This window comes from Bidens hawaiensis, unplaced genomic scaffold, assembly GCF_021521415.1.
Source record: "Bidens hawaiensis isolate Kalapana, Puna unplaced genomic scaffold, B.hawaiensis_p1.1 tig00001382_1, whole genome shotgun sequence".
Lineage (NCBI taxonomy): Eukaryota > Viridiplantae > Streptophyta > Magnoliopsida > Asterales > Asteraceae > Bidens > Bidens hawaiensis.
This window is the reverse complement of record NW_027491078.1, coordinates 1,827,555-2,115,912: the sequence shown is the minus strand read 5'-3', so window position 1 is coordinate 2,115,912 and position 288,358 is coordinate 1,827,555. Positions and strand designations below refer to the sequence as shown.

General features: G+C 36.9%; 6 protein-coding genes and 2 pseudogenes across 8 annotated transcripts; 3 read left to right on the top strand and 5 right to left on the bottom strand.

Moving 5' to 3' along the window:
- Nucleotides 1-117: 117 nt before the first annotated feature.
- LOC143573377 (transcription factor bHLH30-like) lies at nucleotides 118-2,317 on the bottom strand. The gene is made up of 2 exons (XM_077058272.1): nucleotides 1,807-2,317; nucleotides 118-574 (listed from the first exon to the last, which is right to left on the bottom strand). The coding sequence occupies exons 1-2, from the start codon at nucleotides 2,167-2,169 to the stop codon at nucleotides 134-136; spliced, it is 804 nt and encodes a 267-aa protein (XP_076914387.1). The 5' UTR covers nucleotides 2,170-2,317; the 3' UTR covers nucleotides 118-133.
- Nucleotides 2,318-58,313: 55,996 nt separating this feature from the next.
- On the bottom strand, nucleotides 58,314-247,285 carry LOC143572390 (uncharacterized). Its single transcript, XM_077057569.1, has 3 exons — nucleotides 246,779-247,285; nucleotides 246,437-246,652; nucleotides 58,314-58,323 (listed from the first exon to the last, which is right to left on the bottom strand). Exons 1-2 carry the CDS (start codon nucleotides 247,283-247,285, stop codon nucleotides 246,575-246,577), a joined length of 585 nt encoding a protein of 194 aa, XP_076913684.1. The 3' UTR covers nucleotides 58,314-58,323; nucleotides 246,437-246,574.
- Nucleotides 65,228-66,696, bottom strand: LOC143572732 (aspartyl protease family protein 2-like). Its single transcript, XM_077057807.1, has one exon. The coding sequence runs from the start codon at nucleotides 66,694-66,696 to the stop codon at nucleotides 65,248-65,250; it is 1,449 nt and encodes a 482-aa protein (XP_076913922.1). The 3' UTR covers nucleotides 65,228-65,247.
- LOC143572706 (uncharacterized) lies at nucleotides 124,476-126,978 on the top strand. Its single transcript, XM_077057784.1, has 2 exons — nucleotides 124,476-124,870; nucleotides 125,776-126,978. The coding sequence occupies exons 1-2, from the start codon at nucleotides 124,643-124,645 to the stop codon at nucleotides 126,976-126,978; spliced, it is 1,431 nt and encodes a 476-aa protein (XP_076913899.1). The 5' UTR covers nucleotides 124,476-124,642.
- LOC143573979 (phosphoenolpyruvate carboxylase 4-like) lies at nucleotides 184,283-193,434 on the top strand. The gene is made up of 21 exons (XM_077058727.1): nucleotides 184,283-184,488; nucleotides 187,444-187,607; nucleotides 187,681-187,795; nucleotides 187,859-187,936; nucleotides 188,024-188,092; nucleotides 188,171-188,249; nucleotides 188,327-188,403; nucleotides 188,460-188,555; nucleotides 188,639-188,780; nucleotides 188,844-188,960; nucleotides 189,060-189,131; nucleotides 189,365-189,588; nucleotides 189,685-189,810; nucleotides 189,908-190,009; nucleotides 190,087-190,233; nucleotides 190,315-190,413; nucleotides 190,513-190,601; nucleotides 190,699-190,825; nucleotides 190,905-191,111; nucleotides 191,766-192,985; nucleotides 193,258-193,434. Exons 1-20 carry the CDS (start codon nucleotides 184,333-184,335, stop codon nucleotides 192,588-192,590), a joined length of 3,111 nt encoding a protein of 1,036 aa, XP_076914842.1. The 5' UTR covers nucleotides 184,283-184,332; the 3' UTR covers nucleotides 192,591-192,985; nucleotides 193,258-193,434.
- On the top strand, nucleotides 242,799-244,055 carry LOC143572402 (ABC transporter F family member 4 pseudogene; annotated as a pseudogene).
- Nucleotides 247,286-271,221: 23,936 nt separating the features above from the next.
- LOC143573361 (isoprenylcysteine alpha-carbonyl methylesterase ICME-like) lies at nucleotides 271,222-274,321 on the bottom strand. 2 transcript variants are annotated; one of them, XM_077058260.1, is made up of 11 exons: nucleotides 274,147-274,321; nucleotides 273,027-273,103; nucleotides 272,814-272,883; nucleotides 272,636-272,725; nucleotides 272,497-272,571; nucleotides 272,307-272,408; nucleotides 272,100-272,237; nucleotides 271,956-272,021; nucleotides 271,745-271,888; nucleotides 271,473-271,563; nucleotides 271,222-271,389 (listed from the first exon to the last, which is right to left on the bottom strand). In XM_077058260.1, exons 1-11 carry the CDS (start codon nucleotides 274,251-274,253, stop codon nucleotides 271,231-271,233), a joined length of 1,119 nt encoding a protein of 372 aa, XP_076914375.1. In that variant the 5' UTR covers nucleotides 274,254-274,321; the 3' UTR covers nucleotides 271,222-271,230. The 2 variants fall into 2 exon arrangements, with proteins under 2 accessions (XP_076914375.1, XP_076914383.1); XM_077058268.1 differs by lacking the exon at nucleotides 272,814-272,883 and having other exon boundaries at nucleotides 274,147-274,281.
- A 7,022-nt stretch (nucleotides 274,322-281,343) lies between these two features.
- Nucleotides 281,344-283,705, bottom strand: LOC143573968 (ABC transporter F family member 4 pseudogene; annotated as a pseudogene). The gene is made up of 2 exons (XR_013142509.1): nucleotides 281,465-283,705; nucleotides 281,344-281,386 (listed from the first exon to the last, which is right to left on the bottom strand). The product of XR_013142509.1 is annotated as an ABC transporter F family member 4 pseudogene (transcript).
- Nucleotides 283,706-288,358: the final 4,653 nt, after the last annotated feature.

The following is a 288,358-nucleotide window of genomic DNA, read 5'->3' as shown; positions in this document are numbered from 1 at the left end:
AATGGGTACAAACTTAGGCTTAAACCCAAAAATTCTTGCAAAAATAACCGGAATTTTCGAAGGTTTAAGCCTATAAATTGGTCAACTAGCTATATTTCTCTATGCATTTGATTGATACTCAAAGATGTCAATGTTAGTTCTTCTTTTGCCTCTTAATATTCGCAAAAGAGGAATCAACCCCGTCGTCTGTTTTCTCAATTATTGCCTTAAGCGCTTCTTCGATGATGTTTATCCAATGATTCACCATTTGTTGGTTTTCACTACCCGGGTGATAATCAGCTCCTGTTACAAACAGGACATTCTTTACACGTCTTCCAAGTGTTGTGATCTCCGCTTTCAGAGTTTTTAGTCGAAGCATTTTCAATGTTTTGATTAGGTCTTGCAAGAGATCTGACCGATCTTCACAGCATAATGATGCTCTTATCACAATCCTACCTTCTTCATCCGATGTATTGTCTATGGTTAGCTCATCTATCTCACTCGGAACTGGAATTCGTTCAGCGATCATGGAAGTTTGGCACTTAAGTTCCTTCACATGTTGTATCACTTCAGCAAGTAATGAAGCCTTGTTCGTCTAAAAATGTTACACCCACCACAAACATAATATTATTCACCATTACAAACTACAAAAACATGTCACCTATATACATTACAAAATGAATAACTATCACCGACTGTCGCATCCATCACAAATTCGTTCGTGAATGTAATTACCAACAAAATCCGCCATAAAACTAGGTTAATATTATGGTTGTGGGTAATCTTATCAAAACCTAATAACTTTTCACATCCCATATACCTTTGGGTTTTGGCAAATGTGAAATGACACTAATGATCTATACATGATTATATATTGTAATTATGTTCCATGCCATGTGTGTATGAATGTGAAAAGAAAATTAAAAAGGATGCTAGTGAAGTACTTTCTATTTTGATCGGCTAAGCTATGTTATATAAGTCCTCAATAACTTTTAAATTAATTTAAAGTTATAATCACCAAATAGAAAAGGCATGATCGAGCATGAGGAAATTGCGGCCATGTGCGACTCACAAATAGAATAGTAGATTTCTTTTTATTCTCATGATGACTTTTGGAATTTGGATGACTAATACACAAGGCTCATGAATCATTCGTTTCACTTAAAAACACTTTTAACAAAATTAGTCATGTGAACTAAAATAATTATAATAAAAAGAAGTTATAAAAATGCAAATTTTATTTGTATATTCTATATTTCAATAAAAAGTAAAAATAAATTTTATTTATTATCTAATTAATTGAGTGTAATTCATGTTTGTACGGTTCTCACACTATTCTTTTACTGTTAAGCATATCAAAGGAAGAGATAATATTCTCACAGACTTTCTGTCCAGGCCAAAGGGCTATAAATATATATAAGTAAATGCTTCTAAAAATAATAAATAAAATAACATATGAAAAAATTAGTTAGACAAATTTCTTGCACGTAAACACATAAATCTGTATGTAAGTTCAAAATTTTGAATATATGTACCACTAATAAAAGAAGATTTAAGTGTGCACATTTTTTATCACTACAACTTAGTATTTTTTTATTTATTTCTTTTTTAATGAAACTCCCTGTATATATTCATTCAAATGCGATTAAATAAACTTTCTTACAAACTTCATATCATGGGTTAAACTGTATAAGTTTGAAACCAGTGCATATACATATATTACAGCAAAATTTCAATGTAATATTTTATGTAGTGCAAAGAAGTTCATTTTTTTTACTTGGGAACTTTTTAATTATAAACCAAGAAAAACAAATTATGACAACTTACTTTGGTGGTGTTGGGAAGCAAGCTACGAAGCTTTGTGAGATGATTATTGATTCGTTCTCGTCGTCTTCGTTCTGCTTCGCTATGGCTTTTCGAGGCGGCTATGCTTTTGGCATCCGCAATCTCTTGAGCAGTCATATTTTTAACCGTATCAGTCTGGACCTTACATGGGTCCAGACCAGGTTGCAAGCCATCAACCACGCTCTTAAACAAACCACCATGAGATGCCGGAGGAGAACGTGGTGGAGGAAGGTTAAACGGGTGGTGGTGGTCTCCGGTTGGGCAAGGAATAACATGGTTGAAAGTGGTGTGGTGGTGGAATGGTTGAGGTAAAGTTGTCCATGAAGATGGGTGATGATGATGCATGATTGAATGATGCTACTTTATTTTAAATGAAACTAAAACTGTATAGGATTTGGATGTAGTGAAGGCAAAAGGGATGATTAAAAAGGAGAAATTAGAAGCAATATACTTTACTTTTGGTTGTGTGTCTGTGTGTGAAGAAGCTAGTTTGGTTTTGTGAGGTTGTGGAAAGACAAAGGAGAGTGGTGCCTTTTTATCCTTGCAAAATTCGATTAGAAAGCCTTTAGGGATCATTAGATTTAATTGTAGTTACCAAGATAATATGGTTGAAAGAGTTAAATAAATAACTTTACTAGCTTACATTAAGTATATAACAAGTAGTATAATATTTAAAATTAATAAAATTAGGATTCAACTTTTCTACACTTTAACGAAAAAGTTATTTATATACATTATAATGTTAGTAAGAGGTGTGTAAACATATTGAAGGCCAGTGGTTAAGATTTTGCATTCAATGCTTTTATGCTTCAATACTTATATTTTATTTTTCATTGTTTGATAAATTACTTCAAGTACAGTATAATATACATGTTTATGCAAACATAGAATGTATTGAGACTTGAAATAGATTACCAGTGGTCTGGTAAGAGCATGGCTATTGTTGAGTGCATGGATAAATGTTAACTTATTTATAAGTCAAGGCGGAAAACTAAAATATGTACACAATAAAAGTTTAAATATTAAAGATTATGAAATGGACGTGGAAACACACCAACATGGATTTAGTGACAAAACTACTTAAGACAATTAAAGGTTATGATTTCATATGGGTAATTATGGATAGATTAGCTAAAAGTGCTCTTTTATTGCCTATTCGAGAGTCTTGCTCATTTGATCATACTGTTTATATCAAAGAGGTCGTTTCATGAAAAGTGTGAGTGTGTACGCATTGATGTTTATTGTGTCGGATAGCTAGAGAGACCCGATTTACTTCACACTTTGGGAGGTTTGCGTGCTTGTATCATAGACTTTGGTGGGCGTTGAGAAAATTATTTATCATTATGACTTGGTAGCAGTATGTTTGTCAAAGCCACTACGGAAAAGATTAATCAAGTATATGCATTGTTAAAGGCATCCCCATAGAAGGGTGTATTGTGAGATTATTTATTATTAAAGGTATTCCTTTCAAAGTGCCACTCAGTTACGCAAGCAAGAGAACTTAACTCTCGATTTATTGGGACATTGAAGATTATTTCTTGTGTGGAGCAGGGCGTCTCTGAGATGTGCTAAATTTTTTTAGGTTATCTTCGTCACGATGTCAAAACTAAAATGGAAAAAAAAATAAAAACAAAAAAACAACAAAAGAAAAAACAAATATCCATAGACCAATCCGCTGTCGTCAGTGGCCTAATAAGGTATTTACAACATCAAACTTCTCTTTTATACTTACTAAATAGATAACAGATAATACTAAAATGCATTGTTATTTTTTATTATACTAAACATTTAATTATTAAGAAAATTTCCAAAATGTTTCATTTTTAGAGAGTGATTTCAAATATATCCCTCCAAAATTCAAATTCCCTCTTTGTCTATTTGCTAACTCATCGTCGCATCTACGTTAAAAGTTCGAAACGACATGTTTTTTAATACGAGGCCTCCCCGCCATGTTAGCTCATAACTCTTCACATCCTCACCGTGTTAGTTTAAAAATTAAATCTAATAAGTCTTGTTATTTGATAAATTATATCTAAACAAGGTACACATAAAATGATTTTGATGGTACGTATGAGTTTTCTTAATCATATTACTAGGATAATAACCCGTGTTATACACGGGTGGGAAAAAAAAAGAAGCAAATGTCATATTTATTAAAAAAAAAACAGAGGAAAGTTCTACTTGAACTATAGCATATTACATAATTATTTTAATTAAAACTTTAATCCTCTATCACGGGTAACTTTGCACCCGATATCTTTAAAAATCAAAAACCTATTATAAAATGTCATTAAAGTATTATAAAACAGATAATGTATGCATACGCCATCCAAGTGTTATAAAATGTCATTCAAATACAAAAACACATTTCACAGTACCTAATTATCAATTTGGTGTCGTTCATTTAAATTCGAGTAGAAAAACTCAATGAAATTAAAAAATAATATGTAAATTGAAATTTATAAGCAATGATATTGTTTTGGTATCCGGGTGGCTTTATTCTCTCCGTAAACACATGCTAACAAACTATGAGGAATCGCCATCTCAACATTAAAGACGGCTCAAAATGTGATTAACCGAAGGAACAAAATTAAAAAAGAATAAAAAAGTAAGGGCTGTCCAAAAAGTTGGTTTTCTCTTTATATTGGAATCGCCCAAAATAATAAGTGCCAAGTTAAAAAAAAGTTAAAATTTTTATATAAATCCAACAAAAAGAAAAAGAAACCCAAATAATATGTTATCTTTAAATACATGTGTATGAAAGATGTAGGAAATATACATGTTTCATTCCGAATTTTATAACTTCACAAACATCAATTTCAAAAGAAAACACAAAAGCAAGTAAATGTTAAGTTATGAATTCAAAACTTTAAATATTAAGTTTGACCAATGCTTGTGTTATATATTGGTTTAAATGTTAATAAGCATTAAAATTAAAATTAATTGATTAATTATGTGAAAATTATAAGTATAAAAAGTGGATGACATGGAACATTAGGTGGACACCCTAGGAGAAGGACAAGTGGACAAAATGGTTTTGCTTTAATATATTAGTTAGATTAGATTATTCAAAATCCAATATATAAGAACTTAAAAACCAATAAAATTTAAAATATTCAAATATTTTTTAAATTAGTTTAGCATACATGTTTTTAGTAAAGATAAGGTATAATTATTTAGCTAACACAACGGGGGGGAGACAACGAGTTTTGAGCTAACATGGAGGGGAGGGGATGGGTTTTGAGCTAACATGGCAGGGAGATGACGAGTTTTGAGCTAATGTGACGGGGAGCGGCGAGTTAAAAAACATGTTTTCTCGAACTGTTGGCGTAGAGGCGATAACGATTTAGTAAAGGGACAAAGAGGAAATTTGAATTTTGAAAGGACATATTTAAAATTTCTCTCTAAAAATGAAACATTGAGGGAAATTTCCCTAATCAATAATATATTAGTTACTTGATGATTCAGTAATATGCAGTGTTAAATTATTTTTAATACGATAATTTTAAAGGGAAAACTACCTAAATATCCCATCTTTAGAGAGAGATTTGTAATATGCCCATCTAATGTTTAAATTTCCTCTTTGTCCCCTTACTAGCCCATTGTCGTCGCTATGTTAAGAGTTCGAGACGACATGTTTCTAAACTCATCGTCTCCCTGCTACATTAGCTTAAAACCCGTCGCCTCCCCGCCATGTTAGTTCAAAGCTCGTTACCTTCCTGCCTTGTTAGTTAAAACTCGCCGCATCTCTGCTATGTTAGCTTCAAAATTAAATCTAATAAATCTTGTTATTTAAACAAGGTACACATAAAATGGTATGCATGAATTTTATTAATCATATTATTATCCAAAATCCTATATATAAGAACTTAAAAACAATAAAATTAAAAATACTCAAATGCTTTTTTAAATTAGTCTAGGATCCCTATTTTTAGTAAAGATAAGGTAGAATTTTTTTAGTTAACATAGTGGAGATGCGACGGGTTTTTTTAGCTAACATAAGATAATGCATTGGTAAACCTTTTATGGTATCACAGCCACATATTATCAAAACCTAAACTTTTTTTCCTGCCGCCAGTCCTTCTTCCCTATCACGATGACTGGCTCTTCACAAACACCACCAACTGATGTTAAACCTTTACATCCAGTTTATACCGTCACCAATATTCAAAACAAGATTCGACCTCTCGATGGCGAAACAATCACCTACTCGGCTTGGACGAAATTGTTCAAGCTTCACGCAAAAGGTTACAAAATCTCACACCATATAGATGGTACACCTCCACCGGCCAAAACGGATCCGACTTACGAGTCGTGGTCCGAAATTGATGCCATAGTCCTTCAATGGATCTATGGTACGTTATCCCACATCCTTTTGTCTCGAGTTTTGGAGAATGATTCCACTTCTCAACAAGCATGGGATCGAGTGAAAAATATTATTTTAAGCAATAAGCAATCTCGTGCCGCAGCCCTCGAGACCAAGTTTACTAATCTGACTCTCGCTAAATGCGCCTCCCTTGAAGATTATTGTCAGAAATTGAAAGAATTGGCCAACCAACTTGAAGATGTTGACCACCCTGTTGAGGAATCGCGACTCGTTATACAACTCGTGAATGGTTTGCCACCAGAGTATGTTGTGGCAGGGGCCCTTATCAACCAAAAATACACTACATGGGATGAAGCTAGAACTCAACTTGACTCTGAAAGGCAACGGATGGAAGCTCAGAGTGCCACACAAAATCAATATCAATCTTTTTTGGTTGCTACTTAAGCCACGGCTCAATAGGCTCAACCTGGCCCATTACTCCAAACTCACATCAAAATATCTCCATGGGCTCACATACTTCCCAAAATCAGCATCAACACTTTCGGGGTCGTGGCAGGTCAGGTCGCGGGAGAGGTAGCGGGTCATATGGTCGGGGGCGTAATCCGGGTAATTGGCAGCAACAATCTTGGGCCCCTTGGAATGGGCAGCCTAACTTAACCCATTTTCCCAACAACAGTGGGCGGGCTTTCCACCAGGTTTTCCTCCGTGTCCTCATCAGGCTCAACAACCCACACCTTGGACTAACCAACCCACCACCGTTCATTCTTCACAGACCCAAATCCCTTCACCACAACAGATGGCTAATCTGGCATACCAAGCCCAACCTAACATCCCCACTTACTCGGTCAACCCACTATGTCCCACCGACCTTGGAGCCGCCCTTCAAGCTATTTAGTTAAATCCAAATGAGCAGCCTTGGCACATGGATTCCGGTGCAACATCCCATCTCACTGCCAATCCAGGTAAAATCAAAAACCCATCTAACATTGCTTTTCAAGGTAATATATTTGTCAGTAATGGCCAAAAACTTCCAATTTCTGGCTCGGGCAACTCCACCTATACTTTACCAAATAGAACATTTCACCTTAATGATGTCCTTTTAGCCCCGCATGTTCTTAAGGACCTAATATCTGTTCGTAAATTTTCACGCGATAATCTTGTTTCTATAGAATTTGACCCATTTGGTTTTTATTTGAAGGAATATCCAACTAGAAGGATCCTTTCGCGCCATGATAGCACGGGGGATCTCTACCCTCTTACCGGGCCTACCAACATTCCAACAGCTTGTCTCATTTCCAACATTACCAACACATGGCATAATCGTTTAGGGCATCCTGGTCATAATATATTGAGTTTACTTTTTAGTCAATTTTCTATTCCTTGTAATAAAGATTGTTCAAGTTTTTGTCATTCTTGTCGAATAGCTAATAGTAAACGCTTGTCTTTTCATGATTCCATGTCCGTTACTACTTCACCTTTTGATATTATTCATTGCGATCTTTGGACGTCATCGGTCATTAGCAATTCCGGCTACAAATATTCATGGTTCTAATAGATAATTTTACAAATTATGTGTGGATATATCCTTTGAAGTTCAAATCTGAAACATTTACTAATTTCTCCAAATTTCACAAGTTTTTTTAAACTCAATTTCATAAACGCATAAAAACCTTTCAATGTGATTTAGGGGGTGAATTTAATAACAACGAATTTCGTAATTTTGCTAATCAACACGACATAGTTTTTCGGTTTTCATGCCCTCATACGTCACCCCAAAACGGTCGCTCGAAACTTATGATTCGACGACTAAATGATATTGTCCGACCACTTCTTATGCATGCTCATCTACCTCCGTCTTATTGGGTCGAAGCACTACACACAGCAACTTATTTGCATAATATTCTTCCCACCAAACGTTTAAAATTTTTCACTCCCACATTTGCCCTTTATGGTCGGCATCCAACTTATGATCATCTTCGGGTTTTCGGGTGTGCATGTTGTCCAAACATGTCCACCACCATGCCACACAAACTCCACCCGCGATCAACCCGATGTGTCTTTCTTGGATATCCCTCCGACTATAGAGGATATCGATGCCTTGACCCACTCACCGGGAAAGTACACATATCTCACCACGTTGATTTTGACGAAGCCTCTTTTCCATTTACCACTCCTTTACCCGACCACACCTATAACTTCCTAGACGATGATCCGACTCCACACATTTATTCTTTACCTATGCAGCCCATAACAACTACACCACCACCTTCCACCCAGCCCAATCCCACTATACCACCCACTGACCAAACTAATATATCCAACACAACTCACATCCAACCTACACCCTCTGTAGTACCAATTAATCCCATGCCAACAACTCTTCCCACTCCACATATTATTTCAAATGCTCCACACAACATGCAAACCCGAGCCAAATCAGGAATTACAAAACCCAATCCTAAATCCAACTTAAATACCATTACAACTTCACCAACCATCTCTCCTATGACAACATCATTTAAACAAGCCTTAGCCGACCCCAATTGGAAGTCAGCCATGATAGATTAATATAATGCTTTGAAAGATAACAATACATGGGATTTGGTACCTTACCCGGCTCAACAACCGGTTATTAGTAGTTTATGGTTGTTTCGGCATAAATATAAACATGATGGTTCACTTGAACGGTATAAAGCTCGATTGGTTGTCAATGGAAAATCACAAACGATGGGCGTTGATTGTGATGAGACTTTTAGCCCGGTTGTTAAATCGGCCACTATTCGAGTAGTATTGTCATTGGTTTATCTCTCGCATGGCCCATCCATCAACTGGATGTCAAAAATGTCTTTCTTCAAGAGAACTTAAAAGAAACAGTCTATATGCACCAGCCTCCCGGTTTTGTGGATCCGAATGCACCGCAATTTTTGTGCAAGCTTAAACGATCATTATATGGCCTTAAGCAGGCCCCGCGGGTATGGTTTGAACGGTTTTCCTCCTATATAATTTCCAAAGGGTTCAAGCCAAGTGTTTGTGATAGTTCGCTATTTGTATATCGAGACGGAAACTCTTTGGCTTATTTACTACTGTATGTAGACGACATCGTCTTAACGGCCTCATCTACGGATTTTTTAAATCTCATCATTCGATCACTCTCATCTGAATTTGTGATGAAAGACTTGGGGCCAGTACATCATTTTTTGGGTATCCATGTCACCCGTGATAAATCCAGTATGTTTCTCTCATGGTCTCAGTACGCGTCGGATATACTAGCTCGAGCTTCTATGTCGTCATGCAAACCTTGTGCTACTCCGGTTGAAACTGGTTCTAAATTAACTGCTGATTCCGGACCCCTAATTGATGATGCCATATCATACCGCAGTTTGGATGGTGTGTTACAGTATCTCACGTTTACTAGACCTGATATTTCATATGCCGTTCAACAGGTATGTCTCTTCGTGCGTGCTCCACGGGAAACACATCTTGCTTTTCTACGACGTATCTTAAGATATCAGAAGGGGACCCTTGATTATGGGTTACGGCTCTCCTTGTCCTCTCTGACCACTTTGACAGCCTACTCTAATGCTGATTGGGGTGGCTGTTCGGATTCCCGCCGTTCAACGTCGGGCTATTGTGTGTATTTGGGTAACAACTTGATTTCATGGTCGTCCAAACGTCAGCCCACGATCTCTCGGTCTAGTGCCAAGGCCGAGTACAGGGGGTAGCTAATGCGGTGGCAGAGACCTCATGGATTCGAAATCTGTTATTGGAACTGCACGTGCCTCTGCAACGCGCCACTATCGTTTACTATGATAATGTGTCAGCCGTATACATGTTTGGAAATCCGGTTCAACATCAAAGAACCAAACACATTGAGATAGACATCCATTTTGTTCGCGAGAAGGTACGCCTCGGACAAGTTCGTGTGCTACATGTTCCGGCTCCTTATCAATATGCTGATATATTTACTAAAGGTTTACCCTGGGAGTTCTTTCAGACTTTTAGGTCCAGTTTGAGTGTTCGGCAAAACCACGTTCAAACTACAGGGGCGTATTAGAGTATTATATTTAGAATGATATTTTGTCATATAATTGTATTATTTAAAGTTATTTCCTTTCCAGATTGGTTGGGATAGTTTGTTACACAACCCTTTATATTGTACATTCCTACGTGAGTAATCGGAAGGAAAGATAATGCATTGGTAAACCTTTTACCTCTAATGATGAGACATTTCGAGAATTTTTCCTGACTTAAATGTATTTTTAATTTGAGAGGAATTAAAGATGGATGATCATAACTTCCGGTCAAAAAGCACCATTAGAAACTTTACCGTAATCATTATTAAGTACAAAGCATGTGCACGCTCTCAATATAATGCAAGATGTTTGTTTATGAAATATTCAAAAACCAGTAATTACATAAAGTTACAACTTTTTGTTTCGTATATCATTACAAATTGTTGATCGGATTCTTTAAAAAACGACTTTCACTGGCTCTTTATACGCAAGCTTGAGTCGTTTTTTTGTTCCCTTAAACTAATGTAGTAACTAACATCCATCCAAAATCTCGGTTAATTAGTTGTGTATTTCTTTCAATGTACGTATTTTTTTATTGTTAACTAGTTTGGCACGCGTATTACACGGGTAACTCATGAAAATACATTATCTAATAAATAATGACTTAATTGTAGTTATGGTCCCTGTGGTGAAACCTAAAACGCAGCTTTCAACCCCTAGTTACATTTTCGCAGATAAGACCCCTACGGTTGTCCTTTTTTTTCAATTTGGGTTTTTCGTTAAATCTCTATTAATGATTTCTGTTAAACTGAAGGGTAAATTAGTCTTTTCATACATAAACCTATTACTAATAATAATAATAAAAGTTGTCTTCAAAGACCACCATTCTGCTTCAGGACCATTTTTTCTCCATGATCTCCGGTTGCATCCAAGCCCCACAGAAATTAAAGACCATCGTCGCCATCATCGCATCCAAACCCCACACAAATCAAAGTATTCAATCAATCCAACCATCCATCAAAGACCAGCATCGCCGCCACCAGTGGTTACCTCACCGGAAAGTGTAGTCAGTTGTCAACACCACCGAGATCATCACCTTCCGATTCATCACCAACGTCGAGTTACCGTCTTCCGTTTCATTATCAATATTTTATCAACAATAACCATGTCCAACATATGTAGTGATGGTTAAGTAAGAACACAAATTATGCATTTGAATTAAGAGAATCAAAACTTTATCAATTAACCATTTTAGTCCAGTTGGGTAGAGGTAAGACTGTCTACATCTTACCCTCCTCAGACCCTATCATAGCTTTGCTATTGGTGGGATTTACTGAGTATGATAATGATGAATAATGATGATGGTTGTGTGTTGTAATTGGTATGGCTAGACCCGTGTTTAAAACCCATGGTGCACGAATTTCTTATTATTTTTTTGAGGAAAATCTGTTAACAAAATGAGGGTCCAAATCGCATTTATTTAAAACCCAAAGAGTTGCAAATTGCAAGGGCGTTTTTGTCTTTTTCATAGAAAAACTAACGTTGTGACTTGATGGTGAACGCAAAAAAAAAAAAAAAAGGACCACCACAGGGATTGAAATTTATGTTTTGGGTTCCACCACAAGAACCAAACTGTAATTAAGTCCTAAATAATTGATATATAATAAGGGGAAAGTGAATATGGGGTTGATAAGCATCTAATCTTAGATGCGAACCCCCCCAAATTACGTAGTTTTGACCTAAATCCAAACCATATTCACTATCATTCAGTTCAGTTACTTTCTTTCCAGCAACTTCTTTAGTTCTTCTCATCAATCCATTGCAATTTAAATTAGATTTTAATTGGATTTAATTAGGTCAAAACTACGTAGTTTTGAGGGGTTCGCATCTAAGGTTAGATGCATAACAGCCCCATATTCACTTTCCTCTTTTAAAATAAACAATAGACTTTTATATCGTCTAAAGGGATTTTTGTTTTTAACACACATTAAATAAACTAAAAAGCAAGAATAAACCCTTAAAATTTTTATCATCGCTTTTTCTTATAAAAGTTATCAATAATGAATGTTTTGGTTTGTAACAGTATACTTTATTATTTGAATCCTTATGAGAACTTAAGTCGTAAAACACATATTTTTGCCATTGATTTACTAAGACCTTTAAAAACCTGATCATACAGAATGCTAGCAATGAAAATTAAAAAATTTGTACATAACACACACACACACACACACACACACACACACACATGCTAAGTATTAAATGAAAACCCACTTGAGTTGTGAAAACTCTAGAAACTCATTCTCAACCACATGTTTTTAATTAATGTTTAAATCTTGTGATCTACAATTAAAGTGAATAAAAAATATAAATATAACTTTTTCTCTCTCCTAAAAACATATATAAAAATTAGTAAAAAAATGTTAAAAAATAGCAAAACATTTTTTTTTATGTTTCGATGTTTTGTATTAAATGTTACAACATATATTACATGTAACACAAAAAAAAAGACGATGTTACATAGGGTTTTAGCGGGTTTTCACAACTCAAGTGGGTTTTCATTTTAACCTTACCCTATATATATATATATATATATATATATTGAAAACCATGTTGAGTTTTAAGAACTTAAAAACTCAATTCTTAGCCACACATTTTATTAAATGGATTGGATTGTGTGACATTTGAGCCAAAACAAGGTACACCTCAGTACGTATTTACCGATTAAGCAAATAAACGCCTTTTGCGTAACAAACGAACGATTAACCGAACGGGCCGGGTTATGACCCAGATATCTCGGGGGGCCATCTATTAGTGATATACGATTTATACATGCTAAAATATTAGAAATATGGTCTTAGTTTGATAGCAAACAAGTTAAACGAAAACGTGCTCATTTAACTACCCGCTATAGATTTAAACGCAAAAGATAGTTACAAACCAAGCATTGTATCATCCGTTAAGCCGAAAAAGACTTACCAAACACTTACTTGAAATGTTTTAAGCGATCCGTGAAAATATTTTTGATTTTTACAAACGTATAGTATGTTTTTATAATTTTACACAAAACTAGCCAAAAAACACACGTTTTCGCGCTGTTTAACGCACCCGATAAGTTTTTCGCGCCAAAAACCAAACCCGAACTAAATTTGGACTAGGCTTTTCATTTTTAGGCTTGAGAAACCAGATTATCGGGCCAAAACAGCCCAAGGGGGAGGCCCATGGGGTTCCGATCGGACAACCCACCCCCACCCCCATTCTTTTTATAATACTTGTTTTGGAAGCTTGTTTATTCATTTTGGTTTATAAAAGTTGAGGTCCAAGCAGCTGCAAGCTGATTTTCCAGAAATCCTTCAAACCCTAAGGGAAGGAGCTTAAATAAGTAGCTTTTGTACTTGTTTAACCTTGATTAATACCATAAAAACATGTCTTGATTACTAAAAATCATTCCTAACCATGTAAAAATCCTAAAAATGGTCCATAAACATGTTTTGCATACGCATGGTAAGGAACCTGTTTTGATATTTTTTTTGGCCATAAACACGGATTAAAGGGTTGAAACGGCGTTTTTACGGTTCAAAAGTTCGTTTTTGTGCACTAGATGAAACCCTAAGTTAAGGGCTGTTATGTTGATGAAAAATTTCTTGGTTTGTGATATAGGACTTGTACCTAGCTTGCTTAGAAGCACAAGAACCTGAAAAATTGATTAAAAGGTCAGAAACGAGCCAAACCCGCTAAGGTAATGCCGAAACACTCGCTTACGGGCTATTTAGGTTAAGGTTGTGATGTGCATATTTTTAGGACTTTAAATTTTGCAGGGACATCAGGGACCATGTCAATGAGCCCCTGTTTAAATTTGGTAATTTTTTGACCATCCGAGAATATTTGGCGAATTTATTACCGAATTAGGACGTTTATTTGGGAAAAATATCTAAAATACTTCAAAAATTATGAAATTTTTTTGGAACTCATATTTGATGTATTTTGATCACATATGAATTTTGGGATCATTTGGAGAAGTTTAAAGGTGTTTTGTTTATTTGCGTTCGTGTGAATTTTTATAGCCGAATTTCAGCCGAAAAGAATCTCGCACGAGCTTTTTACATTCTGGAATTGATACAGGTTGATTTGGAACATGATTTGAGCATTCAAGAATTTTTGTGGAATTTTTGGAAATTGTTTGGGGTAAACGGACGATTTTCAGGCGAAATATAGCTGATAAAATGAATTTTTATAAATTAATAAATCAGTAAATAATTTCAGAAATATTTTTATAAAAATCTACATATTTTAATTGATAAGTGGCTAAATTTTCATAATTTAATGATTAACGGTTAATTAATTATGCTAATTTAAAGATTAAACAAATTCTGTTTTTATAAAAAAAACCGGCAAGTTCGCGACTAACGAAGCTGCGGGAATATCAAAACACCAAGAGTGATCAAAAATCACATTTTTGGACTAATTAAGTAAAAACGAACTCTTATATGAAAAACCTGGACAATCCGGATGGATTGTGTGTGTTTCTTCTTAAATCAAACTGAATAAACGGAAACGGGCCCCGTGGCTAATCCGGGATCCCAGTATGTGATCTTTCTTTATAACTTAATCATTTTCTTAACCAATACTTTTACCCAAGCTTATTTTCCCATAACTGTTTTCTGAACGTGTAAACGAACAACTTGCCCAGCTGGGAAAACGGGACTCTGAGCCAAGTTCGGTTTTAAGTATTAGACATTGAACAACATCACAACCTAAGCCTATTGCCACTTTTTGGGCGTTCCAGATATAACCAGATTAGTTATACAGCCCAGTTTAGTATTGAGATTATAATAATATTAAAATATTAATATTATTATAATATTGATTATAGGAACTACTGATAAGCGGACCGAACAAACTACGAGCTGATACAATACTGATTATCTACTAATCGGTGAGTTTCATGACCCCACTTTTAAACTGTTTTACGAACTTTTGGGGTGAAAAGCATGTTTGATTACATATACATACCTGAAACATGTATTGATGTGAATTATCTAAGTGCTAACACACAAAAGTCCCCACGATCACAGTGATTAACTTCGAGCCGGTGGCTTGTGAATAATACTATTGGTTTGACAAACCCAAACGGAATCGGCCTGGTTGTCGTGTCACATAGCGCCGTTTTCACATGACCATATTTATACAAACAGGCTATGTAGTGTTAGACATAGCTACCGGGGCATGTTGTGGGCGGAAAGGGGCCACAGTGGTTGATGGAGCGTGGGAAATGGATGCACGCAGCACATACAGTCAAGGCTTCACTGTAGCTTAGCATAATTACATCATTTACATACATACATACTTATTTCATGATTACAAGTGTTGACTTATGAATACTCATTACTGTTTTCTTGAAACTCGTGAAACTCACAACTCTAGTAGTTGACCCGTTTTAAACTGCTTTTCAGGTGTACCTAAATTGGAATGATTTGGTGATCTGTTACTTGCCTGAGGTGTGTGGTTGATGCTATGTGAATAGAAGCAAGGGCGTTAGTAGTAAGAATGTATAGTTAACGAACTAGTTTTGTTTGTATCACCTAGACTGTAAAACAATGATAGAACAAAGAAATGTAATATATTGTAAATTAGTTTGTAATGTTTCTTTATAAACAATGTGTGGATACCAGAGGTGTCTGTTACATTCCCGTTTTACGCTTCCGCATTGTGCTAGTCGGGGTGTGACAGAAGTTGGTATCAGAGCCATTGGTTATAAAGGATTAGGTTATCCCTTAGGGTACCTAAAATATAACCGTAGTCTCGATTAACTCTGGGAAAATAATTAAATAATAAATTAATATTATATACTGATGGATGTCGGGATGAACTTGTAGGGTAAGTGAGTTATTGTGGTCCGGAACATAATAACAGACTTGCTTGTACGAGGGAATTCGGGGAGAAGTCGTGGAACGTGTTGTTAGGTAAAAGTGGTAACATATGTGTATAAAAGGTAATATGAAAGTATATATATATGTAACATTCATACGTGCTTAATTGGAACAAGGTATATGAATACGTGTACGTACGATACTGTTGATGACGGTGAATTTTACTATGAATATTATATTCAATTATATTCAATATTGATTTAAATAATAATAATAATAATTAAAATTTTAATAAAACTAATATTATATTCTAATATAATTAATATTAAATTTGGTTTAATTAATTAATCTCCTCGACAATAGTTAGCGATAGCAATAGATATTATTCTTATAACTAACCTTTGTGCAGAGTCATGTCAAGGAATAACGACTACGTACCGGAAGAAGAATCGGTAATCTCTGTTGAGGATGATCCCAAGGAAGAATCAGAGGAGGATTCAGAAGAGCAGGATCCAGAGGAGGAATCAGAGGAGGACCCAAAAAAGGAACCGGATGAGGAGGAGGAAGAGGTGGAAGAAGAAGTTATTTGTAGAGAGCTACCTAGGAATGTGCCTGATCTGTCCGGCTATAGATTGGATAGTTATCCACCCAGGTCACCATGCAGGGATCAAAACGAAGTTAACAGTCAGTATCGTTCACCTTCTAGAGTAGCCCGATCACCCACTCCACCCATTCACCTGTCGCCGACGACTTCAGCTACTGCGCGAGTCCGACATACTGCTCGTATTAAGGTAACCCCGATTGACCCTACCTCGATTCTATTCAGATCTACCCACGACCGATGAGGACCTTCATGCCCTAGGGCAGATACTTCATCTTCCCATTCATTGAGTATACCTACCCCTCGCCCTGACCTCCCAAACGCAGGAAACAACTCTTGGATGGCTGTCCTGACTGACCGTGTGATAGACCACTCGATAGCCATAGCTAACATTTACCAGGAAAGGAGGAACGTGACCCAGTACTTATCGACGTTACATCAGATAGTACTGAACTTGTAGCAGTTAGATGCTTACCACCACTGGTGTTTGGATAGGGTGACAGTTCGGCTGTGGAACTGTTACTGGTTGATTACGCTGCTGTTATTTCTATGTTTGTGGCTAGCCTATCATCTGTATGGATAGATGCGGAATATTACAATTATGTGTACATGATCTTTTGATACTCCATGTATGTATATAGTAGTATGTTATGTTAACGTGGAGCACAATTTTGTACATTATTACAAGCACTGACCCTTATAGGGTTAAGTCTAACAGTCACTTAGTGACAGATTTTGATATATACATACAAGCACTGGCCTTTATCAGGCTAAGTCTATGTACCTTTTAATATCAATGTACGGAACAATTTGTGAAATGTCAGTATGTTATCTGATTTACCTATACAACATTTATTGTGATTATTATTACACAGTGCCGTAGACTGAAATTAGTACTAATTGGCTTATATTTGTTTATCATTATAGAATGGCCCCAAAGAAAGCAAACCCCATGACTGAGGCAGAAATAGCTGAGATGATTGCTCGGAAAATGCAGGCAGTAATTCCACTTATTGTAACACAAGTAACTGCTAGTGTTAATGCCAATATACAAACAAACCAACAACAAATCAATAATGCTCCCCCAACCAACAATGAAACAGTTACAAATAACAATCCCCCACCTAATACAAATGCCCCTACCAATACAAATAATCCCCCACCTGATGCAAATAATGTCAACAACAATAATCCTCCACCGAACCTAAACAATAACAATAAAAACCCTAATCCCCCTCGAAGGGAATATTCGATCAAAAACTTTATGGCCTGTAAACCGATCGAATTCAAAGGTATCAAAGGACCAAACGGGCTGATTAAATGGATCGAAAAGACTGAATATGTCCTCAATATCAGCAATTGTCCACCGGAAAGCATTGTCAAGTATGTTGCCTGTGCGTTTACTGATCACGCGTTAATGTGGTGGAATACTACAGTACAGATAAAAGGTCAAGATACGGTGAATCGCATGACATGGGCTGAACTCAAAACACTGATGCTGGAACATTTCTGCCCAAAGAACGAAATACAAATGTTAGAACACGAACTCTGGAGTCTGGAAATGAAAGGAGCGGATCATCTGGGGTATACCAACCGCTTCAATGAACTAGCTCGCCTAGTACCATGGTTAGTAACTCCCGAGGATAAACGAATTGAACGTTATATTTGGGGTTTAGCCCCGGAAGTGAGAAGTTTGGTGAACTCCGTGGGCCACACATCGTTCGAGAATGTCGTGACTCAGGCTGGTATTGTGACTTTTGATTTAGTACGAAGTGGTGTATTGAAAAAGGCTGGAGAATCAGTGGGTATGAAACGAACCGACTACGGGACGAGATCACAAGGAGGACAATCAAGCAAGCATGCACGTCCGGCAATAAGAAATTATGCTATAACTGGTTCCGATACGAAGCAAGACAGGTACAAGGGACCCTTGCCAAAGTGTGACAGATGTATTTACCATCATGTGGGAGAGTGCAGATTGCCGGTATGCCATAAATGTGGTCGAACTGGGCATTATGCCCCTAATTGCAGAGTAGGTACAGAAATTGTGAACCGATCAACTCAAACAACTCAACCTCGTCGTCCACCGCCACCTAGACCTCAGCCAATCCGCCAATAACCTATCCAACAAACTTCAACCGCAGCAACCTACCGTGTCTGGTATGAATGCGGCAGTACAAATCATATTAGAAGAAATTGCCCTAAGCTGAATCAAAGAATGGTTGCTAGACCGAACCAAGCATCGACTTCAAATACGCCTCGGGGACGCGCATTTGTTATCGGGTCTGGAGAAGCACGACAAAACCCGAACGTAGTAACATGTACATTTGTTGTTTCTGATCAATATGCTTCTGTGTTATTTGATATTGGTGCCGATAAAAGCTTTGTTTCCACTAGTTTTGTATCCCTGGGTAATATGCCAGTTAGTGAACTAACAAATCCCTATACTATAGAACTCGCTAACGGTAACTCTATAACTGTCAACCAAATAATCCAAAATTGTTCTATTATTTTTAATTACCACCCATTCCTTATTGACCTACTCCCAGTAGAGTTAGGAAGTTTTGATGTTATTGTCGGCATGGACTGGTTAACCAAGTATAAGGCGGAGATTGTGTGTAACGACAAGACAGTTAAAATTCCCTTTTCGAATGGTGAGGTGATTGTGGTACAGGGAGAGAAGTCTGGTTCGATGTTACCTCTCGTGTCTCATCTCAAAGTGTTGAAATGTTTAAGCCAAGGTTGTATAGCATTCTTGGCAAACGTGACTATAAAGAACCCTGATGAGAAATGCACAGAAGAGATTCCCGTTGTACGTGAATACCCTGATGTCTTTCCTGACGATTTACCAGGATTACCACCGAGCCGACAGGTTGAATTCCGCATAGACATAATACTAGGATCAGCCCCTATTGCTAAGGCACCTTATCGGCTGGCACCTTCTGAAATGCAAGAACTATCCAACCAGTTACAGGAGTTGTTAGATAAGGGTTTTATACGTCCCAGTTATTCTCCTTGGGGAGCACCGGTATTGTTCGTAAAGAAGAAAGATGGAAGTTTTAGAATGTGTATCGATTACCGGGAATTAAACAAAGTTACCATCAAAAACCGATACCCTCTTCCACGAATAGATGACTTGTTTGACCAACTTCAAGGGGAAAACTATTTCTCGAAAATTGACCTTTGATCCGGTTACCATCAAGTTAAAATCCAAGAGGAAGACGTGTCTAAAACGGCGTTCCGAACTCGTTATGGCCACTACGAATTCTTAGTTATGCCGTTCGGACTGACTAATGCCCCCGCAGTTTTCATGGACCTTATGAATCGAGTTTGTAAACCGTACCTCGACAAATTCGTTATCGTGTTTATTGATGACATTTTGATATATTCGAAAACCAAGGAGGAACACGAGCAGCATTTACGAACTATTTTGGAGCTGTTGAGGCAGGAAAAGTTGTATGCCAAGCTGTCGAAATGTGAATTTTGGCTACAAGAGGTACAATTTCTAGGGCACGTTGTTAACCGACATGGTATTCATGTAGACCCGAGCAAGATTGAAGCCATCAAAAACTGGCAAGCCCCAAAGTCACCGAAAGAAATTCGTCAATTTTTGGGTTTAGCTGGGTATTATCGGCGTTTTATTGCTAATTTTTCCAGCATAGCTGTGACAATCGTCAATTTCAGGTTAACTCCGTTAACTCCGTTAACTCAACTCCGTCAATTCAAACTTTAGATCACTGAATCTATAACGCACACCTCATTACATTTAAACTAGGGTTTAAATGACGCTTGACACTTACTACATGTGTAGTCTTTCGGGAATTGCACCGAAACGCAAACGAGTTGACGCAAACGATTAGCGAATAAACAAAAAACGTCAAAACAATAATTATGTGATAATTATGTGTTAGACATATGTGTTACTTGATTATGTTATGTGGAATGCTAAACAAGAAACAAGAACCCAATTAATTAAGCTAGAGATGTAACATTTGGAAGTTTAGGGACTAAAGTGTAACATGTTATTATTATTAATATTATAAAACCCTAACCTCTCCTCCCTCTCCCTCTTCCCAAAACCGACGGCCAACCCCCCCCCCCCCCCCCTCTCTCCTGTCAATCGGTTCACACACACACACACACCTCTTGGATTTTGATCTTGTCTTTCACAATTGAAGCATCCTATATCCGTTTCTAGCCATCTCCTACCTTCCTATTGCTTGTATTGGTGCTTTTGAAGGTATAAATTACAAACCCTAGATCTGATTTTTCCTATGTATGGTGTTCATATGATTGTTGTTGATTTGATGGTGTGTTGATGATGATTTGATAACTAGTTTTGATATTATTGCATGTTAATTGTTGTGTCTTTAAGTTTGAGATCAAATAAAACCCTAACTATGTATGTATGGTGTAATTGATATGCATGGATAGTAGTTATGGTGTCTAGAATGTTATATGAATGATTTTTGGTCCATAGATAGTTAAATTGTTGAGTTTGGATGCAAACAGTTTCTGGACAGATTGTGTTGTTGATGTTTGATTGACTGTAACTGGGTGTAAAAGTGAAAATTGATTGAGATAATTGATACTAATGTAAACTAGGTTGAGTCTAGTTTCTAAAGAATATAAATTTGCAATTTTTAGACCTGTAAAAGTTAACTTTTATGATTTTACAAAAACGTTGTGCAAAGCTGAGTTGTTAGACCTGCTGTTAGGTTGTTTTGTAAATGTTATATCTCATGAACTATGAGACCAATTGGGTTGGTTCCACTTCTGAAAGTTGACTTGTTGAGTTAGGAACCTAACCCAAGTGGTCTTGCATTTATTGGATTCTTCTTTTAACGGGAATTTCAAATAACATTCTGTTGCGCATGAATTTGACTGTTATGAGTTTGCTGTAATGATTTGATTATTGTGAGAAACCTATGTGGAATAAAAATATAATAAAATATGTTCTGGAAACCTAGGACATATATGCTTTTGTGATGATTTTTGGTAAATTAATTGTGATGCTATGATCGGTGGGATAGACTAGTTTTTCAAGTAGAAATTCTGTCGTTAAGAAACTAGTTGCTGAATTTTGTGAAAGTTGCATGAAACAACGTGATTGCTAATTTATTATTGTGTTTTGACCAAATTTCCCTTGAGGGGAATGATTGCTAGTTAATTGTCGTGTTTTGACCAAAATGCCCTTACGGGGAGTAATTGCTAGTGATGTACATTATGAATACATGACACGTAAATAATTGCTCACACATGTAACGTATCACAAATACACTTGTTAAAGTCACACACGATTCACAAACGAAACACGAAACATGTTGTGTGCATAGGTATTATGTGCCGGGTCTAGAGACTCGATAATATTCCGACACTTAGAAAAATCTCTTTGTTGTTTTAGAACGCTAGAGAGAGTTTTTCTGTGACGCGCATCTTGGTGAATTATTTTGGGAATACTTCGCAAACAGTGAGTTCACTTACCCCTTCTAAACTGTTTTCAAACGCTTTTCACTTGGGGGAGATAACATACTCCGAAAAACACATTTAAGATTTTGTTAGTATAAATTATATATCACTTGTAAAGACTAAGTGGCAAACGCGTTAACTAAAGTCCTTCATTCACATCGAACCGTTTAATATTGGATAATAGCGAGTCATTGTTGAGTAGTACTACTGGGTTTGACAAACCCCACCCAACGCTAAACTCGACTGGAGGTCGAGTGGGTGTAATCTTGGCTAAACACATACCATGGTCGGGATAGACCTGGTGGCAAGGCAAATGATAAACAGTCAGCTTCGGTGTCGAACACTTAGTAATACTTGTTTTATAGGCTAGCTACCTATAGATATATAATTGACATAACACTATCTGGTAACGCTTAACGCAAAACGCTGAACGCAAACGGTAACGCTTTATTTTATTTGAACTCGTGAACTCACCAACCCTGTGTTGACACTTTTAGTATGTTATTCTCAGGTAGCCGAGGCGGGCGCGCGGTTTAGGATCATGCATTGCTTGAAACACTTTTAATTATGCAAACTTATTTTAAACTGTTATCATTGGGTTTTAAGTCGTCCTGCGTGACGCAACATTGGTTTCTATGGTTTTACGCTTCCGCATTTAATTACTCGTAAACGTTTTCATGGTTTTAAACTTTGTTTTATGGTTTGATTATAACTAATGATTCCGATCCTGTTAGTTCACACCCTCTGACGGTAAAACTCCGTTAGTGGATTTTGAGGGTGTGACAGATTGGTATCAGAGCCATTGGTTATAGCGAACTAGAAGCTGCATGCATACTAGACTATAACCGCGACGACCCATTAGTTATAATGATACGCACTGCATATGTTTGTGTAGTCTTTGTAATCTTATCTCTTTACCTCTTTCACTCATACGCGCGCATACACGGCTTACCTGTAAGGATGTCGACGCCACCCTCATCATCATCCGATCCGATGACTCATGCTCACAGGAAGGAACCGCAGTTACCTATCGCATCGCCACCCCGAGTAGTCCCGGAACTCGAAGCTCCCGCACCAAAGAGGTATCGCTTATCCGGAGGCATGTACGAAAACGAAGTTAGCTGGGATTGGTACCCTAATATGATCAGACGTATGATCTATCGTGAACAAATTCCCCCATTACCACCCCCGAACCATCCTGCTTACCCCAACACCCTACCACCCATAACCGAACCTGTAGAGCGAGTTCTCGCAGCTGTTGTTTCATGCTTGGAGCGTGACGTGGGTTACATGCGCTATACGAGAGCTAACGTTTCCGGACTGTTAAAGGAAGGAACGGAAACTAAGGAGGAAATTGTCCGCATGACAGCGGCCATGAAGGAAATGCAAGAGGCTAGTGATCAACAGATGAAGATTATGAGAAAGATGCAAGCCGAGATGATAGACTTGCAAGAGCAACTTCAAGTAGCAAGGACCCGAACCGAGATAGCTTTAGAGCGTTGCGATGTCTTACAAATGCAAATTGCTCAGAACGCAGCCGAACCTGAGGCAGAGCCTGAGGCTGAGCCTGAGGCAGAGCCTGAAGAGGAACCTGAAGAAGATCCCGAAGAGGAGCCTGAGGAGGATCCCGAGGAAGATCCCGAGGAGGAACCTGAAGAAGAACCGGCTGAGGAGGAGGCACACTCAGAGGTGTCCTCAGATGATGACATCTAGTGATGATGACACCTAGATGGAGGGGTTGTCTCCATCCGAACTATTATTTTCTATGATTTTAAGGATTGATTGGAAATACTTTGTAGCGAATACAATGGTTTTAATCATGAATTATTATTTGGATAAATATATGGTTGTGATGTGATGTTTGCTTCTTATTTCTTTCTTACCTATCTTTTTATTACGTGTATGGTGTGTTGCATATGAAAGAAAAATTCATGTTTAACATTTTATACTGTGATTCTAGGAAATGGCAGGAAGAAACGCTGGACACGGACGTGGTAACATCAACCTGACTGCAGCAGAACTCCAAACTCTACTGAACGACCATGCGGCGGCCGCTCTATCCGCACATGTACAGAACCAGGCTGGAGGTCCAATTGGAACGTGTACCTTCAAGAATTACCTTGACTGCAAGCCCAGTACGTTTAAGGGCACTGATGGAGCTATAGGCTTCCTGCGTTGGGCTGAGAAGGCCGAGTCGGCATTTGAGATGTGTAATTGTCCCCCTGCCAGTAGGGTCAAATTTGCTGCTGGAACACTTGAAGATTCTGCCCTCACCTGGTGGAATTCGAACGTACAGATTCTTGGATTGGAACTAGCTAACGCGATGAACTGAGAGGAGTTCAAAAACATGATGCGAGAAGAGTACTGTCCAAGAGAGGAGATTGCAAAGTTGGAGTCAGAATTTTGGTCATTGAAGATGGTGGGTTCGGAAATCGAAGCCTACACTACCCGTTCTCACGAGTTAGCTGTGATGTGTCCGCGGATGGTAGACCCGCCGAGTAAGAGGATTGAAATGTATATTGATGGGTTAGCACCGCAGATTCAGGGCATGGTGACGTCATCCAGACCAGCCACGATACAACAAGCGATCCGGTTAGCTCACAAGCTGACGGATCAAGCAGTGACCCAAGGTGCGTTACCACCTAGGGGTTCAACCACTAAAGCCCGTGACAACCCGAACACTAGCAACAGCAGTAACAACAACTTGAGCAGCGGAAAGAGAAAGTTTGACACTACCAGATCCTCATCCTCGAACCCCCCTCAGCAACACCACTACCGTAAGCCCGAACCCATTCGGAGCTTCAACAATCAGGGTCACAACAACAATAACAACGGTAGCGGGCAGGGTTCGAGCGGATATGCTGGGAGATATCCGAAGTGCAAAAGGTGTAATTACCATTTTTTATTAACTTTAATTATGGACCACAAAATTTATATATGTTTTCAGGAGAGAGAAAATGTTATATATATGTTTACATTTTTTATTAACTTTAATTGTGGACCATAAGATTTAAACTTTAATTAAAAACATGTGGTTGAGACTAGGTTTCTAGAGTTTTCACAACTTAAGTGGGTTTCTATTTTAACCTAACCCTATATATATATATATATATATATGTATATATATATATACATATATATGTATATATATATATATGTTCAGTTTTAATTATATCGGGTAATATGGGACACGAATACATGTTATGTTTATTTTTTATATATAGCAGAATTTGATAAGCATAAAAATATAATAAAGTTCAAAGTTCAAATTTAAATTTTAATGTTTTTTTATATAAAACAAAAGATAATTATGAATTTCAAATATTTGAAAAAAAAAGGAAGTAGATGTCAAATTAATTTGAAGCATAAGTTTTATAAATGATAAATATTATTATTATTATTATTAAAAAGGTGAAGTTTAATATAGAAGTGATAAGTGGTAACCTTGTATTTTTTTTATTAGGCTATGTGTTGTAGACGGGTTTTGTCACCCCCTCTATGTCATCGCAACGTAGAAAACAGAGCTTCGAATCTGTTCTCTATAATTCCCTGTTATGTAAGCCTTCATGTGTGTGTGAGAGAGAGAGAGAGAGAGTAAAGAAGCAGGCGTCACCATTTATATCTTTGCCACCGATCATCATGATAACCCCCCCCCCCCTCTCCCCCCAAAAAAAGATCCCTCGGCGCGATGTTTGAGGCTTCAAAGCCTCTCACGTTGCCCTCAAAGACGCCCACGACAAAGAGGAGAAAATTGATAGATATCTATATAGATGTAGAAGTATGCTATTATTATAAATTTTAAGTTGCATCTTATTATCAAATTAAACAATAATAATTTGTACCCCGATGTGGCTTTTATTCTGACGTGACTAAAAAATCGTATTATTTTGTTAATATTGTTACCTTATTTTGTTTCCCATATGATTCAAGAATTATAAGTCTCCTATAGGCTATAGCCACCATCTTGCACTCAAACCTTGTTCCCTGGTGGATCTCACACATAAACCACACACCAAATCACATCACCACATGCAAACCTATAAATCATATCCCACTCATTGTTATGAGATTCAAGTAGTTATATGATACGGAGCATGTAACTTGAATGAGTGACTCGTATATGAGCTAGTGAAAATGTGGTATAAGGATAAAAAAATTGTTCATAAGTTCACAAACTGATAATCATAAGACTTTTTCAATAAATAATTAGAATGTTGGTTTTTTACTTATTTTAAAGTCTATGATGTGATGCAAAATGTATCCTTTTTCACATTAGTTTTGATATAATTTTATAATACTTTATATAATTTTATATTGAACTGTGCTCGGTTTTAGCGTAAAAATACATGCTTTCAATTTCCCAGGTACCCGTGTATAAAAGGAGCGGAAAACGAGGCAAAATCGTGAAGAAACAAGCTTACAAGAGAATGCACGAGAGTGAAAGAAAAAATTGGAAAACATCAATGGATTGGAAATGAAAATATGGGAAGATGATATGATAGAGGTTTGAAATACAAAGACGTAGGAAAAAAAACGTGGAGGAAAACGACATTAAAACAATTTACGAAGAAAACAAAATTCGCTGGATTTCAGCTCCTATGCGAGTCGCACAGAACTTAGAAAAATCTCCCGCGACACGTGGAGAACCTAGAAATCACCAATAAGTTCGATCAACTGTTTTTTCCTTGGCGCGTCGCGAGCGACTGTCTATTTCACCTACACAACGCATAAGAAACTCTCTGCCACCTAAAAAATCCCTAATGTTTGATTATAAAAATTTTTAGCCACTCTTTTTGATGGAACACGACTTCCATCCGTCAAAGCTCAACTCTGGAAAAGGTTGAAGATGAGAGATACGAAGATCAAAGAGTTAAACGAGTCGTGTAAGTCGTTTTTCTATATATATATATATATATATATATATATATATATATTGCTTGATTTCAATTCGTAATCATACCATGAATGCTATGAACGACTATTTTACTTCTTTTTTTTTGTGATTTCTTGTGTTATGAACAGCTAAATCTTATAGAACTACCTAGGTTTGGTTATTTAACGATGATTTAATGAGTATTTTGGGTATTTAGCGAATACGTGACTAATTATCTATTGTCAAGTTCATATTATCAAGTTTTTATTATGTGTTTGTTGTTGTGATTGATGAGTTTGATCTGTTTGAGCCCCGTGTAGTTATAAGTTGCATGAATTGATGATTTTGATCTATTTGTGGAGGTTTGTTATTGTGAACGAAAATGATGGTCTTTGAGTTTAATTTGGAATATGAGGTGGAGCAAATGTGACGGTGTATAGAGGTTTGTTGTTATTGCTATGGATGCTCTAAGTAAAAAAATTATATCGCTTTTAATAATTAGTTAATAAGATGTAGAGTTATGCTGTATTTACGTAGATCAATCTAGGGACGAGATAGGTACCGTACCCGTACCTATACCCGAAAGTACTGTACCAAAAATCAGTAAATCTGGGTACCTAAACCCGTACCCGAATTTTATGGTGCAGGTATAGGTAGAGTACAGATACTTTAGGTACAATACTCGCCTTGGTACAAATTTTCTCTTTTTTTAAAAAATCTCCACTAAACTTTGCATCGATAGCGGTATGGTGCCGACAATCAATTATCTATAATACCAAAACTAAAAAATATAGAGGAGGAGGAGGGTTTAATTAGAACTGCTAGTACTTAATATTTTGATTATCGATGGTTTTGAAAAGCCTGCTTGAATCCTTAAGGTATATCCCAATAAAAACACAGTTAGAGTTATGAGTTTTGGAAATCCCAATAATCCCCTGCATATTCCTAGCGGGTACTGAGTACTCGTAATACCCGTACTTGTATCCATGCCTATACCCACTCGTACCTAAAATCAGTAAACTAGGTATCCGTACCCGCACCGAATAGACAGATACGAATACGGTTACAGTTACCGGTCCGAATACTAAACGAATACGGGTTTTCAGAAAAAAAAAATCTCATCCCTCGATCAATCTCAAAAAAAGTTCTTTCCGAAAGTAAAAAAGCAAAGCACTTGGACCAAATGGACTCTAAAGTCAAAGAATTTAACGGCCAAAATTAAATAAATATCATATAATATTATTTGTTATCCTAATAAGACCCCATGTATATTTTTACTCGTAACGACTTTCATTTAATATGGATTAATATTACAAAAAATTCGTTATCAAATAACATCAAATCATTCTTTGTTCTTTTTGCTGGGTCAATGAGAGATGTTTCATACTTCACTATTTATGATTTTATCTGGTTTCCAAGATAATTCATCTATATTTTTTGAGAAAACGTTTGGATGTTTATACAGAAAATTATACCAGGTTTTTACTTCTCGAATTGAATGTCTAGCATGGGCATCATCCGGAGGGCCGGCTCCTGACCAACTAAATCAGGCTAAAACTTTAGGCATCCAGTTTAACGGACGCCGATCTAAATAGGTGTTATGTATCATGGTTAGTTTGAAAGTTGGCTCTTTTTAGCATTAGCAACTCACTGATAGACCACAAACTAAGAAAGCAAGTCCCATGTCCATGATCAATGCATATCATCCATATTTCATAATTTCTGAATACTTTCTAGTTCTATACGCATTAAAAAATAGGAAAAAAAGGCATCAGCATTTTAGTTAGGTTTAAGCATCCGAATACATTGAACCGACCCTAATCATCAGTTAAGAAACACAATTGTTTGGTGAGACGGTGTGTTTCTGTATACCACCCGCAATCATGCCCGCGATTCTTACACACGACACACATTATGGTTATTAAATTTTTAAGAATTTAATTATCTTTAGCAACACCCATTATAATTATAGTTTCATCTAATTTCAAGTTTTAATTATCTTTAACGAGAGATTTTTTTTGTTAAAATGATAATTATGCAATATTACAAATTAATATCTTATTTTGAACTTTGAAGCATGACTTTCTAAAATATCAAATTGTCACGTATTATTCGATAAGAGTTTATAGAATGTACATTTGTGTATTAAGAGTAAATTACTGATATCTTATTAACCAAATTTATATTATTTAGTTACAAACCTCACAATCAAATCATCGTCCTGATTTATAGCCCATTCAAATATTGGCCCAGTTGTCTAATTGTGTGAGCCCAAAATCTGATTCTCTGTTATAACAAGCCTTTTTAGTGTTCAATTACAAATAGAGGTGTACAAAACCAGTTTTAAACCCAAACCAAACCGGTTTATAAACCGAACCAGTTTGGTCAACGGCTGGTCAAAACCGGTTTGACTCAAACCGGTTCGGTTTATAAACCGGTTTAGACACAAGATAGGCTGACCTGGTCACGTCGGTTCGGTTCGGTTTATAAACCGGTTTAACCGGTTTTTCTCAAACTGGTTCGGTTTTAAAACCGGTTTGGTAGATCTTAAGGGGAACCGGTCCTGAAACTGACGGTTTGGGTCGGGTTGGGAACCGGTTTGGGTGAAACCGGTTTTAAACCCAAACCGGTTTGGTTCGGTTTGCCTAAAACCGGTCTCAAACCGGTTTTTTTGTACACCTCTAATTACACATGTATGATAATTTGTGCACTGACGAACCATAAATCCATAATAGGCCATGTTATGTGTTAGTGAGTCGTCGTAGACTACATCAATCCACATTAGATCTTCACAAGTCATTTGATATTATGTTATACTTATACGCTCTCAGAAACAAAGATTTAATCGAAGAACACAGAACTAGCAATAAAACGGTTATGGAAATCTTTATTAAAATATTATACCCAAACCAAAAAACCACCAAACCCTAGAAGAACTCACACAAAACTATTGAGTTCTTCAATGATACAAATCATAAACTGATAACATACAAAACAAAACAAATTAAAACAAACCAGACAATACAAAACTCCATTAACGATCAAAGACAATGATTCTCAATTCTCCCTTAGAGCTTTTGATATAAGAAGATGAACCCTTATAGACCCATACTATGCTCCAGATGACAATTCTAAACTTTAAGCCCAATAGCTATCCAAGCCCATCAGCTATAAGTCCATTAGATCAGTTCCAAGCCCATTAACCAAACCTCATTAACAAAACAAGCATAAGATATTAGAACTAAAACATACAATATTTAACACAATATTTTGATTATCCGAATTGAACTTAAACATATTTCAACATAAGCATAGGTTGATAACCACACTATTGGGTTTTTAACATGTGTAGTAAGTTTGTTTTGGTTACACAAATATCACATTTGATCGTAAAAATCCGTTTTGGTGTTAATTAAACTGAGTCAGCTTAATGGGCCGTGTCACATGTTAGTGAGTTGATATAAGTTACAAAAGTCGCATTAGGCCACAATAAGTTATGTTGGTGTTAAATTGCGCACAAATATCGTGACTAGTGCAGTGATATACCTTAGCGATTGTCATGGTTAGTGGGTCAGTTTACGTTACACAAAACTAAACTAGGTCGTAACAAGTCATTTTCTTGTTAAATGCATGTGTATGATTAATTGTAAACTCATAAAACACATTACATGTCTAGCTATTACAAATAAAATATAAATTACAGTTATGCACATGTATCTTTTTAACACAAAAGGTGATCTAACAGTTATACATATGTATCTTTTCACCTTCATCGTCTAATTATCAAGACGTGGTCTGTCGGGAATCAGTCCCCTCCTAGTTGACCAATGATTGGGTTTACCATTTTGTTACATGGCCTTCATTAATATCTCAATTTCGTGGGTTAGTGTGCCAGTCGGTGATCTGTAGGTAAATACCGAGGTATTGCTAAGACTATTTTTATTATTCATTTTAATTTATTGTCTTATCTTTTGTGGAATCCGATCAACGACGTGTGTTTGACTGTTTGTGAATGGCTATACTCTATAGTCTATACTCATTTTTTAGTTGTGTAGGATTTGACAAATCTGAAATTATTATATAAGTTACAAGTTATTATGGCTAAGGAATATAGGCCCCCCACTATATATATAAAAGCTCATGGAAGGGTCCTACGTGGACCAAGGGTCACGCAAGGACACTCTTGGAACACCACGATGCCCCTGTTCCTTTCATGCATGACGGGATCGCCCAGATGGTGGTCAAGTGAATCATTTTGTTTTTTTTTTCTTTTCAGTTTTTTATATTAAATAATATAATGATGAAAAATGAGAGAATAAAAGGAATGAATCAAAGTTGAGCGACGATACTGAATGATGAAAAAAAAAATTAAGTTAATACTGAGATAGTGTAGTAAGTGAAAGAAAATAAGAATAATGATCCGGAAACGCTTTGCAGTTGGTACATAGTCCCTGGGAATAAAAATTTTAAATACTTATATCATGTCAAAATAGCCTAGGATAGGGTGGACCAAGGAAGGGCATATGAGGGTTTTTGCTTGGTGATAGGGATGCGTTGGAGGTGGGGTGACAGTTTTTGCTCGGTGACAGGATGCGATTCAAACTTCAAAGAAGAAAAAGTAGGGTTTAATTTGTCTTTTAACAGGCAATAATATTAAAGATAATTTAACACGTCATTTTAATGTTACCCTGTCCAAAACCCCAAGTATAGCATGCTATACAAGCTATCTAATTGGTTGCCACTTGGTGTCTTCGAAAGTGAAGGAACAAGCTAGTCTATTCTGGGACCCTGATTAATCTTTCAAATTTGGTGGAGGAGATAAAAATGACGGGTTTTCTTTGGATCAAAAACAGAGGTTGGAAAAGGGGTCTCTTTTGAGAGGATTGGTGTGCGTTTCGGATATAATGGGGATCTTGGGGTAATGTACTAGCTAGCTTGTCAATTATTTATTTGTTTTTTTTTATGTTCTTTATTTGTTTCTAACGCCTAGCTTGCTTGAAGTATTAATGAAGTCTTTTTGTTGATCATTCAAAAAAAATAAGTGAAAAGAAAACATGTTAATCCATATACAATTAACAAATAGATAATCGCAGTAGCTTATTTATCCAAGTTCATTTGCAAATTTAATTACTTTAATAAGTTATTCTTAACAAGTTCTGACCTTTAGACTGTGTGCTATGATGGGGGGCTTCGAAGCCCCTCCACGGTGCCACGTCAGCGTCACGTGGGCACTGGGGGCATCGAAGCCCCAAGGCATAATGCCCCTCTATAGTGGGGGGCATCGAAGCCCCAAGGCATAACGTCCCTCTATAGTGGGGGGGCTTCGAAGCCCAACATTTTTTTTTATAAAACAAAAAAACCAATAAAAAACATACAAATAAAAATAAAAACCTTACAAATAAAAATTAAAATTAAAATCCCACGGGTTTTGATTCAGGTTCGGTGTTGAGCTTGAGCTCGTGTTCGGGTTCGGGTTCGGGTTCGGGTTCGAGTTCGAGTTAGTATTCATGATTTGGTGTGAAGATGAATGTTGTGAAGATAGTTAAATTTGGTGTGAATATGAATGTTGTGAAGATGGTTAAATTTGATGTGAATATGAAAGTTGTTTGAGTAAAAATGAGGAAAGGTTAGAAATTATATAAAAAAATATTAATTTTAATTTTTTTTTAAACGGCTAGGAATATTACCGTTGGGGTGCCGCCCCCCCCCCCCCCCCACCTCCCTTCCGCGCCCATCGTCCCCCCACCTTTCCCCCCTCCGCGCCCCACCTGACCGCGCCCCCCGGCGGTGTTTGAAGCCCACCGCGTCCCTCCACGTCTCCCTTCCGTGCCCATAGTGCATAGTCTTAAAGAAATATGATCTATTATTACGATGTAAACCGTAGAAATTACACCACGAACAAGTTAAATGCGTTTGATGATATCGACTTGAGCGTTTTTGTATAAGGTTCATATGTTTTGATTAATATTCATTTTATAAACTATAATGTTAATAGTTACAAATGAGAAGTGTCCCACTTGTCATTATTGGCATTTAAATGTCCACAATACAAAAGCAAATCGCAGCTACTTTGGTTGGTGAAAGAATCCAACACAGCCATAGATTTGATGAAGATTTTAGATTTGTGTTTCCTTGTGGCCTTTTGAGTTGTGGTTGGGATCACAAATAACGTGGTGGTTGATAATTGCGGTGTGTAGAAATGAAGAGAGAAAATTCATAAATGTTTTAATAAAATAAAAAGAAAAAATGTTTATTAACCTCGGCGGAATAAGAATATATATATTGTTAGGAATAAACGCATACACGAACTGAACACAACACACGAAAGCAATAAACGAACACGAAGATTTAACGTGGGTCAGTCTAAACTGACCTACGTCCACGGGTGACAATTATGTATTCTTTATTGAGTGACAAATAGTTACAAGTACATAGAGTTGTGTTATATAGAGAATGAACTATGGTTTGCAAATTATTGAACAAGAAATCGAAAACTGGAGCTCGGCCACCCGCACCCGTCTCCTCTTTTGACTTCATATAATAAACCTGTAAGGCCCCGTTCCCGGTAACCCTACTTTGGTGTTGGACTTACTCATAAACACAGTTCTAAAATCAGAGTAAATTAAAAACTTCGCGGAATAATTAAATACTTCAAGCATCACATTACAAAATATTCATTCTTGTCTTAACATACAAATTGTATTTTCATAAGTAATTAATTAAAACAGTCTTGACACTTCTTCGTAGATGCCAATCTCTTCCGTCCATGCCATGTCTCCCTCCTCAAGCTAGCTGCCTCAATCTATTTGCCTGCGTGCATACTAAAAGTCAGCTACGCTGAGTGAATTCTAGTTAATCATTTAACATACAATACATTCATATCCTTACTCATACGCATCCGAAGATACGTATTCATACCTTATTTACTCTTACTTCTTTCATACAAACTTTATATACATGCACACACGCTTACCTACTTTCTTTCATAAAGCCTTGTAATTTACCATAGGCTATTCTATCTCTATCATCACAAATATTATTAGGGTCTGGTCCCTTCTGTCTTAAATATTATTAGGGTCTGGTCCCTTCTGTCTCAGATATTATCAGGGTCTGGTCCCTTCTGTCTCAGTTATTTTTTAGGGTCTGGTCCCTTTGTCTCCAATAACCATACCTGTCACGTCACTCGTTCATACATTCATTTTCATTCATGCATACTTTACATATTTTCTGGTCATGGATATACATATATGTACATATTCATTCGTATAAACATTCCATAATAACATTCAATACTTAGTCGTACATATAACATACACATACCATTTAAGTTAAGTTATTAACAACTATCACAAAGGAGTATGCACACAGCCCCAAAAACATAACGGATAAAGGGGCTAGAAACTCACCTGAAGTCGGTTTCTCTCGCCGTTAATAGTAATGCGCTTCTTTAGCTGTGCACGGCTAACTGTATAACACATTACGAGTGTCAAATATCCATTACAACAACTTCTTATATCTAAGTCAATGACACCCTCCACTAACGGAGGTCCGGGGGCAGCGCCCCTAGTAGCGGGGTCTAGGGGCGGCATCCCCTAGCAGGGTCCAAAGGGCAGCGCCCCTGGCTGGGGTTGAGCTGACCTGGATTTTCATTAACAGTCCTTTAACAAAAATGCATCAGAAAATGAATTTTATAAAATTTCGCATGGAAGGATTTCGCTTCGCTTGAAACTGTTTCGCTTCGCATGAAACTGTTTCGCTTCGCATGAAGCTGTGCGATGCGAAATTACCTTTTTCGCTTCGCATGGCTTATGTGATGCGAAATTCTTCTTTACTATTTTAAAGCCATCTTCCGACACATTCTGACCCCATGCACCTGATCCTGAACCTATATCTCTCATAGTCCAAGGTCACCTTTTCATCTTAAGTGTACCCAAGAGGTTACAACTTAACAAGTTTATATTTTTCTTACATTTTACAACCCGATCTATCATTATATCTGTTTGCATGACGATTCTAACCATAAAACTTAACCATTTAAACCGAAACCTACCTTTTCATTAATAGTCCTTTAACAAAAATGCATCAGAAAATGAATTTTATAAAATTTCGCATAGAAGAATTTCGCTTCGCATGGGACTGTTTTGCTTTGCATGAAACTGTTTCGCTTGGCTTGGGAGCGTTTCGCTTCGCATGGCTGAGCGAAGCAAAATGCCTGTTTTTCTTCGCTTTTACCATTTTTAAGCCATTTACTTCGTGGCTCTTCCTCAGGACCTGATTTTTACTCTTTCCCAACTTTTGACACATTCTGACCCCATGCACCTGATCCTGAACCCATCTCTCAACGTCCAAACACCACCTTTTTATCACAAAGTGCACCCGAGAGGTTATAATTTACCAAGTTTATATTTTTCTTACATTTTACAACCCGATCTATCATTATATCTGTTTGCATGACGATTCTAACCATAAAACTTAACCATTTAAACCAAAACCTACCTTTGCTTCGGGTTCGAGTTCAGATCCGGACAATACGTAGATCTGGACGATGATTCTTGCTATTTGATGATGTCTACACACGAGATTCTTCCTCTTTTTACATGGATTTGGATCCGGAATGTAGCGAGAAAGTGTGTGTGTGTGTGTGTTCTTGAGTGTGTGTGTGTGGGGAGAAAGGTAACAAAGTGGTGAAAAGGTGGAGTGGTTAGGCTTATATATGGGGCCTGGGCCCCACAACCCACTCACAATTCCAAATCCAAATATTATCCAAACACTTAACACACGACTAACTTAACGACATACAGTTAAATAACAAAACTTTCCGTCATTTATTATTTAACAAAAAGTTGGATGTTACAAAACCGGCCCGAACAAGGCCTACAAACCCAACAATCTCTCACTCGGAGGCCTTGAGTACTCTTGTCTGCACTTCTGATCGTACTTCTGTAATCTAAACATTAAACTTCTCTAGTTGCCACCACCTTCTCATCAATTAACCTGAAGGCTCGTTGAAGCTCCCCAGAGCTCCAACACGTCAATCACGGCTAAAACTGCCCCTGACCCATTCTCTGTCCCTAGCGGCTCCCACTGTAACGAACTGCCAGACCCTGAGATACCCCGAGAATAAACACTCTCCATACTCAGCAAGTAATTCAATGGAGAGACTTTTACAGCTGGAATACTGGTTTTCTTAATCCACTGTCGGTTTAGAATTGTAACTGAAACACGACCTGTGCTTCCACTGTCAAGATGTCCCCAACTGATTTAACCTTTTGAACTCGTTCATCCTGAATCTTCACTCTGGCTCCGGGTTTGTTACTTGCAAAACGAACCTTCTTCTACCCACGAGATTTTGTGAACCGGATTTTGTCTTTCACCAAAACTGGATCCACTCCTTTCGGTGGCATATCGACCATATACAACGAACCCATTTTTTTGCCACGAGCAACCACGAGATTCCTTTTGACTATCGTCCACTGCCCATTCCCGAACTTAACATCGTGCCCCTGGTTATCTAACTGCCCAACTGAAATCAAACATTTCTTCAAACCTAGAATAACCCTCGCGTCTTTTAAAGTCCAAGAACTGCCGGCTGAAGTTATCAAATCAACATCTCCCATACCCGTAACCTCTAGAATATCATCGTTCACAAGTCGAAACTTTCCAAATCCCCAAACTTTATATTCTTCATCGTTTCACTACAGTGAGTGGTATGAAACGATGCACCAGAATCCATCACCCAAGCATCAACGTTACTCTCAACACTGCAAACTAAAGCCTCATCACAATTGACTCTCCGTCATCTGTGTCGTCTTTTGTAACATTCACCTCTTTCTTACCATTCGGACACTGATTCCTAAAGTGTCCCTTCTCTTTACAACCCCAGCATTCAATACCTTTACGAGTCTTAGACTAACTCTTCTTCCTGCTCCCACTGCCTCGCTGTTTTCCCCTACCTCTACCTTCTGTGACTAACATATTTCCTGATGATTCACCTAAACTTCTGCATCTTGAATCTTCTCCCAAAATCAGGTCCCGAATCCCATTAAAAGTAATTTTTGTAGACGAACTACAAACCGCAGTCACTGTTTGCGACCAACTGTCGGGTAAAGAGGATAATAATAATAAAAGGCCTTGAACTTCATCATCAAACTTATTGTCAACTGACACTAAGCGGGACATGATCGAATTAAGATTGTTAATATGCGTTGTAACTGACCCACCCTCTTTCATTCTTGTTGTCACTAGCTCTCGGATAAGATAGACCTTATTCGATGTCGAAGGCTTCTCATACATGTTGGATAGTGCCTCCATCATACCACAGGCCGTGGTTTCTTTCATGAAGTTAAACGCCACATCTTCCGACAACGACAAAGTAATACAAGCCCTAGCTTTCTTGTCTAGCTTCTTCCAATCTGCTTCTGACATATTTTCTAGTTTTTCATCCTCAAACACTACATCCAAGTCTTTCTGACAAAGTAACGCTTCAATCCGCATCTTCCACTAACAAAACTTTTGTCCGTCAAGCTTCTGTATCGAAACATTTCCGTCTTCTGCCATTACAATGACTAAACGAAAACCTGGATAAAAACAGAGACAGACACAGCAATGGCACAAACCTGAACTTAACGGCTGTTCTACTAAACTCTGTTAAATAATCAACCTATATAAACGCAGCGGAATAACGAATTGAAAATCAGAAACTGAAACGATAAAACCTGACAAACGCTGCTGGCACTGGTTCCCGGTTTCTTTGATGTTTCTTCTGATTAATTATGCAAAATTATAATTGAACAAAAAAAAAACTAATCAATTAAACAACTCAATTGAACAAATCAAATAACAAGAATTCAATTAACAAAAACTTAATAACTTAATTGATATATGATGGAAATAATGAGTTTAGAAGAGGTTAGAATACCATGGTCCAAGTCTGCACCAAGAAGAGGGCGCGCAGACGTTTTTTAATGAAACGTCTTCGAAAAAACAAATAGTCTGCAGAGGGCAATGTCTATGCAAGGTCTGTGCGCTACAAACAAAAGAGGTCAGGAAGATCTTTTGTGAAAAAACAAACACCACCCTAGTCTTCCATAATCACCCTAATGCCCCTGAAAATAAATGTCATGGGCATGAATCGAACCTGGGTTACATGAAACACCAAGTCTCTTCCTTATAGGATCTTGCTTTAACTCGTTCCTGGCTCGTACTTTGCAAAATAGGATCTCGACCCAAATTATTTCCGGGTTAAACACCCAAGATTTTGGCCCACCTAAATTTAAAACAAACTAGGCCTCCTGCCCTTATATTTCTAAGGCCCACAATCTAGTAAAAAAAAATTCCAATACCAAACCTACTAGTAACACGACCCAAATTAAATTTGTTTATTTATGTCCACAATTGCTGTTCCACAAAAAAAAAAATTATGTCCACAATATAAACCAACTAGGCCTCCTGCCCCATGTTTTTACGTGGTCCACAGAGAAAGAAAAGATAATAATATATTATGGTCAAACCTCTTGCACCTGGTAAAAAAAAAAGACTTCTCCTCCTAAATAATTAGGTCAACCTTTCTTGGTTTCTTCTTCTGTTAGAATTTTACCGGGGAAGCGGCGGTACACGGTGGATGCTAATTACTTTCAAACAGAACCAGAATCAAACCTCCTTCGAACGAAAAATCTGATCGGCCAAGAAAAAAAAACTTCAATCCAGGCGCCTGACCTTCGACGAAGTGATGGCGTGCTTGACTGAACCCTCGCCGTTATCGTCGAGCTGGGTTAGCGGCGAAACAACAACGCCGTAAACCCTAACGACGATCAATAACCGTAGCGGCAGCGGAACCCTAACGCGGTAGGGCGACAACGGCTGGAAGGCTTGGCGGCGACCAGCTGGTTCAGCGTGTTCTTCGTGTGATCTCGAACCTAAGCTCTAGATACCACTTGTTATAATTAAACGCACACACGAACTAAACACAACACACAAAAGTAATAAACGAACACGAGAATTTAACGTGGTTCGGTCGAAACTGACCTACATTTACCGGTGACAACTAGGTATTCTTTATTAAGTGACAAATAGTTACAAGTACATAGAGTTGTTTATATAGAGAATGAACTAGAGTTTCTAAATTATTGAACAAGAAATCGAAAACTGGGTTGGGCTTGAACCCGGCCGCCCGCACCCGTCTCCTCTTTTGACTTCATATAATAAACCGACCCGAACAAAACCTACGAACCCAACATATATGATATGGATCATGTTATAACCTATAAAGTTGTCATGGTATTTGACGTCAACTTTTAATTATCATTTATGGGCTAACTCTAGCAATAATTTGTTCTTACAAATCATCCATACATTTTTTAAGTGGGTTTGCATTTTACACTTTACTAATAAAAAAAAGTTTTAATCAAACCACAAATTTAAATTATGTAACGTGTTGTTTCGACTTAATTAACTATTTTAGTCCAAAAGTTTTCTTCTTTAAGAGATAATACTTAGAATAAAAATAAAACACGCTTATTAATCCGAATGATAATATGAAAAGTAAATAAAGCAATAAATTACAATTCATTGTGTCTCCTACTTGGTAAAATTAGTGTGTTTTGTGAAATAAATATGTTTTGTTTTGGCATTTCTTGAAGACATGCGCTATCCCTTCTGTAGTTTTTCCCTCTTTTTTTGAACGGCATTTTTTTTAATCACTTCTATAGTTATGATTTTGATTTCTAAGTGTATGCGAATGTGATGAAATATATATTTGTTTGATTTTTTTGCGGGGATTAAAATGTTTTATGTTCTAGACGAAATCAGTTTTTATTTTAGATGTAGATATTAGAAATGGATTTTGGCAGTAACAGGTGACTGCGATGGTATCATTAACATGATAAATAAGTGAACACCTAAATAAAACTTAAAGAATATATTTTAATAAAGTTAATAAACATATTAAGAAGAAGTTTAAGGATTAAATAGCTAAAACTTAAAAGTGCTGTACGTATATGACATGGTAAAGCTGGTATTTACAGATGTTAAATTGTTAAAAATATGTAAATTTATTAAAACTTCCATAGACATATAATTTTTATAATTCGTATAAATATTAAATTTCTAGAAAAGTTACAAATTGAAGAGGTATGTACCCGCCTCAACACCGAACGGGGCAGGTCAACCCACAAGATATATACAAGACATTAGAAGTCAAAGATATTATCAAGGTACAAAGCCAAAACTTATGCTCAAGCATCACATGCTTGCACATATCACATATGCTCAAGCATCACATATGCTCACGCATCACATGTGCTCATGCATCACATATGCTCGCGCGTATCACATGCTCACGCATCATATATGCTTATGCATATCACATCGTGCGTGGCGCATCCGCGCGCGGCGCATATCACATGCTCGCGCATCATACATGACCACCCATGCGCGTGGGGCATCCGCGCGTGACGCGTATTACATGCTTGTGCGTATCACATCTGCGCATGAAATATCTGCGCGTGAGAATAAAGAGAAGACCTCGCGCATCCTCAGGATGGGCGCATATCACACGTGCACATAATCAACCTCGTCCTTATCCAAATCAGGATTGGGGCAACCTTGATTGTGCACGTCAGACAACCTTCCAGAAGGCATCTTTTTAAGGAATAAGGATATGCTGATGTTGACAGCTGCTAAATGAAAGGTGGACAGCTCAGCATGACTCATGGGTTACCACGTGATCATAACCAATGAAAAAGCACCAGGTGTCTCCAGGGACACGTGGCGCAAATCGATTGGAGGAGGCCAACAAAACCCTAATTTGGTCTCAGCTCAATCAGTGGAAACCCTAGCACTATAAATACATCATAACGTACACAGTTACAGACACATTGATTCACATTGAAGCATATTCAATCACACAATCATACAGAGTAACATACAGTATTCAGCATTTTAAGCAATACTTCCCAAAATTCCCTTACTCTCACATTATCATCTTCTCCTACATATACTTATTCTCACGCCGGAGAGTTACCCCAAAGAGGACCCCTCTGTCCCTTTCTGAGGGGTAAGTAACGGCGCTGTTCATTTTGTAGGTGGAAGAACACAGATCCAGAAGAACCATCGGTGAAATAGTATAATCACACCCGAGGAAAGTAGATCTGCTACCAGTGAGTAGATCCACGTTTCTTCATTGGCGCCATCCACTGTTACATCGGCAATCAGATCTCATCAGATCTACATAAAAAAAATCAATCACCATGGTTTCTGGCGTTCGTAACGTTGATCAAGCTCTGGAGGATATTGAACGTGAGGGTGTTAACGACGGACAGCAGGTTCTGAGGGTTCCGCGTGATTCTACGCGTACCACCAGCAACCGTCCCTTCGTCACAACCCCTCACGGCCAGACTGAAACTCCTCCAGACGATCTCACGTTACAAAATATGGCCGGCGCGAAACTGAAAGGACCAATGGGTCCAGAAGAAGAAACAAATGATCCGAATGAATGGCTCATAAACGAGCAGCGGCGTCTGATGGAAAAGTACAATGAAATGGTCAAACAGAAGAAGCTAGCCGACCAAACACAAAGGCAAGCGTTTGATAAGCAGACTACAAAAAGGCCGCGCGCGCCGGAAGAAGGACATTCTGTTCACACTGCACACACTGAGTTCAGTGATGAAGAAGTGCATAGCATGAGGAAGACGCGGGATACTCATGCAGGAGGCTCACAGCTCCGCGCGCCTGTGAACATGGCGCCTGGAGCCAGAGCCGATCTGGATCTGCACATGCCGTACAGCCCACCAGTCAGAGGGCAAGTGGACGTAACCACACCCTACAGACCAGCCATCTTGGTGAAACACTCAAAGTTCACTGCGCGCATCGCGCAGGCTCCCATCCAGCACAAGACCAAGATGCCAAGTGGTTTGGGTAAATATGACGGCACGACAGATCCAGACGATTTCTTGCAAGGTTTTTACAACACGGGAAACCTAGAGAGCTGGACGATGCCAACATGGTGTCATATGTTTGCTCGCTGCCTAACGGGCGCGGCGCGGGTATGGTTCGAGAGCTTGCCGACTGGGCAAATTGATGGGTTCGAGGAACTATTAGAAAAGTTCCAAGCCCACTTCGTACAGCAGCGCAGGCACACGCGCGATCCTGATGACATCATGCACTGCGTACGCAGGAATGATGAAACGATTGAAGATTACATCACTCGGTTCAATCAGGAGTCTCTGGCAATCGGAGGTATAACCGAGCAACTCCTGCGCGTGGCCTTTATACAAGGCGCGCGCAGTGATCAATTACGACGAGCTCTCGTAAGCAAAGATGGCATGCCCACCACGTGGGCCAAGTTAATGGAGGCATCGCGAGTTTTCGCGAGAAATGAAAAACAGATTGCCCAAGATAGGGCAAGAGAAAGAGCGCATCAGGCTGAATCACCGCGCAGCAAAGAGAAGAGGGCCAAACAGAACTCTGTATGGTCCAGGTTGCAGCCAACAAGTTTTTCTTCCGCAGAAAAGCAAGCGCAACCAAGCTCACCCCGGCCCCAAAAAGATGTTCGTAATCGCGGGGAGGGTGACAAGAGGAAGGGCGGCAGAGATCCCAGCAGACCTCTGCCAAGAATATGGACTCCCCTCACTAAAACACCTTCACAGGTGTTAAGTACTGAGAATGTTCAATTCAAGCCCCCTAAGCAACTACACTACAAGGGACCGCAAAACAGTGGCAAATATTGTGAATTTCACAGGTCCCCGGGCCACAACACCGACGCATGCCATCATTTAAAGGATGCGATCGAGAAGGATGTAAAATCAGGCAGGCTGGCTCACTTGGTGAAAAACCAAAGAATAGAAGATGAGCAACCTGAAGGAGCCTCTGCCAGCAAGAAATACAAAAGAATCTGTGTGGCTGAGGGGGGACGACAAGGGCAGACGTCAAAAAAGAGAAGCGCGCAAATCCACGGAGATTGGCGTGAGCAGCAAGTCATCTTCCCAAGAATCAGGGGAGGCCCTTCAATAAGCAGTCCTCTCGTCATCACCACACACATTGCTCATTACGAAGTGTCAAAGGTCCTGGTGGACACTGGAAGCGAATCTGACATTATGTATGAGCAATGTTTCAGAAAGTTAGACCCGGCAGACCAAGCGCGGCTCGAAATTGTGAACGCACCAATCTGTGGTGTTTCAAATGAAATCATCCATCCCCTAGGCCAGATTCAGTTTGAACTAACTATGGGGGATGATGAGCACAAGCGAGCCGAAGTTGTCAACTTCTTGGTCTTGCCCACCACGTCATGCCACAATATGATCCTGGGTAGGGAACGATTGCCCAATTTAATGCTGTACCGTCGCCAGCGCACGGCGCATTGGGGTTCCCTACACCAACAGGCGTAACATTTGTTTACCGCGATCATTTGTGCGCAGTGACAAGTACGCCGCGGGAAGGGAGAATGAAACTTCCAATGGCGGACAATGCGCCAGAGAAGTGGATTTTAAACCCAAAATTCCCAAAGCAAACGGTCACAATTGGCGCTACCATTTCAGACGAAACGAGATTGAGAATGAAAAGGTTGCTCACAAAATACACGTCGGTTTTCGCGTGGCAACACTCCGATATGACGGGGGTCCCGCGAGACTTGGCGCAACATTCTCTTACAACGTTCAAGTCGGTGGAGCCAATTGCTCAGAAAAAGAGAATCATGGGGGATGAAAAGGCGAAGGCCATGAATGAGCAAGTGGAGGACCTGTTGCGCGCAAACATCATCCGCTCGATCCGATACCAGACGTGGGTAGCCAATCCTGTGATGGTAAAGAAAAGCAACGGGTCATGGAGGATGTGTATTGACTTCAAGGACCTCAACAAAGCATGTCCGAAAGACTGTTACCCCCTCCCAAACATCGACGCAAAGGTGGACTCCGTGGCGCCATTCAAGCTCAAATGTTTCCTGGATGCCTACAAAGGCTATCACCAGATTCAAATGGCACCACAGGACGAAGACAAGACTGCCTTCAGAACCGACAAGGGTGTTTTTTGTTACACAAAAATGCCCTTTGGTTTAAAGAATGCGGGCGCCACCTATCAGAGACTTATGGATTCGGTTTTCAGTGAACAAATCGGAAGAAATCTAGAAGTCTACGTTGATGATTTGGTGATCAAGAGCAGGGAGGAGAGACAAATGCTCAAAGACATCGAGGAAACTCTTCAGCGCCTAACGGAAGTTAACATGAAGCTCAACCCGAGCAAATGTACTTTCGGCGCGGAAGAGGGGAAATTTCTTGGTGTAATGGTCACTAAGGATGGTTTCAAGGTGAACCCTGAAAAGGTGGAAGCCATCCTTGACATGCCTTCACCATCCACCATGAAAGAGGTTCAGAAGCTGAATGGTAGATTGGTGTCAATCAACAGGTTCCTAGCGAACCACGCCAGCAAATCTACTCCATTCGTTAACACTTTGAGGAACTGCTTGAAGAAGAGCCAATTCAAGTGGACGCCTGAGGCTGAGCAAGCTTTCAGTGAGATAAAAGAATGTCTCATAAAGCTGCCCGCGCTAACAGCTCCACTTCCTGGCGAAACCCTTACATTGTACCTGTCAGCTGGAGACCGCGCCATCGGCGCAGTATTATTGGTGGATCGCAAGGGGATCCAAACGCCAATATACTATGTGAGTCGGGTGCTGACAGACCCTGAGACGCGCTATTCCATCATGGAAAAGTTAGTTTTGTCACTAACACACGCGTCGCGCAAGCTCCATAGATACTTCAATGGTCATCCTATTGAAGTTCTGACTGGTTACAACATCCAGCAAGTCTTGCGACGCCCCGCGCTCTCCGGAAGGCTGACAAAGTGGGCGTTGGAATTAGGTGAACACACGATCACCTATAAGCCCCGTCCAGCAATAAAGGGTCAAGTTTTAGCGGATTTCATCACGGAAATCCCAGAGGGAAAGATTGAAGAAGCTCAGCGCGAGGTAGACCCTCCGCGAGCAAATGATGAAGAAGATGTTTGGAGGCTATTCACTGATGGAGCCTCCAACAGCGAAGGGTCCGGCGCAGGCCTCAAACTGGTGGACCCTGATAATCATGAATATACTTATGCTATTAGATTGGACTTCAAGAGTACCAACAATGAGGCTGAGTATGAAGCCCTGCTGGCTGGTCTGCGCATTGCGCGCAAGTTTGGAGTTAAAAGGCTAGAGGCCCATGTTGATTCTTACTTGGTAGCTGCTCAAGTCAACGGCCTTTATGACGCCAAGGAGAACACAATGCCTCTATATCTAGAGCAGGCAAAAAAGCTCGTTGAGCAGTTTGACTTCTTCAGAATCATACACATCTCGCGCAGCGAAAATAAGTCTGCTGACGCGTTGAGTAAGATGGCTTCAACTAATTTTGATCACTTTGGCAAAGATGTCAGGGTGGAAGTGATGAGCAACCCGTCAGTTCAAACGCAATCTGTCCTTGTAATTCATACAACCCCTTCATCCTGGATAACTCCAATAAGGGAATTCTTGAAGGAGGGGAAGTTACCGGACGATCGCGCACAGGCGAGAAAGATAAGACACAAGGCGCAGAACTATGAATTACTTGATGGTACATTATATCGACGCTCTTACCTTGGACCGCTCATGAAATGCCTGGATGCTGAAGAAGCAAGCTATGTGATTAGGGAGATTCACGAAGGAATCTGCGGAATACACGCTGGCCCGCGCATGGTGGTTGCCAAGGCAATGAGCTCAGGCTACTATTGGCCAGGCATGTACTTGGATGCGCTAAAAGAAATCCAAAAATGCAAGGCATGTCAGAGCTACGCGCCAAACACCATGCGGCCAAAGAACAACTTGATTCCGGTGACCTCTGCATGGCCTTTCCACAAATGGGCCATTGATATTGTGGGGCCCCTGCCGCAAGCGCAAGGGCGAGTGAAATTTTTGGTAGTGGCGATAGACTATTTCACAAAATGGGTTGAGGCCATGCCACTAGCAAAAATCACAGCTGAGGCGATGAAGCAATTTATCTGGAGCCACATCATTTGCCGTTTTGGCCTTCCTATGGAAATTGTGAGCGACAATGGCAAACAATTCACTGACAGGAAGATATCCAGCTGGCTCAAAGAACTGCACATCAACCAAATCTTCACTTCGGTCTACCACCCTCAAGGGAATGGCCAAGTGGAGCGCGCGAATCAAAGTTTGTTAAATGGGCTGAAGAAAAGGTTGGAGGGAGAATCCCATTCTTGGGTCGAAGAGTTACCTAATGTCTTGTGGGCGCACAGGACATTAAGCAAAACTAGCAATGGCGAATCCCCGTTCAGCCTAACCTATGGGACAGAGGCTATGATCCCAGCAGAAATTGGATGCCCATCCCATAGGGTACTCATGATGAGCAAGACTGATAACGAGCGCGAAAGAAGATTGGACCTCAACTTGCTTGAAGGACGCAGAGAAGCGGCTATCATCAATGAAGCCAAATACAAGAAAAAGCTGGAAAAATATTATAATCAGCTCGTTAAAGAATGCCACTTCAAGAAAAATGATTTTGTCCTTCGAAACAATAAAGCTAGCCGCGCGATACCCCCAGGAAAAATGTCCCCCAATTGGGAGGGACCTTATCAAATTTCAGAAGATTTGGGGAAAGGCGCGTACACTTTAAAAGATTTGAATGGAAAAAAGATACCGCGCGCGTGGAACGCGGCACAGCTTAGAAAATGCTTCATGTAAAAGTTCAAATATGTAATCAAGGCTTTTAAGCCATCATGAATGATGATTCGCGCTATCTTTCAATATTTGTTCTATTACCTTTGCATACATGTTTCACACTTCCTTTATTAATTTGGAGCAATATGACAACACTATATTGACTTCAAAACAAAATAAAACGAAGTAAAACATACATGCGCGAGCCTTAGCTCAAACGCGTTAACGAGTCTTAACTCTAAAGCGTCAGGGCCTTAGCCCAAACCTACGAGCCTTAGCTCAAACACGTTAATGAGTCTTAACTCTAAAAACGTCAGGGCCTTAGCCCAAAACAAAGAGCCTTAGCTCAAAACACTCACAAACATCCATCTTACATCCCGCGCAGCCTGATCATAAAAATCCTTAAACACAACTAAGGCAAAGTACATGCCATATCATAGTTGTTAAGGTCTCAGGTCGAGGTCGCGCGCGGAATCATAGTGGATATCTGAGTAACACATGCTGACATGTAATGGCTAAAACTCATACTTCCATATAAAAACCGCGAGACAACGACGCGCAAAAAAGGAATTGAGAAAAGATATCGCGCATGTCAGCCTAAACAAGATACTGCGAAACCACTTACAAAATAGGACTATGGTTAAGTGAATAATTTCCTTACAACCTTGTTCTTATTTTAACGTGCAAGCATATCTTATATCTATACAAGCAAACATGAAGAGATGAATGGAAATGCGCAAGATGTGAAAAAGAGAAAACAAGTTTCATTCCATACAATTGAAATTTACAAGTATGATGAGTTACAAATTACAAGTATAAAAAAAATATATAAAATTTGATGAAGGGCTTCTCAAGTCTCCACGTCGACGTCAGCCGCTTCATCACCCTCATCATCTCCCTCAGCATCTGGCGCGGCCCGCTCCTCATCTCCGAACTGACCATAGTCAAGTTCTTCCTCCTCAATGGAGTCTTCTATCACGACGGTGTCAGGAGCAGATTCTTTCGCCGCGCCAGAGCCGCTGGCAGGGGCAACATCCCCCGCGCCACCATCATCGCCACCAGCCCTCTCGCATTCATCGAGCAACTTCTTTAGCGCGCCGAGGTCGGGCTGGTCAGCAAGCGCAGCTATCTGCAAATCATTAGAAAAGTATTGAGTACAAAACACTTGGAAAATTAATCAAGAAAAACTCATTAAGGTCGAGGTACCTGCATAAGGATGGGGATGGGAGTATTCATATACTTCTCCCCCACCGCGGCCATGTCCGCGCAGGCCGCGTCGCTCTTGTAAGGGTACTCGGATGGGTTCTTCTTCAACATGCCATATTCATACCCATCCGTAAACCCTTCAGCTCGACCCACCAAGCGCGCGGCAGCATTGCAGTCCATCACAAGGGCCTGAAACTCGGCGGAATATTTCATCGCCAAAGCGCAACGAGTCATGCCCTGTGACACCAGCCATTGGCGATCCTGCGCGAGGCCAGCAACAGACGTCTCGAGGGCAGGAACCTGGGAGTTTAATAACTCAACAGTTTCCTTGGTCTTTTTTAGCTCCTCTTTATCAGACGCTGCTGCCGCCAAAATTTTTTCTTTCTCCGCCTGCGCAGCATCAAGTGCTTCCTGGCTGGACGCTGCCGTCGCCAAGGCCTCATCTCTATCGGCCTGCGCGGCCGCCAACTCCTTCTTCAGGCGCGCAACCTCGCTCTCCAGTGATGATTTCTCAGTGATACTCTGGACGATAGCTTGGTCACGCGCCTCCGCCTGCTGTTCCAAGACACGCACTCTCCGCGCGTACTTGGCAACTTCGGCCTCCGCCACCTGCTGCTTCTCCCGCGCAGCTTGGAGCTCATGCCCGCGCTTAATAAAGGCGGTGTTGGCACTTGCTCGGTTTTCGCAGAGCTCCGCCTGGAGTTTCTCAGCTCGTTCGCGAGCATCAGAAAGGTTCCAGGCGGCCACCTTAGCCTCTCGCTGGGCTTCCACAAGAGCATCGCGTACTTTAATATAATCACGACGAAGCTCCTGGGAGGCAGCAAAGAAAGCCGACCCAGCGAAAATATGGTCATTCAGCAAGTCCGCGCGGGTGCGCTCCTCCTGATACCTCCTTTCAGTAGGAGGCACGGCATGAGCCCAGAAGTCCTCGCATACGCCCATGGATTGGAAGGAACTGTCTTCATTAATATTCCATCTCGGGCGGTAAACGTGGTCACCTCCCTGCAAAACACAAGAAATGTTCTAAGTCATAAAACATACTTATATGGAGGTACGCGCAGCGGAGCAACAAATTAAAACATACCTGCGGGGATGAAGCAGAAAAGTCAGCGCCAGCCCCACCTGAAGTCTGCGCTGCGAAGTCTTGTGGCATCGCAGGGCTGGCGCGGTCTCCCAATGAGTCCTCAGCTTGAGCCCCCTCATCCTCCTCATCTTCTTCAATAGGCCTCTTCTCCTGCGACCTGGAGGGCTCCAAACCAGTTTCGCGGGGAGGGCTGCGTGTAGGAGAAGGCGGAGAGGTCTCGGCGTCGCCATTTCGGCGCGCAATACGGCTTCCTGCTCCTTTGTAATCCCAATAAGGGGAGACTCAGCACTAGCAGGAGCAGGAGCAGAACCAGCGGCGCCGGCAACGGCGCCAGGAGTGTCACCAGCAACTTGTACGCCAGCTACAACTCCTATGAACAAATCAACAAGGAAAATTGGTTTATGACTGGATCCAAAAGAAAAAATTCAGAAGACAAATGTGCAAAACATACCTTGGCGCAATTCTGTTCGCGCGGCGAACATCGCCATAAAGTTCATTCTACCCTTTTCAGAGGGTAGAACAGGGGACTTCGAAGCAGCCCCCGGCGCAGCCTCAGCACCTTGTGGCGCCTGCGGCTGATCTGCGACCGTCGCCGGTCCTGCAAACATTCAAAGGAGCAAAGGTTTAATAATAATTCAATCAGATGAAGATAAGCAAAGTATACCTGTCGCCGGCGCGGCACTGCTTCTCTCTTCAGCCGCGCGAACGGAGGAGGTGACGCCACCATACCTCAAGTGGACAGGAGGTCTGCCCACTTTCACAGGCAGGGAAGCTAAAGAAACCTTGGTGGTAAACACCTGGGTTCCTTAGGTCCCTTCGTTTGAGCATGGGGATGAGCGACAGGGGTGTCATCTTTCTTCTGTTTCTTACTGCCCCCTGCGCCAGATTTCCCCTTAGCTTTGCGCTTTAGTAGGGGCGCCTCCTCTTCCTCCTCCTCCTCCTCTTCCGCGAGCTCCAGCTCGTAGTTTTCGAGCGCATCTGCAAATACAAGCAACAGAACTGTTAATAAACTTTGATATTCTAAAGGAATAAGCATAAGTGCGAAGGCTTACCAGGCGCGTCACTATCAAAGTCAAATTCCAGATCCACTGGGATGAACATGTCATCGAAGCGATCTGGGAAACCAACCTCCCCAGCGCCAAGAGCGACGGAGCCACCCTCCACTTGATCATCATAAGCGGTGTGGATATAATCCTTGGTGACTGCGCAAAAACAAGTCAAGTGATATCAGCAAAAGAATTATGTTCGCGCAGAAAAAGAAATAAAGCAATGAAATAAACTTACACAACCCGTCGACTTGGATAACGGGCTCAAGCGCGCTGTCGGTCCACAGCCTACTCATGCCGACCCCCACCAGCGCCTCCTCGCGAATTTTCTTGGCGGGAGATGGTTCGGCGGACAGTTTCTTAACCCAGGCGCCGGTTGGGTTCTTAATAACATCCGCATCCGCGGGCGCAGAATCGATCGCGCGCATCGTCATGCGGATGGGGATTACACCAGCCCTGATGTAGAAGAACCTCTCAGACCAGTCATGAAGGCTCTTGAATGATACGGTGCTGCACTTAACCTTCTGACTGCGAGGAATAAAGGAGATCCAAGAATCTTGGATCTTGGGCTTGAAAAAAAATTGAAAGCGCCGAGGGGTGGGCTCCTCGCGCTGTGATTTGCACATGAACTCGAAATGAGTCATGCGCACAAGTCCAAACGGATGGACTTGGGATATATGAATCCCGAAAAAACGTAACACCGCGCCTACAAACCTTGTCATCGGAAGACGAAGGTTGCAGTGGGTGAAAAAATGGGTGTACAGTGAAATATAGCCGGCAGGCGGGTCCGCCGCCGTTTGCCCGGCCCCAGGCAACATGCAGCCAAACAGGGCGGGAAAACCCTGTGACGAGATGAGGCTGTCGAGATCGGCCTGCCTCAATTTGCAGGGGATTTCATTCCACCTTTTCGGGGCCTTGGTCTTCCCTACTTCCTCCGATGTGGTCTCAACAACCCTCTTCCCCTTGCCCTTCTGCTTCAATGTCGACATCACCACAGATTTCACACGGCGTCTTCAGGAGGCAATAGAGGTGATGGAGGGGTTAGAGGAGTCTGAACTATCAGACATACAACTGCAGCAGCAGATAATCGAGGATTCGAAACGATGAATACACTCAAATCAGAATATTAAAGGCAGAAATTCGAAAATTTGCAACAATGAAGATGAAGACAGAAAATTTCTTAAGGGCCTGCTTTTATAGGCCCAGGAGAGAGAAATTTGGTAACTGATCGGATTTCACGCGCCCCCACTCGCAGCTGTAAGCCAACGTGGTCGCGGCACGTGTCCTTGACACTGTTTGAGGTGACATGAAAACGTAACGGACCTGCCACGGAGCAGAGACGCGCCCCCACTCGCAGGTGCAAACCAATGCGAGCGCGACACGTGTTCAAGACAGCTGTGCGAGGGGACATAAAAGGCAACTGTAGCACCTCGAGCACACGAAACGTCTGACACGTTTACGGCGCACGTCACCACCAACTAACCACGTGTTTGGACCCTTCGTTTCAACCAAATGGATAGAACTTCGCGCAACGATGGAAACAACCAAGAAAACGACAAAACCCCATTAAAAGACCAAATCAGTAAGTCTAATATCTATCTTACCGCGCTCGCGCGAGATAAGACACACATTAGACTGGGGGAGCTTGAAGAGGTATGTACCCGCCTCAACACCGAACGGGGCAGGTCAACCCACAAGATATATACAAGACATTAGAAGTCAAAGATATTATCAAGGTACAAAGCCAAAACTTATGCTCAAGCATCACATGCTTGCACATATCACATATGCTCAAGCATCACATATGCTCACGCATCACATGTGCTCATGCATCACATATGCTCGCGCGTATCACATGCTCACGCATCATATATGCTTATGCATATCACATCGTGCGTGGCGCATCCGCGCGCGGCGCATATCACATGCTCGCGCATCATACATGCCCACCCATGCGCGTGGGGCATCCGCGCGTGACGCGTATTACATGTTTGTGCGTATCACATCTGCGCATGAAATATCTGCGCGTGAGAATAAAGAGAAGACCTCGCGCATCCTCAGGATGGGCGCATATCACACGTGCACATAATCAACCTCGTCCTTATCCAAATCAGGATTGGGGCAACCTTGATTGTGCACGTCAGACAACCTTCCAGAAGGCATCTTTTTAAGGAATAAGGATATGCTGATGTTGACAGCTGCTAAATGAAAGGTGGACAGCTCAGCATGACTCATGGGTTACCACGTGATCATAACCAATGAAAAAGCACCAGGTGTCTCCAGGGACACGTGGCGCAAATCGATTGGAGGAGGCCAACAAAACCCTAATTTGGTCTCAGCTCAATCAGTGGAAACCCTAGCACTATAAATACATCATAACGTACACAGTTACAGACACATTGATTCACATGAAGCATATTCAATCACACAATCATACAGAGTAACATACAGTATTCAGCATTTAAGCAATACTTCCCAAAATTCCCTTACTCTCACATTATCATCTTCTCCTACATATACTTATTCTCACGCCGGAGGGTTACCCCAAAGAGGACCCCTCTGTCCCTTTCTGAGGGGTAAGTAACGGCGCTGTTCATTTTGTAGGTGGAAGAACACAGATCCAGAAGAACCATCGGTGAAATAGTATAATCACACCCGAGGAAAGTAGATCTGCTACCAGTGAGTAGATCCACGTTTCTTCACAAATGATTTTAATAGATACAATGTGTACTTGGTCCACGATATTATATAGACCAAAATATATCGTAGCTTGAATTTTTGAAATTATATAAATTCGTTTTGGAAGCCAACTTTTGTTGCTAAATCTTGAAAAACAATCTTCTCATATTTATGAAACAACAATCATGGCAACTGAAGAAACACTAATCGGCCCCGGGCAGATTACGGATAACCTGGGGGTTAAATAGATGTTTCCCACAAGGGGTTAGACCCGGCAAAGATGGTTCTTCTGATAACCTGCAAAACAGACACCGTGAGCTTGTCACTGAGAAGGGGGGGTACCTCCTTGTGACCACCCTCCGGCGTGAGAATCAGACTAGATTGCTCTTGAATATAAATGTATATTAAGAGATTGCTAGAGCAGATATCAGGTATAATATGTAAGATACGAGATTGTATATGATAAGATGAGATGATCATACCATTTGGGGTATTTATAGCCGAAGGTAGGTTTCCAAGAAGGTATAGCCGGCTGAATAGTATTCCTGTTCTACCAACTGTGGCCTACGCACGTGCCATGCTGGTAGTTGGTGGGTAGGCAGTGGCTGACAGTGACCAGGCCTGCTGTGTACTATTCCTTTTCCACCAACTGCCGGCTATGCACGTGGTATGACAGGAGTTGGTGAGTAGGCAGCGGCTAATAGTGACATACAGTATAAGAGCATGCTGCTCGCCATACTGTTGTCAATGAGTTGTCGTATCTTTGGTCAGATCTTTTGCCCATACCTCGTCAGGTACAGTACAAAAGATATTCCCGTATCGTACGGACTGGCTTATTTGGGCGGGAGTATTCCCCCTCCCGCCTTTGTGCGGGATTGTTCCCGGCTTTGCTCATTCCTTCAGGTGACAACTGAATTATTGAGAGCTAAGTGTCTTGTGCGTGTAGCCTTGCTGCGCGGGTGGCCTACCCTGATGGCTTGTATCCGCAGCTGCGGGAACAGGCGGAGTACTTCACAATTGGGAGGCATTTCCTGCGGGAACAGCTTGCGTACTGCGCGTAAGGACGTCACGTCTCTGAGCATGGTGGGTCCTGCGGATCCAGTTGGTTTCTGCGTAGACGTCTCTCTTCAAGGTGAGTCCTGCGGGTCCAACTGGGCTCTGCTGGGACCTACCTCTTCAAGTCCCCCCAGTCCAATGTTATTCTCATGAATGTTTAATAAAGTGGGGTGAACTTTTGGACTTAAGCAAAGGGTTTTGAAAAGGGTTTACTTTTAAGGTTTTCCATGGGGATTCTTCCCGCGGAAGTCCTTATGTCACTTGCAGAAATTCCCGACTTTCCTGCTTGATCTTTGGGTATGATGCGGGTAGGTCTGTAACCTCCTCGCAAGTTAGGAGCGTTGAGTCCCACTTGTGTGGATTCTCCATGAGGTTTTGGTAGTTTTGAACATAGTGATCAATTATGTTAAAACCACCAATTCCATCCCGGAGCTTCAAACAATGTAGTTCTCGACGTTCCCGCTATGCGGGGATGTTATTCCCGTTTCCGCAAGCATTGCCCAGAAGATCCTTCTTGGTTTCAATTCCCTGCGGAGCGCTAGGTATGTGAAGGGTTTTGCCTTGACACTGTACCCGCACTCGTCTTACGGTTACTTTACTTCCAAGGTATTCCTGGCGTCAATTCCCTGCGGGTACTAAGTATGTGAAGGGTTTTGCCTTGACACTGTACCCGCACCCGTCTTATAGTTACTTGGTTGCCAAGGTATTCCTGGCGTCAATTCCCTGCGGGTGCTAGGTATGTGAAGGGTTTTGCCTTAACACTGTACCCGCACCCGTCTTATAGTTACTTGGTCGCCGAGGTATTCTTGGCTTCATTCCCTGCAGGTGCTAAGTATGTGAAGGGTTTTGCCTTAACACTGTACTCGCACCTGTCTTACAGTTACTTGGTTGCCAAGGTAAGGGGTATTTTCCCGCTTACTTTTGAATCTTTTTGATTTTTTGAAATTCGAAGAGTTGGTGAAAGGATAAGAACAGTCCAAACTGTTGAAACGTCGTGCGACGGTTTCTTCTGACTGTGTCAGGACGTGCAGGAAGTTATGGTGACGTGACAGTACCTGGTCATTCCAGACGCTTTTTCAGGCGCGTGGGCGCGATTTTTCGGGCGCGTGGCCGCGAAATTAATGGCACGCGTCCTTTCAACAGCTGTTGCCAGCTTGCTTTTTGCCACGTGTCATAGTTTCATTGCACCTTCGATTTCTCTCTCTTACGCATTAAATTCATCGCATTAATTGCGATTAGTATATAAAGGGGGAGAGGGTCCTTTGTAATCCACACTTTCACTTTTCTCTTCATCTTCAAAACGATTTCCGGCGAATACTCACCTTTTCAGTCGAGCATTCCCTTGAAATCGTTCTCTTCTTCATACGTGCAAGATGTCTTCTCACGATCTTGAGGCTACAGCCCAGGAGGCTGGGGTGTACGCCGATGACAAAAGTACTGCTGGCGAGTGCCAGTGTGCTCTGCCTGTCGATCTATATCAGTACATCGTCAGGAAGTTCATGCTCGAGTCTCTCGAGCCTGAGTTTCCTAAACCTCATCAGACGGTGTATGATGCCCCCAGAGGCAAGATCGGGGTATATGCCGCATTCTTTGTCTATGGGAATCATAGGTTCCCTTTGACAAAGTTTGTGTACCGTGTCCTAGAGAGGCACGGTGTACACCTGACCGAGGTGCACCCGATGGCGATCGCGAAGATTCGCCACTTCGAGTGGGTGTGCCGGATTCTGGGCGTTGAGCCCTTCGTCGACCGCCTGATGACCTTCTACTCTTGGAGGTGCATCCAGGGGTGGTATACTCTGATAACCCGGATCAAGGGTTTGAAGATTTGCGCAACCGAGCGCAGTCTTCGTTCATGGAAGCGGGAGTTCTTTTATATCTCCGCTCGCACCATCCCCCTTGCCATGAAGTTCAAGAATGGGCAAGCACTCCCCAGCCTTCACGCCTCCAACTACCAGGAGGCGGAATGGTTCTCAAAGATATCCCGAGTCCAATCTCCGGTTTACCGGTTTGCGGAGTCCGAAATGGTGATGCTCGGGATGAGCCGGGTGTGGAAGGATGCGGAGGCGCAAAAGATCCCGATCGTCCTTGAATACGGTTTGAACTCTGTTCCTTACGGTATGCTCTGTCTTCTTTGTTTGTATAGGTTTGTCTTCTAACTGTTTTTCTTTTATTTCAGAGGGGATCGACTTGCAGTCGCTCTTGTATCCGCGGGAGGCTGATAGTCCCGCTCGGATGGGTACTCGTGCTCTAGATGAGATCGAGTTGCCCATCCTTGAACAGACGGCGGATCGGTTCGTGGAGGTCTACCCGCCAGGCCACGAGATCCTGAGCGCCAGGCGGCCAGGTAAGGCGTTATTCAACCCTCGACCCCTCAATGCTGAAACCTCTGCTGGAATTCCTCTAATCTTATGTTCTGATGAGGAATCCGCAGATGGTCCTCCGTTGGTGCGGAAGAAGAAGGCTACCGGCGGGATGGGAAAGGCGAATGCCTCCACTGCCGATCCGGTGCCTCGGTCTGATTCAGAGACCGAGAGCGAGGAGGTGGCGGGGAACCCGGGTGGTGATAGGACTACTGCTCCGGAGGCTGCGACTGTCACCTCCGGAGAGCCCCGGATGACGACGGTGAGCAGCGTAAAGAGGCCGGCTCCATCGGGTTCGTCCCCGCCTGTCCGCACTTTTAGGCTCAAGAAAACTCGTAAGTACAAACTTCCTTTTTTTTTTTAACTTCGTAGTTTTCCATCATTAATACTTATCTTCTTTGCGCAGGCGTGGATGCTACCGCATTCCAGGGTGAAGCGGGGAGGAGTACCTCCGGACCCATGACGGTAGGCTTGGTCAGCCTACCTGAGGCGAGGACCCAGGCGGCTGCGCCTGCTTCCGTTGGTTCAGTTGCTCACCCCGTTGAGCCAACTGTTCCAACTGTGATGACATCACCGCCGGCTGTCAGTGCCATATTTACCGCATCTTTCACTGAGCCGGCGGTTACTTTTTCTGCGCATTCCGCAGCGGCGACCACGGTTGTGAGTTCACCTCCGTTGGTTTCTACGGCGGCGGCCTCCATGCCTCCGACGTCGCCAGCTACAGCCGATCCTTCAGGTATGCTTGGGGCTTCTCGCCGACCTCTGCCTCCTTCCCATCTGCCTGACCTATTGGATGGATTTCCCTTGGGTTCAGGTGATGGGTTTGGTGGCAATCGGCCTGTTGTTGACCCTACAGGTGCGTAGGGTTCTTTTGGCCTTTTTTTTTTATATCATCTTTTCCTAACTGCTTTTTGTTTTTTGCAGTGTCGGATTCCAATGAAGTGTATGTTCCACGATGGAACATCCGCCGAGGAACAACCCTTCGCACACCTGTGGAGTGCGTGGAGTGGGCTCGTCAAGCAGCTCCCAGTGGTGCGTTGGGGGAAGCCATGGCTAGCTACCAGGAGGGTAGGCTAACCAATGAGCTTCGGGTTCTCCTGGCCCGGATGCAGCCGCGCGTCGAGCTGCTTTGTCGTGAAAACGACAAGTTAAAAGCAGCTCGCATTTAAGAAGTAGCTCAGGCGCGGGCTGTCCGGGAGGAGAACAAGAGACTTACCGCAGTGGCTGCGGAAAAGGAGAAGGCCTTCAAGGCCCTCGAGGTTGAAGTTCAGGCCCGTCTCGAGGCCCGTTCCAAGGCTGCCCAAGCTGTTAACGAACAGCTTCGGCTGGCTAAGGAAACTGCACGGAACGCAACCGAGAGGGCCACCAAGGCTGAAGCTGTTGCTGAGCCTTTACGCCTCGAGAATGAGGAACTTAAATCCAAACTAGAGGCGCTCCAACAGGCTCATGATGCCTTGGCGATGGAAGACGCCAAAAAGCTCCAAGAGATCTTGGACCAGAGGGGCGTGCTTGACCACACGGAGCGGAAGCTAAAGGGCGTTGAAGAGGCTGCTGCAAAGGAAGTGTTGCTTGCCAACCTCAATAAAAGTGAAGCCGAACGCGCCCGTAACCAAGCTCAAGCCGCCCTCCAGGAGGCTCTGGTTGCCAAGGAATGGCTTCTTCGAGAAGCGTTGTCTCAGGTAAGCTTAGCTTCATAATGTCTTCACGCTTTTCTTTGTAAATAGAAAAGGTTTTGATACTTGTATTTTCTTTTTTTTTGTAGGTTGTGCATCGAGTCTTCACGGACACATCATACGACGATGCCATGAGCGCAGCCCTCAACGCTTCTCATGAGGATGGGGAAAAGGCCGGCTTCCTGCTTGGTCTAGGGTTCGTTGAGAAAGGCATCCCGCCTTCCAACTTCCCTTTATTTGATGTGGATACTGAAGCTGTATACGACCAAGCAGTGAATCAGTATGCCGCCTTCCCGCATCCGGTGGTGGAGAAGGTAAACGAAGTTGCCGCTGCTGATGATGGGCTAGCTATCCTTAAAGCTTTCCTTGAACCGCCACGCTCTACTGATGGTGCTGGTCCAAGTGGAAGTGGCCCTGAAGCTTGATCCTGAAGATCCCTTCCCACTGTTAGGATAGGTTTAGCTTGTATAGATTTATATTCTTGTAGGCGGGTAGTTACCCGGCCATTCTTGTAATGAATATTATGAAATATAAATCTTTGTGCGGGTTAGACCGCTACTTTCACTGGATTACTTGCTTTATAAACGTTATGACTTGCTCATGCATACTTTGGTTTAAATTAGCAATTTTCCAAGTGTTTAGAATAAGTTAACCTTTGAACGTGGTAGATAATAGGTTGAAGTTTTGCTTCCTCTTTCGTGATTGTGCGGGTAGGACCGTCACTTGCACTTAGTAGGATGGCTAAACTTTACCTACATCTGACCTGCGTGGAGGTTTTCCTCATCTTTTTAGAAATTTCTAAGTGTTTAGGATAAGTTAACCTTTGAACGTGGTAGATAATAGGTTGAAGTTTTGCTTCCTCTTTCGTGATTGTGCGGGTAGGACCGTCACTTGCACTTAGTAGGATGGCTAAACTTTACCTATATCTGACCTGCGTGGAGGTTTTCCTCATCCTTCTGTTAGAAATTTTCTAAAGTATTTTGAATAAGTTAACCGTTCGACACGCGGTTGTCAATAGGTTCGGTTTCCTCTCATGATTTGTGCGGTTAGGACCGGCACTTTCATTTAGTTGGATGACCAAAGTTTACCTATGACTGACCTGCGTGAAGGTTTGCCGTTTTTTGGGTTTATGCGGGTTTTGCCGCCTTCCCCACGCAACGACTTTCCACGTAATTATGCGGTTAAAACCGGCATCAGTGTTGAATAAATTAACCGTTCGACGCGCGGTTGTTAATAGGCTAGTGTTCAGTTTCCTCTACCATGATTCGTGCGGATAGACCGGCACTTTCATTTAGTGGGATGACTGAACTTTACCCTTAACTGACCTGCGTGAAGGTCTCCGTTTTTTGGGTTTATGCGGGTTTTTCCGCCTTCCCCACGCAACGACTTTTCACGTAATTATGCGGTGAAAACCGGCATATCAGTGTTGAAAGTTCATAAGTATAAATGTAAAATCATCAGCGTCGATGTTTTAAGGAGAATCATTTCCATTAGAAGTGGCTCTGGGCCTTTTCTTTACAAATTTGGAATTGATCTACATGCAAACTGTGTAATTGAGCTCCCTTCCATGTTGTTGGGATGGGAGTGCCATCGAGCCGATATGCACCTGGCTCGGGATCTCGTTGTTTACGCAGTATGTAGTCTCCAACATTGAAGCTGCAATTTTATTCGTGTTTTCCCCAACTGGGGTTCTACACGCATCAGCCTGCTCAGCGTTCATTGCGCCACGAGGTACGTGAGCGTCCCATCTCTGACAAATGCTTCGACCATGTCCTTTACGTCTGTGCATTCTTCAGTGTTGTGGCCTTTTGTCCTGTGAAAGTCACAGTATTTGCTCCGATCAGCATTGTGACGATGTCGGATTATTGGAGCCTTTGGCCATGGGAGCTCCTCAGTGGCGAATATCTCGGTGACGCTCTTGGTGAGTGGCGTCCATCTGGAGTTCTGGTTCGACTGTACGTTATCCCTTCCGCCTAACCGATGTTGCAAGCCGGATGAGGTGTCAAAGTTTACCCTTGACTGCCAAATGCCTAGCTTCCGCTTTTTGTTTAGTCGGGCGGTAAGGACGTTGTTTTCCCTTGTTTTCTGGGTGTAGAGGTTTGTGCTCTGTGGGAGATCTCTACCCAGTTGCTTCTCCGTTTCCGCAAAGCGTTTTGCTGCTGTCATGATGGCATCCCATGTGGATGGCATGCCATCTTTACCCGTTAAGGTGCGGATGAGCTCTGGGTCGTTCGCGCCCTGGATGAAAGCAGCGCGAACAAGATCTTCGCTAATATTACCCAAACTTAGCTTCTTTGAGTTGAAGCGAGTGATGAAGTCTGGCAAAGATTCATCTTCCTCTCGAATGCATTTGAGGATTGTCCATTGCTCTTCGGTATACTTTCTTTGTTGGCTGAAGTGTTGGCTAAACTTCTGTTGGAAGTCTGCCCAGTCGTAGATGTGGTTGACCGGTAGACGATCGAACCACGCTCTAGCTGGCCCAACAAGCGTCATTTGGAACATGTAACACCACGTAGGTTCCGTCCAATTACTGACGGTTGCCCCCGCTATGAATCTGTTCAAATGATCGTCTGGATCAGATATACCATCGTAAGTGCCGATGTTGGACATCTGTTTGGCACTTTTCGGGGCGATTGCTTCTGCAATGTCCCTTGCAAATTTGGACGTTCCCGCATTTGCCACAGTTGGTCTGAATGTTTTGGAGAAGTCACGTGGGTTTCCATCCGCGTTTTTTGGTTTGAAGGTTTCTCCAAAATGCCTTCTCGGTTGGGAGTCCGTTTCTTTACGCTTCCCTTTCGCCCTATGGCGAGGGTTTGCGTCGGTGTCGGATTCCTCCCGATCATCGTCCGAGGACTCGCACTCACTGCTCATGTTGAGCTGTTGAGTTCTTCCAAATTCGTCAGCCAGTTGGACGGAACGCAAGCGTTCGTCCAACTCAGCTTGGAATTCCTTCTGACGTGCCTTCGCCCAGGCTTTAACTTGTTCAAGTGTTTGGCGGGGGAGTCTCGTCTGTTGTCTTTCCGCCTGGGTATTATTGAATCCCAGGGGATGGTTGTTTACTGCACTTGCCCCAGCTTGGGTAACTGGGGTAGTGTTCGTAAAATTTACTACACTTGCCCCGGCTTGGGTAACCGGGGTAGTGTTCGTAAAAACTGTGTAGTCGCCGGTATCCCCCCCAGTGGCTGGGGTTGTGGTTACCGGAGTTTCTTTAACCATCTTTCCAGAAGTTTGAAAAAACTGAAAAGAAATGAAGTTCTAGCTTTTATGCACGGATGGCGCCAATGAAGAAACACTAATCGGCCCCGGGCAGATTACGGATAACCTGGGGGTTAAATAGATGTTTCCCACGAGGGGTTAGACCCGGCAAAGATGGTTCTTCTGATAACCTGCAAAACAGACACCGTGAGCTTGTCACTGAGAAGGGGGGGTACCTCCTTGTGACCACCCTCCGGCGTGAGAATCAGACTAGATTGCTCTTGAATATAAATGTATATTAAGAGATTGCTAGAGCAGATATCAGGTATAATATGTAAGATACGAGATTGTATATGATAAGATGAGATGATCATACCATTTGGGGTATTTATAGCCGAAGGTAGGTTTCCAAGAAGGTATAGCCGGCTGAATAGTATTCCTGCTCTACCAACTGTGGCCTACGCACGTGCCATGCTGGTAGTTGGTGGGTAGGCAGCGGCTGACAGTGACCAGGCCTGCTGTGTACTATTCCTTTTCCACCAACTGCCGGCTATGCACGTGGTATGACAGGAGTTGGTGAGTAGGCAGCGGCTAATAGTGACATACAGTATAAGAGCATGCTGCTCGCCATACTGTTGTCAATGAGCTGTCGTATCTTTGGTCAGATCTTTTGCCCATACCTCGTCAGGTACAGTACAAAAGATCTTCCCGTATCGTACGGACTGACTTATTTGGGCGGGAGTATTCCCCCTCCCGCCTTTGTGCGGGATTGTTCCCGGCTTTGCTCATTCCTTCAGGTGACAACTGAATTATTGAGAGCTAAGTGCCTTGTGCGTGTAGCCTTGCTGCGCGGGTGGCCTTCCCTGATGGCTTGTATCCGCAGCTGCGGGAACAGGCGGAGTACTTCACCATTGGGAGGCATTTCCTGCGGGAACAGCTTGCGTACTGCGCGTAAGGACGTCACGTCTCTGAGCATGGTGGGTCCTGCGGATTCAGTTGGTTTCTGCGCAGACGTCTCTCTTCAAGGTGAGTCCTGCGGGTCCAACTGGGCTCTGCTGAGACCTACCTCTTCAGCAACTAACAAAGAACAATGATGAAAAAATGTGAGATGTTACTTGTCTTGAAAGAACAACGTTTACATTGCCACAAATGCTATGAAACAATCTAACAAACGTAAAAGAGAAAATATTCCAAAGATGAAACAAGTAAAAGAAGATCCACATTCAACCTCGCCTCCTAAACTCACAAAACCTTTAAGAAGTGTTTGATATTCAGGACTTTTAGGCGTAATGAGATGAACGATTATGAGAAAATAAAAAATAAAAAAATATGGTTGGTCAATGAAATGAAATCAATTATTGCACAAGAAATTCTGTTCCCTGTATTAAACCATATATGGTGAGTAATAGTTTAGGCACTAGACATGTAATTTAGTGGTTTCGATAAACAGTATAATAATGTGATGTAACGTGATGTAAAGTTAAATCTCAAAAACAATCTAATACAATAGACATTTATCTTAATTAATTTGGTAGGTATTACTTTGAATTCGCATTGCAGTTTATCTACAATATTCTATATCTTTTCATTATACTTTTATAAGTCATATATGCCTTTGAACAATGTTGACGGCTCAAGTCAATTTTGTATGTTGCACATTTTCAAATTTCCGTACCTATAATTACAACTGATTGTAATAATATCATTATAATATACATCTGCTCAATTATGAACTTCATTTACATGAATTTATTATTATTTTACTTCTAATCAAATTCAACTATTTCAGATACTTCAAATCATAATGTTTTGATAAAGACAACACATCTGGTTATCAACAATCTCACGACTCATATGTATACAGTATAGTGATATTAAAAAACAAAAAAACCTCTTCTTTTGTTTGCTACGTTGAACTTTTTTCATCGGTGCGAATTATTACAATTTTTGTTTATAGAAGAATTTTTATCATCTGAGGACTTGAATTTAAAACCTTCTAATTTTTGGTATTGTAAAGACTGTCTTTACCAATAAACCATCAAACCCTGTGCGTGACTCTAGTTCAGCATCTCACCAACGTATTTTAACCTTAATTTTGGTCTCACTTTCACGAACACATGCTCATTTCTTGGGCTGAGCCCACACTTTGGAGTCTCAGGACCCCCTATGTTTTTTAAAAAAAATTGTTAGAGATGTTATGAACATCGTGATTCACAAGAGAGAAGCAAGATATATTTATTAGCTTTACAACTAATCAGCTACCCCGCTTGAATCTTTACACGATTACAACTTAGTCTCGTCCCAAAACTCCAGTTATTTATAAAACCCCTTATAAGGCCACTCATAGTGGGGCGTTTTGGAGGGAAAAACACACCAAACGCCGGGAACACCGCCCCTAGCATTTTGAGTCCCAAAATGTCTATCAACGTTGTGTAGAAAACGTTGAAGTTGGAAGTAAGTGGGACCAGAAGAAGGATGGGACCAATGGAGATTGGGGGGGGGGGGGAGTTTTGGCTTTTTGGGGCGTTTTGGATACGGATGGTGCAAGCGTTTATAACAAACGCTTTTTATTTTTAACGTCCTATAATTAATTTAATTATTGGATGTTACAACATATTATATCTTTGTAGGTGTTTTGGATTTCACATGAGATGAGATATCATTCTGAATCACATATAGTTCGTTTTCAGATTAAAGTGTTCCATCTATAATGAAATTAACAATATGATAACTTAAGACATAAAATATCGTTTAAAGAACGAGTAGTTTTTTGTACCAAACTTGAATTATAAAATTCGATTCTTGAAATTATACCAAGTGATTTCTTTATATAGGTTTCGAATCAACACATATGTTAGGGTGAAACATTTGTTGTACATATGCAGGTATGACAACTATGGTGTAACCAAAGCAATAACCTTTAGTACCAGAAATTGTAGTTCGGTACTCAGACCCAAAGACTACTAAAGTTTGAAAAGTGTTACCGACCTTCAGTTTCACTACAGTCATCGACAACCTTCCAAGTGTGTCCCTAGCTAAGGGCTGTGCTTCTTGACCCTTCCACAACACTGCACAAACACGTCAATGGGCGGTACACCTTGGAAGCCCTTCATGATGATATTGGACAGGTGTGTACTCCACACCTCTTAACTTTTACCGATTGGCATTGTGAATTCTCAATTGGTCTAAAAAGGTAAATCCTGAATGCCCAAATAAATTGATGACACTAAACTAACCAACTACATGTACATAGTGTTTTTATTGACGACAGTATCATTAGTGTTAGCGATCTTTGGAAGTAGCGAATTTGGATATTGAAGATGATGTTGTGGTGTTTATCCCATGGACATTAACCGATTTCATTTTAGGTAATGTTCCATGTTGGTCTTAGAAACTACTTGTTTTTTTTTGTGATTAACAATTGACATGACGACAATAAGGTGGCAGTGACGATGTTGGTGATGTTACTACAAATAAGTGGTGCCGATAAATAATGGTAATACGCGGTACCTACTTATTTCAATAATTTTTATGTTATCAAGCCGTAATAGTAATTACAAATTATCATATATTTGAACATGTCTTTTCACGTGAAATTACTTTAGTTTTGTACTTACAAGAATGTTAACCTATCATCTCATATTTGAATAGGCTAACACCGTAAAGAAATATTAGTTCAACCCTAAGAGGGTTAACTTAATATCTTAGCCGGGGGTTTAATGTAAAATGATCTCCACAAATGATACCAATCAATCTTGCAAACAGAACAGCAAAATGATTTGAGGTTCTTTTAAGGGTTTGCTTGGTTGGCGGGAAGGGTTTAACACCCTAACTCTTCACACCGTACAAGTAAATCCCTAGTTAATGGATATAGTAAATTAAACATACAAAATGATCCTGCATATTATATTATCCTAATTTATGAAAAGTTGGATAAATAAAATAATAATGATAGGGTCACGTGAAAGGCCCAAGGAGAAAGCCGACAACAGCACAAAAGCAGCTTAAATTATCTCATTTCTTGGTTTGTTTTGTGTTGAATTTATGAGGACAAAAATACATCACATGCCTCAGATCCTTTTAGCTCCCCGCACCCACAGATTTCATTATTAACAATTCGTTCATTCACTATAAATAAAATAAATGTAAACTCAACATTTCATAACCCAATCACAAAAATATTTAAATATAAATAAGTTTATATTACTACACAAAATCCAAGGTGTTTGACGTGTAGATCATCTAATACCTCTTAAAAACTCACGAGACCCACCAATACATTGAATTATTGAATTAGGGTTTTGAACACCCTGGTCGGGAAAACCCTAATCGCGATCTCCCTATATCAAACTCGAACAAAAACCCTTGTTGCATTAGGTTTCCGATAACGGAAAATCCACCTGATGACGTCACGGGCTGTAACGCGACACATTTTACGTCCTCCGCCGTGTCAATAAAATAATTCCCGACCGGTGGCCACAACACCGAGTCGCCAACGAGTTTGAAACTCAGTCGGGGTACACTCGGTCTTTTAACACCCGACACATTGTAACAAAGATCAAAATTTGGAGGCGCCCCGTCCGGGGTCGGTAGTTTCACACGCCGCCTAAATGCCGCTAATACCCGACGGTAGGCGGTGTCGGGTAGGAAAGTCAAAGTGGTACCCGAGTCAACAATGGTTCCCCCATTCCCCAAATTATCGATACTCCAAACCGAAGGGCTTATTCGTAATTTCACATTATCAACATAAACACTTTGGATCCCAATGTAGTAAAATGGGGAGGCTAATGGGCTTGCTAGCAAGGGCGTGTACCGCATTTTCGAGTTATCGGGTCGGGTACCGATTAAAAGGTAACTAGTAGGCGGGGGTATGATTGTGTAATCTTTAAGACAGTAAGAAAATTTGTTACCGAACCGGTGACCGAGTTGGGTAACAAACGAAATGGGCCCACGGCCCAAGCCCATTACCCCTTGGGCTCCATGAAAGCCTGGGCCCGAAACACTTGGGCCCGAAACATTAAACCCGCACCCGAATGCTAACTTATCGTGTTGTAATAACCGGCCCGTGGTCGAGTTAAACGACGTGGTTTCTTTCCCGAAGAACCCGTTAGTGATGGACGCGTCCGCGTATGAGTATTCGTAGCGGCACGGGGAATGCAGGCGCGTGCGGTTACACGCGCCTGCGGGGCGGGGGTGGGGAACGAGTCGACACGCGGGGTCGAAACAATGGGTTAGTTTATAAGAGGAAGAGTGGCGGGCGAGGAAGGCGGAATGCGGTGGCCGGGTGGCGGTGCAATTATTCCGGCAGGCGGAGCAACTGACCCAGATGAGATCGGAGCCGGTATCGGCGATCAGAAGTAAGGGTTGTGGTGGGGTGCCTAAATGAAGGGTTACAAAGTATTGGCCGGCGCCGGCGTAGGCGCCGGAGGTCACCGGAATGTTGGGTTTCCGGTGAAGGGCGGATAATAAGGCGGAGAGGCGGGCGGAGTCGGCGGAGATGGTTTGAGTTGGGGTTTGTAGTGGGTTAATGTGGTGGAGTGGTAGCCGGAGAAAGTGGTGGTCGCCGGAGTTCACGGTGGCGGAGTCGCCGGAGTACAAAATGGGGGAGTCGCCGGAGTTCACGGTGGCAGAGTCGCCGGAGTACACGGTGGCGGAGTCGCCGAAGTTGGTAGTAAGGAGGATAATGATGGTAGTGAGAGTAATAATAATATTATTATTATTATTAATATTAATATTATGCATGGTGGTGTGAGAAAGAGAGATATGGGGGTGGGTGGTAAGTGTAAATATGGGGGACTGGCAATTGGCTGAAGCTGAAATAATGGTGTGAAGTATTTAATATGGACGTGTTTTTATTTTTTTATATTTTTGTTGAGGTAATGTGTGTGACAGTGTGGGTGTGTGGGTGTTTGAGTTTATGGTAAGTGTGAAATATTGTTTAAAATATGAAATAGGTAGATGCATGGTGCATTAATGTGGAGAATTCAGATGAAAAGTTTCATTTAATAAAATATGAAATGAGAAATATGTAATATAATATTCGTATAAAAGGGAAGAGTTTTATTTTTTTTTAACGGCGACTTTTTTATATTTAGGCTACCGTATTTTTTAAATTTGAAGAGCCCAGATGTCTCATTCTTGCTAGATTGTGTTGTCTTAACCGGGCTCACGCTGGTTTCAGAGTTTAGCTTTGGAGTCTTAACTTTTTAAATAGTGTTTGAAAACATTTTTAATATCGAGTTAGTTTTTTAAGATGAGATATCAACTATCCATAATACATGAGCGACAAGTGATAATATATATATATATATATATATATATATATATATTTTAAAGAGTAGTTATTACAGGGAATATGTAATATAATATTCATATAAAAGGGAAGAGTTTTAGGAGTATTAAGTGTTTTCGGGTTTCTTGTCAATGAAATAATGGTGAAGTGGTAAGGAAGAGACTTGGTGTTTCATGTAACCCAGGTTTGATTAATGCCCATGACATTTAGTTTCAGGGGCATTAGGGTGATTATGGAAGACTAGGGTGGTGTTTGCTTTTTTACAAAAGATCTTCCTGACCTCTTTTATTTGTAGCACGCAGACCACGCATAGACATTGCCCTCTGCAGACTATTTGTTTTTTCGAAGACGTTTCATTAAAAAACGTCTGCGCGCCCTCTTCTTGGTGCAGACTTGGACCATAGTCTTCCAACCTTTTCTAAACTCATTATTTCCATCAGATATCAATTAAGTTATTAAGTTTTTGTTAATTGAATTCTTGTTATTTGATTGTTCAATTGAGTTGTTAATTGATTAGTTTTTTTTTTGTTCAATTATAATTTTGCATAATTATTCAAGTATTATTAGTTTTTAGTTGAAAAAAGTTTGTAGAAAGTTAAGGATTATAAAAAGTCTATAGAAAGTTTTTAGTTGAAAAATGTTTGTAGAAAGTTTAGGTTTATGTCATCGGCTTGTGAGTTGTTTTAAGCTCGAGTTTTGGCTCGTTTCATTCATTACGTATGAACTATCTACTTTCGAAAACAATTGAAAAAACTTTTGGAGGAAAAAATATTCACGTGGAAATTTGTTAATGTAAGTTTTATAATTTGCAAATTCAGAGGTATAAAATTTGGATTTATATATTTTTAATTGTTGCTGGATAATTTGTGTTTTTGGTATAGAGCTTATATTGAAAGTTTTAGCAGTCTGCAGACGTTAAAAAACAAACAATTTTCTTCTTGTAGAGTGTAGAGGTTTGGTCCACCTCTTCTGCTACAGATATCTACAGATGTGGTCCGCAGACTGCAGACATTTTACTTCTGAAAAAACAAACAGCACCTAGGTGATTAGGTGACTTTCACTAGTTGGATCCTTGAACTGAACGGGTTTTATCTCACCGCATTGTCGTGCCTTTGGGCAAGTGTTCACAGGCGTTGGCCTTAGGTGAGAGTTTTTCCGGGATCGAAAGACAAGTGTATTCCGATGAGGTGAGTTTAGCCAGTAGCTCATTTAGAGAATTCGTTGACCGTTAAAAAAAAGTGTTTTCTGGTTTCCTGTTAAAAGAAAATTAGAAAAAAAAGTTGTTTTCAGGTTTTATCAACATTTTCGGCACCATTATTGATTCAACGCTATATATTCGACTAGATTTCATACAAAGAAATAAATTATACGAAGTAGGTCAAACAACCACAAATTTTAGTGTTTAAATAATATTCCAATCTACTTGCCCTAAAGTTTTTGTAAGTCAGCTTTGGTTAAGTGGGATTTCAGAAAACTGAAATCAATAATAAAATTAAAAAATTGACAGCTGTAGTTAGAAATTAAAACTTGTAGTAGAAAAGAAAATAAGGAAATGCTTTTTAGATACATTTGTTTGGTTGATAAAGTAATCATGTTTCGACTTATTTGTTTGTTAAGAAGTTAGAAAGTGATGGTGGTTGGGGTATAGCATTGATGGTGTTTGGGTATTTTTGGGTATTGTCATTAGAAGCGGTGGTGGGGTGGCGGCATTGGTGGTGGTGACGGTAGAGAAAAAAAAACCGTGAAGACAAGTTTACACTAGTGAGGCATCTAGAAAGGGATGACGATGCTGGTAGGGGCGTCCGTGGCTTTTCGCAATCTTAATAACTAGTTACAGGGTAAAGCTTTAACTTTAAACAACCGAGGCAAAATCATCATGGCAATCGAGATACCGAGGTCGAGTTTCTTGCTAGAAAAATGTTGCAAGGGCTTAATAAACGTATATCTAGAAAGAAAGCGAAATTTGGAATGAGAATTCAACTTCTCAAACCTGCTATTTATTTGGAATGAGAATTCAACTTTTCAAACCCACTATTTATAGTTTGTAACTACCGGGGACCTAACGTGGGTACCGTTATGCCCATGGGTGACGGTGCACAACGGAACTGAGGTTGCCATGCCACTGGATATGTGTCAGTCTCTAGCTTATCAGAAGATATTTATGATTGGCGAGCCGTTTAGGGCTTTGATGACGGTCCGTAACCATACTAAGTCACCGGACATGCGTCAGAAACAAATGACTCTTTTTTAAAATTTTCATTTTAAACTCGGGACTTTAGTTTGATGTTATTGCTAGATGACCCTTGTACTTCCAAAGTGATCAAATTTAGCACGAAAATTACGAGATGTTACACGTGTTGATGCAATGCTTGAAGTGACTTGCTTTAATCGTGTGCGGGATGATCATTAGTTGATAAGTAAACTCCATAACCTAAGCCTTACGATTTACAACTACGTATGTAGAATAGTATTTGGGTTTATAGTTGGATTGCCATGGGAATCAGGGTTGTGTGTGAAGGTGACTGAGAACTAAGTGCTCAATTGCGTTAAACAGCCTAGTGATCGACACATACATGTATGTAGGTTGCACGTAGGCATGTAGAAGGCATGACAATGCGAGCCATATATATGTTAGTATAGGTTGTGCATAGACGTGTTGGAAGGCATGGTTGCGCTAGCCATAGTTTATACACTATGCACTGTTACAAACTACAACATAAAAGACAGTGACGAGATGAACGCTAAGCCAAAACGATAAGGTGAACTGGACCATTAGGGCATAGCCACTGTAGAGATATTGTTAACATTCATATTGTGATTTAGGTTATAAGACAACAATTGGCTTGGGCATGCAAAACTATCATTTTAAGTTAATTGCTTTTTATAAAATAAAATACATGATTTCCAATTCTTTATGTTAAACTAATTGCTTTTTATAAAATGCATGCAAAACTATTATTTTAAACTTGTTTATACAATTATTGAACTGTATTGAACTGTGGTATAAATTTTGCTGGCCAATCTTTGAAACTCAGTTATAAAGTTTAATACTTTAAGCATTTTAAACATGTGAAATAAAAAGATTTACTAATTTTATAAATTGAGATACATCAAACTCTTTGTTAATTGAATTCACCAATGGAAACCAGAACACATGAGTGTTCAATTTAAGTAAACACATGATAAAAGATGACAAGAACGTTATTTTGGAATGAATGCCATTTGCAAACCTTAAACTTATAACTCACCGGTGTAAGCTGACTTGATTCAACATGTAATTCAAACAAGATAAGACTTCTTGGAAAGAACTCAAGTTAGGAGTTTGATGGCATTGGATGGCTAATCGACAGAGATCTGTGTTTGCATGAAGAAGCTCTATTGTAGCAAGACCATAATCTAGCTTTTATAAATTTAGCTTATGAAATGTAGACTGTTGCTGTGTTCATTAATAAAATTGGTTTTACATGTAAATCCATTTGTTGGTCACTCCCCCATTTTGTTGGGGTGTGACAATGACACAACCCATTACTCATAATTAACCAATTAATCAAAACTGAACCAATTTAGTAGCATCTGATCATATTTATATGCGTGTGCACATGTTTTTTAGTTTTTCATTAGACCAAGATTAATTAATATCAACCTCCTAATATTCCCGCCAAATGAATTATTTTATCGAAATCGAAGCACTCAAAACTTAAACATGTATCAATTAAGGGTTTGTAACCCAAAGTTGTTAGACTATGCGTTATGGGCGCCTTGGAGAGGGGGGGGGAGAGAAGGGCGCCGAAGGGGAAGGAACACTGCTGAGGGGCGCTTTGGAGGGGGGGGGGGCATCAGACAACCGGGCGCCTTCTCTCTCTCTTACTCTCATCCACACACATACATATATATTTATATATATAATGGGGTGCCCAAAGGGACTTTAACCATAATGGGGTGTTATGGAGAAGGGTTTCGAAGCCCCTGGTGCCCAAGTGGCGCTAACGTGGCACTGTGGAGAAGCTTCGATGTCCCTCACCATAGCATACAGCCTTAAGGCATGTACATAATAATGTTTATCCTTAAGTTGCTGAGGTGTAGATTTATAAGTAGAATTGTTTAGTTTCGTTCTAAAAAAAGCAAAATTAAATATGATAATCATAAGTTGTCATTACCGGACAATATTTATAATTCTAATTGGCATTTTATACGAGTTCAGGGGGGGGGGGGGCTTTTTCATCCATATTATTAATGAAGTACTTAAATCTTACTATGGTATAGTTCAAATTGTCCTCTTATTGAAGTTACTCTGACTCCTTTATATGGGAATAACTATCTACAACTTAGTTTACCAATCTTTATGGAACCACATATAGTTTACTGGAGTGAACGAGAGTGGCGGATCTAGACAAAAATCTCAGATATAAAGTTCAAAAGTTTTTTTACCGTATTTCATATAATGTAAACGAATATTTTTTACCATAGTTTATACAATAAATGAATTCTTTTTTACTGTATTTCATATAATATTTTTTTATGAATTTGAGGTTGGATCGATATCATCATTTTCTTTGAACTTTCGTTTAAAAAAATTGATAATAAAACTTTGTCGTTTCATCTTTCAAGCTCCCTATTTTTCTCATAACAAAATTTAAACCATAAATCCATAATCAATTCCAATTTACACATAAACACTAAATTACTAATCAATTCCAATTTATATTATTCAAATATCCAATAAACCATGATCAATCATTCAAATATTCATTCAATTGCCCATAAGCAATTCCAAATTAACAATTTATATAAACAAATTAAACAATTACAATTTTAGATAAAACTTGAAGAATATCTAAATTGAATAAATAGAGGTCGAACCATGGATGAGGGATCCCCGGCCGTCGGCTACTCGACTATAGCCGTGGAGGTGCAGTGACCAGACCAGGGCAACAAAGGGTTGTGTCATCATGGGGTGGACGTTGGCTGAATGAAACCTTATTTTGTTGAATGTTGTTGTCCAGCTTAAACCAAACATCCACACATATTAGAACAATGAACAATGGTTTACTTTGGTTGGACTTTAAACATTAGTTGAGCTTTAAATGGTTTTAACTTTTAATTTGGTTGGAGTTTAAACAAAAATGAGTAACGCTATATTTTTTCAGGGGTAGCGAAATACGAAAACCATAAAAAAATAGCATTACCGACGAGAAGTTAAGGGGTAGTGAATGCTACCCCTAGTTACTTAGCTACATCCGCCCCTCGTGAACGAGGCACCCAACCAAGGCTTCACGGGCTCACTAAAGTTGTTAGGGCACCAACACCACCCCCACCACCCGCTGTTATCCTCTTTCAGTGAAAACAAAAGCGACAGTTTTCAAACGAACCAATGAAAGCCTAAAAGAACAAATAAAGACCGTAACAAGTAAATAAGACTAGAATGAGGGAATCACCTCTTTAATCATCCCATGAGTTTCTGTATGTCCCATTCAGTGAAAAACAAAAGCCTAACAGTCTCTACTAGCCTTGTTCAGTGTAAACAAAAGCAATAGTTTTCAAACGAACAAATTAAAGTCCAAACGAACAAATGGAGACCACAAACAGTAAAAGAAGACTAGAATGACGGAGTCACCTCTTAAATCATCTCACAAGTCCCCGAATGCCTCGTTCAATGAAAACCAAAAGCCCGACAGTCGCTTCTAGCCTCGTTTAATGAATACAGAAGCGACGATTTTCAAACGAACAAATGAAATCCCAAACGAACAAATGGAGACCACAGCTGATAAAATAAGACTAGAATGAGGGAATCGCATCCTTAATAACCCCACAATTATCTAATCACCCGGTTCAGTTAATAAAAAATCCTGACGGTCTCTGTTGGCCTCGTTCAGTGAAAACAAAAGAGGTAGTTTTCAAACGAACAAATGGAAACCACGAGTAATATAATGACGGAATCACCTCCGAAATCATATCAAGAGTCCCTGAATGCCTCGTTCAGTGAAAACCAAAAGCCCGACAGTCGCTGCTATCCTCTTTCAGTGAAAACAAAGGCGACAGTTTTCAAACAAACCAATGAAAGCCAAAAAGAACAAATGGAGATCGCAACGAGTAATATAAGACTAGAATGAGGGAATCACCTCTTTAATAATCCCATGAGTCCCTGAATTTCCTGTTTAGTGAAAAACAAAATCCTAAGAGTCTCTACTAGAATTGTTAAGTGTAAACAGAAGCAATAGTTTTCAAACGAACAAATGAAAATCCAAACGAACAAATGGAGACCACAAATAGTAAAAGAAGACTAGAATGACAGAGTCACCTCCTAAATCATCTCACGAGTCCCCGAATGCCTCGTTCATTGAAAACCAAAAGCCCGACAGTCGCTGCTAGCCTCGTTTAGTGAAAACAAAAGCGACGGTTTTCAAACAAACAAATGAATCCCAAACGAACAAATGGGGACCACAGCTGGCAAGAAAAGACTAGAATGAGGGAATCACATCCTTAATAATCCCACAAATATCTAATCACCCCGTTCAGTTAATACAAAATCCCAGCATCGCTGCTGGCTTCGTTCAGTGAAAATAGAAGAGGCAGTTTTCAAATGAACAAATGAAAACCCAAACGAACAAATGGAGACCACAAGTAATAGAATGACAGAATCACCTCCGAAATCATATCAAGAGTCCCTGAATGCCTCATTCAGTGAAAACCAAAAGCCCAACAGTCGCTGCTATCCTCTTTCAGTGAAAACAAAAGCGACGGTTTTCAAACGAGCCAATGAAAGCCCAAAAGAACAAATGGAGATCGCAACGAGTAAAATAAGACTAGAATGAGGGAATCACCTCTTTAATAATCCCAGGAGTCCCTGAATGTCCTGTTTAGTGAAAAAACAAAAGCCTAACAGTACTAGCCTTGTTTAGTGTAAACAGAAGCAATAGTTTTCAAACGAACAAATGAAAGCCCAAACAAACATATGGAGACCACAAACAATAAAAGAAGACTAGAATAACGGAGTCACCTCCTAAATCATCTCACGAGTCCCCGAATGCCTCGTTCAGTGAAAACCAAAAGCCCGACCGTCGCTGCTAGCCTCATTTAGTGAAAACAAAAGCGACGGTTTTCAAACAAACAAATGAAATCCCAAACGAACAAATGGGGACCACAGCTGGTAAGAAAAAACTAGAATGAGGGAATCACATCCTTAATAATCCCACAAATCTCTAATCACCCCGTTCAGTTAATACAAAATCCCGGCAGTCGCTGCTGGCCTCGTTCAGTGAAAATAGAAAAGGCAATTTTCAAACGAACAAATGAAAACCCAAACGAACAAATGGAGACCACGAGTAATAGAATGACGGAATCATATACTAAATCATCTCAAGAGTCCCTGAATGCCTTGTTCAGTGAAAACCAAAAGCCCTACAGTCGCTGCTTCAGTGAAAACAGAAGCGACAGTTTTCAAACGAACCAATGAAAGCACAAAAGAACAAATGGAGATCGCAACGAGTAAAATACGACTAGAATGAGTGAATCACTCATTAATAATCCCACAAATCTCTAATCACCCCGTTCAGTTAATACAAAATCCCGACAGTCGCTGATGGCCTCGTTCAGTGAAAACAAAAGAGAAAGTTTTCAAACGTACAAATGAAAACCTAAACGAACAATGGAGACCACGAGTAATAGAATGACAGATCACATCCTAAATCATCTCAAGAATCCCTGAATGCCTTGTTAAGTGAAAACCAAAAGCCCAATAGTCGCTGCTATCCTTTTTTAGTGAAAACAGAAGCGACAATTTTCAAACGAACCAATGAAAGCCCAAAAGAACAAATGGAGACCACAACGAGTTAAAATAAGATTAGAATGAGGGAATCACCTCATTAATCATCCCATGAGTCCCTGAATGTTCCGTTTAGTGAAAAACAAAAGCCTAACAACCTCTTCTATGTTCAATGAAAACAGAAGCAATAGTTTTCAAACAAACAAATAAAAGCCCAAACAAACAAATTGAGACAACAAACAGTAAAAGAAGACTATAATGACGGAGTCACCTCCTAAATCATCTCACGAGTCCCCGAATGTCTCGTTCAGTGAAAACCAAAAGCCCGACAGTCGTTGCTAGCCTCGTTTAGCGAAAACAGAATCGACGGTTTTCAAACGAACAAATGAAATCCCAAATGGACAAATGGAGACCATAACTAGTAAAAAAAGACTAGAATATGCGGGTTATGCTTCCTAGTTCGATTTTCGGTTTTCATGGCCTGCTCTAGGTTGTGGGAATTATTTATTGCCATTTTCAATTAAAAACGCATAAAAACCTACTCTTTTTTAAATAAATACACCTTTTACCCTCACGTGTTATTTACAAATCTCCCAATTTCTAGAACTTAAGTTTTTCATATTATATTTTAAAAATTAAAAAAAAATTGTTAAAAATATTCGGGTCCAATATTACTTGTTATTTTTATGTATTTTTTTATTTTTATTTATTTTAATATTACTAATATATTTGAATATAAGTTGTTATTTTTTATTTTAATTATTTTTTGTATATGCTCCTTTTGTCTTGACAAAATTCCTTTTTAGTTATGTATTAAGCTGTTTAGAGTTTAATACTAAAATAAAACTCAAAAAATGTTAAAAACATTTTACTGATTAATGAGTATAATGATTCCAAAAGGTTAAAATTGAGCTGATTCTATCATATGCATTAAGCTCTTTTTATGACATATTTCAAATTGATGTTGTAATTTTATATAATTAGATTAAATAGTCTTGATTTGGACTTTATACCATGCATTCCAAAGACCTAAACCAGGAGTTACCTAATTTTGGTCTGAGTATTATATTGCATGGTCCAATTCTCAGGTTATAAATTTTATGAATTTAGGGTTCAGATTAATCCAAAACTGAAGAAACCCAAATACAAAATAACCCGATCGAATCGTTTTGTTAAATTTTGATATGACTTCATCAAAATACGACATATCATAGCCCTAAAATAAAAGTTGTTCACCATTGATGACCCATTTCATTCTTAGTTTTTGAGGTTAATGGAGAAAATATTGTCGTGAGTTTTGGATGATCGAGTTGTTAACGACCCTAGTTCCATCATGTAAAATACTTGTTTTATCACAGAAAACCCAACTTTGAACCATCATTATATTCACCATCTATGTTAATCTTCGGTTTTAGTTCCATTTGAATGAACATCAAGCCTCCTTTACAAATGTGGCATATGTGTTGTTGAATGTTGATATAAAACTTAATTATGTTAACCAAACCTATACAAATGAGTAAACCTTATATTCAGAATACTTCTGAATCCCAAGTATATATACTATCTAATATATATTGAAAACGTCCATCAGCAATAAACAAATAATAGAAAATTAATAGTATTTTCCAAATTCATGATTAAAATTCAAATGTCGATAATCATGGGTTTGTTCATATGTCATCCAACGTCAAGAAATTTGTCAAATTTTGAGACTTGGGCCATGTTTCAAATAAGTTGGTCGGTGATTATTTTATTCAATTATATCGTCCTTGTGTTGGCGTTACAAATTGTTTATAGCGATTCCATGTTTACTTTATTGGGAAGATTTAAATTTACAAACAAACCAACAACGTTACCAGAGTACTAGGAAACAAAATGAGAAAATGCGTATAGAAAATAAGTTACTGTTAGTATAAATAGAGGTGCAAATTTTCAGTGTGTGTGTTTTTTTCAATGAGAGAGATTGAAGATTGGCCGGAAATCACTTGAAAAAACAGATGATTGATGAAACGATTGGAACCCAGTTTAGTCATTAAGGAATCAATTGAAATGTTAACAGGGCCGGCTCGGGCATAGGGCAACATGAACGACCGGTCGAGTCACTTAATTTTCGGGGGCACAAAATTTTTTTTTATCTATATATTTTTATGAAAAAAAAAATATATATTTAATGTTTTACCCGAATTATACAATAACTAGCTTGGTCTAGTGACAAAGGGGTATGACACCCAACCAAAAGGTTGTAGGCTCTAGTCTCATTTAAGACATTTTTAAGCTTATTTTTATACAAAAAGTTTATCAAATAAGCCCATTTAAAATTTAATTGTTTAAACCAAACATAAAATAATTTACATAAGGCCTAAAGTTTTTTTACTTATATTATTTCGTTACTTGTTATGGTCTACGGGCATTTTTATTTCGACTCGGCCGAGGCATATAAATTCTCGGAGACAGCCTTGAATGTTAACTATATAAAACGATCATTAAATTTTCCGTGAGTATTTATTGATTGTAGCGCGACGGGAGGATTTTAATATGGTCAATTTCGCCAGATAGTTGCTCTAGTTGCCGGATGAGACTTAATGACATATTTAATTTAACGACATCTCATAGAGAAAAAATGTAGGGAGGTGAAATGGTGTATGTATGTATTATAATGTAATAATATATATAATGAAAGAAATTTATATTTATAAACAGAGTAAAAAAAAGAAAAAACTTTCTATAAATGTGAAATTGTGAAAACTTTATAAAAATTGTTTACATGTAGATAGCAAAACATGAGAGGAACCAAACGAGGAACAAAGTTATGATTTTTCTGAATTTTAGAAATTTGAGTTGTCGTTTAGGGTTGCAGGAAATTTGTTGGCATTTGAATTATAAAGGAAAACGTGTTTGGTTTTATTTTATAAATCTGAGCTGTCGTTTTTTCTAGGAATATAGTTTTATTTTATTCTTTGAATGTATTTTTACAATTATTAAAAAATCAAATATGTATTTTCTATGGATCTAAGGGGAGAATATGGTGTCACTTAGTGCTTTAGGATCCAAATCATCCAATGATGTCGAGAACCGCAACCATCAGATTTCAACATGCAGCATCATAGATATTTACAGTTTAGATATAACTAAATGTATAACAGCCATGCCCATAAAAAATCTCACACATTACAAAACTATCACGAATCTAAAAGTGTAAAATATCTATCATGAATCCAAGTAACAAAAACGATACCTACATGCAGAGTTCTACCAATATATCATTAATAACTGTCAACACCTAAAGACATGACACGAAAGTATAATAGTAACAGATAAATTATACAAAATAAAACAACGGCAAATGAAAACTAACATGCAACAGCCATGAAGAGTCTAGAAAAAAAGCTATTTCCTAAAAAAAACTAAACAATTTCTAAAGATCCTTAACCTTAATCATATCTCTCCACGAAGTCTCATCTCAGCTATGTCCAGAAAGAGGTGAAAGTCTAGAAGCCTTGTTATCATTAGTAAGGTGGTGTTTGTTTTTTTATAAAAGATTTTCTTGGCCTCTTTTGTCTGCAGCGCGCAGGCCACGCGCATACATTGCCTTCTGCAGACTGTTTGTTTTTTCGAAGACGTTTCATTAAAAAAACGTCTACGCACCCTCTTCTTGGTGCAGACTTGGACCATAGTCTTCCAACCTCTTATAAACTCATTATTTCCATCAGATATCAATTAAGTTATTAAGTTTTTGTTAACTGAATTCTTGTTAATTGATTTGTTCAATTGAGTTGTTAATTAATTAGTTTTTTTGTTAAATTATAATTTAATTTGCATAATTGTTCAAGTATTATTAGTTTTTAGTTGAAAAAAGTTTGTAGAAAGTTTAGGATTATAAAAAGTCTATAGAAAGTTTTTAGTTGAAAAAGGTTTGTAGAAAGTTTAGGTTTATGTTATCGGCTTGTGAGGTGTTTTAAGCTCGAGTTTTGGCTCGTTTCATTCATTATGTATGAACTATTTACTTTCGAAAACAATTGAAGAAACTTTTGGAGGAATAAACATTCACGTGGAAAATGGTTAATGCAAGTTTTATAATTTGCTAGTTCAGATGTATAAAAATTTGGATTTATATATTTTTTTATTGTTACTGGATAAGTTGTGTTTTTGGTATAGAGTTTATATTGAAAGTTTTAGCAGTCTGCAGACGTTAAAAAACAAACAGTCTTCTTCTTGCAGAGTGTAGAGGTTTGATCTATCTCTTCTACTACAGATGTCTGCAGATGTAGTCCGCAGACTGCAGACATTTTACCTCTGAAAAAACAAAAAGCACCTAAATGAATCTACGAAAAAAGAAAATTAATGAAAGAAAGTTGTTATTATTAATAAAAGACAAATTGAAAATAAATAATCTCACTTTTTATGTATTGACTGATAATAATCTCATATTTAAAAATCACTGCCAAGGTCCAACCTTTTCCCTATTTTCGTCTCAATAGTCCTCCGTTAAGAAACACTTAACGCTGTTAAGTTTTTTTCCGAGTTTCAAGCCGATGCTTTAGAGCTTTTGATCGAAAGAAGAATACGAGTCAATGGATGTAAACTTATCTCGAAACTATGATCCAAAGCCCTAAAACATCGGTATGAAACTCGGAAAAAAACTTAACGGCGTAAGTGTTTTTTAACGGAGGACCATTGAGACAAAAATAGTTGAAATGTTGGGCCGTTGGTGGTGATTTTTAAAGGTGTGATTATTATCTGCAAATAAACAAAATATGAGATTATTTATTTCCAGTTTACCTTAATAAAATTTAATGTAAGTTAATACTTTACCAAAATGTATACTTAGTCGCTAGTAGAAATTGAAATGATACAATAACTTGTTATTTTATCTAGTGCTCAATATGACATAAACTCGACAATTACAAATACTATGATACATTTAAATAAAATGATTTAGAATGTTATAAGCATTCAAAGCATGCTTTCGGTGACCTACTTAATAGCATCACCTTTTAGCTAGATGGTTTTGTTTTTAAGGATTTTGTACCATGATAAACATGTTAGCACATGTAATGTTTTGTAGTAACAGATAATCTTCTAGTTTAATAGCATGGGAGTGATGGTTAATGTTTGACATCTTTAATTGAGTTTTTAGGTTCAAAACCTGACTCAGTATGGTTTTTCTCATATTCGTAGGTAACCTTCTTGATTGTGTTTTTGGGTTAGTCAATCCTAGAATGTCTAAATCAGTATGGAATATTGACACATCGTATCAAAAAGACTCACTCAGGAATTGGAAGGTGAGGGTAGTTCCAAACGATCAAAATTAGAAGTACCAAATCAACTTATTGAAAAGGGTAAAAACCAACGTTAAAATCACTTCAACTAGTTTTTAATCGCCCACAGAAGTCAGATACAAAGTCCAAATCCTCTGTAAAACTCATATTTTTAGATTATTATAGCTTTTCATATATGATTGACTAGATCCAACACCATTGAAATATGTAGTATCTTATCCATGACAATTGTGTAGAAAACATGTGAGGGCAGGTGGGATATCATGAGTTTTCTCCACTGATTGGTAATAATTTATACAAATGAAGTCAAATTTGTATAGTTTTTGATGGGAAATATACATGGTGTTTTAAGTTTTTGTAATATATTATCGTATGGCAAAACTTGAAACTATGAGAACCTATAAAGATGATTATATTCATCTACTATTCTACTATTCATTAATACACCAAAGATTTTTCGTAAATATGTCTTTCTTTTTCCAAACTTTTTTTTTACATGTTTTATTTTGTCTGTTGTGCCATTTGAAATAGCAAATTCACATCGGCTTGAGGTTGGAAAAGGCGAATTGCGCAAAATATATATATATATATATATATATATATATATATATATATATATATATATATATATAATTTAACATATAATTTAATTTCTATCAAAATAACGTAATCATCCTTTATAACCTCCAACTTTTTTGAATTCGCTATTTATTTATGATGAACGTTAGACAAGAAGACTTGAACATATTTGAGTAAAAAATACGTTGAAACAGAATTTAATGCTTTTTGAAGAGGTAGGTCCCAGCAGAGCCCAGTTGGTCCCGCAAGACTAACCTTGAACAGGGACGTCTGCGCAAAGGCCATCTGCTCCCGCAGGACCCACCATGCTCAGAGAACCTTACGCGCAGTACGCAAGCTGTACACGCAGGGAAAGCCTCCCAATGGTAAAGTACCCCGCCTGTTCCCGCAGTTGCGGATACAAGCCATCAGGGAAGGCTACCCGCAGACAGCAGGGCTACACGCACAAGACACTAGATACTTCAGTAGTCACATGAAGGAATGAGCAAGGCGGGAACAATCCCGCCTAAATGAGCCAGTCTGTATGATTCTGAAAGATCTTTTGTACTATACCTACCAAGGTATGGATAGGACAGACGATCTGACCAGAACAGCCCATGAGCCAATCACAGGGTGACAGCTCACCGACAACAGTGCGAGGAGGAGCACCCTCTAGTACTGTTTGTCACTATTAGCCGCTGCCTACTCACCAACCCTTACTGTGGGGCATGCGCAGCCTACAGTTGGTGGAATAGTGTTACTGTTGGCCGTAACCTATTCACCAACCAGCATGGCCTGCGTACAATCCACAGTAGGTGGGACGTGCATAGTCTACAGTTGGTGGAATAGTACAGCCGACTTTGTTACTGTTGGCCGTAACCTACCCACCAACCAGTATGGCCTGTGCATAGTCCACTGTTGGTAGAACAGGAATACTATTCAGCCGGCTGTACCTTCTAGGAAACCTACCTTCGGCTATAAATACTCCAATATCTTGGAATGGTAAGACCATCTGCTATCCAGTTATCTAGCAATCTCTTAATATACACTTATATTCAGAGCAACCTAGTCTGATTCTCACGCCGGAGGGTGGTCACAAGGAGGAACCCCCCCCCCCCCCCCTTCTCAGTGACGAGCTTACGGTGTTTGTTTTGCAGGTCTCCTGAAGAACAGCCTTCTCAGCTAGATCTCATCCGTGGGAAACATTACTTAACCCCCAGATTATCTATAATCTGTACCGGGTCACTTAGTGTTTCTTCACTTTTATAATATTTAACCTGATTTAATCTTGAAGTTAGCTTATAAAAACTGTAATCAAAGGATGATTTACGTTTGTAAAAGAGAGGTAATAAACATTTGCTAAGGAAGGTAATAAACATATGTAATTAAAATGAAAACTACTATATATAATCTTAAAACTTTTAATTGCGTTTTTAAAAGAAAATTAATTTAGAACTTCAAAGGAAATTAGTACTGATATACAGTGGTGGAGCCAAGAATTGTTTTATACGGGTTTGGTGTTTTTTGGTCCTTGATTTATTTACGGTTGTATTCAAGATTTCGGGTGCCCCGAATAAGTACTAAAAAATGTGCCCTTATATAATATCTTTTTTTTCATAGTCGACAAAAGTTCTGAAAACAATAAACAAACACAAAATTATTGTAGCAATAAAGTTAAACAATAAACAAAAAGAAGTTAACGAATAGTTAACGGTTTTTTATAGTCAAATTAATGTTAACCAAACCGATTACTTTAACAATAACAATAACAAAAATTAAAATCATTGTAGGAACTTATCAAGGTTATTGATTAACTAATAAAAACGATAAAGCTACATCATAAAATACAAAAATAGATATATCATGAAACAATTTACAGAAAATAAGAAATATTATAAAATTGCTTTAAACTATTGAATCAAATGATGTGTGTGCAATGCAAGCCCCACTTCTCGAATCAATTTGTTGTTATTTAAGCTTGGTTTTCGCTTTTGACAAATGGCTTTTATTAATAATCTAGGGTCTTCTTCTAAACCTTCTTCTTTATCTTTATTATTTAGAACCAGAGTTAGTCCGCCGACGTGAAAACTAAAAACACCACTATGACTATATCTTCAATGTTCTCGTCCTTTCATTTTAAAATAATAATGGGTTCGATCGCCGAAAAAGAATGAGTTCGTTCATTAATACGGTACTATATAAAATCAAAAATAGGCCGGGTTCGGACGAACCCGATCCCGTAAAGGTAGCTCCACCACTGATGATATAATTAAAAAAAAAAACAAATAAGAAACGACATGAAATAGACGTAAGGTGGAAATGAGTATGTAAATGTCATTTCACTTCACTTTGGTGGGTGGTTATATGATTAAGACGTAGAATAGGAGGTCACCTGGTTTAATATCTGTAGAATGTAATATAGTCGTTAAGAAAATGGGTTGTTGACTGATAGGAATCTCATTAGTATAATGTATATTATGTATCAATTTTAAAGTAACCTTATTTGTTTTAAAAGTTTATTGACCGTTTATAAAAAGTAACACTTACAACATATATACAATACTCAAAACAAACCTTTTAAGTTATGTTTACCCCATAAAAGAGCAACAGGAAAATAAAAGTTTATGATACAAGACACTATTGATGGTGCATCAATTCTTATAAGGATCGGGAGGTAAGTACGAAGATCACATGTTGTCATGTGGTCGACACAATTAGTTTTATTTTATCTTATCAATTTGGTGATGTAAAAGTACACTATCATATCTAGTGAATTAAAAATATTTGAGACTTAGATTCTCTAACGGATAATGCTCATCATGTAATTTTTGATAAATTAAAAAATATTCATTATATGAATTAAAATATGTTAGGCAACTATTATGAAATGACCATAGTACATGCATTTCAAAAGATGGCCATAAAATGATTCCATTTCTATGTGTATTGTGTAATAAAAAGATGTTGATATTTCTATGCTATAAATGATGAATATATTGATGATTTGGATATAACTAAAAAAAACTCTTGTTATAAGAAATGAATGTTCAAAGAAGGATACTTTGTTTGTCATAAATTCAATATTTAAAGGTTAAAATTGCTAAGTATCAAAAAGGCTACATAAAAAAATTATTAAAAAAGATATGGACATGTCACATTCACTAGGTATTTTACATCATTTGATGTTGTAAAAAGAATTCTTTCTCTCATAAAGAAAGAATACGACATTCTTACTTTATAGCTTTGGGACACTAATGTTTCACTTTGGTCACCAACGACCTAGTACATTATTAGATTCCAACATATTGACAGTTATACTTCATGTGTTATATGTTTGACAAATATATGTTTTGATATCTTGAAGGTACCTAAGATAAGAATTTACATTTTAGCATCTAATGCAAACACACTTATTTCATTGATTTTATAGAATCATGATATACATGTGATCCATATATATTAATGAATATCTAACAAGCATAATATTGTCTTTATGCAATTATGCATCGTTCAACTTAAGGTTGAGCATCACAAAGGAGATATAATTAAACATATTGTACCGAATTTCCTTTTGATATGTTCTTGAAAACGAGCAAAAAAAAATTGCGAATTTAACATTCAAGAATTTGCTCATGAGTAACTTTATGAGCTCAAGTGATAATTTGTTCATTGGTAACTCAATGAGTTCAAGTGAGAATTTGTTCACGAGTAACTTAATTAGCTCAACTGATAATGATCATGATTTATACTATGTGTTGGAATAATTTGTATATTTTGTCCGTTACTATTATACTATTGTGTCATATCTTTAGTTTGGTAACTCAATGAGTTCAAGTGATCGTTTGTTCACGAGTAACTTAGTTAGCTTAACTGATAATGATCATGATTTATACTATGTGTTGCAATAATTTGTATATTTTGTCTGTTACTATTATACTATTGTGTCATGTCTTTAGTTTGGTAACTCGATGAGTTCAAGTGATAGTTTGTTCACTAGTAACTTATTAGCTCAACTGATAATGATCATGATTTATACTATGTGTTTATGTGTTGCAATATTTCTATTAAATGAGTGGGTACATTTGTTTGGTTGTTAAATTACGGTATTGTTCAACTAGACGTTTCCTCGTAAGATTTATAATAACAAAGCATTCTTAAACTTGATGAAGGAATTATGCACTTACATATTTTCACTGGTTTTCGCATGCCCGAAAGTTTTCACATGGTTAGTTTTCACGTGCTTCAGTAACAATTTTAAATTTTTGTATAAATTAATACCGTAATAATAAAAAAGTTGTGTTATCGTGCCATAACTTGATACTGTAATATATGTTCTAATCTAACACTAACACTAACTTATGTTAAGAAAGGTAAGTTAATTTTGTGTATTACCCTTTCACAAGCAACTAAATTTCTCCGGCCTCACTCATAAGTGTTTACCCAACATTGGCATGCGATTGCTTCTAAACGATAAGAGAATTAACACGGTTGTTGGGGGGGTCGTTACGACGGAGTAAGTGTTCATGCATCATTTGCTTGCGTGATCTAAATGAGTACGCTCGTTTGACCATCGATAAAAACATAAATACCATGTGTTTGATTTTAGCTCTATCGAGTATTCACATCCTATCTATAAGTGAGGTTTTATAACGCAAGGTGTAGTTTAGGGTGTTATGAGTGGAACTGAAAGAAAAAAAATGATATTTATGTATATTTGAAAAGTTATTATTAACTATGGGTGACAAAAGGGTTGGGTTGGGTCGAACAAGTCATGGGTCGAAACGGGTCATGGGTTGAAGCGAGTTAGGGTCAGAACCAGTGTTGTAAAAGTCGGATTCCAAGGCCGACTAGTCGGTCCTCGGACCCCTACCTTGGAGGCTTTTTCCAAGTCGGCCTGGATTAGTTGGAGGCGGTCAAAAGTCAGACTAGTCGGGCTAGGCGGTCAAAAGTCGGGCTAGGAATTTCTAAAAGTCGGTAAAAAGTCGGAAAAAAGTCGGCCTAGGCGGGCTAAAGTTCTCTAAAAGTCATTCAAAAGTTGCTGAGTCAATTAGAGTACCCTTTTGATGTGAATTATGCTTATTTTAACAAATATATAATGTCCAAAAAATAATTTTCATTATAATTACCGTGTCCGAGTACTCGGAGTACTCCCCGAGTACTCCCAACTCCCCAGTCGGCCGCCTAGGGTCCGCCTAGCGACTTTTGCGACATTGGTCAGAACGGGTCAATTGTTTTGGTTTGGACCGGAACAGGTTAGGGTCGGAACGGGTTTCGGTGTTTTTTTCCGAACAAAGATAACGACGGAAACATTTTAGTTTTTTTTTTATTTTTTGTTTTTTATTTATATTTTGAGTTATTATTTTTTTAAATTGTTTTTGAGGATTTTCTATTAAGATCAAAACCCTTTAAAAAAATCTTAACTCAAAAACCAAAAAAAAAAACTAAAATATTTTATCCATTGTCCTCATCCCCCCCCCCCCCCCCCCCCCCCAAATAAAAATAAAAATAAAAAAACTTGAGAAATGAGCCGAAATAGAAAAAATCGACGAAGCTGAACCGAACCCATCCCTGTTAAAAACTGTGTCGGCTCGAACCTGTTCCGAGCCAAACCGAACCGTACTCGTTCTAATCCAAAATCTGTTTTGTGCCGAAACGTATCCGACCTGTACCTACCACATTTTCTTAGGACACTAACCCATATTGACCAATTTTTTAAATTTGTTGATCCATTTTGACTTGAAAATAACAAGGTTGAATTTCAAGTGTCTTATTTTGACCTTTTTACTTAAAATAGCTTACCCAAACCGACCCATGTAATTTTCAAATCAACTCAAATTGACCGTTTGAAATGGTTTAGGTCAAGATTGCCACCCTTACTCGTATTCACCATCTATAATTTTTTAATATTTTTGAAAAGTGGTTGTGAGTGGAGAATATAGAAATGTAATAATCAAGGTATAAAATAATAAAAATGGTATTAGAAAATAACTGTGAAATCTTTAGTAAATAAAATGCTTGTTATTGGGTTTGTTGTTCAAACTTTTTATTATTGGCTGAAAGTTTTAGGCCCAGCCCAAGCTCACTAATAGAGTAATAGACTAATAGGTAGTTAGCATATACGTGGACCAAAATTACCATGCCAAATGCACTATGTTGGGCCAATTGTTTTCTACGCAAGTGTTACAAGCCTAACATGTAAAACCAAAAACTGATTCATAACTAACCGGGCTCATATGTAAAATCAATAAATAGAAGCCGATCGGTTACCTGAACCTGAAATGTTATTCAAATCATGTCCGTCATACTTATAGATATGAGAGGCTTTTTCGTTAATATATAAGAATCCATACCATGTTTGTTTTCATGTAGGTTATATTAAAAAACAGTACAACTATTAATTTATTGCAATTAACTCTTGGCTATAATATGTTTAGATGTAACTCTTGGTTACTGAAGCGTTTTGGTTGGATAGCGGATCTATGATTTAAAAATCTGGTTTAGTTGATTCAATGAAATCACCCATGATAGTTAGGATAAAACATACATAATCACATAATGCCAAATTACATAATTACATAGTAACAATATATAGTAAAAATTTGGTATATTTTTTAACAACGAACCATCTTTGATTTTGGAAATAGAAGATCTAGTCGTGAGATTTGAGGTTGGAGATGATGTGAAAAAGAGTTTTTGTTATATAAGAGGAAAGAAAGAAAGATGAAAGAATTAAATGAATCAAACTACCAATGCACAAGTAACACTTAACACCAAAAGTTAGCCGAGCTATCTTTTTGGACTAATGATGAAACCAAAGTGTTAAACTGGAAGCACACACAAACACGCGAACACGTTGAGATTGATCGGACGAATCGACTCTTTTGTTTTTATTAAATTGAAAAACAAGATACAAATTAAAAACATCCCTGACTTCTACGGGTATATATACTACCCAGCTTATTACTCCTACTAAAACTCAAATAGGATTTAAAATAACAGAACATAATTATCTAAAAAGATAATTATCACGAATTTGACCTCCAAGTAATTCGAAATAAACCTTGGACTATTAATCTCCTCCAACCACCCCTTTAGAGATTACCGAACCACCCTCGTTTAATTTCGTACTAACCATTTTGGCCCGTTAAGGTGGTATTGTCATAATCTTCTTACTCCTCTCAATACCAACCTTCTTCACTCCCATACTCGAACAAAACTTCAACATTTTTACTTTAGACAAACTCTTAGTCAACATATCGGCTACTTGTTCTTTTGTACCCACGTACGTTAAATCGATTTCACCATTTAACACCTTCTCACGTATATAGTGATAATGCACTTCTATGTGCTTGGTACGTGCATGAAACATAGGATTCTCGGCCAATTGGATTGCGGACTTATTATCACAAAACATCTTAACTTTGTAATCAACTTTCTGCCCAAGTTCACCAAGTAGTCGAACCAACCAAACTAACTCTTGAGCTGCCATTGCCGAGGCTCTATACTCCGCCTCGGTTGTCGAAAACGACACCGTTGGCTGTCGCTTACTACACCAAGACACCATGTTTTTACCGATGAAAAACACAAACCCGGTTTTCAACCTTCTAGTGTTCGGATCTCCCGCATAATCCGCATCACAAAACCCGTTTAACTCGATATTCGACTCCCTCTTAAATTCCACTCCTAGCCCGATCGAATTTTTCACATACCTTAGAACTCGATGAGCCGCATATAGGTGAGGACGATGAGGTTGTTGCATGAACCGACTTAAGACGCCTACCACGAAAGCGATGTCCGGTCTCGTTAAAGTTAGATAAATAAGGCTGCCAACAATTTGTCGGTATTCCGTCGGGTTTTCCAACTCCTTTCCATCTTCTTGATACAACAGAAAATTTCCATCCATAGGTGTTGTTGCTAATTTTGAGTTTAGCATTCCAAACCCAAACCTTTGTAACAACTCACATGTATACTTTCTTTGATGTAGTACCAGGCCCGTTTTGGAATATTCAATCTCTAAACCCAAAAAATAACTTAATTTCCCCAGATCCTTGATCTTGAACCGTGTGGACAGATTACTTCGAAGCTGATCCGTTTCTTCCTTCCAATTACCTGATATTATCAGGTCATCTACATAGACCAGAACCACCGCCACATTTGACCCGCTTTGCTTAACAAACAAACTAGCATCCGCAACTGTACTTCTATACCCGCAATGCTCAAGAAACTCCCCGATTTTACCCTGCCACGCCCGCGGAGATTGCTTGAGCCCGTATAACGCCTTTTTCAATTTGCACACATAACCTTACTGCACTTTTTCTTCGAACCCGATCGGCTGTTCCATATAAATTGTATGACTTAAATCTCCATATAAGAATGCGTTATTTACGTCCATTTGTTCTAGACTCCATCTGAGGCTTGTCACGAGCGCTACCAGGACCCGAACTGTGGTTAGTTTAGCAACAGGGCTAAATGTCTCGTCGTAATCAAGCCCGTATTCTTGGGAAAAACCCCGAGCTACTAGACGAGCTTTGTATCGATAAATTGTTCCATCCGCTTTCTTTTTAAGCTTGTAGACCCACTTGCATATAACTGGTTTTACTCCATTTGGTTTTGGAACCAACTCCTAAGTTTCATTGTCTTTGAGAGCTTCAATCTCAGAATTCATCGCATCTATCCACTCCGGTTTCTTAATAGCTTCGGAGTAAACTTTTGGTTCAATTATTTCTTCTTCAACAGTTACTACGTTTGCGTACCTCGATTTGGTCTACAGTCTCGGTTTGATCGTCGGGGCTGAACTTCGGGTTCCTCGGTTTTGGATTCTACACCACTTGCACATTCGGTTTCAATTTGTTCAGCACCTTCGGTTTCGTTCGCATTCTCGAACACATCAAGCTTAATTTTTGAATCTAGGCTTGCTTTTAGTTGGTCGGTATCTGGTAACGGTTCTTTTCCCTGTGACCACCAAGAGGAATTCTCGTCGAAGACGACATTCCGGGATACATAACATCTTCCGGTATTAGGGTCACAACACTTCAACCCTTTTCTCTCTTGGTCATACTCGACAAATATGCAACGAACCGCCTTCTTTTCTAACTTGTGACATAGATGACTCGGGATGAATACATAACAAACACATCCAAATACTTTTAAATAACTCACATTCGGCTTGATATTCATTAGGAGCTCGTATGGTGTTACTTGATCGAGGCCTTGTTGGGGTAAACGGTTGATAACGTTCACTGTGGTCGCCATCGCTTCTGCTCAAAATCTTCCCGGTACATTCTTCCCATGAGTCATGCTTCCACATACATTGGCTAGATGTCGGTTTTTGCGCTCCGACACACCATTCTGTTGCAGTGTGTTGGAACACGTTAATTGTCGACCAATGTTACACATCTTGATATACTCATTAAATTCCCGAGACGTGTACTCCCCACAGTTATCCGACCTTAACATCTTTATTTTTAATCCGGTAACTCGTTCAGCTTCTAACTTGAGATTTTTGAACTTAACAAATGCTTCCGATTTCTCTTTCATAAAATCTACCCAAACAAATCGGGAAAAGTCGTCTATAAAGGTGATCATGAACTCTGCTCCACCGAGAGATTTTTGTTTTACCGGGCCAAACACATCTGTGTGTACGAGGTCGAGGGGCTTCACGGTTTTCATCTTTGATCTTTCAAAAGGCTGTTGACAAGCCTTACCGAATTGGCAACCTGCGCATACCGTTTCATTAGAAACTTCCAATTTGGGTAGCCCGTTCACTACCTCTTTTCTTGTTATTAACTCGAGTCTGTCATAACCGACATGCCCAAGTTGTTGATGCCGTAGATCCGTGTTACTCTGGTTTCGTGTTTTCTCGACATATGTCGATTCAGCAGATAGCACATACACTGTGTCCTTTTTCCTTCCCACCAACATTGGTTTCGAATTCGTCTCGAATTTCTCGAACACCTGCACGCTATCGGGCCCAAACAAAACATACTTCCCGGTCTCGGTTATTTGTGGTACCGAGATTAAATTCTTTTTCATTCCGGGTACATGATATACGCTATCAAGTGTAAATTCGTTTTGGCCATATTTGTTAGGAAAATTAACGTTACCGATGTTTGAGATCGAATGTCTCGAGTTATCCGCAATTACAACGACCCCGCTTCCTTCGTACTTCTTCGGGTTGGATAACTTACTCTTGTCTTCGGTAAGATGGTTCGAACACCCCGAGTCAACGATCCACTCGTCGAGGCTGTTCGGTTGCTGCTCGGTGGTTACCGTAAGGGCTACAACATCTTCAACTTGAGCTACATGAGCTTCGGCATCCGGCATCCCAAGCTTGCTCGTTTTCTACTTCGGCATGGTTTCCTTCTTCTTGTTGCTAGGATCGACAATCTTTTGCCATATGACCTCTAACACCACACTTATGACACTTCCATGGAAAAACGCTTATTTTTGTATACCTTTTTGTCGCCATTCTTTTGTTCTTTATCGTACCCCTTCTTTCTCTCCCAGTCGGTTTTCTTTCCCTCTCGGTTATTGTTTTGGTTTGAATACTTGTTGTGCATCTGTTTTCCCTTACCGGCATACAACGCTTCATGCTCGTTTTTTATCGATGTCCCGACGACCTGTTTCACCAACGCTTCTTGACCCGCTAAAAGATTCTCAAACTCTATAATAGAGGGCTGTGTCAGCCATCCTTGAATGGCTGTAACGAAGCCCCGATATTCCGGCTTCAACCCGTGAATATAATTCTTTTCATTCTCGATTCACCGACTCGAGACTACTGATCTAGCTCCCCTATTTCTCTGCACATATTCTTCACCTTACAGAAATACTGTGGTATCGTTAAATCACATTGTTGGGTTGACATTAATTCACTCTCCAACATCTGTAAGCGAGCATCATTCTTTTTGGAAAACAATTGGTTAAGGGTATCCAGGCTTGCTTCGGCAGCTCTTGTTCTTGAAAGTGATCAAGAATCTCTTCCTCGACTGTTGTTTTGAGGATGTACATGGCCCGCCCAGCCTTAATCTGCCACTTACCGATTGCTCCATTGATGTCGTTTGTAGGCGACCGGGTTTCGGTTCCATTGACAACGTTCCACAAATCTTGTCCTTGAAGATAAGACTTGATACATGTTGCCCAGGTACTGTAATTGGAATTGTTCAATTTCTTGATGCTACCACTTACATTGAAATCAGCCATCTTCTTGCCTTCAATTGGTTCGACTTAGCCGCTGGAACGTGATTGGATTCTTAAATACCTTCAATCACTTCCAGCTGCTGTTCCTTCTTCAATCGATAGGCTCCTGCGATCTCCAATTAGGGTTCAATTGCGTTCTGCTTGTCTTCAATTGAACTCGCTTCTGGTCCCTTGGATCGTATATTGTGACATTTGAGCCAAAAAAGGTAGCACGTATTTACCGATTAAGCAAATAAACGTCTTTTGTGTAACAAACGAACGATTAACCGAACGGGTCGGGTTATGACCCAGATATCTCGGGGGGCCATTCATAAGTGATATACGATCTATACAAGCTAAAATATTAGAAATATGGTCTTAGTTTGATAGCAAACAAGTTAAACAAAAACATGCTCGTTTAACCACCCGCTATAGATTTAAACGCGAAAGATAGTTACAAACCAAGCATTGTACCATCCGTTAAGCCGAAAAAGACTTACCAAACACTTATTTGGAACGTTTTAAGCGATCCGTGAAAATATTTTTGATTTTTACAAACATATAGTATGTTTTTATAATTTTACACAAAACTAGCCGAAAAACACTCGTTTTCGTGCTGTTTAACGCACCCGATAAGTTTTTCGCGCCAAAAACCGAACCCGAACTAAATTTGGACCGGGCTTTTCGTATTTGAGCTTGAAAAACCTGACCATTGGGCCAAAACAGCCCATCATGAGCCATAAGGGGGTTCCGATCGGCAGCCCACCCCAGCCCCCATTTTTTTTATATAACTTGTTTAGGAAGCTTGTTTATCCAATTTGGTTTATAAAATCTGAGGTCCAAGCAGCTGCATCCTAAAATTCCAGAAAACCTCCAAACCCTAAGGTAAAGAGCTTAAATAAGTAGCTTTTGAACTTGTTTAAACTTGTTTAAAACCATAAAAACATGTCTTGGTTACTAAAAATCATTCCTAACCGTGTAAAAATCCTAAAAATGGTCCATAAATATGTTTTGATCATACACATGGTAAGGAACCTGTTTTAATAGTTTTTTTGGCCATAAACACGGATTAAAGGGTTGAAACGACGTTTTTACGGTTCAAAAGTTCGTTTTTGTGCACTAGCCGAAACCCTAACTTAAGGGTTGTTATGTTGATGAAATATTGCTTGGTTTGTGATATAGGACTTGTACCTAGCTTTCTTAGAAGCACAAGAACCTGAAAACTTGATTAAAAGGTCGGAAACGAGCCAAACCCGCTAAGGTAATGCTGAAACACTCGCTTACGGGCTATTTAGGTTAAGGTTGTGATGTGCATATTTTTAGGACTTGAAAATTTTCAGGGACATAAGGGACCATGTCAATGAGCCCCTGTTTAAATTTGGTAATTTTTCGACCATCCGATAATATTTGACGAATTTATTACCGAATTAGGACGTTTATTTGGGAAAAATAGCTAAAATACTTCAAAAATTATGAAATTTTTCTGGGAACTCATATTTGATGTATTTTGATCACATATGAATTTTGGGATCATTTGGAGAAGTTTAAAGGTGTTTTGTTTATTTGCGTTCGTGTGAATTTTTACAGCCGAATTTGGGCCAAAAAGAATATCGCACGAGCTTTTTACGTTCTGGAATTGATACAGGTTGTTTTGGGAAATTATTTGAGTATTCAGGAATTTTTGTGGAATTTTTGGAAATTGTTTGGGGTAAACGGACGATTTTTAGGCGAAATATAGCTGGTAAAATGAATTTTTATAAATTAATAAATCAGTAAATAATTCCAGAAATATTTTTATAAAAATCTACATATTTTAATTGATAAGTGGCAAAATTTTCATAATTTAATGATTAACGGTTAATTAATTATGCTAATCTGAATATTAAACAAATTCAGTTTTTATAACAACCGGTAAGTTCGCGACTAGTGAACCTGCGGGAATATCAAAACACCAAGAGTGATCAAAAATCATATTTTTGGATTAATTAAGTAAAAACGAACTTTTCTATGAGAAACCTGGACAATCCGGGTGGATTGTGCGCGTTTCTTCTCAAATCAAACTGAATAAACGGAAACGGGCCCCGTGGCTAATCCGGGACCCCAGTATGTGATCCTTCTTTATAACTTAATCATTTTATTAACCAATACATTTACCCAAGCTTATTTTCCCATAACTATTTTCTGAACGCGTAAACGAGCAACTTGGCCCAGCTGGGAAAACAGGAGTCTGAGCCAAGTTCGGTTTTAAGTATTAGACATTGAACAACATCACAACCTAAGCCTATTGCCACTTTCTGGGCGTTCCAGCTACACCCAGATTAGTTATACAGCCCAGTTTAGTATTGAGATTATAATAATATTAAAATACTAATATTATTATAATATTGATTATAGGAAATACTGATAGCGGACCGAACAAACCACGAGCCGATACAGTTCTGATTATATACTAAACCGTGAGTTTCATGACCCCACTTTTAAACTGTTTTACGAACTTTTGGGGTGAAAAGCATGTTTGATTGCATATACATACCTGAAACATGTACTGATGTGAATTATCTAAGTGCTAACACACGAAAGTCCCCACGATCACAGTGATTAACTTCAAGCCGGTGGCTTGTGAATAGTACTATTGGTTTGACAAACCCAAACGGAATCGGCCTGGTTGCCGTGTCACATAGCGCCGTTTGCACATGACCATATTTATACAAACACGCTATGTAGTGTTAGACATAGCTACTCGGGGCATGTTGTGGGCGGAAAGGGGGCCACAGTGGTTGATTGAGCGTGGGAAATGGAGGCACGCAGCACGAACAGTCAAGGCTTCACTGTAGCTTGGCATAATTACATCACATACATCATTGACATACATACATACTTATTTCATGATTACAAGTGTTGACTTGTGAACACTCATTACTGATTTCTTGAAACTCGTTAAACTCACCAACTCTAGTAGTTGACCCGTTTTAAACTGCTTTTCAGGTGTACCTAAATTGGAATGATTTGGTGACATGTTACTTGCATGAAGTGTGTGGTTGATGCTACGTGAATAGAAGCAGGGGCGATAGTAGTAAGAATGTATAGTTAACGAACTAGTTTTGTTTGTATCGTCTAGACTGTAAAACAATGATAGAACGAAGAAATGTAATATATTGTAAATTAGTTTGTAATGTTTCTTTATAAACAATGTATTAATATCAGAGGTGTCTGTTACATTCCCGTTTTACGCTTCCGCATTGTGCTAGTCGGGGTGTGACATATATGCTCTGATACCAATTGTTAAACTGGAAGCACACACAAACACGCCAACATGCTGAGATTGATCGGACGAATCGACTCTTTTGTTTTTATTAAATTGAAAAACAAGATACAAATTAAAAACATCCCTGACTTCTACGGGTATTTATACTACCCAGCTTATTACTCCTACTAAAACTCAAATATGATTTAAAATAACAGAATATAATTATCTAAACATTAAAAGATAACTATAAACGAACTTGACCTCCAAGTAATTCGAAATAAACCTTGGACTTTGTTAATCTCCTCCAACCACCCCTTTAGAGATTACCGAACCACCCTCGTTTAATTCCGTACTAACTATTTTGGCCCGTTAAGGTGGTATTGTTATAATCTTCACACAAAATTGGTGGTTAGCTACCATGCATGCAAGTTTTAAACTTTATGAAACCATACATAAAGTTTGACTCAAACCACAATGACCATTTATGAAATTCTCTCATAAATCAATTTTGTGTGGTTATTTAACACGAATAACAATAGTGCAACACTAGCAAATCTCATGTCAGCGCTTCAACATTCGACATGAAAGTTGTTGGGCACATAACAAATATTCGATATAAAATATCTCCAATGTATTTAAGTGTCGGTTAGCTGTAAATTATGAGATTAAAACTATGTAGTGAGTGATATGATGGTAGCAATTTAGGATGGATGACCTACTAACAGGAACTCTCCATTTAAACAGTTTCAACTTTATTTCCTCATTGTAATTAAAAGAAACAATATTAGTGGGTATGCTGATCAAATGTTACAACTAATAATAAAATAATTTTGTTATGAGTTATTATATAAAACAGATACCCCTAAAATTAACTACTAAAGTATCATATTTACTTAATAAAATATTCGTAATAGTTTAAATATTATATTTATTTACTTTGTTATCTATAATAATAATAATAATATATATAAACGAAAACCCTAAAATCCTACGTGTCGCGATGTGGTCGCTCCCCCCTTTTATGAAAGCCACCAGATTGCTTGATTTTTAAATGGAGGTCTCTCATTGATTTAACCCAAATTTATAGGTATGGGTCTTACTAAAACCAGATAGCTCTTAAACGTGTTATAACATCTTATTAAATTAAAAACTAATCTTACCAATTATTTGATATGAAAATCCTACAAAATAGGAATATACTAAAATTTAATATCCAATTTAAAAAGAAAAAGATATTATTTATAATTAATAAACAATTTTATAGTAAAAAACATAAGCGAGGTCATGGGTCACCAAATCCAGATAGTTTTTAAACGAGTTATACCATATCATTTATTTATGAAACCCTTTCATCATCAAACCCTAAGTATATTATTAACTTTCTTACAATAAAGAAAATTAAAATCCAAAAAATAAATATTAAAAAACGAAAAAATGTAAAACAATCATTCTTTCAATGCATCAGATTGCTTTATTTGTAAATAAAGGCTTCTCACGCATTTGACCCGAATTCACGGGTAAAGGTCTCACCAAACCCAGATAGCTCTTAAACGGGTTGTAACATCTCATTATATTAAAAATTAATCTCATCAAATATTTGATATGAAAATCCTATAAAATAGGGATATACTAAAAATTAATATCCTATTTTATTTAAAAAATATATTATTTATAATTAATAAACAATTTTATAATAAATAAAATAAACGGGTAATGGGTATCACCAAACCCAGATAGCTTTTAAACCGGACTATAACATATCATTTATTTGTGAAACCATTTCATCATCAAACCTCTATATTAATTATTAACTTTCTTACAATAATAACATTAAAATCCAAATATACATATATATAAATATTAAAAACGAACAATGTAAAACAACCCCGTAATACGGAGGATAAAATCTATTATATTATATAACTTTTAATATCGTAATTATATCGTTTTCTTTCTTAACTTTCATAAACATAAACCCTATACCTTAAACATGCTACTTAATCTTAGCCACTAACTCCGGAATGTGAAGAAAATAAATATCTAACAATGGGTTTTTATTTGGGGTAAATAGAGACATAATTATCATAAATAAATCTAATAATAGAGTTTGATGTTGTGAATTTTTCATTAGATACATTTGATATTATAAAAGTTTTCATAAAACACATATACAAAACTACTTTTATAGATGCTACAAAACCCTACATATAATAAGTCACTTCATTTCATTGCCCAAAACTCTAATTGCCATCCTATCTTTCAATAATATATAGGACCATGATATACAAAACTACTTTTATAGATGCTACAAAACCCTACATATAATAAGTCACTTCATTTCATTGCCCAAAACTCTAATTGCCATCCTATCTTTCAATAATATATAGGACCATATCTAATTCATGAAATTGCAGTTAGATGGTCCTGCACATGTTACAGCCTTAATCGTAACATTAAATCATTTTCTAATTTAATTTCAATTATGCCACCATCCCTACTCCCACGGATCATATGATTACCAAACATCTGCTACTTATCAATTTAATTATGTCATGCATACTTTGATTTGAACGCATGATTATTAAATTATAAAAAATTATCCAATACAATAATCCGTTATCATGCATTAGGTACGCAACATCCTTAATCATTTATTTCAAAAACACGCTAACCCTAAAATTCACAACTACGCGATCGATCGTCGTCCACTGTCCACCGTCGCAGGGTATCGTCTACCGTTGTGAGCACCATCCTCTTCCATTACGGCCATCGATCGTTGTTCACAAGTTAGTTGATCAAAGTGACTAATGGAAAATTAAATTGTTGAACCTAATTGATCAATTGACCTTGAAATTGATCAAATTAATCATCAATTTGAAGCTTCAATTGATCAATTTTTGAGTTTTGAGTGATGGGTTTTAACCTTGAATGTATTAGGATTTAAGTCTGAATGTTTAAAGGTCTAACCTTGAACATTTTAGAGTTGGGAATTTGGTTTGAACGTTTAAAGCTTTTTAACACTGAACGTATTTCGCGTATCTAATGTTTGTTAAGCAATTATTATACGTTAACTCACCTCATTAAATTATAATGCTAAAACCCTAACCCAATATATCATACTAATCAAGGTTGCAAAAGTCGTTAGGCGGATCCTAGGCGGCTGACTGGGGAGTTGGGTGTACTCGGAGTACTCGGGGAGTACTCGGAGAGTATTCGGAAATGTAAAATATAAAGGAAATTAATTTTTTGATATTATATATATGTCAAATATCATAGGTATACTAATATTTATAACAAAATAAGTGAACATCAATATAAATAAGAGAAATACATTATTAAATACTAAATTATTCTAAAATTTGTTAATCATTAACTAAAAAAATGATATTCTTTTTTTTTTAATATTATAGAAATATGAATTCGTTTAATTTTTTAAGTCAGAATAGGCTCAAGTTGACCGATTACATGTGATTCTGACTGAGGTTGACCACCTTTGATTGATTCTTATTAACTAGGCGGATTAAAAGAAACTTTCCTCGACGTCATACCTTGTAGGGAGTACTCGGTCTTGTAAACCTACTTTTACAACATTGATACTAATGTATTTTTATATTAGATACTATTAAAGTGTATTATAACATGCCCAAACAAGTCTATCTTGTTAGCCCTAACCGATGGTGACCCGGTTGATTCAAAACTAAACCGATGATAGCTAACCGGATCAAACCTAACCGGTGATAGCTAACCGAATCGAATCAGAAACAGTTGTTTAATGAAACAATTTGTGTTGATTAAGAAAGTAGTAGGTTAGGATAGAGGTGGGGATGATTAATGGATTAATTTATGTAACGTGATCTAGTTGTATGATCCTTCACAATCCTATCCTATAACCTCACTTGCCTTTTTTACAGTCTTTTAATATAGAACATATTAACACGCTCCCTTACCTACACCCTTTAATCATGTGGTCCAATACTACCAAATGAGTACAACCTCTGCTCTAAACTAGCCTCAAAGTTAATGTACTGTCTATTGTTAACACTTTTATTTTATCATTTATGATGATTTATGAGTATGAGATTTAAACTAGAAGTTTGGTAATTATTAAAGTTATATTAACAATAACTATTTGAATTGTTTTTTTCTTAAGGAAAATGGATTCAAATTTCCCACATCCTTTTGTTAAATAAAAATAACCAAATAAACAATAAAATTTCTCAACCAATTAATCTCAAAACGATTTGGATTGGCTCGAAGGTTCGAAAGTTCAAAAATATAAGAAAGAGTTGATTAAGATGATTATTTTTTGTGATGTGTGGTGGCTTGTTTGAAGATTTAGAAATGACACGGTTATACATAAAACAAATGTTGTTTGAAGAAATTATGCATTTTTCTTTCCTTTGGTATGGTAGCAGGAATCGAATCGGGAACGTAACCAAAATAGTTCATTTGACGAGAGAGATTCTCAAAATAGTCCATTTGTAATCCTCATATGTTGAATAGTCCCAAAATTTCACGTGAAAATCCGTAAGAGATGACGCATTTGTAAACGTGCCGACATATTTCAACAACCAATGAAAATATGCCAACTAAATTTAATAACGAGGTCCCAAATCATTTTGAACCAAAATCTGGGGTTGTCAGATGAAACTTCTCCAAATTAACTTATTTGTGTTTTTAATATTTTATTATTATAATTAATTTTGCTCAAATTTAGGTTTTCTTTTCCAACTTTTAAAATATAAAGTTTTATAAAATTTTGAATATACCATTGAGATGTGTTTATTTTTATCTACGTACCGACATAAATTTTATTCAAAACCGAGTCGGGTCAAGTTTTTATTGAATGCTTCGACATATATTTGACTCGACTCGGTTTTAAGTAAAATTTATATCGGCACGTAGATAAAAATAAGCTCGTCTCAACGATGTATTCAAAATTTTATAAAATTTTATATTTTAAAAGTTATAAAAGAAAAACTAAATATGAGTAAAATTAATTATAATTATAAAATACTAAAAGAAAAACAAATTTTCAAAGTTCTCGGATTTCAAGAAAACACGTTTTTCAAAAACCATGAATTTGTTTCAAAAGTTATTGGATTTGGTCAAAAAGTTATCTGAGTGGATGGGTCTGATTTAAAAGTTGTTTGAAGACGTATTTGGTTCAAAATTCATAGGCTAAGATGGATTTGGTTTAAAAATTGTCTCCATCGATGGTTTTGAATGAACATTTTTAGAATCTACAAAAAAATATGACTATTTTGAGAATCTCACTCATCAAATGAATGGACTATTTTGAGAATTTCCTTGTAAAATATCAAGAATGAGTTAATTGCCCGTTTGCCCCCTGTGGTTTGTCAAACTAGCACGTTTGCCCCCAGTGGTTCCGAAATAGCACCATTGCCCCCTGAGGTTGTTTTTTTAGTACCCGGGTGCCCCCAAACATGAACGTCCGTTAGTTTTCACCGTTTGGTGTCATATCTTCTAGGGTATTTTCGTCTTTTAACCCAGTGGTTCCGAAATAGCACCATTGCCCCCTGCATAAAGATGGAACGTCCTTCGATTTCTTCACTTATACACCAAATACCAGCAGATCCTTCAACCCCCACATCCTTCGATTTCTTCTAGGGTTTTCAAACTCATACCAGTGAATCTTTGTTTGAACGATGGCTTGGGAATTAAGGAAGAAATACTCTAACCTTAACCCCCATATAAGATATGGTAAGGTTTAGCACCTTCTTCAATTGCGATTCTTGAAAGGCTGGAATCATTAATTTCAGTTTAAATTTTGCTGTTTATATGTTTTATATGTGTTTGTTTTTGTTTTTTTGTAACAGTTGGACAACCTAATTTGTTCTCTGTACGAATAAACTATGGTGGTGCATTTAGGAACTTTCCGGGTAGAAGATATGCTAATGGTAAGGTTGCATTTATAGATGATGTGGACATAGATGTGTTTTCTGTGATTGAAGTCCATTGGATGTTGCGTGAGCTAGAATTTTTTAAAGATGATGTTCCGCTATATTATCATTTTCAAATACCAGGTAAAGATTTGGATACTGGTTTAGTAGCTTTAGGTAGTGATGCTGATGTGCTTAACTTGTCCAAATATGTGGCTGAAAATAAGATTATTAACTTGTTCATTGAAGAATATAAATCTGATGTGGATACTTATTTGAAATCACCACAATCAACATCTAAGGTTGTTATTGAGGAAATAGATGATGGAGATGCTCATGCTAATGCCATTGCTGTTCCTAGGAAAAAAATGGTTCCTAGAAGAAAATTATTGATGATTGAGTATGGTGATAATGCAAAAGGGGGTGAGAATGCAAAGGATGGTGATAATGCAAAAGGGGGTGAGAATGCAAAGGATGGTGATAATGCAAAAGGGGGTGAGAATGCAAAAGGGGGTGAGCCGGTTGTAGATGGTTATAACTTTGATGATTTTGATATTTCTACGGTCTACCCAGGGGGTGATAACGAATGTACGGGTGATAATGGGAATGAGGTTGACAATGGTGAGACTGATTGTGGCATCGAGGATTCTAGTGAAGATGATGATTCACAAGATAGTGATTTCAAGGTGGACATTGAAAATGAATATGCGGATGACATGGAAGTTGATATGAGGGACTTCCATGACTATGTAGATGATGACGAGTCATTTGATAGCATGAGTGATGATTCAACTACCGACCTGTCATCTAAGAGAAACAAGATGTTGAGGGAAATCAGACGTAAAGAAAAGGTTAGTGTTATATTCATTGTACTCTTTTGTTTTTTTACTAGTTATTAATTGTGGGATTAACTTGTTGCAGGGCAAGAATCATATGCAAGCTGCAAGATTTTTTGTTGGTCAAACATTTGGAACTAAAAAAGAGGCTAAGAAGCTTGTTGAAATGCAAGCAATTCAAACTAAAAGAAAGTTATCCTATAAGAAAGATGAGGTAAATAGGATTAGAGTCATTTGTGAAGGAAGTGTTCCTCAATTCAATAAAGGTGATGGGCCTTTACAAATATCTGCTAAAAGGGCTAGTCCAAGAAAAAAAAACCCTATTATCAGGCCCAACCAAATACCAGCAGATCCTCCTACTGCCAATTCAATAGCCTGTAGAAAAAGAAAAGAAAGACTTTTACAGGCAGCTTGTCCTTATGTGTTATACATATCTAAGGAGAAAGATTCGGTTGAAACTTGGATGGTGAAGACCTACAAGCCTGAGCACACTTGTGTACAATCAAGAGATAGTCTTTATTTGACTGCCAAGTTCATGGCTAAAGATAAATCGGTGCTTAACCTTGTGGGATCCAACCCACATATTTCTGCCAAAACCATCCAGGAGGAGGTATACTGGAAAGAAGTCTTTATTTGACTGCCAATCCATGTTATTTTATGGATACTTGGAAAGAAGTTTACAAGTACAAGATTGGGCCACTGAATGGTCCTAAGTTATGGCCAAAATGTCAGGATCCAACAACATTGATTGCACCATTTCATAGAGCACAAATAGGCAGGCCTAGGAAGAATAGAAGAAAGGACCAGGTGGAGCTTGAAGATAATATGGAAGTTGCTGGAAAATTGACAAGGAAGGGTGGCACTGTAACTTGTAAGATGTGTGGTGATAAAGGGCACAATTCAAGAGGTTGCGGAAAACATAAGAATGTAGCTGGGGATGGAGGTCAAAGTGTTGGTCAAGCTGCTGGTCAAGCTGCTGCTGGAGATGGTGGTGAAAGTGTTGGTCAAACTGCTACTGATATGGATTGTGATGACTCTGTTTTAGGTGCTTTGCTAGGTGATGATGGAGCTGCTCCTGCTAGTTGAAACTGCTTTGATTATATTACTTAAACTTGTTTTGTTATGCTACTTGGTTGTATTAAACATTAGTAGATGTCTTGTTGTCTAAAACTACCTAAAACTATTGCGGCTTATGTTTGCCACCATTTTGGTATGAATTAAGGGTGGATATTAAACATGTTGCTTATGCATTTTGTTGTTAACACTATGTCATGTTTTGATATTAAACTGACTGTGACGTTCCATCTTTATGCAGTTAAAAGACGAAAATACCCTAGAAGATATGACACCAAACGGTGAAAACTCACGGACGTTCATGTTTGGGGGCACCCGGGTACTAAAAAAACAACCTCAGGGGGCAATGGTGCTATTTCGGAACCACTGGGTTAAAAGACGAAAATACCCTAGAAGATATGACACCAAACGGTGAAAACTAACGGACGTTCATGTTTGGGGGCACCCGGGTACTAAAAAAACAACCTCAGGGGGCAATGGTGCTATTTCGGAACCACTGGGGGCAAACGTGCTAGTTTGACAAACCACAGGGGGCAAACGGGCAATTAACTCATCAAGAATTCAGTGATTTCAAAACCTTTTTTAACATGTAATTCTTTTGCTAGCTCCTGGCTTGGATGTTTTAGAAATAAAATTGCGTCTTTCAAAAGGAAAATCAATCTCAAACGATCATAAATTTATTGACGTAAACTAGTCACCCATAAGGATGGTTTTAGAGTCGCAAAGGTTTTAATGCAAGTTGCAAAGGGATGTACATACCTATACAATATTGATGGTAGCATTCACTATGTAATATGCTATATGAGTATATCTATATTATATATAATACATAAGATAAGGGTAAATTAATAAATTTGATTTTAAGAGTTTTACAAATTCAAATGCATAAAGTACATATGATAATAGGGGTAAACTTGTCTTTTAAACATAACATAATTTATCTAACTTATAAGTTTACCCTCTCATCTTTAACCATATTATGTTTTAATTTCAATTTTGAACTAACTTCCCACCCATGATTTTTAAACGACAATAACTTTTTCATATGTTAATATTTTTGTAGAAAAATTACACCATAAAAACGAATATTTTGATCTCTGTAATTTGAATATGATATTGTTAGAATTTTTAAAATTTAAACAAATTAATATGTTACGTAGGGGCGCTCAATGCCGATTCTGATGGTTTTAAGTTAAACTTGTGAGCCTACTGTTAATATCATTTTTTGTCGTCCAAATCCAAAACTCAACCATTGAAAATTGAAACCAAACTGTTACGGTATGGTTCCGGTTTGGTTTCACAGTTTAAGCTATGATAATAATGTTGTTTAAAATAATTATTAAATTAACTGTACCATCAATCATAACTAAGCATCAACAAAATATGATACCTTAGAGGATCATAATATGAAGAATGATAATTTTAGCCACATAAAAAAATGACCAAACATGAGAAATAATAACAAGAATAAAGATTACTACAAATCATACTGGAATTAGATTAATATAAAGTTATTATATCCAAGTTTATCTATATTTAAAAAGACTTTGTTCAATTGTATTTTAACTATATCTAATATATATATATATATATATATATATATATATATATATATATATATATAACAAAACATATCTAATACTAAATAATAAAAGAAATTAAAATGCATTCAACATTTACAGTCTGGTCTGGTTTCATATGGCCGGTTTTTGGTATATACCACGAACCAAACCATTGACTACAGTTTGAAAATTTTGAAACTGACCAACCGACCAAAAGTAAAAATATCAACTGTGAAACCATACCAATATTCGATTTAAACTGTTTCACGGTTTTAAGCCAAACCAAAACCATGAATACTCATAAGTGTTACATGATTAATTAACAGAGTATGCGTTCAAACACCCGCTGAATCACACGAGCACCCGTCTAGTTCATGTAATATACATATATATACTACACTATGACCGTTAAGAAAAAGGTGTTATCATCTCACAATTGATCATAGCATTTTTTTATAAAGAAACACTATGGTTGTAATGAAATGGAGAGTCATCATCGCTTCAGATACGGGATAATAGAGAACTGTCTCGCAGTTTTCTAGATTCAATATACATATACTTACAGTATAGTGTATCTGTATGAAACTCATTTTGCAAAAGTAGTATTCAACCTTAAAGTGTCTATACAAAATCAACTTTAAAATATTATAGGAAATAAATAGTTAAGTATAACACAATAACTTTTGTAAAGCTCAAGGAGAGACCCTAAGATAGGCTACTTATTCATATAGATATCATAGTGTTCTATATACATTTTAAAAGACCAATAAATAGTATTATATAAATCCTCAACCGGCATACAATTGTTCATGAAAACTTATTTACAGTGAGTGATATACTTGGAACAAAAATAAGGCACAACTTCCCCTTGATGGAAAATTGGTTACAACTATCATAAGTTTATAACTACCATCTACACTTATGCTTTAGTTAGCTTTATTGATGTTTTATCAAACCAAATGCTACAAAATAACCAGTTTGAGAATTACGAACATGCATTTCGGTATGAACATGCATTATAAGAGCATCCATGACGGTAGACAGCCCCAAACGAACGGCGTCACCACTACGCCCACCTCTTTCCCTCTCTTTCTCTCACCTCTCCTTCTTCCTCTCACAACATGGTCCGCCTCTCATCTAGAGCGTTGGGCGTCCTCTCCCTTCTTTCTACCTTTTCCCTCTCGCAACATATGCTCCATGTTAGATCTAGACTTCTGACAAGGACCCGCATAATGGGTTAGGCTCTAAGATAGTAATCCGTTGAGCAAATTAAGCTCCAAAGAATTCGAATAAGAACATGTTTAGACGAATTTAATCGTGTATTAATAAAAAGAGCAGATCATTTCAATAAGAGCATGACAAATTTTGTAACAATTTTCTCTTCATAACATAAAAAATGGAAATTACATGACAAATTACGCGAAGCGTTTAGCTGCTGTCATGATGACATCCCATGTGGATGGCATGCCGTCTTTACCCGTCAATGTGCGGATAAGCTCTGGGTATTCGGCGCCTTGGATGAAAGCTGCGCGAACAAGATCTTCGCTTATGGTGCCCAGACTCAGTTTCTTTGAATTGAAGCGCGTGATGAAGTCTAGTAAAGACTCATCTTCTTCTCGGATGCAGTTGAGGATCGTCCATTGCTCTTCGGTATACTTTCTTTGTTGACGGAAGTGTTGGCTGAACTTTTGCTGGAAGTCAGCCCAATCGTAGATGTGGTGGACCGGTAGACGGTCGAACCACGCTCTGGCTGCCCCAACAAGCGTCATTTAGAACATATAACACCACGTGGGTTCCGTCCAATTGCTGACGGTTGCCCCCGCTATGAATCTGTTCAAATGATCGTCTGGGTCAGATATACCATCATAAGTGCCGATGTTGGACATCTGTTTAGCACTCTTCGGGGCGATTGCTTCCGCAATGTCCCTTGCAAACTTGGACGTTCCCGCATTTGCAACAGTCGGTCTAAAGGTTTTGGAGAAGTCACGTGGGTTTCCCCCCGCGTTCCTTTGTTTGAAGGTTTCTCCAAAATTCCTTCGTTGGAAGTCCGTTTCCTTACGCTTCCCTTTCGCCCTATGGCGAGGGTTTGCGTCGCTGTCGGACTCCTCCGAATCATCGTCCCAGTACTCGCACTCATTGCTCATGTTGAGCTGTTGAGTGCTTCCGAATTCGTCAGCCTGTTGGAGTGAACGTAAGCGTTCATCCAACTCAGCTTGGAATTCCTTCTGACGTGCTTCCGCCCACGCTTTAACTTGATCAAGTGTTTGGCGGGGGAGCTTCGTCTGTCGTCTTTCCACCTGGGTATCAATGAATCCCAGGGGAGGATTGTTTACTGCACTTGCCCCGGCTTGGGTAACCGGGGTAGTGTTCGTAAAATTTACTGCACTTGCCCCGGCTTGGGTAACCGGGGTAGTGTTCGTAAAATTTGTGTACTTGTCACACCCGGCCCTGAGCGGCGGAAACAGCCGGGCGCGCACGAGTGGGGATTGATAATTAAGCACGGGCCATTGCAAACATTCAAAGATTTTCATTTCGCATGAAAAGTTTAATACAAATACATTACATTGATTAAAAATTACATAAAAACATCCAAGTATAAAAACTGTTAAAGATTTCCACGCCATATCCCCTTGCGCGGCGGGAACAACCACGCGCATCGAAGGGATAGAACTAAAATCTTCCAAAAAAACTAGTTTTAGATGTTCAGCGTGAGGTGCTCTAAGTGTGACTCCATGCGCTACCTAGTTATCTCCTGAAAGACACGTAAAAACATTTGAATCAGATTAAACTGAGTGAGTTCACAAGTTTTAGTAACTTGATAAATCGTGTTTGCATCATAATCTTGATACAAATCATTCTGAAACATAATTCTGATAGCATCATTAAAACACATGCTTGGTAAAACATAGTCCTATCAACACATTCTGATAAAATCGTTCCGCGGGTTACGCGCGAACATTTCTGGGAACTGTGCTCGTCTATGCAAAGTGGCGCTGCCACTACGAGCTAAAATAAGTAATACCGTCCCGCGGGTTACGCGCGAACGTTTCAGGAAAATGTGCTCGTCCATGCAAAGTGGCGCTGCCACTACGAGCTAATCAATAATTCCGTCCCGCGGGTTACGCGCGGACGTTGTGCCGGAAAACAAGGCGCTCGTCCATGCAAAGAGGCGCGACCCCTACGAGCGGGCTCAAACCCATAGTACTGCCCCATGACCATACTAGGCACTCGTCCATGCAAAGAGGTGCGACCCCTACGAGTGGGTGGATCAAACCAGCAGTCCCTACCCTTAGAGTTCCAATGGTAAAGTGATCACTTACTCGAATTCTGGCGCACATACATCGAAAACCATAGATACCGTTTGCATTGCTCGTAAATACACCATAATGAAACATTATTTAAACACATAATTGCTTGTATTGCTTGTAAGAGTATCACATAAAACATAGTTTTAAGTACGTGTCCCTCGCCCCGAAAACAGTTTAAAAACAGTGAAAACAGCGAGAATAGGGGCTGTGAGACTCACCTGTGGTTCTTGTTAAGGGATTAATCGAGATTCGGGTTTTCTTGGTGTTGGCCTCGGAATCGAAGGTCTAGTAACTGGAACGGAATTGAAAATAACAGATGCTTTGGGAGATGATTAGTGCAAGTTTGCAGTTCTGTGAAGTGTGTTTTGAGTGATAATTTAGGTTACATATTTATAGGCAAACTCAAGGGAACACAATCCCTTGCTTTAGGGGATTGAAATCTTTTCATATCTAGGTGTAATGATGATAAAGTATGGAAATTATTATTGTTTATTGTTTATTTAAAAGTGGAGGAGTGGTTAAAAGATCTTGATTTGATTTGGACAGGACATGCAGGTCTGGGGTTGGTGAGAATAGGGTGGCTGACAGTTGACTTTTCATGTTACAGTGTGCTTTTTCAGGTACTTTTGTCAGTGTACAGTAAAAAGTGGAAAATCTCTGAAACACGCTACTGTTTCCCTTTTTGGGCGGGAGTAATCTCCTTATGTCTGGAGAATAGACTAAGTGTTCTGTGCGCATCACTTTGTGCGCATAGCTTTCTGCGTGAAGGATATTTCTTTGCTGCGGGTAGGTGCGTAACCTTCTCGCAGTTAGGGATATTGAGTTTCATTTGTAGATTCTCCAGGTGGTCTTGGTATTTCAACATAGTGATCAGTCATGTTGAAGTCAATTCCATCTTGGAGCTTCAGACAAACTAGCTCTCAATGTTCCCGCGCATGCGGGGAGGTTAGTTCCCTTCCACACGCGCATAAACGATTTAGGATGCACCCGCCTTAGCATCATGCGGGATGGTCAACCCATAGACAACATAACGTTAAGTTACATGAAAACATAAAGCCAAAACATTCGCGCAGGGCGCACATAACAAATGCACGCGCTGACTAACATGGCGCGCTCGCGCAGGGCAAACATAACAAATGCCCGCGCTGATTCTAACATAGCGCGCTCGCGCAGGGCGAACATAACAAATGCCCGCGCTGATTCTAACATAGCGCGCTCGCGCAGGGCGAACATAACAAATGCCCGCGCTATTTGGCGCGCATAATATTTACAATCACCTAATTATTAGGTGATTACTTAGTTTAAGGGATTGGGAATTTACCGGGTGTCACATTCTCCCCTCGTTAAACGAATTTCGTCCCGAAATTTAGGAGACGTTGCTGGCAGAAGCCATGCCCTGAAAGAGGTGTGGGTAATTCTTGCGTATTTGGTCTTCTCTTTCCCAAGTGAATTCAGGCCCACGCCTCGAGTTCCATTGAACCTTTACTAACTTGATTTTGCCCCTGCGTAACTTTTGTTCTTTCCAATCGGTTACTGCTATAGGTTCTTCTACGAAGTGCAGCTGTTTGTCGATGTGAATCTCTTCCAACGGCAAAATCAACGTTTCGTCAGATAAGCACTTTTTGAGGTTGGACACGTGAAACGTATCATGAACTCCACTGAGTTCGGCGGGTAGACGGAGTTTATAAGCAACCGGACCGATCCTTTCCAGGATCTCATATGGTCCAATGAAGCGCGGATTCAACTTTCCTCGCTTGCCGAAACGGGGGACTCCTTTCCATGGAGAGACTTTCAAAAGTACTTTATCCCCTACTTGAAATTCCAATGGTTTCCTTCGCACATCTGCGTAGCTCTTCTGTCTGTCGCGCGCTGTCTTAAGGCGATCCCTTATCTGAAAAATCTTGTCTGTTGTTTCTTGGATCAATTATGGACCAGTCATTTGCTTGTCACCTACTTCAGCCCAGCACAGTGGGGATCTACACTTGCGCCCATACAAAGCTTCGAACGGCGCAGCCCTAATGCTTGTGTGATAGCTGTTGTTGTAAGAAAATTCAACCAATGGGAGATGAGTATCCCAGCTACCTTCGAAATCGATTGCGCACGCGCGTAGCATATCTTCCAATGTCTGGATTGTTCGCTCGCTTTGCCCATCCGTTTGAGGATGATATGCCGTACTCATGTCAAGACGAGTACCTAAAGCCCCTTGTAACGATCTCCAAAACCTTGATGTGAACCGACTATCTCTATCAGAAATGATGGACACTGGGACTCCATGTTTTGAAACTACTTCTCGAATATACAGTCGTGCTAACTTTTCCATCTTATCGGTTTCCTTGATCGGCAGGAAGTGCGCTGACTTAGTTAGCCGATCCACAATAACCCATATTGTGTCATAACCCCCAGGTGTCCTTGGCAGTTTGGTGATGAAGTCCATAGAGATTTGTTCCCACTTCCACATGGGAATTTCTGGCTGCTGAAGCAACCCTGATGGTTTCTGGTATTCAGCCTTTACCTTCGAACACGTCAGGCACTTACTGACATACGTCGCGATGGCGCCTTTAAGATTGGGCCACCAATACAGCGTTTTAACATCTTGGTACATCTTGTCTGCGCCAGGATGTACGGAATACCGCGTCTTGTGAGCTTCGTTTAATACTTGCTCGCGCAATCCTCCCTTGAGAGGGACCCATAAGCGGTTAGCGAAATATAGATTGCCGTTCTCTTTAAGTTCCAAACTCTTAACCATACCCCCAAGGCATTCGTTTTTAACAAACTCTGGTTTCAAGGCTTCTTGCTGAGCGTCTCGGATGAGGGTAGAGAGATCTGCGTGAATGGTCAACCTTAGAGCCTTGACTCGTAGCGTTTTTATTCGCTCCTTCCTACTTAGCGCGTCTGCTACCACATTCGCCTTTCCAGGGTGGTACTTAATTTCACAATCATAATCATTCAACAACTCCACCCATCTTCGTTGCCTCATGTTTAAATCCTTTTGATCAAATATATGTTGAAGGCTCTTGTGATCCGTAAAGATTATACACTTTGTACCATAGAGGTAATGGCGCCAAATCTTTAGCGCGAAGACAACCGCTCCAAGTTCTAAATCATGCGTTGTGTAGTTCTTCTCATTGGTCTTGAGTTGGCGTGAGGCATACGCTATGACTTTGTTTCGCTGCATAAGGACACATCCAAGTCCCTGATGTGAAGCGTCGCAGTAAACAACAATGTCATCCATCCCCTCGGGCAAAGACAAAATTGGCGCACTACATAACTTCTGTTTCAACATTTGAAATGCTGTTTCCTGATTTTCGCCCCAGACAAACTTCTTGTCTTTCTGAGTTAGCGCGGTCAGAGGTAGAGCTATTTTGGAGAAGTTCTCAATGAAGCGTCGATAGTAGCCAGCTAGTCCTAGGAATTGCCTCACCTCAGTTGGGGTTTTTGGCGCTTCCCAATTTTTGATGGCCTTGACTTTGGAAGGATCAACGTGTATTCCTTTCTCGTTTACAACGTGACCTAGAAAGTGAACTTCTCTAAGCCAAAACTCGCACTTGGAAAACTTCGCATACAACTTTTCTTTCCTCAACAATTCCAAAATCAATCTCAGGTGTTGCTCATGCTCGGCCTTGGTCCGTGAGTAAATCAGAATATCATCTATAAACACAATCACAAACTTGTCCAAGTATGGTTTGCACACGCGGTTCATCAGATCCATGAACACAGCCGGCGCATTAGTTAGCCCGAAAGGCATCACTAAGAACTCATAATGGCCGTATCTAGTTCGGAAGGCTGTTTTCGGCACATCTTCCTCATGGACCCTAAGTTGGTGGTATCCTGACCGTAGATCTATCTTCGAATAATAACTGGATCCCTGCAACTGGTCAAATAAGTCGTCAATCCTCGGTAAGGGGTACCGATTCTTGACTGTCAGCTTGTTCAGCTCCCTGTAGTCAATACACATTCTGAACGAACCATCCTTCTTCTTAACAAACAGTACTGGAGCTCCCCAAGGTGAAAAGCTTGGGCGTATGAAACCCTTATCCAATAGTTCCTGTAACTGATTGGATAGCTCTTGCATCTCAGATGGAGCTAATCGATAAGGCGCTCGAGCTACTGGCGCAGCTCCTGGGACTAAATCAATACGAAACTCGACTTGTCGCGGCGGCGGTAATCCGGGCAAATCTTCAGGAAAAACTTCTGGAAATTCGCGCACTACTGGTAAGTCTTCAATTCTTCGCTCATCTCCTTTCTTCTCTACGACATGCGCCAGGAAAGCGTAGCACCCTTTCCTTAGGCACTTTCGCGCCTTTAGGCACGAAATCAGTTTCGTCGCAACTCCCCTTCTTTCCCCTTGAATTACCAAGGTTTCTCCGTTCGACAGTGGGATCCGAACCCGCTTCTCATGGCAAATAACTTCCGCGCGGTTCTCGACTAACCAATCCATACCTACCACAATGTCAAAACTTCCCAAGTCTATTGGCAACAAGTTAATATTGAACCCGTGACCTCCCATGACTATAACACATTGTTCAGTTCTTTCGTTCGCGCATAACTGCCTACCATTGGCTAGTTCTATAGTATAAGGCGTGTCTAGCCTACTGGTTGCTAGGCCTAGGGAGTCTTTAAACTCAGCGGATATAAAACTTAGGTCAGCGCCAGTATCAAATAAGACAGATGCAAAATGCCCGTTAAGCAAAAACGTACCGGTTACCACATTCGGCTCTTCTTTAGCTTCGCCTGCGCCGATCACAAAAGCTCTCCCGCGAGCTTGGTTCCCCTTTTGCGGGCAATCCCGACTAAAATGCCCTGGCTTCCCGCATGCGTAGCAGTTGTCGCTTGCTCCAGCTTCTCTGACACGGCAATTCATCGTCTTGTGCCCTGGTCTGCCACATTTGGCACATTCGATTCTTGTGCATTCACCCTCGTGGTGATACTTGCATTTGCTGCACCATGGGCGAGGCCCGCTGTATCCTTTTCGTGGTGGCTCCGCGGCCTGAATCGCGTAAACCCTTGCGCCTTCCTGCTTCTTGAACGGTGGCTGCTTGGAGTCGGACCCTCGGTGGTGAGAGTTCCATTTCCTCTTGGGATCAGAGGTTCGCTGCTCGATTCCGCGCGGAGTCAACATACCCGCACGGACCGTATCCCTTGTAAGGGTGATGGCCCGCGCTACCGCCTCATCAAAGGTTGGAGGCGCTGCGGCGTTGAGCGGAACCCTAACAACAGGAGGTAACCCAAAAATATACCTCTCGATCTTCTTTTCCTCCGTGTTTGCCATGTCTGGCACCAACTGGCAAAGTTCGTTGAACCGGTTGTTGTAGGCGTCGATATCCGTTCCTACCATGATGTGGTTCCAGAATTCCTGTTGTAGACTCTGGATTTCTGCGCGAGAGCAGAACTTTCTCATCATCATCTCCTTCAGTTCCTCCCAGGTCTTGTGGAGAGCAACTTCTCGCCCCAATGTTTTCGTTTGAAGCTTCCACCAAGACGAAGCTGCCTCTTGGAACATGCAGGTCGCGTAAAGGACCTTCTGGTTCTCACTACATCCGCTAATGGAGAGAACTGTCTCCATCTTGTCAATCCAGTTGTAGAGCCCAATGGCCCCTTCGGTTCCCTTGAATGGCCAAGGCTTACAGGCCATGAATGTCTTATAGGAGCATCCTTTGTCCAAGGCTCCTGATTCGGGTTCTGGGGTCTCATTCTGACGACCCTGACTTGATTCGGCCTTGCTGGCCTCATGTGTTGCGATTGCTTGCGCGATTATTCCCGCGAGTTCCTCGGGTGTCATGGTAATTCCTTTGGCTTTAGTTGGAGGCATTCTCGCTTTAAAAGTGAAAATATATCAGACTTAGCGCATGTACTCTGAGCACATAATGTTATCATTATTTTTCTAGACACTGTGACCCGTGTTCCTAAGTGTGTGTATAGTTTCTTTTGAAAATATTTTCTTTGAAAAAAATATTTCATGCGATTCCCCAACGGTTATAGTCTAGGTTAAAACTTCTTTTCCTAGTTCGCTATAACCAGTGCTCTGATACCAATCTGTCACACCCGGCCCTGAGCGGCGGAAACAGCCGGGCGCGCACGAGTGGGGATTGATAATTAAGCACGGGCCATTGCAAACATTCAAAGATTTTCATTTCGCATGAAAAGTTTAATACAAATACATTACATTGATTAAAAATTACATAAAAACATCCAAGTATAAAAACTGTTGAAGATTTCCACGCCATATCCCCTTGCGCGGCGGGAACAACCACGCGCATCGAAGGGATAGAACTAAAATCTTCCAAAAAAACTAGTTTTAGATGTTCAGCGTGAGGTGCTCTAAGTGTGACTCCATGCGCTACCTAGTTATCTCCTGAAAGACACGTAAAAACATTTGAATCAGATTAAACTGAGTGAGTTCACAAGTTTTAGTAACTTGATAAATCGTGTTTGCATCATAATCTTGATACAAATCATTCTGAAACATAATTCTGATAGCATCATTAAAACACATGCTTGGTAAAACATAGTCCTATCAACACATTCTGATAAAATCGTTCCGCGGGTTACGCGCGAACATTTCTGGGAACTGTGCTCGTCTATGCAAAGTGGCGCTGCCACTACGAGCTAAAATAAGTAATACCGTCCCGCGGGTTACGCGCGAACGTTTCAGGAAAATGTGCTCGTCCATGCAAAGTGGCGCTGCCACTACGAGCTAATCAATAATTCCGTCCCGCGGGTTACGCGCGGACGTTGTGCCGGAAAACAAGGCGCTCGTCCATGCAAAGAGGCGCGACCCCTACGAGCGGGCTCAAACCCATAGTACTGCCCCATGACCATACTAGGCACTCGTCCATGCAAAGAGGTGCGACCCCTACGAGTGGGTGGATCAAACCAGCAGTCCCTACCCTTAGAGTGATCACTTACTCGAATTCTGGCGCACATACATCGAAAACCATAGATACCGTTTGCATTGCTCGTAAATACACCATAATGAAACATTATTTAAACACATAATTGCTTGTATTGCTTGTAAGAGTATCACATAAAACATAGTTTTAAGTACGTGTCCCTTGCCCCGAAAACAGTTTAAAAACAGTGAAAACAGCGAGAATAGGGGCTGTGAGACTCACATGTGGTTCTTGTTAAGGGATTAATCGAGATTCGGGTTTTCTTGGTGTTGGCCTCGGAATCGAAGGTCTAGTAACTGGAACGGAATTGAAAATAACGGATGCTTTGGGAGATGATTAGTGCAAGTTTGCAGTTCTGTGAAGTGTGTTTTGAGTGATAATTTAGGTTACATATTTATAGGCAAACTCAAGGGAACACAATCCCTTGCTTTAGGGGATTGAAATCTTTTCATATCTAGGTGTAATGATGATAAAGTATGGAAATTATTATTGTTTATTGTTTATTTAAAAGTGGAGGAGTGGTTAAAAGATCTTGATTTGATTTGGACAGGACATGCAGGTCTGGGGTTGGTGAGAATAGGGTGGCTGACAGTTGACTTTTCATGTTACAATGTGCTTTTTCAGGTACTTTTGTCAGTGTACAGTAAAAAGTGGAAAATCTCTGAAACACGCTACTGTTTCCCTTTTTGGGCGGGAGTAATCTCCTTATGTCTGGAGAATAGACTAAGTGTTCTGTGCGCATCACTTTGTGCGCATAGCTTTCTGCGTGAAGGATATTTCTTTGCTGCGGGTAGGTGCGTAACCTTCTCGCAGTTAGGGATATTGAGTTTCATTTGTAGATTCTCCAGGTGGTCTTGGTATTTCAACATAGTGATCAGTCATGTTGAAGTCAATTCCATCTTGGAGCTTCAGACAAACTAGCTCTCAATGTTCCCGCGCATGCGGGGAGGTTAGTTCCCTTCCGCACGCGCATAAACGATTTAGGATGCACCCGCCTTAGCATCATGCGGGATGGTCAACCCATAGACAACATAACGTTAAGTTACATGAAAACATAAAGCCAAAACATTCGCGCAGGGCGCACATAACAAATGCACGCGCTGACTAACATGGCGCGCTCGCGCAGGGCAAACATAACAAATGCCCGCGCTGATTCTAACATAGCGCGCTCGCGCAGGGCGAACATAACAAATGCCCGCGCTGATTCTAACATAGCGCGCTCGCGCAGGGCGAACATAACAAATGCCCGCGCTATTTGGCGCGCATAATATTTACAATCACCTAATTATTAGGTGATTACTTAGTTTAAGGGATTGGGAATTTACCGGGTGTCACAGTACTCGCCGGTGTTCCCCCTAGTAGCTGGGGTTGTGGTTACCGGAGTTTCTTGGTCACTCGTTGGCCTTGGCAACGGAGTAACCTTAACCATCTTTCCAGAAGTTTTGAAAAAACTGAAAGAATTAGTTCTAGCTTTTATGCACGGATGGCGCCAATGAAGAAACACTAAGTGACCCCGGGCAGATTACGGATAATCTGGGGGTTAAATAGATGTTTCCACGAGGGTTAGGTCCGGCAAAGATGGTTATTCCTCTGATGACCTGCAAAACAGACACCGTGAGCTCGTCACTGAGAAGGGGGGGTACCTCCTTGTGACCACCCTCCGGCGTGAGAATCAGACTAGATTGCTCTTGAATATAAGTGTATATTAAGAGAAATTGCTAGAGCAGATATCAGATAATATATGGAGATAAGATAAGATACTGTTCCAAGGTGTTGGAGTATTTATAGCCGAAGGTAGGTTTCCAAGCAGGTACAGCCAGCTGTATAATATTCCTTTTCTACCAACTGTGGGCTACGCACGTGCCATGCTGGTGGTTGGTGGGTAGGCAGCGGCTGATAGTGACATGGCCGGCTGTGTACTATTCCTTTTCCACCAACTGCAGGCTATGTACGTGCCACGACAAGGGTTGGTGAGTAGGCAGCGGCTGATAGTGACATTTTGTACTAGAGCGTGCTCCTCGTCGTACTGTTGTCAGTGAGCTGTCACCCTGTGATTGGTTCATGGGCTGTTTTGGTCAGATCTTGTCTATTTTGTCCATACCTTGGCAGGTATAGTACAAAAGATCCTCCAGAAGCGTACGGACTGGCTCATTTGGGCGGGAGTATTCCCGCCTTGCTCATTCCTTCTTCAGGTGACATTACTGAATTATTGAGAGTTAGTGCCTTGTGTGTGTAGCCTTGCTATTAGTGCGGGTAGCCTTCCCTGATGGCTTGTATCCGCAGCTGCGGGAACAGGCGGGGTACTTCACCATTGGGAGGCTTTTCCTGCGGGAACAGCTGGCGTACTGCGCGTAAGGTCTTCATCTCTCTGAGCATGGTGGGTCCTGCGGAACCAGTTGGTCTTTGCGCAGACGTCCCTCTTCAAGGTGAGTCTTGCGGGTCCAACTGGGCCCTGCTGGGACCTACCTCTTCACGTAGCAAATGAGGCAATTATATATTGTCATTCAAATCTCTTTCTTGTTATATCAACAAAACATTATTATAAGCTCGCTCATTACATTATTATTCTACTCTGAAGTCTAAAGTTAACTGCAAGCACTGAAGAACACATAAAACAAATGATATTTTCTTACCAATGACACATACCTCTATCTAAACAGTTCGTGTTAGTCGTTTTCGTTCAAAAATGAGATATGACATCTCCCTAGTATGTTCATGTGACCGACATATACGCATAGATATCGTCACGTAACTAACATTACCAAAAGTAGATATTCATTTCATGAAGTTGACAAATGAATGATTATTAAGTAGATCTTGACTTTCCATTGTTTTATTTAAGTATATTTTTATAACTTTAATGTACAATCAATAACAATAATAACAATAGAAAAATAGTAACAATAATAATAATAATGTAACAATTCTAATAATAACAATTTTTTTAACGGCCAATAAATCATTTAAATAAGCTACTGACTAAATTCACCATATCAGGATACACTCACCTATTGATCTGGAGAAAACCCTCATCTAAGACCAACGCCCATGACCAATCGCCTGAAGGCGCGACAGTGCGATGAGATCAAACTCGTTCCAATTCAAGGATCCAACTAGTGAACGGCATATACTCTCCTAGTCTTCCATCATTACCCGGTGCTGCCGAAACTAAATAATGGGGGCATAAATCGATCTTAAGTCTCTCATTTACCACTTCACCACCAACTCATTGGCTAATAATAATAATAATAATAATAATAATAATAATAATAATAATAATAATAAACCTACCCTTCAGTCACTAAGGGGGTGTTTGGTACAGAGAATGGAATTGTAGAGAAATGGAATAGAGAAATGGAATTGTAGAGAAAGGGAATTGGTCTGGAGAATGAGAATTGACTGTTCTGTTTGGTAGTACAGAGATTTCAGTAGAGAAATATAGCTGAGAATCATTTCTCTTGTTTGGTACATAGAAAATAAAAAGAGAATTATATCAACTTTATCATTAGCACAAGTATTTTTTTCATAACAAATATTTATTAAAAAATAAAAAACATATAAAAAGATGCATAAATTCCAACCAAAATATGCATTGATCAAACCAATAATTCACATACAAAACATAGTTTTTAAGCAAAAAACATCAACCATAGTTAAAACCAATTCACATACAAAACATACTTCAACCATACACAACTATCCCATTGAACCATCGGTATACAACTCGACCATCTCAATTTTCTCTTCTATTGTCAACGCAAGAAAAGAACGTCATAGATCCACATCTTTACCAATCAAATGAGCTGCTTTGAACCGTTTTTCGTAATGATACCTGGTAAAGCTTTCAACTCATCACTAACCTTTTCATAGATTTCACGAGCCTCCATACCTTCTTTGCTAAGTTGTTCACCCACCATCTCCCCAAATCGAAGCAAAACTTCCTTGATATCTTTGCAAGACTTTCGATATATCTCATCTGCATCCGTGCTTCTACCTCTTTTGCGCTTGCTTGTTACACTTCCTGTTTGTCCTTCAGATCTATCAACATTTGGAACGGCTTCATCAACAAAATCAAAGTCTTTCTTGTTATATCAACAAAACATTATTATAAGCTCGCTCATTACATTATTATTCTACTATGAAGTCTAAAGTTAACTGCAACCACTGAAGAACACATAAAACAAATGATATTTTCTTACCAATGACACATACCTTTATCTAAACAGTTCGTGTTAGTCGTTTTCGTTCAAAAATGAGATATGACATCTCCCTAGTATGTTCATGTGACCGACATATACGCATAGATATCGTCACGTAACTAACATTACCAAAAGTAGATATTCATTTCATGAAGTTGACAAATGAATGATTATTAACTAGATCTTGACTTTCCATTATTTTATTTAAGTATATTTTTATAACTTTAATGTACAATCAATAACAATAATAACAATAGAAAAATAGTAACAATAATAATAATAATGTAACAATTCTAATAATAACAATTTTTTTAACGGCCAATAAATCATTTAAATAAGCTACTGACTAAATTCACCATATCAGGATACACTCACCTATTGATCTGGAGAAAACCCTCATCTAAGACCAACGCCCATGACCAATCGCCTGAAGGCGCGACAGTGCGATGAGATCAAACTCGTTCCAATTCAAGGATCCAACTAGTGAACGGCATATACTCTCCTAGTCTTCCATCATTACCCGGTGCTGCCGAAACTAAATAATGGGGGCATAAATCGATCTTAAGTCTCTCATTTACCACTTCACCACCAACTCATTGGCTAATAATAATAATAAACCTACCCTTCAGTCACTAAGGGGATGTTTGGTACAGAGAATGGAATTGTAGAGAAATGGAATAGAGAAATGGAATTGCAGAGAAAGGGAATTGGTCTGGAGAATGAGAATTGACTGTTCTGTTTGGTAGTACAGAGATTTCAGTAGAGAAATATAGCTGAGAATCATTTCTCTTGTTTGGTACATAGAAAATAAAAAGAGAATTATATCAACTTTATTATTAGAACAAGTATTTTTTTCATAACAAATATTTATTAAAAAATAAAAACATATAAAAAGATGCATAAATTCCAACCAAAATATGCATTGATCAAACCAATTCACATACAAAACATAGTTTTTAAGCAAAAAACATCAACCATAGTTAAAACCAATTCACATACAAAACATACTTCAACCATACACAACTATCCCATTGAACCATCGGTATACAACTCGACCATCTCGATTTTCTCTTCTATTGTCAACGCAATAAAAGAACGTCCTAGATCCACATCTTTACCAATCAAATGAGCTGCTTTGAACCGTTTTTTCGTAGTGATACCTGGTAAAGCTTTCAACTCATCACTAACCTTTTCATAGATTTCACGAGCCTCCATACCTTCTTTGCTAAGTTGTTCACCCACCATCTCCCCAAATCGAAGCAAAACTTCCTTGATATCTTTGCAAGACTTTCGATATATCTCATCTGCATCCGTGCTTCTACCTCTTTTGCGCTTGCTTGTTACACTTCCTGTTTGTCCTTCAGATCTATCAACATTTGGAACGGCTTCATCAACAAAATCAAAGTCTTCAATATCAACAGGTGAGCTTTTTTGCGTCTCTTGAACAACATCTTCTTCTCCAAGGTCAACTGCTTTACTACCAGTAGCTCTATCCTTACCGAATATGGTACACAATTTGTCATAGAAAGGAAATGACTTGTCACGAAAATTCACAGCACCTTTGTGAGACTACAAGACAATTACAAATAAATTAGACTAAAATTTTAAAATCTAAAAAACATATTTTTTAGAATATACCTTCACGTATTCATTCCAAACACCATCATCGGCAATAATACAACATTTTTGTTCATCCCAACCAAACCCACTTGTATGCACCATATCATATACAATGCTAAAGTGTGTCTTCCATGTCTTCATCCTAGACTTTATATGTGGTTCTGCTTTGAGGCCAGAGTTAGGAAGATTTACATCTAACAATTGTTGAACACCATTTAAATAACCTGGTTTGAATCCATTGTCAGCACCAGCATACTTTCCGGATGCATGTATCTCCATTAATGCATCAATTAGCTTTGCATCTTCATCATTTGTCCAGGTATGCTTGCTCCGAGTAACTCCTCTCACTATATTTGAATCTGCCATGTCTACGTACAAATGCATAATTATACAATTAAAAATCATAATTCATGTAACTACAAATACAAATATAACAAGAAACATTAATAAGAAACAAATAAAGTGCATAAATAAACATTAATAAGAAACATCCTTGGTTCTACAAATAAAAAGTACATAATTGTCAAACATAATTAAAAATGTGTTTGACTAACCTTAAACCATTTCCATCTTTCATCAGTTTCATTATCTGGCACTGGCACGGGTGACTTGTAGAGTTCTTTGTGTAATCGACATATAGCATTTAAGACTAACTTGAAATACCGACTTACAGTTTCCCCGGACCGATGAAATCTGTTGACTAGTATCATATTCTTTGCATTATGAGCAAGGGTATGTAAAAACATAGCAACTTGCTCATCGACTAGCATGTTTTTACTATTCTTTAGTCCCCCTCTAGTTTCTAGCATATCACAAAGTGTTGTAAATGCATGTATATTCATTCTTATGTTAACAACACTCGTAACATCACTTTCATAAACCATCCTCACCATGTTTTCACGCCTATTATGGTAACTCATTAAATATTTTTTACGTAAAGTCATTGACTCAATCGACCGACGCAAATGATAAGTACACAACATTCACCAACGAATCGTAACATAAATGACATAAAATGCACCTATGGCAACTATTCTTTGTCTGGAAGGTGATCTTGCCATCTACACATAAAAATATAAGAAAATTCAAGAAAAACAAACTAGACCTCATATATATAACAAATCAAAAGAGTTCATAGTTCCTATTATACACTAAACTAGACCTCACGAGAGATTGCAGGTAAATTAATGCAAAAACGCAGCCAAAGTGAAAGAAAAGAAACTACACAGAACTCAAAATTGAGCTAAAGCTAAAGTGCAAAATTTTGACATTATATGCTATTTTTTTCCTTTTAAGTCAGAAGGGGTTCCAAAACAAATGAATTCGGATCAAAACAGGTTCGGGTTACAGGTCAGAAGGGTTGACTCACAGTTTGGAAGTACTTGTGAAGATTCTTTTTCCATTGGATCTTATGCAGACAACGAACAGGCCCGTTGGAACTAAGGGATGCTTTTAAAACTTTAAAAATTCATCATATAGTTATTAATATGATGGTGCCTTCTAAACTAATGTACCAATATTAGTTGTCAATTTCAGTGGCTTGTAATACAAGTTGTGCAGCTAGTCAAACAAGAACAATAATTCCCATGTGCAGTTTTGAGAACTAAAATAGCTGGAATGATATAAAAAAAACATGGAAAGCTGACACATGAATCATGATACACATTACACATACAGTATAATGAATATTAAAGATAGAAGACAGTAGTCACATATATTTCAGTGAAACTGACCTGATACTATCATATTCTGACAGGTTAAAATACCTGATATTAAGGGCTGATTAGTTGAAATCGCAACGGAAGCCCATCGGTTAGCGATAAATTGGTGTCTTCTAGAATCAATTTTTACAACCATGCACCTAATATTTGTCTATATAATGATCATATGCACTTGTAATGTTCTAACATCTCATAATAAGAATATCCTAGCTACAACCTGTGACCAGACGGAACTACAATGCTAGTGTTCATTTATTAGCCTTCATGCGTAGGCCTGTAAACGAACCGAACGAACGCATACAAGGGCATGTTCATTTGTTTGTGTCTGTTCATTTAACTTTAAGCAAACACCAACACGAACAGTTAACCGGACAAATATACGTGTTCATGCTCTTTCGTTTAAAAAAATGAACATGTTCGCGTTCGTTTATATTTGTTCGTTTAAAATCTTAACGAACTGTTGACATAAATGAAAATATTTGAACAAACACAAAGGAACATATATAAATAAACGTAAACAGACACAAACAAACAAACAATATTTAATTAGACATTAGGCATTAGGGTGATATAATTTGTAAAATACAAATAACATTTAATTATTTTTATAAATATGTAAACAAGCATAAATAAGTGATTCAGTGAACGACCGAAACACACGTTTTTGTTTGTTCGTTTAAAATCTTAACGAACTGTTGACAAACATAAATGGAAATATTTGAACAAACACAAAAGAGCGTATGTGAACAAACGTAAACAAACACAAATAAACGTAAACGGACACAAACAAACAACATTTAATTAGATATTAGGATGATATAATTTATAAAATACAAATAACATTTAATTATTTTTATCACTATGTAAACGAGCATAAATAAGTGAACGATGAACGACCGAAACACGCGTTTTTGTTTGTTTGTTTAATTAATGAACACAAATTTAAGTTTATGTCAAATAAACGAACTTCCCGTCAAACAATTCACGAACAATTCTATCGGTTCGGTGCGCATGCAACCCCTAACACAAAACCCTAGAAATTAAGCACTGTAATCTCAATAACAATTACAAAATTCATCAAAATTAGGGCAAAACTCAACCCAATTGAAATTAACAATACATAATCCAGTCTGCAACATGTGAATCAAACAATCAATTGATTACTGTGACGAATCAGAAGGTTTCTTAATAGAACACGAAGACTAGAAGTCGGGAAACAGAAAATCTACGAGGATAGGGAATAGGAATAGGGAAACAAAAATCATACCTGGTTCGGGCAGAAATCAAGCGAGGATGGTGGTGGTGTGCGTGGGTGGGTAATTAGATAGAGATTAGAGGATGGTGATAGAAGTGAAAAGGAAGAGAATGGAAGTGAGAAATGAAACCATTTCTCCGCTTTTTTTAGAGAAAAGAAATCAGGGAAATGGAAATGGTTTATTTCCATTTCTCACCTCTTTCTTTCGTAAACAAACAAGAGAATTGTTTCCATTTCCATTTCTCACCCCCCAATTCTCTGTACCAAACACCACCTAAGGATAAAAGGAGGCTGCATCTCTGGCAAACTCACAACCCATAATCTCTAGCATTTATGAAGAATCACACATTGAAAAGTGTGAATAATTAACCTTTTAGCTCTTAGATCTTCTTAACTGTACGATCATACCTTCTCTGAAACACTACAAATTTCCCTTTTACCTCTTCCATCTTTGCTTCCATTCATAAAAAAACAGAGCTGACACTAGAACCTTCCCAATATTATCCTTCATAAATTACTCGTTGCCAAATCCAAATTACATACTGGGTTTATGTAATCTTACTGGGTCTTCTTCCAATTTATCCAATTCTGGTTCAAAATTTCCAATTTCATGATGCTCTGTTTTTCAATCTTGAGACTCTGTTTCGATTGTGTTTTGAAAATCGTCTGGAATTTGATGCAAATTTGATGTTGTTTTCGGTTAAAGATTGATATAAAGTCTGCTTTGTTGCTTTAATTTAGTTTTTGATCTTTAATTTGTTAACGGTTGGATCGAATTATCGAGTATTCGAATACTCTGTTTTGGGCTCTGTTTTTAATGGTTTATGTAGGAACAGAGTAATTTCAATGCAATTTGATGTTGTTTTCGGTTAAAGATTGATATAAAGGCTATTGGGTTGTTTTAATTTTGGGTTTTGATTTGTAATTTATTAACGATTGGATCGAATTATCGAGTATTCGAACACTCTGTTTTTGCTCTGTTTTAGGTGAAGAACAGGGGAGTTGAGATGGGTTTAATTAATTGGAATGTTGTGGTGGTGATTGTGATTGCGAGTTTGATTGTGGTGTGTGTTAATGGGGAAGATGAAGATGGTGAATTTGAAGGTGTGGATGGTGGAGCTCCAATGGTGAAAACAGAGCAAGATAGTTTGTACTATGCTATTCAAGGGTTTGTGGGTAAAGAATGGAATGGGTCGGATCTTTATCCGGATCCTTGTGGGTGGACTCCAATTCAGGTATTTTTCATGTTTTTTTTTCTTTCTTTTGGGTTCCATTTTGACTTTAGGTAAATCACTTAATCATCATCATGATTCATGAAGTCTTAATTAATGGTGTAATGAGCTCAAATGGAAAAAATAGAGTTGTAATAATTAAAATATTAAGAGATTTAAATATCCTAATAAAGAAAATTTTGAGTTTGGTATAAACGAGTTAAGTTGACAACATGAACACATCTAACCGTTCGTGTTCAAGTCAACGTGGCGATTTATGTGTTAAATTGCTTAATCCATTTGCTTTTAAATTTGTGTTTATATGGTGGTTTGGTATAAACTAAAAGTTAAAGAATACCGGCATTAAGTTTTTATAATATAAAACATTTGTTGTATATGTCTTTGTATTTTTAGTTATAAATTTATAACTTTAGTTATAATTTAAAACAAGCTTTATAATGATTCATGCCAATGCATGGATATTCATGTCATGTTCTAATTCATGTGTCTGACATAGTTTTTGGAAGTCAGATTTTTGGGTTTGTGTTAAGTTGGTCAGCTCAACCAGCAAACACGACCCGATATATCGTATGTGTATATACTATATAGTTACATATAAGTATATGCAACTTTATAAGTATATTTATACATATGATTGTATAAAAAATTATACATATGATATAAATAATAGTGAGTGTGGCTTTACTCATGCTTTAGCTTCACTTTGGCTGTGTGCATCCTAAATGTTCGTACACTATACCATTTTAGGGTATCAAGTAACAAAAAGTTGAATGTTTTGTGTTTTCTTTCATGCATAAAAGTTGAAGTGGAAAATTATTTTGCATGAGAAAATGATGTGGCAATTACATGCTATTCAGACTTTTTTGACACAATTTTCAACCGTTAATGTTTATTATTTTGTTTTACAGGGTGTTTCTTGTGATATTTTTGATGGATTTTGGTATGTAACAGACATGAACATTGGTTCCATCCATGATAACTCACTTTCATGTGCTCCAAATGCTAGATTCACCCCATATCTGTTTCAACTCAAATACCTAAAATCACTAGCATTTATCAATTGTTTTTCTATCCCACCTATGGATTTTTATTCAGGAAATTGGGCTGCGTTTTCGGGTAGTCTAGAGTCTCTTGAGTTCCGGTCAAACCGTTTGACCGGACCCATTCCAGCCACTTTTGGTCAACTCGAAAAGCTTCAATCGTTAGTGCTAATCGAAAACCAGTTATCAGGTGGATTACCGGACAACATTGGTAACTTGCGACGTTTGAAAAGATTGGTTTTAGCTGGGAATCAATTCATGGGTAAAATTGGAGATAGTTATGGTTATTTGAGCGAGTTATTGATCATGGATTTGAGTAGAAACTCGTTATCCGGGGGCTTACCTTTGACTTTTGGAGGGTTGACTTCTCTCTTGAAGCTTGACTTGAGTCAAAACCAGTTGGGAGGGAGTATCCCAAGTGAGATTAGTAGTTTGAAGAATCTAACACTTTTGGATCTTAGTAACAACAAGCTTTCTGGTGGGTTGACCAAGTCAATACAAGAAATGAGTTCATTACAAGAGTTGGTTTTGTCAAGAAACCCTATAGGAGGTGATCTCATGAATATTAAGTGGCAAAGTCTTCAAGGTCTCATGGTTTTGGACCTTTCAAGCACGCGGTTGACAGGTGGGGTCCCCGAATCGGTTTGTCAAATGAAAAGGCTAAGATTTTTGGGTCTTAGTAACAATAATCTTTCGGGATATCTTACACCAAAACTAGCAACATTACCATATTTAAGTTCGTTATACGTATATGGAAACAACCTCAGGGGAGAGCTTAAATTCCCTCAAGGGTTTTATGAAAAGATGGGAAGGCGGTTTGGGGCTTGGAATAACTCAAACTTGTGTCTCACTGTTGGTTTGATGCCTATGAAGTTTGGACCGTTTGGGGTAAAGTCGTGTCAAGAAATTACGTTAAATGAGGTTAGTCTTAGTGACTCTAGTTATAAGTTGGGTAACAAGAATCAAAATCCTGATTTTCATTATCCAACTTACTCTGGTTGTTTAGGAAACAAATTAATTAGGATTTGTCTGATTTGGAGTGTGTTCGTGACAAGTGTCTTTTTCGTGTAATAATGTGGTTTGAACTCTCTTAGTATCTTTAACATGAATTAGGGTGTATCATATATGGATTTAACAACTTTTAGATCTTATGACCGAAAACTATGATCCTATACTTCTAATAGGCCGGTTAGAAAAACTTGATGCTTGATGTGACGAGTACGTAGCGATCTCAACGACCCATGATGCTAAAACAATTATAATTAACCGAATTAACTAAATTTATGTTTGAATGACTGAATACATAGTAGGTGTATGATGTGTGAAAATGTATATGCACTTGGGTGGATCTAATGGGAAAATTAACTTTGTTAGGAATTATTAGAATGCAGCTATAGGCACAATAGATGGTGGCGTTTAATGCAACGTGAGGTTGTATCTACACATTAACGTTTTTGTTGCTTACTGGGCCATTTAGGAATGTGAAAAGTTTTCAAAATAAATGGCACTTTATTTCCAAAATACCTTTTAATAATTGATATACAAAAGTAGTAAAAGTTGTAAGATAAGAAATGATAATTCACCAACCTAAATGTAAAAATTAAAGTTTAATATGAGAGTGATAAATGAACTAAGTTGTATCTTTAGTTTGAATTTTTTTCTTAGTGATGAATTAGAGCTTATATAAATAATATTACAACGGATCAGGTCAAGGTTATAAATGAGTTTTTAGTATTATCTGCGTTAACGAAAAATGAATTATTAAATAGATACTATGATAACCACATAGGCACTTATACATGGTGTATAGAAGAACATAATTAGTTAAAACGTCACATTTAAAGTAATTTGTATACGATGTAGGATGGCTCGTAGAATTTTAGAGCCCTATTAATCAACCTTGGAGAATAACTTACAATGCAACCTTGATTAATCTCCCCTTTATGGTGAAACTGAGCATGATCTCAAAGAAACCAGACTCGAACAACTCCTAAAGACGTTTGACGAAACGGAAATAGAAGTCATCCGGACTGGAGCCCGGTCACTACTGCATGCAAAGACATCCTCTTTACTGTCATCTTTAGAGAACAGTTGCACTAACATGACCAGATGACCGCATATAACATCCTAAATTTTTATTTATTTTTAGCAATAAAAGTCTCCTAAGGATATGGGCTTGCTTTGAAAGTGAAGGACTGAAGGCCCATTATGAAAATACATGAATGATAGAATAAACCTTACAAGGCTACAAACATTAGGCCTCCATTCCCACACGTCATTACCAACTATGTAACATCCGTTATTTTCAAGAAATAAAAAATAAGGATTTATTATTTATAATGGATCTAGTTATTATGAATGGGCTTAAAAATGAGTGGGCTTAAAGGTGGACTTAGGGTATACATAGCCCATTTATGGAATAATTCCTACACCATAATCCACCATAAAAGCACACTTAAGCTCCTAGTTCGGGTTCGAGTAAGGATTTTGAATACGTTTAGATCCAATCAAGATAATAAGAAAACGTGAAGGGATCAACACAAAACAACATCTACAAGTCCGGATCTAGATGTAACTCGTTTAAGGTAAGTATTCGTTAAAAAGGTTTATTAAACGGGCTTGTTATCAAGTGAAAGTTTTTAGAATAATAGATCGGGTCAAGTTATGTAATAAAGTAACAAACTTGATGTTAAAAGAACCTAAGAAAATATATCTCGCAAAACAAGTACAATTCGGTACGCAAAAAGGTTTAGTAATTATAATCGGTTCGACTTGAAACTCATTATAATGCTAAATCGGGTAGTCTAAAAGCCTAAAGTTTATAAATTGGCAAAAGTTAAGATTCAAGTAGTGATATTCACAAAATGGGCCGGGTCGGCAAAATCCTGTATAATCAAAATTTGGGCCGAGAAAACCAGTATTAACATGTGGGCCGAGAGACTGGTCTTGCGAATGGGTCATGGCCTGTTAATGGACCACGATTTGCGGATGGCAAGTCCATTATGTGAATGGTTGTTTGCAAATTAACCCCCCCCCCCCCCCCATTATGCAAATATGGTCCATGAATCCCTATTAATCGTTTGCAAATTGGCCATATAAAGGGTTCACTTAGGATGAACTCTATAGTAAATGAACTTAGTCTTGCAAAGCTAGATCAAGGTCATGCATAAAGGTCCATGGTTGACTAATTGATAGTTTTCGTTACTTCTCTGTTAGTTCCAAGTTGGTTCAGTTAATAACAGTTAAATGCTTAAACAGAGTCCAGCGATTCAAGGAAACTTCTCAGTTAAAGCAATAAAATGTAAACGAATCTCAATCTCTTCTACCGTTAAAGTTTTTGGGCTGATGTGTATACTTAACATTATACACACGCGCACGCGCACACACACATATGTATGTATGTATGTATGTATGTATGTATGTATGTATGGTTTAATGAATCATAGGAGATTATAATTTTGTGACAGATAAGTTTTATAATGTTTTTAATATAAGTTGCATTTTTAATAAACTTAGAGGGTTTTGGATAAGTTTTTCAAACTTGCTTATTTGCTTTTGGAAAAACAAAAACACTTTTGAAAAGCTTAATTTTGAAGTTTTTGAGGAACTTAGTCAAGGTATTTTTTAAAATCAAATAAGAAAATAAACAAAATGTAAAAGTTCACCCAAACACTACTTTATAAATAAAGCATCTAGAAAAGGCTAACCACACTTGTGGACTATGGTTGAGTTAGTTGTAGTTAACTAACTAAACTGGTACAATGTCATTATCATCCAATGTTTTAAAAATGGTATTTTACTCGTATCGGATTTAATTCAAAAATGGTATAACCGGTTGAACCGGGATGTACCAGAAGGTTCAACAAGGTTGAATAGTTTATCCCGTAATTCTAAATAAATACAACTTCAACTTAAAAATTAATCCAAGATACATTAAAAAAAACATCACACATGAAAAATGATCAAGTTAAATAGAAAGTTTATACTTTGTATGCGAACTTAATCAATTACAAAAGATGTAAAGAAACCAACCTTTGATTTGCATGATACAAAATTAGTTTATTAGCAAATCACCGTTTACTATGTTACTCATTTCAATTTTATCCTCTAGGTTAAAAGTAATTTTTAAAAGATATGAGCTGTAAAAAAATATTAAAAATTTCTTGGGTTTAAACCGATATTTTTAAAAAACCAGCGGTACGATGTCTAGCAAAGCGCCTAAAAATACCGGGCTTTAAATACCGATAGTCATACCAAAATCCGATATAATTGATTCAACCAGCCAATATAAACCGGTTTTCAAAACATTGCTACCATCACCTCTCTCTTCCCTTTTGGCTTGTTGTGGTGATTAGTTATTTGTTGTACAAGTCATTTTCATAACTTCAAAATGGGTCGTACACTGGTACATACCTTCTTTTATATCAGAAAAAACATAATTTCTCATTGGTATATGCAAGCAAAGAACAAAAGGTACAAGATACTTGGTTTTTATGGTTTTATCTTCTTCAAATGACAACCCCTACAAAGGTTTTATTTTTAATAAGAATCCTATGGTTGTATTTTAAATTTTAATTGCAAGAAACATACATATAGATCATGGCTATAACTTTAGGTTATAAAATTTTTAACCGAACATGTTATAAATTGCTTCCATTTCTTAAAAATTATCATTTATTATCATTTAATGCATGTGAAAAACCCAAAATTCAAATTGTATGGATTCATAAAGCAATTGCGTTTTCATGAAGCAAAATTCCATTTGCTTCCTTGGAAGTTTCTTATGTGCCTGCATTTGATTGAAGTGATATTATAGTTAGGTCTTAATCATTATGTTAATTTGATTAGTACTTATGCTAACTATATACTTGCAAATCCATTTTATGTAAATAACTATTATGTTAACAATATAACGTTAATGATTTATATTTAAAGTTATCAATGTGAATCTAGTGTTTAAAACCGTTAGTTAACTTAGACTTTGATTGACTTATTTTGACTTTCGAGAATCACTATCCAACATAAATGATCTGGTTAGTTAAATGATAACTAGCGATGGTATTTGCTAAATCTAATGGCATAATTACTAAAACTCTATTAATAAAAACGGTAAGTAGTTAACGAATTGGTAAACTGTTGTTTCTCTTTGTAACCAATATATACTTTTCAACTAACGAAGGCCAGGAGGTCTTATACTTTTCAACTGAAACAACTTGTGGGCGTTTTTGACAAGCTCTTTGTTAAAAGACTTTGGACACTCCTTTAGTGAATGATCTTACGCGTCACAAATAAAGCAGCGCGAAGCGTTTAAAAATCCACACTATACCATAACATTAAAAAGTGTAAAACATCATAAAAAAATCTAAATTTTAAAAACATAAATAACAAAATTACCTTGGCAACAAATGAATATCTCAATGACCAACCAATGATATCAATACACGGTGGCTAAATACCTATGAAACTTGCACAATTCAATCTCATCTGTAAATACATAGCCATGAATATCACAATGTCTATTGCTTGTTGTCACATCCTGGCTTAGGGTCTGGGTGTGTGACCCAACGTTGGTACCTGTTTTGTAAATATATCAGAGTTTAAGGTTATAAAGCGGAAGACTTTAATAAAATATTATTATATTTAAAAGACGGGATTTTAAAACACCCGTTAATTTGTACATAAGTGTTTGGATTACAAAACCATATTTCACATTATTTTATTTATAAAACATCCATTGAGCCATCAGATCGTTTAACGGCTACCCTTCTTCTCCAAACACCTATTCACCATTACCTGTAAAACAGTTATAAAAATACGTCAGCAACACATGCTGGTGAACACGCTAACACAAAACATTTAAGTTACTTAGTTATCCCCTCGGGTATCTTATGACCCGGCCTATTGTGGCTTAGGAAACAACCAAGTTAAATATACTATTATAAACCTCCGGTTGTACTTGAAACCTCTCAGCGATACCGTAGCATCGAGGTCTTAGCAACTATCAATATACACGAGATAATCCCCTCTCGGACATTGCTTAGGTCCGGCCCAACGTGGCGGAGGCATTAGCAAGTGTGGTGCGATGTGCCCACCGTCTACCCACATATGTAAGGATCCAGACAAACGTATACAATAGCCTGAGGGCCAGCATTACTTTTGTTTATAAAGTTTTAGGGATATAATCCCATGCAAACATTCAAGACTTTGTTTTATAAAAAGTTGGACGTATTCACCTTTCTTTTTGGTTGGTGTTTCTCACCAATTGTCTCGTTACCTCGGACCTATAGTATGAGAATAACATTTTATAAGTACTAGATCGTTAACCTTTAGTCCGATTGCATAACCTTTACCTTGACATTTTATCTCTTTATAAATATAAGGGCCTCTAGTCCTTTCTTGTTAATCACTTATAAACCTTTGTTTCTTTTTCGTGAAGAATCATATATTTCAACTTTCTGTTATTATAACAAATACTTAATAAAATCTTTATATATAATAAAGTATTATTTTATCCATAATCTCGACTTTATGGAATCTTATTTCCACTTTATAAAATCAAGATACAGGCTGTATCCCTGACTAGGGTCTAAGCCATTTATAATATAATAATCGGGCAGAATCCCTACCTTGAATGGTTTATTACTCGAAACGCCTATGCTCTATTTGGACCGCACTTCTACTTGGAGGGAGGTCGAGAGAGTAACTAGGTAGAGTTATGGCACACGTTTCGAGGTAAGATTTGTCGGGATATCGCCATATCGGGGTCGTGGCACGCTTATCGATGTTAAGTATGTGATTTGGAGTGTGAGGATGATTGAGGACCCCCCCCATGGCCGGTCTATTTATAGAAATTTTTCTGCATCTTCGCGTATCGCGAAGCTGCTTCGCGTATCGCGAAGATGTACTAGCTTCGCTGAGTCGCCGCGTAGACTTGCCACGTGTCCTGCATCTTCGCGTATCGCGAAGATGCAACCCAGATTCTTCGCGTATCGCGAATATGCAAAACTTCAATTCTGTTCATTTTTGGTTCCTGATCTTTTGGTAACTTGCCATATCTTGATTTCGTCTTATCATCCAAAAATACAAAGGCGACTCGCGGTGATGCGGGCGTGCGAAGTGCAAAGCGTGCCACATTGCGCCCCGTGTCCGTGTACGTGCCAGAGCCCGTACCTGTGCGCGTCGGGTGCGATCCGCTAGGACTAGGGAGAGTTATTGGCTACTTAAGAACATTATCATGGAATGTTCTCCCCTTATAAAGTGCTTAATATTTCTTTCTTCTTCCAATGTGGGATGGAGTATCCTTACTTCATTCCCTTGATATAAACTACTTCCCTTCTTTGTATTATTTTTCTCTTTTCTTTTACCATGAATATTTTTAGTCCCTTAACTTTATTATTTGTCAAAAATTGTCCAAAATTTTCGTGATGTTACACTTGTATATACTATGAATATACAGTTAGATAACTACCACAAAGGCATAGCAACCCCCACAGACGCAAAGGAGAAGCAGCAATAAACAGCTACATCAAAATAAAATTACACCAATTCGACCAAAGAATAGTTAACTTTTGATCTATTTTTAAACCACGAGAACCCTAAAGACTTGATATCACCATTAATACTTTCAATGTGAACTTTTTTTTAATCCTCGTGTATCCTTTCGTTTCTAGCTTTTCAGTTTCATTAGCAAGGCAAAATAATTATACCACAAATCATCTCCTTCTCTATGCCCCCCAATGCACACTTTATCGGAAAGACCCAACAAGTCTCTCGCCCAGGCCCAGTTCTTCTGCTGTGCAATTCGTGCGGTGACACGGGGCCCAAACGTTTAAAGGGGCCTAAGGGTTTTTTTTTTTTTTTACCGGAGGGCCATGCACCATGCCCTTACGTATTGCCAAACCATGGACGCCACCAAGCACATTGAGAAAATGTGGTCCACTTAATCAGGACCGAATCACATATCATGCACATGTTAGACGCCAGTTAAATGTTCCTCCTACTCAACGTCTTTAATGTCGGGATTGAATTCAACTCCACCCTCCAAGCGGAAGCGTTGAACTTAGGTGGCACCCACCTACACCATTTCATAACATAAATCGGCTCACACCTCTGTTGGAAACCATTAGCTTTTTAACCGAGCTAACCGAAGCTCCCCTGATAACCCTCCCAGCCACTTCTATGAATTGCGCATCCACATATAGGAGGTGAGAAACCACGGACCCCATTTTGAGTTTGAAGCCCCATAAACTCTGACAGCCTTGACTTTTTGATTCTTTAATATAATATTTTAGTATACAAATTGTTAGAATCAAATTACATATAACGATTTACGAACATGCCAATTTCATTAGAATATTAATAATTATTTTACTTAATAATAATAAAATAATAATAATATTTCGTGTGTATAGTTTCTGGCGTTAATACTTTTAACGCCAGAAACTTATTGGAAATATCGACTCAGGAACGAGACTTTAAAAGTTTAAACGAATCCATATAGTTGATGCTTACTTATTGATCCTTACTCATTTCAAACCCTACCTGATAAGCCTCTTTATGACCCTTATTATTCATTTTCATTTGAACCTTTAGCCCCCATCTTCCAAAACCCTAAACCTAATGTAGAGAGAAAGAAAGATCCGGCGGCCACCGCACGACGGCATCGGATTTCCGGCGACGATGCACGACGGTAAAAACATAAACACGAGATCCTCCTGTACGATCTATGATCAACACGGTCAACCTTTAGCAACATGGTCAACCCCGGCAACTATCATGTAGAAACGAACATGAAGGTAAAAACTAAAAAACACGTTCTTAATCTACTTATTTATTTACAGATCTAATGTTAAAATACTTTATAAACCTTTTGTATATGTGTTTTTTTTTAATTTTTTAAAAATTGTTATTTAACTATTTAAGATAACTAACCGTCGAAAATTTGAAGAGTGGGTTTTAATGAGCACGAGCCCAATCAAGGGTAAACATTGGCAAAAAGAACCGGCTAATTTAACTGATTCGAAAATCGAAAACCGATAATATAGAGACCGGTTTAAAACGGATTAAAAATGTATGTTCGGAATTGGTTTGTAATTAACCGGTTTCAAACGCGTGAGTGAAGGACAACATTAAAAGAAGCGTTGGTAGCCTAGGTAAATTACGGTAGTAGCGGTGGTCGATTGTTACCGGTTGAAGTCTAAATTGGACGACTGCATTATTAAGTGACAAGGTGATCACTAAAAGATTATTATATGCGATTATGTGTTTGGATAAGATCTAATCCATGGCGTTTGCTTGATTTATGTGGCTGCATTGTGATATTATAGTTAGTTTGGTGGTCTTAAACATTTATATTAAATAACTTTTATCATCTTATTTAAGCTGAATCTTATTATTTTAACACTGGTTGAGAATCATTATCTGCTAAATCATATGATAGAACAATTTCAAATTATTTCTATTGATAAGTAATAAAGAAAGTTGTGTTTCTCCAAGATGACTTAACTACGTAACTAACTACTAAAAGGAACTTGATGTCAAGATGTTTTGTTTACAAGGCTGTGATATGATTTTAATTGAATACATTAATTATGTGATTTGAGATTTTTAGAGAAACTAATTTACTAGTGGCTAACAGGTTTTATAAGATGGAGTATCCCACCTATGCACACACGACTTGCTGGATGACAATTGACATTTTTTTTCAAGGTAATTTTGAAATGCTTTCTCGCGAGCCCTGTGAGCTTGTGACACAACTGTCTACAGATCTAGCTAAACAAAGTGTTGAAGAACATTCTGTATCTCTAAAGAGTTTTGGGAAATCAATAGCTAATCAGCTTATGGGCTTTATGCAGTACCTGGAACGGAGTCCACGTCAACATAACATAATACAAGAAGAGCTGAAGTTGCAAGAAGACTTACTGGACTTGTCCCAACATCGAGCTCGCTTACCAATCTTGCTAGAATTAACACCCGTTTTCATCATGAACACAATCCGATCTTGCCACACATCGCAAGCATGCCTGGCGATTTTAGTTTGTTCACCGTAGCCGAGTTTTACTTGCATCTTGGCATGTTTGAAGCCTATTTGTGCTCATTCAAAGCCACGTTTGAAGAATATGCTGACTTGATTATCAGAGTCCACTCCCCTTGACCAATTGCTTCAGCCGAGCAATTGGACCTTTATCAAAGATGGTTTAATGTCAGAACAGAATTTACAACAAAGCTTATGCAATTGGAGTTGCACTTATCTCATAGGACTCAACACCTTGAGGAAGCCAAAAGACATCTCTATCTTTTCAGACGTTATGTCTTGGACTGGGTCCATGAACTATTTAACTCGGATTCAATGAAGTTCTCTCAATTAACAATGATCGAACGGCTGAAATCGAGATTGACTATAGCTGTTGGCTTGCTTAGATCTTGAGAAAGGCATTAGACACATGCTTGTGTGTATACTTTACCTTGCTGATCAACTATACAAAAAGTGTATTGAAGTAGCATGTTTTATGTTTGATCTGGCATGGTAAAACCCGGATAGTGGTGAACCCAAGTGTTGGTGCGACAAGTTTACGTGATTTTTGACATGGGTAAAACCGTTGGTTTTTGTACCACAACTAAAACAAAAAAATAGAACCAAAAAGTTATAGAAAATTGAGGTGGGTTAATGTGGTGGCTTGGGTTGATAAAACTTGATCGTTGGATATAGATTGGTCTAGATGGAGCAGATTGGCTTTCTAATATGTTTTTTATGAATAAATAATAGAGCGAATTGTTTGGATATAAATTCGTTTAGATGGAGAAGATCGACTTTGTAATATGTTTGTTTTGTTTGTTGTTATCCCGTCCTTTGCTAGCTTCTTGTAGGAGAGGTTTGGGTTTTGCTGTTAATGAAATTTGCTATTCAAAAAGAAAATTAAAAAATTAGTCATTATCATAAGGGGCATTTAAATATTTCTCTTTCCTAAACTTTGAAATTACATATTTTTTCAAACCATGCTTAAAGAACATTATACATTATGCATTAAAAACTTGTATTTTAAGAAAATATGTAATTTTAAAGGTTTAAGAAGAAGAAATATATAAAAATCCCTTATCATGAATAGGCTATACTAGAATTAGTTTTGGTATCATCTAACCTGATGATTTCTTTTCTTGTATGGACCTACCGATATACTCATTTAGGAGTTCAACATTAATTATGAAAACAGTTAGACCATAAATTCCTTGGATCTTTTAATATACACCCAGATTATAATAAAAATTTTGGATACATTATACACTTAAGGGGATGTTTGTCCTGGCTTTTATTTATTGGCTTATGCTTATATTTTTAAGTAGCTTATAGCTTATTTTTTATTATTTGATAATCTCTTTTTAATTGTTTGAATTAGCTTATATTCTACAAGTTGATAATAAGTTGTTAAATTCACCATTTTTTAATTTGTTATAGTAATAAGTTGTTACAATAATTATTAATCTACTAACATTTGAGGACAAATGAGTAACTTGCACCCTTACACAAATAAATTTCTTCAAATAAGCTAAAAAACCATCTTCAAATAAGCTTTTATAAATGAACTTATATAAGCTTCTAAGCATAAGCTTAAAAAGCTAAACCAAACACCAAGTTAATCTTATTTTGTGAAAAAAGGCTAAAAAAGCTATAAGCTTTGTTAAAAAAGCTAGGCCAAACACCCCCTAACTCTATCTTGTGTCCGTCAATTCAATTCCACACCCCGATCTTAAATTCATATTTCCACCCCGTGCCAATTATGGGTGTTGAAAAACCAAAAAAACCGAAAAAATCCAAATTGAAAAACCAAACTCAAACAAAAACCAACGGTTTGGTTTTATGTTTTTGTAAAAACTGTATTTATGGTTCGGTTTTGGTTTTGCATGTAATAAAAACCGAAAAACCGAACTGAATCGGATTTCTAGATTATAATTTTTTTATTTTTTATTTGAAATAATTTATAAATATTTAATAAACTTGTAACTCATATATCTTTGGTCAAATGTGTAATAGTCAGTTAGTTAATAATTTACAAAATTATACCTATATTCATTGCTTTCGGCCTAACTTTTTCTTTCAACCTAAAATTTACAAGCTCAAATGACAAAAACTAAAACAAAAGCCTAAACTGAATCGAAGCCAAAAACGAAAACCGGAAAATAAAACCCGAAAAGTTTCAAAAATCTAAAAACCAAAGTTTCGGTTTTTTATTTGGTTTTAACCTAAAACCGCACCAAACCATACTGTGCACACCCCTATGTTCAACTATGGAAGTATGGATGGTAAAATTTTTAAGCTATATGCTCACAACTCAACTTCTTCGTATGACCTCTGATCCATTTCATTAGCTGATTTAACAATTTAACCGATTTCTAAGCAACTTGATATCTTAATTAAAAACTCCCAAGTCATATACAACCTTGCGGTCTTTATTTATTATGTGCTTCCATTAAGGCATTAGAGCATTCCCAGCCCGTTCTCTACCCTATATCCATATATATTATATAATAATGGGCAAATACCATAAAAAACCAACATACTTTTTGTTTTTTCTCATAAAAGTCCCTCAATAATTTTTTGCACATAAAAGTCCCCGCATATGCTAATTTTGAACAAAAAAAATGACATAACTTATAAAAACACAACTTTTTTTCTTAAGTGGCAAAAATTGACATGCTATAGATAATTTCTTACGTTGCAAAAAATTGACATAAGATAAAGGCATAATATTTATGGTTTCAAAAACAAAAGCCATAATGGATATGAGAAGAATATAAGAAAAAAAAACTTCACATGAGTGGATTGCAGTCCACAGAAATACACGACGGGATTTTGAAAACTCTATCTTAGAATAGGAACTTAAATGAGTATAACTTATAGGTTAAAATTTTATTTACATTTGTTTTCTAGTATACTGAAGGTTTTTTTAAAGCTTTTGTTGTATATGAATATATAGTTAATATATGTATTATAAAACATTTAAAAAATTCATATTTCCAAGTTCTAGGGTCCGGTTCTATACGACAAGTTTTGGGTATAAATCGTAAACCAAACCGTTCACTACGGTTTAAAACTTTTGAAACCGGCCAACCGAAAGGTTTGAAAAAAAACGACTGTGAAACCAACGTTTGAATGGTTTCACGTTTTTATACCGAGTCGTGAACACCTTAATGTCACATAAGAAAAAAAAAATATGTTTTTTACAAGTTATGTCACTTTTTTGTTCAAATTTAACATGTAGAGGGATTTTAATTTGCAAAAAAATGTTGAGGGACTTTTATGGAAAAAAACAGAAAGTGTATTGGTTTTTATGGTATTTGCCCTATAATAATTACACTAAAACACTGTATTTTCTCTCTACTGTTTAATTAAATAACATTTTTTATACCTTTATCATCATGTTTTCTCTTTCTTTCACTCACAACTACTTTATAAAAATATTAAAAAATTATACAGCATTCAAAGTGAAACTTCAAATTTAACTTTCTCATATAAATTTTCTCTATCATTTACTCATAACCATACCTTATAATTTACAAATTCTCTTTATATAATTTTAAGAAAGGAATTAAGAATGCTCTTAGTCATACTGCATTCTTGTGAATTACCTGACAACCCTTCACTAGACGCCAGTGGTTGTAACATTTCCTTAGAGAATATGGAGTCCTCTCACATTCTCTTATTTTCCTCATTTTATCTCGAATGTCACGTCAACTTTTTTCATGTTTTACCACTTTTTTCTTATTTTCTCCAAACATCACAATAGCATTAGCCACTTTTTCCCCATTTCTTCTCAAAGCCAAGAACACCCCTAAAAAATAAACTGGGCTAAACTTCGAAATAATCCACGATTTTCATGGGGAAAAAATAGGGACAAACCAGGAAATGGTATTCCTGGCCAGCCCCGTTTATTCCCACCACTTTCCCAGCTTCTTCACGTGTTCACTTCGTGTGGCCCTTTGAACTTTAATGACCCCTTATAAACCACCCCCACCCCCACCCCACCCACACACTACATTTGAATATGCAATCATGCAGAATAAATGTTTTCATCCTTAATATCATATACCAATACACTGACTTTCCACAACTTTATGTAGTCGACTTCAATAGCAAACATTTATACTTCTACATTCTTTTTTTCTTATTCTTACTTCTACAACAGTCAATACATTCTTGTGTTCATTTAGTCTTACGTCAAAACTATATGTTACATTCATATTAACATTCTAAAATTCACTACTAACGATCATTCCACCTCAACACCTTTGGATTCATATTCATCACATTAATTAGTACCATATGTTTACAATTTCATTCGTGAGATATTGAAGAAACACTAAGTGACCCCGGCAGATTACGGATAATCTTAGGGTCAAGTAGATGTTTCCCACGAGGATTAGGTCCGGCAAAGATGGTTATTCTTCTGATGACCTGCAAAACAGACACCGTGAGCTCGTCATTGAGAAGGGGGGGTACCTCCTTGTGACCACCCTCCGGCGTGAGAATCAGACTAGATTGCTCTGAATACAAGTGTATATTAAGAGAAATAACTAGAGCAGATAAGATATGTGATGGTATAAGATAGTATATGATACCGTTCCAAGGTGTTGGAGTATTTATAGCCGAAGGTAGGTTTCCAAGCAGGTACAGCCAGCTGTATAATATTCCTTTTCTACCAACTGTGGGCTACGCACGTGCCATGCTGGTGGTTGGTGGGTAGGCAGCGGCTGATAGTGACATGGCCGGCTGTGTACTATTCCTTTTCCACCAACTGCAGGCTATGTACGTGCCACGACAAAGGTTGGTGAGTAGGCAGCGGCTGATAGTGACATTTTGTACTAGAGCGTGCGCCTCGTCGTACTGTTGTCAGTGAGCTGTCACCCTGTGATTGGTTCATGGGCTGCTTTGGTCAGATCTTGTCTATTTTGTCCATACCTTGGCAGATATAGTACAAAAGATCCTCCAGAAGCGTACGGACTGGCTCATTTGGGCGGGAGTATTCCCGCCTTGCTCATTCCTTCTTTAGGTGACATTACTGAATTATTGAGAGTTAGTGCCTTGTGCGTGTAGCCTTGCTATTAGTGCGGGTAGCCTTCCCTGATGGCTTGTATCCGCAGCTGCGGGAACAGGCGGGGTACTTCACCATTGGGAGGCTTTTCCTGCGGGAACAGCTGGCGTACTGCGCGTAAGGTCTTCATCTCTCTGAGCATGGTGGGTCCTGCGGAACCAGTTGGTCTTTGCGCAGACGTCCCTCTTCAAGGTGAGTCTTGCGGGTCCAACTGGGCCGTACCTCTTCAGATATAATGGTTAACATATTGTTTTAAAGCATTCTCGGCGTTAACATATCATATCTCAAGTCTATGAATTTCGATCTAAATTTTCACATGAGGTATCTTGATTATATTAACAACGCACAACTTTGTGTTAGGTGTCAACTTTTTTCAAACGACCAACTCGTGATTTTAATAACTTTAGTCCTTTAAAAACCTTGGGATCTTTACAATATTAGTCACACTTCATAACTCACTATTTTATGTGATACATTACTTTGTACCATCTCTTTGTAGTAACTCGTTCACTAAGTTCAAGCATTCTCAAACATATTCTATGACATGATTATAATTAAGTTATATACAAAATTTATTACATATATGTTTATCCATGTTTTGCAACAAATTTTCTTTTATTCACACTTACTATATACATATAGACTACGTCTTGTATGGCGACCCAAGACCACATTATCATTTAGTCGAGTCATGTACGACTTTGTGAATGTCTTGCAACTCATTGGGTCATTTACAACTTCATCATCAACACTACTTGACACCATTATGGATCATTCAATAACTTGTGACTCATATAACAATTTGATACCACTTTCAACTTTATGGGTCATATTTGATACCACTTTCAACTATTCACTAGTAGTTATACTACATTGTCTTGAATCGATTTTAACATTGTGATATATATTCAACATTTCTCTCTTTACAACTTTATCACTTCTATCAACCAACCCAAGTGAATTTATTATTTCAACAAGTGCATGGTCACTTTACCAACCTTGTGAACCATGTTTACAACGTGGGTTAAACACAACCTTTTGATTATTAATCTCATTAGAGCCTTTAATTACATATAATCATTCAACCTCCTCTTTGTTTTATTTATTGTAGAACCATGATTTTAGCGGGAGACTATTACAATTTAAATATGTTACACCAATAGTCCTCAAGGGGTAAAACAACGAAAATGACATTATATGTAAGTAACTAAAACCGAGACGAATATGCAAATAAAGGATACAAAGTGAGTCGTTTTTGTAAAGAACTTATTTTATAATTTGAAATATTCAAAAGTACATAAAAGACTAATTTAATCTCTATAAAATATACGAAATTGCATTGTGTGACTAATCTAGATGTTGGTTGGATGTGAGAGGCACAATGTCATCCCCAGCTATTTTTATTTTAACTTTGTTTAAAATAAATGGGTATAAATAGGCACATAGCCACTTATACCATTTATGGAATAATTCCTACACCATAATCCACCGTAAAAGCACACACTTAAGCTCCTAGTTCAAATTCGAGCAAGGATTTCAAATAAGTTTAGATACAATCAAAATAAGAAGAAAACGTGAAGGGATCAACACCAAACAACGTCTACAACTCCGGATCTAGATCTAACTCGTTTAAGGTAAGTATTCGTTAAAAAGGTTTATTAAACGGGTTTGTTGTCAAGTGAAAATTTTTAGAATAATAGATCTGGTCAAGTTATGTAATAAAGTAACAAACATGATGTTAAAAGAACCTAAGAAGATAGATCTCGCAAAACGAGTACGATTCGGTACGCAAAGGTTTAGTAAATATAATCGGGTTCGACTTGAAACTCATTATGATGCTAGATCGGGTAGTCTAAAAGCCTAAAGTTTATAAATTGGCAAAAATTAAGATTCAGGTAGTGATATTCACAAAATGGGCCGGGTCGGCAAAATCCTGTATAATCAAAATTTGGGCCGAGAAAACGAGTATTAACATGTGGGCCGAGAGACCGGGCTTGCAAATGGGTCATGGCCTGCGAATGGACCACGATTTGCGGATGGCAAGTCCATTATGTGAATGGTTGCAGATCTGGCATCTTTGCGATACGCGAAGTTGCATCTCTGCATGCGTGACACATGGCAGCACCTGGTGACACGTGGCAACCCTACTGATGACTCAGCAAACCTAGAGCATCTTCGCGTATTTCGCGATACGCGAAGATGCAGAATTTCGGCTATAAATAGAGGAGGGTTCGGCACATTCCATCTCACACTAAACACACACATTTTCACATACTACGCCTCGTAAAGATTGCCAACCTCGTAAAGCCTGTCAAGCTCTGAAGCTCTGACGGTTTAAGTAGTAGTACGCGAAGTAGCGTAGAAGTACTGCTCGACCAATCATAAGCATTTAACTCCAAATACCTGTACGAGGTAAATGGTTATGCTTAAGTTATTAGGTTATTATTTTATAATAGCTTAGACCATAGTCGGGGAGGTATAGCCCGAACCTTGATCACTGTTAAGTATACTATAACTTTTCATAAGCAAGGGTTATAGTTAAATTGTTATTTGTTAATGATTAAGAAACGTAATCATTTATATACAAAGGGTATAGTTAACAATAATATTTCTTAATGATTAAGAAACATACTATTCATTCACCCAGGTTATAGTTAAAGTAATGCTTCTTCTTGAAGAAGAAACTTGGTATAAATGTTTCTTCCTGAAGAAGAAACCTGATATATAATTAATAATAAACAAAGGGACTAAATGTCCACATGTTTTGTACAAACAAATAAATTATCAAGGTTAAAGCTATACAGAACAGACTACGAGGTCTGAAGCTAGATCATAGATCTAGATATTTATACAAATGTTAATCTCATACTATAGGTCCGAGATAACAATCAATCAATCTGAAAGCTGAAAACAGAAACAGGAATCAGTAACAGAAACTGATTTAGAGACAGGGGTCAGTAACATAAACTGATCAATATACAGAAATCAGTATCAGAAACTGATTATAATCATAAAAGGTGAATACGCCCTAAACTTTTACAACTCTTTTAGAGTCTAAATGTTTACATAGGATTTACAAATCCTTAAAACTTTGTGTTACAATAACAAGAAACGAGCATACTCAGATTAAGAGTATACATGTATCTGGATCCATACATACATGGTTACTCGGAGTTTCTCTGGGGCCATGCATATCATCAAACACGCCTCTGGAAGTCTCAGGACTGTTCAGAGAAATGATATTTGTGTATATGATTAATTGTACATGTACTTAGGGTAATTTTAACCTAATTGAGTTGGGTGCCTAATGAGTATTGTCACAAAGGTATTATTATTAATATTCACAATGGTATTATTGAGTCAGCGTCATTCACCGGCTGTGTGCTGACGTATTTTTCCCTCACATTTCACGGTACTGTAAGAAATATAAATGACAGGCAAGACTGATAGAAGATTGAAGACATAGTTATTAGAGGTGATTTGATGACTTAGAAATTTTATTTAAGATATTATTAAAGAATTGTATTTTCAAAAGAAAGATATTTGAGGTATCAAACGAGTATTCAAATCCCGAGATATTCAATATAATAATAATGTTATTACTTCTGAAAAGACTTCCGCTGATATTTTATTGTACAATATTCAATGGGTACTCTGACCCGACATTTTTATAAATGAATATTATATTTGTAAGACTTCCGCTAAACAAACTCGCAACTCTGATATATTTTCAAAACCAGATACCAACTAACGGGTGTCATGCCCAGGCCCTGAGTCAGGGTGTGACATCGGGTTACGATCGGTTTCGGTTCCGTTAACACGGTTTCAAACCCTAAACCTACTCAGGTTACAATCGGTCTCGGTTCAGTTAACCGTACAAACCGGTCCGAGACCTACGGTTTCTACATAATTGGTTTCAACCATGTTCGGTTAACCGGTTTGTTTGCCAACCTCTAACAAGCAGTAAAGAAAGTTGTGTTTCTCCAAGATGACTTAACTAACTACCAAATGGAACTTACTGTAAAGATGATGTTTTGTTTAACTAACCACTAAAAGGAACTTATGGTAAATATGTTGTTTTGTTTAAGATATGATTTCAATTGGATCAATTAATTATGTGATTGGGAAACTAATTTATCCTAGTGGTTAATTGATAAAACATCGATATGTTTTATCAATTAACCACTAGGATAAATTAGTTTCATGTATAGTTAATTGATCAACTATACATAAAACATAGCAAGTCTGCAGATAACTGCGTCACGATCACATCGAGCTCGCGTGAAAGCGTCTCAAAAAACTGTCTTGAAAAACCGACACTCGGTTGTCGTTGAGCGAGTGCGTACGCGTAATTCGGATACTCCATGTTATAAAACCTGCAAGCAAAACAACATATTTACCATAATTAATTGTATTGAAGTAGCATGTTTTATGTTTGATTTTGACATAGACGGATGTGCCAAACTGCAGGTTAATGGGTGATGTGAAGAACAGAGAGCTGAAGAAATGATGAAAGGTTTGAATGTGATTATGGATGGATAGAGAAAGCTTGTGGTGGTTAAAGAGCATAATTTGGTTTTGTTTGTTTTTGTTTAAAAAGTCTGCAATGGGTTTATGTCTGCGAGCGTGCAAACATACACATCTGAAGACAGTTTGTTTTTTTAAAGACCTAAAAAGTGCTTTTATAATCTTAAAAAATAAGCTAATATCTAACTTATTCACACCCTACCAACACAAGTAACCTCACAACCTTAATACGGTAACCCTCAAGTTCCATTATGTTACACAAACAACCACGCATGTTTTTAATACAGTACAAATAAATTTCATGACCAACCAAACCAATATTGATCAAGTCTTCTCAGCAAGTAGTTTTAAGTAAATAAGTTTAAAAAATGAAAACCTTAGGGGTGTTTGGGATTCCATATTTTTACCTACTTGTAACTTTTGAAAAAAGTTAGAAGTTACTATATTGTAATTTATCAGCTTTTTCGCTTAAACAATACTAATAAGCAATCTTAAATAGAGATGTTCAACGAAACCGGTTCCTGGAACCGAACCGGTGGACCCGAACCGGTTCCTACCCGTTTTTTGTAGGAACCGGACCCTATCTGATTCAACCCGATGATCCGTGACCGGTTCTTGCATTTCTGAGTGGGGGCGGGTAGCAACCGGAACCGAACCGGAACCAGTTCTGGAACCGAACCATCCGGAACCGGTTCCTAACCGGTTCTAGCCGTTGGATCGAATATAGCCGTTGGAAATCGTTTTTTTGGCCGTTTTTTGACCGTTGGGGTCAAAAATAGCCGTTTTTTGGCTCCCCCAAGCACCCCACTGTATTTGGTGTCATGGGTTCATCACAACACTCAAAACGCAAACCCGAACGCAAAAAAATACAAAAAAACGCTATTACAACGTTTTGAGTTCTCTAATCTCTTGTTTTCTCTTCTTCTATATTCATATTTGTTGTTATGGCTGCCTCACAATCATCGGTTGGTCAAGGTTCCAACGCCGAACCAAGTTTCGTTCGTATTGTACCTCATAATCGTAATCAAGAGATTTGGTGCAATTGGGATTTGGTTGAATTGAGTGACCATTCATTGAAGGCTCGGTGCAAGTTTTGTGGGATTTATTTAAACCCACTTTCGAATTCAAATTTGAAGAAACACATCGAAAAACCGTATTGCAAGGCGTTGAAAAAGAACGTCGATTCGCAACAAACACAAATGGATAGTGAAGGCGGAATATTTACATACCAAATTGATCGAGTTCAAGATCGTATGACGAAGTTTGTGATTCAAGAAGCTTTGCCGTTTAGCCACTTCGACAACCCTCGCTTAACCGCCATGATTCGAGATACGCTTCAACCACAATACACTCACGTAAGTCGTCATACTCTTAAACGTTATTGTTTAAAATTGTGGAAGAAGGCCAAAGAGGTACTAATTGCATATTTTGAAAATATAAATACGGGAATAAACTTAACTAGTGATGTTTGGTCGGCTCCACATGGTCTACCCGAATCTTATCTTTGTGTCACCGCTCATTGGGTAGACCCGTCATCGTGGGAAATAACGCACCATTGCTTTCGAACTCTTTGAGTATCCACATACGGGAGATAATTTGTTTGAAATTTTAGATTATGTTATAAAAACTTATAAACTAGAAAATAAAATATTTTCAATGGCATTTGATAACGCGTCGAATAATACATCGGCGGTTGATAAATTAAAATTAAAATATACGCCGATTTGCAATGGTGTATTTTTTCACTCAAGGTGTGTTGCACATATCATTAATTTAATCGTGCAAGACGGACTTGCTTCGGATGAGGTTACATCGGTTATAAACGATTTTAGACTAATGATACATGAAGTTTTTAAGAAAAGTAAAAAAAGACAAATGGAATATAGAAAATTTTGTAAAGATACGGGAAGAAAAGCTTTGGGAGCTAATTGGGATGTACCTCATCGATGGAATTCCACTTGCATAATGTTTCAAAGTGCTTTGAAACAAAGAGAAACTTTACAAATGTTTCATTCTAGTCTTGCCGAGAATGATTTGGCAATCCCCTTTTCAAATGGGAAATTATCAATGACTTATCGACTTTTCTTGAAGTTTTTAAAACATCAACTACGAAACTATCGGGAACGTATTATCCGACAAGTCCCTTGGTTCTTTCGGAGTTATTTTTAATCGTTAACAATCTTAAAGAATTTGAAAATAAAAGTCCAATGTTTTCAAACATCATATTACCAATGAAGTTTAAATTAAAAAAATACTTTCTTGAATTGCCACCGGTTTTTACTTGCGCCGCCGCTTTAAACCTAATGTTAAATGTTACGGGGGTTGAATGTGTGATAGACGAAATTTTTTCAGCCTTAGATATGCATGAAGTTGACCCAAACTTTTCAACAGAGGCAAAAAATGATTTTAACTTGAATTTTAAATTTATGTATGACTTTTATTTAAATAAATATGGGTCAAACATACACATGCCTATGCCGGGGGGGGGGGGGGGGCCTTCATCAAGTTCAAGTGCTACTAGAGTATGAGATCCCATGATTAGCCTTATGAACACCGTTCGCAACGTAACGGCTAAAAAACAAAGGGGTAACACCCCTTCAAGCGAACTAGGAAGGTATAGTGCAAATGATTACTCTACCGGTTTATCCGAAGAGGAATATGGCACTTTTGATGTTTTGGCTTGGTGGAAGGTAAAGGAAACCGAGTTTCCGATTCTTGCCACCATGGCCCGTGATTTACTAACCGTCCAAGCTTCTACGGTAGCTTCGGAATCCGCTTTTTCTCTTAGTGGCAGGGTAATATCGGTGAGAAGAACAAGACTAAATTCGGAGTCGGTGGAGATGTGCATTTGCTTAAAGGATCACTTTGACTCAATCGATCGTATTCAACACGTAACCACTCTCGAAGATGAAACACCACTTGATGTTCGAGTGCACGACGAACAAGAAGGCATTTCTACAAGTAATTCCGAGGAAGAAGTCGCCGCTCAATAATTACGACGAACAAGAAGGCTTTTCTAGAAATAATATGTCACAACTTTATATTTATAAGTTTAATGTTTTGTTAGTTTGTTTTTGAAGATTTTAAAACATGTAACCTTTTTTTTTTTTGAACTTCTTAAAGTAAATAAAATGAATTTTATGTTAATTGTTTTGTTTATTTTTCATGCTATACAAATACGAATCGTAGTTTAGAATCCAAATCGCAAACGAAAAACGAAAAAAAAAACTAAATGCACTTGTATTGCAAATCCAATGAACAAGTTTACATTGTACAATGGTTACATATTTAACTGATGATGTTCCAACTGATGAAACTCTGCAACTGATGTGTCACTGATTCATATTTTGCATCAGTGACAACAAACTCTGCAACTGATGAATGTTCCCACTGATGAGTATTCCTCATCAGTGGCAACCTTCAGTAGTTGTCATCAGTGGCAACCTTCAGTAGTTGTCTTCAGTGGCAACCTTCAGTAGTTGTCTTCAGTGGCAAACATCTTCAGTAGTTGTCTTTTCTTCATCAGTTAATTGTTTATTTTTATGTTAATTGTTTTTTTTAATTTTCATGTTATACAAATACGAATCGTAGTTTAGAATCCAAATCGCAAACGAAAAACGAAAAAAAAAAAATTTTACACTGTAACCGGTTGGAACCGGTTACGGTACAGGAACCGAGTTAGGAACCGGTAAGAACCGGTTAGATAGGTTAAGGGTCCAAGGGTGGGAGAACCGGTTCGGTTCCCTAACCGGTTCGAGCCTGGAACCGGTTTAAAAGGGGGTTTTGAATATAGGAACCGGTTCCGGTTCCTAGTCCCAAACCGTTTTGAACATGCCTAATCTTAAACATCTTTTTAACTTTTCATATTAAGTCAGGTACACCTAAACCGATTCCTATTTGTTAACGATATAGAAATGCATTCTATCAGATAGTCAACAGTGCGTCTTTGTAGAAACTAATCGATACGATTTATGTTTAAATGTGAAATGTGTTTGATTCCTTTGGTTACACATTTATTGTAGAAATGAGAGGTTCATTAGATTATCCAGTGGATTTACTTTCAGGAAGCGATGAATTGTTGTTTTTTTGTTCAATGGATTTTGTTAATGTGGCGGTTTCTCTTCATAATTTGGACTATGTATGCATGTTTAGTGTTTTGACTGAACAGTAATTTCAGTCAGGTGCTCAACCTAGTTCTAAATAGTGTGGTTGTAGGATTTCTAGTCTTAGGAGTAGGGGTGTTCAAAGTTGGTTTGGTTCGGTTACTAGAGCTTAATCATAATCATAATCGAGGTTCAGTTATGGAGGAATGTTTAACCATAGCCATAACCAAATAGCAGGTTTTGGTTAATTGTCCAATATTATTATTATTATTATTATTATTATTATTATGTTTTAGTTGAAATTGGTTTGGTTATGGTGTAAAAGATGAAATATAGTTATAAAAATTTAGAAATAGAGGTATAAAATTTGAAAATAGAGATGTAGAAGATGAAAATAAAATTTGGGAAGAACATAAACATAAAATGTTTGGTTCTAAAAAATAAAATTTTAGGGGCACATTGTGGACGTGTTATAAGCACATGAACGCAAATAGAAAAAATCTCTAGTCTAAAAAATGGTAAAGTTTATATTCTAAAGGTATCAACTAAACCTTATAGTACCGAAAGAGAAACTAAAGTAAATTGTAACACTTAACTTTGCCGTACAAAAATACATAGTTTATGTAAAAGGTAATGCATCTACAATATTAGTATCAACCGAAACCGTATGGTCATTTAATGAAGCAATGGAATAGATTGTAAATGTTGCTTTTCTACTTTGCTTTGGTGTGTTGAAATATCTTTTTACTTCAAATATGCATATTTAAAAAAAGAAGTTAAACTTCCTATTAAACTTTCTATTTCCTAGATGATCAGAAATATAATACATATACGAATGCACGGTCGTGTTTCATACACAACCAATTTTAAGTACAAAAATGCTAGATCCGTATAAGCAATTGTATATAGCATATCGACGATAAAATAAATTGTCTTATGTGTCATATTTAAAGCATTAAGCATAAATATTTATGTTGTTTTAATTTTCTACGTGGCTTGTCATTGACGTCTCCCTCGCCACTTACACTTAGATTTTTCGCACCATTCTCTTCGTCCCATTCGTGACTACCTTTCTCTTCTATAACAATCCATATGCCCATGTATCCACCTATATATACATTCACTTCAATATCCTAAAAACCTCACAAAACCATATTCACTTTCAAGTCAAATGGCTTTCTTTTCATCTTCATGGAAGCTCTTCATGTCAATCTTTCTGACTATTCTTCTTGTGAACCCGAGTGTGTCCACTAGCCACGTGAAAATGATATCATCACCCAAACATCACAAGGAGCCAATGGCTGACTTTGGTTCCAAGAAACCCGAGTTACTTCTCGGTATGCTGCCCAAGGGCAACCCTGCCCCTCCTCCGGGTCCTTCAAGGTCGCATTATTGATGGCTTGACGCCCATAAGTAACACACGTACTCGTATGTATAGATACATTAAAGCAGAAATAAGATACCTTTGGATCATTAATGATGGTTGATTATATATATAGCAATATGTACAAGTTTAAATGGAACGTCCACCGTCTTGTTATGGAATGAAAGCTTGTATGTGACAATGTTATTATAACGATCAAGAAAATGAAAGTTGTGTTATAAGCTTATAGGTTTCTTATGTTTTGATATGTTTGTTCAACATTAAGCATGATCAAACAATAATAAAATTCTATCACAGGACCAAAACATCAAAAAACAATTAAATAAATATCAAATATATCACATAACTAATACGACTAGAAGCAGCAAAGTTACTATTGTACACAAATTGTATCAACCATGAAATGATGACCACGAGTTTTGATACGCTTAAGATGAATGAGGGGTAGGTTGATTAATGTGATGCAAATAAATATTCGCATAATTTGACAAAAGAGGAAATGCAGGTGTATAATTATAGTAATTAGGCGCATAATTAGATTTAAAACTTTCGATCTTGTGGTTTAACGGGTGGTTATTATTACTGTAAGAGTTAAAACTTACAGGTTTGGAATTAAGATTATTGGCCCAACGGGTTTGGTCTGCGTTTACAGGTATCGGTGCATTGACTCCGGGAAAGTCAACAGTCATTTTCGTTTTCGGATCTTTAGAAACATTGTTGATGCATTCCTCATTTTCTTCTCTTGGGTCTCCATTAGCATATATTATTATTATTCCTGAAGGCTGATTGTCATCCTCCAACTCTAGGCAATTTTAGAAATATTTAAATTAAATCATTTTAATTGTGGAAAACATAATAATAAAACAAAACATACCAAGATATCCTGGCGGGTATCTTCTCGCATTCTGTTAAGCCATGGAGGTGGGTCAAATTCCTGATTTTTCAAATTAAAAATAATGTGTTCAAATTAAATGTTAAATATATAATATTAGTTAACAATAAAAACTAATAAAAATAAATGCAAAAAATACATCTTACATTAAGGCACAAGAGTTTTCTCGTCTCTGCATCAAGACAACCAGGCTTCAATCCATCAAACTTCCCACCAGGCGTATTTTGGTAATATCGCATTAAAACACGAGGGCCTGAAAGACTTGTACTTTTCCAATAAAACAACTTGCGGGCGTTTCTGACTACCTCTTTGTTAATAGACTTTGGACACTCCTTTAGTGAATGATCACAACACAACACTGCCGCGGTCTTTTAGAGATGAAGTGGTTTTAAAATTAATGTGCACAAAAGTCTGTTCATTGTCTATCTGTGCGCTCTTAGAGAACCTGGTAAAACCACTTCATCTTCTAATTTTGTTCCCATAATATGTTGAGACTATTAACCGATGGTATCATCCATCTTTCTGGCTTGATTTCAATCACGCCCTACCCATCCTTTCCTTCATTTTTTTTTCTGTTGCACCAATATTCCTTGTCAGTCATCATGGGAGACAAGAGCGAACCCAAATCTCAAACCCTTCACCCCGTATGCTCGAAGGTGTAGAAATTTCATACCCTACCTGGGTTAAACTCTTCAAACTTCACGCTACCGGTTATGATGTGATGCATCACATCCACGGCTCGCTGGCACCGGATAAGACTTCCGCTGATTACCCGTCATGGAATAAAATCGACACGGTTGTCTTGCAATGGATTTATGGAAAGATCTTCTTGTTCGTGTGTTGGAAGATGAATCGACTGCAAGGGAAGCTTGGCAACGGGTCCAGAACTTGTTCTTGAATAATAAAGGTTCTCGAGCCGCATCTCTCCAACACGAACTCACGAACTTGACCCTTGCTTCCATGCCCAACCTTGAAGCTTACTGCCAACGTATCCGTGACCTTGCGGATCAACTTACGGTTGTTGATTGCCCCATTAATAACACCCAACGGATCCTTCATCTTGTTCATGGCTTACCTCGTGAATACGATACGACAGCCTCAATTCTCAATCAATTTCTACCACCTTGGGAGGAGGCATGTGAACGACTTCAATCGGACAATCTCTCCCCTACACCCCTCGTTGCTGCCACTGTCACAACCCAACCAGAAAAGAACCGTGAGACTCCGCCCTCGGCTCACTGTGACCATCAAAATCAGTCCCGCGGCCGGGATTTCAATCTGGAGTCACAGCCTCGTCGAGATTTCAATCGAAATGGCAGGTTCAACAACAGTGGTCAGCCACCATCTCGTTATTATCAGACCACACATACTCCGGTTCCACCTTACTGGGCTCAAACAAATCAACTAGCTTATGCTCCATATTGGATTCCACCACCTTGCCCATTTCCTACACAAGGCTGGGCCCAACCTTGGGATCCCAGACCCAATTCTCGGTCCAACAATAATAATAGCGCGCCCAACTCCAGGAACCCGACGGCCCAGGTCCATCTCACAGAAACTGACCCACTCGAACCAACACAGCTGGCAGCCCGGTTCAGGCACTCTCTATGGATTCCGGTACTGATCAGTGGCATCTTGACACGGGTGCATCCTCTCATGTGACATTTGACCCAGGTAACCTTAATAATTTTTCTCCGTATTCACCAATATCGTCAATATTTGTTGGTAATGGCAACCGCATACCAGTTTTGGGTTCGGCATCAACCAGTATTCCAACATCCTCTAAACCATTACACCTTAAATCGGTCCTTTATAACCCCAACTTTATTAAGAATCTTATATCTGTACGTAAGTTCAATATTGATAATTGAACGTCAATTGAATTTGACCCTTTTGGTTTCTCTGTGAAGGATTTCAGGGATGGCATGATCCTGAGTCGTCACAACAGTACGAGTGACCTTTACCCGCTCACCCCAAAGGCTTCCGCCACAGCTTGTTTTGCTTCAGCTCAAGATTCTCCTTTTTGGCATGATCGACTTGGACATGCGGGCCAACCCGTCATGGAATTTCTTAGATCAAAGCATTTTATTTCTTCCAATAAAATAAAGTTGCCTTTTGTTTGTCAGTCGTGTCAATTGTCTAAACATAAACGCTTGCCATTTTCAGATTCCACAACTCGTACTTTATTACCTTTTGCTATTTTACACTGTGATTTGTGGACATCGCCTATTTTGAGCCATGCGGGTTACAAATATTATATGGTTTTAACCGATGACTTCACTCAATATACATGGATCTACCCGTTGAAGTTTAAATCCGAAACATTCACTAAGTTCACCCACTTTCATCAATTTGTTAAAACACAATTTAAATTACATATTCAATCATTTCAATGTGATATGGGAGGCGAATTTGATAACACCAATTTTAAAAATTTTGCCACCCAACATGGCATTCAATTTCGGTTTTCTTGCCCGCACACCTCCCAACAAAACGGGAAATCCGAGTGCATGATTCGTCGATTAAATGAAATCATGTTTGCTCTCCTCACTCATGCCAAACTACCATCTTCATTTTGGGTCGAAGCCCTCCACACGGCCTCATACCTTCACAACATCCTTCCCACAAAACTCTAATTATCAAACCCCGATTTCATTACTCTACCTTCACCAACCCGACTACAACCATCTCCGTGTGTTTGGGTGCTTATGCTATCCAAACCTCTCGTCTACTCGTCCACACAAACTCGCTCCACGTTCCACACCATGTCTTTCTCGGATATCCGACAAACTATCGCGGGTATCGGTGTCTCGATATTTCAACCGAAAAAACCATTTTTTCGCGACACGTCACATTTGATGAAACACAATTCCCGTTGGCCAACCATTCAAAACCCCCCACCTAACCACTCATTCCTAGACCCATCTCCACTTATTTTCACCAAAAATATCCCTACTTCAAATCCACATCTTACTAACCACTGCTCACCACCTACTCCTCATTCACCTATTGTCCACAACAACACATATAATTCAACCATGACATCTGAACCACAAAAAAACCCACCCACCTATCAAAGTCCATGCCAACAAACCCCTACACCCATCTCCCACCAACTTACACCCAACCCCACCTCAAAATGAACCACCTCAAATTGTACTCACACCTTCGGTTCCCTCAGGACCAACACCACCTACCATACACCATCAGGGAACCACAATTCTAAACCCACCTTCCATTCCCATTGCTACGTCTACACACCCCATGCAAACCCGGTCACAATCGGGCATTTACAAACCTCGTCACCCACTATCTCTTAACACAGAAACATCCTCGCCCATTTCACCCCTACCCAAATCTCACATCACCGCTCCCACCGACCCTAACTGGAAAATTGCCATGACCAACGAATATGAAGCGCCATTGGCTAATAATACGTGGGATCTAGTACCGCAACCCGACAACGCACCGGTTATACGTTGCATGTGGCTATTTAAACATAAATTTCATGCCGATGGTACATTGGAAAGACGTAAAGCTAGACTCGTGGTTAACGGAAAAAGTCAAACCGTGGGGGTTGACTGTGATGAGACGTTTAGCCCCGTAGTTAAACCCACTACCATTCGCACTGTTCTCAGCTTAGCAGTGTCAGAGGCTTGGCCCATCTATCAACTAGATGTTAAAAATGCTTTTTTACATGGCACTTAAACGAGACTGTTTACATGTTTCAGCCACCAGGGTTCACTTCTTCTTCACATCCGAAATTTGTATGTAAGTTGAACAAGTCTCTTTACGGTTTAAAACAAGCCCCACGGGCTTGGTATCAACGGTTTGCAGGGTATATCTCTAAATGCGGTTTCAAAAGTATTATTTGTGACACTTCATTGTTTATATATAAAAAGGGAGATCAGATGGCATATCTACTTCTCTATGTTGATGACATAATCCTCACCGCATCTAGCAACTCTCTACTACGAAGCGTCATCGCATCTTTATCCGCCGACTTTAAAATGACAGACCTCGGCGTGTTAAATCATTTCCTCGGTATTACCGTTCAAAAGCAAAAGGGTGGCCTGTTTCTATCCCAATCATCATATGCCGCTGACATTTTATCGCGTGCAAACATGTCCACATGTAAACCGGCAAGTACCCCGGTAGAGGCTGGTAACAAGATTAGTGCCAATCACGGTGCTCCCCTTCCCGATAGTTCTTTATACCTCAGCCTGGCTGGTGCACTACACTACCTTACCATTACCCGGCCAGACATCTCATATGCGGTCCAACAGGTATGTCTTTTCATGCATGCACCGCACAAACCACACTTTCAATTGCTCAAGAGGATCCTCAGGTACATCAAAGGTACACTATCTCATGGTCTTCTTATCACCCCATCCCAGTCTACTAAATTGACCGCTTATTCGGATGCGGATTGGGGTGGTTGCCCCGACACTCGTCGGTCCACCTCCGGTTATTGTGTGTACATGGGCGATAACTTAATCTCTTGGTCCTCGAAACGCCAACATACAGTATCACGATCTAAAGCCGAATATAGAGGTGTCGCCAACACTGTAGCCGAAATTAGCTGGATTCGTAACCTCATGCTCGAACTTCACGTCTCGGTTCGACAAGCCACCATCATTTATTATTTATTGTGACAACATATCTGCAGTTTTCTTGGCAGAAAATCCAGTGCAACATCAACGTACTAAACACGTTGAACTGGATATACACTTCGTTCGAGAGAAAGTCCGCCTCGGCATTGTTAAAGTTCTTAATGTTCCGGCCGATTATCAATACGCGGATATTTTCACTAAAGGGTTACCTAAACACTTATTCCAACGTTTTCGATCCAGTTTATGCCTCCGCTTACCGATTCAACTACGGGGGACTATTAACCGATAATATCTCTTGATATTATTGGTATATATATTTTTTAATTGATGTATATCTTATGTGATTCTCAGTTAGTTAGAGATATTTAGGCCAGTGGCGGACCCAGGATTTTTTGTCAATGGGGTCCCAATTTTTCCGGTTTACAAAATTTTTGGGTCGGTCGTTATCCGGGTCGGGTCGAGAGGAGGAACATAATAAAACACGAAAATATGGTGTCATCGGAAACGAGTAAGTAGAAAGAATATAGATTAGAAACTAGATAGAACATACACTTTTAATTCATTTTTTATTCATACCCGAAAAACATAAGCGTAAGCTATATATATATGGTCTTACATGAATAACCAAGACATGAAAAACTAACTCTTACACAAATAAATGATTAATTATAATATACATACACAAGATAAATAATTTAAGTATATGTAAAACTTATGTTGTCATTATATATGTTGCATGGTGATAATGGTTATATGGGATAAACTAAAGTGATAATGGTTATATGGGATAAACTAAAGAAAAAACACAAATACCCTAACTAAATAACTAATATTGACTAGAATATTAAAAAAACAACAAAAACTGGGTATGGTGAGGTTTGAACCTGCAACCTCTCAAAGAAAAAATAAGGGACTTTCCACTAGACTAGTTCAACCTTAATAGTATGGGTTCCAAGTATTAATTTTTATGGGGTCCTTACAAAATTTAATATATCGTCTCTAAGTAATTTTTAAAAAACATTGGTGTCCCGGGACCCCGATGGGAACTATGTGGGTCCGCCCCTGATTTAGGCTACCGTAAGTAGTACCTTAATTCTCTCTTGACTTGTATTATATATTGTATTGTATCTTGTGAAATAATGAAGAAAACATTAGATCTTTACAGAGACTTGAGAACCAATACACGACTCTTATAAATCAGCGAAGCCTGCATTGTTCCTTTAAATGTTATCTGTAAACTTGTAACAACTAATATCATATCCAGTTTTCTTTGTCTCGAGTTTTCGTTAAAACAAAAGGGTTTGGTCTTACTGTCACAAACATTTTTGTTAAAACCCTAGTTAACTTATCATGCTCAATTGCTCATCAAAACCTTTAAAGTAAATATTTTTGTTCAAATGTACACAACTGCTTCATTGGCAGGATGCCACTTCGGACACAACCGAACAATTTCCCAAACTTGTGCGTAGGGAAACACATTCTTATGTTGGCAACATATCGATCATTTGCCAGCTTGTAATGATCAACGTCACTACTACCACTCTACTTTTGAGGTTGAGGTAAATAGTGTTATACCATCCTACATTTCTATTCATCTCCCTCCACTTTCCGTTTGATGAACCATGTGACCGATACGACAGGACTTGTAAAATTTCATGATATGTCTTCATGATGGCATTCCAAAAACTTGTTCCCGTCTGCGCATTACCTAATAGCATATTAATAAAATGTAAAATGTAAACAAACATAAACTATCGAGATCGTTAAAAAGAATTATAAAAGAAAAATAATACCCTTTAACGCATTCTCGCTTTCGCTAACCCAAACTCTTGCCAAAGCGACCTCTTCGGTTACGTTCCACATGAGAACCTTTTTTGGTGCGACGATTCAATGGGTCGTGGTTGGGTTACATTTGTGTCACGCTTTTTCGTCTTCTTCTTCTTCTTCTTTCTTCTTCTTCTTCTTCTTCTTCTTTCTTCTTCTTCTTCTTCTTCTTCTTCGCTGGTTCAGGTTCGGTTTGGGTTTTCGGCACACCTTTTGAACACAGTCGTCAATTTGAAGGGTTTGACTTGAAATGCCTTGTTGTTGGAGGTATGCGTTATACTTGAGCCACTTGTCGTAAGCTTGAACCGAACCTTGCGTTACCTCCGGGACCATGTTAAAGTTGGGATCCATTTTAGGTTGTATAGAAATTTTATAGATGGTTAAAATTTATAGATGAGAATGGTTGAAATTGGTTTGATTTTGGTTAAAATGGGTTAGTATATATATATATGTACTAATAAAATAAATAATTTAAAACAAATAATCCAATCAAGATAAATACAATCTTCTTTAAATTCCCTATGGTCTTTACTAGATGTCCTTTTCACGTCAACTTCAGTCCAAATGCAACCTGCATATGCGTAGAAAATAGAGTTTGTCAACAACACATGTTGAGTGAGCTTATCACCAGTTTTTGAAATGATAAAATATTAATATAATAAATAAAAGAAATAATCAAAACATAATAAATTGCGGTAATAAAATCAAACCATGAGCAAATAAGGTGCCAATTAACTATTGCCAAGCGAATCGAGCGTTGGTAATCAACAGCAAGTAATAAGACCGTTGCCAAGCGAATCGGGTGCGGGTTAATAGTATGATCATACGACAAATGAGAATATGTTGGACCTCTCCGAATGTGATAAAGTAAACAAATAAGAAGCTAACAAATATATTTGATCAATCACACACAATTACACGTTTGCTATTTTGTGATATATAGATAATCCGAAATATGAATATGTACGCATATGTCCCCAAAATGTTGTGAAAACTTAGTAAAATAGGGAAATGATAAAAATCACCTTAGATTGAAGGCAAGTGAATAAAAATATGAATAAACGAGTTAATAATTAAGCGAGTCGTCCACTAACGCGTCGAATAAAACAAACTAACTGAATCTAAAACTTTGAGATATGAAAATATGAGTAAAACCAAACTCAATTCCGCTGGAATCACTTCAAACGGATGGTTAGAACTCCGGTTATGTTAAATTAAAGATTTAAGCGAGCTGGTACTGACCAGAATCTGAACAACGAGTCGGAAGTCGGGTTTTGGCCGGTAGCCTTAATATTTCGTTACAAGAATAAAAGTCTTCTAGATCGAACGTTGGTTTTGACCAGAAGTATGAGAAAACATAAAGTCAAACTTGTTGACTGTTTTGCCCTTTAACGGGTTTTAAACGAATTGACCAGTCAACACCCTTCAACCACCGAAATTGATTGAAGGTTATTGACTAGGAATATGTATGAACAATTTTAAAATTTACAACTTACTCGGAAAGTAAAAGGATCAACCAAAACGAAGAGTCAAAGGTCGATGTATAAGCAAAGTCAACCGATTAAGCTTGTATCCTCAAGTAAGACGTCAAAACGAGCAAAATGATGAAGGTCAGAGATAGGTGACGGCTGGGGAATGATAATTTAGGGTTTAGGGAAGTTTATGGCAGAGATTATAAGTGTTGTTTATATAGGAAACACTAAAACCAACTAATTGTGGTGATTTCACTCGTTTAAGAAACCAAATAAGCATTTAATGTTGAAATCAATATAATTATCAGTAAATTTCGTTCTTAGGAATGGGGTAATGAACATGAACATGTATCTAGGCTATATTCCTTTTCTTGGGGCTTAATTTACTCGATTTGGTCCTAAAATAAGCGATTTAGATACCAAAAACGAACTAGGAAAGCTTAACATGTAAGCGATCTGTGCAGAAGTTACCACGGCACCGCGCGGCCACATGGTGGCCTTGCCACCGCGCAGCGCTCCGGCCAAGGGAGGAAATATTTGGGTTTTTTACAATATTAGTCCCTTAACTTTCTAAAATGCTTAAAGATTGATCTTTTTAAAGTTAAACTAAAAAATAAACAACTTAAAGATTATAAAGGGTATAAATTGAAAATAAAATTCTTAAATACTTATAAATACTTGATATTATTACAAATAAGGATCCGAATATGTTCCCGGATCGGGTTATGTGTAAACGAATACGAGCTCGAAAAATCCGAGATGTTACAGTCTCCCCTACTTTAGGGAATTTTTTCCCGAAATCAAGGAAAACCAAAACATAATCGTTTTTAAAAATAATTAAACTTTTAAGGAAAAATATCATAACATATAACTTTTAATAATCAAAGCAACGCTCCAAATGACAATCCGATAAGGGCACTTATATATATGATGTACCAGCGGCGTATCCACCATGTCCTTATCATTTCAACATTTGTACCGTTACACAAACTACTTTCGGTTCTAGATCATGACACACGATTATACGTATTATGATTTCCATGCGAGGACTTTGATAATCACGTTTTAGACCATAATTATTCTTATCGTCGGATGGTTCGCATAATCCGTCCCATCATGTGGCTTATAAAACATTGAAAGCTTGAATTTTAAGAACAAACATTTTGATAATTTTAAATATAAATCCAAAAGATAATCATGGTATGAAACCACTTCTAAAAATAAATGCTCGATTTTAATTAATAAAACAGTGTAATTTCTAAAACCTTTTTTTACTTATAAAAGTAGAATTTTGAAAATTGAAATGAAACAATTTCTTGAAGTAGACGTTGTTATAAATTGTGATAATCGAGGATAAGGAGATAAGATCGAGGTGCAAGATTCTAATAAATTAACCTTGATGAAAGAAACTTTATTCATGAGAGGAAACGCTCAAAATAGTCCAAATTGAAATCACTCAATATCACAAATAACTAAAGAGTCGATACAATGCATAAACGGAAAAGATAAGATAACTTAAGATAGAAATAACGAACGGACATAAACGGACGCAAACAAACTCATTTCCTTAATGGACGAACATGAACACGAATTTTCGTTCGGTAGGGTGTTCGTGAACCGTCTGTTTGTCCCACAAAAGATTAGCAGATAAACATAGACAGGCTCTCGTTCGGTTCGGTTCGGTTGGGTCCGCTTACAACCCTTTCTTGAAATCTTTTCCTTAACCGCAACATTACCATATAAATCAAACACAAACTAAACAAGTCAGTCAAGTTGGTTTAATTTTCTAATTATAATATCATCATTTTCTTGTTTTTTCCCTTCTTTTTTTCTTTTATATAATGTTTAGTTAACTATCACCCTCATTTGAGATCTTAATCAATGAAGCTCTTCACTTATGTGACAGTGACATGACGGTATCTTTTATTAAATAAAGCCCACACTACACACACGGTTTTATCTTGTTCTCGTCAGTAGTCCAAAGTCATCATCTTAAGCCACAAATTAGTCTTCACTTCATTATTTGAAGTTGAACAAAGACTTATCTTTCATAAATGCATAAGGAAAAAAATATAATTAACTTGAGTACATTTCTTGGAAGATGTTTCATTATAACTCTATATAATATATTGATGATCATATTATATTCTCTCCTCCGACCATTTCCAACCGAAACAACGATGAGAAAGAAGATGCGTGTGGCGGTTCTAATCTTGATTTCCTTCCTCTTAATCATCTCATTCTCAAGTAAGTATAAATATTAATATTAATCTTAATTTTATTTATGCATGAGAATGGAAATAACATTTGTTTTTCCTTTTCTAACAGACAGGCATGGTTCAACCTCAACCCCCCTGGTATACGCTAGTAAACCAGCAAACGGGCTATCAGATCTGATGCGATCACCATGTCCGAAGCCATCATCTCTTCCGCCAAGGTGCAAGTGCTTACCTTCATCAGATGAACGGCCTTTAATTACCTGCGCGCATGGATAAATTAGTTTCACGTTGTTTACCTAGGACTGTTTGTATCATTTTCATGAGCTACAACTAGTTATCTATGTTTCCACGTGCATCTACAGACCAATTGTGCTTCTTTGGTTCTGGATTCCGTAAGACCTGGATTGCTTTCTAAATCGTGTAATCACTATAAGAATTATTTTGTTAATACACAAAAACAGTATATTTTTTAAAGATAGAAGTGTTTATGGAAAGAACAAGAAGTCCTATTGTGTGAAAATCAGAGTATCAAATTCGATGATGAAATCATATCACATGATTCCTTTATATTGGGATTGAACTAAGACACCGGTTTTAGTTGCATTACTAGAAAACTAGTTGACTACCTACGCCATATTCTGTTGGAAATGCGTAGAAAATCATCATTTTCAACACATTTTCAACAAAAACGGGTTTGTGGGAAAAGCCTCGCGGGATGTTTTTTTCTATGCATTTCCAACACGTTTTCATACACATTACCTACAAAAAAAATGTCATTGGAAGTTTCCAACACATTTACAACACAAATAATTAAAACATTCATTTTCACTTTCTTACGCATTTCCTACACATATTAATATAATTTCTTACGCATTTCTAACGCAATATTTTCTTTTTCTTTTTCATTTTCTTAGATTTACCTATACATTTCTAACGCATCAAATATTTATTATTTTATTTTTCAATGCATTCCCAACGCATCTAATAATATTTTATTTTTAATTTTTTTCATGCATTGTCCAAAAATAACTTCCAAAAACAAAAAACAAAAATCATGAGTTGGTCTACTAAAATGCAGAAAGACTTTAATATATTACAAAAACAAGTTTTACACATAAACCATAAACGCGATAACTTGAATTTAAAAGGTTCAAAATATATATAGCACTAATCTTGACATTTGTATCATTTTCTCATCTCCATACACTAGTTTTCCATTTCTTTCAAACGTTGTTGCAAGTCTTATCTTGCTGTCCATTCTTTTTTCAATTGTTCTTCTATTTGGGCTTGAACTACTTGTACCTAAAAATTTATTAAAACATATATAATAACTAAAATACAAAATATATATGATTAACAATCATACCCAATGTTTTCTTATTCAAATCAGACATCAAACCGCTCGTTTTAATGGTTGATTGGCTAGCAGGTTGGATTGGTTAGACCGGATGACGTCATAATTTAATTACACACTCAAAATTTCAATAAAAATTATATTTGTACATATAATTTGATAACATATATACTTGATTAAAAGTAAATTAGTTGGTACTATATTAGGTGTAAAGTAGTGATGACGTATGATATGATCAACACAGTTTTAGTCAAAATGTAAACAAAGTTACCATATACTACGGGTGCAAACGAGCCGAGCCGAGCCCAAGCTCGACTAGGCTCGAGCTCGGCTCGTTTAACTTACACAGAGCTCGAGCTTGGCTCGTTTCAAGCTCTATTTTCAAAGCTCGAGCTCGGCTCGTGAGTAAATTTTCAAGCTCGTGCTCGGCTCGTGCTCGGCTCGTTTACTATATATCAAATATTTTTTATATAATTATAATTATTTTTATTTATTTTTTTCTATTTTAATTTTATGTATAAAATAATATATATTATTGAGTTATTTTTATTTATTTTTTCATAACATTATATATATTAATGAATAATTATTAAATATATATTTTAAAAAATTATATAAATGACAGGCTCGTTTAGGCTCACGGGCCGGCTCGAGCTCGATAAGTGAAGCTCGGGCTCGGGCTCGTTTATTAAACGAGCTTACTTTTAGGCTCGTGCTCGGGCTTGATTAAGCTCGGCTCGATCGAGCTTTTTAACGAGCCGATCTCAAGTAACTCGGCTCATTTGCACCCCTACCATATACAAACAAACTGATGAACATCAATTTAAGTGATTTGATGCAAATTGTCTGAGTCTAAGCGCAAAGTGATGTGCTCCCTCAGTCCCTTTGTTCACGTAGCTATTGTCTTTGTATATCAATGAACATGTTTATCCATTTGATAATGAAAAAAATTATATACTATACAAAAAAAAACCAACTTATTTTTACAAAAGATTATGGAGATAAGAACTTGAGAAGGGTGTAGACTGTAGACGGTTCATACAACATGTGTAGGAAACAAAGCTAAAACTGATGCAACATTTCCTAATTCCTATAATAAGAATCAAAGTAGCAATTGGACCCTCCAATAAACCTGCATAATTGTTCATAGATAACAAAAAATCAATCTTCAAATACACACGAATTAAGACAGAATCAACTAGTCAAGATGTTTAGTCAACAAAAAAATGTCGAACTCATACGAACTATCAAGGGCACCGCTTCGGCACATATTTAGCCTTAGATTCCTAAGGATGCTCGGGGTGTCATTGACAAAGTGCTTTGGCTAGTCGGGTAGCTCGGCAACACTGCTGCTGGAACTTCGGTTTCAGTTATCGACTTGCAATTTGTTCGGGTAGTTTAGCAAGTGAAAGTATAGCAACTTTGATTCAAAAAAAAAATTATAATGCACCTGTGTTTAAAAGAATTTAAAATTTAAAAATGTTAGCATGTACTTGTGTTTATACGAAGTTTAGAGGTTATATTCGAAATTCAAACAAAGGGCGTGAAGGATTGTAATTTTATTTTATTTTTTAATTTTGTTTCTCTATAGAGATATAGTTACTTTAAAATTCTACATGATTAAACAAATAATGTATTAAACTTTGTTATTAGTCTGAAGAGATTTTTATTATTTGCGTCCATATGGTTATAACGCGGGTGAAATGCCTCCTGTACCCTTTTTAACGTTTATTTTACGTCCCGGTGATATCGAAACATTTAGTTTTTGTCCCTACGTCAAAAATTTTCTTCAAAATTTTTATAAAATTTTAACATCAAACCTTATAAAAAATTCATTTTTACCCTCCAAAATTTTTTAAAAAAAGGAAAAAAAATTATAAATTTTAACCTCAAACTTTATAAAAACTTCACTTTTACCATCAAATTTTTTTTTAAAAAAAAAACAAACTTCATTGTTTATAAAATTTTCACTTGAAATTTTATAAAAAAAAACTTAATTTTTGTTATCAATTTACCATCCAAAATTTTCATAAAAACCGTACAATATTTAACAAAATTATCCAATATCATAATAAAAACCAATATAATTTTTCCTATCATAACATAATAATCCATTATCATACAACTAGCCAATAATAAACAATGAACATGATCAAGGAAAACCACACTTGTTTCGTAAAAAAAAAAACCATATCAATTCCACTATTAAACATAATAATTAATTGCTAATACTAATTATTTATTTACAAAATCACTACCACCGCCACGACTATGCCACGGGATCGGAGGCCACTCCAAAGGTAGTCAAGCAACAGTCGTGCCAGAACAGTCTGTTCATTGTCTAACTGTCGCAGTCTTTTAGAACCTGGTAAAACCACTTCATCTTCTAATTCTGTTCCCATAATATGTAGAGACTTGAGAACCAATATACAACTCTTATAAATCAAGCCTGCATTGTTCATTTAAATGTCATCTGTAAACTCGTAACAACTAATATCAAATCAGTTTACTTGGTCTTGTCATACAACAAATATTATGTGTCAGGTTTTTGGTACGCCCTGCATTATTTGTCAGGTTGTTCTAGTATGCAGAGTTAATTTGGCATCATACGGGTTGTATGAATGATGCGACATATACGCTGGTGTACATTATGCAATCAACACATAGGCTTTTGAATGATGTTACTAACTAATCAGCTACATACATATGATAACGAATGAATTAATGGAGATAAGCTGCTTCAGCTAGGGTTTGAAAACTAAATAATTTAACTTTTAGCGACGGAAAGAAAGTAACCCGCCGACGAGAATTTGTAAGAGCGGATCAGAAGATGTGATTGTGGGGCAATACACAGATAAACGGATTGGATTCCGAAGCACACGAGGTTGGAAATCCCAGCACACGGCTGGTCAAAACCAGTTTGACTTAAACCGGTCTGGTTCGGTTTAGAAGCAAGATAGGCTAGCCTGGTCCATGTCGGTTCGGCCTGATTTAGAACCCGTTTTAAACCGGTTCGGTTTTAAAACCGGTTTGGTGATCTTAAGGGGAACCATTCCTGGAACTAGCGGTTTGGGTGAAACCGGTTTTGTGTACACCTCTAGGTAAAGGCACGGGTGTGCAAGTTGCGGTTTGATTCGGTTAGTTTTTAACCACAGTCATAACTGCCAGCTTCAGTTACGGGATTCCATTAACTATAACTGAACTTCGGCTTCGATTAATCGGTATGATTTGGACTAAAATTTAGTATTAATCAAGTCAAGTTTTAACTAAAATTTAAGCTAAATGAAAGTGTAAAAAGAATCGGTGACATCAAGCAAGAATTGAATGAACGTTAATATATACATATATGCATATTCTCATGGTGTGTTGTTACAACATTGGCAGGCATACCCAACGCATACATATAAACATATATTCATTTCGACATAAGCATATTTAATTCTTTTTGGTTCGGTTATGGGGCGCCTTTAACCATAATCGGTTAATCGCTTAATCAAATTGAGGCCGCGGTAAGCTTTTGGTGAAAATGCCGGCCAGTTGAAGGTTGGTAGGAACAAACCGAGTATGGATCTTTCCAGACAAAACGAGCTCACGGACAAAGTGATAATCTAGGTCAATGTGCTTGGCCCTTTTATGAGAGACGGGATTTTGACTCATGAACAGGGCACTACGGTTATCACACGGTAACGTAGGTCTATCCGGTGGAAGTGCATGAAGCTCACGTAACAGGTGAGTGATCCAAATAATTTCAGCAGCAGTATTGGCCATAGCTCTATATTCGGATTCGTAGCTTGATCTAGAGACAGTGGGTTGTTTCTTTGCACTCCAAGAGACAAGATTGCCGCCTAAAAAAATTGAATAACCGTAAGCTGCGTCATGTTTCAATACACCGCGCCCAGTCGGCATCTGAATAGCCCAGAATGGTGGTGTTCTTGGGTCGGCTAAAAACAAGACCATGCGAGATTGTCCCCTTTACATAGCGTAATATACGTTTAACAAGTTGAAAATGATGATCGGTAGGAGCATGTAGAAACTGGCATGCCTGATTGACCGCATGTGCTAGGTCGGGCCTGGTAATGGTTAAGTATTGTAAGGCACCAACAATCGAGCGATAGAAAGTAGGGTCAGAGTAAGCAGAACCAACGGATGTGAATGAATCAGTGGTGGCTAGGGGTGTGGGTACAGGTTTGGTGTCCAGAAGGCCGGCACGATTTAGTATATCACATGCATATTTTGCTTGGCTAAGAAACAACCCATCTTTCGTGTGAACAACCTCTAAACCCAAAAAATAGCTTAAGGACCCCAAATCTTTTATAGCAAATTCATTATGCAAACGATTAATGAAATTGGTGATCATAACAGGTTTATTACCGGTAAGGATCAAATCGTCCACATAAACAAGAAGATACATGAGGCAGTCTCCTTAATGAAAAACGAACAACGACGTGTCGGCTTGGCTACATGTAAAACCGTAAGAGACGAGGAACGAGCTCAACCGTTGGAACCAAGCTCGCGGTGCTTGTTTTAAACCATAAAGCGCTTTATTTAGTTTGCACACGTGATTGGGCTAACCAGAATCAACAAAGCCCCGTGGTTGTTCCATATAGACGGTTTCTGTGAGAGATCCGTTTAAAAAAGCATTGTTTACATCTAGTTGGTGTAGAGACCAACCATTTATAACTGCCAAGGATAAGACGATTCGAACGGTTGATGCTTTCACGACCGGGCTGAAAGTGTAGTTAAAATCAATACCCGGGATTTGAGTGAAGCCTTGAGCAACTAGGCGGGCTTTATAACGATCAAGCGACCCATCCGAGTGGTATTTGGTGCGAAAAACCCACTTGGAACCGACGACATTGGCTGTTGGAGGTCGAGGTACTAAGGTCCAAGTATTATTGTGATGAAGAGCATCTATATTCCTCATGCATGGCATGCATCCAATGTGAACTTTTAGTGGCGGTTCGAAAGCTTTTAGGATCAGAGGTAGTAAGTAAGGGCAGGCAGCATGAAGGCTGTGATGTATGATATGGGCAAGTGTAACACGGTGCTTGGGATTGGGCTTGTAGGTGCCAACCTTGGATCGGGTAATCATAGGATGAGCTGAGGATGATATGGGGGTTAATAGGAGTGGCCGATTGGGGTGAATAAGGGTCCAAGGTGGGCAACAATTGTGTGACAGTGGGTTGAGATGGGGACAAATTTATATCTGGTTGGGGTGAGGCTGATGTGGTAGTTGGTTGGGGCGAGGGTGGGGTAGTGGGGATGGTTAGTGGTTCAACCAAGGATGGTGTTTGGGATGGTGCATGGAGAGATGCATCATGCATGGGCAACTGATCTTTGCATAAAGTACAAGGAATGGAAACAAAGGGTGTTGAATGTGTTAGTGTGAGTGGGAGTAGGGATGGGTGGAGGGGTATAATTGGAAGTATTTTCTTGATAGGTGGAAAGTAGCAATTTAGTCAAGTCGGGGGAGGAAGAGTTGGCTTTATATGGAAACATGGTTTTGTCAAAACGGGCATGACGGGTAACATATATGCGAGATGTTTGAGGGTCTAAACATTTATATCCTTTGTATTGAGTTGCATAACCCATGAAAATACAAGGAATGCTACGGGGAGTGTAACACCCCGGCTAAAGCGGAAACACCCGAGTGTGACGTACAGGTTGCTCAAACGCACGTGACACTATTAGGTGACCATAATAACATTATTTCATTTAAATAATCATGTAACACAAGTTTATCAAATAATACAAGTTGTAACAAATAAATAAACAAAATGATAAGTTTTCTTTGAATATCCTATAAGCATGCTACGTGTCTTCTAACCTTCATCCTCGTATCTCTATACCTGTAGCATATGTATAAAATAAAGTTAGTTATGTACATAGCTGGTGAGAATCCCACAGTTTGATATAATACGTAAAAATCATACAATTTCATGAAACTTGTGAAATGAGCACATAAGGGTTCTTTACACTCGATGCAATGGACCTGAGTGTAAAGAACAAACAAAGGTCCTTTTCGGTTGGGGCTACCAACGTACTCGGATATGAGGTCCCTTTTCCACTCGATACAAATGGACCTGAATGCAAAGGGGGACGTATGATCATACTTTTTGAGGTAACCACTTGATATCCACGTATTAAACAAATAAGCAAGTAAGCACACAAGTTCATGATATGAATTGTAGTTTGTAAGCAATATTGTAAATCTTGAGGTTTGAATAGGATACATATACTACCCTCAAAATAGTAAAAGCGCTAAAAAGGGGGTGTGAGAAAACTCACCTCGAAATCGAAGATAACTTGAAATATAACCCGTAATCACAATAACAAAACCGAAGCAACCGAAAGTACTTTAAAGAATCCGAAACGATCGAACTTCTCAAACTATAAATAAAATAAATACGAATATTTAAGGACCAAACTAACGGGATTATTAAAGTTAGTTAATGATTTGGTTTTAGGAGTATTGCATTATTTTAATATTTTAAGGCATTTTTTTGTATTATAATATTAATTTTAAGCTTTACGAAATTTAAACGAACTAAATACTTTATTAATTTATGAGAACACTAACGTTTATGGAACATCAGTTTTAACGTAGTTTTTATCTTGAACGAATATAACTAAGTTATTTGAGTTAAAGTTAACGAACGGATTAAAATCTAACGAATTTAAACCTAACAGGTTTGGTTACGAATTATAAGCTAACGGATTGAATCTAAGTGAATTAATGTAAGGTAACGGTGTTAACTTATTTTAACGGTGTAACGGATTATAAAATTAATAAAGTAACGGAAATATAAATTAGTTTTAATGGTTTAACGAGATATGGAAGTTGGGTTTTAGTTGAAACGATAAATTATACTTATAAAAATTTTATTTAGTTTAAAAATAATTTTTAATTGATTTTTTAGATAATTTATTTGATTTAAAATGATTTAATATAATTGGCCTGACCCAGGTTTTAAATGAATGTAATATAGTTGATTATATAATTGAATGTTTTAAAAAACACAAAAATAAGTTGGCCTGACCCAGGTTTCGAACCAGGTCTTTCAACTTATACACACAAACGCTAACCAACTACACCAAACTGTTAGTTGATAAAAGATTAGAAAAAGAGGTACATATATTAACATTCTGGATCACCTTCTTCTTCAAAGAAACCCTAACTTAAATTCTTTCAATCCGTCCCACGTTTGTTTAATCTAGTTTAGGGGTTTAATTAACGGTTAAAAATGATCAACAACCATACAACAATTACCTGGAATGGTGCCGGATTGATGGTGGACGACAATTGGCCGGAGAACGAACGGAAACTTCATGTTTACGACTTCTAAGTGTAATATGGTGTTAATTGAGTTTGGGTGTGAGATTATGCTTACCGGATTGATCTATTTATACTATCGTTTGGGTCAATTACGAGTAAATTACGTCGATTTGACCGCGTCTAATAATCCGACGGTTCCGAAGGTTACGGGATTAAATCCCGTAGTTTGCGGTGTTGTTTACGAGTTATTTTTGACATTTATGGTTTAGCCGTTATTGACTAAATGATTTCCGAGTTGTAATTAAGTTTTTGAAAAGGTTTTGACGGATTTTAAGACCTCATCGGAGCTTTCGAGGTGGCCGGAACTCCTCGCCAGAAAAACGAGGAAGAAAGGGGGGATAGGGGCTGGGTTGGGTTATAATTAATATATTATTATTATTTTGAATTATATTTTCAGTTCAGGCACTTGAAGTTTCAATTTTATTAAAACTGAAATTAAACCTTATTTACAATTTAAACCTCGAACTTTGTTACGTTTATAAATGGAATAAAATTAATAACTTGGATGGTTTCCGAGTTATTCTCGATTAGATTGCGACTTGGTTAAACGTTAAAACCCGTAGTTTAATAAATGAGTGAAAGTAATATAAAACAAACGAACAATAAATGTAATTTATCGTGAATATAATTATAACGATAAATAATGAACAAAATACGCATTAACAATAAATCGGGATGATTTAACGAACCAAAAAAATTGACGAATATAAGATACATTAAACGAAATTTGAGATATATATATATATATATATAGGAGTGGGTTCAATAGAAAACTCCTTTTAAAGAAAAAACTTGAAAACTCTAATTATGACCCTTAGATCTTGCCCATCAAAGGCTGAAAATAGTGGAAGGGAAAAAATAATGGAGGGGTGGGATTTTGAATGGTCAAAGGTATATTTGGAATTGGAAAAATAAAAAGAAATCAAAACGTTTCCTCGTTTACACTCTCCATCTTCCATCAGCAACCTTCTTCACTCTTCACCCCATGAAAACTTAAAGTTTGAGCAATCAGTGGCAAAATCAAGCGCGAAATAGAGCATCGGTAGCAGGTAAACAATCGTAGTACCTAATCTCATATGTTACAAGCGTCGACTAGTCGTATTTCTTGTGCATTACCGAACGATATGCACATTACAAGTGTGATTAGGTGTCTACCGTGTCAAATACGAACGAGCTTGTGTGTGTTGCTTTAAATCGACAAACAATTGATGATTTCAGTTAATTTGTGTTCATGTTCTGCATGATTTGTCAGTAACTGCACATATGTATTAGCTAAAATCGCATGTTTGGCTGTATTTCGAGTCGATTAGGAACATTACAAGTGACGATTAGGTGTATACCGTGTCAAATACGAACGAGTTTGCGTGTGTTGTTTTAAATCGATAAGCAATATGACGATTTCAGTTAATTTTTGTTCATGCTCTGCATGATTTATCAGTTACTGCACATATGTATTACCTAAAATCACGTGTTTGGTTGTATTTCGAGTCGATTAGTAACATTACAAGTGGCGATTAGGTGTATACCATGTCAAATACGAACGAGCTTGTGTGTGTTGCTTTAAATCGATAAACAATATGATGATTTCAGTTACTTTTTTTTCATGTTTTGCGTGATTACTTAGTTATTGCACATACGTAGTACCTGAATCGCGTGTTTGGCTGTATTTCGAGTCGATTAGGAACATTACAAGTGACAATTAGGTGTATATCGTGTCAAGTACAAACGAGTTTGTGTGTGTTGCTTTAAATCGACAAACAATATGATGATTGCAGTTAATTTTTGTTATGATTTGTAAGTTACTGCACATATGCAGTACCAAAAATCGCATATTTGGTTGCATTTTGAATTGACTAGGCATGTTACCGTGCCAAATATGAACAAGTTTGTGTGTGTTGCTTTAAATCGAAAAACAATACGAGGATTTAAGTTAATTTTTGTTCATGCTCTGCATGATTTGTCAGTTACTGCACATATGTAGTACTTAAAATCACATGTTTGGCTCCACGTTTTTTAGATATGTTAGTGAAACACAACAATTTTACCGTATGTGTGAATATTTAGTTATAATGTACAGGTGTATTACATTATAACATAGATATGTTGATGTATCTAATTGTCTTTGTTTGCGATTGCCCACACATGGTACATTGATCACGTGTTTGGCTGTACGTTTTTTTAGACATGTTAGTCGAACACTACAATTACGTATGTACATGTGAATATATGGTTATAATGCACACGTGTAATACATTATAACCTTAATACGCCGATGCATCTAATCGTAACCGTTAAGAGTATTACACATATGCAAATACGTGAAACGTGTGTTTGGCTGCGCGTTTTTTGGATATGTTAGTCGAACACAACAGTTTTATCATACATGTGAATATCAAGTTATAATATTGTTTCATAATTTAGGTAATAAAAAAAGATGAAATCAAGAACTTTTGGTTTGTTAAATGTTTATCGACACAAATAAAGTAATTTAGCAATTATATGTCATAACAAAAAACAATTAAATTTCAGGAAAACGCAAACAAGGAGACGCAACACACGACCCGTCAAAGCCTATTAAGGTCCCAATAATGGAAGACGCCGAGCAAACAATTACAAAACCCAAGAAAGTGTGATTTGTATATAGAGCGACAAAAACGGAGAAGGAACAAAGGACGACAAGACCGGTAAGTTACAAAATACATGTACTACATTACTGGCAGCACATTCATATGATACGCGTATTGCGTATGTGAACAAAACATAATAAATACATTGTTATATTGAAACAGTTGACAATAACCCGCGCGGGCAAAAAAGGAAACAATCAGTGCTGTTGTCACAAGTTTATATCAGACTGACATTAAATGTATTTTTTCAGCCAAAGCGACCACGTACGGGGAAGTCAATGCGTACACCAAAACTGAAACGATTGACATTAGCGGACGATAAAGACACACCAGAGCGTAGAGGTGAGGAAACTAAATATATTGAAGACGAAGATAACACGCTGAATGGTACGGATTATGTAGAATATGCTTAATATAATTAGTTACACGTGTACTACAGCATTACAGACACATGCATTGGCGATGCATTACGAGTATACGTATTAGTAGCGCATTGCAAGCACATTGTATACACACGTTAATGTTGTAATGCATATGTGTACAAACACAAAAATAAAATACTTTTTTTCATTGAAATTGCAGGCAAGAAAATGCACAGGCAAAGAAGGGAACGTGATATGACTCGGGGGAAGATGTTAAACCATGAAGAAGATGCTGATACAGGTAAATTTAACGAAAAAATATCAGAATTGCTTAGATTATGCTTAATATATATAGTTACATCTATGTACTATCGTATTATAATATGTGCTTTGATGATGTATCACAATTATGTGTATTAGTAATGCGTTACATACGTATATTAGTAATGCATTACACACACATTATATGTAGACGTTAATGATGTAATGCATGTATGTATTGCTAATGTAGATGTATTACATATGTGAATTCTAGAGGTTATACACATATGAATTGTTAATCTATTAAATATGTGCATTAATGGTGCTTTTTACAGGTAGAAAAAAAATGGGCATATGGAAGGAGTAAAACACAAAGAGTAGTTTTATGGCACGGGATACGGGCCTGATTGTCACCACATCAGTTTTTCAAAGGCATCACATGGCTATAAAAAAAACTACGATGCGTTGTTCGGGAGCTAGGATTTGGAAAGATGTTGCATTTTGTTGTAAATGGTATTCCTGCTGCACTCGCGCATTTTATGGTTGACAAGTTTGACCAAGAGAAGATGGAAACATGATGCTTTAATATGCAATTTATGGTAGTAGTTAATGGGTGACTAGCATGTGATAAATATTGGGATGTGTTAGAAACATTATGTTTTAATAAGCATATTATATATTAACCATGTATGTGTATGCCACATTGTTAAACAATACCAAATGCACGGCATATACACATTAAATATTGTATGCATTCACATATAATGTTGATATAATATTGTATATTATGAAGTGCGCGTATATAGTGTTTAAAATGCAAGTAAAACAACTAATACACATATGCAGTACAAACATAGAATACATACATGCAATACATATATAATGACCAAGCATTCATAACTCAATGAACATTCTAGTACAAATACTTAAACATGAAAAAAGTCAGTCCTCATTGATAAACCAACCACGTCTATTTCTCGTTGAATTCATTAGGTTAGCATGCTTTCTCCAACCCATGATTTATGTGTGCATTCGTCTATGAAAAAAATCCTCCAGTTAGTACCTATAAATCTTCCCATATGATTAGGTATTCCTTTGTCCAAAACTTTAAGAGCCTAAATGCAAGATCGACATTTATGTTTACACATTGAGGTTGTTTCACATTTTCTGAAAATGTATGCAATCCAACATATATGTAGCAGCCAAACAAATTTGTAGCAACCCAATCCAGCATCTAATTCAACCAATTGCTTTTAAGCCATTAATATAAACTCTACATAACTTAAAGAGTGGAAACAAACCATAAGAGTGGCAGCGTAACCAATGGAAAATCACATTTTAGTGTAATACAAGCCAACCATAAGAATATCACTTATTATCTGCACAAACAAAGAAATAGATCATTATTCGTTTGTTACCATGATGTTCGCGACACGGGCATCATGAAAAAAGAGTGCAAATGAAATATTAAATTGTTAATCCTATAATCAGATCCGCACCATGACTAATATGTTGGCATGTAAAAGTCAAGCCCAGAACGTGCAATATGATCTGATCATAAACCGAGACCGAAACAAGTCCTCGAATGGAATCTTTAAAATGCCCTTCATTTTGTGAATTATAAAGAGAATTATGCAAACAAATATAATGTTGACCAACTATTTTTTAAACCAACAAATGATATTATTTCTTATTACGTACGACAAACTAACGAAAAGCTAATTCCAAACTAACATACGACAAACTAGTGGCAAAGTAATTCCACTATTCCAACAAAAGAATATTAAAACCTTCAAATAAATGTAATTCCAAAACAAATGGCAAACTTATAGTCCTTAAGATAGCTACTTCTAATGTGACATCAACAAAAGACAAAGTCAACTGCAGAGCTCATGTCAATATCATGGCAATTCTATCAACACATAGAAGATACAAATATCTAAAGGTAAGGATTATTCATAAAGTATTTTTTGTATATTACATAATATGTAATAGTAACAATATTACATACATGCAGTATTACACATTATTACACGTATGTAATACTCAATACCCAGTATTGAACATATGTAAACTAGGTACTGAACATGTATAACAATGTGATGCTGCATATCGTAATATTTCTTTTATTATTACATATATGTAATACTAACATTATTTCATATATGTAATGCTGTTAGTATTACATATATGTAATACTCTGTATTACATATTAGTACTCATTTGTAATACTCATATATCTTCTAAAATTGTTGATGAATAACCAATTAAGCCATAAATCAATGCATGAAGCAGACAAATTATGGCTTTTACGTGGCTAATAACCATTTTTTACCTATAATCACCAGATTTTGGCTATTGTTTTGACCTAGATTCACCTAATTCTAGCTATTTTGACCTAAAATCACCAAATTCTTTAATTATAGAGTCAATATTGATTGTAGAATGTGTAGATAGAGCAATATCATTAGTTTAACAAGAAACTAATGAAAATCGGTAAAAACACACAAGATTAAGGAAGATAAAAGTCTGAATTCAAGAGTACCTTCAGATGTCATGTTTAATGGTTGAAATCAACAATGAAAAGACGCGATCTATGATTTATTTGATGATTTAGGGTTCTTAATTATCAAGTTGTAACGATTCACGATCTACATGTGATTTGAGTGAGTCCATCACGCATTGGAAAGTTGTAGAGGGAAGGTCGTACACAGGAAGGAAGCTGTCAGGTGTGTTAAAGATGTATTTTGGGTAATTTTACAAATATAACCCTATGGCTAGGAGTTTTTTAGTTTTCTCCCTAACTAGGAGTTTTCTCTTGATCCTTCCCCTATATATATATATATATATATTTATAAACAAGATCGAAAATTTAAAATGGGTCGGATCTTTGGGTTTGAAAAGTAACGAATGTTACAGTGAGCTAATTTATGTGGAGCATAGTTGCGAAGATACGAATATACACGACATCCAAAGACTGAAAATTGGTGTATATGGGTGATTTAGAAAATAAAATTTCAAAGGGTGATTTATTTTCTAATAGGGTGGATGGCAAACGGTTAATAATATAGGTAGCGGTGCTAAAAGCCTCAAACCAATAAGTAGCCGGAACACGAGCATGGAATAGCATGGCTAAGCCCGTTTCAACTATGTGCCGATGTTTCCTTTCGGCTCGCCCGTTTTGAGGAGAGGTGTAGGGACAAGACAATCGATGAAAGGTGCCATTATCATCAAAAAATTTTCAAACATGATGATTGACGAATTCCGTACCACCGTCACTTTGAAACACCTTAACTTTTCTTGAAAATTGCGTTTGCACAAAATTCAAAAAAGTTGATAAAACCGTGTAAAACCCGTCTTTTGTTTTAAGCGGATAAAGCCAAGAAAACCGTGAATGATCATCAACAAACACAACATAATATTTATAACCATCAACATTAATAATGGGTGAAGGGCCCCACAAATCACAATGAATGATATCCAAGGGATCCGATGCCCGTTTTTCATTCAAATCAAAAGGCAATTTATGAGCCTTTGCAAGTTGACAAGGAGAACAAATAGTAGGCTTACGCAAAATGGAAATAAATGAAAAATAACCAGGTCTTTTTAAAACCGAAATAGTGTCAAAGGCAACATGACCCAAACGATAATGCCATAGTTCAAACGAGGCTTTATTGGAAAACAAAGAAGCAACAAAAGCAAGATTCCCATCCCGGAGCACGTAAAGACCATTTTCACACCGACCTTGAGCTAGAGGTTGGCTTGTTTTCCGGTCCTGAATAGTAAAAAAAGGTTGGGAAAATAAGACATCAACGGGATAATCGGTGGTTAATTGACTGACGGATAGAAGATTCTTGGTTAAATTAGGAACAACCAAGACATCTTTTAACGACAAATGTTTATTTATAGAAAAATGACCAGTATGAGAAATTGGTAAAAAATTGCCATTACCAAATGCAACTTTAGAGTTACCCTTATATGGAGCGGTGGAATGAAGGGGGGCCGTAGAAATTGCCATATGAGTAGTGGCTCCGGAGTCGGCTAGCCAATCCGAAGCACCCGTGGTGACATGACATTGTGCCTGAAAAGCTTGAGCAACAGTTTCATCAATATCAGGAGCCGAAGCATAGTCAGATAGACGGGGACATTTGTCTGCATAATGACCCTCGTTTCGGCATAACTGGCATTTAGGTGGTTGACGAGGGCCACGAGAGAAGGCTTGTGGACCGGCACTACGAGCACCTGGAGAGTGAGCAGGAGACTTGCCTTTGTTCGGATACAAACCTGGACCCGAACCACGATTACCCGAGGCACGGTGCTAATTTGCCACGAAAGCAACCGAGTGCGGTGTGGGTGGGTGAATGGTTTGCAGAAACTATTCATGGCTTTCAGCCTTAGTAACCAACTCTCTGAAGGTAAGTGCAGTAGAGCTAGTACGAACAACAGTACAGAAATTCTCAAACGAGGCTCCAAGACCGCACAAAAAATAGTGGATCTTATCGGATTCATTTACTGGTTCACCAATGGCGGCCAATTGGTCACAGATGGCCTTGAACTTACGGCTGTATTCGGTAACAGTTTCCGAGCCCTTGGTGAGTCTGCGGAGACTATCACGTAGCAGATGCATTCTTTCAATAGAAGAATTGCTATAGGCAGCTTCGAGGGCTAACCAAATTTCCCGAGCAGTCTTGAGACCAATCACTTCAGCCACAACTTCTTCCGTAAGAGAGGCATTAAGGATGAGTTGCTCGTTGATCGGCCTCTAACCATTCTGCATATTTAGGGTTAGCGGCTTATTTGCCATCAGATGAAATACTGGCAGGAGGAGGGTTGATGGTGCCATCAATATGGCCGGTTAGCTTTTGGTAGGAGAAGAGGGGAAGCATTTGATTATGCCAATAGAGGAAATTGGTGGATGAGAGTTTGAGGGGAATCATGTGAAGTACGGTGGTCATGGGAAGAGTTCCATCGGTGGAGGAAGAAGAAGCCATGAGAAAGATGGAGAGAGCTTGAGAGGGGCATGGAGGGAGGGTAGGGTTAGGATCGTAGGGGCAATTTTTTTAACTTAGATATTTCTTTTAGCGTATTAACACTTTAAACTTACAATTTTAACATATGTTTAGAAAACAATCATGTTTAGCAAGCGAACCCGCTACTAAAATGCTATGTCAATTTCTCATTAAACTTTTGAATTTTATCATAAAACTAGGTAAATAACCCGCCGCGTTGTGGCGTAGCAACTCGAATTCAGTCGGTATCGGTTAAGTTCGTTACGACACCGGCACTAATAAAAAAACAAAATGTAAACGTCGAAACCAGTATCGACGCACGTACAACTTATGATCAAAATGACACGAACTTGGCTACGATACCGACACTTTTATAAGTTCGGATACAAGTAACATATTTAAAAAGATATTTGCTCGATCGTTAAAATCCGGGCATTGCGACGGTGAGTCATGTGAATTCGGCTGAAATCAAATATGTTTGTTATGGTTCTGAAAATAAACTCAAATAATAAATTCTTCATTTAAAAATAAATAAAACAGATAGAATAATAAAAAAATGTATATATAACAACCCACCATAGAAATATCAAATAAGAAAGTAAAAATAAAAAAAATCCAAAGTTCCCCGCTTAAAATGTGCCTCGAGCCTGTGTAGAAGAAACAAGTCCTAAACTAAACAGTTTGAAGAACAACCCATCCTCATTGTTTAAACATCAAAATGATCTAATAAAATATTCCCAATTTACGTCATACACCACATTCTTATAGAAAAATAATTAAAAATATAAGCACGTTTAACAAGCGAACCCAATACACCACTAGAGATCTGAACACGGTTCATTAGCTATACATGTTCGGTCTAAAACTAACCAAAGTGTTTTATACTAAACCCAAACCCACATATTTCATGTAAAATCATGTTGTGGGGTCCAAATTCACACCCTATCAAACGATTTGCTTTACTTTATGTTGCCTGTCAATAATTGACGGCTGATTTTAGTTGCTTAGACCCTGCGTAGTCAAAACTAAGCATATCCGGGCATTTTGCGCCATGTGGCGCCTAGTCAACTTTTAGACATTTTGCAAAAGTGGTGTAGTGGGAAAATGCCCCCAAAACGTCTCCCCCCCTCTCTCTCACAAAACCCTCAAAATTCAAGCCAACACAACGTTATGTACAAAACACTAACAAGGGGTCGGTGTTCCCTGACGTTTTGGCCTCAAAACTTCCCAAAACGTCATCAACTATGGATGATCTTATAACTACATTTTAAACTTATATTCTTACATCATTTTTATCATATTGTAATATGGTTAAAAGTGAAAATAATATAATTATATGAAACACGTCACTTGCAACATACCAAAACCAAAACAATAATTCAAAGCCTAACTTGGGCAAACACTATAATTGAATGTGATGCTGATTGATTTGAATGCTTATGAATCTACATCTTTAGATTAATGAAGTTGGATTAAATAAAAAATGGTGTGATAGGACATAGCCCACATCCATACCTGACTTGATATATCCAAATCAAACACAACCTTTAGTAAATAATAATCATTTTACTCTAATTAAACCCGAAACCAATAATGGTTATGCGTAGATGGCTTTTAGGAACAAGCGAGAATCCAGTGAAACAGTATTCAAACCTGAAACCTCTGCTAAAAGAAGTTATCATACACTTACCACTGCACTGCCCTCGAATATTACATTACCTCAACTTAAACAAGTAGCACAAATCCATGAAACCAACCATAGCAAGTGAACCTCAATTTAATTAAGCAGGGAAGGGACTGAACCCATTTTTCACCATAGTCTCCAAAGGTCCAAACAGCGGTTCAGGCAAGTTTTTCCAGTCATACCAATCCCAACCATAACACTTATCAGGCTCAACGTTTTGAGGAACCTGGTCAGGATCCGTTAAAGATGCACGCATAAAAACAGCAACAAGATGCAGCGCTTTTGCACCTTCTGAAAATACATTATTTGTTACTGTTAGAAACTGTATGTCCTTGATGTCTAGCCCGGTTTCTTCTTTCACCTCTCGTGCTGCACATTCCTCAAAGCTTTCACCTTGAAAATAAAGAAGCACGCGTGTGTTTTATTACATTTGGTTAAAACTGATTTAAATTATCCGATATCAAACATTTATGCAACTGTACAGTTAGGGGTGTAAACAAGCCGAGAGGATCCCAAGCTTGAATAGGCTCAACCTCGGCTCGTTTTGACTTACGAGAGCTCGAGCTCAAGCTCGGTTTGTTTCAAGCTCTCTTTCTAAAGCTCAAGCTCGGCTCTTGAGCCGTTTTTACAAGCTCGACTAGGCTCGAGCTAGGCTCGTTTTGACTTACGAGAGCTCAAGATCGTCTCGTTTCAAGCTCTCTTTCTAAAGCTCGAGCCTCGCTCGTGAGTCTTTTTTACAAGTTCGATCCCGGCTCATTTATTACTTTTTAATTAATTTATATACATTTTTAAATAGTTTCATATATTTTAAGAAAAACCTTAAACGAGCCTAAGCTCGGCTCAAGCTCGTGTGCGGTACCTTAAATGAGCCAAAGCTCTATTGTGTGGTGTGAAACTAATACATAGAAGTTCAAAAGAGTTAAAACTTAAAAAATAAATTAGGCTCGTTAAGACTCGACAAGCCTACACGATCATCTCATACAAAGTTCGAGGTCGGGCTCGATAACCAAACAACCTTTATTTAAGACTCACGCTCGGCTCAAGCCAATTAGGCTCGACTCCTTTCGAGCTTTTTACCAATTCAATCTCGAGTAGCACAGGAGCGGTTCAGCTTGTTTACACCGTTACTCAATTATCTAAAACACAAGTGTAGACAAATCAAGTATCACATCAAGTGATTGACACTTTTGTCATTACCACCAATGCACAAGCTCAATTATATTAACATTATTATTATTACTAAATTAAAGCCGAATATAATCATATCTTATAATCATAATAGAGGTAAGTACAGTAAACCCTAATTAATATCTTCTAACAGTGGTTTAAGAGATGACTGACCGAACTCAAGGTGGCCGCCGGGCAGTGCATAAGTGTTGTGACCGACTGACGATCGGCGGCGACCGAGAAGCACCGTGTTGCCGTTGATCAGAAACACCGCCACCCCGATTACAGGCGCCGGTGACATTTTGTTCGATGTTTAGTTTCGCAGCCAATTTTGACTATGGTGGGAAACTGAAAGGTTAAAAGTGTTATTAATTTAGTAAACTTCTCACTATGTAGGCATGTAAGAATGTTCAGTGAACACTTGTTCGTTTGTTAATTAATAAATAAACAAACACGAAATTTTTTTTTGTGTTTGTTTAATGAAACGAACGAATTTGAACACATTATTCATTTGTTCATTTATTTTCGTTTATGTTCGCTTACATATTAATAATATTAATAGAAAATAATTAAGTATTATCTTGAAGAGTTATCTACTTAATGGTTTTTATATTTGTTTATTTGTGTTCATTTATGTGTGCTTGTATTTATTTACATTTAATAAACAAACATAAACGAACTGCAACTTTCATATGACTACATGAGATTTATTGGAGAAACACGCATGCACTTATGACGCTCTATAATGCCCATTGTTTTTTTTTTATCTTTTTTTTTCGAACTATAACTTTCATTAAAAACAACGAACTAGCAAGAAACTAGAGCAAAAAACAAACAACAAATTAAAAATAAAACTTAGACCGGTCTTTCTAATTCAGAGCTTTAACCAAAGGCCTATTTTTAATCCATAAGTATGCTAATTGTTTAACACTTTAATGTCTTCCATAATGCCCATTAGGCTGAGGGGTGTGGAGCGCGAGAAAGGGCGCAAGATGCCAGCCGCTCGCGCCCCGGGGCGTGAGCACCACACCACCGAGGCGCGAGAGGGGCGCGAGAGGGGCGCGAGCGCGGAAAAAGAGGCAGGCGCAAGAGGGGTAGCGGCTGGGGGTAGCGGCTGGGGGTAGCGTGAAGGAGGCTTGGGATGCGTGAATGACTGAGTTATTGTGATTTATTTTTTTTTGTGAGCTGAACGAAGAAGTAGGATAAAGGGTGGTGGTTTGTGATCTGAACGAAGAAGAAGAAGCTGAGGCCATAAATGAAGTATTGTGATTTATTTTTTTTTTTAACTGCTTGATTTATCTTATTAATTTTAATGACATATAAAGTCATCCATTTGTCTTGGTTTTAACACACATATTTTTTAAAAGCATTGAAAAGGTTGAAAAAAATTAAGTGAAATAATAAACTGGCCGGACGGCCGGACCAGTCCAGGAATAATAATAATAATACATAGCCATGAAAGGGTAGTATTCAAACCAAATAATATTATGTTGGTGTAACACTGCAAATTGATTATCCGGCATTTATAATACGTTTTTTTAATAATACGTTTTTTTAATACATTTATAAAAAAATAAAAAAAAAAACCGCTCGCGCCCCCTCTCGCGCCCCTCCACACCAGGGTCAGGGGCGCGAGCGGGGACTCCAACACCCATCTTATCAAGTTTCTCTCTCTGCCACACGTCACAATATTATTGGCTGGAGCCCCCACTCGCGCCCCCCACACCCCTCAGCCTTAGTGTTATGCCCTTTAATCAATGGTTTCTTTTAATCAATTGAACTTAATCCCTAACCATTAAGCAAATGGCCATTAAAAAATAGAAAAAAATCATTAAGCAAATGAATCTTTTTAGATACTCACAATCTATCCATCATAGCTTAGTGGCAAGAAGTTTGAGTTCTTGACCAATGAAATATTTGAGTTAGGTCTTGTGCAAGGTTGTCAGTTTAAATCTCGAGCTCATCAGGTTTTCGTCCTACCGCATGTTACACCAGAGAGTTCTGTTCTTGTGACAACACAACGACTATCAAGTGAAAGCTGACGGTATGATTTCCTGAGAAATGACTAAACCAAACTTTGAAGCAAACGTGAGCCTAAATAAGACAATATATTCTAGCTAAAATTGAACAACGAGCTTCTTCAAATTAGAAAGTGCGACAATTTCACGTAAGAAAATCGCAGTTAAAAAACAAAAAGAAAAAAGATACTCACAATCTAGAAATATACGGAACCATAATTGCATTTTGTAATTAACGGACCTTCCAAAGAAAATGAACGGAAATTCAAATAATATAATAATCACACATCAGAAAATAGGACCAGCAAATCAAGTGATTCACCAGCCCATGGGTCCCACCATCCCCGTTAATCCCGTGACACCTTGACACCTGTCACCCATTGTCATTTCCAACGTCACTCTCCTTCAAAACTCAAAACCAACCACACCACACTAGTACACTACACATTCAGTTCAATCGCCGTTAACGGTTATTTTAACGGAGCAGATGACGGACATAACAGACGATATAGCAGAGGAGATTTCGTTCCAGACTTATGATGATGATCTCGGACTTCTGTTTAGTCTTCTTCATGACGTTCTTCAACGAGAAGTCGGTCCGTTTATCACGGAGAAGATTGAGCGGACTCGTACTCTTTCTCAGGTAGTGGTTTTACGAGTGTACGATATGTAGTTTGCTGTTAGATTGCTGTTCTCCGTTAGGTTTTCGTGTGATAGTTAGTTCGTTACTGTTTTCGGTGACTAGAGAAATTGATATGATGTGTAGAGTAAATTGATGTTTACTGAGCTATAATCTGTATTACGAGATGATAATTTTGCAGTTTAGTTAATCGGAAATTTGACAAAATTTGAACTCGTACTCTCTCTCAGGTAGTTTACGACTACACGTAACTTAAGTTTTCGTGTAATTGTTAGTTTGTTGCTGTTTTCGTTGGTTAGAGGAATTGATGTGATGCGTAGCGTGAATTGATCGAGCTGTTTTGGTGTGTTGATGTTTACTGAGCTGTAATTTGTATTTGGAGATGATGATATTACAATTTGATTAATCAGATAGATGCTGTTGTTTAGCCTGAGAGTAAAATTTGAGAAAATTTGAACTCGTACTCTCTTTCAGGTAGTTTACGACTATATGTATACTTTACGTGTTCAGATTGCTCTTTGAATAATGTTTTCTGTTAGATTTTCATGTGATTGTTACTGTTTTTTGTTGATTAGAGAAATTTTTGGTGTGTAGCATGAATTGATCGAGCTTTCTTGATGCGTTGATGTTTACTCAGCTGTAATTTGTATTAGGAGATGATGATTTTGCAGTTTATGAGTATATGATTAGACGTACGCCTTACGTGTTGAGTTTTCTCTTTGATTATTGTTCTCCGTTAGGTTTTTATATGTGACCGGTAATGTTTGATTAGAGATAGAGAAATTGATGCGATGTGTAGCGTGAATTGATCAAGCTGTTATGATGTGCTCATGTTTACTGAGCTGTAATTTGTATTTGGAGATGATGATTTTGCAATTTGATTAATCGGATACATGCTGTTGTTTAATCTGAGAGTAAAATTTGAGAAAATTTGAACTCGCACTCTCTTTCAGGTAGTTTACGACTATACGTATACTTTACATGTTCAGATTGCTCTTTGATTAATGTTTTCTGTTAGGTTTTCATGTGATTGTTACTGTTTTTGTTGATTAGAGAAATTGATGTGATGTGTAGCGTGAACTGATCGAGCTTTTTTGATGCGTTGATGTTTGCTCAGCTGTAATTTGTATTAGGAGATGTTGATTTTTCAGTTTGATTGATCGGATACCTGCTATTGTTTAGTCTAAGAGTAAAATTTGACAAAATTTGAACTTGCACTCTCTCTGAGGTGGTTTACGACTATTAGATTTTGCGTACTTTACTTGTTCAGTTTGGTCTTCGATTATTGTTCTGCTTTAGGTTTTCATGTGATTGTAACTGTTTTTGTTGATTAGAGAAATTAAGGTGATGTGTAGAGTATATTGATTAAGCTGTTTTGTTACGTTAATGTTTGCTGTGCTATAATTTGTATTAGGAGATGATGATTTTGCAGTTTGATTAATCGGATAAATGCTATTGTTTAATCAGAGAGTAAAAGTAAACCTTACATGTTCAGTTTGCTCTTCGATTATTGTTCTCCGCTAGGTTTTCATGTGATTGCTACTGTTTTCATTGATTAGAGAAATTGATATGATGTGTAGCGTAAATTGATTTTTGCTAAGCTATAATTTGTATTAGGAGATGATAATTTTGCATTTAATTGATCGGATAGATGTTATTGTTTTATCGGAGAGTAGAAATCGACAAAATGATGTTTATGATTCGTGTTTGTTCAGATGATTTCTGTATCAACTTCCAAAACTGCAATTGTTACTGTTTTAATTGATTAGAGAAATTGATTGGCACTGAGCTATAATTTGTATTAGGGTATGAATAGATGAAAATTTTGCATTTGATTAAATGAATACTTGTTATTGTTTGATCTGAGAGTGAAATTTGACGAAATAATGTTTATGATTCATGTTTGTGACTTCGTTCAAATTATTTCTGTATTAACTTCTAAAACTGTGATTCAGCTCATCGATGATTTGGTTAATATGATACAAGTATGTGTGTAATTTGTTTTTACTTTTTATGCTGAATTTTAGTGATTATAGGTTCTGGTGGTCTAAACATGATGTTGAGATCTGATTTAGGCTTTTAGCACAAGAAACATGAATGGTAGCTGTACAGTACAAGCATGCTAATGCGTACAGAAATTTGTGGAGTGGTAATTGTGCATCATGTACACTTCTAGCTGTTTTAACAAGTTAGAACTTGGAATGTTTTCTTCTGTAGCAGATTTCAGCTTGTTGATTGTGAGAATTAATAGTCGCTTGACATATATTAGTTCCTCAAATTTATATGAAAGTATAATTTGTCTATATAAAGCAGTTGCATAGATTAATAGAAAGTTAAGACATTTAGAAGAATGAATATGATCTCAATGTATTGACTTAACTCTTTAGTCTTTAGAACTAATTAGTAAACTAGTAAAGTATAATACATGACCTTGTATTTATAGTATCATGGAGCACAAGTTAAACAGAACAAGTCAAAAGAATGCTTGAAAGTCAGCTATAAACATTTAACAAGCCATTTTCAAGGGAGAATATTAATAAAAAAAGTAGGTAGTAAGTTACTTAGAATTAGAACCTAGTACACTCTTTACAAGCTAAGAAAATCTTTTGCGATTCAATCCTAGTGATATCGATGAGCAATTTGATTATGTGATAATGTATTGTCTGCAATTTGATCAAGTGACTAACATTGAATACAGCTGATTCTCGTACTTATAGATGTTTAATCTGAGAACAAACGTGTAGAAATACTATATTCTCTTTCTGGTTGGCTGGTACTTATACAAATACTTATATATGCGTCTTGCAAGAAAGGTCATTCTTATATTTATACATGGATATCAAGAACTCTGTTCTGATTCTTAGATTTATGATATTGTACTTTTATTTTGCTATCTGCGATGTAAAATGGTAATGATCATAAAGTTGATTTGGATGGAAACTTGTGATCGAATTGTAGAGTGCATGCCTTATAAGAGCAGCTGGGATTGAGGGTACAGCAGAGGTTTTAGAGAAGCAACTGGCTTCTGAGTTATCAAACTTGACACTAGAGGAAGCCTTGATGCTTGCTAGAGCTTTTAGTCATTTTCTTAGCTTAATGGGTATTGCTGAAACTCATCACAGGTGATCCTTCAATATTGGTATTGTTAAAGCTTAAATCGATTTTTCAACTGACAAAATATATATATTATTGCAGGTCTTGTAAGACAAGGAATGTGGCACAGGCTTCAAAATCATGTGATGATACTTTTAATCACCTGATTCAAAGTGGGCTTTCTCCAGATGTGCTTTATGACACTGTATGCAATCAGGTATGATTTTTGAAATTTTAACATTTGTTATAGATATTTGGAGTATTTCTATTCTCTATATAGGTGGTAGAGATAGTCCTCACTGCACATCCCACTCAGATCAACAGGCGTACTCTTCAATATAAGCACATTAGAATTTCTGTAAGTTGTTTGATAATTTGTTGAGATAAAGTTTTGGTTACATTATTGTTTAAAGGTAATATGACTTTTATTTGTTGATTTTTGCAGCATTTGTTAGAAGTTAATGACCGCAAGGATCTTACACAGGAAGATCAAGAGGCTCTAATAGAAGATCTGGTGCTCTTTTGCAGATTCTGTAGAGTAGAAGCAAAAACTACCAAACCATTTTGTAAATGATTTTTAATATTTTTATAGGTGAGAGAGATAACTTCTATATGGCAGACAGATGAGCTAAGACGCCACAAGCCTACACCAGTAGACGAAGCTAGATCTGGTAAAGTTAAATAATTTAAATTCATGTTTGGATCCTTTTAAAGATAACAAAGTTACTTATTATTTATGTAAAATCAGGATTAAATTATGTTGAACAGTCCCTTTGGAAAGCCATACCTCATTACTTGCGCCGTCTCAGCAATGCTCTAAAGAAGGTATATTTTCCTGACTTTAATTATATAAATATTTTATAAATTTGTTTTTCTTCCAGCATACCGGGAGACCACTTCCTTTAACATGCACACCAATAAGATTTGGATCTTGGATGGGTGGTGATCGAGATGGAAATCCTAGTGTCACTGCAAAGGTGAGGCTTCAGATTCTATAAGTGAACGAATTCATTTTCTGTGATAGTATTATTATAACATTTATCTAATATTACTTGTGCAGGTAACAAGAGATGTATCTCTTTTATCAAGGTGGATGGCGATTGATCTTTACACACGTGAAGTTGACAACCTCAGATTTGAACTTTCTATGAACCAATGTAGCAATAGCTTGTCACATTTGGCACATGATATTACTAATAAAGGTCTGGTTTATTTATTTTCTTGTTAGTTCTTGTTATTAAACTAAGCTTATATATTCTTTTTAGAAAATTCTGAAGAGGATTGGCATATGAGATTGAACAATACATCAAAGCATCATAGCCATCATGTTCATGGCCTACCTACACAACTTCCAGCTCAAGCTGATGCACCCTCTTGTACAGGTTAAAGCATTAGACAATCATTTGATTTAATTTAACACTATGAAGTAATATAGTCATATACTTATATTAGAAATTTATACCTTTTTACTGCTTTTATAGAATGCAATGAAGTGGAATCTCATTATCCCCGCTTAGATGTTCCTGGGAAGTACAAACCCCTGAAAATCAAGGTAAAACACTTTTTTTGTCCATTTTTCGGAACTGTTATAGAAAATATGTATTATGGTTACTAATGTAACATTGCTACAGTAGTAATTTAAGTCATTCCAGAAAACCATTTAAAAGGTTGTTTGCATCAAATACAGACTTTGAGTCACATTCAACCTGTTTGACCCTTTCTCCATTTAGATGTTTTTTATTTGACCAATTTTATATATTTGAGAAAAAAACACCAATATTTCACTATGAGCAGGTTAATTCATCCCAAATTTCAAGAGAAGTTAATCTGAAAGCAAATGTAGACGGAAATGGGTCTAATACAGTCACTATTCAACAACCTCTTACACCAAGGTCTTCTCAGAATACACAAGCCAGTAAATCCAGCTTCCAGAAGCTTCTTGAACCAAGCATCCCTGAGAGATCTGCCATTTCTCCCTATAGAATTGTCCTCGGGGACGTAAAAGATAAGGTAATGTTAAGTGATGCTTTTATGATTAAAGACACTTTAAATGAAGTATTAAGATATCAAGAAGTAGCCACTAAATTTCTCTATTATATATACCAGCTTATGAACACTCGTAGACGGTTAGAGCAGCTTCTAGAAGGTCTACCTTGTGATCAGGAACCTGGTGATTATTATGACACGCCAGATCAGCTATTGCAGCCACTCATGTTGTGCTATGAATCTTTGGTAGTATACACTATACATGATCACTGACAAATGACAATATATCTGCTTTTATCAGTTTATGGTAGACTTTGTCTAACTTACTCTGCAACTGTCACAGCAATTATGCGGGTCAGGAATTCTAGCAGACGGACGACTTGCTGATCTTATAAGAAGAGTTTCTGTCTTTGGGATGGTACTGATGAAACTTGACCTCCGTCAGGTTCGTTCTGTTTCATATATAATATATACATTAACCATCACAATTCAATTTAATAATTTGTAACTGACACGTAACAGGAATCAGGCAGACATTCAGATACACTTGATGCGATTACCAAATATCTTGGTATGGGAACATATAGTGAATGGGATGAAAAAAAGAGACTGCAGTTTCTAACAAGAGAGCTAAAGGGAAAGAGGCCTCTGGTACCATCAACTATAGAGGTAACAAAGAGACGCCATATTTTACTGATATGATCAATGTTATTATTATATTTTTGAAATTTTCTTGAAATGGTCTGTTAGGTTTCTCCTGAAGTTAAAGAAGTTCTGGACACCTTCCGTGTCTCTGCTGAGTTGGGTAGTGACTCCTTAGGAGCGTATGTGATTTCCATGGCCTCAAATGTATGATGCACAATAACTGATTAGAACCATTTTAGTATCTCTTTAATCATATCTTATTTAAATTTTAATTTGAATTCTTTGATGCGATCTATATTACAGGCAAGTGATGTCCTTGCAGTGGAGCTTCTGCAGAAAGATGCGCGGCTTGCTGTTGCAGGAGAAAAAGGAAAACCATGTCGTGGTGGAACGTAAGGCTGCCATTTGTATTTTTTATATAAATACATATATGTGTGTATATGTGATAATAGATATGTTCTGACATTGGATTACGATTCACTTAAATAGGTTACGGGTGGTTCCTTTGTTTGAAACTGTGAAGGATTTGAGATCAGCTGGTGCAGTGATACGGGAACTATTATCGATTGATTGGTATAAAGACCACATAATAAAGAATCACAATGGACACCAAGAGGTATGTTATTATTCATTTGGTAGCAAGGTGAAATTAGTTATGAATTATGAATTAAGATACTGATGACTAATGCATGCAGGTAATGGTTGGATACTCTGACTCAGGTAAAGATGCAGGGCGTTTTACTGCTGCATGGGAACTTTACAAAGCTCAAGAAGATGTTGTGGCTGCATGCAAAGAGTATGGTATCAAGGTTACTCTCTTCCACGGGCGTGGTGGAAGTATTGGCCGTGGTGGCGGTCCTACACATCTTGCTATTCAGTCCCAGCCACCTGGTTCTGTCATGGTATGTTCCTGAGCCAGTCTATATTTGCTGTCACCTCAATACATCAAAAAAACTGGGCCCTTTCATTATTTGGGCCCTGAGGCCCGCTTCTACCAAATAGTGGACCAAGACCTGTGCTAGATGCGGCCCAAATAAGCCTATATCTAGGCCCTTGTAACCTGGAAGCCTGATTAGGTTCTATTTCGATCAGCCCGAGACAAAGTGAAGTTTATGAAATGCTACATTTTGAAGCTTACCTAGTGTTATATTATGACAATATCATGAAAATAACATTCTTTTTAAAGCAAGTTACATCTTTTTGGTCATATTAAAACAATTTAACACATGGTCATTAGTTATACAATTCTTAGATCGCGTATCTACTTTTACTCCCTAAACCAAAATATTTTCATTTTACACGCGAATAATAATTCATACATGAGTCTATACACAATATGGTGTGTCAAGTATGGCGTTGGTTAAGTCATTATTAATAGGAAAAAGTACACGAGTAAAAGTAGATATGTGACCCTTATAAATATAAGACACCCAAGAATGATTATTGTGTGATTTTCTCTTATATTAATTAATAAGTTTTAATTACTTACTGATATTAATGTAATGTTGCTGCATCTCTACCACCATGCCATTTTTTGATCCTTTGCTTGAACGCAGGGCACACTTCGATCTACCGAACAAGGAGAAATGGTGCAAGCCAAGTTCGGGTCACCAGGAATGGCCGTCCGTCAACTAGAAATCTACACAACCGCGGTTCTACTAGCCACCCTTCGCCCCCCAAAACCGCCACGTGACCAAAACTGGCGAAACCTCATGGAAGAAATCTCAAATCTAAGCTGCCAAAGTTACCGTAACACAGTGTACAACAACCCAGAATTCATAACTTACTTCCAAGAAGCCACCCCACAAGCTGAACTCGGACACCTTAACATCGGTAGCCGTCCTACTAGACGCAAATCATCAGTAGGCATCGGAGACCTCCGAGCCATCCCATGGATATTCGCCTGGACCCAAACCCTGTTAATTCTCCCCGCATGGCTCGGAGTCGGAGCCGGTTTAAAAGGTGTGTGTGACAAAGGACAAGTTAATGAACTTAAATCAGCTTACAAAGAATGGCCTTTTTTCCAATCTACAATCGACTTAATAGAAATGGTGTTGGGGAAAACTGATAACTCAATTGCTAAACACTACGATCAAGCATTAGTTCATGAGTCGCGTAGAGGTCTTGGTGATGATCTTCGAAAAGAGCTTTCGTCTACCGAGAAATACGTGTTGGTTGTCACAGGACACGACAAGTTGTGCGAGAATAACAAAAGTTTAAGGAAGTTGATCGAGAGTCGGCTTCCGTATCTTAATCCTCTCAACATGTTGCAGATTGAGATTTTGAAGAGGTTGAGAAGTGATACCGAGAATCATAAACTTAGAGATGCATTGCTTATTACCATCAATGGCATTGCTGCTGGAATGAGGAACACCGGATAAATATATGCTCTAAATAATTGTGTGGTACAAGTTATTGTAGTCTATAGTATGGTATCATATGCTCTATTATTATCAAGTTGTATCTAGGCATCAAAATAATGTAGGATATTAAGTCACATCTTCTATCTTATAGGAATCTAATGCAAAGTGTTTAGTAAGTATTTTCATTCCTTAAACCCAACTATAAATACAACCACCTATGTGTAAGTGAAACATCAAAGCCAACACTTTAAGTCTTAAAAGCTAGCTTTCCATCACATCTCAAATAATCAATGGCGTCCATTAAGATTGAGAAGCCTGTTAAGGAAGCGGCGGCTAAACCTTCGGCTGCCAAGCCTTCCGCCTCAAAAGCGGCCTCCAAAAAGCCCGCACAGCCTCGTGTACCCAAGAAGAAGGTAATCTATATCCATACTTTTTTATACTATGTAATAAATAAAGATAATCAATGATGACACTCTAGCTTATCTGATTGAGATTTTGGAGGTTTTAGTCTCTTATATACCTAAATCTCTATTTTTTCTTCATTCTCAAATAAATAAAAAATATATTATTATTATTATAATTTATAAACGTTATAAAGTTTAATAAAAGCATTTATTCTCATAAAATTTTTAAGCTTATGAATAAAAGCGATCTCATTTATGGGTATGGTTTAATGGTTATGTAGACATCAGGTGGGAAGAGTTCAGCTACAGCAAAGAAATAAGAAGGAAAAGGCTGAGTAGCAGTGAAGTGAAGCTTATTATTATGAATTTTGATTACTGATCAGTGGGCTTGTAATCTTGTTCTTACTAATATATTCTGGATTAATGAAATAAACACAAGGTTGTAATCAATGGGTTTGCCCTATTGCATAAGAAGAATTTATGAAACAAACTTTGAAATAATTAAAATATTTCAAAACCGAGTTAATTTATGAAATCAAAGACTTTGAGATATTAGAATTGGAATTGGTAAACACAGGCCTACAACTAATTCTGATACATGCATAGTCAAAACTAACACATCTGGACATTTACGTCATATGACGCATAGTCAGCTTTTGAACATTTTGCAAAAAGTAGGTATGGTGAGAAAATGCCCCCAAGACGCCCTGCTCTCCTCCCTCTCTCTCACAAAACCCTAAAAATTTGAGCTAACCTCACGTTATGTACAAAACGCCGACCTCCAAAATGCCTGGGGGGCGGTGTTCCCATGCATTGTGGGCTCAAAACGCCTGTTTTGAGGTTGCCGCTACGAACGATCTAAGTGGGGATATTGGATTTAATAATCTAAACTTTGGTCTATTGGTTGGTAATAATCTCAATTTAATAAGAAAAATTGGAAATAAATAATCTCACCTTTTGTGTATTGGCTGATAATAATCCCATATTTAAAATCACTAGCAATGGTCCCAACTTTTAACTATTTTTGTCTCATTGATCCTCCGTTAAAAAATACTTAACGTCGTTATGTTTTTTTCCTAGTTTCAAACCGATTTTTTAGGGCTTTTGATCGGAAGAACGATATAAGTCGACTGATGTAAAACTTATATCGAAACGGTGATTAAATTGCTTGATTTTTGTTAATTGGAAATTCAAGCACCCGAATTGAAACATTGTTTCGTCGTTTGGATCACCATTTCGAGATAAGTTTTACATCGCTCGACTCGTATCATTCTTCTGATCAAAAGCCCTAAAACATCGGTTTGAAACTAGGGAAAAAACACAACGACGTTAAGTATTTTTTAACGGGGGACCAGTGAGACAAAAATAGTTAAAAGGTGGGACCATTGCAAGTGATTTTTAAAGGTGAGATTATTATCGGCCAATACACAAAATGTGAGATTATTTATTTCCAATTTTTCATTTAATAATTCTCCAAGTTAATCCTAATTTTCACCCTATTGGCTTTCACTGAACCTTTTCTTACAGAGAACCAACCCGATTAGTTTTAAGATAAAATATGCCATTTATCCAAGTTAAGTGAGACAAATGATAAATGCAGTTAAATTTAGAAACTCACCGCCATAGCCACCGTCACGACCGTCACCACTGCTGCCGCCACCACCTTTTTATGATGGGATTGTTTGAAAGTTTATATAATTATTATCAATTAATATATATAGATATGAAAAAATAAATAAATAATACATATTTTATAAAGTTATATATATATCTTAAATATATATAAACGAAACCTTTAAAAGCTCTCTGGTTGCTCCATATATTCTCTCAAGTCACCAGATTGCTTTATTTGTATATGAAAACTTCTAGTGTATTTTACCCGAATTCACATATATGGTTCTCATCAAATCCAGATAACACGTAAACAGGTTATACCATCTCATTAAATTAAAAATTAGTCTCACAAAATCTTTGATATGAAACTACTATAAAATAGGGATATACTAAAAATTAATATCCGCTTTTTTAAATATTATTTATAATTAAGAAACAATGTTATAGTAAACAAAATAAGCGGGTTATGGGTTTCATCAAACCCATATAGCTTTTAAATCGGGCTGTAACAACTCATTTATTTGTGAAACCCTTTTATCATCAAACCCTAAGTATATTATTAACTTCCTTACAATAAATAAAATTAAATTTTAAAAAATATATAAATATTAGAAACGAATAATGTAAAACAACCCTCGTAATACGGGGGATAAAATCTAGTATATATATATAAACTGATTAATAAAACGAGCAGAGCTCGAGCTTGAAAAATCACACATGAGCCGAGTTCGAGCTTTAGAAATAGAGACAGGAGCGAGCCAAGCTCGAGCTCAAGCTCTGTGTAAGTTAAAAGAGCTGAGCTCGAGCCTACTCAAGCTCGAGTTTGGCTCGGCTCATTTGCACCCCTAATTGGAGAAAAAAATAAACCTGAGTTCTAATAAACAAAAGTTTTGTTTTACTCATCAACTTGAAGAAATGACATATTTTGGTCCAAAACAAACTGGGTTAATCTCTATTAGAAAAAGGCCCGATTGAGGCCAATATAGTGAAAGCTGGGATAAACATAGATAATATTAAGATAAGATTATTGTTGGTCAAAAGGCCAAAGCTTAAATTATTAAAATCAAATTCCCTTCTTCGAATTTACATTGCTATCAATTTAGGGACCACCATGTCTTGGGCGTCACGCACAGCCACATCATCTTGAGGAGGGCATCACACACCAGTACGGGCTAAAAGCTTAAGGGAACCATTAGCTAAGGCGCTAGCAAGGTGGCGGTCGTTAGACACAAAGGTGGAGGGACCACTTGCAAACCAACCAATTACATATTTTCTTTTTTAATTTTCTCTTTTCTTAACACTTAGTTAAAAGTTAAAACTAAAACCATTACACTCATTTAAAATCTTAGTTAGTAAATGCTCCTCCGCGTATGTTACCATGACATGATAATATTTTTTTGTTAATTACTAAAGCCACTACGCATGCTTCCATCATATCAGTGTCATAAGTAGTCTAAAACTAAGCAGTTATCGTGGAAAAATATTGAATATCGGTCAAGTACCGATATCTCATATTGAATATCGGTCAAGTACCGATATCTGAGATATCGGTTATCGCGGTGAGATACCGCTGTGCTATTGGTAATTTTAATATCATGTAAAATTCAAAGATATAGAAATTTAAAACTAATAATTCAATATACTCTCCTACCATTAATAAATTAACCTTTTGCAACTTGTAAAAAACTAACAATCATAGCAAGTAGAAAATACACTAACAATCATAGCAAGTAGGAACTGAGTAAGAATTAAAACACTCATATCGGGAATATCAGTGATATATCGGTAGTATAGGCCCAATATCGGTCAAATAGTACCGATATTCTGACCGATAACCGATATATCACAAATATATCGAAGATATCGACTACATAGGTCCAAAGTCATCATCTTAAGCCACAAAAGTCATGATCAATCACCATTAATATGAAGTTGAACACAGACTTATATTTCTTATATGTAAAAGATAATTAGAAGAAATAATTAATTTGAGTATCATTTCTTGGAAGATGCTTCATAACTATATGTCTATATATATCGATTATTATATTATACTCTCTTCCAACGGAAACAACAATGAGAAAGAAGATGCGTGTGGTGGTTCTAATCTTGATTTCATTCCTCTTAATTATCTCATTCTCAAGTAAGTATACATATTAATATTAATCGTAATTCTATTTATGTATGAGAATTGAATATGCATTGTTGGGTTATGAAGGCCTTTGGGCCGGTTTTATTAGGAGGCCCAGTTTGGTTCCTAATTATGTTTAACCCTAATACTGTTTATTATATATATCCCATCATGTAATTGTAATCTTGGTTCTGAGCTAATAAGAAAACCTAGTTGCAGCCCGTGGACGTAGGTCCCCTCACGGGGACCGAACCACGTTAGATTCTTGTGTCGTTTATATTTTCGTTTATGCGTGTTTATCGTTGTGCATGTGTGTGCTGTTTCGCTTCCGCGCGCCGCTTTGTTCCTAACAAGTGGCATCAGAGCTTTGGCTTGTTGGACACACGGTTCGTTGCACTGGTAACGATTTCGCAGAAGGTTTTGGTTCGAATCTGTTTTTTGGTGATTAGGGTTGGGTAGGTCCGTCACCGTGAATAACTCTTGGAGATCGCAGGGTTAATTTCTGGTTCGTGTTCATCAGTGATCGACAGTCAAGATTGGTGGCTGTCAGGCTGAGTTAGGGTTTGACTATTTATTATCAACCGTAAATTAGGGAACCGGGTTTTGTGAAGACCATTTAGGTTCGGGTTCAGATTTGTTTGCAAGAGATTAGTCTGAGGTAACTTTATATAGTTTATTTACAGTTAGTTGATTTATCGGTTATTGCAAGAGCAAATCGGTTTATTTGGCAGTGTTCTGTTGAACAATCGTCAAGTTTAGGCCCGTGCCCTTGTTGTGTCTGTTCACTGTTTTCGATTTGTTCTCGTTTGTTATTGTTATAACTGAAGACGAGGTGGTTATGATCGGAATGTTGACGGTTATGGATTTTGGTTGATTGGTTTGTCATGTGAACTTGGATATAGTACTGGTGATGGATAAACTTGGAGAAAATGGAACCAGCGGGTGTGCTGGTGACGGCATAAGTGAAAAAAAAAATGAGGTTAGTGGCAAGTCATGTAAACTATTGCTCGTTTGGATGATCTTTCGGTTAGGGTTTGAGTTAACTGATCGTGTGTACGGTCATAGAACCCTTGGTACCGCTTGATTTCATGAAAGTTCTACTGTTGTTATAGCTGTTTGCCTGTTAGCTGGTTCGAAACTGTGATTATTACTTCTTGTTCGTTTGGAATTGTGAAGTTATATCTTGTTTGGTGGTGATCAGTGGTACACCATTTGAGAGGTTCATAATCTCGTGTTGGGTAAAGTTATTTGCCGGGATAGTACGAGTGGGGTTCATCTCATGGAGTGTTGGTGTGGCATGGGTTGGGATAACAGAAACAGTGGGAGCTGGGTATAGTCGACTTGGTAGGTTGCGTAGAGGTGAGACATTTTAAGGGTCGATGTCGAAAGGTTTGGAATTATGCTTTTGAGAATGTATCTGAGGTTGATGCATTGGGACTCAATGAAGGCGGTGACGACTCTTGGGTTCAAGATTATGGTATGCTTTATTTGTTACTCACTTCAATGAAGCATTGTTGAATCTTTTAATTAAAGACTTTTGGAAGATACGAGTTTTTTTTTTGTATCGTCGGAAGAAGTGAACCAACTTCCGAGTTATAAGGTCTTGGCTCGCTGAATCGGGTAGAGCTAAGGGGTTTCAGTTTGCAGACATGAAGCCTGGAGCCACAGTGATGTTAGTTTGAGCGTATTCGGAGGAGGTCTGAACATGTTCGGGGTTTTGGCAACAGTGGGAGCACGCGGTGTGTTCTAGGTTCGTTTCCAAAGGGACGTTGGGTTCGGAGGACCAGGAATCCGAATGTGAAAATCTCTCCTGGTATAGTCTGCTGATTTGGAGAGTGTTTATCCTCTGGAAGTCTTTGAAGTCGGTTGTGTGAGTAAGTGAGGGTCGGTTAAGATTGAGGATGAGTCATTGGCGAGTTTTGTCATGGCTGGGTCTGGGATGACCGGATTGGAGTTCTCGGGAGCTTCAATAGGCCTTTCAGGTAAGTAACTGATGAGAAGGGCGGATGCAACCAGGGTGTGGATTGGTAGAAATCTTAGTTTGTTCCTAGAGAACTGGAGGCTTGGAGAACTTCTTTTGTTGAAGTTTTAGCTTGTTCTTGGAACTGGAGGCTTGGTAGATTTCTATTACTGAAGATTACTAGAGTTACTGGATGAATGAGATTGTTATATTTACTTGGATGGCAGGCTGGAATTTATCGCAAGGCCTTCAAGTGGGAGATTGTTGGGTTATGAAGGCCTTTGGGCCGGTTTTATTAGGAGGCCCAGTTTGGTTCCTAATTATGTTTAACCCTAATACTGTTTATTATATATATCCCATCATGTAATTGTAATCTTGGTTCTGAGCTAATAAGAAAACCTAGTTGCAGCCCGTGGACGTAGGTCCCCTCACGGGGACCGAACCACGTTAAATTCTTGTGTCGTTTATATTTTCGTTTATGCGTGTTTATCGTTGTGCATGTGTGTGCTGTTTCGCTTCCGCGCGCCGCTTTGTTCCTAACATGCATAACATTCTCTTCTCTTTCAAACAGACGGGCGTACCATGAGAACTCATGGAACACAGGCTCCGGCGGTAGGGAAGCCATCACCTCTTCCGCCAAAGCCTTATTGAAATATGATTCATGCATGTGTTGAAGGCTATCTCATTTATTTACGTCTTGTTTTGTTTATTTGAAGTCTGTTGGTAGTCACAGTATTGGAATTGAAAGATTGTTTTTTTCATTGATGAACTTACAAGAGCCAAAGACACAATTTAAAGTAAATCACATGGTCTAAATTCTGTAACTGATATTAAATGAAATGGCGGGAGATTTGATTGCTGTGCTTTGGGTGATGATAATTGGACCGATCCCGTAAATATTTTTTCGCTTTAGTTCTTTTCAACGCTCTCCCTCAAGTTAACTAGTGGGATCTCCGATACTCAACTTGTTTAGACGATGACTGAAAATTCTTCCATTAACTACTTTTTGTTAGTATGTAGGGTTGTAAACGAGCCAAGCCGAACTGAGAGAAGGCTTGCTCGTTGCTTGGCTCGTTTACAACCGAACCGAACGGCTGAAATTCGAATAGAGCGAAAATCGAAACGAGCCAAAATCGAATCGAGCATTTTTCGATCGAACAACGAGCGATTTTCGAGCATTATTTACTTTTTTTCACTCTAAAAATTTAATAAGAAACAAGTTTTAAGGGTGTAAATAGTATATTTTGTAAATGAATTATTAGTTTTTAGACAAACGTGTTATAGGTTGTAAATTTTTATGAGAAAGAGATTTGAGGTGAGATATAATGAACATGTAAACAAACTTATAGTATTGTGAAAACTTGAATCAAACAAATGAAACTATAAAATTGACGGAATAGGAAAAATTATAAAGGGTTTAAAAAATTTATACTTATATTTTCGTGTGTTGTCTATACATTTATATATTTGCTCATATATAATTATATATGAAATAAATTAAAACTATTCGAGTCGAACCGAATCGAGAAGACCTTTGCACGTTACTTGGCTCGTTTACAAACCGAACTAAGCAGAGTGGCTCGTTTACAATCGAGCGAAAAAACGAGCGAGCAATTTTCGAGTGAGCAACGAGCGAGTTCGAGTGGCAAGCGGTTTGGACGGCCCTAAGTATGTCTGCCAACTAATCATCTAATCGAACAAACGGGATTTCAATAAATCCTGTCTCGAGCTTCCCGAAAATAAGGTTCATGTCAACTTCTATATGTTTTGTTTGGTCATGTTGGACTAGGTTTTGTGAGATTTTGATTGCTACTTCATTGTCACACATAATTTTGCTGCACCTTTAGGGGGAAAACCAATGAGTTAGGAGTTTTCAATCTATAAAACTTCTGTTACGCCGCGTGCTATTCCTTTGAATTCAGCCTCTACACTCGAGAGAGCAACAAGCTTCTGTTTTTTTACTCTGTCAGGTTACAAGGTTTCCTCCAACTAATGTAAAGTACCCTAATGTAGACCTTCGATTCCCTTTATCTCATGCCTAATCAGCATTGGTATACACTTGAGATACCTGATGATTCATAACACCGCTTCCATATGGGCAGGCCCGTCTTCGAGAATGACGAAAAAGTTTTAGGCCTCGTGCGAAAAAAATTTGGACCTCTTCCTAATAATATAAACTCATCAATTTTATATCGAAAAAACCCACAATACAAACATAATTGCTATAGAATAAACAAGACAAAAATAGTGTTTCAAAATAATTAATCGAATTTTGAGTCTTCCCTAACGTTTGGAAACAGGAGGCATGATTTCTAAACAAAAACAAAAATATTCAAAAGTCTCAAGCGTTAAGTTTTATTTTGCAAAGGCTAAGCATCAAATGAACTTTATGTCTTATATTATATTTAAGAGAAATGTTTAAATACAAAGACAAAAATGATAAGTGTGAAAATGATTTGTGGTCTCACAAAAAACTTTTTAATAAAAAATTCAAAAAATATAAATAAATAAATCATAATTTAAAATATAAATAAAAAATGTTTTTATACAAGTTTTCAACTTTTTTTACTTCTGGCAACTTACTATTGTTAAAGGTACCCCACAAAAAGTTTTTTATACAAGTTTTCAACTTTTTACTTCTGACAACTTATTCTAATAGAGTAGATTTAAAAGTGGGTCTAGTACTATTAACTATTTAATAAAAAAACCTAGACTTAAAATCTAATTCTTTAACCTTCTTTCTTCTTCCCTCAAGCATAGTGACAAAGCAAAAGAACAGAGCTCCGATGGCTGCTCACTAGAGCCACCTAAGAAAATTCGATGGTGCTTCTTCACCCTTCTTGCTACAGTTTTACACATCATGACCAATCTTAGATTGTCAAAAACGTTAATAGTATTTCAAAAACCTTTGGGCCCCTTAGCATTTTGGTTGTGCTGCTGCACGGTTTGCACAGCCCAAGAACCGGGACTGCATATGGCCAACCTGAGGTTGGTGCATGAACTGACTTGCCACCCCAACGATGTAGGCTATATCATGTTTGTGTGAGATATATTAATTTCTCCACTAATCTTTGGTATCTTTCTTTATCCGCCAATTCTGCTTTAGGTTTCATATACAATTTGTGGTTCACCATCATGTGGGTTTCTACTGGTTTGCAATCAATCATATCTGTCTCTGCTAGAAGATCAAGAGCATAATGGCAGATGAAGATCCATTGTTTAGATCTCAATACATCAATTCCCAAAAATACTGTAATCTTCACATGTCTTTCATTTCAAATTCTGCGAACATGTTCCGCTTTAGTTGTTTCTTCTCTTCTTTTTCGTTTCCTATAATAATCATGCATATCATCAACATAAACAATTAGACATGTTATAAAATCGTTTCTCTCATTGAGGAACAAAGTGCGGTCTGAATTGCTTTGTTTAAACCCATATTTCATCATTGTAAGGGCAAATCTTCCAAGCCACGCTCTTGGGGATTGTTTTAGCATGGGTTCTAAATAGTTATATAAATGTCTTAAATGAGGTTAATAAAATCATTTACTCTCATTACGTTTTCAAGATATGAAGAAAAAGTGATCTCATTTTTGGGTGTGGTTTGATGGTTTCGTAGACTTCAGGTGGGAAGAATTCAGCCACAACAAAGAAATAAGTAGGAAAAGGCTGAGTAGCAACATAGTGAAGCTTATTAATATGAATTTGTAATCAGGGCCATTTTCGAGAACCCTTTGAAATTTTGGGTTCTGGGACGAATAAAAAAACGGGCCCATAAAATCGCGTTCTCAATTATGTAATAGATAATTTGACAATTTTACCGATAAGGTTACCTTTCGAAAGCTTACAACAAACAAACAATAATAAACATGTTACTAAAATGGCATATAAAACACAAATGAGAGTTTTTTTCTATAAAAAAATGAACACTAGTTGTAGGAATTGAATCCATGACCTTTGTTTTCATGGTCTAGAATACTTTACATTCAACCAAAGAGTCCTTTTACAAGCTTTTGTGTTAAAATAAAATTATATATAAAATATAAAATTAATTTTATAACAATTATGGCCTTCTCGAAAGAGTGGGTCTGGGTCCCTTACCCTCCCCTTCGGCAGAGGCCTGTTTATGATTATTGATCAGTGGGCTTGTAATCTTGTGCTTACTAATATATTCCAGATTTATGGAATAAACACAAGCTTGTAATCAATGGGATTATCCTATTGCATAAGAAGAATTTATCGAACAAACTTTTAAATAATTACAATATTTGAAAACCGAGTTAATTTATGAAATCAAAGACCTTTACATATTAGAATTGGTAAATGCATTGGCCTACAACAAACTACTCGCATTTATATTGTTGTCAATTAGTGAGCACCATGCATGCGTCTTGGGCACGGCCCTATGTCACATCATCTTGAGGATGGCGTCACATGCCATTACGTGCTAAAAACTTGAAGGCCCTATTGGCTTAGGCCACTAGCTCAAGTCCCTATTGATAATCAAACACGAACTAAATGAATAACTCACGATTATATTAATAAGAAAATATAGCTCAAAAAACTTATTACAATATCTCAAAATTCTTGCTCGGTTTTTCTTTTGACATACCCTAACTCGGTTGCCCTTATCTATGATGTTAATTTAACTTAGCTAACAGAAAACCTAATAACCCTAACTTGGTTATTAGGTAGCCCATTTAATAACCCATTTTAATTATTGGATTGGGCCACATTCTCTGGCGAAACAACAATTAAGCCAGCAATCACTCCCTCAATTGTTGTACCTGCCCTAATTTCCGACTTGAAATATGCAGGTCTTCAATTTCACGCTTGTCATCGTTTTCTTGATTCTCGCAAGACTCTTTTCTTGATCTTTTGCAATGTTATTTGTGCTCCACATAGCTTGAACAAACCCTTGCTTCTTTTGATCCTTACACATTTTCCCTTGGGCTTAAATCTTTTCCTTAAACCACAACATTACCCTACAAATCAAACACAAACTAAACAAGTCAGTCAAGTTAAGTTGGTTTAGTTTCCGAATTGTAATATCATCATTTTCTTGTCCAACACCCCCCCCCCCTTACACTCATTTGAGTTCTTAGTTACTAAATGTCCCTTTACCTACATGACAGTGATATGATAATACTTTTTTACTAACTAAAGCCCCTATACTATATACGGTTTTATCTTGTTAATTAGTGTCAGTAGTCCATTATCATCATCTTAAGCCACAAATTAGTCATCACTTCATTTATTTAAAGTGGAACAAAGACTTATCTTTCATAAATGTAAAGAATATATATATATATATATATATATATAGGCTAAGTATAAAATGAAAACTCACTTGAGTTGTGAAAACTCTAGAAACCTATTCTCAACCACATGTTTTTAATTAATGTTTAAATCTTGTGGTCCACAATAAAAGTGAATAAAAAATGTAAATATAAATATAACTTTTTCTCTCTCCTGAAAGCATATATAAAAATTAGTAAAAAAATGTAAAAAAATAGCAAAACATTTTTTTTTATGTTTCGATGTTTTGTATTAAATGTTACAACATATATTACATGTAACAAAAAAAAACGATATTACTGTTGGGACCAGGATCTTTGATCCTCGGAAATTAAGGGTCATTAGCAACAGTCAGCGGGACTAAGGATCCTTAGTGGTTCAAGGATCCTCAATACTCAATTTCAGTTATATTCTGATCTATTTTTTTGCAGATAAAACACGTGACTACTGGAAACTCCTATTCTTACGAACGAAGTATTTTACCTGGTCCTTCCCTCTCGTCCAAGCTGGTAAACGGTTGGGTTGAAGGAGTAAACAAACGTGGTCGGAATTATAGGAGTTAGTTGGTTTACGTTATGATCTTTGTATTTATATATATACTGAACCTTAGCTGATCAAACACAATACACAACACTCAAGCACACTTAGAATTCTTAACAAAAATACTCTGTAATCACGATCAGCCATTGTTCCACCATTTGTAATATTTTTTAGTTCAATATAATTGTTAGTGATAGTTTTCACTACCCGAGGTTTTTGTTTCGGCGGGATACTAGTTACCAAGGGCTTTTCCTCGTATAAATCTTCGTGTTCATTGCCTATAATCGTTACTTTGGTTATTTCGTTCATTTTTGCACCAATCCTCACATACGAATTTGGTTCATTGATCCTTAGCTCGATTTTTAACCAAAACAGTTACATAGGGTTTTTGCGAGTTTTCACAACTCAAATGGGTTTTCATTTTAACCTTACCCTATATATATATATATTGATATATATAATAATTTTAGTATCATTTCTTGGAAGATGTTTCATAACTATGTCTATATATATTCCTCTGACCATTTCCAATAGAAACAACGATGAGAAAGAAGATGCGTGTGGTGGTTCTAATCTTGATTTCATTCCTCGTCATCATCTCATCCTCTCTTACGTATAAATGTAACACCCCAACCCGGAGCAGGCTGACGTGTCACTATTACAGATATCCAATCAACCTAAGTCACATTATTAAACCAAAATGAATTAACTTTTAAAAGCTTGAACTTCATTATTCTCTCAACACTAATATCCTCGAGTCCCAGATTACCTGAAAACAAAATAAGAAAAACAAAAGAAGAAAAATACGGTTGAGCCAAAAAAAATTGCCCAGTAACAGAGAGAACAATAGTACAGGTAAAGGCATACATAAGACAAAACACATACTGAAATAAAACTGAAACTATTGCGGATATAAAACCACGTTTTAGACCGAACTATAATTAGATGCGAAACATAATCCGATACACGATCGGGACGTAATCTGAATATACTCAAATTTAACCAAATGCGTATACACATATCAAAACGGACCAGAAATATAGCGAAACAAAATATAATTACTAAAATACACGACGATGATGTTAAAATAAATAGGTCGTGTAATACGCAAGCACCCAGAGCCTAAACAGAGGGGTACACAGCTAACTAGTCCATGCACCAAGGAGACGGTGTGGGTGGCGTGCACACATTGTTCCATCTCAAACAGAAGTCAGGAGTCAGGAGTCGGAGCTAAGATCGATCTATACGCCTCTAAATGGCCAAGGTACTACATGAGTACTTTCAGAGACGCCGTGAACTTTGATTACGCACTGTCACGATAAGTGCCATGTCGTTGACGCCCCAACGACAAGTCAGAAATGCTCGGGTAACAGAGTACTGAAGCTAAATTCATATAACTAAATTCGAACAGGAACATGCAACAATGAATACAAAATATATATAACCTATTGCATGTTAAAAACTTAATATTAAACATATCATACGGATAAACTGAACTCAATCTGAAACTGAAAAATAACAAAAATCCGCACTACGAAGTGACGGACATAGAATATAATATAGAACCAGTACTATGAGTGAAGAAAACTAAAATCCGTACTACAAAGTAACGGAATATAATTAATACCAACAGGAAACAAAAACAGAATCCGTACTGCGAAGTAACGGAATATAATTAATACTATGAGTGAAAGAAACCAGAAACCGTACAAAGGTAACGGACTACAAAAAAATACTAAGAGTAACAAAAAATACTAAGAGTAACAAAAACAGAAACCGTACCTTAATTTAGCACGCAAAGCAAAACAACTCAACTCGTCGTTAACAACAAAGAAATCCTACAATTAATTATGCTATAAATTAAAATACACGGAGTTCAATCTGTTTAGATTACTTATTTTTTGAGTGATTTTCCGGCGACATAAACAGAAGTTCTTGTTCATAAAACATTCATTACAGGAAATTTATTGTTCGTGACGTCTACGTATATATAATTTTTTTTTCTTTTTCTTACAATAACAATACATGTATGCCATTTTAAATTGATTTGTTAGAATTATAAAATATTGTTATTTTACTTGGCATCAATGAAAACGTTTAAGTTATAATCATAGAGTTCAAATATTTTGTTACCACCCTCTACACATCTTTTTAAGAACTATGATGAATTCCCAAGTTGGACTGAAACTTTCCCCATATTTAATTTACTAATTTTTAACGTAAATTATGATACACAAGGCTTACATGTGATGTTGACATTATAAAATCATATATATGTATTCTTATATACATACACAGTACCATATCACAACTTTTTTTTTGAGGTTTTAAATGTGATATTATAGGAAGGAAACAAACAACGAAACCACTTAGTAACAAAATCATGATGTATTTTATGTTCTTTAACAAATCAGATTTAACATATTAGTCGCCGGAAAGGAATCGAAATTAACTCAACTGATTACTCATGCAAAAGAACGATTAACAGAGAACCGACTATTACCTCAATAGCCGCGAGACCGAAAGTATCTAAATCGAACACGGATGCGTAACAATCGTTAAAAAGTGGAGCATGATGTCAGATGGTATGCAACAGTGACTGTATGAGGCGGCGGTACGCGGCGTTCGTGGTGGCTATGACTGCTGGCGATGGATTTAAGTGGCGTTCGAAAGGTGATGGAGGGCGGCGATAACTCCAACTGATGCGGCGGTGAAGTCAGCAGGGAGAACAGAGATTTTTGGGTTTCGATGAAGAAATTGTTGTTGTATTTAAACTAAGATATCTATCCGAATCTCACTTCAAATCGCTAGGATTAGATTAGATTTACTTAAAAATAGAACTTCCGTTTTCATGGGGATGGAGACGTAATGGTTTCAAATATAGTTTAAGGAAATGTCAACTATGGTCCTCCATCTTTGCTTCTTAATTTATTTCCACATTTACTTAGCAAATATTTTGCTTTAGTGTTTGTTTCAAGTAACCTTTTACTTTTGGTTATTATTACTCATGTATATGTTAAAATAGTATTTATGTTAAAAAGTTTAGCTTATATTTCATTAACGTTCTACCCATTTACGAGATACTAACACTTTTAATTAATGATGTACTCAACAATTATTATTTTATTGTTTAAGAAATTTCCGAGTATTAGAATTCTATCCCCCTAAAAAAAAATTTCGTCCTCGAAATTGATACATGTAAGTTAAGGAATACATTACTGAACACAAAAATAAACTTTGAACTTCACGAACTCGAATAAATTAAAATTTGTGCATTCAAAATACGCAACGATAAAACGTAACAACTGAAATAGCTGACTCGTTGCCATGATGATATTGAACGAAACTATGGGTAACCTAAAACTTGTATCGGATAATACTAGTTCTTATAAACGGAAATCAAAAATTTCATTTGAACACAGAATTACATATAACATAGTGGATAACTAATAACTAAAATAAATAAATTTTGATGAGCTAAAGCCTATGACTAAATTGTGTAACTAATAACCAAAACGAAAGACAGATAACTGAAACATGTGACTTATAAGTGGAAATAAAAAGTGATAACTAATGGAATACTAAAAAAAAAATCAAGACTTAAAACGTAAATTTTCAAAAACATATTTTGAATATTAACATGCATTTCTACACTGATATAAAAATAAATAAATATATAATAAAATAAATAAATATATAATAAAAGACACGTAACACTAGCAGATAATAGCGAAAACTTAAGACAATGTCGTATCTAAATATTAGAGGAACATTAAGCTGCAAAATGGATTTTAGTAGCACACATACATACCTGTAAATTCATGGTTACGTTCGCGACCATAATCATCAATTTACCTTACGAGTGTGTCCTAACGGTCCTTCCATTACACATCTTAAAGACTAAACTTATATAAAAAAAATGACGTGTTGATATACTAAAAAAAATGATGTCAAAATCTTGACATAAATGATACGAAACACGACCCAAATATGCTAAACTTCAAACATACCAAACATAAGAGTCTTCTAACATGACAGATAAACAGAGTGTGAAACTTAACAAAATCCAAATTCGCACGAAATCAAACCCAAATAAACTGAAATACGGGGTACTAAAACGAAAACAAATACGGATAATCAAAACGGTTCATGGCTTCAATTTCCCCAGAACTAATCTTTTTGCGCAGGTCTAGCGTTTTCTCCATTATTAGCTCTAGGGTCCCGCTGAGGGCAGTCTCTGATCATGTGTCCTGCATCTCCGCATCTAAAACAACGACCTTCAGCTCGACGACAAGCACCTACATGACGTTTCCCACACGTGCCACACAGATGAGTATTTCGGTTTTGTTGATTAAGTGGTTGAGCTCTGGTGGGGTTATGATGTTGTTGCATATTATTCTGTGCGGTCCTATGATTCTGATTTTGATTTCCCCCATTTCGTGGCTGATTGTTGAAATTCCCATCAGTACGCTGTCTACGGTCTCGGGGTACAAGGGACTGTTCGGTTCCAACCTGAGAAGAAGATTGACCCTGATTATTTTCTCTTGGCCGCTTACGACTTTCATCAAAAGACTTCTGGCGGTGTTTCTTATCATTATCAAGGTTCTTAACCACATCAACTATCTCATTTATGTCATTAAAACGGAGGTTCAAGATAAACTTCCTATCTCGGTCACAAATGGCCCACTTGAAATGGTTGGTCTGTTGTTCTTGCGTGCCTACAGTTGGGCCAAGAAAACTAACCAATCGACTGAAATGATTTTTAAACTCAACGATGGGCTCATCATTAGCCTGAATAATTGAAGAATATTCTCTCAAATATTCACTGCGATCAGCATCAGTGAAATACTGTTGGTAAAACAAAGTACGGAATTCATTCCAAGGAAGTGTAGCAGCATAATTGTCTCCACCACGTGCAGCTTTCAGTGTCTTCCACCATCTGTGAGCGTCATCTTCGAGCTTGTAAGTAGCTAACCGAACCTTAAACACATCTTCAACACCCAGCACTTCAAACAGTTTCTCGATGTGCGCGATCCAGTTTTCAGCTTCTACTGGAGAACTAGCAGTACTAAAGGATTTTGGCTTTTGCTTTTGAAAACGCTCAAGCCAGACATGAATACCAACAGGGGGATTGTTGCCTCCAGCGTTGTTGCCACCGGCGTTGTTCCCACCGGCATTGTTGCCACCGGCATTGTTTTGCTGCAACTGTTGTATGATGTTAGGGACTATTTCCGCAATAGCTGCATTGACGGCGTTAGTAACAAGGGTCGCAAGAGGAGGGTCGTTTCCAGCATCATTCTCGTTTTGGCGATTTACACGTCTTCTAGGAGGCATCTGGAAGTAAGGTAGCGTATGAGCTGAAAGATAAAGATTTACGGAATACGCGGAGAACGAAAACAGGAATCCTAACCCGACGTCTACCCATTAACTCACATGATTAATTATTTATTGTATAAGTTTTCTACAGGAAAGAGCCTGAGCTCTGATACCATAACTGTAACACCCCAACCCGGAGCAGGCTGACGTGTCACTATTACAGATATCCAATCAACCTAAGTCACATTATTAAACCAAAATGAATTAACTTTTAAAAGCTTGAACTTCATTATTCTCTCATCACTAATATCCCCGAGTCCCAGATTACCTGAAAACAAAATAAGAAAAACAAAAGAAGAAAAATACGGTTGAGCCAAAAAAAATTGCCCAGTAACGGAGAGAACAATAGTACAGGTAAAGGCATACATAAGACAAAACACATACTGAAATAAAACTGAAACTATTGCGGATATAAAACCACGTTTTAGACCGAACTATAATTAGATGCGAAACATAATCCGATACACGATCGGGACGTAATCTGAATATACTCAAATTTAACCAAATGCGTATACACATATCAAAACGGACCAGAAATATAGCGAAATAAAATATAATTACTAAAATACACGACGATGATGTTAAAATAAATAGGTCGTGTAATACGCAAGCACCCAGAGCCTAAACAGAGGGGTACACAGCTAACTAGTCCATGCACCAAGGAGACGGTGTGGGTGGCGTGCACACATTGTTCCATCTCAAACAGAAGTCAGGAGTCAGGAGTCGGAGCTAAGATCGATCTATACGCCTCTAAATGGCCAAGGTACTACATGAGTACTTTCAGAGACGCCGTGAACGTTGATTACGCACTGTCACGATAAGTGCCATGTCGTTGACGCCCCAACGACAAGTCAGAAATGCTCGGGTAACAGAGTACTGAAGCTAAATTCATATAACTAAATTCGAACAGGAACATGCAACAATGAATACAAAATATATATAACCTATTGCATGTTAAAAACTTAATATTAAACATATCATACGGATAAACTGAACTCAATATGAAACTGAAAAATAACAAAAATCCGCACTACGAAGTGACGGACATAGAATATAATATAGAACCAGTACTATGAGTGAAGAAAACTAAAATCCGTACTACAAAGTAACGGAATATAATTAATACCAACAGGAAACAAAAACAGAATCCGTACTGCGAAGTAACGGAATATAATTAATACTATGAGTGAAAGAAACCAGAAACCGTACAAAGGTAACGGACTACAAAAAAATACTAAGAGTAACAAAAAATACTAAGAGTAACAAAAACAGAAACCGTACCTTAATTTAGCACGCAAAGCAAAACAACTCAACTCGTCGTTAACAACAAAGAAATCCTACAATTAATTATGCTATAAATTAAAATACACGGAGTTCAATCTGTTTAGATTACTTATTTGTTGAGTGATTTTCCGGCGACATAAACAGAAGTTCTTGTTCATAAAACATTCATTACAGGAAATTTATTGTTCGTGACGTCTACGTATATATAATTTTTTTTTCTTTTTCTTACAATAACAATACATGTATGCCATTTTAAATTGATTTGTTAGAATTATAAATATTGTTATTTTAGTTGGCATCAATGAAAACGTTTAAGTTATAATCATAGAGTTCAAATATTTTGTTACCACCCTCTGCACATCTTCTTAAGAACTATGATGAATTCCCAAGTTGGACTGAAACTTTCCCCATATTTAATTTACTAATTTTTAACGTAAATTATGATACATAAAGCTTACATGTGATGTTGACATTATAAAATCATATATATGTATTCTTATATACATACACAGTACCATATCACAACTTTTTTTTTTGAGGTTTTAAATGTGATATTATAGGAAGGAAACAAACAACGAAACCACTTAGTAACAAAATCATGATGTATTTTATGTTAAAATAGTATTTATGTTAAAAAGTTTAGCTTATATTTCATTAACGTTCTACCCATTTACGAGATACTAACACTTTTAATTAATGATGTACTCAACAATTATTATTTTATTGTTTAAGAAATTTCCGAGTATTAGAATAAATCTCTTCAGCGCCCGGTATCACCTCGTCCGCCAAGGTACAGGATTTTCGGCGCCAGCGGACCGATGAATGGTGTTCAACTACCTTAGTGTGTACGGACGGATAAGTAGCTTAATGTTTTAAGTGAATGCGGTGTTGTTTACCTTGGACTACTTGTATCATTATCATACGCTACAACTAGTTATCTATGTTTCCACATGTATCTTCTATATACAGACCAATCATGCTTGTTAGGTTTTGGATTTCGTAAGACTTGGATTGCTTTATAAATGGTGTAATCACTTTAAGATTAAAGTATTTTGTTAGAACACAAAAACAGTAATTTTTTTAAGATATAAGTGTTTTTGTCTTTTTGATTCTTTTTAGTTGTGATATGAATTTTTTTTATGGTGATTGTTAAACAAACAATAGAAATAACATATTATATATATATATATATATATAGGATTTGGTTTATTTCAGAAATGATTTTTAGTGTGAGAAGTACGAGAAATAAATCCAACCAATCACGATTTTTCTTTTATTTTATCATTTATTTAATGTTAAGGGTATTAGAGTAAAAGATGTAGTTTATTCATATTTGGCAAATCATAATTTATGGGGAAGTTACAACTAATTTATTTTTTTATTTGTTTTTAATTTTCGACTATATACCTAGATCAACTATATTGAATTCCTTTTTTTTTATTTTATCAAATTCAATTGTGTCTTTATCCACATTATCATTTTTTTTTTGTAATTTAAATTTCATGGATATATACAAATAATAGTATGTTTTTGAATTCAACTGACTCAATCAAAATCTACTAATCAAATTGATATCAATTGTGACACATAAAGTGTTTTAACATCAAATAATCAGACATAAATATTTTATTTTCACCACTCAATTGAAAATTTTTGGTGGTATCTTACAATATATGAATCAAGTTCGTCAATTGTGAGACTATTAACAACTTTTACATGAACATAACTCTTATATTGGATAAGAGTGTTACTAAAGAAAACCAAAACTCTATTTATAAATTATAGCAAATATACAAGCGACGACGACCACAAATGATGTCCAATTATCAAAATTTGTGTCGATTAATCAACCTGCATAACCTCAATAACAAACATGTTGAGTTCTCCCAAGCCACATAAATTAGCTGCTAATGGGATCCTTGTATCTTATAATGCACTACTATCTGCACAACCTCATTCGGGTCACTTTATTTCTCATGAACAAGGGGGCTGTAATCTGCAAATGAAATATCACACGTGACCCGTTACATATTCAATCCGTCTGCTACTTCTACCATCACTGCAGCCCAAATTGAAGTACAACAACTCCTGCTTCCGCAATAATACTTTGAAAGCTGAAAAATATAGGTAGCAGTTATGGTACATTTACTAATGAATGAGTCAATTTGTGTTATCCTTTATACATAAGGAGTTATATGGGTCTATTAAAAAACTTTATAATTATAATAATAAATACTTTTTGTAACAATATTAAGCACATTAACTAAAGAAGATTTATTATTATAATAAACATATTTAAACCTGAACTTGTTTTCCTATTCCGAATTCTGGTGCACCAATCGAGCTGGCCAAGAGGTGTGGTCTGGCGTCATTACGCTTGGGCTTGCTAGACGTCATTATCCAATAAAAAAAATTAATACAGTACAACATTCATGATTTACTGCACATAATACATTATATACTACACAAAAACATTGAATCCTACACATCAAGCATTATATTGTACACAAACAATCATTTATTATCTACAGAGCGTAACAACCTAAAAGAAATACACAAACCTTGCACATACATGGCTATACATGAAAACAACAAACACTTCCAATTTACCCAACACCATTTAAACTATCGTACGTATACTATCACATTTTAACTTGCCAAAAAAATGACAAATCCCGAGCAACAAATGCGTTATACAACAACTAAGACATTATATACCACACCTAAAAACAAAGATACAAAAAATCAAAACGTCATGCACATTAACCACTATATCCTACACATCAAACAATGATATTAATACTAAAACAGGACAAATTTACTAAACCTACACAGTTTCAATAACCCATCCTACACTGTAATAATAATAATAATAACCCGTACAGGTGCTCTAAAAAACACCTACATGAATCATATAAAGCCTACACAAGTTCTATATCTTTATAAAAAACCATACACCGTACAATAGCCCATATATAGTAACCAATAACACATAAATATTAACAACAACAAAAAAAAAACATTTTCAAAACCCCTAATAAGCGTACACAAAAAACAAGCCTACACAGACCACAAGAAGCTTACACCGAGAAAAAAAAAAACCACCTACACAAAGCAAAAGCACAGGCAACAAGCCTAAACAAAAAACAATCTACACATTACCTAAATAAGCTACACAATAAACAAGTCGCATACACAAGAAGCTCAGTAAACCTACATAGTAAACAACCTACATACACTATAACCATAGTCACTCCTACGTAGTAAACAAATTACATACACAACATGCTCATTAACCCTCCACAGAAAAATGGTAAACACATCAACTATTTAAGCATACATAGTGCCTATTCAACAATCTATACAAATAACAAGCTACATAATAACTAACTAAACATACACCGAATATCCCATATTATTTATAATTTTATATCCATCACCCAAAATAAACGATATATAATCACCCCATACATACAATTATTAACTCCTACACTAATAAGTTGTTAAATTCAATAACAACAAATGGAGTAACCCTAGACAACAAACAACAATAATATCAAATGTATACATCCTTTTGTAAAAAGCTAAAACCTGACATTATAATTAACAAATTATATCAAAGATGCACCCTACATATGCTCCATGTTTTGTGTGTGGCGATTTCAAAAAAATATATATTAACATAATAATAGCCCTAAGGTATAATTTATCATCCACAACATTGTGTAAGGTATTGTAGTAATCTACGAAAGACTATACTTATATATGTAAGTATCAAATCGATTGAACTAAAAAAAACCTAATTTAAGTAAAAAACATATATCATACCTTGATGACAAATAAAATTAAAAAAAATTTACGAATGTAGGTACGGAAGGATAATATCAGAGACGATGTGGGGTTGATTGAAAAAAGAAATCAGAAAGAAGCCAACTAACCGTGACCTCGAAAAATGCCCAATTAATCTGGACAAGAACACAAAGATTATCAGCTGTGAATGAATCCTTCCCTATACCATAGCTAACTAAATATCTCGTAATGATTGAAGATTTTGTGAATAGTTGCTGCTTTGAAGACGATTTTGGCAGATGCTATTAGGTGATTAACGCAAAAAAAGGGGAACCAAAGAAGATATTTTAACGTTTCCATTATTTAGCCTACATAAATAAGATCTTTTTACCCTTTTTATATTAAAACAGGTTATAATGATATCTTGGTATTTACAAAAATGCCATTAACATTTTACACCGTCGATTACATATCATCAATGGTTGAGATGTACTTCTCGCACTTCTTGCTCTAATTTCATTTCTCGCAAGAACCGTCCCCTATATATATATATATATATATATAAAGTAAACTGGCTAACTTACAAACGGTTATACACATTTAGAAACTAGTAAATTTATTTATGTATAAGAGGTTTTTCTTTCTTTTTTTTTATAGTTCGTTGATCTTTTATTAAGGATGATGTGCGAGTTGGAGGAGAAAAATAGCTGAGGTGGAACGGAAAAAAATAGCGGAGTTGGAACGAGAAAAAGTTGAGACGCATTCTATGTTAGAGACAATTGAAGAAAATGCGAGATTGTATGTTTAAATAAATAAGATTAAGATATATGAGTTTATGTTGGTTAACTAAATTTAGTTTTTATTGTATTATTTTTTGGATGATTTAGATCTTTCTTTATATTACATTTGGATATTTTATGCTATTTTGTTTGGATATTTATTTTTGGTTTGATATTTTATAAAATATTGACATGAAAAATTGGAAAAGAATATAAAAAGAGAAAATTGTTATGAATCCACCGACGCTTTCACTTTTTGGATGACCACTTTTTCAACAATAATTCATCTGTTATGAATCCACCGACGCTTTCACTTTTTGGATGACCACTTTTTCAACAATAATTCATCCATGTTTTTGATGACCGTTTTTTTCAAAGCAATCATATACGTTTGTCCCCCAAATAGTGAATGTAAAGTGTATATATATATCTTATATTTGTAACAATAAGGGACACACAATCAAAGGAGTTACTAAATATATATCTCTTACGTTCTTGTTTTCTTCAACTCTTCAAGTTTAAGGAATAATTGATAATCTTGTAGTAACATTATAACACGTTATCAGCACGAGCCGCTTATATCCTAACCAAGAAAAGTAATAGACACAAAGGTATCTACATAAGCATCATAAACACTTCTTTAATTATGTACATTAGATATATATCTATGCATATACATATACTAACTAATATACTGAGTAATAGCAATAATGTGTATAAACATTGTTATTAAAATTTGATAACTATTTTAGAAGTTAGATTTATTTACACTAACAATTCTATTCTTATTATTGTGCATACTAATTATATATATTTTATAAAATAAACTGTATTTAATATCTTATTTATTATCTTACTTTAAAATAATTAATATTATATATTATATATATACACACACACAAACGGTAATGTTACCGTTATAAACGGTAATATAACCGTTATAAATGGGTTATAAACTTCCACTATAAATAACCAATCATTAACCCCATTTCATTTACAACAAACATTCTTCTTATTAAATTTATCCAAGATAAAATTCTCAAAATGATTCACCCGGTTTTGATGTTGGTCACTATAATGCTTATACTACTTCTCATTCTAATTTTTAATCTCCCATCTGAAGATTTCGGCATTTTCTTTTTCTTTTATATGTTTATAGCTCTACCAATGTATTGTATCTCATTGTTGATTGATATATATGGATTCTAATATTTATCTTATTATTTGCTCTATTATGTTTAGCAACAAAATGTCAAATATAGCAAAACTCGAATTCCCAGCACTCAACATTTCTGGAGAAAATTATATGTCTTGGACAGCAAATGTCAAAAGACATTTAAAATCTATGGATGTGTTAGACGCAATCCAAGAATACAATGATTGCTCTGACCAGGATAAAGCAAGAGCTGATGTTTTCATCCATAAACATATTGATGAATTACTACAGCATGAGTATTTTAATTATGATAACCCATATATGATATGGGAAGATTTGAAAAGCAGATTCGGTCATCTAAAGGAAGTTTTACTTCCTACTTCTAGAGATGAATGGAACAGTCTTAGGTTCCAAGATTTTAAGAGGGTAAATGATTACACCTCTGCTTAATACCGAATTTGTTCAAAGCTAGAATTTTGTGGGTATCCCGTAACAGAGGAAGAAAAGTTAGAGAAAACTTTCTCCACGTTTCATGCATCAAATATAAACTTGCAAACACATTATCGTTTGCAGAATTTTAAGAGATACTCTGATCTAAATGCATTACTCCTTGTAGCCGAGAAAAATAATGAATTATTGATGAAAAATCATCAATCTCGTCCCACGGGTTCATTAGCAATACCAGAAGCACATGTTGCTCACAAAAGTTCTCATAAAAATTCTGATCATAAATGGGAACAAAGTCGAGGACGAGGCCGTGGACGTGGACGTGGTCATTTTGACAAAAGGCATTTTAATGATCGTAAGCATCCATTCAAATGGAACAATAACTCTTACGGTCGTGGTCGTGGCCGTGGTCGTGGCCGTGGCCGTGGTCGTGGTCGTAACCAGAGAGCCAATAATTATCATGTCCCACACAATACCAATTCCAACCACCAAAATAAATGGAATGAAGCTGGTAGGTCCGAAAACAATGGCACTTCATGTTTTAGATGTGGAAGTACAAACCACTGGGCAAAGGCTTGTCGCACAGTTCCACATCTGTGTGAACTGTACCAAGCCTCTCTAAAAGGAAAAGAGAAAGAAGTGAACCATGTTGATAACTTTAATAATATCAATGCTGAGCTGAGCGTTGAAGACTTTGGGATGGAACTTTGAAACAAAGTTGCTTGACTACCATAATTAGATGCAATTATTAAGTGTGTTCTCATTATCTTTAATTATGTAGTTTCTCTTTCATGTACTACTTGTGTTTCAATTAAAGTTCTTATTAAAATATCATATGTCTTCGTTATACACTTATTTTTTTTCTTAATATTTTTCAAGATTTAAAATGAAAATCACCGGAGCACAAGATTAAACAAATGAAGAAGATATATGTATAGCGGATAGTGGAGCCACGCATACTATACTTAGATCTAAAAAATATTTTTATAAACTGAAACCAACAAAAGGGATCATCAATACAATATCAGGTCCTACAAACTTGATAGAAGGAGTGGGAAAAGCTAATTTAGCATTACCAAATGGTACAAAGCTCAAAATAGAAAATGCTTTATTTTCCCCAAAATCAACAAGAAATTTGTTGAGTTTCAGAAACATATATCATAATGGATATGATACTCAGTCAAGGACTGTTAGTAATGAAAAATATTTGCATATCATAAGCAAAGATCAAATATTGGAAAAATTGCCAATGCTCCATTCTGGTTTGCATTATACATATATAAATGTGCCTCAAGCACATATGGCAGTCAAAGAAAATTGTTGCGATTCTGGTATCATAAACTTATGGCATGACAGATTAGGCCATCCAGGATCCACAATGATGAAAAGGATCATTGAAATACACATGGGCATCCACTGAAAGGTCAAAATATCCATAAAATAGATAAAATGCCTCAATGTACATCTTGTTCTCTTGGAAAATTAATTACAAGGCCTTCGCCATTAAAAGTCGATAAAGAAACACCAATGTTTCTTGAAAGAATTCAAGGTGACATATGTGAACCAATTCATCCACCATGTGGACCATTTAGATACTTCATGGTCTTAATAGACGCATCCAGCAGATGGTCTAATATCTCTTTATTATCGACTCGTAATGTTGCTTTTGCAAAATTTATTGCTCAAATTATCAAATTACGTGCACATTTTCCGGATTATACAATTAAAAGAGTAAGGCTTGATAATGCAGGAGAATTTACATCACATGCTTTTGATGATTATTGCATGTCTGTGGGGATTGTTGTAGAACATCCTGTTGCTTATGTACACACACAAAATGGCTTAGCCGAGTCATTGATCAAACGCCTACAGCTAATAGCTAGACCATTAATAATGAGGACAAAACTCCCTGTTTCTATTTGGGGTCATGCAATTATGCATGCTGGATCATTAATCCGCATTAGACCAAGTGCAAATCATAAATACTCTCCCACACAACTTGTTTCTGGAAATGAGCCAAATATCTCTCATCTTAGAATTTTTGGTTGTGCTGTGTATGTTCCTATTGCACCACCACAACGCACAAAAATGGGTCCCCAAAGAAGGTTGGGAATATATGTTGGATATGAAAAATCTTCCATCATAAGATACCTTGAACCTTTAACAGGTGATGTATTTACAGCACGTTTTGCTGATTGTCATTTTAACGAGACAATGTTCCCAGCATTAGGGGGAGAAATGAAAAAGCAAGAAAGAGATATATCATGGTGTGTGCCATCATTGTTACACCTAGACCCAAGATCAAAACAAAGTGAGACAGAGGTTCAAAAAATAATACATCTACAAGAAATTGCAAATCAGTTACCTGATGCATTTACTGATATAAACAGGGTCACTAAATCTCATATACCAGCTGCTAATACTCCAGCTCGAGTTGAGATTCCAAGCAAGCAAAACCGTAATAATGCACCTCATGAATCTCAAAAACGTTTAAAACGTGGAAGGCCAATCGGTTCAAAGGATAAAAATCCTCGAAAAAAAAGGGTTCTGAGAAGGATACTGACCCTAAGGAAGGAATGATTGACAAAACCTTCCCTCAGGAAAGAATAAATGATATAAAATTTCCTCAGGAAGAAATAAATGATTCCAATAAAGAATTGTCAATAAACTATGGTAAATCACATATAATGTGGGATCGAGATGAAATGGAAAATATTGATGATATATTTTCTTATTCTGTGGCAAGCGATATCATGGAAGAAAATGATGACCCTGAACCAAAATCTGTAGATGATTGTAAAAATCGACAAGATTGGAACAAATGGAAAGATGCTATGCAAGCTGAATTAAACTCACTAAACAATCGAAAGGTTTTTGGACCTATTGTCATTACACCAAAGTCAATGAAACCTGTAGGATATAAATGGGTTTTTGTGAGAAAACGAAATGAGAAAAATGAAGTTACAAGATATAAAGCAAGACTTGTAGCTCAAGGTTTTTCTCAGAAGCCAGGAATTGACTATGAAGAAACGTATTCTCCTGTCATGGATGCTATTACGTTTAGATATTTAATCAGCTTAGCAGTCTCTAAAAATTTAGAGATGCGCCTTATGGATGTTGTCACAGCTTACTTGTATGGATCACTAGATAGTGACATCTATATGAAAATTCCCGAAGGATTTAAACTCCCCGATGCAATAAGCTCAAAGCCTAAAGAAATGTATTCCATCAAATTACAAAGATCCTTGTATGGACTGAAACGATCTGGAAGGATGTGGTACAATCGTTTGAGTGATTATTTGATAAGCAAAGGATACACAAATAATCTTATTTGTCCATGTGTCTTCATCAAGAAGACAACATCAGGATATGTGATCATAGCTGTGTATGTTGACGATCTAAATTTAATTGGGACACAAAATGAAATTAATGAAGCAATTGCTCTTTTAAAGAAAGAATTCGAAATGAAAGATCTTGGAAAAACCAAATATTGTCTTGGTTTACAAATTGAGCATATGCATAATGGGATACTTGTGCATCAGTCAACTTATACTGAGAAACTCTTAAAACGTTTCAATATGGACAAAGCAAATCCTTTAAGCACACTGATGGTTGTTAGATCACTCAATGTTGACAATGATCCATTTCGTCCTTGCGAAGATAATGAAGAGATTCTTGGTCCCGAAGTACCATATCTCAGTGCAATTGGAGCACTTATGTATCTTACTAACTGTACAAGACCTGACATTTCTTTTGTAGTTAATTTATTGGCAAGATTCAGTTCATCCCCTACTAAAAGACATTGGAATGGCATTAAACATATTTTTCGGTATTTAAAAGGAACTGTTGATTTAGGTTTATTTTATCCTAACGATTCAAAAGAAGGGTTAGTTGGTTATGCAGATGCAGGTTATTTATCTGATCCCCATAAAGCAAAATCTCAAACTGGATATGTATTTAAGAATGGAGGAACTGCGATTTCATGGCGTTCTCAGAAACAAACACTCATTGCAACATCTTCAAATCATGCTGAAGTCATTGCATTGCATGAAGCTTCAAGAGAATGTGTATGGTTAAGATCTATGTCACGACACATATTGATTTCTTGTGGACTAGAGAAAGATCGAATTCCAACTCCTATCTATGAAGATAATGCAGCTTGTGTCTCGCAAATGAAGGAAGGATATATCAAAAGTGACAGAACAAAGCATATACCACCAAGATACTTTGAGTATACTCGAGACCTTATTAAAGACAATCAGGTTGAAATGAGATATGTCCAGTCCAGCAACAACTCAGCTGATCTTTTCACAAAAGCACTTCCCACAGCAACATTCAGGAAACATGTTCATGATATTGGCATGCGCCATGTACGAACAATGTGACGACCTGCAATTTGAGGGGGAGCTATATACTGCACTCTTTTTCCCTTAGCTAAAGTTTTTTCCCATTAGGTTTTCTTTAGCAAGGTTTTTAATGAGGCAGTAATTCAATATCCCGAAGTTTTGAAAAGGTGTCATCCAAGGGGGAGTGTTATGAATCCACCGACGCTTTCACTTTTTGGATGACCACTTTTTCAACAATAATTCATCTGTTATGAATCCACCGACGCTTTCACTTTTTGGATGACCACTTTTTCAACAATAATTCATCCATGTTTTTGATGACCGTTTTTTTCAAAGCAATCATATACGTTTGTCCCCCAAATAGTGAATGTAAAGTGTATATATATATCTTATATTTGTAACAATAAGGGACACACAATCAAAGGAGTTACTAAATATATATCTCTTACGTTCTTGTTTTCTTCAACTCTTCAAGTTTAAGGAATAATTGATAATCTTGTAGTAACATTATAACAAAAATATTGAAAAATTCTGTACAAAATATATAGCTAAATCTGTAGTTAAAATCTTATAATACGTAGCAAAATCATGCGAATTTCTATAGCTACATTCGTAGCAGAGATCATACAAAAATTGTAGGTAAATTCCGTAGCCAAAGTTGTAGCTGAAATCTGTTAGCAAACTCTGTAGCTAAAAAGTTATAAAATCGTAGCAAAATTATGTAGCTAAAAAATCATAGCAAAACTCTGTTGCTAACGATTCATAGCTAAAAATTCGTAGCAAACATTTTTGTAGCAAAATTGGTAGCTAATGTAGCTAAATAACGACGTCTCTTTTCATAGCTAAAATCGTAGCAAAATTATGATTCCTTAGCCAAAACCCGTTGCAAGTTAGCTATGAGACTTGTACATATGAACCAAATTCGTAGCTAATCTGTAGCAAAACAGGTGTTTGCTATGAATTTGCAATGAATTTGGCCGTAGCAAATACCTGTTTATGTAAGTGGATTTTGATCAACAAAAGATTTGGCAAGATCAATTTTGCGATTATACTCGTTAATTACAGATCAAGCAATGGAGCGAAAGGAAGAAAAAGATTTGAATAATTTTTGCAAAATGGTCCCTAAACTTTGATTAAGGTGCAAAGATGAGTTAAAGTTTAGTTTAGGGGTTGTTTCGTATATTTTTGATAGTTCTAATAAATATATAAAAGAAATAATTAAACAAATGTAATATTTTATTGATAGTTTCACCCGTACACGAACCGGGTCGGGTAATGATTACAAAAAAACAAGAAACAGAAAAACCGAAATGTTACATATATAATTATTATCAATTAATATATACAGTTATGAAAAAATAAATAATACATATTTTATAAAGTTATATATATATATATAGGTTTAAGTTTAGGAGAACAATGAGATTACTGCGAGAAATGCATGAAATAAGTATGAACCTCCAGCTTTATTTTATATTTAATGTTTAAAAATAAATGAAGCAATAAATGCATTCGCTCTCTTCAATTAATACAACTAATAAAACCATAATAAATTCATCTTTAATTAATATACCTAACTAATTTAACTATAATAATTAAAAAGACAAAAACACTAATTTAGTTTTATATATAATTTATTTATTCCCTCTTCATTTATCCAACAAAAATACAATTTATTCATATAATACTATTTCTTTTTATTAAAAAAACAATTTATTTCCACTCAATTTATTAGCATATATCAACACGTAATTTTTAACAATAAATATCAAAACATAATATTTTCTTTCAATTGATATACTTAGAAAAATTATTGTGATAAATAATAATAAAAAAATATCACACAAATATGTCCATTAAATATAAACAATAAATATACAACCTACACAAAATTATATAACCTACACTTGTTTTAAGCAATAAAAACGTACAACATACAAAAAATATACAACTTGCATATGCAATTCGACATAAAAAATAATATAAACTAAACAAAGATATACATATCCTATACGTGTAGGTTATATGTTTTTCTTGTGTAGGTTGTATGTTTTAATATTCTTAGAACAAGTGTATGTTATATGTTTTTGTGTAAGTTGTATATTTTTTATTGATATTTAATGCTAATAATATATGCAAGATAGTTTTTTGTATTATTCATCACAATGTACAACGTGTTGTTTGATATTGATATATTGAGTTGGAAGAAATTGGTTTTAGATAGAAAAAAATTTATTGTATGAATAAATTGTATTTGTGTAGGATAAAATTTTCGAGTGTAGGATAAAATTTTCGAGTGTTAAATATATATATAAACAAAACCTTTAAAAGCTCTTTGGTTGCTCCATATATTCTCTCAAGTCAACAGATTGATTTATTTGTATATGGAAACTTCTCATGCATTTGACCCGAATTCAGAGGTATGGTTCCCACTAAACCCAAATAACACTTAAACGGTTTATACCGTCTCATTAAATTAAAAATAAGTCTAACAAAATATTTGATATGAAAATCCTATAAAATAGAGATATACTGAAAATTAAGATCCGTTTTTTTTTAAAATATTATTTCTAATGAAGAAACAGTGTTATAGTAAACAAAATAAGCGGGTCATAGGTCTCATCAAAGCTAGATAACTTTTAAATCGGGTTGTAACAACTCATTTATTTGTGAAACCTTTTCATCATCAAACCCTAAGTATATTATTAACTTCTTTATAATATATAAAATTAAAATTTAAAAAATTATATATAAATATTAGAAACGAATAATGTAAAACAACCCCCGTAATACGGAAGATAAAATCCAGTATGTATGTGCGTGTGTGTGTGTGTATAAACTGATTAATAAATAGTAAGCGAGCAAAGCTCGAGCATGAAAAATCACACATGAGCCGAGTTTAAGCTTTAGAAATAGAGACAGGAGCGAGCCGAGCTCGAGCCTAGTCAAGCTCGAGTTTGGCTCGGCTCGTTTGCACCCCTAGTTGGGGAAAAAATAAACCTGGGTTCTAATAAACAGAAGTTTTGTTTTACCCCCATCAACTTGGAGAAATAACATAATTTGGTCCAAAACAAATTGGGTTAATCTCTGTTTGAAAAAGGCCCGGTTGAAGCCAATATGGTGAAAGCTGGGATAAATATAGATAATATTAAGATAAGATTATTTTTGGTCAAAAGGCCAAAGCTTAAATTATTAAAATCATATATCCCTTCTTCGTATTTATATTGCTATAAATTTAGGGATCACCATGTCTTGGGCGTTACGCACGGCCACATCATCTTGAGGAGGGCATCACACACCGTTACGAGCTAAAAACTTAAGGGAACCATTGACTAAGGCGTTAGCAGGGTGGCGGGCGTCAGACACAAAGATGGAGGGACCACTTGCAAACCAACCAATTACATATTTTCTTCTTTTTTTCTTTTCTAATTTTCTCTTTTTTTAATGCTTAGTTAAAAGTTAAAACTAAAACCATTACACCCATTTAAGATCTTAGTTAGTAAATGCTCCTCTGCGTATCTTACAATGACATGATAATATTTTTTGATTAATTACAAAGCCTAGCTACTACACATGCTTCTATCATATGAGTGTCATCAGAAGTCCAAAGCTAAGCAGTTAACATGGAAAAATATACGATACAGTCAAGTACCGATATTTGAGGTATCGATTATCGGGGTGAGATACCGCTATGATGTCGGTAATTTTAATATCATGTAAAATTCATATATATAGAAATTTAAAACTAATAATTCAGTATACTCTCCTACCATTAATAAATTAACCTTTTGCAATGTGTAAAAGACTAACAATCATAGCAAGTAGGAAAAACACTAACAATCATAACAAGTAGGAACTGAGTAAGAATTAAACACTTATATCAGGAATATCGGTGATATATCGGTAGTATAGGCCCAATATCAGTCAAATATCACCGATATTATCGATACCGATATTCTGACCGATAACCGATATATCACCAATATATCGGTGATATCGACTGCATAGGTTCAAAGTCCAAGTCATCATCTTAAGCCACAAAAGCCATGATCACTCCATTAATTTGAAGTTGAACAAAGACTTATATTTCATATATGAGGGAAGGTTCATGTGCATTTTAGTCTTAAAATGAGAATGTAGGAAATAATAACAATTTATAAAAAAATGAGAACGTAAGACACAATACCAATCTACATAAACAATTATTTGTAATAACAAAGAAAAAAACCTAAAAATTACAACAAAAGAATCAAAATCAAGAACAAAATAATAACAGCAAATACCAACATATACTTATATCAGCAAAAGAAAAAATCTAATAATAACAACAAAATATAAATAAGCAAATACTTATAACGTCTCATAATCAAAAATTAGCAAATACGAACAAAAAATAACAGAAAACACTTATAAAAATAAACCTAATAATAACAACAAATTGATTCTCACTGTTTTCATGTTAAGAATAAAATGTATTTGATCATGTTTCTTCGTATATGTAAAAGATAATTAGAAGAAATAATTAATTTGAGTAATCATTTCTTGGAAGATGCTTCATAACTATATGTCTATATATATCGATTATTATATTATACTCTCTTCCAACGGAAACAACAATGAGAAAGAAGATGCGTGTGGTGGTTCTAATCTTGATTTCATTCCTCTTAATTATCTCATTCTCAAGTAAGTATACATACTAATATTAATCGTAATTCTATTTATGTATGAGAATGGAATATGCATAACATTCTCTTCTCTTTCAAACAGACAGGCGTACCATGAGAACTCATGGAACACATGCTCCGGCGGTAGGGAAGCCATCACCTCTTCCGCCAAAGTCTTATTGAAATATGATTCATGCATGTGTTGAAGGCTATCTCATTTATTTACGTCTTGTTTTGTTTATTTGAAGTCTGTTGGTAGTCACAGTATTGGAATTGAAAGATTGTTTTTTTCATTGATGAACTTACAAGAGCCAAAGACACAATTTAAAGTAAATCACATGGTCTAAATTCTGTAACTGATATTAAATGAAATGGCGGGAGATTTGATTGCTGTGCTTTGGGTGATGATAATTGGACCGATCCCGTAAATATTTTTTCGCTTTAGTTCTTTTCAACGCTCTCCCTCAAGTTAACTAGTGGGATCTCCGATACTCAACTTGTTTAGACGATGACTGAAAATTCTTCCATTAACTACTTTTTGTTAGTATGTAGGGTTGTAAACGAGCCGAGCCGAACTGAGAGAAGGCTTGCTCGTTGCTTGGCTCGTTTACAACCGAACCGAACGGCTGAAATTCGAATAGAGCGAAAATCGAAACGAGCCAAAATCGAATCGAGCATTTTTCGATCGAACAACGAGCGATTTTCGAGCATTATTTACTTTTTTTCACTCTAAAAATTTAATAAGAAACAAGTTTTAAGGGTGTAAATAGTATATTTTGTAAATGAATTATTAGTTTTTAGACAAACGTGTTATAGGTTGTAAATTTTTATGAGAAAGAGATTTGAGGTGAGATATAATGAACATGTAAACAAACTTATAGTATTGTGAAAACTTGAATCAAACAAATGAAACTATAAAATTGACGGAATAGGAAAAATTATAAAGGGTTTAAAAAATTTATACTTATATTTTCGTGTGTTGTCTATACATTTATATATTTGCTCATATATAATTATATATGAAATAAATTAAAACTATTCGAGTCGAACCGAATCGAGAAGACCTTTGCACGTTACTTGGCTCGTTTACAAACCGAACTGAGCAGAGTGGCTCGTTTACAATCGAGCGAAAAAACGAGCGAGCAATTTTCGAGTGAGCAACGAGCGAGTTCGAGTGGCAAGCGGTTTGGACGGCCCTAAGTATGTCTGCCAACTAATCATCTAATCGAACAAACGGGATTTCAATAAATCCTGTCTCGAGCTTCCCGAAAATAAGGTTCCTGTCAACTTCTATATGTTTTGTTTGGTCATGTTGGACTGGGTTTTGTGAGATTTTGATTGCTACTTCATTGTCACACATAATTTTGCTGCACCTTTAGGGGGAAAACCAATGAGTTAGGAGTTTTCAATCTATAAAACTTCTGTTACGCCGCGTGCTATTCCTTTGAATTCAGCCTCTACACTCGAGAGAGCAACAAGCTTCTGTTTTTTACTCTGTCAGGTTACAAGGTTTCCTCCAACTAATGTAAAGTACCCTAATGTAGACCTTCGATTCCCTTTATCTCATGCCTAATCAGCATTGGTATACACTTGAGATACCTGATGATTCATAACACCGCTTCCATATGGGCAGGCCCGTCTTCGAGAATGACGAAAAAGTTTTAGGCCTCGTGCGAAAAAAATTTGGACCTCTTCCTAATAATATAAACTCATCAATTTTATATCGAAAAAACCCACAATACAAACATAATTGCTATAGAATAAACAAGACAAAAATAGTGTTTCAAAATAATTAAGCGAATTTTGAGTCTTCCCTAACGTTTGGAAACAGGAGGCATGATTTCTAAACAAAAACAAAAATATTCAAAAGTCTCAAGCGTTAAGTTTTATTTTGCAAAGGCTAAGCATCAAATGAACTTTATGTCTTATATTATATTTAAGAGAAATGTTTAAATACAAAGACAAAAATGATAAGTGTGAAAATGATTTGTGGTCACACAAAAAACTTTTTAATAAAAAATTCAAAAAATATAAATAAATAAATCATAATTTAAAATATAAATAAAAAATGTTTTTATACAAGTTTTCAACTTTTTTACTTCTGGCAACTTACTATTGTTAAAGGTACCCCACAAAAAGTTTTTTATACAAGTTTTCAACTTTTTACTTCTGACAACTTATTCTAATAGAGTAGATTTAAAAGTGGGTCTAGTACTATTAACTATTTAATAAAAAAAACCTAGACTTAAAATCTAATTCTTTAACCTTCTTTCTTCTTCCCTCAAGCATAGTGACAAAGCAAAAGAACAGAGCTCCGATGGCTGCTCACTAGAGCCACCTAAGAAAATTCGATGGTGCTTCTTCACCCTTCTTGCTACAGTTTTACACATCATGACCAATCTTAGATTGTCAAAAACGTTAATAGTATTTCAAAAACCTTTGGGCCCCTTAGCATTTTGGTTGTGCTGCTGCACGGTTTGCACAGCCCAAGAACCGGGACTGCATATGGCCAACCTGAGGTTGGTGCATGAACTGACTTGCCACCCCAACGATGTAGGCTATATCATGTTTGTGTGAGATATATTAATTTCTCCACTAATCTTTGGTATCTTTCTTTATCCGCCAATTCTGCTTTAGGTTTCATATACAATTTGTGGTTCACCATCATGTGGGTTTCTACTGGTTTGCAATCAATCATATCTGTCTCTGCTAGAAGATCAAGAGCATAATGGCAGATGAAGATCCATTGTTTAGATCTCAATACATCAATTCCCAAAAATACTGTAATCTTCACATGTCTTTCATTTCAAATTCTGCGAACATGTTCCGCTTTAGTTGTTTCTTCTCTTCTTTTTCGTTTCCTATAATAATCATGCATATCATCAACATAAACAATTAGACATGTTATAAAATCGTTTCTCTCATTGAGGAACAAAGTGCGGTCTGAATTGCTTTGTTTAAACCCATATTTCATCATTGTAAGGGCAAATCTTCCAAGCCACGCTCTTGGGGATTGTTTTAGCATGGGTTCTAAATAGTTATATAAATGTCTTAAATGAGGTTAATAAAATCATTTACTCTCATTACGTTTTCAAGATATGAAGAAAAAGTGATCTCATTTTTGGGTGTGGTTTGATGGTTTCGTAGACTTCAGGTGGGAAGAATTCAGCCACAACAAAGAAATAAGTAGGAAAAGGCTGAGTAGCAACATAGTGAAGCTTATTAATATGAATTTGTAATCAGGGCCATTTTCGAGAACCCTTTGAAATTTTGGGTTCTGGGACGAATAAAAAAACGGGCCCATAAAATCGCGTTCTCAATTATGTAATAGATAATTTGACAATTTTACCGATAAGGTTACCTTTCGAAAGCTTACAACAAACAAACAATAATAAACATGTTACTAAAATGGCATATAAAACACAAATGAGAGTTTTTTTCTATAAAAAAATGAACACTAGTTGTAGGAATTGAATCCATGACCTTTGTTTTCATGGTCTAGAATACTTTACATTCAACCAAAGAGTCCTTTTACAAGCTTTTGTGTTAAAATAAAATTATATATAAAATATAAAATTAATTTTATAACAATTATGGCCTTCTCGAAAGAGTGGGTCTGGGTCCCTTACCCTCCCCTTCGGCAGAGGCCTGTTTATGATTATTGATCAGTGGGCTTGTAATCTTGTGCTTACTAATATATTCCAGATTTATGGAATAAACACAAGCTTGTAATCAATGGGATTATCCTATTGCATAAGAAGAATTTATCGAACAAACTTTTAAATAATTACAATATTTGAAAACCGAGTTAATTTATGAAATCAAAGACCTTTACATATTGGAATTGGTAAATGCATTGGCCTACAACTAACTACTCGCATTTATATTGTTGTCAATTAGTGAGCACCATGCATGCGTCTTGGGCACGGCCCTATGTCACATCATCTTGAGGATGGCGTCACATGCCATTACGTGCTAAAAACTTGAAGGCCCTATTGGCTTAGGCCACTAGCTCAAGTCCCTATTGATAATCAAACACGAACTAAATGAATAACTCACGATTATATTAATAAGAAAATATAGCTCAAAAAACTTATTACAATATCTCAAAATTCTTGCTCGGTTTTTCTTTTGACATACCCTAACTCGATTGCCCTTATCTATGATGTTAATTTAACTTAGCTAACAGAAAACCTAATAACCCTAACTTGGTTATTAGGTAGCCCATTTAATAACCCATTTTAATTATTGGATTGGGCCATATTCTCTGGCGAAACAACAATTAAGCCAGCAATCACTCCCTCAATTGTTGTATCTGCCCTAATTTCCGACTTGAAATATGCAGGTCTTCAATTTCACGCTTGTCATCGTTTTCTTGATTCTCGCAAGACTCTTTTCTTGATCTTTTGCAATGTTATTTGTGCTCCACATAGCTTGAACAAACCCTTGCTTCTTTTGATCCTTACACATTTTCCCTTGGGCTTAAATCTTTTCCTTAAACCACAACATTACCCTACAAATCAAACACAAACTAAACAAGTCAGTCAAGTTAAGTTGGTTTAGTTTCCTAATTGTAATATCATCATTTTCTTGTCCAACACCCCCCCCCCCCCCCTTACACTCATTTGAGTTCTTAATTACTGAATGTCCCTTTACCTACATGACAGTGATATGATAATACTTTTTTACTAACTAAAGCCCCTATACTATACACGGTTTTATCTTGTTAATTAGTGTCAGTAGTCCATTATCATCATCTTAAGCCACAAATTAGTCATCACTTCATTTATTTAAAGTGGAACAAAGACTTATCTTTCATAAATGTAAAGAATATATATATATATATATATATATATATATATATATATATATATATATATATAGGCTAAGTATAAAATGAAAACTCTAGAAACCTATTCTCAACCACATGTTTTTAATTAATGTTTAAATCTTGTGGTCCACAATAAAAGTGAATAAAAAATGTAAATATAAATATAACTTTTTCTCTCTCCTGAAAGCATATATAAAAATTAGTAAAAAAATGTAAAAAAATAGCAAAACATTTTTTTTTATGTTTCGATGTTTTGTATTAAATGTTACAACATATATTACATGTAACAAAAAAAAAACGATGTTACTGTTGGGACCAGGATCTTTGATCCTCGGAAATAAACTGTCAAATAGTACCGATATTCTGACCGATAACCGATATATCACAAATATATCGAAGATATCGACTACATAGGTCCAAAGTCATCATCTTAAGCCACAAAAGTCATGATCAATCACCATTAATTTGAAGTTGAACACAGACTTATATTTCTTATATGTAAAAGATAATTAGAAGAAATAATTAATTTGAGTATCATTTCTTGGAAGATGCTTCATAACTATATGTCTATATATATCGATTATTGTATTATACTCTCTTCCAACGGAAACAACAATGAGAAAGAAGATGCGTGTGGTGGTTCTAATCTTGATTTCATTCCTCTTAATTATCTCATTCTCAAGTAAGTATACATACTAATATTAATCGTAATTCTATTTATGTATGAGAATGGAATATGCATAACATTCTCTTCTCTTTCAAACAGACGGGCGTACCATGAAAACCGCTTATGGAACAGGGAAGATATCATGGAAAGCAAAAGGGAATCCATCACCTCATCCGCCAAGGTCTACGAGTTCACCCCCCATATGTTCAACTACCTTAACGTGTGCGCATGAATAAATTGGTTTCACGTTGTCTACCTGGGACTGTATCATTATCATGCACTAGAACTAGTTATCTATGTTTCCACGTGTATCTTCTATATACAGACCAGACCAGTCATGCTTGTTAGGTTCTGGAATTCGTAAGACTTGCATTGCTTTCTAAATCGTGTAATCACTTTTCATATTAAAGTATTTTGTCAGTACACAAACTAGTAACCGTTTAAAATAGAAGTGTTTACACAATGAACAAGAAGTTCTATTATGTGAAAATTGGAGTATGAAATTCGATGATGAAATCATTTCACATGATTCCTTTATATAGGGATTGAACTAGCTCATCGTTTCAGTTGGTGGTTAACAGTTGACGATAGATTATAATTAATGGCAAGTCACGGTGGAAAGTATCAGTAAGAACTCCATTCGTTGTTGTCAATCTTTAGTTAACTCGATTGCTACCGATCTTTCGTAATTAAGTTTCTATCGATTTTTAGCAACTTGCTGTTGATTTCTAGTTACATTTTAAGGTTTTTTTGCATGAAATTTTTAGTCATCCAAGCAAATTTAGCGTTGACCCTTTGAACCCTAGGTTCATTGGTGCATATCATGAACGAGCGTATACTCCACACCTCACAACTCATCATAATCTATATTCTTATTTCTCATTTAAGTAAGTAGCGATTATCTAAAATAGCTTGATGACGTCAATATTACCAATAGAGTACTATAAAAATGCATACACCGAACGGAGATATCTAATTGATCGGCCAGACTTGCTATTATTTTGTGGGAACTTTATGCTCTAACTTGTTATTCTTCTGCAATTTTTTAATAAGGTGTTTAGTGAGACCCGAATCTCATGTTGAAGAAATACTGTTGTAAATAGATCCTTCTATATGTAGAGTATTCTGCATTCGTAACGAAATTCTTGATAACAAAATTATGCATTTGTATAAAGTTCTACATTGCTAAAACAATCTAGATTTATAGCAAATATATTTTTTTCTAAATGATTGTTCTTTTAACCGATCCAAAAAAGTAACGTGGTGGTTAGTTAAAACTATTACAGTAAAACTTTTATAAATTAATAATGTTGGGATCGTGATATTTTATTAATTTAACGAGATATTATTATATTAATAAATTAATAAATTGTTAATTTAAAAAGTTGGACTTATATTTGTGAGCAACTCTCAAATTAATGCATCGACCTTCAAAATTTCCATATCTGTTCACTTTAATTACCAATTGAATAAAACAAAAACAAAGACCTTTAAAATTTTCATGCACATTCACACATTAATGAGCTCGTCAAGTTCAATATACATAGGTCTATACTGATCACTTTAACATATCTAACAATAAATTTTAAAATCACATCAATTATGACTTTTAGCTAAAAGGTGTTAAAAAATCAATGATGACCAATAACAACGAAAACTAAAGATGAACTATTAAGTGCAATATGAGATATTTAAAGATGAAGTCAATATAGATTTGAAGTTCAAAAAAAAAAAGTGATTATAGAATCATTTTTTTACTAGACAATCCTATAATTTTAGAATATTTTTGTAACTATTAATTTATTGGTTCGCTGGGATCAATACATTTACATTGGGATTTCAAAAAAATTATTATTTTATTATTTTATCAATTGGGGTCCTATTTTTGTACTAGTCCCAAGTTGGGACTGGATAAATTATTAATTTTATCAAGTATTAAATTATAGAGGCTCTATTGTATATTACAAAACAATATTATTTTTTGAGGCGGTAGCGGTTTGTAGGGGTGCAAACGAGCCGAGTCGAGCCCCAGCTCAACTGAGCTCGAGCTCGGCTCGTTTAGCTTACACAGAGCTCGAGCTCGGCTCATTTCGTGCTCTATTTTCAAAGCTCGAGCTCGGCTCGTGAGTAGATTTTCAATCTCAAGCTCGGCTCGTTTACTATATATCAACTTTTTTTTATATAATTATAATTATTTTTATATACTTTTTTTCTATTATAACTTTATGTATAAAATAATATATATTATTTAGTTATTTTTATTTATTTTTTCCTAACATTATATATATTAATTAATAATTATTAAATATATATTTTAAAAAAATATAAAAATGGCAGGCTCATTTAGGCTCGCGAGCCGGCTCGAGCTCGATAAGTTAAGCTCGGGCTTGGGCTCGTTTATTAAACGAGCTTATTTTTAGAGTTTTAGGCTTGAGCTCGGGCTCGGGCTCGATTAAGCTAGGCTCGATTAAGCTTTTTATTGAGCCGATCTCGAGTAACTCGCGAGTAGCTTGGCTAATTTACACCCCTAGCGGTTTGGTTTTCTTGTTTTTTAAAGTGGTTTTTAAACCGCTTAAACCGTATTCCAACGCCTCATGAAATTTTCTTTGTACTGGTATCATCATAAGTTTTGACCTGAACTCACTAACATAATTTTATAAGTCTGGTTAGGTTTTTATTTTCTTTTTTTTTAAAGACCAATATTATAAAAAACCAAAAAGAGATCAATCACAAGTGTTTGAAGGGAAGGATGTAATTCTTGAAGAGATAATAAGAGATATTAAAGCTTGTGGTTTTTTTTGTTCAAGTATAGGTCCAAACATAGATCCTTAGCTTGGTTGAATTGGTGTAAATTCGTTTTAATGTGATTTTCTTTTAGGGGCTGCCCTCCTTCATAGGTGGAGGTAGCTCGTGGGTGTGTTGTTTTTGTCGGTTGGCTGTTTATAAAAGTTCATCGTTTGGAAAAAAAAAAAAGAGTGAGAGGCCCAAGTTACAAGAACCACAAGAAACAACAATCAACATTAATTACCAAAAAAAAAAAAACCACTATAAAAGAAAATTAACAAAATTAAAGTGACACCATTTCTTTCACTCAAGTCCCAATCTATTATTTCATTGACTCACCCAAAGGAAAGTCATGGCCGTCGTTAGCTCTTAAAAAAGGTTTGTTTTTATTGACCATATCATTCCTTGTTATTCAAATCGTCCAGCATGTTGTCACAAATATTGCTTGAAATGCCCTAAAGTTTAATAAAATCATTTATTCTCATAGTTGTTATGATTATGAACAAAAGTGATCTCATTTTTTTGGGTATGGTTTTATGGGATTGTTGACATCAGGTGGGAAGAGTTCAGCCACAGCAAAGAAATAAGAAGGAAAGGGTGAGTAGCAGTGAAGTGAAGCTTATTATTATGAATTTATGATTACTTATCAGTGGGCTTGTAATCTTGTTCTTGTTAATATATTCTGGATTAATGGAATAAACACAAACTTGTAATCAGCGGGCTTGTCCTATTGCATAAGAAGAATTTATCGAACAAACTTTAAAATTAATTAAAATATTTCAAAACCGAGTTAATTTATGAAATCAAAGACCTTTACATATTGGAATTGGTAAATGCATTGGCCTACAACTAACTACTCGTATTTATTTATATTGTTGTCAATTTAGTGAGCACAGGCGTGTTGTGGACGCGGCCCTGTCACATCCCCTTGAGGAGGGTGTCACACACCATTACGTGCTAAAAACTTGAGGGAACCATTGGCTTAGGCTCTAACAGTGTGGCGAGTGTTAAACACGATGGGCCACTTGCAAATCAACCAATCAAATATTTTCTTTTTTTTTTCCTCATCTTTTTTCTTTTATTTAATTTTTAGTTTAAACCAATACACTCATTTGAGATCTTAGTTAATGAGTGCCCCTCCGCCTATGTGACGGTACTTTTTATTAACTAAAACCCCTCCACTACACATGGTTATATCGTGTCATTTTCGTTTCAGTAGTCCTTAAGCTACAAATTAGTCATCACTTCATTTATTTGAAGTTGAACAATGACTCATCTTTCATAAATGTAAACGAAAAAAAAGATATAACAAATTTTGACTATCATTTCTTGGAAGATGTTTGATGACCCTATATATATTGATTATTTGATTATACCATTTCCTAGAAGATGTACATTTCATAATTCTATATATAATATTGATATATTCTATCCTTCAACCATTTCCAACTGAAACAACGATGAGAAAGAAGATGCGTGTGGTGGTTCTAATCTTGATTTCATTCCTCTTAATCATGTCCTCAAGTAAGTATAAATATTAATTAATATTAATCTTAATTCTATTTATGCATGAGAATGGAATCTGCATAACATTCTCTTCTCTTTTAAACAGACGGGCCTACCATGAAAATCGTTTATGGAGCCATAAGGATGTCACCATCGAAATATGGTGATGCAATAGGGCGCCCATCACCTCTTCCACCAAGGTGTTTTTCTGGAATAAGGCCATCACCTGATCATCCGGCAGAATGTAAGCCATTTCCGGCACATGGGAAGCCATCACCTCTTTCACCAAGCCATGCATAAGGTTCATCCCCACCAGATGAACGGTGTTCAACTATTATAGTGAGTATGCACGAATAAAGCAGCTTAATGTTTTATAAAGTGAATGTCGTGTTGGACTGTTTTTATCATTATCATACACTACAAATAGTTATCTATGTTTCCATGTATATCTTCTATATATGTCAGTCATACTTGTTAGGTTCTGGATTTCGTAAGACTTGTATTGCTTTCTAAATCGTGTAATCACTTTTCGTATTAAAATATGTTGCTAGTACACAAAATCTTGTTGGCACAATTGTTGTTTGGACCATGTGTAAAGTCCAGCCCGAGAGTTATTAGGGTTTTATATATTTGGTAATGTCTTGGCTAGCAAGTTTGGTTAGTCTATATAAGCCGAGTTATGGTTAGACATTAGGATAAGAGAAGTTGATGTAACCGAGTTAGGGTTCATCAAGGGTTAAACCGAGTTAGGGTTTGAGGTATTGTAATCAGTTTTTTGAGTTATATTTCTTATTAATATAAACGAGAGTTATTCGTTAGTTCGTGTTTGATTATCGATCTGGGACTTGAATTGGTATCAGAGCCAAGTTCAAGAAAATCGATAATCGGTATCGTGTTCGGCGGCAAGCGGTGGCTTGAGGAGGAGCTATTACTGGTGCATATCGGAACAAAGATTTTCCGAGTCGAGTTTATTTATTAATGTAGGTCAACCAGACCTGTATAGAAAGTCTTTTGTGCGACAGCAATAATCCGAAGAAAAATAAACAAAAGAAAAGAGTTGCTTTTGTTCTGTTTTCCGATAAGATTATGTTGATTATTCGGAGGCGGTGAAGGCATACGGTTTTTATTTTTGTGATTAAAGGAGATTGATAAAAGTGTCACAAAGTCAACAAGGCCTTTCATAGCACATGTTGAATTCGAATACCAAGAAAAAGTAATTAATTGGTTTGTTATTTTTTTGGTTTTGTTGCAACATTGAAAAGAAAGTTATCATTAAAGTGGTTGAACATTTTATTGGTTAAACAAGACGGTATAATCATTATTTTTGGGTTGGACAAGCGGGTTCAATTTAGAGTTCGTATTTATTGGGTTAAATGAGTTAGGTTTTAACCAAGGCTTGATATGAGCAAGTTGGTTTGGTTCTGAAAAGTTGTTCGGAATTTATTGGTTTGTATTTGTTCCAACGAAGTGGAGAAAAGGGGTTTGTCGACGTCAATGGCAGGTGACGAAGAAAGACCAATAATCCAACCCAAAGCGAGTGGAGGGGGGGGGGGGGATATCACTACAGCTTCCAAAGTTGAATGGAACTAATTACATCACATGGGAGATTGTCGTGGAAGCGATATTGGATGATCAAGACCTATGGGAAGTTGTTCAACCGAAAGAGGGTGTGGTTATTGATGCGAAGAAGAATAAAACGGCAAGATCGTTTTTGTTTCAAGTGGTGGATGGTGATATTCTTCTTCAGATTTCTCAATACAAGAATGCCCGAGATATATGGACGGCTTTGAAGGCACGGTATGTTGGGGCCGAGCGAGTTCAAAAGGCTCGACTGCCAACATTGAAAAGTGAATTTGAAAAACTCAAGATGGCGGAAAATGAGACTGTTGACGAGTTTGAAGGAAAAGTAACAAGTATGGTTTCAAAGGCAACAAGTCTAGGTCACGTGTTCGAGCAAGATGTCTTGGTTAAGAAGTTGCTGGATGCGGTTCCAGATAAGTACTTTCAACTCGTAGCCTCAATCGAGCAAAGTGTTGATCTCGATAGTTTGATGTTTGAAGATGCTATTGGAAGACTTAAGGCGTTTGAGGAACGTTTATGAGAGAGAAAGTACGCTTCAAATTCGCAAGGCCAGTTACTTTTCAATCGATTGGAAAGTAGTTATAAAGGCAAGTCGTATGATCATTCCGGTAGCCGAGGTAAGGGTTGGTTGAGTTCACAGGGACGTGGAAGAGGCCGTGAAACAGTCGTACTCGTACAACCTATCAAATCGTGCAGTGCGTCTGCGAGCCAAGGTGAATTCGATCGGTGTGGGGTTACGAAACCAGTAATAACCCAACCCCACCCCCCCCCCCCCCCCGAGAAAAAAAATAAAAAATCTAACTTTGTTAACGCAAAAATCCAACAAATTAACATAACAAAACATGCGTTGCGGTTACGAACCGATAACACTTTGGTTGGTATCTAGTTACGAAGCCAAAAATAAAGCAAACCATAAATACGTCCACATCCAAATTCAACAATTTTACATATTTAATATATATTAAAAATGTGGCGAACAAAAAAACACGAGCGTTGTAGTTGCGAACCGATACGAATTCGTTGATTCTGGAATCGAGGGACAAAAAAAAGTGATAAAAAAACCTGCACGTTGCGTTTGTGAACTAACGCGAATTCATCGGAATCGAAGTTGTCGACACTAAATCGTACGCAGAGAACCATGTGTTGTGGAGGTGAACCGAAACGAGTTCGGTTGGTATCAGGTTACGACACAGAAATTAAAGCAAAAGGTTAATTCGTCAACACTCAAAATACAACAAATTAACATATGTACATAAAAAAGACCGTGGCGAAAACCAAAAATATATGCAGTTGTGGCATGACCTGACGCGAATTCGTCTATAATTGATGGACAAAAAAAACTCGCGGGAAAAAAAACCTTAGGTTGCTATAGCGAGCTGACGCGAATTTGGCAGGAACAATTTGATGGTATCAACGATAAAAAAAATCCCGTATTTTTCGGCAGCGAACCAACACGAATTTAAAATTAAAAAACAAAAAAAAAAGACCGACAAACCACGTGAGACAACGTTTACGTCGCGAAACTACTTAATTATTATATATAATAATTTGTTGGATGCGGTTTGGTTGGTAATCAATACATTAATAAGTTTGCAAAGATTAAGTTTTCGTGCATGTAGTAAACTAGAGAGAATATAGTGGAGAAATACATTTAATAATATGTTCTAACAGTTTACTGAAATTGTATAATGAATACGTAAATCATGATACACTATGTCTGTTAATTATCATCGTTTATAACACACACACACACTCACACGTATTACCATTCATTATATCGGACAACAAGCGCGATATGCATACGGTGTTCTCCACTTACGACCTCTATTGCAGTCATGGTGGTGCAATCTTCTTTGCTCCGATGGTAAAAGAAAACTCACCATGTACAAGTGACGCTTACCTCAGGTCACATTTTTGTGAAAAAATTGTGTCTCAACCATTATTTCTGCATCCTGGAACAAAGCTTGTCTTATGCAGTCTAGGCGCACTTTTTAAAACCAAAATCAAGGGGAAAAGCTCCTAGCAGGGATCGAGCTAGACTTCCTTTGCTTGTGTCGTGTCGGAGGTGCAAGGAGAGGGCTCATGCCTGGTGCATGGAAGTCATGGTTGGTGAAATGGTAATGGTGGAGCGGGTACTGATGGTTTTTTTTTCTTATTTTTTTTAACATCACCTATATTTAACTCCTTAACTTTAATAAGCTTTTCTTATTTTTTATTTTCATTATTTACCTTTATACTTTATAACAATTACTATTTAAAACCCTCAACTTCTAGTTTTATTATATATTTAGATCATGTTTGGAATTGTGTTTGAAAACACCTTATTGGCTTTTTCAAAAAGCCAATAAACTAAAAGGTATTTGTTCATTACAAAAATCATTTTTATTTCGCCAGTGGTCCCAAATCATTTTTATTCCCAATTTGATTTCAATAATCCTAACTTTCTGTTATTGAATGATAATAATCCTAACTTAGTTTATTCCCACAAGTGGTCCCAAATTTTAAAAAATTGGTTCTCAATGGCCCCCTGTTAAAAAAATCTAACGGCATTAAGTTTTTTCGAAATCTCAGACTGATTTTTCAGGGCTTTTGATCGGAATAAGGATACGAGTCGATTGATGTAAAATTTAGTTCGAAACGATACTCCAAGCAGCTTAATTTTTGTTAATTTGAAGTTCAAACACACGATTTGAAGCACTAATCAAGCCATTTGAAGCATCATTTTGAGCTAAGTTATACGTTAATCGGCTCGTATCCTCCTTCCGATCAAAGCCCTAAAAATCAGTTTGAAGTTCGGAAAAACTTAACGCCGCTAGATTTTTTTTTAACGAAAGACCATTGAGAGCCAACTTTTTTAAATTTGGGATCACTGATGGAAATAAACTAAGTTGGGATTATTATCGGCACATAACAGAAAGTTGGGATTATTAAAATCCAATTTCCCTTTTTATTTTAGCTTTTGTAAATGGTCAAAAAACAGTTTTTTAAAATGCATAAATCCTGGCTTTCAAAATGGCTTTTTGAAAAAGCCAATAAAACAATAAGTTGTTTTCAAATTCAATCCCAAACATGCTATTGCAATTACTATTTAGAAACGGACATTCTTACTTCAACGTTTTTATGTCTACTTTTCGTTTGCCTTACCCTCTTCAGTTCATGTTTTTAATGGCTTGAATCAGTTACAGACTGTAATTGAGTTAAGCGGATTAGGCTTTTTTAAAGGCCTTGCCCCGCCGTAATACAGGGATCTTAATACGAATTTATTTATATTTTGATCACAAAACTATATATTATTATATAAAATAAACAACATATAAATAAACATGATATAATAATACTTGAGGCACAAGTATCAATTGCCTTGTAACTAACTTTAAACCCAATAGGGCCCATTTAAATCACAAATTCAAACCCTATAATAATAATAATAAAAAAAAAACTATAAAGCTCACGAACCGGCGATTGAAGGAATCAAGAAGCTTAATACCTTATACAGGTATGTGGCATATTGTGTGCTTTTTATTTTAATATGGGTTTTTCATTTATGATGTTTCGATTGAAGATTTTTAACTCTGATTAATATCTAATGTTGATCAAGATAATGTAATTAATGGGTCGTGTTCGTGGGTCCAACCAGGCACGAACCCATTCGCGGGTTGAACCGAACACATGACCCTTTTGTCCTGAAAGTATTTTTTTTTATTGTTTTCACATATTGATTTTTTTAACGATTAACTTTTTTGCACCCTATCCCATTTCACACAAAACTTTAAATTTTCAGTTTTACAATATAAAATACAAATTTATATAAAATAACTGAATTTTGCACTCTATTGTTTTCATGTCATTTTTTTTTCTTGGAAACTTATTACACAAAATACATTTAAAAAGTAAACTGGCAACCTGTACCCAACCTGTTTAGCAAAACAGGTTCTTGGGTTCGACCCAAAATTTTCATAAAATACACGGGTTACATGGGTCAACCTGCGAACCCGTCGGGTTGATCTGAACCCGACTTGTTTAGCTAACGGGTTAGGCGGCTTGACCCAAAACTGACACAAACCAATATACCAAACCCAAGCCCGCAAACTTCGTTTCGTGTCAGAAATTTACACGCCTAGCTAATGCAGATACAATTTTGTATACAATTTATAAAATTTGAAAACTAGTTTTCGTGTCGTGTTTTCTTTGTTGTATTTTGATTTGAAATTATAGCTTTGATTTGCTATAAATGTGATAGCTATTAGTTATCTGCAGACCTGATGCACATACAATTTTATATACAATTTTATATACAATTTATAAAGTTTCAAAATTTTTAGATGTTGGTTACTATCAGCCTGTGTGTATCTCATATTCTCATGTTAAATATGATGCATTATTTGGTTTGCTTAAAGTGAATCAGTTCCATTATGATCCTTTGTATTTTCTTTTGATAAAATGGTAAATTGGCGTTTCGAAAATTACTTGAGTAATATTTGGCTTTGAAACTTTATACTGGTATTACTATTGTCAAATCATTTATATAACTAATAATTATTTAATTCTATGAAATAAATGACAAGTAAAACTTGCTTAAATGATTTAGTTATCGAATTTGTATATAGATTTAGAGTTTTACTTAGCTATACATGTGATAGGTATTAGTTCTTTTGAACTTATTGCTCTGCAGACTTGGTGCACATAGGTTCTGCAGAATTTAAATTTTTTAGATATTTTGTTACCAATAACTTGTGTGTGTCTCATGTTAAATATGAATATGTGATACATTCTTTGGTTTGTTTGAACTGTGTCGGTTACGTTAGGATTCTTTGTGTTTTAAGTTAGATAAGTTGGCGTTATGAAAAATACTTATTCGTCATAAAGGCGAAAACTTTATGGATATATTTAACCAGTGGTTTATAATATTTCATATCTTATAATGTTGAGTAAAATAGTTTTTGTATGCTTTTAAACTTCACATATGCCGGTTTACTGTTATTTTTAAATTTGATTAATGTCTGTGAGTAATCTGATGTGGTTGACATTGCTACATTTTTTGTTTTGTAGGTTTGCGACATTTGATTAATCCAATGGGAAAGACGAAAACGGTCAAAGGTGGAGAAAAGCGTAAACAAAACAATAAAGACCGAAAGAAAGAAAAGCCATCAGTGTCACAAGTGATTGCCAGCATCGACGAAAAGCCCGATAAGGCAAAGAAACCGACCTCCTCAACCTCTGCGGCCCGTAACTCTAAATCCAAACCAACTCCAAACTTGCAGCCTTATGCAGATATTGATCTTCCTCCATCAGATGACGAAGATGATGGCGTGGAATCTATTTCAGAAGACGAGAATCAAAAAGGAGGAATAAAAAAGCCCAGTCGAAAAGAACGGGCCCGTGATAAAAATCTTGAAATATCTGTGACCGACAAGGAGTTAAAGAAACGAGAAAAGAAAGAGGTGGAAATTGCACAAGCAGTGGAGCGGGACCGACAAGAGGCGTTGAAAGACGATCTAATGTGTTTAATGTTGTGATTGGTAGTCGGGCTGCGGTTCTTGACGGTCAAGATGATGCGAATGCAAACGTTAAAGACATAGTAGTGGAAAATTTCTGTGTTTCGGTAGATGGTAAAGAGCTGTTAAAGAATGCAACTGTTAAGATCTCTCATGGAAAGCGGTACGGGTTGGTGGGGCCCAACGGGAAGGGGAAGTTGACATTGTTAAAGCTTCTTGCTTGGAGAAAGATTCCCGTCCCGAAAAACATAGACGTTTTGTTGGTTGAACAAGAAATAGTAGGAAATGACCGAACCGCCCTTGAAGCTGTGGTTTCCGCTAACGAAGAGCTTGTTAAACTTAGACAAGAGGTGCTAGAATTACCCGAGGGCAAAAACGGAAACAAAACTGATGACGGTGACACGGGAGAAAAACTTGCAGAGTTATATGAGAAGTTGCAGATAATGGGCTCTGATGCAGCAGAGGCCCAAGCCTCAAAGATTCTTGCGGGTTTGGGATTTACAAAGGATATGCAAACGTGTGCGACCCGATAATTTAAGGTGGAGGATGAGAATATCGTTGGCCCGGGCTCTTTTTGTTAAGCCGACGTTATTGTTACTAGACGAGCCCACGAATCATCTTGATCTTCGAGCGGTTCTTTGGTTAGAAGAATACTTATGCAGATGGAAGAAAACGCTTGTCGTTGTTTCACACGATCGCAATTTTCTAAACACGGTTTGCAACGAAATAATTCATCTTCATGATTTGAAATTTCATATGTACCGTGGAAATTTTGATGACTTTGAAAGTGGATACGAGCAGCGTCGCCAGGAAATGATCAGGAAATTTTGTTGACCTGTTGACCATGGATGAAACACCGGTTCACTATTTACTTCGTTTACATCCTGATCAAGAGGGTATAAGTAAACAAGAAGCGGTTCGGGCCAAACTTGCTAAATTCGGCCATTTGAAAAGGCAGCTCTCCCGGCCTGTTTTGACCAGCTCGGCCAGGCGGCCAGGCCCTTTTGACCCAGTCTGACCTGATCTTTTTTAAGCTGATACCTAATCTGACCCGACCCGCTTTGACAAATAACTAAAGTCATCTGTAGAAGCGAGGTGCATAACATAATGATGAAGACATATGATATCTTCTTATAAAATTTTAAATAACAAGTAATGACAATATATATGATAACTAGATTTTATCCCCCGTATTACGGGGGTTGTTTTACATTATTCGTTTTTAATATTTATGTATGGATATTTGGATTTTAATTTATTTATTGTAAGAAAGTTAATAATTAATATACTTGAGGTTTGATGATGAAATGGTTTCACAAATAAATGATATGTTATAATCCGGTTTAAAAGCTATCTGGGTTTGGTGATACCCATTACCCGTTTATTTTCTTTATTATAAAATTGTTTCTTAATAGTAAATAAAATCTTTTTTTTAAATAAAATAGGATATTAATTTTTAGTATATTCATATTTTATAGGATTTTCATATCAAATATTTGATGAGATTAATTTTTAATATAATGAGATGTTATAACCCGTTTAAGAGCTATCTGGGTTTGGTGAGACCTTTACCCATGAATTCGGGTCAAATGCGTGAGAAGCCTTCATTTACAAATAAAGTAATCTGATGGCTTGAGAGAACGGTTGTTTTACATTTTTCGTTTTTTGATATTTATTTTTTAGATTTTAATTTTCTTTATTGTAAGAAAGTAAATAATATACTTGGGGTTTGATGATGAAAGGGTTTCATAAATAAATGATATGTTATAACCCGTTTAAAAGCTATCTGGATTTGGTGACCCATGGCCCGCTTATGTTTTTTACTATAAAATTATTTATTACTTATAAATAATATATTTTTCTTTTTTTGGATATTAAATTTTAGTATATTCCTATTTTATAGGATTTTCATATCAAATAATTGGTAAGATTAATTTTTAATTTAATGAGATGTTATAACCCGTTTAAGAGCTATCTGGTTTTGGTAAAATCCATACCCATGAATTTGGGTTAAATCAATGAGAGGCCCCCATTTAAAAATCAAGAAATCTGGTGGCTTCCATAAAAGGGAGGAGCGACCACATCGAGACACATACGATTTTTGGGTTTTCGTTTATATATATTATAGATAACTCATAATTGACACTTATTGTGAAAGGTGATAATAAGATAATTAATATTAGACAAATGTCAGAAAATATTAAAATTATTTTATTTTGAAGTTTTACACTTTTAGATTAACATATATTTAATTGTTTCCATTTCATGCGTAAAAGTCTTTTTTATCCATGAGAACGTGATATTGGAAAACTTATGGACTCTACCAATACCCTACTAAGCAACGGGATCATGTAAAACACAGACTCAAGCAGATTCCAATGAAGCATAGAGATATTTTTTAACCTTGTTAAATCTGGCATACATCTATAATATTGACTTAATATTAGCTACTTCATATTAATTATTATTTTATATAATATAATCGATAAGTCTGGTGCAGCTAAGCCTTGATTGGGTCATTTGGCGGCACCATACTTGTCAATTGCATTTTTTTCAATTTCCTTTTGTTTTTTTAAGTTTTAGTTCTAGTATCGTAATGAAATAACGGAAGCCGAAAAAATGTCAGTTTTGTGGTTTTTTTGTTTGATTGACTTCTGGTACCGTAACAACGTGATGGAAACCGACTGATTCCTCCTAGACTCATTGCCTCAACGTCCGGGACTGACAACGCTCAAGTTTTAGCAACCCCCGAGCTTACCGACGGACACCACCCCATTCGTGCATCTCAATTTTTATATTATCCGTTTTTTCGCTATGGTACCGTAACAAAAACTGATCGAATGCCACTTGTTTTTTTAGTTCCGGTATCTTAACGAACGTGACAAAAACCGACCGAATTCACGTAGACTCACCGCATTTTATTTTAAATCCGGCACCGCAACACACGTAACGAAAACCAACCGAATGCCAATGTTTTTTTTAGCTCCGGTACCGTAACGAATGTGATGGAAACCGGTCGAATTTGCGTACACTCACCGTCTCAACGCTCGGGTCATCCCAACATCCGGGTTTTAGTGACCGACGCCACCCATTAGTCCACCTCAATTTTTATATTATTTTTGTTTTATTTTTGGTTTTTTGTTACGATATCATAACACCGAAACCGATCAAATTCGCGTCGACTTACCTGCCCGGTGCAATGCGCATGTTAGAACCTAGTTTAAATAATTAATAACTTGGTGGCAATATTCATCTATAAATTTGTGCTTCAAATTTCAACTTTATTCATACATTTAAAAAGAATTCAGAGTAATTGTACAAGTGGAAAATGATATTATCTTATCAAAGCTGCATTAAATCATGAAAATCATTAGACCAGCAATCACAAATCCAAATCTTTCACCCTTTGCAAACAGACTTCTTCCATTATTCTATGATCAAACAAAACATAACAAAAAAGTTAGTAAATGCATGAAACTTATATATGTATTTATGTTAATAATATGTTTTTTTATGTAAAGTGACATGTTTCATTTAGAAACGTTGAATAAACTAACCAGATTAAGTGTTGGTGATGGTGCTGGTGCACTATCATCATCCGAACTAGTAGCGGTTGGCGGTGCTGGCGGGCTCTTAGCCACCACCGGTGCGGGTGCGGGCGCATGATGCTTCTTGTGCTTATGTTTTTTATGTTTGTGGTGCGCTGGAGCCGGTGCGGGGGAAGTGATCGTGTCGGGCGTCGGGGCCGGTGACAAAGTAACCGGTGGTGGAGCCGGTGCGGATGTTGGCGGTGGAACAATTGGCGCGATTGCGGGTGCTGGCGGTGGAGTTGCCGGAGCCGGTGGTGGGGTGGCTGGCGCTGGGGAGACCGTCGGTGGTAATGCGGGTGGTGAAGCAACCGGTGGCGGTGTCAGGGCGGGCAATGGGGTGGACGGGGCGGAGACGGGTGGGGTAGAAGCGGGTGGCGGTTGGGTTGGTGGGACTGAAGGCGGTGTGATGACGACAAGGGGGGGGGGGGTTGTCGGTGAGGCCGCGGGGGATTGAGCGTTGGAAACATAAGGCATAACCAAGCAAGAATGCTAGTAACCGACAACATTTTCGGTTGATGGGGTTGTGTTTGATGCAAGTATTATGTATATGTGGTAAAACTTGGATTTTATGGTAAATCGAGCGTAAATATATGATAATTATACTACTGGGATTGTCTTTGGCAATAGATGTGAAAGTTAGGACTGCCATTAATACCAATATAAATTATTCTCAGTTAATGGGTTAAAGGTTAGATTATATTAATTATAAGACCTTCTATACAAAATATAGATTACATCGAAACAGAAGGCAAGCGGGCAACAAGCTGCGCCACTACCCCTTTCTGAATCGCAAAACCCAATCTTTTAAAAACTATATTTGCTGATCTTGGAGTCATAACATTACTATGCATGGCCCGCTGAACACGGGTAAGTAGCTCCACAGCTTCAGGCGCGAGAAAACCAATAGTGTCAAAAGCAAAAGGAATAAATACATGTTGGTTGTCAAGATCACATAAGCCTTTGAATTATGTTCAATTTTAAGATCACATTTCAACTAAATATTTATACTAAACTCAAAACATGTTTGAACGAACCTGCTTTGAAAAGATGATTTTGTAATAAATCAGTGTTTTAAAAAACTAGTGAGATTTATCATGCGGTGTGGCTGGAATTTAGGCGGTATTGGTCTGGCTTGTTGCAATACCAAGACCCGATATAGCGTCCGAAAGAGAAAACCAAAAAATAAAGTCGTGATATGACTAAAAGGATATAGAGACATGCTTTACATATATCAGAAACCATAAAAATGAATACGGTATCGGTTCCGATAATGCCGATGTTGGGTCGGAATCAGTTCGCTTCGTCACGGTACTTGTAGGGTACCAACACTAATGTATACAGGTTTCGATTCTAATAATACCAATTCCGGTACCGATGATCATAATTGGCTCAGTTCGTCAAGGTATCGACACTCGTATAACTTACGATACCAAAAAAAAAAAAAAAAAAAAAACAAAACAAAAAAAACTTTATTTTGAATACAACCCATTTGTCCGTTTTCAACAAAATTTATACCAAATGTCGAAAAAAATTAAACACGCGTACATGCTCATTTTTAAAGTTAATGAATCGTAAATTATCAAACAAAAATCAAACTGACCAAAATTAAATGAGTTAAAAAGACATATATATAAAACTATACTTTAAGAGGTAAATTTGATTTTTTTTTTATTTTTTATAAACAATTACACCATTCATTTTAATGGTATATATAATTTATTTTGTTCCAAAATTAAGGTTATGTAAACTTCCACATTGACACGCCTTTGAAGTTTGAACTTTGAAGAGGTCGAGTTGATGGAACGTGTGTTGGGTCTGGCCCAGAAACATAGCCCAATCTTAAACTTGCCAGTTAAAGTACGTATTTACAATTGACATGGTCGAATGAATCCCAAGTGTGAAGCCGTAGGTTGACTGGAATCTTCTCGTCTACAAACACCCTTTCAATTCTCGTGACTCAAGTCAACAAGAAATAGTCATAGTCAACATAATGAAACACCTTGTGACTCACGGTTTGTTAACTATGAGATAATGTAGGTTATGTGGTTTGGAATAGTCCGGATATATATCGTTTTCTCAGTTGAAATGACACAATTTGCGAAAGAATTTTCTAGTTGACGGTTAAGACAGCTGGTTTTCAATCGATATTAATTTTTTCAGCAGTAACTTAGTTACCACCGATAATCGGTCTATCAGTAGTACCCAGTAGGCATGTACAAAACGGTTTGGGACTAGGAACCGGAACCGGTTCCTAACCGGTTCCTATATTCAAAACCCCCTTTTAAACTGGTTCCAGGCTCGAACCGGTTAGGGAACCGAACCGGTTCTCCCACCCTCGGACCCCTAACCTATCTAACCGGTTCTTACCGGTTCCTAACCCGGTTCCTGTACCGTAACCGGTTCGAACCGGTTACAGTGTAAATTTTTTTTTTTTTTTCGTTTTTCGTTTGCGATTTGGATTCTAAACTACGATTCGTATTTGTATAACATGAAAAATAAAAAAAACAATTAACATAAAAATAAACAGTTAACTGATGAAGAAAAGACAACTACTGAAGATGTTTGCCACTGAAGACAACTACTGAAGGTTGCCACTGAAGACAACTACTGAAGGTTGCCACTGATGACAAGTTGACAACTACTGAAGGTTGCCACCGATGACAACTACTGAAGGTTGCCACTGATGACAACTACTGAAGGTTGCCACTGATCACAACTACTGAATACTGCCACTGATGAGGAATACTCATCAGTGGGAAAGCTGCCACTGATGAGGAATACTCATCAGTGGGAACAGTCATCAGTTGAATCAGTGGGAAAGCTGCCACTGATGACAACTACTGAAGGTTGCCACTGATGAGGAATACTCATAAGTGGGAACATTCATCAGTTGCGACTTGCGACTTCTTCCTCGGAATTACTTGTAGAAATGCCTTCTTGTTCGTCGTGCACTCGAACATCAAGTGGTGTTTCATCTTCGAGAGTGGTTACGTGTTGAATACAATCGATTAAGTCCAAGTGATCCTTTAAGCAAATGCACATCTCCACCGACTCCGAATTTAGTCTTGTTCTTCTCACCGATATTACCCTGCCACTAAGAGAAAAAGCGGATTCCGAAGCTACCGTAGAAGCTTGGACGGTTAGTAAATCACGGGCCATGGTGGAAAGAATCGGAAACTCGGTTTCCTTTACCTTCCACCAAGCCAAAACATCAAAAGTGCCATATTCCTCTTCGGATAAACCGGTAGAGTAATCATTTGCACTATACCTTCCTAGTTCGCTTGAAGGGGTGTTACCCCTTTGTTTTTTAGCCGTTACGTTGCGAACGGTGTTCATAAGGCTAATCATGGGATCTCGTACTCTAGTAGCACTTGAACTTGATGAAGACCCCCCCGGCATAGGCATGTGTATGTTTGACCCATATTTATTTAAATAAAAGTCATACATAAATTTAAAATTCAAGTTAAAATCATTTTTTGCCTCTGTTGAAAAGTTAGGGTCAACTTCATGCATATCTAAGGCTGAAAAAATTTCGTCTATCACACATTCAACCCCCGTAACATTTAACATTGGGTTTAAAGCGGCGGCGCAAGTAAAAACCGGTGGCAATTCAAGAAAGTATTTTTTTAATTTAGACTTCATTGGTAATATGATGTTTGAAAACATTGGACTTTTATTTTCAAATTCTTTAAGATTGTTAACGATTAAAAATAACTCCGAAAGAACCAAGGGACTTGTCGGATAATACGTTCCCGATAGTTTCGTAGTCGATGTTTTAAAAACTTCAAGAAAAGTCGATAAGTCATTGATAATTTCCCATTTCTCATTTGAAAAGGGGATTGCCAAATCATTCTCGGCAAGACTAGATTGAAACATTTGTAAAGTTTCTCTTTGTTTCAAAGCACTTTAAAACATTATGCAAGTGGAATTCCATCGATGTGGTACATCCCAATTAGCTCCCAAAGCTTTTCTTCCAGTATCTTTACAAAATTTTCTATATTCCATTTGTCTTTTTTTACTTTTCTTAAAAACTTCATGTATCATTAGTCTAAAATCGTTTATAACCGATGTAACCTCATCCGAAGCAAGTCCGTCTTGCACGATTAAATTAATGATATGTGCAACACACCTTGAGTGAAAAAATACACCATTGCAAATCGGCGTATATTTTAATTTTAATTTATCAACCGCCGATGTATTATTCGACGCGTTATCAAATGCCATTGAAAATATTTTATTTTCTAGTTTATAAGTTTTTATAACATAATCTAAAATTTCAAACAAATTATCTCCCGTATGTGGATACTCAAAGAGTTCGAAAGCAATGGTGCGTTTCATCATTTCCCACGATGACGGGTCTACCCAATGAGCGGTGACACAAAGATAAGATTCGGGTAGACCATGTGGAGCCGACCAAACATCACTGGTTAAGTTTATTCCCGTATTTATATTTTCAAAATATGAAATTAGTACCTCTTTGGCCTTCTTCCACAATTTTAAACAATAACGTTTAAGAGTATGACGACTTACGTGAGTGTATTGTGGTTGAAGCGTATCTCGAATCATGGCGGTTAAGCGAGGGTTGTCGAAGTGGCTAAACGGCAAAGCTTCTTGAATCACAAACTTCGCCATACGATCTTGAACTCGATCAATTTGGTATGTAAATATTCCGCCTTCACTATCCATTTGCGTTTGTTGCGAATCGACGTTCTTTTTCAACGCCTTGCAATACGGTTTTTCGATGTGTTTCTTCAAATTTGAATTCGAAAGTGGGTTTAAATAAATCCCACAAAACTTGCACCGAGCCTTCAATGAATGGTCACTCAATTCAACCAAATCCCAATTGCACCAAATCTCTTAATTACGATTATGAGGTACAATACGAACGAAAGTTGGTTCGGCGTTGGAACCTTGACCAACCGATGATTGTGAGGCAGCCATAACAACAAATATGAATATAGAAGAAGAGAAAACAAGAGATTAGAGAACTCAAAACGTTGTAATAGCGTTTTTTTGTATTTTTTTGCGTTCGGGTTTGTGTTTTGAGTGTTGTGATGAACCCATGACACCAAATACCTATTTATACTAGTAGTGGGGTGCTTGGGGGAGCCAAAAAACGGCTATTTTTGACCCCAACGGTCAAAAAACGGCCAAAAAAACGATTTCCAACGGCTATATTCGATCCAACGGCTAGAACCGGTTCCGGATGGTTCGGTTCCAGAACCGGTTCCGGTTCGGTTCCGGTTCCGGTTCCTACCCGCCCCCACTCAGAAATGCAAGAACCGGTCACGGATCATCGGGTTGAATCAGATAGGGTCCGGTTCCTAAAAAAAACGGGTAGGAACCGGTTCGGGTCCACCGGTTCGGTTCCAGGAACCGGTTTCGTTGAACATCTCTAGTACCCAGAAACTGTTGATCTCTTATTATTACGGATTCCCACTTAGTGTTGATCACTTAGTTGCTGCTCATAGCATGTCATATTGTTACTTTTGAATTATTTGCATATCAACTTATCATATTGTTATTATTAACTTACTAATTTTACTCAGATTATAATAATCAAGTTTGATCAAGACTAATTAACTTAAGAAATAATTTGAGTGTTTCCAACACAAATAGGTATACTTATTCCTGCAATAACATTTCAAAAAAGATTAAATCGTATTTTGTGCATTATCTAAAATGTGTTAAAGAGTATATATAACTTATTTATTTTAAAGAAATGGAGAAGGCATGTAAAAATAAAGTAGATAACCAAAAAATATATACACTGAAAAGTGAAAAGGTATGTCGAAAATGAGCCAAATATTATGTTTTTAAATGTTATGTTTTTAAAGAGAATACGTTAGCATTTTTTTAAATCGATATTTGTTTATTAATATAAGAATTCACAATATAAATTGTTGTAGTGAAACCATTTTACATTTTTAAAAGAAAGTTAATGAGAGCTCACTACCTATTTTAGAATCGGGCATTGTCTCTAAAAGCCATACCCTATGCATCGGGTTTAGGTTGGGTATAGAACCGGGTATTCTAAAACTGTGTATTTGAATACTCTATTTTCAGGTATTGAAAAAACCCTACTTTTGGGTTTTTTCCGGGTATAGATTGAGTTTTTTAAGATGTTGCACTTTTTAGAGATATTTTTTTGGTCTTTTTCGGGTATATATCGGGTATTTGATAAACCCGATTTCGGGTATTGGAAAAACACAGTTCTGGTTTTCAGGTATTTCTGGGTACAACTCGGGTCCGGTTCCGGATACGGGTTTTGGTACTGAAATGCGTACCCTATTCGTACCCTACGGATAGGTGCGGGTTCAGGTATTAAATACAATAGAGGTAGGGTAGTAAAGCTACCCGCGGATCCCTAACCCGACCCACAGACCCTTACTCAACCTGCGGATTGTTAATAGACATCCGCAAGGGAAACACATGGACAAACAATTATAGTCACCACGAGACCAGCTAAGGGGTCCATTGTTCCGGGAACACGCTTTGCGGGTATCCATCGCAGTGTGCGGATTACCAATGAGCATCCGCGGAAGGAACCTACGAACAACACAAGGGACTCACAACATGTGATCCCCACGTGATATGGAAGAGCAGTTGTAACAAACTTTTTCTAGAAGATTTCCCAAATATTCCCTGATAGCGACATCGACAAATTGAAAGGTAACACCTAGGCACGCAATGTCCACCCCACGTCTCGCATGTAACGGCCACAGCCCTGTCACGACCAATAGAAGATCGACACGTGTCCTTTCAGGTAGAAAGGGAATATTACGATAGTGGCAACTCCACCAATCACCTTCCCTCACCTTCGGCTATAAATACCAAGTACATCGCTTACAGGTAAAGGGACACTCTCAAGCCTTACGCAATATACTTGTACTCTCATTGATTATTCCGATCAGGACAGTACTTATTCTCACGCCGGAGGGTGGTTACAGGAAGACCCCCCATCTTGTCCTTCCCGTAACGAGACTCACGGTGGTCTGTTTTGCAGGCAGATAGCTTGGATCTGACGTCATTGTTACTCAGTAGACTCACACCTGGGGTAAACTAGAGTTCGGACCATCCAGTTCGATCTCGTGTTTCTTCAAATACCCAGGTATAAAAAACCGGTTCTGGGTTTTTTATCGAGTCCGGTTCCGGGTTTTTTTCACCTCCACTTTAAAGCTTACCTGGGCTTGGCCCAGAATTAAGGCCCAATCTTTAATATTGCTGTTCAAAGCTACCTATGTACAATAGACATAGTGGAATCAATCCCAACGGCCAAGTGTGAATCCGTAGGTTGACTGGAATCTACTCATCTAGAAACTTCTTTCCATTTGGCATAAAGTCAACAAGAAATAGTCAACTTAATGAAACAGCTTGTTAGCCACGGTTTGATGCTTCAATTGCAGTCCAAGTTATTCCCTATCTCTATGTTAATAATTAATTTCTGGATATGTTGTGATATCATTTTGTTTGTGTAATTTCCGCTTTGCTTCCAATTGATTGCCTATTTAGGAACTCATGTTTTTGTTTTCATCCAATGGATTGCTTGCATAGAAATAAAATCGCGAGTTACTATATGGGCAATCGATCAGGAACAAAACGAAAAATACTTTGACACAGTTGCATGGGCTGTTAAAATTGCTTGGGCTGTTATAATTTTGTTCCCTTAAACAATTAACTAATTAGATTAACTATTGCATTGCCCAATAAGCATTAGAAGATGTACCTTTTAAATTTTAAGATGTTTTTTTGATGGATTATAATATAGTGTAAATACATAAATTTAAATTCAAACTTTGAATCAAATAGGAAATCAGAACTTTGTATTTGATTCCTAAGTTCGAATTGAATCAAATTCGAATACTCAAATATGGAATTTGAATTTAGAATTAGATTCAATTCGAATTGTAGTTTTTTGAGAACGACATAATTTTTTACTAATATAAACCATGCTAGTAAGAAAATAGACATTACGCGACAAAATAATAAACTGACTTAGAAAAACGACCCCAATACAAATACAAGAACTAGTATGTAAGTTTTTTTTAGTGAAAACACGTACTAGAATTAGACCAATCACTTGCGCTTTATAGACGATGAACCATCACAATTCACAACATTTTAGTTGGAATGACACAATTCTTTGTCAAGGAATATGTTAGCTGATGATTAAAACGATTGACGTTTATTCAGTTAACTTCGATAGTAGCTTTGTCAATAGCAACTTTATTACTACTGATAATTTGTCTTTCGTCAATAACTCATTTATTGTCGAAACCCCCCGACATAACGCGACAAAATAATAAACTGACTTAGAAAAGCGACCCCAATACAAATACAAGAACTAGTGTGTAAGGTTTTTTTTTAGTGAAAACACGTTCTAGAATTAGACCAATAACTTGCTCTTTATAGACGATGAACCATCACAATTCACAACATTTTAGTTGGAATGACACAATTCTTTGTCAAGGAATATGTTAGCTGATGATTAAAACGATTGACGTTTATTCAGTTAACTTCGATAGTAGCTTTGTCAATAGCAACTTTATTACTACTGATAATTTGTCTTTCGTCAATAACTCATTTATTGTTAAAACCCCCCACCCCACCCTACCCCCACCAAGTTATTTTTGATCCACTTGGTGATGTCCACCTACTTACTACTCATAGCATTTGCTGTTGATAACATAAGTTTCCAATGATCGTATTTATAACAGAAAACATATTTGCTACTGATCAAACAAACCAATTTTAACTTCGGCGAACCAAACAGCTAGACCAAATCATAATTTCCAAATGCATCTCAACATGTGAAACCAAATTTTCACTTGTCGTGTGTCGCGCCGTCGCTCACCGATTGGGCTGTGAGACCCCATTTTACCGATCGGGCTATGAGACCCCATTTTAGGCCATGCGTCTTGTCGCCCACCAAGGAACGGGCGATGCCCCCTAGCACATTGGGTTCGTTGGTGTCAGATTTCATGATAGTTTTGAAGAAAGTTACACTTCACACCTTACAACTTCTAACAATGTCTATTCAGATTCCCATGTTAACTAATGAGTTGTTTGGTAGCCTCTTAATGATATCATTAAGATGTTACTTCTTAATCAGTCAGAGGTAGAGTGTGTTTAGTTGCGCCTCTTAACGGCTCATGAAACCTCTTAATGGTTAAGTTTCAAAGATATGCTAAATAATTTAAAGACAACCTCTTAATCAGTCATACATATTATTGATTTAGCACTTAAATGCTATGCAACTCGTAAAATTAAGTTGAGGTTTATTGGATTTTAATAATCCCTATTGACTGGTATTGGCCGATAAAAATCCCTATTTATTTTATCACCATTGACGGTCCCAAATTTAAAAAAGTTCGCCCCCAATGGTCCCCAATTAAATATGACTTACCGGCGTTATACTTTTTTCCGAATTTCAAACTAATGTTTTAGGGCTTTTGATCAGAATGAGGATACGAGTCGATTGATGTAAAACTTAGCTCGAAATGGTGAACCAGACGACTTGATTTTTGTTAATTGTAAGTTTAAAAACCTGAATTGAAGCATTATTTCGTCGTTTTGGAGCACCGTTTTGAACGAAGTTTTACATCAATCGACTCATATCCTCCTTCCGATCAAAAGCCCTAAAACATTACTTTGAAATTCGGAAAAAAGTATAACGTTATTAAGTCATTTTTAACGGGGAGGGTATTGAGGGCCAACTTTTTTTAAATTTGGGACCGCCAGTGGTGAAAAATGAATAAGGGTTATTATCGGTCAATACTAGCCAATAAGAATTATTAAAATCCAATAAACCTTAAGTTGATGCTACTAAAATAACTATAAGTTTATTTTCTTTACGTTTGTGCACACACATTTTTTCCATATATTCTGTTCAACAATACAAAGATAAATTAATTTAGGTGACTTGATTTGGGTGGGGATACAATTGGATGGATTAGTTGTATTTAGGGGTGCAAACGAGTCGAGCCGAGCCGAGCCCGAGCTTGACTAGGCTCGAGCTCGGCTCGTTTAACTTACACAGAGCTTGAGCTCAAGCTCGGCTCGTTTCGAGCTCTATTTTTAAAGCTCGAGCTCGGCTCGTCAACTATTTTTTTTTATATAAATAGGTTATTGACCTGTGCACGACACAAGTGGACATATATAAATCTTCTAACAAATATATATAATTTTATATTGTAATTTGTAATATGTTTTCTGAGACGACAACATGATATTTAGTTTTAAATAATACTGGCACGAAAAGAAATAATTGTCAAACATAATGATAAACCTAAATAAGATACAAAGTACAATGTTTAGAAACACAATTAAAAGTTAAAAATTTAAAATTCATCTTACATCTTATCTTATCTTACAATACTAATAAAAGAAAATGTTAAAGCTTATGTGTCAAGCCTACATTTATTCTAATTTCTAATCTCTCATTTCATTCTTTCTAGCTATTCATGTGTCATGGGTCAAAATTATTTTGTCAAGTGGGTTATAACATAGTGTGGATTTATACATTATTGAATTAAGTGTCATTTTCATACCTGAGGTTTAACCAACTACACAACTTTAGTACATTTTTTTTAAATTTCTTGCAAATCAACATCTGACGTTTCCATTAAAATCATGTTATTTAAGTACTTTTCATTAACCCCGTTTGTTTTTTCCATTAAATCTACATTAATTAATTTATAAGTATTTTGATAATCACAATTGAAATAATGGATCTTGTTTTATAATTTGACAAATCCCGTGTAATACACAGGTTCAAAAGCTAGTAAACTAATAAGTGTATAGTTAGCGTAAAGTAATGATATGTGTTTACCATGAATTCATATTCATATTTAACCAGGAAATCAAAGAGACGGTTAATAATAAAAATTGACTAAGGCCCAATAGACTACATATTTAACCAGCATGAATTAAAAATTTGTTATGAACATCATACCTTATAGTTATAAATAATCCATTTTCGTTACTTATAGTTTTTGTGAGTATAAAAAACTTTTTTGTTGATTAACAAATAGTAGATAATGAATATTGATAACCGAATCTGTATCCGAAATTTCGGATATCCAAAAATCGGATATCCGAAATTTCGGATACGGATTCGGTTATTGCCATGGATAATCCAAATTAAAAAAAATGAAAAGAATTCGTTTATGCATATATTAAAACTAAAGTTGTGTTCAATTTTTCAAATCCATCACAATCGAAGTTTTATATAATTTTTCAAGTTTCCAACATAGAGATCAAAAACACATTCAAGAAATTCATAAATAAATGCTCCCACAAAATTGATCTTTTTTTTTCAACAAGCGTATTGAAGGAACTTTCATTGGAACGGTAAACTCTACAAAAATCAACCAAAATCTAATTAGTTATCAAACCTTAAAACTAAAAGCTAATTAACTATTAATAGAGCTGTCGTCACACACTATACTTTTTATACTAAAACCTATATTTTTTTATGAAAAAGTGATATGGATAATTGGAAACCAAATCACCTTATGTAGCGATGGAGAGCTACGGCGATGGCAATGGGAGGCAGCGGAGTGGAAAATGGAAAATTTATTATGGAAAGGGAAACCTTACAATTAAGTTATCACTTATAATATTTATTAATTATTTTTATTTTTTAATTTTCGGATATCGGATAATCCGATTATCCGATTTTTTTAGAAATCGACATCTGAATCCGAATCCGAATCCGAAAATTCGAATTATTTGGTTTTCGGATATCCGATTTTTCGGATATCCAAAATTTCGGATAATTCGGATACGGATTTTTGGATATTTCGGGTTCGGTTTCGGATCCGGAATTTTTTGAACACCCCTAGGGGGGGTAAGGTCCCCACTCAAATTTTCATGAGGTACACAATATATTATATTTTATAGGGTAAATTTTGGTTAATAATCTCTTTCCCCACTTTACGTTTTTCTATTTCCCCCCAAAAACATTCCCTAAATTCTAGCTTCTAACCCAACAAATAGCCCAGCCCAAAAAATTGAAATAAGGCCAACACTCTATATGTTAATAAAAGTGAAATCCCTAAAATATTAAAATCTTAATAAAACAAAGAAGATGACAATGCAGACTGTTCGAGTTTCAAGCGAATAAGCGACCATCCAAGTTCCAATCAAATCAGGTTCATATGATTCTTTATTTTTCTGTGATTATTTACATATGAATTGATGTTCATAATATGATATCAATCAGGTTCGTATGATTCATATCATAAATTATAATTCATATTTGACTATTTGTGTTCGTTGTTGCATTTTTTTTTTCATTTTGTTATAATAGTGTAATACTAAAACATAAGACCAATCTCGTAGAGAACAATTGTAATATGTGTTTTGTTTTGTTATATTTAATGAAGTCCGTTTTTACATTTTTGTGTCATGTATTTTTATTGGTTATATTTTACCCCCACTGAGTTAAACGTCTGTATCCGCCACTGTAAGTGTTGGTCCCCAATTATCCCATTAGTTATAGCTTTTAAATAAATTGTTAACACACAAATGATGCATAGCTTATTTCCTTTATAAATTTTCTTTAAGTTGTGCTACCAAAGTTTGTAGTATTCTGCATATAAGTGCATGCGTGCATTTTCTTTTGCATTAGCCGAGATGCATAATAAGGTTATGTTTTCAAAATCAGTCAATTTAATTTTTGAAAAATTAGGTTTACAATTCAAAAGGGGGTAGCGGTACATATTGTTACTCATTTGCCTTATGTTTCAATGTAATCACTACTTTTCGGTTTTATATTCAATAATAATATTATAAAAAAATAGTGAGGAAAAATCGAAACCACATGAAACTTTCCAAATGTGAACTACTGGCGTAGGGATCACATATCTAACATCATCATAAGTTTATTATGTTATATCTATCATTACGTATTTTTATTATGATATCGTATATATTATGATTCTCGACTAGCCCGGTTCTACATATAAAATATCAACTTTTTATTGTTCATTTTTGCATAAATAAAAAAAATGGAAAGGAGGGTAATCTATACTCCAGCTTGTGGCTGCCAGTATCTTGTATATATTCCCTCGCGGAGTACTTGTTACGCCTCGACTTGGTCACTGACTGACTACGATTATTATGTGAAGACTCAAATAAAACCAAAAACAAAAGAGTACCATATAATGTTATTCTCTATCATTATGTACATATTCAAAGTTGTTTCATAGCTATAAATTCATATTGTATTCTTGTTATCTCCGTGTAATTTGATCTCCAAGAAATGGAAAACAAGTTGGGAGTAGTTATTCTCATCTTCATTTCCTTCCTCTTGATCATCTCATTCTCAAGTAAGTACACATTTTTATGCATTCATGCATATACATACAATCTTAATTTCTTTAATTTAGGCATACAATCTTAATTGTTTTAATTTATATATAAAATGTTTGTCCCGTCGTAGACCATATCAATAGCGTGTTGTAAGTGAAATTATACTGAATACGTCTGTTTGATTGTGTCTGCAGGCGGGGTTCAACCTCCAGATCTTCGAGAAGTTGAGAAAACTAAATCATCTCTTCCCCCAAAGAACACGAATTCACATGCGCCATTAACACCTAGCCCCCAGTTTATAAGTGGCGGACCACCTATCAATATGGGTTCACCATCTAACAATATCGATTCACCACCAGCACCTATGACACAAATGACACAAACGTCGACACAAATGACACAAGGACATATGACAAGGGTAACACAGGTTAGCTCTTCACCTTATGGTAATGGGATGACACGAACCGAGACGGTGGTTACAAACGAAGATCAACAATCATCACCTTATACACCACCTAGCAGGACACGAGTACAGACCACCAGGGTAACATGGGTTGACCCCGAAACTTCTAGCGTAACAGAAAATGAGAATACATATACAGTTCAAGAACCAAATGACTATACGGATACATATCAAGAACCAACGCCATAGACAATGTTAACAACATATAAGTGTAGGGACGGATCAACAAAATCGTCATCAGTTCCGACAATTTTAAGATTTTTAGCAAATAAAGCTTCATTCAGTGTTGTTTATATAATGCAATTCAGTGTCTACATTTAATTCCACATGTATCTGTTGTATCCATACTTCAAAATTTTAGTGATTATTTTTAGTTTGACGAATTCAAACTCGACTCCTCACCCCTTGATCCATTTTCTATTTTCATACATGAATCACACAATTTCAGGATGATTTATCACACTCGGACACAATTTCGATCAATCAGACTTGATGCAAACCTTCTTTTTATTTTAATTGTTTTTTAACTAAATAGGGTTTAGAAATTTATGTTTTGTTAGAATTTGTGAATTTGTGAAAGGCAAGGATGATGATTGATAAATTGGTCAAGGACCAACTAGGAGTTTATGAGTCAAGTCTTGTTAGTTTGTCATCATCGAACTTGTTTAAAAGTTAATTTGATAAAAATAAATGTTCAGTCTTGAATTCTTCAATGAAGATTCAAGTTTGTCCCATTTATGACATTTTGGGTGGATAATATTAGCAATGAAGGATTTGAGGTAAAAGACTTGGGTTTTTCAATTGTGACTCAAGTTTGATCCCCACTTGTGACATTTTGTGTGGACATTTTGCAATGAAGGATTTGAGTTAGACCTTGCGAGGTTGTCTGTTTGAATCCCGAGCCCACCCGGGTTTTAGTCCCACCGTGTGTTACGCCAGAGAGTTCTGCTTTTGTGGTGGCATAAAGACTGTCAAGTGACAGCTGGCGGTATGGTTTTCTAAAGAAACGCCCAAGCCAAACTTTGAAGCCTGCCCGGTTAAGACAACCTAGTCTAGGACAGCAGGGCTCTCCAAATTAGAAAGTATGGTAACCTAACATACAAAAAAGTCATCCTTTTTTTAGAAAAAAAAAATCTAGCGTTGGACTATTGGTCCCCAGTTATCCCATAGGCTTGCTTCAAAATAAATACTAAAAATACAAATTATACATAGCGTAGTTCTTTGATAATTCAACTTTTGGTTTAGCAAAAGTTGAGACGTTTTGGGAAACGCTGGCCGCCACATGAAACTTTCAAAATGTGTTCCATTGGTGTAGAGAACAACTATAGGAAATATGTATTTTTTTTTTATTTCTAACAAAATCGGAATTTTGTCGTGTGTGTTTTTAATGTTGTTATTTATTACGTTCCCCCAACTAATCTCGTGACCCGACTGGAAATTCTATCGTTTGACGGTAAGAAATCTAACCATCGAAAAAAAATAACGCTATAAAGAAAATAATCCTTAATCCATCACTTATATGCGTATGAGTACGTATATATCTATATATATGCATGTTTTTGTTTATTTATTTGATAAAGTTTGTTCACTAATTATGTGGTTGTATGTTACGTATGATTTTTAAAATTTTTAGGTGGTGGAATTACAATCCCAAGTGCAAAAGTTCAATAGTCTGACTTTGAAAATGAAGGAAAAATCAAGGGAAGGGTTGCCACGACAAATGAGGGAATAAATGGAATATGAATTGATTCAACATAAAGAACACCGTCCGCGTGGGACATATATCCCTCATTGAAGAAGTACGATCAAAGCACGGATGACCACCCGCATAAAGAACACCGTCCGCGTAAAGAGGTACACATCTTCTGCGGAATAAGTACTTAGCAACTAATAACTCAAAAAGTTCACCGGAAGACTTGTCGTGATAAAGCACTGGCTGGCACGTGACAAGGAAGGGAGAGACCAATCACAGGTTGGTATTCCCGTACTATCCACGAACTCACACCACTACACAAACAGGCAAAGCGACCGAAATTTGCGACCAACCAAAGTGGTCGCAAATTTAGCGACCATATTTGCGACCGAAATCATAATGGTCGCAAAATTAGTGACAGAAACAAATCGGTCGCTAAATTAGCAACCGAAAAAAATCGGTTGTTAAATTTGCAACCAAAATTTTCCGGCGTTAATTGGTCACAAATATAGCGACCAAAATTATTTCGGTTGCAAATGTGATCGGTGGTATTAAAAAACTGAAAATAAATAAAAACAAAAATTAATTTGGTCGCAAAAACGGTCACAAATTACCAACCGAAATTGTTCGGTTGCAACATTAGAGACCAAAACAAAAAAGGTTGCAAAATTAGGAACCAAATTTTTTTTGGCCGTTAACTGGTTGAAAATTTAGTAGCCAAAATTGTTTCTGTTGCAAATGTGGCCGGTAATATTAAAAAACTGGAAAGAAATAAAAACAAAAAATAGTTTTGTCGCAAAAACAGTCACAAATTTACCAACCGGAATTGTTCGGTTGCAACATTAGCGACCCAAACAAAATAGGTCACAAAATTAGCAACCAACTTTTTTTCGGTCGTTAAATGAGAGAAAATGTAACAACCAAAATTGTTTCAGTTGTAAATACGGTCGGTAGTTATAATAAGTTAAGAAAATAAAACAAAAATTAATTTGGTAAAAAAACGGTCACAAATTTACTGACCGAAATTGTTTAGCCGTAAATATGGTCAGAAATATAACTAACAACATATAAAATGAAATTTTGGCCGTTCGTAAAAATGAAAATTTGATAGTTCGTGCAAAATGGTCATAAAATATAAAAAAAACTTATTTTCAGTCACAAATACAATCGATATTTTACAAATAATTTTGACAGTTAAATAAAAATAAGATGTTTGCAGGATTGGGCTCATCTACAGATGTATTTATGGTAACAAGCTTTGGTTGCAATGAATGGGTGTGTTAAACTCGTGCTTATGTTATTCGGTAAGAAATATATATGGATGGAGTCCTTTTGTTTTGTGTTTATTTTAAATTTTAGTTACCTATACAACCACTTTAATCACTAATGTTGGTAGCCAATAAACAGTTATTTTTATATTGATTTGAAGGAGCAAAGCCGGAATAAGATTGAAGAAATCTACCAATAGAGCTCAACCCTACTAGACAAATCTTTGGGGAAATGTTAAATACCAACCATTACAGGTATCAATGTTCAGATACACTTTTGGCATGTTTTGAGAAGTTCATATTTTTTTTGTTCAACTATTCATAACAAGGAAAAATGTTTATTTAACGTCGCTCATGTATTGTAATTTTACGTAATTGAAATGCCTAGAAGGCCTTCTAGATGAGGATTCTGAGTGAGTGACTACCAACAATAGCAGGCCTAAGGGACAAGCATCAATTAGTGACTTACAAACACGCATAACATGTTAGCAAATATCTTTTTCTTGGTGTTTCATTGATCAACTGGGCTGCTCAACATACATATCTTTTGGTTGCATCAATTGTATGATTTATTTATTATTTCATCAGTTATAACAGGTCCTTTTATGAATATTTGATCTATTTTGATTACACCTCCCACTAACCAAATATCTTGTATCTGTTTCTATTGCAGGTGTGACATGCTTATATGAATACACTCACCTACATGCTATGTTTTATATTTTTTAATCCAATTTATTGTTTTCAAGAGGAATACATACTATGTGGCTTCTATATATGATATGAAAGACAATATACCTTCAGAGTACTATATACTGATGCAATTGTGAAGAGTTGTGAAGATTCATTGGCAAATAATTATTACTTGTCTATGAGCGGAGCAATGCACAAGAAATGAAGAGTTGATTGGAAAATCAAATTACCATGCATATTGAATGAAGACTTTAGCATTAGTAGTTATTTGTTTGTAAAAACTTAATATTGATCACGTACGCTCAAGTTTATGAATTTGCAGATTCTTTTAGGTTTATATTTATTTATCTTATTTTGGATAGATTTAGCTTGACTTGTTTTAGATTTATTGCGACAAAAAACTTGTTACATAAGACGCCAAACAAATGCGCAGAGTCCATGGCAAATAGTTTCGGTTGCAATTTTGGTGGCTAACAATTCAGTTACAAAATTGTTCACACGTGGTCACCAACAGTTCAATCGCAAAATCGGTTGTAAATAGATTGGTCGCTAAACAATTCAGTTGCAAAATCGGTTGTAAAATTTATGGTTGCAAAACCAGTCATGAAAACTTGCGGTCGCAATATCGGTTGTTAAATGTTCGGTCACAAAATCAGTCGCAAAAAAGATTCGGTTGCAAATTTTGTTGCTAAACTTGCAACTGAAAATTTAATCGTAAAATCGGTCGCAACAACATTTTCGGTCGCAAAAATTAGTCGCAAAATAATTCCCGACCAAGGTTTAACCGACCGTCGAAACCGGTCGTAATACGGTCACAAAAGGGCATTTGCGACCGATTTGCAACCGAAACAGCGGTTGCAAATGCCCAGTTTTCTAGTAGTGGCACGATAATGAGAAAGATCCAACGTTGTACCTGCCCACGACAAGGATTTCCATACGCCAGCTATTTGACCATTCAGGAACCGTTATCATGCACAGACATAAGAATAGATGGTTTCATTGAGTGGGACAACTGGCCCAATCATTCTCCCTCCATTCGGCTATAAATATCACACGAGGATTAACGATAAAGGATCCACACTCTCATTCTCTCGAAGAATTACTCATCACTTAATTAGCATATTGATTCTCACGTCGGAGGGTGGTTACGAGAAGACCCCCCCCCCCATTCCCCTTCTCGTAACGATCTCACGATGTTTGGTTTTGCAGGTCACGGCCACTGGAATTCATAAGCAGTTGTTAGTATTGACTCACCGGAGAACATTAAGCTAAGCCCACCAGGGGTAGATTAGCGTTATCTAACATCGGTCGAGATATTAGGTTAAGCCTACCTGGGGTTAACTTAGTGTTTCTTCATTAGCGTCATCCGTACCGGCTAGAACTGTTTAAGATTTTGTTCAAGACGTCATGAGCTCCAGCCGACCTCCACTGTCAACGCCACCGTCTAAGAATTCAAATCGTCCAAAGTGAAACACATCAACCGGAGCGGAAAAAATCCGCAGACGCGCTGAGTAAATTGGCATCCACAAGCCCATCAGTCCCGCCAATACAAGTATGCGTCAAGCTAACTCCGGAAGAGTCATGGATGACGCCAATCAAAGCATACTTGGCAGATGGATTCCTTCCACGGGGAAAAGCTAAACCCCAAAAGATAAGACACAAAGCCTTACAATATCAACTGCGGGAAGGAGTGTTATACAAGCGATCTTTCCTAGGGCCTCTACTCAGTTGTGTCTGCGCGGAAGACGCTAGTTATCTGATTAGATAAATCCACGAAGGTATCTGCGGCCTAGGTGGGATCAAGGATGGTAGTTGCCAAAATTACCAATGCAGGATATTATTGGCGGGTATGCATGTCAATGCAGTGAAATAACTACGGAAGTGTGATTCATGCCATCGTCATGCTCCCAATACATTGAACCCCAAAAATGACTTAATTCCAGTCTCATCCGCATGGCCGTTCCAAAAATGGTCCATCGACCCTTCCCTGAAGCACCAGGAAAGGTGAAGTTTTTGGTGGTTGCGATAAACCACTTTACAAAATGGGTGGAAGTGAAACCTCTGGCGTCTGTTGTAACATCCGTATTAGGAGATTGCTAAGTAAAAGAAAATTTATTGTTGCGTGTGTGTCGCTCTTTTAATTGTATGCGTGTTTATATGTGGATAAAGAATGGGTTTGGTAAAGGAAGTGGGTGGTGGGGCCCATAGCCCTCTATATAAGGCCATTCCTCCCATCCTTTCACCATTTTTCTTCCCACAACTCACACACACTCACTAGACACACATATACTCTCTGAAGACCCGAATCCGAATCCGGGCTAAGGTAAGGAAGATCTTGGTGTTCAAGTGCCTTCAAACAACAAGAATCACGTCCAGATCCTCGAGTTGTCTAGACCCGAACCGAACCCGAAGCCAAAGGTGAGTTTTAGCCAACAAGGTTGAGTTTTTGTGGTTGAGTTCGACATGCAAATCGATATCTTAGTAGATCGAGTTGTAAGATGTAAGAGAAACATGAACTTGGTGAGTCATAGCCTCACGGGTATGATATAGGACAAAAAGGTGAGGTTCGGACCTCATAAAACACAGGTATACAAAGTTGGTACAACCCAAAACCCATAAAAAGGGTAAAATCGGGCCCCAATGAAGAGTCACGAAGTAAAATGGCTTTAAAATGGTAAAAACGAAGAAAAAGGTAATTTCGCATCGCACGGCCATGCGAAGCGAAAAAGGTAATTTCGCATCGCACAGTCAAGCGAAGCGAAAAAGGTTATTTCGCATCGCATGACCATGCGAAGCGAAAAAGATTATTTCGCATTTCATGACCATGCGAAGCGGAAAAGGTAATTTCGCATCGCATAGTCATGCGAAGCGAAAAAGTTCCATGCGAAGCGAAACAGTTCCATGCGAAGAGAAAAAGTTCCATGCGAAGCGAAACAGTTCCATGCGAAGCGAAACAGTTCCATGCGAAGCGAAAAAGTCCCATGCGAAGCGAAATTTTCATGCGAAATTGTTTTTTTTAAATTGATGAAAAACGTGGCTCGATCCACTTTCTGATGCGTTTTTGTTAAAGGACTGTTAGTGAAAATAAAATTTTTCCGAGCTGACCTGGCAGCTTAACCCCAGCCAGGGGCTCTGCCCCTTGGACCCTACTAGGGGCTGCCGCCCCTAGACCCCGCTACCAGGGGCGCTGCCCCCGGACCCCGTTAGTTGAGGGTCTCATTCACCTAGACGTAAGAAGTAGATGTGATAGATAATTGATACCCATGCCTTGTTACACAGTTAGCCGTGCGCAGCTAAGGAAGGGCATTACACTTAACTCAGAGAGGAACAGGACCCAGGTGAGTTTCTAGCCCCATTTTTGTGTTATGTTTTGGGGCTGTGTGCATACTCAATGTGATTAGTTATACACTTACCTTAAGTAGTAAGTGTATGCCGTATGAATGTTTATAAATATACCTAACTAGTGTAGAAAGAGTTAAACGCATGTGTGAAGAGGTATATGAGAACAGATATAGCTAATGAAAGAAAGGTATGTACGATATGTGTAGTGTAATGGTATGTATGATATGTAGAATTGAAAAATTAAGGGTTGCCTACCCTAATAATATAGGCGAAGAATGAAAGGGTTGCCTACCCTAATAATATAGGCGAAGAACGAAAGGGTTGCAGACCCTAATAACATCTGCGAAGGTTATAGGGCGAAAGGCTCTTTAAAACGTAAAACGATATGTACGTATGAAATAACTAAAGAAAGAAGAAGTATGAATGTATGGAAGTAAGAACGTAAGAGCGAATATAATATGTGTCTCCGGATATATATATATATGTGTGTGTGCGTGTGTGTAAGAATGAGAACGAGATGTATGTTACCTGCTTAACTAGAACTCACTCAGCGTAGCTGACTTTTAGTATGCACGCAGGTAAGTAGATTGAAGGAGCTGGCTTGAGGATGGCACGTGGCAGGGACTGGAAGACTGGCATCTTAGAAAGGAATGTCATGAATTAATATGATATGTTTTAAGACAAGTGTACTTTTGTTAAGACAATATTCGCTGATGTGTAATGTAATGCATGAAGTTTTATTGATTCCGCGAAAAGTTTTAATGAACTCTGATTTTAGATCTATGTTTATGAGTAAATCCAACGCTAAAGTAAGGTTCCGGGATCGGGGCCTTACATCTGTCAGCATAACCATCGTCAAAAAATTCATTTGGGAGTTTATCATACGCCGATTTGGGCTTCCGCAGAAGTTAGTAAGCGGCAATGGCACCCAGTTCGTTGACAAAAACTCCAAGAATGGCTGGCTGGGCTACACATAAAGCAAGTGTTCACATCTATGGCACATCCACAAGGCAATGGCCAAGTAGAAAGAGCTAACAGAAGCATTCTGGATGGAACCAAGTCAAGGTTAGGAACAAAACAAGCGGGGTGGGTAGACGAACTCCCACACGTCCTATGGGCATACCAAACTCTCAAGAAAACCAGCCATGAGGGAACCCCCTTCATCTTAACCTATGAAACTGAAGCAATGATACCCGCGGAGATCGGGTTAACTTCTGCAAGAGTACTTACTATTAATCGAGGAAGGCAACAAGGCAGAATTACGTTTTAACTTAGATCTGCCAGAAGAAAGAAGAGAGTTGGCAGCAATAAAAAAATTATTATTTTTTTTCCGGATATCCGTTTCACTAGTCAAATGGTCCAAACTTCGGATATCCGAAATTTCGGATACGAATTCGGATAGTGAAATCGACTATCCAAAACCTTCGGATATCCGAAACTCCGGATATCCGACTTTGAACACCTCTAATTCTGGCCATATTATAATTATTCAAACAAACCGTATACTATTTTTGGGGTGAATCTTAGTTTGTATTTCTCGTTTAATGAAAAAATTTGATATGTCGTTTAACTTAAATGTGAACGTATGTATTTAAGTTGAATCTAAGTTGTGTTGCTTGTTTAAGTGTCAAGTTTTAAAGAACATAGTACGGGTCGTGACCGACTCCTACTTTTAAACAAAGACCACATGAATTTAAAGTTGAATAAATGAAAATTATATTATATTATATATATATATATATACAATTAGCAACTTTTGTTGCATCACCCAATTGTAACCTGTGTTGCTCTAATTGTACCTTCAAGTATGTATTTGTTGCTAGATTCTTCCTTCACAGCTTCCTTTCCTGCTCTTTTTTCTTCCAATTGTCGCCCCCACTCAACAACACTCATCACCAATTTCATGCTCTGCTGCTGAAATAAAAATTGGGGTTTGTATGTTGCACCGAGTTTCTCTTCCTCTGAGGTGTGTTTTCTTCTAAATCTTTTTTTGTACCACGTTTGATTTTGGTAAATAGATGTTACTTAGAAAACCCGGGTTCAGGAATTTGGTTGGTGTTCTAGATTTGTTACAATTTCCGTTACTTTGTCGTTAGGGGTTGTCTTTATCCTCCTTCTAATGTTGTAATTTTGTTGGTGTTGGCTGTCATTAATAATGCGAACAAATTAGATGGTAAGAAACAATAAAACAAAAATACCTCTTCAAATTTCTCAAAACTTTGAGTATCCAATTCATCATTAAATTCTGGAATAAATGCAGCTTCCATTTGATATCAAGGTCGTGCTATTTAAAATTTTATGAACTTAGTATAAGACGCACCTTTATTTCATCTGCGCATTTGGAACCGAGCCTGTAGTTTGCTGATAGAATCTTCTGCTTCTTGAGAATGTAAACTTCAAATGTAGGGATGGCAAAAAAAAGCCCGAGCCCAACGAGTATACCCGAAACAAATGGGATGGGTATACCCGAAACCCGATGAGTACAGGCCAGGTATGGGAGTAGGATTTTTAAAAATTTTAGCGGGTACGAGTGTGCACTCTTTTTGCTACTACTAACATAATTTCCCACTTAGTTATTCAACATGAAGGTGCCTAAGTATCATTTTTTTTTTCATCTATTTAGTTTAGCTAATGATCATAATTTTATGGTTTCTTTAAGAAAAATGTTGACTATTAATTTTGTTTCACTTTTGGTTGTAATTTATGTATAGAAGTTGAAACAATTTCAGCATGTGAATCATTCAATCGAATAAGGATTGAAAGCAAAATAGCTACTTTATAATTAGTTAACATGTGCTTATCGCCTTATCTTCACCTCGGTATGTTATGTATCATTGAGTATACTTATAATGTTGGAAACATGTTAAAACTCTAATTTCTTTTTAAATTATAGGGCCAAATGTTTTATCCTATGTCCACATAGTTGTTGGAACTTTTAAGATTCCTTGTCCAAGATATGTTGGATATTGTCAATTTCACATGGCCAAACAAAGGCTATTTCTTCACCGAGTTGCGGGGCAAAGAGGTAAATTAATGTTCATATAAAAGCAAAATATTAATATTTTGTGTTTGTTGTATTTTACGTTAATTTTATTTGCAGTGAAGAGATTTGGGTAAATAGTTGGATGAAGATCCAATGATAGTACAAAGGCGCAAAAACATAGCAAAGCGGCTAGAACTATATCAACTTCTATAGACTGAGATCAAAGTTGTGTGAGTAAGTTATATCGGCTAGATCCATTGATTGTACAAAGGCGTAAAAACACATTACGTAACTAATGTGAACAACTTTGTACCTTAATTCATGCAAAGGCTATGTATATACAATACATTAATGTTGATGCTTTCACGTCTTTGCGCCGAAGCGCGCACGGGTCAGAATTCTAGTTAAATAAATAAATCCTGGTGCACTTTCGAACAAATTTGTTAACTCTAAGATCGATGTTTTGACTACCTATAGTGTAGGGATGCAATATGTTTTAAGTGAACAATACCAAACATACTTCCATTTGCTGTCAATGTTTCTACATGTCTTCTATTTACAAACCAATCATGTCACTCGATCAAATGATGATATCTATATAAATGGTGAAGCTTACATACAATGAATGCTAAATCTATGTCTAATTGATTGATTGATTGATTAAAAGGGGCTGATTTTTCCAGCTAATTTTAACATGAATTCAGGTACAAGGCGACGTCTTGGAGGCGCTCTTGCTTGTCTTGCAAGAGCTTCTTCATCTCCCGCGTGTATTATTGCAACCAAATCATCGAACAGTTTGTCATCTCCTCTCATTGGATCCTAATATAATTCAAAATATACATATATATATTTATATATGTAATAAAATGCTTTAAAATATGAGAATGTATAACAAAATATACCTGAACAAACACATCAGTGTGAGTTTTCCCCTCGTATAACTTCAATTCGGCTTTCACTCCTACTCTTTGGAGGCTTTCCACAAATGTTTTGCTGTAAAAGAACAGCATTTCTTTCTTTTCATGCTTTTACATGTGACTTATCAACACAACAATAAAACTAGTAATTTAGATGAGCAATTATATAAAAAATATGCCAGGGTAAACAGGTTCTGACATTTTTGATTGATTTTACGTCTTAATACGCACACATACAAATTTTAGAGCAAACATACCTGCAATCTGCTGGAATTGAATAATCTTCTGTACCGTGAAATAGGATAACTGGAGGTAAGAGAGCAATCGCACTCTTATTGTTTGGGTCTTGTACAATAATCTCGGGAGAATATTTACTTAAAGATTCCTCCCCGCCCAATATTCTGTAGTAAAAAACGAAACTTTTCACTTTTATGCTATTATTATTAGAGAAAATATGTAAAGAAATACCTCATAAATAGTGACTTGTATGGGCCTCGTGTATTCAAATGCTCTGCCATGTTAAACATATTATATCTGTAAACAGAGTATATAGAAAAAATTAATAAACAACAATACATCAAGATGTAATATAAAACCAAATGACAAGCATACCCTCCTGATAATCCAAAATAAGCTTTTATTTGTGATAAACTCCATGTAGTTTGTGTTTCGTTAGACTCTTTGATTGCTTGCTCCACAAGTGCACACGCAGCAATATGCGCACCAGCAGACTGTCCCATCAAATAAATCCTTCAAATCACAATAAACCAATTTCAAGACCCAAAATAGTAATTTCATCTTAAATAATATAAAGCATACCTGTTTGGATCACCACCATATTCAGCAATATTATTGCACACAAACGAGATGCCTCGTGAAGCATCATCAACCATTTCACTAATTGTGGCCTTGGGATAATTTCTTAAAGCAAAAGTACATAACAAAAATAAATAAAAAATCGAAATTGGATTAAAAAAAAGTTAATCATTGCATTCAATTATCAAAATACCTGTAGTCTATGCATGCCACTATGACATCTGTACCCGATAAGTGTCGTCCTAAAAGAGAACCCCAAGCTTTATACCTACACGTACCATAAGTTATTGAAAATTTAAAATTTATAATATAATTTTATAAAAAAGACTCACCCTATTACCCATGCTCCTCCAGTGATGAAAGCAATGACGGGTTTTGGATGGTCGTTCTTCTCATCACTTTTAGGTAAGTATATGTCAAGTCTGCAATCATTAGCAGCACCTTTTAATACTTTTCACATAAAACTCTGTTACAAACAAAACTACAAATTAGCATGATCATAAAGCATACTTATTCCTGGGTTGATCACCAAAAACAATATCCCGCCGTATCTGACTTGAGAAATAATAGTAATAAGCAACTGCAACAATTAAGCAGTCATGTGACATTAAGGTAATCAAAAAGACAAAAAACAAATGTAAACATAATCACATAAAAAGTTAGGGTAACTTGATATTATTAACAAGGGAGGAATGATCTGAGGCACGCACCAACGTTACAAACCTTGAAGTACACCTGGCATAATTAGGAAAGCATAACATTGTAGAGAAAGAAACCCGGTGATCCATTTATAGCCTGACCTGAAGAAAGAAAAGAATAAAGGAAGCACGTCAACAACAAAGATTTGTTATATTGTTATTCACAGGTGATTAGCATAATCATAGTCATATATAACAGTGAGATAATGTAAAGAAATTAATGCATAATTGTTATGTTATGGACTTATGGATACCATAAGCTTATACATTGCCAATAATCATCATTAGGGCTGTAAATAAACCGAGCATTCGGCAAACTGTTCGTAAATTAACTAAATGAACAAACATGAACAACAAATTTCATATAATAAATGAACAGCGAATATCATATAACAAAATGAACAAACAGAAACAAGGGATTTCGTTCAATAAACTAAACAAATGAATATGAACAGAGGCCATGATCGCTCTATTGTTTTCGTAAACGTTCGATAATGTGTTCGGTTACGTTCATTTAAGTCCGTTTATGTTCAGAAATTTTAACTTTTTTGTTCATTATAGGTTTTTAATACTTTTGATGACTTTTCTAATCTTATCATATAGACTTAACCAAAACTATTAACTATAAACAAAATTATTTCTATATGAGTTTTATGTGATTAATTTATATGTAAAATTAACATATGAATATGAATGCTAAAAGCCTAAAAAACATCAACACAAACCTGGTAGCCAGCTTAACCGTTGACACTAACCAATTTCGGTTAGCCAATACAGATAAAGCATTTTTTGTGTTCATTTGTGTCCGTGAAACGTGTTCACCTGCTTAATTGTTAACAAACGAACACAAACTTGGTAGCCGGAACAAACCGTTGACACTATCAAATAGACAAATAAAACATTGTTTGTGTTAATTTGTGTTCGTGAACCGTTCACGAACAAGTTCATTTTCTTAATGAACAAACATGAACAAGGCCTCGTTCAATTCAGTTCGTTTACAGTCCTAAATTCATCATTCAATGCATAATCAGATCCTAAACTTTACAAATAGACAATCATCTAAACTAATCACTAACTCTAACTATACACTAAACCAGTAACATCATTCCATTTTCAAGCCCTAATTTCACTAAAATCAAATTCACCTGATATATCCAAACACTTTACCCCCAAACTTAACACCAGAAGCCTTCTCCTCATCACTCCGGCCACCACTACTCCAAAAAAAACCTTCGTCCGCCGGCAGGAACATCCGTCAGATCCGACTCACTAACGGCACGCCGACGCCGTTGCTGATAGTTAACGGAACTCGTCGACGCTAACGGAGGTATGATTAACGGTTTGGATTCAATTGACAAATTAGGCAGATCGTCACCGTCGTAGTGGATTGAGTTCAGTAAGACTGGTGAAGTGATTGGCATGGTTGAAGGCTGTGGTGGTGGTTTGATTGAGATAGGGAGGATGTGTGAGTGCATTTTGGATATATATAATGATTTACGCATAATTGTAATAATAATAAATTAATAATAATAATAATAATAATAATAAGAGTAAAATGGAGGAAAAGATGGAATTGAACTGATGGAAAGAAGAATAATTAGGGTTTGCAGAGACGGAGAAGAAAGATTATTGTTGGTTTGATTTATTTGGACACGTGGCGGGGTTTGACTGGATGTTAGAGAAAGGGGCCAGCTGACAGTATGGGTGCACCTTGGCGTGAAGGGGTATATATATATATATGGGTTAGGTTGAAATAAAAATCATTTGATTTGAGAAAACTCTAAAACTCATTCTCAATCATATGTTTTAATTAAAGATTAAATCTTGTGATCCATAATTAAAGTTAATAAAAAATGTTAATAAAAATATAATTTTTTCTCTCTCTAAAAACATCTAAAAAATTAGTAAAAAAATATTAAAAAATAGCAAAACAATTTTTTTTAATGTTTCGATGTTTTGTATTAAATGTTACAACATATATTACATGTAACAAAAAAAAACGATGTTACATAAGGTTTTCGCGGGTTTTCACAACTCAAGTGGGTTTTCATATGCTAGTTTTAGAGTCCATGTAACACACGGAATGATATAAATAATAAAGTTACAAGTAAAACAAATAATTACATAATGTATATGAAAAAATGTATTACATCTATGTTTATATCTATAACATGTGTACATAAATTGATTTTATTTATATCACAAAGTGATTTTTTTAAATGAACTCAATAAAAAAAAAGGTATATGGAAAAATATACTCGAGAACACTCCTATTGAAAATTTCATTCTTAGTATCATATGAAAGAATTTCGGTTATGAATTAATTTCGAGAAGATTACTTCTCATACAAAAGTAGTTATGATCGCTCAGCCTAAATATAGATGGAGCGTTACATTTATTGATAAGTATATCAATTTACCACCCATAGAAGGAAATGAGAACGTTAAATTGTAACAACGTATGCTCTTCAAGAACCATGATTATACGTGCTACACTTGAAAAGAATTTTGATAAGTTTGAGGGGGCTTATCGATTTTGTCATGATGTCAAAATAAAAAATAACATGTTAACCTATTCAATTTTGTGAATATTTTGCTCATTTGAACAAAATTTTGCATAGTCGAGGGGAAAATAGTCCATTTGTCAAATCCCGAATCTTTTGATTATTTTCAAAAATGTCATTGAAAATAAATCTGAAATCCGAGTCATGTTTAAAATTGTAACTTTCTCTGTTTGACATTTTTGAGTCAATATTTTGAATCCGTAACAACTTGACCACAAATTTATTTGCATTCTCTGACTTTTAAAAATACTTAGATTGTCCATTTTTGACCAGTAACAAAATTTGAGTCAGGTGTAGTTAACTTGTACCAAACAATATATTTACCAACTTTTGATCTATTACAATCAAATTTAAGTTTCAAAAAAAAAAAACCATAACAATCCTTGATAATAAAACAACCAAAAACTGGATCGGATTTTAAGCATATATTTATAATTTAGTGATTAAAAAATCGCTTTGTAAAATATATATAGTTTACTAAATTAATAAAAAAATAAATTAATAGATTTAAAACATATTTTTATAATTTATAAATTTATAGAACAATTTACAAAATAGTAATTAGAATAATAATTGTTAAATGGATTTATTTTAAAATAATGGATTGAATTTTAAACATATATTTATAATTTAATGATTAAAAAAATCGCTTTGTAAAATGAAAGCATATTTCAAGTTATGTTTTTCTTTACAATCTTCAACAATATACATAGTATAATATGTTAACGATAACATTTGAAATTATATTGTTTACAATCTTTAACAAACATGGTTTTTTTGTTGATTTTTGGATTTCAATAAGTATATTTTGAAAATTATAGTAACATAATATGCTAATATTTATTTTTATTAATTAAAATGTATGGCTATAATATAAATAGAATTTAAAAAGAAAGTGAATAATCATTTTCTATGACAGATATTAGATTAATTAAGATTTAGTTTAGGAGAGAAAAAAATTGTGGGGTTTAACCACAAAGCGACATGTGTCACAATTATTTTCTTTTATTAGAATAGGTAGATATATATATATTATTGGTAAAGAATCTCGCATGTAAATATATTGTTTCAGGGAGATGTTCAAGGTCGATTCCTCGATCGTTGTGAGAGCGTACTCCTGATATGCGGGAACAAGATGGAATCTGTAAACCCTCGCCCCCTGTCGGGCGAACTCGGAATTAAAGTTCTGATTCGTCCCTTCACCCGAATGTCTTTCGAACTAGCCCAAACGAGAATCAAATATACGTCTCTACTTTGGAAGGGCAGACATCTTACCAATAGACCAACTTTCAAGACTACTCATTGATGATATAGACAAACTCTTTTAATTTTTATATTTTTGTTGCTTTCTTATAATTGAAGTTTGATCATTTGAATCATAACTTTGCTGAGATGGCCTTTTTTTATTTTAAGGGTTTGGTCATTTTAACCGTAGTGTTTTGTAATTTTGGTTTTCGATTTTCTTGGTTTGAGTATTTCTCGTATGAAATGTACCAAATTTAATTAGAAGATGGTAAAATGAACCGAAAATGGAGTTTTAAGAAGACGAAAGGTTATCGGTTTGGGTTTCGTGTATCTCATTTTGTTTTACTAAGTTTTTTAATGTGCTATATGTTTAATGAGCTATAAAAAAAATAAATTTTATAGAAAATACAGGTAAATTTTGTTTCTTTTTTTTTTTAACCGGGTTGAAATTTCTAGAATTGAGAACTAGCCCTCTAATTTGGTTTTGGGATTAAATGTGGACTGAAACTAGTGGTGGACCTACATTGAAAGAAAGAATAGGTAGTCATTCTTAATAAAAAAATTATGTTATTTATTTGTTTACATCCCGATCGTGCCATAAAATTTTGATTAAACAGTCTGATCGCCCTCTGCAACCCCCTAAAGAAAATCAATGACTTTTTGTAAACAAAAAAAAAATTAGGACAAAGGTGTTTAAGATGTTAAGTACTAAAGTAATGATACTTTTTTGTTTTAAGATTTAGATATATAAATTAAATCTTTTGACAGCAAAGATGAGTTTTAAAAAAACCACTTTTGTCAGTACAAGATCATGTCTTCTCTCCTTCTATTAAACATACCAGTTTGTAAAGTGAATTTATTAAATAACAAAAGTTTATAGAAAAAGATAGGTACAAGGAAGATGATGATTGATAGCATTATCATGATAAGGGTGTCCATCGCTTAGATAACAAATCACGGGTCTCGATTGGAAAATGAATAAAAAAAACCTTTTACTTGTTCATATATATAGTAGTAAGATTAAGGTTTTAAAAATGTTAACAAAGATAGAGAGGTGACCCATTATATGGAAAGTCAAAATTAGTGAGGAAAATATAGACGTACACTTCTCTTCATGTTATTGTTATGTTTCAAAACGTTAGGAAAATCTAGCAACATAGATATTAAGCTAAATACATATGTTGTAAGTCATAAAAATATTACAAGTCATTTTTTTTATTTTCACCTTTCACCAACAACATATAGAAGTTCAAAAACAAAACAGGGAAAAAAAGAGACGGAACATAAAAGAGATACATAAACAAGACATGAAGACAAAGAAAAACATGGACAAAAGACTTGTCCAAACAGGGTGTCTTTAGGTTGTTAAAGTAGGTTGGTTGAAGATGATGTTACTTTTGTTTCTATTTTTTCAAAACAAGTTAACCCTAACATCATCACGTCAACTTAAAACCCTCATTTCCTCCATGAATTTTCAAAGCTGATATAAAACCCCCTCTAATTTCTTATATGACGGACTAACAGTATATATTATAAGTAGAACAAGCCAACAATACCCATAAAATCACAAAAGAGCCCCGCTGATTGGCTATATACATTGTAGATGTGGTCTTTAATTGGTTGGTTTGACGCAATGCTATGTGCGTCTTGGTGCCCACGTAAGGGAGTTGCGTATTACCTAAAGCACAAGTGTGAAAGAATTGTTTTTTTAATTTTTATTAAATAGTATATTTGGTTGATGAAAGTTTATTTTTATAGATTTATGTTCTCATTTTGGATATTAAACGTTTAAAGTTTTAGATTTATAAATTAAATATTTAAGATGAAAACAATGAGTTATGGAAAAGCTAAGAGACTTTAAAAACTTTCTACTTTCTGATATGGGAGCTAGCCAATTGTTAATGTTCTGTCATGAATATAATACCGTCATTTAAAAAAAAAATCTTTTAGTTTATTATACCAGTTTATAATTTATTTTTTTCTAGAACAGCGACTTTCTTGTATTTAGGCTAGCGTTATCTCTGAATTTGGAAAGCATCGATTCTGTGTGGGAACATATTTAAATATAAAAAAACGTTTTTTAATGTTATAGCAATATGATAATTATATTAAAAAAAAATTGTTATGATGATATAGCATTATAACCATGTCGGGAACATATTTAAAGATGATAAAAATGTCCATGTTGTAGATGACACCAAATCACGGGACCCTTTTGTTGCTTTATGTATACAAAAAGCGAAATTACTCATTATACAAAAAGCGAAATTACTCATATTGGCAAAAACAGTTAAACAACCAGTTCTTTTACAGTTTTATTATCAGGGAAAAAAATAAAACAAAAATGAGAAACGTGAAAATGATTTGTGATAAAAGAAAATCTTTTGAAAAAATAAAATAAAATAAATCATAACTCCAAATTTAAATATAAAAATGAAAAAATTTTAAAAACTAATGTTTCCTCATCATTCCCATTTAAAAAAAAACCGACGAAAAGACACAATGCCAAGGAAAAAGACGCAGTTACGAAAATAAACAAAAAACACAATGACATTAATAGATCGCAAAATATAGCACAATGCCAAACAAAATATAACACAATATCAAGAAAAAAAAGATATTAAGAAAAAATACACAATCAGTAACGAAAAATAAACACAAAACACAATGATAAATAAAAAGATACAGCGATCTTTTTCCCTTAAACATTGTGTCTTTTTTTTAGAACGAGAAAGACGGTGGAAACATTATTGTGTTTTTTACTTTTTTTTCGTTTTTTTATTAAACTTTGAGTTATGATTTTTCTTATTAATTTATTTATTTTATGAGTTTTTTGTGCGGTTATAAATCTTTCCCATCCTTTTTATTTTTGTCCATCTTAGTAAAATAACTTGGCATTTTATTATCATAGGGCAATTACATATATCCCCTTGTTAAATTCAAGTATTACATATATAGCCAACCCTAAAACTTTATTATATATATCCTCTTTGTTAAAACTAAAATGATCAAAGATACCCATTTTGATTTATTTTATGTTAAATAAATTATAAATGTACCCTTTTATTATATTTTTTGTTCTTGCCCTTTTTTTTTCACTGGACCAGACAAAAGCCATAGTTCTTCTTGACGTCCACCACTCGCCGGAAAAAACGCCCAAGAACCCCAAGCCTACTCATCCTTTCACACATCTCCGAACACCTCCGAAAACGAAAAAATCACCGAAGATTTCCATATCTGAAACGAACAAGAACCGTGTCGGAAATAGAAGATGCATTTGACAATATCTGAAACATAGGATTTCCACTCCCCCGATTCTACAGTAAATTTATACCTATTTTATGACATTTTTAATTCCTTATTTTTTGTCACTCTTTCTCCAATAATTTAATGCCCTTTTCATCGAATTGACGAAGATAAAAAAACGTCATCTTCATCATTCTTTTGTTTTTGGTTACAGGAAAATCGTAGGGTGGTCCGGAGATGTCATCGACTTGAAATATCACTTTAGATGTGATGAAGATGAAGAACGATTGTGGATGAGAATGAAGATAGCCAATATTTTCTTGTTAGTTTAAAAGGGGTATTTGGTTTTAGTGTAAATTTTATAAATCAAGAGGATATATGTAATTTAAATTTTGAATTAAGTATATATGTAATTGGGTTCCTTATAAGGGATATATGCAATTCTCCCGATTTTCATCCCTTTAAATATATTACTCCTTCCGTTTCATTAGAAGTGTTCATATTTCATTTTTTATTTGTCTCATTACAAATGTCCACTTTCAAAAGTTATTAGCAAATTTACCCTTAAATCACACAAAAACTAGGATTAAAAACGACATTGATGGACCCAATTTCCAAGAGTATTGTTGTAATTTAGCAAATAAAAAAAGTAATCATTCAATCCATCTTAAACATTATGTTTTTCAAACTAAGACAATTCTAATGAGACGGAGGAAGTAATAGATAGTCTTTTGACTATTTGATTAAAGTTGATTATCTTAAACATCACATCATCAGTAGAAAAAATCATTAACACCACCAAACATTGACAATTCAACAAAGTATTTGCTCCTCGGATTCAATCTTTGAATCAAGCATTAACTCGGAAATTGTATTGATTCTACATGCACGCCGCATACACACATTGCGCCTTGCTTAACCTATGCTAAACTCGCCTTAACACGCCTTGAGCCGTGGCCATAATATACGATAAAGCTAGTTAAACCAAGTAAGGAAATAATAATTAAAAGAAAAAACATATAACCTTAGGCATGTTTACCATATGAAAAAATATATAAAACCTGTGTATGTCTCATAACACATACATAGCACAAACAGACCATAAAACAAGGACAATCGTATTGTATCCCACATGTCCAACTTCAAAACATCCGATAAGCTTATTTTATAACATTAAAAAAAATCTTAAAATAGACTGTGACACTCGCATACATAACTTTAAAAAGATGCTCTTTTTTACTCCAAGTCTTAAAATTCAAGGAACAACACAAATGCAACTTGTTGAAGGAAAACAAAGGTTCCTTTTTTGTAATCTAAATGCATCATCCAAGCTTCACTGTCCATCAAAATCATAATCAAATCAAGCAGTTACAATGAACAAAACGGTGCAAAACGAACGCAAAAGTCACATACCGCTATCATTCGTCCACCTCAGCTCGGATTTGTTTCAACAACTCCTCCTTATAATCATCGAACGTACCATCAAACTCTTCCACAACTCCATTGTCCACAATCCAAATTTGACTCTTTTCTTCATCATCACAAACACGCGATATCAGTCTAGAATCATGACTAACAAGAACCACACCACCAGTAAACTCATCAAGCGCATCAGCAAGCGCGTCAATGCTCTGCATATCCAAATGATTCGTGGGCTCATCGAGTAGCAGAATATGCGGTTTCGACATCGAAATCGAAGTGAACACAACACGGGCTTTTTGTCCACCGGATAGTTTGGAAATCGGGCTTAGATGATTATGACTCGGAAGCCCGAATTTACCGAGCTTAGCCCGAACCGCTTCTTGTTTACTAAAACCCTCTTGTTCGGGATGTAAACGAAGTAGATACTGAACTGGCGTTTCACCCATGGTCAACAGGTCAACAAAATGCTGTGAATATCTCCCGATTCTTAACTTTTGGCTGCGTCTTACTTCACCCTCAGTTGGGTTTAAGTCACCAGCAAGAAGGTTTAACAAAGTTGACTTTCCCGCTCCATTGGGTCCCACAATGGCGACACGTGTACCCATATCGATCCCGACATCAACATCAGATAGCCTGAAATCTTCTCTTCCAGGATAACTAAAACTCACATCAATAAGTTGTAACAATGGTGGTGTTAGTTCAGTAGGCTCTGGAAAATGAAATTCAACTGTATAATCTCTCCATTTCTGCGGGGCCTCGATAATCTCTTCATCTTCATCAACTTTACCCTTTGACTTTTTCTTTGCTTCTTTGACCGAAAATTTCGCCTTGTCTTTGACTTTCTCTTGTTGCTTTTGGTTCCCGGCTCGTTTTGCAGCTTTCAATTGTTTATCATATTTTTCAAAGTTTTTATTCACTTCTTTGCGACGTTGCTCGTACCCACTTTCAAAATCATCAAAATTTCCACGATAAGTGTGAAGTTTCAAATCATGAAGATGAATAATTTCGTTGCAAACCGTGTTTAAGAAGTCTCGATCGTGTGAAACAACCACAAGTGTTTTCTTCCATCTGCATAAGTATTCTTCTAACCAAAGAACTGCTCGAAGATCAAGATGATTAGTGGGTTCATCTAATAATAATAATGTCGGTTGAACAAAAAGAGCTCGGGCCAAAGATATACTCATCCTCCACCCGCCACTAAACGATCGAGTCGCACGGGTTTGCATGGCTTTTGTAAAGCCCAAACCAGCAAGAATCTTTTGAGGCTTGAGCCTCTGCTGCATCTGAGCCCATTATCTGCAACTTTTCATATAATTCAGCAAGCTTTTCTCCCGTGTCATCACCATCTTCGGGTTCATTTCCGCTTTCGCCCCCGGGGGTTTCTAGTAATGTTGCAACCTCTTGTCTAAGTTTAACCAGCTCCTCATTTGCTGAAACCACAGCTTCAAGGGCAGTTCTGTCATCTCCAACTATTTCTTGTTCAACTAACAAAACATCTATGTTTTTAGGCACGGGAATCTTTCTCCAGGCAAGAAGCTTTAACAGTGTTGACTTTCCCTTACCGTTGGGCCCCACCAACCCGTACCTCTTTCCATGAGAGATCTTAACAGTTGCATTCTTTAACAACTCTTTACCACGTGCAGAAACCGAGAAATTATCCACTGTTATATCTTTAACGTTTGCATCCGCGTCCTCTTGACCATCAAGAACAGACGCCCGACTTCCAATCACAACAGTAAACGCGTCACGGTCGTCTTTCAACGCCTCTTGTTGGGCCCGCTCCACTGCTTGAGCAATTTCCATCTCTTTTTTTTCTCGTTTTTTTAACTCCTTGTCGGTCACAGATATTTCAAGATTTTTATCAAGGGCCCGTTCTTTTCTACTGGGCTTTTTGGGTCCTTTTTGATTCTCGTCTCCTGAAAGAGATTCCACATCATCGTCTTCTTCATCATCTGATGGAGGAAGATCAATGTCGGCATAAGACTGTAACTTTGGAGGTGGTTTGGATTTAGGGTTACGGGCTGTAGAGGTTGAGGAGGTCGGTTTCTTGGCTTTATCGGGCTTTTGGTCCATGTTGGCAAGCAATTGTGAGACTGATTGCTTTTCTTTCTTTCCTTCTTTATTGGTTTGTTTACCCTTTTCTCCACCCTCATCTGTTTTCTTCTTCCCCATTGGATTAATCAAATGTCACAAACCTACAAAACAAAAAAATGTAATAATGTCACCTACATCAGATTGCCCAAAGTGGTTAATCAAATTCAAAAATAACAAGAAACCGGCATATATTCATGACAGAAAGTATGAGCACATAGAAACGCACCAAACATACGACACTTGATAAGAACATATATCAATTTCAAAAACACAAAAATGCGCCAAAAGTAAGTAGCTTGATATAAACTCATCACTAGTCAAGTATCAACTTAAATCAGTAACTTACTATGGAGCATTTGACCGCAAAGAAAACATGCTACTTTACTCAAAGTAGAAAGATATTGACTATTATAAACAAACGGTTACATATATTTATAAAGTTTAAAAGAGTATAACGAACATAGTTGTCAATAGCGAATAGCGGTCATTAGCGACAGCCTATTGTTTTACATTGAAGTACTCCACCAAAATAGTGATTATAATGAATATAATCAATAAATACCACAAAAATAGCTAAAACAAATTTAAAAAAAAAAAAAAATTGCAGATGGTGGCTATTTCATGCTAATATGTCGCTACAGAGCACTCGGCGCTAACCTGCCGCTACGCTATTCGCTATAGCAGGCGCTATTGACGATTATGTTAACAAATAAGTATTTTTCGAGACGCCAACTTACCAAAATTAAAATACAAAGAATCCTAATGGCACCAAAACAGTTCAAACAAACCAAAGAATTTATATCATATTTAACATGAAATGCACACAGATACTAACATCTAAAATTTATAAATTGTATGTGCATCAGATCTACAGACAACCTACAATTCAATTACCAAAAAAAAAAACAAAAAAAAAAAAACAGTTAAATTCAGTAAATTAAACAGTTTCAAATACAGTAGATCTACATCATCGAATAATAACACTAGTCCATAGCTTAATTCTTCATGTTTAAATTGTTGATTACAGATGAAACTGCTGGATAGATTAATCAATTACGCAAGTTCAAATTGATTCGATTTGTTACCTGATGGTGAATAACAATCAGGTGGTGCTGTAAGCCAGGATGCGGGGTTTATCAGCAGTTTGGCTATGAAAAGGGCATCTAGCGCTGTGGAACTGATGAGCTGTCTCCCAAGACTTTGGGATCCTCAATGCGAGCTTCTTTTGCTTCGCTCATGTATGGGAGTCGCCAAGCTTTTGTTCGGTTTGAGAACATGCCAACCTATGTATGTGGGGGAAGCTGTTTCTATATTTGACAATGGTCTTCGAAGGGCGATTGAGGACATCGTGGTTTGTGGAGGTCCGTTCTTTGGGGATCTCCAATGGAGGTTGGCATCACTTCCGATCCGTTATGGGGGGTTGGGTCTCTGTTCGGCCGAGGATGTATCTACATATGCTTTTGTGGCTTCGAGAGCACAGTCGTGGTGTTTGCAAGACCATATTCTTCGGGGTTGTGATATTTATGGGTTGGACTCTGATTATGGGTGTGCGATGGATCGTTTACGTACTTCACTTACAGATTTTGATCTTAGCGGGTTCTCTAATAAGGACACCGCCCCCCCTAAAGCCCAACATGTTGTGGCGAGTGCCTTATTTAGTGGAATCGTCAAGAGTTTAGAAGTGAAATTTGATCTATCCCCTCGCCAAAAGGCGGTGTTTGAATGCCTTCGGGCTCCTCGGGCTCAGGATTTTCTAACGGCCATCCCCATTGAAGGATTAGGCCAACGTATGTCGGGTTTGGAGTATCGGGCTATCCTTAAGTACCGGTTAATGATCCCTATGTTCCCGACGGATGAACCTTGCCCAATTTGTCGTAAGGTCTGTTTGGATTCTTTTGGTGACCATGCGGTGCATTGCAAAGAATTGCCTGGCTTTAAATACAGACATGATCTGGTTAGGGATGTTCTGTGTGATGTTCTTAAACGGGCAGGGATTTCTGCTAAAAAGGAGGCCCCTGTTAACTTTCTCACGGATCCTATTGAAGGGAGGTCTACTTTACGACCGGCTGATATTCTTGTGTTCGGGTGGGCAGGGGGGAAACACGCCTGTGTGGATCTTACAGGAGTGTCTCCTCTTGTTGGGCTCAGGGACCGTGGGTTTGTTGTGGGTCAGGCTGCGTTGAAGGCTGAATCGGGCAAAGTTATTAAACACGAGAAAGCTTGTTTAGATAATCAACATGTCTTTCTACCATTTGCCTTTGATACATTTGGTTTTCTGGCTCCAGAGGCTGTGAAATTTTTGAGTAGGGTTCAGCGCGTCGTACACGGAACCTCTTCAGCTTCTAGGTTCCAAAGCTTCGTTTTTAGCAGGATTGGCTTTGCTGTTCAAAAGGGGGTTGCGGCGCAACTTGTTGCCCGTTTGCCTGCCACTTTATTGTAATCGTTTTATAGTAAATTATATAAAAATACATTAAAGTTGATAAAAAAAATAACAATCTGATCGGAGTTAGTTGTGTACGGCGGTATGACTCCGGCGGTGGTTCACGGCGGCGTTGAGTCGCCGATGGTGATGAGAGTGGATTAGGCGAAGTAGCGGAATTAGGGTTTGAGATATTTGTTTGTTTATATTTGTGTGTTGTGGGCTGATATGCTTGTGGTAACCGACCTCTTGTTTAAGTTGTGCATTATGAGGTTGTACACTTTGCTTGTTAGGTTGTAAAGTGAGTTACTTTTAAACGGCTTAGGGTGTTTTATCTGGCGCGACGGATAGATCGGTAAAACCCAAGTGTTAGGACGGTAAGTGTATTATAATATTGAAACTAACTAAAACAAAAAAGTTATAAAAATTGAGTGGACTGATGGAGTGGAGTCGGTCGGTAAAACTTGGGCGTTGAAGCGACGAGTGTATACAAATTCGGTCGGTTTTATGTCATGTTTGTTATGGTAACGGAACAAAAACAAAGAACGAAAAAAATTGGTGTGATCGTTTTTGTTATGTTCGTTATAGTATCGGAATTAAAACAAAACGCGTCGAGTCTACGCAAATTCAGTGAGTTTTAGTCATATTCGTTAAGGTAGCGGAATTAAAACAAAAAACAAAAGCAAAATTGGCATTCGATTGGTTTCGTTACGTTCGTTACGGTGCCGAAACTAGTACGGAACAAAAAGAAATGGCGTAGACCAATAAGGTGTCATCAGGTGACTTTACAAGGGTTTTACGACACCGAGGTCCTCTATTAGTCAATAACTAGGAAGATTCCCGGCGCGTTGCGCCGGGTTGACGTATTAACAGTCGTACTCGTACAACTTATCAAATCGTGCAGTGCGTCTGCGTGCCAAGGTGAATTCGATCGGTGTGGGGTTACGAAACCAGTAATAACCCCCCCCCCCCCCCGGGAAAAAAAATAAAAAATCTAACTTTGTTAACGCAAAAATCCAACAAATTAACATAACAAAACATGCGTTGCGGTTACGAACCGATAACACTTTGGTTGGTATCTAGTTACGAAGACAAAAATAAAGCAAACCATAAATACGTCCACATCCAAATTCAACAATTTTACATATTTAATATATATTAAAAATGTGGCGAACAAAAAAACACGAGCGTTGTAGTTGCGAACCGATACGAATTCGTTGATTCTGGAATCGAGGGACAAAAAACAGTGATAAAAAAACTTGCACGTTGCGTTTGTGAACTAACGCGAATTCATCGGAATCGAAGTTGTCGGCACTAAATCGTACGCAGAGAACCATGTGTTGTGGAGGTGAACCGACACGAGTTCGGTTGGTATCAGGTTACGACACAGAAATTAAAGCAAAAGGTTAATTCGTCAACACTCAAAATACAACAAATTAACATATGTACATAAAAAAGACCGTGGCGAAAACCAAAAATATATGCGCGTTGTGGCATGACCTGACGCGAATTCGTCTATAATTGATGGACAAAAAAAACTCGCGGGAAAAAAAACCTTAGGTTGCTATAGCGAGCTGACGCGAATTTGGCAGGAACAATTTGATGGTATCAACGATAAAAAAAATCCCGTATTTTTCGGCAGCGAACCAACACGAATTTAAAATTAAAAAACAAAAAAAAAAGACCGACAAACCACGTGAGACAACGTTTACGTCGCGAAACTACTTAATTATTATATATAATAATTTGTTGGATGCGGTTTGGTTGGTAATCAATACATTAATAAGTTTGCAAAGATTAAGTTATTCGTGCATGTAGTAAACTAGAGAGAATATAGTGGAGAAATACATTTAATAATATGTTCTAACAGTTTACTGAAATTGTATAATGAATACGTAAATCATGATACACTATGTCTGTTAATTATCATCGTTTATAACACACACACACACTCACACTTATTACCATTCATTATATCGGACAACAAGCGCGATATGCATACGGTGTTCTCCACTTACGACCTCTATTGCAGTCATGGTGGTGCAATCTTCTTTGCTCCGATGGTAAAAGAAAACTCACCATGTACAAGTGACGCTTACCTCAGGTCACATTTTTGTGAAAAAATTGTGTCTCAACCATTATTTCTGCATCCTGGAACAAAGCTTGTCTTATGGAGTCTAGGCGCACTTTTTAAAACCAAAATCAAGGGGAAAAGCTCCTAGCAGGGATCGAGCTAGACTTCCTTTGCTTGTGTCGTGTCGGAGGTGCAAGGAGAGGGCTCATGCCTGGTGCATGGAAGTCATGGTTGGTGAAATGGTAATGGTGGAGCGGGTACTGATGGTTTTTTTTTCTTATTTTTTTTAACATC

Bases quoted from the DNA above. Each gene is read 5' to 3' on its own strand.
- LOC143572390 (XM_077057569.1), bottom strand. From the start codon at position 247,285: ATGCCTTATGTTTCCAACGCTCAATCCCCCGCGGCCTCACCGACAACC. The intron at 246,653-246,778 runs GTTAGTTTATTC...GTTTGATCATAG, and splicing joins CATCACCAACACTTAATCTG to AATAATGGAAGAAGTCTGTT.
- LOC143572732 (XM_077057807.1), bottom strand. From the start codon at position 66,696: ATGCATAATATTAATATTAATAATAATAATAATATTATTATTACTCTC.
- LOC143572706 (XM_077057784.1), top strand. From the start codon at position 124,643: ATGGGTTTAATTAATTGGAATGTTGTGGTGGTGATTGTGATTGCGAGT. The intron at 124,871-125,775 runs GTATTTTTCATG...TTTGTTTTACAG, and splicing joins GTGGGTGGACTCCAATTCAG to GGTGTTTCTTGTGATATTTT.
- LOC143573377 (XM_077058272.1), bottom strand. From the start codon at position 2,169: ATGCATCATCATCACCCATCTTCATGGACAACTTTACCTCAACCATTC. The intron at 575-1,806 runs GTAAGTTGTCAT...TAACATTTTTAG, and splicing joins TGCTTCCCAACACCACCAAA to ACGAACAAGGCTTCATTACT.
- LOC143573979 (XM_077058727.1), top strand. From the start codon at position 184,333: ATGACGGACATAACAGACGATATAGCAGAGGAGATTTCGTTCCAGACT. The intron at 187,608-187,680 runs GTGATCCTTCAA...ATATTATTGCAG, and splicing joins ATTGCTGAAACTCATCACAG to GTCTTGTAAGACAAGGAATG. The intron at 190,602-190,698 runs GTAAGGCTGCCA...TCACTTAAATAG, and splicing joins AAACCATGTCGTGGTGGAAC to GTTACGGGTGGTTCCTTTGT.
- LOC143573361 (XM_077058260.1), bottom strand. From the start codon at position 274,253: ATGTTCCTGCCGGCGGACGAAGGTTTTTTTTGGAGTAGTGGTGGCCGG. The intron at 271,889-271,955 runs GTATTTCTTTAC...TTTTTACTACAG, and splicing joins TACAAGTCACTATTTATGAG to AATATTGGGCGGGGAGGAAT. The intron at 271,390-271,472 runs GTATATTTTGTT...GAATTATATTAG, and splicing joins ACACTGATGTGTTTGTTCAG to GATCCAATGAGAGGAGATGA.